This window comes from Hyla sarda, chromosome 7 (genome assembly GCF_029499605.1).
Source record: "Hyla sarda isolate aHylSar1 chromosome 7, aHylSar1.hap1, whole genome shotgun sequence".
NCBI lineage: Eukaryota > Metazoa > Chordata > Amphibia > Anura > Hylidae > Hyla > Hyla sarda.
In genome coordinates this window covers 163,070,925-163,359,282 of record NC_079195.1, presented here as the reverse complement: position 1 = coordinate 163,359,282, position 288,358 = coordinate 163,070,925, and the positions used below count along the sequence as shown (strand labels likewise).

General features: G+C 45.5%; 1 protein-coding gene and 2 non-coding genes across 6 annotated transcripts; 1 reads left to right on the top strand and 2 right to left on the bottom strand.

Moving 5' to 3' along the window:
* Positions 1-31,367: 31,367 nt before the first annotated feature.
* TRNAG-CCC (transfer RNA glycine (anticodon CCC)) lies at positions 31,368-31,438 on the bottom strand. Its single transcript has one exon. It is a non-coding gene; the product is annotated as a tRNA-Gly (tRNA).
* Positions 31,439-31,644: 206 nt separating this feature from the next.
* On the bottom strand, positions 31,645-31,717 carry TRNAT-UGU (transfer RNA threonine (anticodon UGU)). The gene has a single exon. It is a non-coding gene; the product is annotated as a tRNA-Thr (tRNA).
* Positions 31,718-66,115: 34,398 nt separating this feature from the next.
* On the top strand, positions 66,116-235,215 carry PATL1 (PAT1 homolog 1, processing body mRNA decay factor). 4 transcript variants are annotated; one of them, XM_056531170.1, is made up of 19 exons: positions 66,116-66,255; positions 102,305-102,395; positions 127,378-127,571; positions 128,996-129,073; positions 130,274-130,474; positions 130,559-130,618; positions 130,909-130,992; positions 139,630-139,823; positions 141,731-141,817; positions 161,814-161,994; positions 165,098-165,221; positions 170,622-170,719; positions 170,807-170,866; positions 171,543-171,691; positions 181,105-181,264; positions 181,339-181,479; positions 189,147-189,235; positions 222,768-222,917; positions 234,813-235,212. In XM_056531170.1, exons 1-19 carry the CDS (start codon positions 66,241-66,243, stop codon positions 234,829-234,831), a joined length of 2,175 nt encoding a protein of 724 aa, XP_056387145.1. In that variant the 5' UTR covers positions 66,116-66,240; the 3' UTR covers positions 234,832-235,212. The 4 variants fall into 4 exon arrangements, with proteins under 4 accessions (XP_056387145.1, XP_056387147.1, XP_056387146.1 ...); XM_056531172.1 differs by lacking the exon at positions 66,116-66,255 and adding an exon at positions 83,779-83,962; XM_056531169.1 differs by lacking the exon at positions 66,116-66,255 and adding an exon at positions 84,154-84,311 and having other exon boundaries at positions 234,813-235,213.
* Positions 235,216-288,358: the final 53,143 nt, after the last annotated feature.

The following is a 288,358-nucleotide window of genomic DNA, read 5'->3' as shown; positions in this document are numbered from 1 at the left end:
CCACACACCTTCCTGGACTGCTTCAGGACATCCTGTAAGCCTGAGTACTTGAGCACAAAGCGTTGTACAATCAGATTACACACATGTGCCATGCACGGCACATGTGTCAACTTGCCCAACCTCAATGCCGCCAACAAATTTGTTCTGTTGTCACAAACCACCTTGCCGATCTCCAGTTGGTGCGGAGTCAGCCACTGGTCAACCTGTGCGTTCAGGGCCGACAGGGGCGCTGTTACGGTGTGACTCTCCGCTTTGAGGCAAGTCAACCCCAAGATGCCGTGACACTGCCGTATCCAGGATGTGGAATAGCAGCTGGGGAGCTGGGGGGGGCCGGTGATATGGAGCAAGACGCAGCAGTGGAAGAGGACTCGGCCGAGGAGTTTATGGAATTGGGTTGAAGTAGGAGGAGTAGAGGAGGTGGCAGCAGGCCTGCCTGCAAGTCATGGCAGTGTCACCAACTCCTCTGCAGAGCCACGCATTCCATGCTTGGCAGCCGTCATCAGGTTTACCCAATGCGCAGTGTAGGTGATATACCTGCCCTGACCATGCTTTGCAGACCAGGTATCAGTGGTCAGATGGACCCTTGCCCCTACACTGTGTGTCAGACATGCCATAATTTCCTTTTGCACAATGGGGTAAAGGTTGGGGATTGCCTTTTGTGCAAAAAAATTAGTCCGGGTACCTTCCACTGCGGTGTCCCAATGGCTACAATTTTTTTAAATGCCTCAGACTCCACCAGCTTGTATGGTAAAAGCTGGCGGGCTAGCAGTTCCCACAAGCCAGATGTCAGACACCGGGCTAGGGGGTGACTTTGAGACATTGTCTTCTTGCGCTCAAACATTTCCTTGACAGACACCTGTGGAGAGATGCATGTTGTCTGACTGTGCCACTAGCTTCTTGCGATGACCTCCCCCTGCTTCCAACTCGTCTCCTCCTCCTCCTCTCTGTCCCCCATCTGAACTTTCCCCCTCTTCTTCTCTTCTAGCGGGCACCCACGTGACATCCACGGACACATCGTCCTCATCAACACCTTCACCGCTATCTGACACCTCAAGAAAGGAAACAGCAGTGGGTACAACATCATCATCACAACGTACTTCCATGTGTGTAATGCTGCCTGACTGAGACATATCCCTGTTAACTACATCCTCTGGCAATAATGGTTGCGCATCACTCATGTCTTCAAACTGATGTGTAAATAACTCCTCTGACGGATCAAGTAAAGCTGCTGTGGTGCTAGTGTTGGTGGTGGCGGCAGGCGGGCAAGTGGTACCATGAGAGGTGCCCGAAGCTAAGCTAGAGGAGGAGAAGGATGGTGTGTCAAGGTTCCGAGCCGAAGCTGTAGTAGATTGGGTGTCTTGTGATAGCCAGTCAACTAAGTCCTCAGAACTTTGGGGGTTCAGGGTACGTGGCCTCTGAACACTGGCCATTCTAGGGCCTAAGGGAATCCCAGCACCACGACGGCCCCTGCGGGGTGGCCTTCCTCTGCCTGTAATTTTTTTTGGTTAAATTTGCACAAGTGTCACACCAAATGTGATTTGCACTAGGGTGACACAATTTGCCCTGCAGGCAAAAAAAATGGCAACTGTGACGTGAACTGACAGTGACGACTGATTTTATTTAACAGCCAAAAAAGGTTTTTTTATTTTTTTTATTTGCACAACTGTCAAACTTAATGTGATTTGCACTAGGGCAGGGGTCGGCAACCCGCGGCTCCGGAGCCGCATGCGGCTCTTCTACTCCTTTGCCGTGGCTCCGCGAGTCTGTCCTGGGTGCCGGTCACCCTCATTCCGGGACAATGCAGTGTCCCGGAATGATCTAAGCCCGTGAGCCACCGTCACGGCATTGTCAGTTTACTTACCTGCCCTGGTGCCATCGGACCAGAGTCTCTTCTTCCGGGGCTGCGCGGATCCTCACTGTCATGTGACAATGTAACATCACATGACAGTGATGTTGCCGGCCTGCGCCTCAGCCGAGGAGCGCCGCCGGGAGAGGAAGACTCCATGCGAGGAGCTGGTGAGTATGTAAAGGATATTACTCACTTGACAGAGGGGCGTTAAACCCCTCACCCCACGGCAGCGATAATGTTGCCGCGGGGTGAGGGGTTTAACGCTACCGCTGCCATGGGGTGAGGGGTAACTTAACCCCTCATCCCATGGCAGCGACAGCGTTATTGCTGCCGCGGGGTGAGAGGTTAACGCTGCCGCTGCCATGGGGTTAGGGGTTAAGTTACCCCTCACCTCATGACAGCGGTAGCGTTAACCCCTCACCCCGCAGCAGCATTAACCCCCCTCTCCCCAGTGCATTAACCACCCTCTCCCCAGCCCACCCCAGGCCTGGGCCCCAAAAAAGCCCACCCCAGGCCTGGGCCCAAAAAAAGCCCACCCCAGCAAAAATATATTTTACATTGTTAAGTGAAAGTCCTTTTTTTTCAGATTGACAGCTGACTGCACGATCCTGTATATATAGCATTAAGATAAGAAACAATATATGCAGTGTTATATTTGTCTTAAATGTCGCAATGGTTTTGCGGCTCCCAGGTTTTTTTTTCTTCGGAAACGGGTCCAAGTGGCTCTTTTTGTCTTAAAGGTTGCAGACCCCTGCACTAGGGTGACACAATTTGCCCTGCAGGCAAAAAAAATGGCAACTGTGACATGAATTGACAGTGACGACTGATTTTAACAGCTAAAAAAGGTATTTTTATTTTTTATTTGCACAACTGTCACACGAAATGTGATTTGCACTAGTGTGACAATGAGCAAAAAAGCTTGCCAGTAGAGTTCCCCTTTTAAGCAGTGGTCCCCAACCAGGTTGCCTCCAGCTGTTGCAAAACACACGGACTGATATATTTCAGCCCTTTGAATACTGTAGTAGTTAGTTGCTTTAAAGAAAAAAAAACTTGCCAGCGGAGTTCCCCTTTTAAGCAGTGGTCCCAAACAAGGGTGCCTCCAGCTGTTGAAAAACACACAGACTGATATCTTTCAGCCCTTTGAATACTGTAGTAATTAGTTGCTTGAAGGAACTTAAGTTTGATTCTGGAGTACCCCTTTTAAGCAGCGGTTCCCTCCCAACCAGGGTGCCTCCAGCTGTTGCAAGACACATGGACTGATATCTTTCCGCCCTAAAAATAGCTTTTTTGGGTGCTGTCCTTAAAGCAGATGTTACACTAGTGCTTTAGAAGTAAACTGGACCCTGAATACACCACCTAGCAGCAACCTAGCTATCGCTTTCCCTATACAGCAGGAGCAGCTTCTCTGACCCTCCACTTCCTAAGCCTGCATCATGCTGAATGAGGGTAAAATGGCGTCCGTGCAAGAAGTAGGAGGGTCTGGAAGGGAGGGACTGCTGCTGATTGGCTGTAATGTGTCTGCTGACTTTGACTTACAGGGTCAAAGTTTACTGCAATGTTAAAGTATAGGGGGCGGATCGAACTTCACCTATGTTCGCCCGGCGATGCAAACATGCTAAATTCGCCGGGAACTGTTCGCCGGCGAACAATTCACGACATCTCTATTACAGGTTAATCCCCCCCAAAGGACGAGGGGGCACTCCCTCCGTCTGGAGAAGAAAAGTTTTAGTCTCAAGGGGCGACACGCCTTCTTTACCATAAGAACTGTGAACTTATGGAACAGTCTACCTCAGGAACTGGTCACAGCAGGAAAATTTAACAGCTTTAAAACAGGGTTAGATACATTCCTGGAACAAAATAACATTAATGCTTATGAAGAAATATAAAATTCTAACCCTTCCCCAATATTGCGCCACACCCCTACCCTTCAATTCGCTGGTTGAACTTGATGGACGTATGTCTTTTTTCAACCGTACTAACTATGTAACTATGTAACCTTAACTTCAGCAGCTCATAAGTACTAAAAGGATTAAGATTTTTTAATAGAAGTCATTTAAAAATCTGTTTTACTTTCTGGAGCCAGTTGATATATAAAAAAAAAGTTTTTTCCTGGATAACCCCTTTAACCTTTCATGGTAGTTTTACCAAATTGATAAACAAGACCTAGAACAAACAGTTATCTTTGGGATCAATGCTGTTTGCCAGGATGAGGGAAACATTGGTGCTTGACAGCAAAAACAGTGCCACACCCATCCATTGTTGTCATCTGGGATTGCAATTCAACTCCATTTACTTAAACCACGCTGAACTGCGATAATCCAAACTACCTGTGGACATATGAGTCAGCACCCATGTTTTTAGATTTGTAGAAACGCCTTTAAATCAGCATTTCTTCACAGTTTTTGATTACTTTTTGGAAACATTTTGCACTAATGGAACTGTTTATTCTGATTTACATCAAAGAGTATATCGGCTTAAAGAAAATGAAGGTTGCTTTAGTTGGGACACAAGGCTTTGTTGAAAATATGGACATTTTGTACAATTTCCTTAAACTCTGATAGAGTGCCACATGGTTTTGGTCAAATGTCCATGGGTCTTTTTACAAAATTTGTCAATGACACCAACAACCGGCAGCTAATCTTGTGACTTTAAATATGAATTCCTAGCTTTGCTTGGATATTGATTATCATTTGCGACTATATTGCTCTGATGGAAATTTTTGTGGGCTTTTTAGACAGAACTTTGATTGGTTATAAAAAGCTTAAAACATGCACTGGCCGTGACTCAAACCCAGATCGTAAGAATAGGAATCTTGCATGATACCCCTACACTACTAGCGCATTTGTTGTTCTTTGAGAGCTAACCTTCCAGGCTTCCTTTTACAAAGAAACATAGAATGTGTCGGCAGATAAGAACCCTTTGGCCCATCTAGTCTGCCCAATAATCTGAATCCTATCAATAGTCCCTGGCCCTATCTTACATGAAGGATAGCCTTATGCTTATCCTATGCATGTTTAAACTCCTTCACTGTATTTGCAGCAACCACTTCTGAAGGAAGGCTATTCCAAGCATCCACTACTCTCTCAGTAAAGTAAACCTTTGCCCCTCTAATTTAAAACTTTGTCCTCTTGCGTTGTTTTTCTTCTTGTAAAAATGCTCTCCTCCTTTACCGTGTTGATTCCCTTTATGTATTTAAAAGTCTCTATCATATCACATCTGTCTCTTCTTTCTTCCAAGCTATACATGTTAAGGTCCTTTAACCTTTCCTGATAAGTTTTATCCTGCAATCCATGTACTAGTTTAGTAGCTCTTCTCTGAACTCTCTCTAGAGTATCTATATCCTTTTGGACATATGGCCTCCAGTACTGCGCACAATACTCCAAGTGAGGTCTCACCAGTGTTCTGTACAGCAACATGAGCACTTCTCTCTTTCTACTGCTTGTACCTCTCCCTATACATCCAAGCATTTTGCTAGCATTTCCTGCTGGTCAATTACATTGTCTTCCTACCTTTAAGTCTTCTGAAATAATTACTCCTAAATCCCTCTCCTCAGATACTGAGGTCAGGACTGTGTCAAATATTCTATATTCTGACCAAGGGTTTTTATGCCCCAGGTGCATTATCTTGCACTTGTCCACATAAAATTTCAGTTGCCAGAGTTCTGACCATTCTTCTAGTTTTCCTAAATTCTTTTCCATTGTTTCCCTCTTACATATCTTTGTGTCATCAGCAAAAAGACACACCTTACCATCGAGACCATTTGCGATATCACTAATGAAGATATTAAACAATATTGGTCCCAGTACAGATCCCGGAGGTACCCCACTGGTAACAAGACCTTGCTCTGAATATTCTCCATTGACTACAACCCTCTGTTGTCTGTCATTCAGCCACTGTCTAATCCACTCAACAATACGGGAGCCCAAGCTCAATGACTGTAGTTTATTGATAAGTCATCTATGTGGGACAGTGTCAAAAGCCTTACTAAAATCTAGATATGCGATGTCTACTTCCCCTCCGCCATCTATTATTTTAGTTACCCAGTCAAAAAAGATCAATAAGATTTGTTTGAGATGAACTCCCTGAAGTAAACCCACGTTGTTTTTCATCTTGCCATCCATGGGATTTTAGATGTTCAACAACCCTATCCTTTAGTAGAGTTTCCAATTAATTTCCCCACTATTGATGTCAGACTTAGTGGCCTATAGTTGCTTGGTTCCTCCCTTCTAATTTTCTTGTGAATGGGCACAACATTTGCTAATTTCCAATCTTCCGGGACAACTCCTGTTACCAGTGATTGGTTAAATAAATCTTTTAACGGTTGTTCTCAATCATCATCTGGGAAGACCAGGTGATGTCAATCTCAAAGGTTTTAAATGCCCAGACTCATCTGACCTTGCCCCAACAATCAGCACCATGGGTTCTTCTAAGCAGTTGTCTAGAAATCTGAAACTGAAAATAGTTGACGCTCACAAAGCTGGAGAAATCTATAAGAAGATAGCAAAACTTTTTCAGATGTCAATATCCACTGTTCGGAATGTAATTAAGAAATGGCAGTCATCAGGAACAGTGGAAGTTAAAGCAAGATCTGGAAGACCAAGAAAAATATCAGACAGAACAGCTCGCAGGATAGTGAGAAAAACAATTAAAAACCCAGGTTTGACTGCACAATCCCTCCAGAAAGATCTAGCAGACACTGGAGTTGTCGTACACTATTCCACTATAAAGAGATACTTGTACAAATATGGTCTTCATGGAAGAGTCGTCAGAAGAAAACCTCTTCTACATCCTCACCACAAAAATCAGCGTTTGAACTTTGCAAATGAGCATATAGACAAGCCTGATGCATTTTGCAAACAAGTTCTGTGGACCGATGAGGTTAAAATTTAACTTTTTGGCCAGAATGAGCAAAGGTGCATTTGGAGAAGAAGGGGAACAGAATTTAATGAAAAGAACCTCTGTCCAACTGTTAAGCATGGGGGTGGATCAATCATGCTTTGGGGTTGTATTGCAGCCAGTGGCACAGGGAACATCTCCCAAGTAGAAGGAAAAATAGATTCAATAAAATTTCAGCAAATTTTGGTTGATAACTTGATGCCATCTGGGAAAAAGCTGAAGTTAAAGAGAGGATGGCTTCTACAAATGGATAATGATCCTAAACACACCTCAAAATCCACGGGGGATTACATCTAGAGGCGTAAACTGAAGGTTTTGCCATGGCCTTCACAATCTCCGGACCTCAACATAATTTAAATTCTATAGATAGACCTTAAAAGAGCAGTGCGTGACAGACAGCCCAGAAATCTCAAAGAACTGGAAGACTTATGTAAGGAAGAATGGGCAGAGATACCTCAAACAAGAATTGAAAGACTCTTGGCTGGTTACAAAAAGCGTTTACAAGCTGTGATACTTGCCAAAGGGGGCAGTACAAGATATTAAAGGGGTTCTCCATTGCCTTAACCTACTTTTGGCAGTTAGCTCTGTGGCTATATGTTATTATGTTTTTTTTTCATGTTGCTAACGGTTCTGTATGTGGTGTTTTACTTACCTTTTTTCCAGACCCGGAAGCTGGTTTCTTCATTTGCTTCCTGCCTAGCCTCGACCACTTTTCTTTATTTTCTTCCGCTGCCATCTTGCCACCGGGACGTCACCGTGGAGGGTGGTGTGTTGGAGGCCGGCCTGCTCCTCTCCTCCCGCGCGACGGAATCCTCTGTCGTCATCAGCGCACACCCTCCTTACTTTCAGCTTCTTCTAAGCTGAATGAGGATTGGGCTGCTTTTGGTGAATCAGATGCCGTGATGGGCGCATGCGCAGTTTGTCCTCGCACCGGAGGATCATCTGCGCATGTGCCATAATGATTTCAGCATCGGGCCTGACGCGCTGGAGGATTGTTAACCCTAACCTGGCCTGAGGTGAGTCCCGGAGCGCTGGACAGCTCCTGAAGGTTTGCTATGGCAGTGTTTCCCAACCAGGGTGCCTCCAGCGGTTGCGAAACTACAACTCCCAGCATGCCCAGACACCCGAAGGTGGAAGAAAAGAAAAAAAGTGGTCGAGGTTAGGCAGGAAGCAAATGAAGAAACCAGCTTCCGGGTCTGGAAAAAAGGTAAGTAAAACACCACATACAGAACCGTTAGCAACATGAAAAAAAGCCATAATAACATATAGCCACAGAGCTAACTAACCGCCAAAAGTAGGTTAAGGCAGTGGAGAACCCCTTTAACTCTGCAGGGTGCCCAAACTTTTGCAGATGACATTTTTTTGTTTTCTGTTTTTTTTGAAGGTGTAAATGATGGAAATAAAATCTAACTTTTGTTGACATATTATAAGAATTTCTAATCTGTAATTTGATGCCTTTTGGAGATTTTTTTTCCATCTTTCCTTGGCTTCTTTATTCACATTAATACAAATGTTTAACTGGGGTGCCTAAACTTTTGATCCCCACTGCATATATCATACCTACACAAGTTACTATCTGATTACCAAACTGCAACATAACCCAAACTGACTCTATGTTTGCCTCACTAACTTGTATTAGGTTAGATTTTATGCTACCTTTCACATACAGAGCCAGTCCTCCTCCTTTCTTGCCTTCTCTGTCTCTGCATAAAGAGTACCCTGGTATGGTTATATATCCAAACCCCAGGGCAAAAGCCCGGGGTAAAAAAAAAAGAGCAAAATGCACACCCTTCAAAAAGTAACTTTTATTAGTATTAAGTTAAAAAATATATATATCCCCAAAGTGAAAGTTTAAAACCAATACAGGACAGGGGTGTATGTATACAAAGATACTTGGGCAAATATGCTCTGGCTGTATGTAGTATGGCGGCGCTGCAGACTACCACTCTACTCCTGTCACAGTATAATTAAAAACTAGCATAACATGCCAACCTCTACATGTTTTGCCGTTACAACGGCGTTCTCAAGTGGAATATTATGGCAATGTCAGACATTGCCATAATATTCCTCTTGAGAACGCCGTGCATTTTGTTTTTGTTTTTACCCCAGGCTTTTGCCCTGGGGTTTGGATATATTGCATTTTTGGCCCCTGACTTACCCTGGGTCTTGTGGTTTTCTGTTATGGTTATGTCCCAGTCATTACTTTCATTAAACCATGTCTCAGTAACAGCCACTAAATCTACATTCTCAGATGTCATTATTGACCCAAGTTCATTGATTTTATTACCTAAACTGCGGGCATTTGTAGACAGGACTCTGAGCTTGTCATTTCTTAACCTCTGTGCTACTGACATGTTCCGGCATTGTTTCGGGGGGCAATTGGACACATGGATTTTCACTCTTTTGCCCCCCTTCTTACTTTAAATACTCCTTTGCAAAGTCTTGGAACTGTTCACTGAGTACATGTGTTCCTTTGAGAGAAAGATACAAACCCTCTTTTTTTGTACAGTTCCTTTCTTTTCCAAGTAGAGCTATCGTGAGACAAAAAGCCAAATCCTTGCTCTGGACACTATTTACTAAGCCATAAGTTGAACTCCTTAATGCGCCTCTGCCTATCATGCTGGACTTTATGCACAGGAAGAACTTCAGAAAATGAAACAGTGGATGCAAAATCCTGCACATCATTACCAAGTGTGATAAATGATTCCTTCACCTTCCTTCACCTTCCTTTCCTTTGCCAAATCCATTCGATTGACTAATAACTAGAAGTTATCCTTGTAACTGTTAAACCTGGCTTTACTCCGATACTAATTAACTTTTACCTCTCTTCTGCTTTACTTGAAATATTTGTTGTACTTTTAGGCAGCATTCTCATTGGATTAACCCCTTAAGGACTGAGCCCTTTTTCACCTTAAGGACTGAGCCCTTTTTTGCAATTCTGACCACTGTTACTTTATGCATTGTTTATTCTGGGATGCTTTCATCGATTATTTTGATTCCGATATTGTTTCTCATGACATATTCTACTTTAAAATAGTGGTAAATTTTTGTCGTTACTTGCATCCTTTCTTGGTTAAGAAAAAATCCCCAAATTTCATGAAAATTTTGAAAACTAACTTTGAAATTCTCTGCTTCTAAGGAAAAGGGATATTCCAAAAAAATTATATATTGATTCACATATACAATATGTCTACTTTATATTTGCATCATAAAGTTTACATGTTTTTACTTTTGGAAGACATCAGAGGGCTTCAAAATTCAGCAGCAATTTTCTAATTTTTCACAAAATTTTCAAAATCTTAATTTTTCAGGGACCATTTCAGTTTTGAAGTGGATTTCAGGAGTCTTCATATTAGAAATACCCCATAAATGACCCCATTATAAAAGCTGCACCCCCCCCCCCCCCCCAAAGTATTCAAAATGACATTCAGAAAGTGTGTTAACCCTTTAGGTGTTTCACAGCAATAGCACCAAGTGAAGGAGAAAATTCTAAATTTTCATTTTTTACACTCTCATGTTCTTGTAGACCCAGTGAAATTTTACAAGGGGTAAAAGGAGAAAAAGCCCCCCCAAATTTGTAACCCAATTTCTCTCGAGTAAGGAAATACCTCATGTGTGGATTTCAAGTTCTCTGTGGGTGCACTACAAGGCTCAGAAGGGAAGGAGCGACAATGGGATTTTGGAGAGTGAGTTTTTCTGAAATGGTTTTTGGGGGGCATGTCATATTTAGGAAGCCCCTATGGTGCCAGAACAGAAAAAAAACATGGCATACTATTTTGGAAACTACACCCCTCAAGGAACGTAACAAGGGGTCCAGTGAGCCTTAACACCCCACAGGTGTTTGACAACCTTTTGATAAATTCGGATGTGTTAATTAATTTTTTCACTAAAATGCTGGTTTTCCCCAAAATTCTACATTTTTACAAGGGCTTATAGGAGAAAATGCCCCCCAAAATTCTGTGTTTGAAATCTCTTCTGAGTATGAAAATACCCCATGTGTGGACATCAAGTGCACTGCGGGCGCACTACAATGCTTAGAAGAGAAGGAGTCACATTTTAATTTTGGAAAGCATGTTCTCGGACTGCCTAAAAAATGACGGTGTTCATTGTTGATGTCATTCAAGGGGAACAGTATATTTAATAGGAGCCTGCTCGATTGGCTGAGGTTGTGTGTTATCAATTTCATTAGTTTTAGTGGGTAGTGTATTTTTCTTAATTTGCCAGGAGAGTTTTTTTGATTTTTTTCTGGGTGATTTCTTTTTCCAAAGTATCTAAACGTTTGATGGTGAGGTTTTCGTATTTTTTATATTCCTCGTCTATAGTGTATGTTTCTAACGTTGTTTTCATCAGTTCAATTTCCCTGTCCAGTTCTCTCACCAATTCCTCACTTCCTTCAATTACAAGTTTAACTATATTGATTGTTCCTTCAATAGTTTCTCCCATTTGGAAGAAAATTCTGGGCTATTGAGGTCTCCTGCGGCATTTTTAAAAATAGTAAGGCCTTTAAGGGTAAGGCCGAGGTTCAAATATTGTTGCAAACTTTTTACCTCCCATTGTTGTTTTAGGCGTTTGCATGAAGTATTTTCTAATTGTCTAAAAATTTGTGCAACTGTAAGGTTATGCTCAGAATTATTGTTAGGTTGTGAGGAATTAGATATAAAATCATCATCAGAAAAGCGGAATTCTTCAATAGATCTTTTTTTAGTTTCAAGGTGTGTCCAAATGTTCATTATGTGTATTTAGAGTAAGTGAAAAGGATAAAAGATGGTAATATATCACTAAGGAGAACTAAACACTGGGTGAATAATGTTATAATATAAATGATGGGATGTGTAGCTCACTTAAAGATACAAGAGGAGCGAGTGTTCGTGGTTAAAGGTGATGCCCTCACCCAATCAGGCCTAATCAAATGTAGAAGAAATGTGTGTGTGTGTATATATATATATATATATATATATATATATATATATATATATATATATATACCAGTCCTCATATTATATTATATTTCATATAATTTATATTTCATATATTTTATATTATTTTTATACTATTCTTTCATAAAGATGTATTTTATACCTTGCATTTCACCTATACAGGTATTTAAATATACTTATACATTCACATAGTGTTCATTATATATCCTATCTTTCTCTCTTAATTCTTTTCCTTTCTTCCATTGGATCCATCCCTGATTTTATATTGACCCTCCACTAGCCAGGCTCCATGTCTTAGTAGTCACCTTAATTAACATGACATCACTACCTACAGACCATATAACTACAGACCCTGCTACTGGACATACATACCTTATTGTCACCGAAGAAAAGGCCCGCAGGCCTTGAAACGCGTCTGACTTGTGTATAGCACCTTACCATTTAAGTGTATACCACTCTAAAAAGACTATATCCACACATAGTGGCTAGCAACTGCTGGATGATCACAGAATTGGGACCACTGCAACATGCGCACAGCTAGTGCACAATTCAGATACGCAGCTGCTCCCAGCGCTTCATTCACAGCCTCACACAGCCCCGGACGGCAGAGTTCCTGGACACCTTCCCCATAGGCCGGACGCCTTCCCGTGCCAGCCCAGGATACCGACAGCCCACCGGAGAACCACTCACCCAGGTCAGGATCTAAATCGGCACTGCACCCCTTACAGGACATCGCGGTCTGCTGTGATCGCTATCCACAAACAGCGCTGCCTGCCGAGATCGCTACCACGCTGAACAGGAGGGCGAGTGGTGCTGTGCATCGGTACCTTGTATTTCAAGACCGTAACATAGATACTACAATTACTGTTACAATTGCTACTACTGCTACTATCGCTATTGATATGATCTATAGGATTCCATAGGAGTCTACACATTACTGAACTGTGATACATTACTAAACTGTGATCCATAGGAGTCTATTCATTGCTGAACTGTGACACTGAACTGTGAATTTCCCACATTGGATTTTTCCATACACTACTGGACATCCTGGGACTTATTAATTGTCGCTATCTGAGAATACCAATTGTTGCTGACCACTTTAGCGAACATTCATTTCTATTACTTATTGGTGCATTTTCATATATTTTTTATCGGCATTTATTGATCAATTACCGATACATTCCTGCAAGGGCCCTGCAGAGTGATTGGTTATCTATATACTATATTATACTATTAACAATAAATAACCTTTTGAGATCCATTATTTCCATTTTTATTCTTTATATTCTATTTTCTTTATACTATCCTGTACATCCCCAGTGTTCTTGAGGACTGGTGTGTGTGTATATATATATATATATATATATATATATATATATATATATATATACATACATTTCTTCTACATTTGATTAGGCCTGATTGGGTGAGGGCATCACCTTTAACCTCGAACACTAGCTCCTCTTGTATCTTTAAGTGAGCTACACATCCTATCAAGATACTCAGTGTCCATCTCTAGTATTGAACGCGGTTTTCCATTCGTCACCTTCTCTAATACGGATGAGATTATATGCACTCCTAAAATCGAGTTTGGTAAAGATTTTTGCTCCCCGCAGGCGATCAAATAGTTCTGAGATGAGAGGCAAAGGATAACGGTTGTTTACAGTAATTTTGTTAAGACCGCGGTAATCAATGCAAGGCCGTAGGGATCCATCTTTTTTAGCAACGAAAAAGAAGCCTGCTCCTTCAGGAGATGAAGATTTTCTGATAAAACCCTTTTTAAGGTTTTCTTGTATATATTCAGACATGGCCTGCATTTCTGGAGCGGATAGAGGGAAAATCCTGCCATGGGGTGGAGTAGTGCCAGGAAGCAAGTCAATGGGACAGTCAAAGGGTCTGTGTGGTGGTAGGACCTCTGCTTGCTTTTTACAGAACACATCAGAGAAGTCCCTGTAGGCCTTAGGTAAGCCTGGCAGAGGTGTAGCGATGGAAACTTGACAAATGGGCAGAGACTTCAGGCATCGCTTGTGACAGGAAGGACCCAAACTTTTAATGTCCCCAGAGGACCAATCTAGGGTAGGTGTGTGGCGCTGTAGCCATGGCAGGCCAAGTAAGACTTCCGAGGTACAGTTAGGAAGTACAAAAAATTCTATGTCCTCGTGATGGAGGACACCAACACCCATGCGCAAGGGTTGAGTGCTATAGCGCGCAGTACAGTCCAGATTTTGACCATTCACGGAGGAAATGTAGAATGGTTTGAGGAGACTGGTCACAGGGATGTTGAATTTATTGATCAATGAAGCTTTAATGAAATTTCCCGTAGAACCAGAGTCCAGAAAGGCCCCAGCAGAGAAGGAAGACTTAGTGGGCAAGGAAATCCGTACTGGTATAGTTAGATGTGGAGAGGAAGAATTCACACCTAGTAACGCCTCTCCCAAGTTTACTAGGTGCGTGCGTTTCCCTGATGCAGAGGACGAAGAGGACAGTCCTTTAAGAAATGTTCAGAGCTCGCACAGTACAGGCACAAGTTCTCGTTCCTACGGCGAGTCCTCTCTTATTGGGTCAGGCGAGACCAGTCCACTTGCATGGCCTCCTCGGCGGAAGGCACAGAAACAGGTTGCAATGGATGCTGAAAGAGAGGAGCCAGGCGCAGATTACGCCTGGTGCGAACAAGATCCATTTCCTGGCGAAGCTCCTGGCGTCTTTCAAAGTAGCGCATATCAATGCGGGTAGCCAAGTGGATGAGTTCAGTCAGGTAGGAGGGTATCTCTCGTGCGGCCAGACAATACTTGATGTGGCTGGATAAACCTTTCTTGAAGGTCGCGCAGAGAGCCTCATTATTCCAGGCCAACTCAGAGGCCAGTGTGCGGAACTGTACGGTATATTTGCCCACTGTAGAGTCTCCTTGGACGAGGTTTAGCAAGGCTGTTTCAGCGGAAGATGCACAGGCAGATTCCTCAAAGACACTGCGTACCTCGGGGAAGAAGGACTGAATGGTAGCAGTATTTAGAAAGAAAACAAAGGTGCGCTCCTAGTGTAAAAGTTAAGGTAAGCAGATGCCCCAAAAAGGTTCAATTCTGCTTACCAGAAGATGTTGCGCTGCGGGCGCAACACCGTGAAAATCCTGTAGTATAACGATGAAGACTGAGGTCAGAAGGCCGAGGCGTCCTTCTCAAGTGGCTCTGGGTCACACCAGTACATGAACATCAATTCGATGGGAATCCAGGAAAAATAGGACTCTGCCAGGCGCTTCTCCTCAAGGTATTGAAAGTCCAGACCACACAAGATGGATGCAGGGACAATCACTTTATTGGTGCAACAACAAGTTTAGAGTCCGAGCGGGACTCTTCGTCAGGTATAAGGAAGTCAAACACAGACCTTGTTTATATAGCCCTGAGGTAATCACTACCGGGTCACAATGTCAACAAGTTACATAACATATAAAAACAGTGAATTTGGGACATAATATAAAAAAATAAAAAAATAAAACCATACATATGTAGAATATAATATACTGTCAATAGGACATAAATGGTTAAAATGTTTAAAAGCAGTGTGTAAACAAAAGTGCCCAGTCCGTGCTGTCTGTAAACAATACAAGAGTTTATGAATGATAGTGAAAACGAGGCTGGTAGTAAGAGCGTAATCCTGTGTACTATGTAGTGCTGGCTGCGGGACTAGGATTGTGCCCGCATGTCAAACACACATAGCGCTGTGATGCACTACATATAGTGCTAGACTGAGAAGGCATCGACAGTGTCAGCGCCCCCAGAACTAGCGCTGTCGGCAACCTTGTTATGGCCAGATGCGATATGTAAGTGGAGAGGCTGAGCAGGAGCCGGTAGGCATGAGCGCATGCGCAGACGGGCTACACAGCGCTGCATTTGTAAACATAAGCCATGTGCTGGCCGGAGCCAGCGTAATGGGTGGATATGTGTTTTAAGCGCTACTGTGAGCTAAATCCTATGTGTCTCCAGCGCTGTAGAAAGAGACACACAGGGAACAAGGGGCCAAGATTGTGCTTAGCAGATAGAAAACCAGAATGTGCAAGGGTATAACATTTGTAATAATAAAAATTGATAAATAATAATAAGTCTGTATGAATATTAAAAGATGAAATACCAATTGACTAAGTGCCAACCATATTAAAGGCTGATATGACCGATGCACAATGATTATAAAATGACATATATATGATGTATAACAACCACATAAAATACATATAATTAAGGCTTAATAACTGGTTATTGCACATAAATATTGCACACAGGAGGGATTATGTTCCTTGGCCATGTTGTTTTCTTTGGCCAATCTTTCCTTTGTTGTAAATTTCTCCAAAAAAATCCAATAAAAATTATTTCAACCAAAAATATACCCTATGGTAATCTCTATAGGACGGTTTCAACCATTTCATTAAGACCTTTTGGTGAAACTGTGGTGAGTTTGAACATCCAGAAGATTTCTTTCTTCTTTAAGGATTCAAACCGGTTCGGTACATCCTCAGGGATATGGTCTATAGGGATGACAGTAATGAGGTTTTTACCTTCCGGATGGCTGTTGGTACAGTGCCTAGAGACGCCATGTAAGAGGAATTTATTTCTTATATTTTGTCGGTGCTTATTTAAGCGATTGCGTAGTGGCTGAATAGTTCGTCCCACGTATTGGAGTCCACAAATACACTCCAGAAAATAAATAACGTAGGAAGACTGGCAAGTGAATCTAAACTTTATCTGAAAGCTTTCACCAGTGTTATTGGAGTGATACTCCTTCACACCATTTTTTATTTCCTTACAACACAGGCAACGGATATTTTTGCAGCTGTATGACCCCGTCTGTAGGCCACAATTTTTATTTTGACTTTTATGTTGCTTTATGATGCTAGGGGCGAGAATATTCTTGAGAGAAGAGGCCCGGCGGTAGGTGACCTTTGGTCGATTTGGCAATTCTCCTTTTAAAAGATCATCACTTTGGAGAATATGCCAATGCTTACACAAAATTTGTCTGATATCTTTTGCATGATCACAAAAAGTGGTAATAAAATTCATGTGGTGGGTATTAGCTGTCCCTGTTTCTGGAAGGGTTTTCACTTTGGCAGTGTCTGGAAGTAAACATTCCTGTTGGGTTTTTCCGTTTACTTTTTTATAGGCATCCTTAATGATTGCTTCTGGGTACTTCTTTCCCCGAAACCTATTGGCAAGGATTCCGGCCTGGGTTTTAAAAGTGCTATCGTTCGTGCAATTTTTCCGTACCCGTTTATATTGCCCATAAGGGCCATTTACAAACCTTGGCTGAAAAATGTCCCTTATGGGCAATATAAACGGGTACGGAAAAATTGCACGAACTATAGCACTTTTAAAACCCAGGCCGGAATCCTTGCCAATAGGTTTCAGGAAAAGTACCCAGAAGCAATCATTAAGGATGCCTATAAAAAAGTAAACGGAAAAACCCAACAGGAATGTTTACTTCCGGACACTGCCAAAGTAAAAACCCTGCCAGAAACAGGAACAGCTAATTCCCACCAAATGAATTTTATTACCACTTTTTGTGATCATGCAAAAGATATCAGACAAATTTTGTGTAAGCATTGGCATATTCTCCAAAGTATTGATCTTTTAAAAGGAGAATTGCCAAATCGACCAAAGGTCACCTACCGCCGGGCCCCTTCTCTCAAGAATATTCTCGCCCCTAGCATCTTAAAGCAACATAAAAGTTAAAATAAAAATTGTGGCCTACCGACAGGGTCATACAGCTGCAAAAATATCCGTTGCCTGTGTTGTAAGGAAATAAAAAATGGTGTGAAGGAGTATCACTCCAATAACACTGGCGAAAGCTTTCAGATAAAGTTTAGACTAACTCACCAGTCTTCCTACGTTATTTATCTTCTGGAGTGCATTTGTGGACTCCAATACGTGGGACGAACTATTCAGCCACTGTGCAATCGTTTAAATAAGCACCGACAAAATATAAGAAATAAATTCCTCTTACATGGCGTCTCTAGGCACTGTACCAACAGCCATCCGGAAGGTAAAAACCTCATTACTGTCATCCCTATAGACCAAATCCCTGAGGATGTACCGAACCGGTTTGAATCCTTAAAGAAGAAAAAAATCTTCTGGATGTTCAAACTCACCACAGTTTCACCAAAAGGTCTTAATGAAATGGTTGAAACCGTCCTATAGAGATTACCATAGGGTATACTATTAATCCCTCCTGTGTGCAATATTTATGTGCAATAACCAGTTATTAAAGGGGTACTCCGCCCCTGGCATCTTATCCCCTATCCAAAGGATAGGGGATAAGATGTTAGATCGCCACGGTCCCGCTCCTGGGGACCCCTGGGATCGCCGCTGCGGCACCCTGCTATCATTACAGCACAGAGTGAGTTTGCTCTGTGCGTAATGACTGGCGATACAGGGGCCGGAGCAGCGTGACTTCATGACTCCGCCCCTCATGACATCACGGCCCGTCCCCTTAATGCAAGTCTATGGCAGGGGGCGTGACGACCGCCAGGCCCTCTTCCCATAGACTTGTATTGACAAGGGCGGGCTGTGACATCACGAGGGGCGGAGCCGTGAAGTAGCGATGCTCCGGACCCTGTATTGCCCGTCATTACGTGCAGAGCGATCTCGCTCTGCGCAGTAATGATAGTGGGGTGCCGCAGCGGCGATCCCCGGGGTCCCTAGCAGTGGGACCCCGGCGATCTGACATCTTATCCCCTATCCTTTGGATAGGGGGATAAGATGTCTATGGGCGGAGTACCCCTTTAAGCCTTAATTATATGTATTTTATGTGGTTGTTATACATCATATATATGTAATTTTAATAATCATTTAGCATCGGTCATATCAGCCTTTAATATGGTTGGCACTTAGTCAATTGGTATTTCATCTTTTAATATTCATATAGACTTATTATTATTTATTAATTTTTATTATTACAAATTTTATACCCTTGCACATTCTGGTTTTCTATCTGCTAATCACAATCTTGGCCCCTTGTTCCCTGTGTGTCTCTTTCTACAGCGCTGGAGACACATAGGATTTAGCTCACAGTAGCGCTTAAGACACATATCCACCCATTACGCTGGCTCCGGCCAGCACATGGCTTATGTTTACAGATGCAGCACTGTGTAGCCCGTCTGCGCATGCGCTCATGCCTACCGGCTCCTGCTCAGCCTCCCCCCTTACATATCGCATCTGGCCATAACAAGGTTGCCGACAGCGCTAGTTCTGGTGAGCCTTCTCAGTCTAGCACTATATGTAGTGCATCACAGCGCTATGTGTGTTTGACTTGCGGGCACAATCCTAGTCCCGCAGCCAGCACTACATAGTACACAGGATTACGCTCTTACTACCAGCCTCGTTTTCACTATCATTCATAAACTCTTGTATTGTTTACAGACAGCACGGACTGGGCACTTTTGTTTACACACTGCTTTTAAACATTTTAACCATTTATGTCCTAGTGACAGTATATTATATTTTACATAAATATGCAATCTCCACCACAGCACAAATAATCAGAGGTCCAGGATCAAGTGGAAAGGCTTCCAAGTTTATTTATATACATATGTATGGTTTTATTGTTTTTTTTTTATATTATGTCCCAAACTCACTGTTTTTATATGTTATGTAACTTGTTGACCTTGTGACGGTAGTGATAACCTCAGGGCTATATAAACAAGGTCTGTGTTTGACTTCCTTATGCCTGACGAAGAGTCCCGCTCGGACTCCAAACTTGTTGTTGCACCAATAAAGTGATTGTCCCTGCATCCATCTTGTGTGGTCTGGACTTTCAATACCTTGAGGAGAAGCGCCTGACAGAGTCCTATTTTTCCTGGATACCCATCCAATTGATGAATGGTAGCAGTGGCAGGATCGTTACGGTCCCAAAGCGGTGTGGCCCAGGACAAGGCCTTTCCAGATAGCAGACTGACCACGAATGCCACCTTAGACCGTTCTGTAGTAAACTGGTCCAACATGATCTCCAGGTGCAGCGAACACTGGGTCAGGAACCCACGGCACAGCTTAGAATCCCCATCAAACTTGTCAGGTGGAGACAGGCGGACTCTGGACGTGGAAGCGGCAGCTCGCTGTGGAGGAGATGCTGGAGCTGGCGGAGGAGATGGTTGCTGCTGTGGAGGCAGAAGCTGCTGAAACATGGCAGTCAACTGAGACAGCTGTTGTCCTTGTTGGGCGATCTGCTGGGATTGCTGGGAGTGATCACGGTGGTGAGGTCAGCGAGACTTGGCAGCGGCCACTCAGCGGGATCATGGCCGGATCTACTGTCAGGATCCGGACTGGTATGCGGGGAGGACACTGGTAGTGGATTCTCTGTGCCAGAGAGGCGATGGTGTGGGCAACCGGTAGTGACTCAACCCCTCTGGCGGCTGAGACTGGCGTGGGACACAAGGACAAGGCAAAGGCATGGTCAGACATAGCAGAAGGTCAGGGCAGGTAGCAACGGTTCGTAGTCAAGGACAACAGCAAGGTCTGGATACACAGGCAAAGGGCTCACAAAAACGCTTTCACTGGCACAAAGGCAACAAGATCCGGCAAGGACAGGAAGGTGAAGTGGGTTTTTATAGGAATGGGAGTGAATACACTTGATTGGGCCAGGCACCAATTAGTGGTGCACTGGCCCTTTAAATTTCACAGAGACGGAACAGAAGGAGGACGGGTCAGGTGAGAGGATTGGAATGCGACCCGTGGGCGGGCGCATCCCGCCACGCGGATCGCATCCCCGCCAGGGATACTAGAGCAGCGCTCCCGGTCAGCGGGTCTGACCGGGGCGCTGCACACAGAAGAACGCCGCGAGCGCTCCGGAGAGGAACAGGGACCCGGAGCGCTCAACGTAACAGTAGCGCATTTTTCTGCCTTTATAAGTGCATACTACATACCTACATCTAAGAAGTGTACTACAGTATTTTGTACCTGTTAATCTGTCAAGGGCCTAGATACTGTGAAAGGCTAGGCAAAGTATTCACCGGCTGGTGTTTTACTCCAATACTTTTTTAAGCGTACTGTAGAGCATTTTTTCGCCCTCATAAGTACATACCCCATCCCTACAGCCAAGTAGTGTACTGTTTTGTACCTGTTAATCTGTCAAGGGCCTAGATACTGTGAAAGGCCAGGCAAAAGTAATTACTGGCTGGTGTTTTACTCCAATACTTTTCTAAGCGTACTGTGGCTCATTTTTCGGCCCTCATAAGTGCATACTACATACCTACATCTAAGCAGTGTACTAAGTTGTACCTGTTAATCTGTCAAGGGCCTAGATACTGTGAAAGGCTAGGCAAAAGTAATCACTGGCTGGTGTTTTACTCCAATACTTTTCTAAGCGTACTGTGGCTCATTTTTCGGCCCTCATAAGTGCATACCACATACCTACATCTAAGTAGTGTACTATTTTGTATCTGTTAATTTGTCAAGGGTCTAGATAATGTGAAAGGCCAGGAAAGAGTAATCACCTGCACGTGTTTTACTCCAATTCTTTTCTAAGCGTACTGTGGCGCATTTTTCTGCCCTCATAAGTGCATACGAAATACCTACATCTAAGTAGTGTACTATTTTGTACGTGTTAATCTCTCAAGGGCCTAGATACTGTGAAAGGCCAGGCAAAAGTAATCACTGGCTGGTGTTTTACTCCGATATGTTTTTTAAGTGTACTGTATCGCATTTTTCTGCCCTCATAAGCGCATACCACATACCTACATCTAAGTAGTGTGGTATTTTGTACCTGTTAATCTTTCAAGGGCCTACATACTGTGAAAGGACAGCCAAAAGTTCACACCTGCTGTTCTAGACAAATACTGTTTTAAGCATAGTGAAGCGTATTGCACTCCCCTCATATACGCACAAACATATTGGAAGAAAGGATAGCTTTACTAGCTATCAAATTGAAAAGATTGTTGTGTCTCTGGGTGGATTCAAACCACCATCCTTTCAGTTTTTTATACCGAACGTGCTAACCAATTGCACCACAGAGAATACACTAACTATTCAAATTAATATCTGATACTATCCTTGAATAAAGCTTGGCAATTTTTAACATCTGTGCCAAGGTAAAGTAGCAAAGTTGCCTATAGCAACAAAGCAAATTGCATCTTAAAAATTAACAAAGGCTATGGAATATTTTAAAAAGCAAAAAGTATTGGTTGTCATGAGCAACTTGGCTACTTCACCTCTGCACAGATTTGGATCAATCCTCAACAATATGTGGGCATTTTAACTACACAAAAAAAGGGAATTTAGCACTATATCAATTGAAGAACACACTTTGCACATACAGAATTGCATGATTACTATGGGCAGATGCAACACTCGAAAAAAAAATTGAGCAGTGCATATTAACCCTTTAAGGACTCAGCGTTTTTCCGTTTTTGCATTTTCATTTTTTCCTCATCACCTTCTAAAAATCATAACGCTTTCAATTTTGCACCTAAAAATCCATATGATGGCTTATTTTTTGCGCCACCAATTCTACATTGCAGTGATATTAGTCATTTTACCAAAAAATCCACAGCGAAACGGAAAAAACAAATCATTGTGCGACAACATTTTGTAAATTTGGGGGGCTTCCGTTTCTACGCAGTGCATTTTTCGGTAAAAATAACATCTTATCTTTATTCTGTAGGTCCATACGGTTAAAATGATACCCTACTTATATAGGTTGGTGTCAGGATCCGGACTGGTATGCGGGGAGGACACGGGTAGTGGATCCTCTGTGCCAGAGAGGCGATGGCGTGGGCCGTACCAGGGTAATGGAATCTAAGGGATTACTGGTTTTCACCAGAGCCCGCCGCAAAGCGGGATGGACTTGCTGCGGCAGGTAACCCCCAGGTCGTTCCACCCAATAGCGACTCAACCCCTCTGGCGGCTGAGACTGGCGCGGGACACAAGGACAAGGCAAAGGCAAGGTCAGACGTAGCAGAAGGTCAGGGCAGGTAGCAACGGTTTGTAGTCAGGGGCAACAGCAAGGGTCTGGATACACAGGCAATGGGCTCACAAAAACGCTTTCACTGGCACAAGGCGACAAGATCCGGCAAGGACAGGAAGGGGAAGAGGGTTTTTATACAAAATGGGAGTGATTACACTTATTGGGCCAGGCACCAATTAGTGGTGCACTGGCCCTTTAAATTTCAGAGAGCCGGCACGCGCACCCTAGAGAGCGGTGCCGCGCGTGACGGGACGGAACAGAAGTAGGACAGGGCAGGTGCGAGGATCGGGATGCGACCCTCGGACGGGAACGTCCCGCCACGCGGATCGCATCCCCGCCGGGGACACTAGAGCAGCGCTCCCGGTCAGCGGGACTGCGAGCGCTCCGGGGAGGCACAGGGACCCGGAGCGCTCGGCGTTACAGTTGGAGATTGTCGTACTTCGGAAAAAAATCATAACTACATGCAGGAAAATGTATATGTTAAAAATTATCATCTTCTAACCCCTATAACTTTTTTATTTTTCAGTGTACGGGCCGGTATGAGGGCTCATTTTTTGCGCCGTGTTCTTATCAGTACCATTTTTGTATTGATCGGACTTTTTGATCGCTTTTTATTCATTTTTTCATTATATAAAAAGTGACCAAAAATTCACTATTTTGGGCTTTGGAATTTTTTGCGCGCACGCCATTGACCGTGCAATTAAATTAATGATATATTTTTATAGTTCGGATATTTTCGCACACGGCAATACCACATAAGTTTTTTATTTTTTTTTTATTTACACACTTTTTTTATGGGAAAAGGGGGGTGATTCAAACTTTTAATAGGGAAGGGGTTTTTTTTTTTGCTGTGTTATAGCTCCCATAGGGAGCTATAGCACTGCACACACTAATCTCCTATGCTGATCCTTGCAAAGCCATAGCTTTGCAGGGATCAGTCAGATAGGGGCTTGATTGCTCAAGCCTGTAGCTCAGGCTTGGAGCAATCAATCCCCGATCGGACGCTGCGGAGAGAGGTAAGGAGACGTCCGCCTGCGTCCCAGCTGATCGGAACATCGGACTGAGCTGCCGGGAACTGTTTACTTTAGTTTTCAGACGAAACTTTGATCGCCGCGTCTGAAGGGTTAACAGTGCGCGGCACAACGATCGGTGCCGCACGCTGTTAGTCCAGGGTCCCGGCTATCGTTAGACCCGGGACCGACCCGGTGTGATGCGGGGTCATGGCGTGACCCCGTTTTTCACACCGGGACCGGGCTTAGGGCGTACAAGTACGCCCTAAGTCCTTAAGAGGTTAATACCCACAAAGCAAACATAATAAACAAAAGAAAAACTAACATAACAGAAGCTACTAGACAGTATGTCCAAACACAGACCATGCAGCTCGGGGGAACTACAAATCTCAGCAATCCCACACAGAACTCATAGCTACTTCAATACACATTTCATATCCCTGACCATGCAATCCCTGCATTGCTAGACAGCAATTGAACAGTTGGTGGACTATGGTTACTATATAAAAAAAATGACAAATTTTACACTAAATCTTACCTGAGGGTGAACACCAGCCGCTGTTCAGGGGATACAGCAATAATCGTGGAACTTGCCCGGATACATATGTAATTAGACATAAAGTGAGTCAAATGCACCTAGCCGAGGCCGAATGGCATTCACCGGGTGCACCCAAAACCGACATGATACTCGCCTCCACATAAGCTCCCTCTCACACTCCCGCAGCTGTAACTGCTTTAGGCGCAAAATGGGCACAATAGGCATGGTAAAATCACTAAAAATACACACAGAATCACTAACTCAATAAATAACCTTTTCCTTCTCTCTCCAACCTAGCAAGGCAAGGACAGTTGGCAAACCCCTTCTACTTCACTTTAATTTCAATAGAACAACTGGAACTTTATTGAAAAATGGTGCAATATAAAAAAAATAAAAATAAAGATTTTTCATGATAAAAACCTTATACAACCGTATACAAACGTATTTAACCGGACTACAAATTATTAACCGTTTACGGTTTTAAACCGTATATGGTTGATTTTTAGTGAATTCGGTTTAATACACTTTGGTCCCTTTTATAGTAATCCGGTTTTCGGGTGGGAACCAGCAATAAGCGGTGAGCGGATACAATACATGCACTATTGGTTTTACTTTTTATAGTTAAAAAACATTTTGGGGTTAGTTTTATACTATTTGTCAATGAATCCCCTTTTGGTGCTTTAATCTGATTTTTATCAATTCCCCCCCCCTCCCGATATCTTTTTAGTGCTCCTTCGCTGCCTTCCTGCTTTTGTAGCTTAAATGCTTTTTTGTCATTTATTGCACCCTTTTCATTTTTATTCATCCACGGTTGTTTTCTCTTGTTCCTGACTCTTTTATTCCCATCCGGTATGTACCTTTCACAGTGAGCATTTTACATATTATTAAAAGTTTTCCCATTTAGTATCTACACTCTTGCTTTTGAGGACATTTTCCAAATTTATAGTGTTAGGAGCTTTTCCTAAAGTTTATTGTTCTTGTGGCTCCTCTAAGAATTTCCTTTATTAAAGGACAAATTCTAATGTCCCCTGACCTGTACATTAGTTAGGTGCCCCCTGACCTGTACATTAGTTATTCTGTCAGGTCTGTTGGTTAATATTATGTTCAGTAGGGTGCCCCCTTTGGGTGGGGTTCTGCACTGTTTGGGACAGATAATTATTATGAGATTGAAATGTCTCAGTTTCCCAGTTTATGTCGGGCTAGTGCCCTGTAATAGCCACCTCATTGGGATTTGCTGTCTTATCTATTTGTCTCAATAATTGGTCTTTTGCTGCTTCCATTATATTTGGTGGCTTATAGAATACCCCATCAGTATTTTATTATATTTCCATATATTTCAAACCATAATGATTTTACATTATCATTTCCCTCACATACCTCCTCCCACAGTGCAGCTTTAACCCCTTAAGGACCGGGGTTTTTTCCGTTTTTGCATTTTCGTTTTTTGCTCCTTGCCTTTAAAAAATCATAACTCTTTCAAATTTGCACCTAAAAATCCATATGATGGCTTATTTTTTGCGCCACCAATTCTACTTTGTAATGACGTCAGTCATTTTGTCCAAAAATCTACGGTGAAGCGCGAAAAAAAATCATTGTGCGACAAAATTGAAAAAAAACGCTGTTTTGTAACTTTTGGGGGCTTCCGTTTCTACGCAGTACATTTTTAGGTAAAAATGACACCTGATATGTATTCTGTAGGTCCATACGATTAAAATGATACCCTACTTATATAGGTTTGATTTTGTCGGACTTCTGGAAAAAATCATAACTACATGCAGAAAAATTAATACGTTTAAAATTGTCATCTTCTGACCCCTATAACTTTTTATTTTTCCGTGTATGGGGCAGTATGAGGGCTCATTTTTGCGCCGTGATCTGAAGTTTTTAACGGTACCATTTTTGCATTGATAGGACTTATTGATCGCTTTTTATTCATTTTTAAATTATATAAAAAGTGACCAAAAATGCACTATTTTGGACTTTGGAATTTTTTTTGCGCGCACGCCATTGATCGAGCGGTTTAATGATATATTTTAATAATTCGGACATTTCCGCACGCGGTGATACCATATATGTTTATTTTTATTTACACTGTGTTTTTTTTTTTTATTGGAAAACTTTTAATAGGGGAGGAGTTAAATGATCTTTATTCACTTTTTTTTTTCACTTTTTTTTTGGAGTGTTATAGGTCCCATAGGGACCTATAACACTGCACACACTGATCTTCTATGTTGATCACTGGTTTCTCATAAGAAACCAGTGATCAACGATTCTGCCGGAAGTAAGGGGCCCTCCCGCTGTCATGTCAGCTGTTCGGGATGCCGCGATTAGCCGCGGCTATCCCGAACAGCCCGACTGAGCTAGCCGGGAACTTTCACTTTTAGCCGTGCGGCTCAGCTCTGAGCGCGCGGCTAAAGGGTTAATAGCGCGCGGTGCCGCGATCGGCGCTGCGCGCTATTAGAGGCGGGTCCCGGCTTCACTATGACGCCGGGCCCGCCGTGATATGACACGGGGTTACTGTGTAACCCCGCCTTATATCAGAAGAGCAGGACCAAGGACGTACCGGTACGTCCTTGGTCCTTAAGGGGTTAAGACTCTGATCCTTCGTGAATAGACTATAAGCCTGTATGTTAACCCCCCTCCCCAGTCATAGCTATCGTCCACACATGTCTCTGTTATTCCCACTATGTCATAGGTGTCCAGGCAATAGCCCCGGGTCCAGCGGTGCTGCCGTTGCTACTGAGGATCCAGGACACTCGTCCCAGATTCCCAGGCGGACAGCCTCCTCTCTGTGTTGGCTGCATCTGTGGCCTACAGAGAGAGGAGACGTGACCTCCGCCCCCACGCAGCATGCGGTGCAGGCACCGATGACATCATCATAGGCGCCTGCACTGTGGAAGATAGAAGACGCGGCCCCTGCTGTGCTCTGTAAAAGATCGCTGCATGGGACATAATCAGGTGAGATTTATTCATTTTTTTCATTCTGGGGAGGGAGGTTTGGGGGGACTCTGCTGCTGCCAATACCTACTGTGGGGGAACTCTGCTGCCGCTTATACCTACTGTAGGGGGAACTCTGTTGCCACCTATACCTACTGTGGGGGGGAACTCTGCTGCTGCCTATACCTACTGTGGGGGTGGGGAACTCTCCTGCCGCATATATCTACTGTGGGGGAACTCTGCTGCCGCCCATACCTATTGTGGGGGAACTCTGCTGCTGCCTATACCTACTGTGGGGGAACTCTGCTGTCACCTATACCTACAGTGGGGGAAATTTGCTTCCGCCTATACCTACTGTGGAGGAACTCTGCTGCTGCCTGTACCTACTGTGGGGGAACTCTGCTGCATATACCTACTGTGGGGGAACTCTGCTGCCTGTACCTACTGTGGGGGAACTCTGCTGCTGCCTGTACCTACTGTCGGAACTCTCCTGCTGCCTGTACCTACTGTGGGAGAACTCTGTTGCCTGTACCTACTGGGGGAACTCTGCTGCCACCTCTACCTACTGTGGGGGAACTCTGATGCCACCTATACCTACTGTGAGGAAACTCTGCTGCTGCCTATACCTAATGTGGAGGAACTGCTGCCTATCAAATGTGGGGGACTATATACTATGTTTCTGCCTAGCTAATAGGGGGGCAAACTACCAAACTAATAGGAGGACTACCTACTACCTACGTAAGGGTTTTCATACAGAGGGCAGCTATCTGGGGAATTTACCTACAGGGGGCATGACTACCTTCCTGGGGGACATTAAAGGGGTACTCCGCCCCTAGACATCTTATCCCCTATCCAAAGGATAGGGGATAAGATGTCAGATCGCTGCGGTCCCGCTGCTGGGGACCCCCGGGATCCCCGCTGCGGCACTGCGCTATCATTACAGCACAGAGCGAGTTAGCTCTGCACGTAATGACGGGCAATACAGGGGCCGGAGCATCGTTACATCACGGCCCCCGCCCCTCGTGACGTAATGATAGCGCAGTGCCACAGTGGGGATCCCGGGGGTCCCCAGCAGCGGGACCGCAGCAATCTGACATCTTATCCCCTATCCTTTTGGATAGGGGATAAGATGTCTAGGGCGGAGTACCCCTTTAACTACCTGGGGGTATGATCTACTAGGGGCCACTACCTCCTGGGAACACTACCTACCTGGGGGCATTACCTACCTGTAACTTCCATAAGCAACACGTTACTTTCTGTCTGCTAACACAAAATATTCTGATAATCTTCCTCCTGAGAGTAGACTCTGGATCCGCCACTGGGTTGAGCGGGGTGCTGGCTACTTACTTGACTATCTACCTGGCTACCTAATTTTATGCCTGATGCCTAACTACTTACCTACATACCTGGCTAAACTACCTACAAACCGGGCTGCCTAACTACCTACCTACATATCTTGCTACCTACCCACATATCTGGCTACCTACCCACATACCTGGCTACCTAACTATGTACATACCTTGCCTTCATACATGGCTGCTTAACTACCTAGTTACCCACCTACCTTCATGCCTGGCTACCTACCTACCTACCTGGCTAGTCACCTACCTACATATCTGGCTACCTGACCTACCTATCTAGTTAACTACCCACCTACCTACCTGCCCTTTTACTGTGCAGGGCACCAATGAGGGCATTATTACAGTTTGTGGTCCTATAGAAGGAAAGATTATGTAGAGGTGGGAAGGGTGTTGGAAAAATGCAGAGTCTAACATATTTGTCCTGCAGATGTTAAGAGATGGACATGTCGGTTTGATCCTGACAGAGAAGAAAAGGAAAGAGTTTGCCGCTGGTCAGAAAATATGTAATTGTGAGTCCCTAAATGTAATTGTAATCACGTATATGGTATACTCATCCTGTGTACAGCTGATATCTACTGTGATATGGTTCTGTATATAATCACTTATATTGTATACAGATCTCTGTATAGCTGGTATTTACCACTATATGATCACTGTTTATAATCACTTATATAGTATACAGATCCTGTATAGTATACTGGTCTGTGTATAGCAGTTTTATTCAGTACAGTATGGTGGTATTATCCCGTTATTGTGTGGTGGTAAATATTTCCTCCTTGTATTCTGGTATTATTAGTCATGGAAATTATTTTACCTATTTTACCTATGTTAAAGTGTTTCTTACATATATAAATTTTAGTTTATTTTGTGTGTGGAATTTTGGTGGAATAGAGGCGTGGCAAAAGTGTAACAAGCGGCGGAGCCTCGCAGGAGGCCTTGCTTTTTTTGGTCCAGGGGCCCTGAATGTTGTCAGTCTGCCGATGGCAACAGCTTAAGGTACATTGGATGGGAAACAATGCCTTAGCTGGGAGCTACTCCCTCTCTATAGTAAAGATGGCGCTGAGAAGGTACAGGTATGCCCTGGTGTGTTAAAGGGGTATTCCAGGAATTTTTTTTATTTGACTATGCTACAGGGACTGTAAAGTTAGTGTAGTTCATAATATAGTGTCTGTACCTGTGTGTGACAGTTTTCTCACAATTCTTCTGTGATTTTCACCCCACTATTTATTTTTAACAGCATACAAAATGACTGTTGTCTCGGATTTTTCCCAGCTTGCAATGCGGCCGAGACCTGATTCACTAGTCAGCTGATGACAGGGAGCCTGTCTGCTTCAATGGGTGGAGGGATCGCTTGGTGGGAGAAAGATCAACTGCAACTAATGCAACAGTGGTAGGCACCCTGATTGAAAACCCCACGTCTTTTGTTTCAGTGAGTGGAGTGGCTGATGTGTGGGAGGGAGGAAAATAGAACTGTGCGATTTGTATTAAAAAAAGAAAAGTCAAGCAGGAAATACAAGTTCACAAAAAGCTAGCCATATTGTTATGGTAATATCATCACACAGCCATTTAGCCCAAGACAAGCACAGATCCTTTCTAAGCATGTCCATTACTACCTGCCAGGTACATCCATACACCTCATGGTTTATAACCCCTTTAAGTCTTAGATGGAGAAGGTGTACCCAGGCCCGTCGCTACAGGACAGGCAAACCAAGCATTTGCTTGGGGCACCGAGCTGGCTGGGGGGCCCCGAGCAGAGCCAGTGCTTGCCCGTCCTGTAATGACGGGGCAATTCCTCCCATCACCAGGGCCGGATTAACAATCGTGCTCTTGGAGCTTGTGCTCCGGGCCCCAGGCACCCAGTCAAACAAGAGGGCCCCCAAATGTCTGACATTTTTTTAAATAAACTCATTTGCAGCTTTGGAGTTCTTCTCACCTCACCACAATCCCGCTCCCCCCACCCCCGCTGCACTTGGTATCATCCCTCAGCCCCGAACTCTTCTCTCAGCTGTCGGAGGAGGGGGGGGGGGGGGCAGGGTAGAGCACAGAGCTGTGAGGAAAGGAGACCGCAGAGGCTGTACAACATGGGGCCTTACTATAGTAGGTGTCCCTGCATGTATATGTGTATAAGCGTGTGTGTGTGTGTGTGGATATATATGTGTGTACATATGTGTGTACACTGACTCGGCTCTGCTACAATACAGGAAGGTTTTTTGTCTGAGGGATGACGGAGTTTTGGATGAGAGACTTTAAGATGACGGAGTTTTGGATGAGAGACTTTAGGATGACAAAGGAGGTAGGACGAAGTTGTGGCTGACTCCTGACGGAGATTGGTCTGAGGGAGGAGGCGGGACGCTGTTTTGCCTGACGGAGGACGACTGACGATGTCCTAAAATGGACACCGTAGAAGTGAATTGAATAGCTCAGTGTTTCTCAAGCACGGTCCTCAAGTACCCTGAACAGGTCATGTTTTCAGGATTTCCTCAGTCTTTCATAGGTGATATAATTATGGTCAGTGAATCAGGCATCACCACAGTTAGATCACCTGTGAAAGGCTAAGGAAACCCTGAAAGCATGAACTGTTGGGGGGACTTAAAGACTGCTTGAAAAACACTGGAATAGCTGACATGAGAGAGAGAGCAGGAGGATTGGAGGGAGGGAGGGAGGATTGGAGGGAGGGAGGGGGGGAAGGAAGGAGAGAGACAATTGTCCTTAAGCATGGAGTGAATTCGTATGCAGAGTTACATTTCATAGGAACAGACAAATGCTGCACTGATATTGCGTACACATACATCACTTTGTTATTCACTTTGTGTGTTACAAGCAACATACAGGAAGCTTGCATTTAAAAACTTTAGAATCTCAAAAAATATTTATAAAAAAAACTAACAATATTATATTTGCGCTAGCCGGGACTCGAACCCAGGTCGCAAGAATGGGAATCTTGCATGATACCCCTACACCACTAGCGCAGCCTGCTTGCACATGCTTTTCAATATTTTCTTTGTGTTATACAAGGTCTATGTCGAGAACCCCTCAGAAGCTTAGCTATGAAGTATGATTTTTTGATACATTATAAATGCAACTATTACACTACAGACAAAAATAATAATATATATGCCTTTATTTTACAAAAGAAAACTAGTAACATAAAACAGAACACAATAAATTTTTTTCCAGGCCCCAGCGAGATTTGAACTCGCGACCCCTGGTTTACAAGACCAGTGCTCTAACCCCTGAGCTATGGAGCCTTGCATGCCAAAATGAGTAAAAATCTTTGACCTTCCGATGCATCCTTATCATGTAATAGTATATGTGTAAGTATATATGATACGGAATGTTTATGCAAGCATTTCTGTCCATTATTACTTTTGCAAGAAATAGACAGAGCAGAGTATTCAGAGTATTGTTTATTTTTGGAGAAATAGCTTAGCTGACAGTGTTCTCTGCCACTTAACCCCTTGAGGACTTTCCATTTCTGCACTTTCATTTTTTCCTCCTTACCTTTTAAAAATCATAACCCTTTCAATTGCACCTACAGACCCATATGATGCCTTTTTTTTTTTTTTTGCACCACCAATTGTACTTTGTCATTTTACCCAAAAAATCGAAGACAAACCCCCAAAAAATATTTGTGGGACAAAATTAAAAAAAAAATTAAACCGCCATTTTGTAACTTTTGGGGGCTTCCGTTTCTACGTAGTGCATTTGTCGGCAAAAATGAAACATTATTTTTATTCTGTAGGTCCGTACTATTAAAATGATATCATATTCATATAGGTTTGATTTTGTTTTACTTCTGGTAAAAATCATAACTACATGCACGAAAATTAATACGTTTAAAAATTTCCTCTTCTGACCCCTATAACTTTTTTTATTTTTCCACATACAGGGTGGTATGGGGCTCATTTTTTGCGCCGTGAGCTGAAGTTTTTATCGGTATCATTTTTGTTTTGATGGGACTTTTTATGGTATAAAAATGCGCTATTTTGGACTTTTGAATTTTTTTAAGTGTACACCATTGACAGTGTGGTTTGATTAATGATACATTTTTTTATAGTTCGGACATTTACTCACGCGGCGATACCACATATGTTTATATTTATTTTTATTTACATAGTTTCTTTTTTTAAATGCGAAAAGGGGGGGATTCAAACTTTTATTAGGGAATCCCCATTTATTAACTATTTTTTGACACTTTTTTTTACACTTGTATAGCCCCCATAGGGGACTATAACATGCAATACCTTAATTGATCAATTTTAACGGGTCACGGCAGGTGGTGGATCCTCTGGGCCCGTGTGAATGATGATGTGAGACTTGCCAGGGAGCGGAGTCAAAGGTGCTGCTGGTTTTCACCAGAGCCCGCCGCAAAGCGGGATGGTCTTGCTGCGGCAGGGGCACCCAGGTTGCTACCCCTGGTACGACTCGTCCACACAGGTAGCTAGGAGGTGGTGTAGCACAGAAGGAGACTGGCAGGACATCGCAAGATGGCACTAGGTCAGGAAACACAGGTGTAAGGTAGCAAGGAACAGGTATACGGTAACAGAGACACAGGACTTTCACTATGGCAATAGGCAACCAAAGATCCGTCAGGAAACCAAGGGAGGAGCTGATATTTAAGGACAGGGGTGCAGGTGCAGACACTTGATTAATTGAGCACTGGCCCTTTAACCCCTTGGGGACGGAGGATTTTCCAGTTTTTTACATTTCGTTTTTTCCTCCTTACCTTTTAAAAATCATAACCCTTTCAATTTTGCAGCTAAAAATCCATATGATGGCTTATTTTTTGAGCCACCAATTCTACTTTGTAATGCCATCAGTCATTTTACCCAAAAATCAATGGCGAAACGGAAAAAAAAATAATTGTGCAACAAAATTGAAGAAAAAATGATATTTTGTCACTTTTGGGGGCCTCCGTTTCTACGCAGTAACTTTTTCGGTAAAAATTAGACCTTATCTTTATTCTGTAGGTCCATATGATTAAAATGATACCCTACTTATATAGGTTTGTGCGGTGTCCCGGTACCGCCTCCTATCCGGTACCTGTGTATATAGGTCCCCATAGCCAGAGTCCCTAGGACGTCGGGGTCCTTTTTGTCTAGTCTGCCCCTTGTCACCTCTCATCTAGATAGTCATTAAACTAATAGTTTGTTCAGGATTTATGTAAATATAATAGTACTAATGTATATAGCAGGACCTGCGGGTCACGTGATCAGGTAAACTCTATGGTTTTTGGCTTCAGGACCTTTGGAGGTTCCTGTGATGTATTGCGCTTACCTTGCTTTGTGACGGTGAGTGACAGATATTCGGACCAATCAAAACAACCCCGCCCCTGCCCATATGAGGGAGCGGCGGCCATGATTCTCTCTCTTGTTCCCGGGCTGTCAAGCGAGCAGGATCTGCACAGCTATCTTCCGCAGTGAGTTAGGCCTGAGCCTTGCAGCAACGGCTGATCTATTCAGAATCGTGAGTGTATCAATCCCTAAGCACTCTGCAAGATCACCAGACCTTATCTATCCCCTAAATCCGGACGGATCTTCGCAAATAGCCCTAAATTCAGAGACTTGTATTACTAGTCAAGGTCCGCAACAACTGTCAGTCACTGAACTATATAGAGACTGTTTGCATGAGACTGTTATTGTGCATTGGATGTACTGCAAGCCTGTCAGTAAAGTTTATGCCAGTTCAAGTTTAAGTACCTTGTGGACCTTCAGTCATTTTATGCATGCACCTATCTTTACTGGGAAGGGCGACGATAGGCCGGAGAATGACCTCAGCATACTAGCCCTCAGCCTGGCGTCACAATTATAGGGTTAACCTTAACCCCTCATCTACCTAAACAACACCCCAACTACCATACACCCCCCAAGGGCTACCACAAAGCCTTTTTGGCGTTGCACGAACAGGATTCGGGTGTGTGCCTACTACAGTTGCCACTAGTGAAAGTGTACTCCCCCCAGAAAACGAACTTTATTCATGTACTGTGACTTATACTCTGGAGTAAGGGGTTGCGCACACGGTGCTGTGTGGAGGAAGTGCGCATGTAAAGTAAGGGGGGAGGTGAACAGCACAGCGGAGCTACAAGCTGTGAAAGAAAGTACTGAAGTTAGCGCAGGGCCTCCCTGCGCACGTGATCCAGAGACCTCGCCCACCGAAGCCCTCGGTGCCGCAGCGGCCATTTTGTTGGAGTCTAGTGCCGGAAACCAATAAAGAGAGGAAGTTCAGCGCTGGAAAAGGCGCAGAATGCGACAAAGGGTTGGAAGCTGTAAAGAGCCGGAACAGTACAGGACTTTGAGACACCAGATTCCTGAATTGAAGTCCTATATAGAATCACTTCAGCTACCGATCAACGCACTCAAATTTCAATTAAAAGCTGTTGAGTTTGAAGTCACCGCCCTCAAATTTGAAATCTAGGCTCTCAAGTTCCAGATTAGAGAACAACTGCGTATCTTCTGGGACTGTTGAGACCCAATTAGCTCCTAGCAGGCTATAACTACCCCTCCCCCTTACTACAATAAATAATTAAATAATAACTGACACATCAACAATTTAACTTTTCCGTAGGTGGGAATCGGCCATAGCTTTATTTATAAAATTACTTATATAAATAACAATTTAACTGTAACAAAGACACCGATTGGCTTCTTACCAACCCGAGAGGTGCTGCCACACCGTCCTGTGTGGAGGTCTACCCCGGGTTGACCCCGCTTTCACCGTCTTCTTACCGCCACGGAGGAGACCAGTTAGCCCTACACTGGGCTTCGACCCACACCCAAGAGATACTGGATAGCCAACACCTGGGGCCACCTCAGCCCCCTGGACACACCCAACACATTTCCTCTCCAGGAAATCCGCTGAACACATTTCCTCTCCAGGAAATCCGACCAACAGTTTTCCTCTCCAGGAAATCCGCCCAACACTTTTCCTCTCCAGGAAATCCGAGGTACCTGCCACCAGGACCATTTTTTTTTTGTTTTGTTAAATAACTCGTGTGAACTCCACTCGAGTGGATCATGCAGATCGCCCGCGCCCCACGCGCAGCGCTACCCTCTCCGGAAACCCAGCCACCTCCGCCGGCCCCAATACAAAAAGAGAGCAAATCCCGAAATCACAAAACCCCATCCTATCAAAGAAAAGCCAAAACCCAAAACAGACAAAAAACCTGAAACTGAATAATCGGGGGCGGGGAGCAAAAAGAAAAAAAGGGGGGGTGGCCACCACTGCCCAGTCAACAATAGGATGACACCGGAAAAAACAGTCATTCGCGGACCCTCATGCAGCACAAGCTGCGTGACCCGGATCGCCTAAGCAGTCTCGGACCGACGGGCTTTTTTTTTTTTTTTTACTTTTTTCGTGAAACCACAAAATAGGCACCCAAAAACAGACACCCAAGTCCCATGGAAGGAGACGAAGAGAAAGGAAGTGCCCCATCCACATAGCCCCAAAAAAAGCTAGTGCAAAACCTCGGATCAGAAAAAACTACGCAAAAGCGACAACCAAAAACCCGACCCGCAGCCACCACCAAGCGACCCAAAAACTGATGTGAAAAAGCGGTCGCCGACAGCAAGGCCACCCACTCGCAGGCCCAGCCGCTAGGTATACACCAACCGCAAAGCAGAAAAGAAATCCCCCCCCCCCCTGCCATGTGCTGTGCGGCAACCGCACCCCCACTGGATCGCAGCACAGCGGGAAAGCCACCCAACTTTTTTTTTTTTGATTAGCAGGTGATTCACATGAACAGGTGAAGATATCCAGTGTCACATACTAAGAATGTTATTTGGATGCACGGAGAACACAGCCCAAATCTCGAACCTCCTTGGAGAGGTGACACAGCAGTTAACTTCCGTTATCACATCCTATAAAAACGAAATAGGAAATCAAACATCAGAGCCTCGTAAGGTTACCACAAGGGGCATTCCAGGTATGAAAAACAAATCCCCTATCCACAGACCATTTGGAACCTCCGGGACCCTCCTCGACTGTAGACATCCCGGCCTCCACACCAACACCAACCACTTGCAAGCGCCGTACCGTGAGTCGCAGGACCCACCAAAGCGGACCAAGAAATACACCACTCTGCACGATGACCCATGGGCCAGCCACACGAGCAAACCTTCCAACTCCACCCGAGGGAGCAACCTCCGGAACCACTGCCAGAGAAAACAGGACAAAGCATCAACACCCAGTACCGACCCCAAGGAGCATAGCCCCAAAATAAATCGTAACTCCAAACAGCTAAGGACTGGGTGCAACAAGCCGAGCACAGGAAGAAAGCCGAAAAAGAGATAATAGCAGTGACAACGCACCAAATGTCAGACCGACAACACACCACGATCACTCAAATCACACCCTTGAAAAGAAGAAAAGTATCACCAAATTAGAGCGCAACCAAGCGCAGGGGCCACGCCAACCCACACAGTACCGTTACAATTGTAGAACATGAGCTGCCGAAGCAAGCACCCAAAGTCCCATAACCAACACCAAGGGAAAAGCGCAAACAAAACCCAAGCATGGCAGAAACCCCCCCCCCCCCCGACTACTAAGACCCAGAGGTAAACCACCCCGCAGCACCACTGGAAAAACCAAACACCACACCAACAACCAACCAAACCAGCCACATCTGAGAACAGAGCAAGCTCCCCGTGAGCCGCAACGGGGGACTGAAAGCAGGCCTGTCCACTGCACGACTCATGAAAAACCCCAAGCAACTGAAACGTCAGCCCTTAGCGCACCCGGGGCACATATGCGGGGGCACAGACACCACACACCCTCGGCAGCCGGAGACAACCTGCAGGAAAAAATTCCGCCCAGAACCATATTCCCCGTGGAACATTCAGTAAACTAGCAAGGACCGGAACCAGGGCACCTAGCGAGCCCCGAGGAAACCAAAACAGAGAAAACGCAATCACTCCCTGACCACAGGAAAGCAGCAGACCAACGCCAATGCGGCATGCGGAAGCCATGCTAATCTTACTGTATCGTTCCAATTTTAACATATGTGCTGCCGAAGCGAGCACAAAATATGGAACACTTCACAAAGTTGCATGTCAGCCTTGCAGCAACAAACCACACCCCAACAAGCGCACAGGAGAATCACCCTCCGGAATACCACCAGGAAAAGAACTCACAAGGGTGGACAAACGGATACGCAAGTGAAACCTACCCACCGAAGACTCAAGCGAAACCTACCCACCGCCACATCAGCTAAAGCAACCAGCACGACATACAGGAGTCCCATACCTACCAGAGATTGGGAGCAAAACAGGAAAAACATCAGACGAATACACTAGGACAAATGGAGCAGCATAGAGAGACTACAACCAAGATGGAGAGATAAACCAAACAAAGGAGGAGAAAACCAAAACAAAACCGTAACTGGGTGGCAGCCACCGATCCAGGATAAGGAACAAGCCTCGGGAGCTAAGTCCACCAAACCCCGGGCACCCAGAGTTTAAGGCCAAAAGACCACTCACCCAAGCGTGCACCGCGCAAGATGAAACTCTACCAAAGCACCCCGTCAAGAAGAGACGTACCCAACTCACAACCAGAGACCAAAACAGACATACATCCATATCCGAGACCCAAACTCAACAAACACAAGGGAACAAAAGGACGAACACTACACAGAACGCAGCCATAAGAACACAAATCGGGGAAGGGGCCAAGCCCCGCAGCAGAACACTCACCAATTCCAGAAGATGGAGAAGCACAACAGCTGGAGGGACCACTTCACCACTGCCGCAGGCATGGGACAAGGCACGCAAGCACTCGGCCGCCGCCCAAAACGGAGCTGGAAACCACACCGGGAAACTAGCAGTAGAGAACTCCGAGGCACTGTATGAGGCAGAGGAGGATGAGGGAGAACCCCTGCGGGAAGAACCGAAACACTTACTCCCTGCAGGTGAGCAGAAGGTCCAAAAAACACCGCCTGTACCGCCTCCCAGGGCCAGAGCGAGAGCGGCGACGAATAAGTCTATGCTCCCATCCGGCCCCAGAGGGGGAAGAGCAACATGAAATCAGGGGAGCACTCCCTACCCCTGCACGGGGGATACTGGAGAGGCAGGAGGAAGGAAAGCAGCGGCAGCAGGGGAGGGGTTGGGAACTTAGGGCGGAGAGGTGATGGGGAGGCAGGGGGTGCCGTGGCTGCAAGAACATGGGGAGCACTGGAAAAGCATGAGGAAAAAGGGGGGCAACAGCAGCCACAGCAGCAGGGGGAGATAAGTGTGGTGGGGGTGAGGAGCTGGGTAAATGAGTGGGGACGATATGAGGGCTCATACAGTTTGCGCCGTGATCTGAAGTCGTCCGTGGTACCAGCGTCATTTTGATCAGATGATGAGATCACTGTTTATACATATTTACGGTACAAAAATCGATCAAAAACACACTAATTATTACTGAGAAATATATTTATTCAAATATGAATATTTTTATCTATTTATGTATTGTATTTATTAATTTAATAATTTTTTTAAATTCATTTATTTATGTATTAATTATCCTTTTTTTATGTATGGGGAAAAGGGGGGGGGGGTGATCCAAACGTTTATTGAAAGGGTTAAATGAACTTAACTGTTGAAATCCTTTTAACAGGGGGAGATAAGGGGGGGGGGGGCTATGACACTGCACTCACTGAACCTGACACTGATCACTTGCCATGTATTAACATGGCAACGATCAGTGCTATCAACGATCAACGATCAATCAACGAGCGGACGCGCAGGAGGCAGGTGAGTGACCCTCCTGCTGCGTCCCAGCTGATCGGGACATCGCGATTTTATCGCGATGGTCCCGATCAGCCCAACTGAGCAGCCGGGATGCTTGCAATTTCACTTTCAGATGCGACGATCAAACTTGATCGCCGCGTCTAAAGAGGTAATGCCGAACATCTGCCCGATCGTCGATGTCCGGCATTAGCATGGGTCCTGGTTGCTAATAGCAACTGGGACCCGCGGCTATGATGCGCGCTCGCCTTGTGAGCGCGCATTACAGCTGGGGATGCGCAAATGGACGTTAATAAACGTCCATTTGCGCAAAAAGGGGGGTTAAGCAAGCAGCAGCCACCCAGGGGCCACCACCACCCTGCAGCAGCCACCCAGGGGCCGCCACCACCAGAGACAGAGGGGACAACAGGGGGGGGGGGACGGAGGGGACCACACAGGGGGGGGACAAGAAGGAAAACCAGAGCATGCTCATAAGGAGCACGCCCGGGGATAGGGATCAAGGTACAGGCAGGGGAGGGGGCTCGGGGCAGGGAAGAGGGCAAAAGGAAAGGGTGGGACAGACCGCACAGGGACTACAGGGGATAGGAGAGCGGGACTAAGGAGAGGTCCGCCAGCCTCCCGAACCCAACGCCGGCGCAACACGAGGGAGGCCAGCTCAGCCCCAAGTAAGCATCCCAGCCCTCACCCTCCTGCTCCATCCGGGCCATAAATAAGGGGCAGACACTCACCAACCGGTAGCAAAACTCCGGGTCCTGGGCAGATTGAGGGGGGAAGGGAGGCACCACAGCTATAAATACCCAGGGGAGGGCCCCTGAAAGCCCGGGAAACTATTGAACCCTTGATTGGTGCACTCCTTCCCCCCCACCCATGGGACATACCACTATAGCCACTGGCAAGTTTTACAGGCGGGGGAGGGGGCTAAAACTTTGCCTGTATATTTCTTAACCCCTTACTGCTCACCAGTCAGGGGGCAAGCTAGTTATGCACAGCTTGCCCCTCCAAGACCTGGGAATTCGAGATCTATTTAAAGGGCCAGCATACCAAATACAGAAATGTCAGAACCTGCAGCCCCACAGTCCCCATCTGAACAGCAAGGGGGCGATGCTCCAGTGGCCCCACCAATGGGGTCTCCACCCCAAGTCAGAAGGGTGTTGCCGCCTTCACCAACACCTTCTACCTCACAAAGACGTACTCTACCTGTGATTCCAGCAAGACCTTTATCACCGGCGGAGCAGGACCCAGCAAGTCCACCTCCAGTCTCTCCCTATGTGTTGGGAGCCCCTGTTACTGCACCTGTCTTCTTGGGGAATCCTGTCCTTCCCACCTACAATGGTGACCCTTTTACATTGAGAGACTTTACAGAAAAGTTTTACAGCCTCTTCGGATTTTATGCATTACCCCCTCACCAACAGATACAGCTGCTTCTGGGACAGCTCCAGGGACCCGCCTTAGAGGAATTGCGTACCTGGCCGGCGGTTTGAATCTCATTCTCCCTCGGATGTACGCCTCAGACTATATAAACGACATCAGAAGCCGGGTGAGACTCTCATAGCATATGCAGTAGCTTTACAGAGCGCATTAGAGGCGGTACAGAAGTTGGAAGGCATCACGCCCGATCAGGGCAATCGAGTACTGATGGACCGTTTTATAGAAGGGGCACTGAACAAATGGGACAAGGCCCAACTTAGAATGCTGGCCATGCAAAATCCTGACGTGGCTTTCCCAGCTTTTAAGAGACTAGCGGTTAAAGTAATAGATACACATTTAGAAAAAGAAAAGGCCGGCACTGCTGCACTCACGTAGGGATGGAGCTTACTGGTTCACCACCACAAGCAGGTCCTATGCTGCCACACTCCCGGTGCTCAGTCTGCTTTATAGCACAAGCGTCATATTCAGAGAAATGAAGAATTCGCAAACGTCACTCACGGCACAGCAAGAAGTTTTATTCGGGAATGCTGGTACACGCAACAAGAATGCAAGGTAAGTCGACCGGTTTCGCGCTGCACAGGGCGCTTACACGTGACAGGATTAGATACATTCATGGAACAAAATAACATTAATGCTTATGAAGAAATATAAAATCCCCTCCCTTCCCCAATATCGCGCCACACCCCTACCCCTTAATTCCCTGGTTGAACTTGATGGACATATGTCTTTTTTCGACCGTACTAACTATGTGACTATGTGACCTCTGACTACAACTAACTCCTCCCCCCTTAAATACAAAACAATATTAATCTATCCCACAGTTGTTTAGCCTGTATCTCAAATGTCTCCATGGTAGTATTTATTCGTTTTAATCTGATAAATTGTCCGAAAGGGAGTGATTTTTTAACATGATGTGAGTGGAAGCTGTCATATCTTAATAGGGAATTTGTTGCTGTTAATTTTCTGAATCCCTCAACCTCTAGATGGTTGTTCTTGACTACAAGTTTAGTATCTAAGAATTCTATGCTGTTATAGCCTACCACGCTAGTAAAGTGCATATTATGACCGTTGTCATTCATGTAGGCGATGAACTGGTGGAACTGGTCGTGTCACCCGACCAGACCACCAGCACATCGTCCACATATCTCAAGTAAAGTGGCAGGTGCTTCAGGAAGGGGTTGTTGGGTGAAAAGACCTTATCCTCCTTGAGGACCCCAAAAAAAATATTTGCAAAAGTAGGTGCCACGGGAGTCCCCATCGCGGTCCCAGACCGCTGGTTAAACCAGCGGTTATTAAATTGGAAAGCATTGTGGGATAAAAGGAATTGTAACATTTCACAGATATAATTTACAAAGACAGGACTGTGTTTATCTGTCTGGTCTAGTCGACGCCGGACAACCTCGAGACAAAAGCACTATGTTTCCGTCCTTGTCCGCAGGTTTCACTATTTTATATGTTTGATCAGATAGCCAATTTAGAGCACTCCTTTTGCCCACCGTAAGATTTGGGGTGGATTTAGGGTTAATGAGTGCTCTAACGTCTTGAATGACGTTTTCCATAAAATTATGGATATTGGAACCTGCGGGCAAGGGCGGATTAAACACAGATGGAACACCTCCAGTAAATGGTCTATACGGTCACCTTGTCAGGATCTTGTACATTTTCATCTCCTGCAATCTCCATTAGCAACAACACTACATTTCTGTCTTGTTCAGACCAGGAAGGGTTAACCATAAAGCCCAAAGAGCTAATTAACGCTGGAACTTCACCTTCTAACTGGTCTGACTCTTTATCTTGTATATGACCACTGAGAAAAAAACGATGTAAATTAATTTTTCAAATAGACCTATGTAGATCAATTATAAAATCTGTGAAATTAAATTCAGTGTTAATATAGTAAAATAGTTTAACCCTTTCTTCAACAATGACTGACAATCCTCAGAAATAATATGTTTTATGAGATTAATAATGCTAGACTGACCTGTAGGCTCTGGAGAGCCAAATTCCCCTACTGCTGCCAGGTGACTTGCTTTCTCTTCATCCCACCTCTTCTTGGGAATCTTTTTGCACCTGCCCCGCCGTATCCTCCTCTTGCGGGGGGGGGGGGATGGGTGCACTTGTTGGTCCCCCATAACCACTTGGTTAGGGGGATCCTTAGGTAAGGTAATGTCTCCAGTCCCACTCGGGTCGGACCCCGAATCTGTATTCCAATAATCTTGAGCTGGTTTCCGTGGTCTTCTTTGGTGTCTGGTATTTTTCAGATTCCAGTCAAATACATGACCACCATCATAATCTTGTTTGTCCCTTAAATATTTATTCTTTTTACGTTCCTTAATGTCCGCTTGGATCGCCAATATCTTTTTTTCCACCTTTTTTTTTCGAATAGATCATATTGTTCCTTATTCACATAGGTTTTTAGTTTCATTTTTGCTTTAAGGAGTTGTGCAGTTATTAAGGCATACTCTTTCTTAGTCCGTTTTAACATCAGTTTAGTTAGCTTTAAACTGTGTTATTGATGTAATGCAGCCCATTCTTCCATAAATTCGTTTTCATCCTGAAATTGCGACAACTCCTTGAAAACTCTCAGTCCACGTGGAACACATGCGCTTTCGCAATAGGACTGTAAAGAATTGACTGTCCAAAACAGTTTGACTTCTTTTTCAGAAAGCATTATGACTGTATATTCCAAGGACTTAGTACCTAGTACTTGCAGTACGTCCTTTAAGTTACATTGTGCAAAAAATTCTGTTGCGTCTTCTCTACCAGCTAGTAATGTCCCAGGACCAATATTCAGTAGGTTTTCCAATGCAGCACTCGCATCTGAGGCTGCTTGTTCCATAGACTCCATCTTTGAACGACTATATTCAGCTACAGCGTGCTCAGACCATCAGCAATCAGCACAAGCACTTCATACACATGTAGAAAAAGACATGGAGAGCCTCTACACTCACATCCGTCAGGGTGCGGGTGTGGAGGCTGTCCGGCGTCGACTAGACCAGACAGATAAACACAGTCCTGTCTTTGTAAATTATATCTGTGAAATGTTACAATTCGTTTTATCCCACAATGCTTTCCAATTTAATAACCTGGGACCGCGATGGGGACCCCCGTGGCACCTACTTTTTCAAATATTTTTGGGGGGGTCCTCGAGGAGGATAAGGTCTTTTTACCCAACATCCCCTTCCTGAAGCACCTGGCACTTTACTTGAGATATGTGGACGATGTGCTGGTGGTCTGCTCGGGTGACACCGACCAGTTCCACCAGTTCGTCGCCTACATGAATGACAACGGTCATAATATGCACTTTACTAGCGTGGTGGGCTATAACAGCATAGAATTCTTAGATACTAAACTTGTAGTCAAGAACAACCATCTAGAGGTTGAGGGATTCAGAAAATTAACAGCAACAAATTCCCTATTAAGATATGACAGCTTCCACTCATATCATGTTAAAAAATCACTCCCTTTCAGACAATTTATCAGATTAAAACGAATAAATACTACCATGGAGACATTTGAGATACAGGCTAAACAACTGTGGGATAGATTAGAAGAGAGGGGATACCCTGAATCAATTTTGAGCAAAGCTTTAAATCATGTTAGAAAAATACCACGTAATCAATTGTTAAAGAAAAAGAAAATATGGCAAAAATTAGATACAAATGAACAAGCCAAAAATGTTACCTTTTCATTTATGTATAGTCCCATGGAAAATAGGATTAGGTCAGCTATCTATAAAAACTGGCATATTCTGCAACAGGATGATATCCTAGGAAAAAAAAGAATTAAATAAAACATTAATTTATTTTCGCAGAACTAAGAACATTAGAGACCACATTGTAAAGGGAAGATTGCAAGACAATACATCAAGTAATTCGATAGAAAGATCTAAACCACAAGGGTGCTTTAAATGTGGGCAATGTAATTTATGTTCATATATGTTACAAACGAAAAATATACAATTAGGCATGCAGAGTATTACCATACATGATTTTATCACATGTAAAACCACACATACCGTTTATGCACTGGTCTGTACATGTGGTCTATACTATATTGGTAAGACCATAAGACCAGTGCATAAAAGGATCAGAGAACATTTCCGTTCACTAACCACGGGTAAGGGCTGTCCTAAGGTCATAGAACATATGAAAAATAAACATAATAATAGAATTGAAGACTTAAAATTCCTAGAACTAAAAATAGACACAAACTACTTTTACAGAAAGAAGCAGAAATGATTATACTCACAGATGCTATAGGACCGCTAGGTTTAAATCTACGGGAGGACCTCAATGTGTTTCCAAAGTGTAGGTATAAGTTGTTAATACTGAGTTGAACAATAGTGAGCTCTGTATAAGTATACTATGAAGTAAGAATAATAGCCTCCTTACATTGTACATAAGAATGTGCTTTTAACCCTTGTTTAGTATATGTTACTTTTGTTCTAGATTGTATTTTATACGTCACCACTTGTTTTATATTTAAGGGGGGAGGGGTTAGTTGTAGTCAGAGGTCACGTGTAAGCTCTCTGTGCAGCGCGAAACCGGTCGACTTACCTCGCGTTCTTGTTGCGTGTACCAGCATTCCCGAATAAAACTTCTTGCTGTGCCGTTTGCGAATTCTTCATTCCCGCTACTGAATTTCCGGGGCCTTCGCCTCCAGCCGCCTGTCCCTTCTCAATCTGCCCCGTCAACACCTTCTTCTAGCCCTTTTACAGCTGACTTGCAAAACATCAAACAGGACATTGAACAGTTAGCCAAGGCCTTCAAAGAAATGGCTATATGGCCAAATCCTCCTAGATCTGCAACACCGCCACCTAAGAAGGCTGACCCTCGGCCTGTTGGTCCACCTAGTACCCCTCCTGTGAGACCACCTGGGAGTCAGAGACCCGTCTGTAGTTATTGTTATTGAATGGACACTGGATGATCCAATGCTGGGCTTTACACAGGCGTCCCCTGGGGTCGAGGACCACACCCCAGGAGTAGCGGCTGAAGGTCCAGAATCAACCAGCGACAAGAAGGGACTGTCTATGTGTGTAGCTTCTTGTCCTTATGTACAGGTGATGGTTGAAGGTATCCGGTTACAAGCTCTCATAGATACGGGGTCTCAGGTATCCACTATTCCACAAGGGGTTTTCTATAAGTATTGGGGCCCCGAAAGGTCGTGTGAACCTCAAGAAGCGGAGTTTAGAGTAATTGCAGGGAACGGGAAACCAGTACCCAGGCATGGCTACTGGGAGCCCACGGTGCAGCTGGGAAAGCATGTCCATTGTGATTGTCACCAATGTTAGGGATGAAGGGGCAGCTGATTTCATTTTAGGCATAAATATTATGAGGCACTGTTTTGATAATATTGTCTGTGCACTGCATGCATCTCTCCCTTACCCGTTACCCCCAGGCCGGCGAGCTGCCCAATACCCCCTCAAAATCCTCCAAGCAGAACAGAAGTTTGTGAATCATCAAGGAGAAATCTGTCGAGTAAGGATTCAAGATATCCGAGCCGTTAGTCTACAGCCACAGACGGAGACAGTTATTTGGTGTCGTGCCCGACCCGGGGTGAAAAATCAAGATTACCAAGCGCTCTTGGAACCCCTTCTACTGGAAGATTGCCCCTTGGTGTGAGCCGCTAGAAGCCTGGTAACAGTACATAATGGGAAGGTTCCAGTGAGACTTATTAACCTCTCCCAAGTTGCTGTCCAACTACCCAAGTATACCCCAGTGGCTACCCTGGATGTCAGAGATGTGGTCTCGAAGTCACAAGTGGCTCAACGAGGACCTGACCAGAATCCTGCAGAACCTTGGTGGAGCCAACTGCAAATAGGAAGCGATGATACCTCCAAGGAACAGGTGGAAGGAGTCATCCAGGTAGCTAAGAGATATCAGGAAGCTTTCAGCAAGTTTCCCACAGACTTCGGCAGGACCACCATGATCAAACATAGGATTCTCACTGGGGAAAATCCACCCATTAAAGAGAGACATCGCCCTGTGGCTCCTGGGATGTATCAGACCATAAAGAAAATGCTCATGGAGATGAAAGAGGCCAATATCATCCAAGAAAGCCAGAGTCCTTGGGCTGCACCTTTGGTCCTGGTGAAGAAAAAAGATGGGACTATCCACTTTTGCGTGGATTACCGGAAATTGAACAGCATAACTCATAAGGATGCCTATCCTCTCCCTCGCATCGAAGAATCCTTGACTGCATTGGGGTCGGCCGCCTACTTTTCCACACTGGATCTGACGAGCGGCTACTGGCAGGTGCCAAAGGCAGAAGAGGATAGAGAGAAGACCGCATTTGTGAGCCCTATGGGTCTCTTCGAGTTCAAAAGTATGCCCTTTGGACTGTGCAATGCACCAGCTACTTTTCAACGCCTGATGGAGCAATGCTTGGGGCATCTTAACTTCCAGAGTGTCCTGTTGTATTTAGATGATGTCATCGTCTATTCTCGGACATGTCAGGAACACCTGGATCACCTGAAAGAAGTTTTCCAAGTCCTTATCCAACATGGACTCGAGGTTAAACCTTCCAAATGTCACTTGCTAAAGCCGCAAGTACACTTTCTGGGACATGTCGTCAGTGCTCAAGGAGTCCAGCCTGATCCAGACAAAGTGAGTGCTGTGAAAGAGTGGCCTACACCCAGGACGGAGCGAGACGTTCGAAGTTTCCTGGGATTTGCTGGATATTACCGGCGCTTCATCCCCCATTTTGCTCAAATTGCTGGACCCTTAACCGAATTACTGAGAGGAACTGCCCGGGATAATTATAATGGGAGGCTCCCCATACAGTGGGCTGAACAGGAAGATGCCTTTTGAGCCCTGAAATACCTCCTCACAGAACCCCCCATTTTGGCATATCCTTATTACAGCCTGCCGTTTCGTTTGTACACAGACGCTAGCTTTGAAGGTCTAGGGGCGGTCTTATCTCAAGTGCAAGATGGCAAAGAGAGGGCGATTGCCTATGCCAGCCGACATTTCCGAGGTGCTGAGAAGAATGATGCCAACTATAGCTCCTTCAAGCTGGAGCTCCTGGTCTGGGCCATTACTGAGAAGTTTAAGGACTATCTGGCTGCTACCCCTTTCACGGTCTACACTGATAACAACCCCTTGGCCCATTTGAACACTGCTTAGTTGGGAGCACTGGAACAGCGTTGGGCCTCTCGGTTGGCCAACTATGATTTCAACATTAAGTATCGCAGCGGAAAAACCAATGTTAATGCGGATGTTCTTTCTCGCATGGCCCCGGGAGAAGTACCTCCTGCTGAGGATGTGTGGGAAGATGTGGAAATGCCTCCCTTCTACCGAAGGTTCGTGAGCCAGAGTGCTCTAGCTGCCCAGGCGGGCAACGGACCTGAATCTCCCAAAGTCCCTGAAGATCTGTCCTCCTAGAAGACACTTCAGGATGAAAGCCAGGTTATCAGGGACCTCCTAGACTATTGCCTCCACAAGAAAGTGCCCACTCGGGTGTGCAAGGCCCACGGGGACTTCGAGTTGAAGCAGCTGTGGCGGCAGAGGAATTGCCTGTTCCTGCACAAGGGGCTGGTCTACCGAAATTCCCTGGACCAGATTTCAGGAGACCGCATACACCAGATTGTGGTTCCCAGAAGAGATGCAGCCATGGTCCTGAATGCCTATCATGATCAATCCGGACACTTCGGGGTCCGTAAGACAGAGATCACTGTCAGAAGGAGATTTTACTGGATTGGGATGCAGGGAGACATCGAGAAATGGTGTGCCGAGTGCTCCGTGTGCAACGTGATAAAGAACCCCCGAAGGGGCGCAAGAGCCCCTTTATATCCCATCTGTACAGAAAGGCCTAATCAAATTGTTGCCTTGGATCATGTGAAGCTGGCCCCCACTCGATCTGGCTATTGTCATGCTCTAACCATGGTGGATCATTATTCCAAGTGGGTGGTTGTGGTCCGTGTCAAGGATCTTACCGCCAAGACTGCTGCTCAGCTCTTCTATCGACATTAGAAGTAGAGCAGGAAAAAACCCTCAGGTATGGCGCTGCAGACTCTTGTAGACAGATGAGGCTGATGCCAAGGTAATAGGAAAGTCCTCAGCAGGACATTTTATTAAAAAAAACAATAAAATGGACAAGATTACGCGTTTCGGGAGGATCCCTCCCTTCCTCAGATCAGGATAAGGACAGTACAACAATAGCAGGTTTATATAGCCCAAAAATGGGCGCCAAAAACACATGGGAGGAGTAACAATCCAAACTTGAAAATCAAAGTACAGGAACAGAAACAGCACTTACATATAATATACAGTATGAATATACATTAGGAAGCAATACAATTACAAATTGTGGTAATATAAGGTCAGGTTATGTGTTGGACCAAGACTAGCAACTGCTGGAGAATCGCAGTGGGCCGGAAGCTGTCAGCCGCAGCATGTGAACAGTGTAAACAAGGCACTTCCTGTGTGAGAAGCACGTCAATAGCAGTGAGCTCTGAAGCCGGGCTGGTTGCCCTGGACGCGTTGCTATGCTAGGAGGTCACATGGTCAGCTCTCTACCAATCAGCTCTGAATGTGGTTTCTCCTTACTTACTTACACACATGACGTGCTACTGCTATTGACGTGCTTCTCACACAGGAAGTGCCTTGTTTACACTGTTCACATGCTGCGGCTGACAGCTTCCGGCCCACTGCGATTCTCCAGCAGTTGCTAGTCTTGGTCCAACACATAACCTGACCTTATATTACCACAATTTGTAATTGTATTGCTTCCTAATGTATATTCATACTGTATATTATATGTAAGTGCTGTTTCTGTTCCTGTACTTTGATTTTCAAGTTTGGATTGTTACTCCTCCCATGTGTTTTTGGCGCCCATTTTTGGGCTATATAAACCTGCTATTGTTGTACTGTCCTTATCCTGATCTGAGGAAGGGAGGGATCCTCCCGAAACGCGTAATCTTGTCCATTTTATTGTTTTTTTTAATAAAATGTCCTGCTGAGGACTTTCCTATTACCTTGGCATCAGCCTCATCTGTCTACAAGAGTCTGCAGCGCCATACCTGAGGGTTTTTTCCTGCTCTACTTCTAATATTGACTCCCAGGACGACTTGTTTCCTCCTGCAACCCATCGGCATAGCAGCGACTCGTACTACAGTACCCAGATTATATCGTGGGTGATATGCTTTTTTGCATAGATCTCAAGGTGAGCGGCCATCTATAAGCCCCGTGGGGTTCCCCCCCCACCCACCACCCGATCTATTGAGGGTAAATACACGAGGCGCCGTCCGTCGGTCCTTTCTTTTCTTTTCTCTACAGATTCTATCGACATTGGATCCAACCTTTGGGGTGTTCCGAATCGGTCCTCACGGATCGGGGAACCGCCTTTGAAGCCCAGTTGTTCCAGGAACTTTGCCGGTTGCATGATTGCAAGAAGCTCCGGACGACGGCCTACCATCCCCAAGGGAATGGGCTCTGCGAGAGGATCAATCAAGTGTTCATCCAAATGCTTAGAGCTGCCTCTGTTTCAAAGCACGAAGAGTGGCCTCAGTTGTTGCCTGAACTGCTAGAAATTTACAACAACACTGTCCACTGCTCTAAGGGGTACATGCCTTTTTTCCTGATGATGGGCCAACACGGCCAACTGCCAAAGGATCGAACCTTCGGGCTACAGGCACCTTTCAACAATTCTCCTCAGGTTTCCCAAGGTTGGGTGTCAGAGCATCAACGAAGAATTGAGGAAGCCAAGGACATCGTTGAGAAGAAAATGGGTGAAGTTCATGAAAGCCAGCAGAAAGATTATAATCGACATGCTTCGGCTCAGCCCTTACAGCTTGGAGATAAAGTGTGGCTCAGGAAATTTCCTAGGACCCATAAATTGTGGGAAACGGATTCATACACCATTACTGCGGTCCCTTATCCTGAAACGGACGTGTACGAGATACAGAAAGACGGGTTCGAGCCACAGGTGGTCCACAGGAATAGGATAAAAGTGTGCCTGAAAGAAGATGTGCTTGGCCCATCTCCTCTTACTCTTTCTGCTCCTCCTGCAACTTCTACTCCACCTCCAACAAGGCCAGTGAGAGAATATGTGCCGGGAGAGGGAATTCATCCCACTATGGACGTTCCTTTGTTCCCATCTCAGCAGCCTACCATGTATTGGGGTATACCGTTCCCAGCTCCATCCAGCCATCCGCCACTGGTTGCTCCACCCAAACAGTTGCTCCACCTAGTCAGTTGCCAGTAGGTGTTGCTCCCTGTCAACCACCATTGGTTGCTACACCCAGCATCAGTCCTGCTCCAGTGACTGCTCCAAGTATTGATGCCACTACTCCACCTGTCTTCAGAGAACCCCCCAGTCCAACTGAAGATATTGCTTCTGTTTCCAGCCCTCCAGCTGGTCCCTCGGGGACTGAAGCTCTTGAAGAAACCCCAAGTGAAGGAACTCCTGATGACTCGGAGGTGGTGTTGCGGCGGTCTCAAAGGACTACACAGGGTAAACTACCCGTAAGGTACCTGGACTCACATTTAGTACCTACACACATAGTACCTTTGGTTACCCACTTCAATGCTCTGCCTATTACTTTTCAGTACTCTAGATTACTCACTTAAATGTACTACCTTAAGTTTCTCTAGTACATAAACAAAAACAAAAATAAATGTCTCACTTAACCCCTTAAGGACACAGGACGTAAATGTACATCCTGGTGCGGTGGTACTTAACGCACCAGGACGTACATTTACGTCCTGTGAATAACCGCGGGCATCGGAGCGATGCCCGTGTCATGCGCGGCTGATCCCGGCTGCTGATCGCAGCCAGGGACCCGCACGCAATGGCCGACGCTCGCGATCTCGCGGGCGTCCGCCATTAACCCCTCAGGTGCCGGGATCAATACAGATCCCGGCATCTGCGGCAGTGCACGATTTGAATGAATGATCGGATCGCCCGCAGCCCTGCTGCGGGGATCCGATCATTCAGAACGCCGCACGGAGGTCCCCTCACCTTCCTCCGTCCGGCTCCCGGCGTCTCCTGCTCTGGTCTGAGATCGAGCAGACCAGAGCAGAAGATCGCCGATAACACTGATCTGTTCTATGTCCTATACATAGAACAAATCAGTATTAGCAATCATGGTATTGCTATGAATAGTCCCCTATGGGGACTATTCAAGTGTAAAAAAAAATGTAAAAGTAAAAGTTAAAAAAAAAGTGAAAAATCCCCTCCCCCAATAAAAAAGTAAAACGTCCGTTTTTTCCTATTTTACCCCCAAAAAGCGTAAAAAATAAATTTTATAGACATATTTGGTATCGCCGCGTGCGTAAATGTCCGAACTATTAAAATAAAATGTTAATGATCCCGTACGGTGAACAAAAAAAACCCAAAAAAAAAAGTCCAAAATTGCAACTTTTTTAATACATTTTATTTAAAAAAAATTATAAAAAATGTATTAAAAGTTTTTTATATGCAAATGTGGTATCAAAAAAAAGTACAGATCATGGCGCAAAGAATGAGCCCACAAACCGCCGCTTATACGGAAAAATAAAAAAGTTAGAGGTCATCAAAATAAAGGGATTATGAACGTACTAATTTGGTTAAAAAGTTTGTGATTTTTTTTAAGCGCAACAATAATAGAAAAGTATGTAATAATGGGTATCATTTTAATCGTATTGACCCTCAGAATAAAGAACACACGTCATTTTTACCATAAATTGTACGGCATGAAAACGAAACCTTCCAAAATTAGCAAAATTGCGTTTTTTGTTTTAATTTCCCCACAAAAATAGTGTTTTTTGGTTGCTCCATACATTTTATGATATAATGAGTTATGTCATTACAAAGGACAACTGGTTGCGCAAAAAACAAGCCCTCATACTAGTCTGTGGATGAAAATATAAAAGAGTTATGATTTTTAGAAGGCGAGGAGGAAAAAATGAAAACGTAAAAATTAAATTATCTGAGTCCTTAAGGCCAAAATGGGCTGAGTCCTTAAGGGGTTAAGAAAACACTTAGGATTCCCAATTCCTGCCTCCTTCTTTGCATGTGTGAGATGCTCTGTCTGGCCAGTAGGTGCTCTTGCGAATATAGAATTAACACGTATTTCTAAGAATAACCTAGTTAGGTTGTTTTGAAAGTGCTCTAGGGGTAAGTAGCGTGTAGCCGATAGACCCTAGCAGCCATCCTTACTGTGACCTAGCTTCCGGCTAGCTAATATAACCTTTTGTGTACTAACAGGTAACTTATTGTTGGCGAATAAAATGTGTGAGATAATAAAATTGTCTAGTCAGCTTGAAACTAAAGGTATAGAGAGCTGTACTAATATTCAGTTTAGCCTCATAAAAATGTGTAGAGAGCTAATAAAATGTCTTAGGAGCTAGCAACTATATGACAGATAGCTGCCTAATTGTCTAGTAAGCTTTAAAGTATATAATAAGTTTAATAAAATGTCTATGAAGCTAGAAACTAAAAGGTTAGATAGCTTTCTCAAATGTCTAGATAGCATTTATGTCTAGATAGCACCAATGTCTAGATAGATTTCTATTGCCTATTCCAGATACTAGTAAGAGTATCAGAGAATGTATATGTGTTCAATGTTTGCTTAGGATGTATAGCAAATTCATAGATCATCCTGTTCTAGTCCTAGTCCCTCTGTCTTAGGGGACAGGTGTCGAGGTCGACTTATCATAAGTAAGGGGGTTTGTGGTATCCCGGTACCACCTCCTATCTGGTACCTGTGTATATAGGTCCCCATAGCCAGAGTCCCTAGGACGCCGGGGTCCTTTTTGTCTAGTCTGCCCCTTGTCACCTCTCATCTAGATAGTCATTAAACTAATAGTTTATTCAGGATTTATGTAAATATAATAGTACTAATGTATATAACTAGTTAATTACCTGTCCGGAGCGTAGCAGGACCTGCGGGTCACGTGATCAGGTAAACTCTATGGTTTTTGGCTTCAGGAGCTTTGGAGGTTCCTGTGACGTATTGCGCCATGCACCATGCTTTGTGACGGTGAGTGACAGATATTCGGACCAATCAAAACAACCCCGCCCCTGCCCATATAAGGGAGCAGCGGCCATGATTCTCTCTCTTGTTCCCGGGCTGTCAAACGAGCAGGATCTGCGCAGCTATCTTCCGCAGTGAGTTAGGCCTGAACCTTGCGGCAATGGCTGATCTATTCAGAATCGTGAGTGTATCAATCCCTAAGCACTCTGCAAGATCACCGGACCTTATCTATCCCCTAAATCCGGATGGATCTTCGCAAATTACCCTAAATTCAGAGACTTGTATTACTAGTCAAGGTCCGCAACAACTGTCAGTCACTGAACTATGTAACTATATAGAGACTGTTTGCATGAGACTGTTATTGTGCATTGGATGTACTGCAAGTCTTTCAGTAAAGTTTATCCAAGTTCAAGTTCAAGTACCTTGTGGACCTTCAGTCATTTTATGCATGCACCTATCGTTACTGGGAAAGGCGTCGATAGGTCGGAGAATTACCTCAGCATACTAGCCCTCAGCCTGGCGTCACAAGCTGGTGTTGCCTTATACCCTCAAAATAAGACCCCCAAAATTTGAAACGCAATTTCTCCTGAGAGCAGAACTACCCCATATGTTGGCGTATAGTGCTCTGCGGGCACACAACATGGCTCAGGAGTGCGAGCGTGCCATGTACATTTGAGGTCTAAATTGTTGATTTGCACAGGGGTGGCTGATTTTACAGCGGTTCTGACATAAACACAAAACAATAAATACCCAGATGTGACCACATTTTGGAAACTACACCCCTCACTGAATGTAACAAGGGGTATAGTGAGCCTTAACACCCCACAGGTGTTTGACGAATTTTGGAGTTGGATGTATAATTGAAAAAAAAAACAAATGTCACTAAAATGCTGGTGTTACCCTACATATTTCATTTTCACAAGGGAGAATGGGAAAAAAGCCCCCTAAAATGTGTAGCCCCATTTCTTCTGAGTAAGAAAATACCCCATATGTGGATGTAAAGTTCTCTGTGGGCGAACTACAATGCTCAGAAGAGAAGGAGCGCCATTGGGCTTTTGGAGATAGAATGTGTCCAAAATTGAAGGCCATGTGTGTTTACAAAGCCCCCATAGTGCCAGAACAATGGACCCCCCTCCCACATGTGACCCTATTTTGGAAATTACAACCCTCATGTAATGTAATAAGAGGTACAGTGAGCATTTACGCCCCACGGGTGTCTGACAGATTTTTGAACAGTGGTCCGTGAAAATGTAATTTTTCATTTGCACAGCCCACTGTTCCAAAGATCTGCAAATGCCAGTGGGGTGTAAATTTTCACTGAACCCCTTATTAAATTCTGTGAGGGGTGTAGTTTCCAAAATGGGGTCACATGTGGAGGGATCCACTGTTCTGGCACCACGGGGGGCTTTGTAAACGCACAGGACCTCCCACTTCTATCTCAAACAAATTCTCTCACCAAAAGCTCAATGGCACTCCTTCATAGTTACATAGTTAGTACGGTTGAAATAAGACATACGTCCATAAAGTTCAACCAGGGAATTGAAGAGTAGGGGTGTGGCGCGATATTGGGGAAGGGATGGGATTTTATATTTCTTCATAAGCATTAATGTTATTTTGTTCCAGGAATGTATCTAACCCTGTTTTAAAGCTGTTAAATTTTCCTGCTGCGACCAGTTCCTGAGGTAGAGTGTTCACAGTTCTTATGGTAAAGAAGGCGTGTCGCCCCTTGAGACTAAACCTTTTCTTCTCCAGACGGAGGGAGTGCCCCCTCGTCCTTTGGGGGGGGGGGGTTTAACCTGGAGCAGTTTTTCTCCATATTTTTTGTATGGACCATTAATATACTTTTATCATATCCCCCCTTAAACGTCTCTTCTCAAGACTAAACAATTGTAACTCCTTTAATCGCTCCTCATAACTAAGATGGTCCATGCCCCATATTAGTTTAGTCGCGCGTCTCTGCACCCTTTCCAGCTCCACAGTGTACCTTTTATAGACTGGTGTCCAAAACTGAACAGCATATTCCAGTTGAGGCCGTACCAATGCTTTATAAAGGGGGAGTATTATGTCCCTTTCCCTCGTGTCCATGCCTCTTTTTATACATGACAATATCCTGATGGCCTTGGAAGCAGCAGCCTGACATTGCATGCTATTCTGTAGTCTGTGATCTACAAGTACACCCAGATCCTTCTCTACCAATGACTCTGCCAGTTTAATCCCCCCTAAGACATACGACGCATGCATGTTATTAGTACCCAGATGCATAACTTTACATTTATCCACATTGAACCTCATTTGCCAAGTGGATGCCCAGACACTTAGTCTATCCAAGTCATCTTGTAATCTATACACATCCTCTATAGACTGTACCATGCTACAAAGCTTGGTGTCATCTGCAAAGATAGAAACAGAGCTGTTAATGTCATCCTCTATATCATTGATAAATAAATTAAACAACAGAGGGCCCAGTACTGAACCTTGGGGTACACCACTAATAACCGGGGACCAATCAGAGTACAAATTATTGACCACCACTCTCTGGGTACGATCCATGAGCCAGTGTTCAATCCAGTTACAAACTAAAGTTTCCAAGCCCAAAGACCTTAACTTACCTGTCAGACGTCTATGAGGGACAGTATCAAACGCTTTAGCAAAATCCAGAAACACTATATCCACAGCCATTCCACAAGGCTTCTACTCACTTCTTCATAAAAGCAAATTAGATTGGTTTGAAAACTTCTATCCTTAGTAAACCCATGCTGGCTATCACTTATAATACAATTATCCCCTATGTATTCCTGTATGTAATCCCTTATAAGTCCTTCAAACAATTTACCCACAATGCATGTTAGGTTTACCGGTCTGTAGTTTCCTGGGGAAGACCTAGAGCCCTTTTTGAAGATTGCCACCAAATTCGCCTTGCGCCAGTCCCTTGGCACAATACCAAATACCAGCGAATCTCTAAATATCATGAACAGGGGTACAGATATTACTGAACTTAGTTCTCTAAGAACTCTTGGGTGCAATCCATCTGGCCCTGGAGAATTGCTTACATTTATATTACTTAACTTACCTTATACCATTTCTACATTAAGCCACTTCAGTACATTACATGATGTGTTACCAGCACTGACCTGTCCAATGTCAGCTCCTTCTTCCTTAGTATATACAGAACTAAAGAAACCATTCAGTAGCTCTGCTTTCTCTTTATCGCCTGTGACAACCTCCCCATTATCTTTATTAAGGGGTCCTACATGCTCTGTCCTTGTTTTTTTTGCATTTATATATCTAAAAAAATATTTAGGGTTAGTTTTGCTTTCTTTGGCCACCTGTCTCTCATTTTGAATTTTTGCTGTTTTTATTACACTTTTACAGATTTTATTAACCTCCTTGTACTGTTTAAATGTTATAGCTGACCCATCAGATTTGTATTTTTTGAAGGCTATTTTTGTTGTTGTTTATTGCTCTTTTAACATCATTTGTCAGCTATGTAGGATTTAGTTTTAAAGGGGTAGACCAGTGGTGAAAAACGTATCCCCTATCCTAAGGATCCGACCACTGGGGCCCCCTGCGATCTCTCTGTACGGGGGCCAGGCTCTCTGCCCAGATAGCGGGTGTCGACCCCCGCACGAAGCGGCGGCCGACACGCCCCCTCAATACATCTCAATGGCAGAGCTGGAGATTGCCGAAGGCAGCGCTTCGGCTCTGCCATAGAGTTGTATTGAGGGGGCGTGTCGGCCTCCGACTCGTGCGGAGGTCGACACGCTCCCTTCCCGCGGGCTGTCGGGGCTCCATACAGGAGATCGCTGGGGGCCCCAGCGGTCGGACCCCCACGATCTGCAACTTATCCCCTATCCTTAGGATAGGGGATAAGTTGCTCACCACTGAGTCACCACTGGACTACTCCTTTAATCGTTTATATTTGTTCCCCTTTGGTATATATTTAGCTGTATAGTTATTTAGAGTTGATTTAAAGATGTCCCATTTACCTTCTGTATCAGTGTTTGACAACACCTCCCCCCAGTCTATGTCCTGTAGTGCAGCTCTCAGCCCAGGGAAGTTTGCCTTTTTAAAGTTATATGTTTTTGTCTTCCCCGCCTGTCTTTGTTTTCTCCATTTTAAGTCAAAAGTAACTATATTGTGGTCGCTATTACCAAGGTTTTCCCACACAGTTACATTACCAACTAGCTCTGCGTTGTTGGAAATGATCAGATCCTACAAGGCATCACTTCTTGTTGGGTCCTCCACAAACTGGCCCATAAAATTATCCTGCAATAAATTAAGGAATTGTCGCCCCTTTGCAATTTTAGCCAACCCCAAACCCCAATCTATATTTGGATAGTTAAAATCTCCCATTATTACCACTGTACCGGCCCGGGCGGCCCTCTCTATTTGTTTATGCAGCCGACCTTCTATCTCTTCAGTGATATTAGGGGGTCTGTAGATTACACCAAATATTATTTTTACAGTATTTCCCTCCTTTTGTAATTCTACCCACAGTGATTCCACATCCTCAGAATCATCACACACTATGGCATCATTCACACTGACTTTCATACCACTTCTTACATCCAGACAGACTCCACCACCTTTTCTGTTCATTCTATCTTTGCAAAACAATTTAAACCCCTGCAGATTGACAGCCCAGTCATGCGAGGAGTCCAGCCATGTCTCAGTGACCCCAACTATATCAATATGTTCCTCCAGTATCAAGGCCTCAAGCTCCCCAATTTTATTTGCTAGGCTTCTGGCATTTGTGAACATACACTTTACATTTCCATCCTTTATGTTATTGGGGTTAATGGGATTCAAGGGTGTAAGTTTTATTTTCCTATGAAGCCTATTCCTATTAACTATTCTAACCCCTTCCTCCGCTCCACCCCCAGGTACATTATTAAGTCCCCCCTCTCTATCTACACTATCATCCCCCTCTTTGCTGTAGGTTCCCTCCCCCCAAGTCCCGAGTTTAAACTCTCCTCCACCCTTCTAGCCATCCGCTCCAAGCACAGCTGCACCCTCCCCATTGAGGTGCAGCCCGTCCCTACGGTAGAGCCGGTAGTCGACAGTGAAGTCGGCCAAGTTCACCATGAACCCAAACCCCTCCTTCCTACACCAGCTTCTGAGCCACTTGTTTACCTCCCTAATCTCCCGCTGCCTCTCTGGTGTGACTCGTGGTACTGGCAGTATTTCAGAAAATGCTACCTTGGAGGTCCTTGCCTTAAGCTTGCGGCCTAAGTCCCTAAAATCATTTTTAAGGACACTCTACCTACCTCTTACTTTGTCATTGGTGTCAATATGTACCATGACTGCTGGGTCCTTACCAGCCCCGCCCAGCAACCTGTCAACCCGATCCGCGATGTGCCGAACTCGAGCGCCGGGCAGACAACACACTGTTCGGCGATCCCGGTCTTTGTGACAGATCACCCTGTCTGTACCCCTAATAATTGAGTCCCCCACCACTAGTACCTGTCTGGGCTGCCCTGCACTCCTCCCTCCCTCCCTCCTTACTGGAGCACACACCCCCCTGGTGGTCAGAGGCAGTATCCTGCTGCAGTTCTGCTAGCTCTGTAATGGCATCGCCCTCATCTGCTAAGCGGGCAAACTTGTTGGGTTGTGCCATTTCAGGACTAGCCTCCCTGACACTTTTTCCCCTACCCCGCTTTCTAACTGTAACCCAGCTAACTGCCTGACTGTCCTGCACCTCCGTCCCACTATCCTCCCCCACCTCTACCCCAGAGAGTACCTGCTCAGTGAGCAGGAGACTCCTCTCCGGGTTGTCAATGCGTCTCAATGTTGCAAGCTGTTCCTCTAGATCCAGGATCTGGGCTTCCAAATGAACAACTCGCTCACATCTCACACAGCAGCATGCACCCTCGAACTGCTGCTCAAGGATTGCATACATTGCGCAGGATGTACACCGGACTGCATTTTCCAACATAGAGGCCATCTAGTTATGGGGATTTCACAAATGTGTAGGCAAAAACAGACGGTCAAAATTACACTTCAAATTTTTTGTAGACCTTGTGGGTTCAGAATTTAACACTCACAGCGATCCCAACCTCCCGCTTTCAAACTCCTGTTTTTGAAACTCCTCTTTCAAGCCCCCTCTTACACAGCAACACTCAGAAAGAGCAAGCTGAATAAAGAGTCCCAAGCTAAGATCTATACACCCCCGGAGCTCCGATACACTCCGATACAGGTGTTCGGTCCCGGACCGAACACCTGTACCGGAGTGTACCGGAGCTCCGGGGGCTCGTTGGCAGGTAAGAGAAAGTGTGTTTTCTTTTATTTTGCAGCCCGGACGGGTTAAAAGGAAAAAAGTGCGCGCCGGAGTACTCCTTTAAACTCTAAGTTATCCCACTATGTGCAAGAGAAAAAGACTTACCCAAAATATGAATGAGGACTATAGGCAGACACACCCACTCCACAGATTCACTCCGCACCACAGAGTGCTTCAATGTGTATAACGAGTAGTAGGAAGGGGAGAGACCCTGGGTTTATGAAGGACTCACCAGATCAAGTTGTGTGGCAAATAGAGGCACAACTCCCATAAACATGATCTCCTTTCGGAGGTGAAGATGAATCCAATGTGGACTGCAGCTAATCCCGCCCAGGCAGCAGCGTGGGAAGACAAGGAAGCAAAAGTTCACACCGGTCCGGTGCAAACAGATTAGGGATGTTTCACAGCGCTGTCCACACTCAGGTAAATGAAAGTTCTTTTATTTCTGTATTTCAGTACATGTGAAATACAGAAATAAAAGAACTTTCATTTACCTGAGTGTGGACAGCGCTGTGAAACATTCCTAATCTGTTTGCACCAGACAGGTGTGAACTTTTGCTTTCTTCTCTTCTGAGCATTGAAGTGCGCCCACAGTGCACTTGACGTCCGCACATGGGGTATTTCCATTCTCAGAAGAGATGGGATTACAAATTTTGGGGGGCATTTTCTCCTATAACCCCTTTTAAAAATTAAATATTTTGGGGAAAACCAGCATTTTGTGAAATTTTTTTTTTCATTTACGAAAAGTCGTCAAACACCTGTGGGGTGTTGAGGCTCACTGGGCCCCTTGTTACGTTCCTTGAGCGGTGTAGTTTCCAAAATATTATGCCATATTGTTTTTTTTTTTTTTTTTTCTGTTCTGGCACCATAGGTTGTCAGAACTTCCTAAGTGTGACATGCCCCCCAAAAACCATTTCAGAAAAACTCACTCTCCAAAAACCCATTGTCGCTTCTTCCCTTCTGAGCCTTGTAGTGCATCCACAGAGCACTTGACATCCACATATGAGGTATTTCCTTATTCGAGAGAAATTGGGTTACAAATTTTTGGGGGCTTTTTCTACCGTTACTCCTTGTAAAATGTCAAAAATTGGGTCTACAAGAACATGCGAGTGTAACAAATTAAGATTTTGAAGTTTCCCCTTCACATTGCTGCTATTCCTGTGAAACACATAAAGGGTTAACACACTTTCTGAATGTCATTTTGAATACTTTGGGGAGTGCAGTTTTTATAATGGGGTCATTTGTGGGGAATTTCTAATATGAAGACCCCCTCAAATTCACTTCAAAACAGAATTAGTCCCTGAAAATTAAAATTTAGAAAATTCTGTGAAGAACTTTGAAGCCCTCCGATATCTTCCAAAAGTAGAAATATGTAAACTTTATGATACACATATAAAGTAGACATATTGGGGTTTATTTACTAAGAGTGGAGTGTAGTTTTTTTTGTGGGTTTTCATTTCCGACAGGAATTTTCCCAAGGTATTTACTAAGGTTTCCCTACATTTTGCACTTTTCCCTAAATTTTGCTTTTTTTACAATTGTTCTGACCTGTCGGGTTTTCTTAGCTCAAATCCACCACATTTTCTGTGAAAACCTTAGTAAATATATTGGGATTTTTCAAAACTGTCAGGACCATGCCCACTTTCTCCAACGCCTCTTTTCGGGGTTTTATTGTAAAATGGTGGGTTTTGGTTTTTTGTATCGCAAATTGTGACACGATTTGGGTGCAAAACCCGACAAAAAAGAGTCGGGATCACGTTAGTAAATAAACCCCATTGTGTATGTGAATCAATATATAATTTATTTGGAATATCCATTTTCCTTACGAGCAGAGAGTTTCAAAGTTAGAAAAATGCAAAATTTTCATGAAATTTACAGATTTTTCACCAAGAAAGGGTGCAAGTAACAACGAAAATTTACCACTGTGTTAACCCCTTAAGGACCAAGGACATACCGGTACGTCCTTGGTCCTGCTCCCGTGATATAACGCGGGGTTACACGGTAACCCCGCATCATATCACGGTGGGCCCGGCTTCATAGTGCGCAGCGCCGCACGCTGTTAACCCTAAAAGCGAAAGTAAAAAGTGCCGGTTAACTCAGTGGGCTGTTCGGGATAGCCGCGGCGAAATCGTGGCATCCCGAACAGCTTACAGGATAGCAGGAGGGCCCATACCTGTCTCCTCGCTGTCCGATCGCCGAATGACTGCTCAGTGCATGAGATCCAGGCATGAGCAGTCAAGCGGCAGAATCATCGATCACTGGTTCCCTATGAGAAACCAGTGATCAATGATGAAGATCAGTGTGTGCAGTGTTATAGGTCCCTATGGGAGCTAAAACACTGCAACAAAAAAGGGAAAAAAAAGTGAATGAATATCATTTAATCCCTTCCCTATTAAAAGTTTGAATCACCCCCCTTTTCCCATAAAAAAAAACACAGTGTAAATAAAAATAAACATATATGGTATCACCGCGTGCGGAAATGTCCGAATTATAAAAATATATCTTTAATTAAACCGCTCGGTCAATGGCTTACGCGCAAAAAAATTCCAAAGTCCAAAATAGTGCATTTTTGGTCACTTTTTATATCATTTAAAAATGAATAAAAATCGATCGATAAGTCCTATCAATGCAAAAATGATACCGTTAAAAACTTCAGATCACGGCGCAAAAAATGAGCCCTCATACCTCCCCATACACGGAAAAATAAAAAAGTTATAGGGGTCATAAGATGACAATTTTAAACAAATTAATTTTTCTGTATGTAGTTATGATTTTTTCCAGAAGTACGACAAAATCAAACCTATATAAGTAGGGTATCATTTTAATCGTATGGACCTACAGAATAAAGATAAGGTGTCATTTTTACTGAAACATGTACTAAGTAGAAACGGAAGCCCCCAAAATTACAAAACTGCATTTTTTTTTCAATTTTGTCGCACAGTGATTTTTTTTTCCGTTTCACCGTAGATTTTTGGGCAAAATGACTGACGTCATTACAAAGTAGAATTGGTGGTGCAAAAAATAAGCAGTCATATGGATTTTTAGGTGCAAAATTGAAAGAGTTATGATTTTTTAAAGGCAAGGAGCAAAAGACGAAAATGCAAAAAACGGAAAAACCTTAAGGGGTTAAAGTACAATATATCAAGAAAAAACTGTCTCGGAATCAGAATCTGGTGCAGAGTGTTCCTGCTCCGTCCTGCCCGAGCTGCAAAAAAATAGAAAATGAACCATCTCTCACCTTCCTGGGTTCCCTTGTAGCGCCACTACAGCTGATCGGTCCTCCGGTCCATCGTCTTCATACTTCCGGATTTAACGAAGCGTCACATGGCGCTCAGCCTATCGCTGACCGAGGCTGAACATCGATGCGGCCGGCGATAGGGTGAGCGCCATGTGACGCTTCGTTACAACCGGAAGTATGAGGAAGATGGACCGGAGGACCGATCAGCTGTAGTGGCGCTCCGCGGGAACCCAGGAAGGTGAGAGATGGTTCATTTTCATTTTTTTTGCAGCCTGGGCAGGACGGAACAGGAATACTCTGCACCAGAGTACTCCTTTAAGGTGAAAAAGGGCTCAGTCCTTAAGGGGTTAAAGTGACAGTGGTGAGATGTGCAAAAAATGCTTTGATCTGGCTCTGATGTCCGGCAGTAACTGTGGACCTTTACTGCTGATAGCAAGCGGGACCCAGCATGCATAAAGCCCAGCATGTGATCACGACACAAACTGCAGGAGCAGGATGTACAGGTACGCCCTTGGTTACTAAGAAGTTAAAGGGGTACTCCACTGCCCTGTGTCGGAAGCTCCGCTCCCCAGCGCCCGGAAGTTTCTTGTTCCGGACGCTGTGTGTGTTCAGGGCTGCCCCTCATGACGTCACTAGTGTTGCTCACGAATATTCGCAATGCGGATTTTATTCGCGAATATCGCATATTCGCGAATTCGCGAATATTCGCGAATATAGCACTATATATTCGTAATTACGAATATTCGTATTTTTTTTTTTTTTTTCACAGTACACATCACAGTGATCATCCCTCTCTGCTTCCAGCTTGTGTGGTGTAAAGAAGGCTGTAATACTATTGTGCGTTCGAATGTTCGCATATGCGACAATTTGCATATGTTAATTTTCGCATATGCGGATTTTCGCTTATGCTAATTTTATATATGCTAATTTTTGCATATGTTAATTTTCGCATTCGCGAATATTCGCTTATGCGAAAATAAAATTAGAATATTACGAATATGCGAATATTCGCGAATATATGACGAATATTCGTCCATATATTCGCGAATTCGAATATGGCCTATGCTGCTCAACACTAGACGTCACGCCCGCCCCCTCAGCGAAAGTCTATGCAAGTGGGCGCGATGGCCGTCACGCCCCCTTCCCATAGACTTTTGTTGAGGGGGCGGGCGTGATGTCACAAAGGGGGAGCCCTGAACACGGAAGCCCGCACACAGCGTCCGGAACAATAAACTTCCGGACGCTGGGGAGCGGAGCTTCCGACACAGGGCAGCGGAATACCCCTTTAAAGGGGGACTCTGGTACATCAGTTCTTATCCCCAATCCACTGGATAAAGGATAAGTGTCTAATCATGGTGGGGTTCGACTGCTGAGACCTCCGCGATCTCCTGCCTAGCTCTCCTCATGCATGGAGTGACCGCTCTGTGCGCAGATTACTATAGATCACCGTAAAAATGGTGTTTGACACGCTCCCTCCATGTATCTCTATGGGAGAGCCAGAGATACACGAGCACTGTATCCCCGGCTCTCCCATAGAGGGGGTGTATTCGGGGGGGCGGCCACCGCTTCGTATGGTGTTCGACAGTGATCTGTGCACGGAAAAACTTGGGGGAGATTTATGAAAACCTGTCTAGGGGAAAAGTGGTTGAGCTGCATGAAAGGTTGTAGCAGGGCATGCTGTGAGTTGTAGTTAGTGAAAGGTTGTAGCAGGGCATGCTGTGAGTTGTAGTTAGTGAAAGGTTGTAGCAGGGCATGCTGTGAGTTCTAGTTAGTGAAAAGTTGTAGCAGGGCATGCTGTGAGTTGTAGTTAGTGAAAGGCTGCACTAGAGTTCTCCTTTATTATTGTTTTATTCTCTTTCTTTCTTATCTCCTTCTTCTCGTTCTCAGTCTCCTCAAGGTCGTGTTCCTAATAAGATACATTTCCTGTAACTAAAGTTGCTTGCTAAAGAATTTCACTATCTGCTAATTGGCGCTATGTACCCTGGGAAGAAGTGTGTAAAATCAAAACAATTATATCACCTTTTAGATGTGTCCACATTTTTATTGGTCAATGTAAATACGCTTTTTATCCATGTCTACATTTTTATTGGTCAATGTAAATACGCTTTTTATTCGTGTCTACATTTTAATTGGTCAATGTTAAATACGCCCTTTGCCTTTTTATACTGATGCTTAATGCAATAAACTAGAGTTTTTCCCTCATAATTTTTTCTTTTTGTCTGTTATCTTTTCCTATAAGGGATACACTCTCCTGGTACCAGAGAAGGTGACACAAACCAAGGTAGAACTAAGGCACTATATGCCAGGGGTATACAGTGAGGAGTTGTAGATCCTTTCACTGCACATAGCAACCAATCAGATTGCTTCTTTCATTTTTGAAAAGGTTTCTGAAAAATAAAAGAAGTGGTCTGATTGGTTGCTATGGGCAACTTTTCCTCTGGACATATTTTGATCATTCTCCCCCTTTATCTCTAGGCTGAATCTGGCATTAGAACTTAGTCTTTTTGGACAGAAGCACGGTTTCAGCCATATAAGCACTATAGCTGTGTCCATAAATTCCTACACCCATTAAAAAGCACAGCCGTAGGATGAAGCATGATCCAGGTATACAACCAATGAGTAGCAGCTGCTTCCCAATATTTTTCTCGGTTCATCTAAAAATTACTAAGTAAATGTAATGTCAGCAGTTTTGGCATAACAGAGTCAAGAAATGTGATATTTTTATTAATTTGAGGCACTCTATGAGTATGAGTTAATCTATTTTGTTATAAATAAACATGTAAAATGAGTATTGTGCAAAACTGTGAAATCCCTACACACAAGTAAGGAACAGCAGCTTTGTCATAACTGAAAATTGTCTTGATCAATAAAGTTATAGTCATTGATTTTTTCCAGCAAGACGAGGTTCCGGTTTGCGTCAGACGTAGGTCACCTAAGCAACTGAGCGAGCCCGCTGGTCACGCGCTGCTGGACGTAGTAAGCCGGTGGACGCGCTCGCCCTGAAGCCAATCAGGTATCGAGGAGTTGGGCACGCGCTGAGGTGAGCAGCCTATCAGGAAAAAAGAATAGGAAGAGGAGGGAGAGCGTGAGCGCGCATCGCAGAGAGGGGGTGGAGAGGCCGAGAGTGGGAAAGCGAGGGAGTGAGAGACATGCTACGGTTTCAGGTAAGGTTGGAGGTTGCAGAGGCTTGTGTTTGGATTCTAGTACTTGGTTACGATAAAACAGCATCCTGGCGTTTAAACCACAGATTGAGGGGGAAGGGTTATGTGTTGTGTTCTACTACAAATAGAAAATATACACAACCTCATACCACTAAGGCAAGGCACATAGTATTAGGTACACAGATAGGAGGAAGCATGGCACCTGCTGTAGGACTGGGCACACAGCATTGTTGGTTGGCAACCCTAGCATTAATAGGAAATCCCAGTCCCAAAAACCTTTTTAGAAGTGAGTTAGGGTGCTAGAAAAATAAAAAGCAACTGTATTTACCTCCCCAATCCTCCCATCTTTGCTATGCCAGTGGCTCCCTATCACTGCCCACTACTGGTTCCTGAGCTTTGTCCTCCCTGCATCATCTGTCTGCCTAGCCCAGTGTGTCCCAACCAGGGGGCCTCCATCTGTTGCAAAACTACAACTCCCAGCATGCCTGGACAGCCAAATGCTGTCTAGGCATATTGTGAGTTGTAGTTTTGCAACAGCTGGAGGCACCCTTGTTGGGAAACAGTAGCTTAGCCAGTCATTGACTGTATTGGTGACCAGCCTCATCAGCCTGTGATTGGCTGAGCGGGTAATTCCTGCATGGAGGACACAACAAAGGGACCAGGAAAGAGCATGGGGCAGTAGGGAATGGCACTGGGAGGATTGCAGTGACAGAATCGGGCAAGTGGGTATGATTCCATTTTTATTTGGGCCTGACTTATTTTTATATATATAAAAAAAATCTGGTGCTGAAGTACTTCTTTAACCCTTTGAGGACACATAAGGATAAAACATAAGAAGAAACGTAACAGAGCACTCATGCGGTGACTGTTTCAAGGCTGGAAGGTAGACATCAGAAGATTTCTTCCATCAGCGGGGAGGCGGTAGATGGTACGGGGGGAACCTCAGATACCGGCCACGGACTGTATCACGACCTTTGGCGCTTCGTCAGGCATGTAATAGTTTCCACTGGGGACTTAGTGAATAGTGACATTCCGTAGTGTGAACATAGCCTTAGGGTTTGTTCATGTGGGCGGATTTTACTGTGTCTTTTGGTGCAGGTTTTCTAAACACGTGTTGCTAGAGTACCTGTCACCAAACTAAACTTTTAATATATTGTTCTTTTTAAGACACTTTGCTATTTACTTGCTATTAAAATTCTCAACCTTTGTTTTAATGTGATGGCTTTGTTCTGTTGTTCCCTGCGCAAGTCAAACAGTTTGGTCTCCTTTCTGCCTGGCAGGAGACCAAACTCGGGAAAAGCGTGCAGGGCATGCTGAGGCACAGCTCTCGCAGGCTTCAGTGTTGTTGCACCTGCTGGGGAACGCTCACTTTCTCATGCTGGGAGCTCACACAATGTGAGCAAGGGGAAAGGTATGATACAGAGCTTTTTAAAGCTTGGAAATGGCAGGAGGGGTGTTAGTAGTTAAATGGTAACTCTCATAAAAAAAAAATGTTTTTGCTATTGCACTCCTTATGGTAAATAAAAAATATTTCTAATATACTTTGTTTAAAAAAAAAAATGAAGTTTTCAATGTTTTGTTTGTGCTTAAAAAAGCTCAAGAGCACATTTTCCTCCATCGTATACACAGACTTTGGACCAAAGCCCAAACACAGAAATTGCAGCCTGGAGTGCTGAGGGGTGTGTGTCCAACCAACAGCATATGGCAGTTAAGTGTGAGAGGAGCTATGATTGGATAAGGCTAGACACACACCCCTCAGCACTCCATGCTGCACTTTCTGTGTTTGGACTTTGGTCCAAAGTCTGTGTAGGAGTTGGGGGAAAATGTGCTCTTGAGCTTTTTTTAAGCACAAATAAAACATAGAAAACTTCATTTTTTTTAAACAAAGTAAATTAGAAATATATTTTATTTACCATAAGGAGTGCAATAGCAAAAATGTATTTTAATGAGTTACCATCTAAGGAATATAATCTGAGTTAGTTTAGAAAATATGGTTTGATGACAGGTGCTGTTTACTCCTAAGTCCTTTTTCATGTCAGTTGTTACCAGTGTTTTCCCATTTAATACATGATACCAGCATGTATAAAATGTGTGTGTATAATCTTGAATTTATTAGTGTTGAACCTCATTTGCCACTTCCCAGCCCAAGCCTCCAACCTATACAGATCCATTTGTAACCCTGCACTGTCCTCTATTGTGTTAGGCTGCTTTCACACTATGAAATTCACCCGTTAATAAACATACATTATTATGTATTGTTAACGGATGTTTAATAACGGGTGAAGTAACGGATGCTAACGGCTGAATGACTGTCCAAATAACGGGCATATTAATCCGTTAAGACTCGTTATCCGTCATATACGGACGTTTTAACACCCCTGCCTACAGACTCCCACAGCCAGACTTGTTTCCATGATGGGAGTAGTAGTTCCCCAGCTGCGGGAGTCTGCTGGTGAGATTACATTAGTTTTTGTACTACTTCCCCCATCATGGAACACAGTCTGTTCCATGATGGGGGTTGTAGTACAGGGGCTGAGGGATTGATCGTACTGGGTCTCACTTCTGACACCCGATGCGATCAGAAGTTAAGCAGGGGAGCGGGCGACATTCTCCGCAACCCTGCGATGTACACAATGTATTTTTTACTTTCACTTTTAAATTCCTGGCGGGGAGCCCTGAATGGCCGGTACTGAGGAGCCAAGCAGGGATCCCAGTGGGGTTTTTAAAATGGACAATGTGAGGGGACATATGTATATTAAGTGTTGGGGGGGGGGGGGCATAGAGCGCTATATATCTAGCCCCCCAGCGCATTAATAAAAATATGACCCCCGTCAGCACATTAATAAAAATATGACCCCCGCCAGCGCATAATGTGACCTCGCCGGCGCATTTGTCTTAATTTTCCATTGCAGTGCTATATGTGAATGGTATATCTATCAGAACGCATCAAGCAGTCGCCGGCCAGATGATCCTGATAGATATACTGTTCATTCATAGCGCCGGTGGCTGCATATGTATATAGATGTGCTGGGGGGGGGGGGGGGCAGACATATAGCGTTATCTGCCCCCCACAGCGCTTCTATATACATATGCAGCCGGCGGTGCTATGAATTAATAGTATATCTGTCAGCATCATCGGCCGGGCGGCTGCTGGATGTGCTGCTGCCAGATATCAGATATAGTGCTGCACAAATGCGCTATATGTGACAAGTATATCTGTCAGCAGCGCATCCAGCAGCCGCCCGGCCGATGATGCTGACAGATATACTATTCATTCAAAGAGCAGAGGCTGCATATGTATATAGAAGCGCTGTGGGGGGCAGATAACGCTATATGTCTGCCCCCCAAGCACTTCTATATACATATGCAGCCGCCGGTGCTATGAATGAATAGTACAGTGACTACCCCCCCCCCCCACGACCTACGATGGCCCCGACATACGATCATTTCAACATACGAGTCCTCTCAGAGGCCATAGCATGTTTAAGGCAGCATCAACATACGATGCTTTTGCATGTCGGGGCCATCGCATAAACTGCTGACGATCACTTACCTGTCCTCGGGGCTCTGGCGCGTCCTCTTCAGGATCCTCTGCATCGTCTGCGCTCTCCATCGCCTTCATCATGTCGCTGGGCACGATGTCATATCATCCAATAGGAGTGGCGTGTGTAACGACGTGATTTCGGCGACGGAGAGCGATGATGCCGGGGAAGCAGAGGCCTTGCCGGAGCTTCAGGGATACCCCGGGGACGCAGCGACTGCGATGGAGGGCGACATCCAGGGCAGCGGTGACGGTCCGGAGCGGCGGAGACAGTTGAGTACAACTTCTTCTACCAGTGGTCTTCAACCTGCGGACCTCCAGATGTTGCAGCAGGTTGAAGACCACTGTCCTATACTTCACATTGCACGGATCCCTCAACATAGGCTGGTCCATTTGGAACGGATTACCATCGTATGTTGAGGGACCACTGTATATCTATCAGGATCATCTGGCAGGCGGCTGCTGGATGCGTTCTGATAGAGATACCAATCACATATAGCGCTACAATGAAAAATTAAGACAAATGCGCCGGCGCGGGGTCACATTATGCGCTGGTGGGGGTATAGATGTATACATATGAATGCGCTGGCGGGGGGGTCATATTTTTATTAATGCACTGGCGGGAGGCATATTATAAATGCGCTGGGGGGCTAGATATATAGCGCTCTATGCCCCCCCCCCCCCCCGCAGCGCTATATATCTTGCCCCCCCCCCAACAACACTTTTAATATGCAGATGTCCCCTCTCATTGTCCATTTTAAAAACTGCGCTGGGATCCCTGATTGGCTCCTCAGTACTGGCCATTTAGTGCACCCAGCGGGGAATTTAAAAATGAAAGTAAAAAATACATCGTGATCGCAGGCTTGCGGAGCATGCCGCCCGCTCCCCTGCTTAATGACTTCTGATCGCATCGGGTGTCAGAAGTACATTTACGTACATTTACGTCCTGTGCATAATCGCGGGCATCGGAGCGATGCCCGTGTCATGCGCGGATGATCCCGGCTGCTGATCGCAGCCAGGGAACCGCCGGCAATGGCCGACGCCCGCGATCTCGCGGGCGTCCGCCATTAACCCCTCAGGTGCCGGGATCAATACAGATCCCGGCATCTGCGGCAGTGCGCGATTTCATTCAGAATGCCGCACGGAGGTCCCCTCACCTTCCGGCTCCTGGCGTCTCCTGCTCTGGTCTGAGATCGAGCAGACCAGAGCAGAAGATCGCCGATAACACTGATCTGTTCTATGTCCTATACATAGAACAGATCAGTATTAGCAATCATGGTATTGCTATGAATAGTCCCCTATGGGGACTATTCAAGTGTAAAAAAAAAAAAAAAGTGAAAAATCCCCTCCCCCCAATAAAAAAGTAAAACGTCCGTTTTTTCCTATTTTACCCCCAAAAAGCGTAAAAAATTTTAGACATATTTGGTATCGCCGCGTGCGTAAATGTCCGAACTATTAAAATAAAATGTTAATGATCCCGTACGGTGAACGGCGTGAACGAAAAAAAAGTCCAAAATTGCTACTTTTTTAATACATTTTATTAAAAAAAAATTATAAAAGTTATTACATTTTTTATATGCAAATGTGGTATAAAAAAATTTACAGATCGTGGCGCAAAAAATGAGCCCTCATACCGCCACTTATACGGAAAAATAAAAAAGTTAGAGGTCATCAAAATAAAGGGATTATAAACGTACTAATTTGGTTAAAAAGTTTGATTTTTTTTAAGCACAACAATAATAGAAAAGTATGTAATAATGGGTATCATTTTAATCGTCTTGACCCTTAGAATAAAGAACACGTCATTTTTACCATAAATTGTACGGCGTGAAAACGAAACCTTCCAAAATTAGCAAAATTGCGTTTTTCTTTTTAATTTCCCCACAAAAAGTGTTTTTTGGTTGCGCCATACATTTTATGATATAATGAGTGATGTCATTACAAAGGACAACTGGTCGCGCAAAAAACAAGCCCTCATACTAGTCTGGATGAAAATATAAGAGTTATGATTTTTAGAAGGCGAGGAGGAAAAAATGAAAACGTAAAAAATAAATTGTCTGAGTCCTTAAGGCTAAAATGGGCTGAGTCCTTAAGGGGTTAAGGTGTTATATGCTTTTTTTTTTTTAAATTTTTTTTTTTTAATTTATTGCCCTCTTTCCATTTTTATTCATCCACATTGGTTTTCTTCTGTTCCGGTCTATTTCATTAGCTTCAGTAATGTACCCTTCACATAGGGTATGTACCTTTCTGCTGGTAGGTCAATAAATAAAAATGAGCAGCTTAAAATCTGCAGCAAAATACTCATCTGTTAAGCACCTTTGGTATGTTCACAAGTGCGTATTTAGCTGCAGATTTTTAACCATTGACTTCAATGGGTAGCAAAATCCGCAGAAGAAATTCTGCAGCAAAATATCCCTGTGTGAACGTTCCATGAGGGTACGTCACGTACGTATTTTGCTGCTTAATTACTCATTGACCTACCAGCAGAAAGGTACAGTTTCCCTTTCACCCACTACAGCACACATGGAGAGACCTCAGGACAGGAACAGGAAGTAGAATTTGCAAATAAGGATGGATGCAGCTGCTAATTCCCAGTTCTGTTTCCTGTCCTGCGAAGGAACAAGACAGGTCAGTTCCAGTGAGGATATGTTCTAAGGATGGCGAACTGTGGGGACCACATCGGCATAAGTCCTCTTCATTAAGGCCACTGCAGGAGCCTGGTACGTCCTCGCCCTGCCTGTGTAAGAAAATTCTCTGGCCCCTCTCACTTTCCCTGGGTGGGTTCCATGCTGGGTGGTGCAATACTCCAAAGGTCATCTCCTCCTCTGCTGAACGCTACACATTGGTGGAGGGGCGGGGCTTAATCCACACGAAATAAAAAACAAAAAAAATATGCAAGGAGTCTGCTGGGGGGAAGGTGCGGCTTACTAGTCGCAGATCTGGTAGGGAGGGGTAAGGGGACAGTGTCCCAGCTTCTATATTTCTTGTGTGGTTCTTGTGTGGATCTGATAGCCGGTCCTGTCTTTATAAAGGATTTACTCAAGCAGGGAATGTGTTGTGCAGAAGAAAAAATATATAAATTTAATATAAAGATAGTGGAGGATATGTCTCCGGACTTCACCAGGAGTATGCAGGATGTCATCAGAGAGAAATTAAAGCATGCATGGCGTCCTGGTCTTCTCAACAACCCTGTACTAGCATGCCGATGGAACCTGATCGCCCGTCCTCAGCTGTATTTTCGAATGAGGACACCTATTATATAGTGGAAGAAGGGGAGCTTTATGAGGATACAGGTTCCCCTCAGAAGTGTTATTGGGTAGATCCCTCTTCCCTTTAGAGTTTGTGGAAGGGCTGGTTAACTTAAAGTGGTCAGATCCACTATGAATTTAGATGATTATATAGAGGCCAACAGGGGTGTAGAAATAAAAAAATAAATAAATAAAAAAAACTACTTGTCCAAGGGGCTAAAGTGGAACACAGTCTACTTGTACCTCAAGAAAATCCAATTGTCCTAGTAGATAAAATAATTTCAACCAAAATAGTATGATTCACCCCACTAGGCCACCAGGGATGGTTATAAGATCCCTTTAGACGCTGCTGTCAGCTTTGACAGCGGTGATCTAATGGTGTAATAGCGGCCACGGCGATCGCAGCATGCCAGGCTATTAGCGGCGGGAGAATTGTAGCTAGCTCCTTTTACACCCGAGGCAAGCCCAGAAAATTCACCTTATAAAAAATTTCTCATATGAAGTGACCAAAAATGAGCAATTCTGGACTATTTTTTACATTTACACCATTCACCGTACGGTTTAATTAACATTATATTTTAATAGCCTGGACATTTCCACATGCAGCGATAACACTTATGTTTATTTTTGTACATTTTATTTAAAGAAAATTGGAAACTTTTATTAGGAAAGGGGCTTATTCACATATATGCGCACTTTTTACAATATTTTAATAACTATTTTTCAGTCTTCATAGGGACTTATATATGGAGTCTTTTGATTGAAAAACACTGAACACCGCTGTGTTACTGGGGGGGGGGGGGGGTTCTGCTTCTCCAGTTTATGTGGTCCATTTTATTTACTCTAATTTATGTGTCAGAAAATGCTGGACGTTGCATTTAGTTACTAGATAACTACAACTCCCAGCACGCCCTGATACAGCCTATGGTTCTGTGGGTGTTGCAGCATGTTGCACTGTATAGTAGTACAGTTAAGGTTATTGTGTAACATGCTGGGAGTTGTAGTTTTGGTTTGTCAGCTGCAGAGCCATAGGCTGTGTCGAGGAATAAAGGGAATTACAGTTAGTAACTACAACACCCAGCATGCCCTGATGCAGCCTATGGCTATGCAGCTGACCTGAACCAAAACTACAACTCCCAGCATGTTGCACTCTATAGTTCTACAGTTTTGGTTATGGTGCAACATGCTGGGAGTTGTAGTTTTGGTTCTGGCGGGTTTGCGTGCATCCGTGGGGCTCTTGGTCGGCAGGTGAGTATGAAGGGGCAGGATTCTGGTGGTGCAATTTAGTGCGGGTGGTCAGAAGCCACTAAAAATGAATAAAATTAGATGGCACAACTGGCGGCAGCAGTGTTCTCCATCCCCCCCCCCTTGAGACACGGGCTCTTGGGCACTGCCCTAATGCCCGATGTGACAGTCCGCCCCTATACAAAACATTCATGCATACACATATCATACATGCACCAGCCACTGCCCCCATATCATATATATACACACACACACACACCACTGGTTTCCCCCCCCCCCCCCCATCATACATTACATACACACATCACAGATACATCATGCACACACTCACACCATACATATGCACACATCATACATACACCCACCGCTGCCCACCCCACATCATACATTACATACACACACAGACATCATACATTACACACACATCACACAGACAGACATCATACACACATAAACTCAGACCATACATATACACCTGCCGCTGCCCAGTGCCCCCCCCCATCATACATTGCATACATACACACATCCACTCACACCCTACATATACAACCACCCTTCCTGCCGCCGCCTGCATTCTCGGCCTCCTCACCTGAGCTGGCCATGAGTGGACATCAGAGCTGTAGTCACACCGGCCGGTGTGACTCTCTCCCCTCCCCCTGCTCTGTGTTTTCCCCGTGCAAACTTGCAACCTCCCCGTGGTGGATTAGGTCCTGTGGAAACAGAGCAGGGGGAGGGATAGAGCTGTGTGCGGGGGAGGGGAGGAGCTGTGTACCTAGCTGTGTATCTCCTTTCTCTCACACTGCTGTGTCTAAGTAGAGCTGCGTCCTGCATCCTCCGGGAGGGGTAGCTAAGGGGCGTGGCTTAATTATGTAATGCAAATGTGCGACCTTGGCCTCTGTGGTCAGCTGGGGGCCGCCGCCGCCCCCTACATACACCCTGAGCGCCGGTGTGAGGTGCAGACTTGCATCTGCTCCTGCGCCTCACACCGGCATTAAAGAAAAATAAGGGGTAGTCGGTCTGTCCCTGCTTGCCCGATGCAGGGCTAAATCTATGAACAATTCACCTGCCCGGCACCCGAAACTACTTGTCCCGGGCGTCGGGCAATAGGATTTCCACATCCCTGGGCCAAGTCTGTTCAAGATCGTATGTACGAAGGTTTAGCTCCCAGGTAGCATAAGATGTTTCCTGTGCATGCTGCTCTGTCTTCCTTGATTAAGAAGTGGAAAAAGCAAGAGAAAGTTTGCTGCTGTTCAATCTTTTATCAAGTGTAAATATCCTTTTCAGGAGAAGGACTGTTCCTGTTTGGATAAGTTACCCGAAATTGACCCCCCTGGTGGCTGAAGTTACCAGGAAAACGTCCTTTACTTTTAAAGACACTGGTTCTTTAAAGGACCCAATGGATAGGAAGGCAGATGGGTTCCTTAGGTAGACATGAAAGAAAGCAGCTGGATCATTTTAACTCATTATTGCTACCACATCTATAGCCAGATCCCTGATGGTCTGGATTGATCAGTTGGGAAATCGTATTAAAGATTGCACCCCTAGAGATCAGTTGTTAGCATCCATCCCTACCCTGGAGGTTGTGGTTGATTGATTTTATCGGATGCTTCTGCAGATTCCCTTAAAGGGGAACTCCGGTGGAAAGAAGTAGAAAACAAATGTTTTCAAATCAACTGGTGCCTGAAAGTTAAACAGATTTGTAAATTACTTCTATTAAAAAAATCTTAATCCTTCCAGTATTTATTAGCTGCTGTATAAAACAGAGAAATGTGTGAATTTCTTTCCAGTCTGACAACAGTGTTCTCTGCTGACACCTCTGTCCGTGTCAGAACTGTCCACATTAGAATCATATCCCCATAGAAAACCTCTCCTACTGGACAGTTCCTGACACGGACAGAGGTGTCAGTAGAGAGCACTGTTGTCAGGCTGGAAAGAACTTCACAACTTTCTCTGTAGTATATCTGTAGTATATAGAAGCTGATAAGTACTAGATTTTTAAATAAGTGATCTACAAACCTGTTTAACTTTCTTGCACCAGTTGATTTGAGAAAACTTTTTTTCCACCGGAGTTTTCAGCTTGAACCCTGTGGTTGAAAGATTGGAAAGGTGACGTTGCTTTTAAATTGTTATACTATGTGCGAGTTTTTTTTCTTCTGGTATAGAACTAAACCCGAAGGCGGCCAATAGAATGAAAAGTTTGCCAGCTGTCCCTTCCTTTCCCCATTAGGCCTGATGCAGCCAAATAGTCAGCCCAGCAATGGCAGGAGAGACCCAGTGGGAGGCAGGTTATCCCATTGATATATATGAGTGGGGTAACATATCTGCATGCCATTGGGTTTTGTCCACAATAAAGCAAGGTTTGGTGAAGATATTAACCCTTTAAGGACGCAGGACGTTTGAGTACGTCCTGTGAAATCCCGGCCCCCCGCCGCTAGCTGGAGTGGAGCCGGTGCCCGATGCCTGCTGAAATCGTTCAGCAGGCATCGGGGCATATCGCCCAGGGGGGTCATTATGCTGGACAATTCAGTCCAGCGATCTGCGGCAGATTCCGGGTCAATCGGGTCTCCAGTGACCCGGTGACCCGGAATTACAGGCTGTTCGGGACCGTCTCCGACGGCCCCGAACAGCCAGAGCCTGCAGGGGTGTGGTGGCACTGGTGCCACCTCACGATCGCCCTGATTCGTCGGCCGGATTACCGGCCGACCAATCAGGGCGCCTGCTGCGGGTGTCACTCCCGCAACCCACTCCGCCCCTCTTCCGGAGGACGTGAGCGGGTGCGGGACGTGCACCCCAGGTGCTGGGGACCCCGATCCCCGGCGTCAATGTTGGGATCGGGGCCCCAGGAGCGACGGCGACGACGAGGGGCTGACCTCATGCGGCTGGATCGTTGGAGGTGAGTGACAGCCTCCTGCTGTTGCTTAGCAACAGCTCCCAGCATGCAAAAAGGGCATGCTGGGAGCTGTAGTTATGCAACAGCAGGAGGCAGACCACCACAACTCCCAGCATGCCCTTATGGGCATGCTGGGACTTGTAGTTTTGCAACAGCTGGAGGCACATTTTTTCTATGGAAAAGTGTACCTTCAGCTGTTGTGTAACTACAACTCCCAGCTTGCACCAACAGCTAAAGTGCATGCTGGGAGTTGTAGTAGTGCATCTGCTGGTTGCATAACTACAACTCCCAGCATGCCCGTTGGCTGTCGGTGACTGCTGGGAGTTGTAGTTTTGCAACAGCTGAAGGCACACTGAGTTATGTAGCAAACCAGTGTGTCTCCAGCTGTTGCATAACTACAGTCCCCAGCATCCCCAGCCAAAGTAGTATGCCTCCAGCTGTTGCATAACTACAAGACCCAGCATGCCCTTCCGCTGTCCGTACATGCTGGGGGTTGTAGCTTTTGCAACAGCTGAAGGCACACTTGTTGCAAAACACTGAGTTTGTTACCAAACTCTGTGTTTCACAACCAGTGTGCCTCCAGCTGTTGCAAAACTACAACTCCCAGCATGCACTGATAGACCCTACATGCTGGGAGTTGTAGTTTTGCAACAGCTGAATGTTCCCCCCCCCCCCCCCCCCCCCAATGTGAACGTACAGGGTACACTCACATGGGTGTAGGATTACAGCAAGTATCCGGCTGCAAGTTTGAGCTGCGGCAAATTTTCTGCTGCAGCTCAAACTGCCAGCGAGAAACTACTGTGAACCCCCCGCCCGTGCGACTGTACCCTAAAAACACTACACTAACACACAATAAAAAGTAAAAAACACTACGTATACACATACCCCTATACAACCCCCCTCCCCTCCCCAATAAAAATGAAAAATGTCTGGTACGCCACTGTTTCCAAAACGGAGCCTCCAGCGGTTGCAAAACTACAACTCCCAGCATGCACTGATAGACTGTACATGCTGGGAGTTGTAGTTTTGCAACAGCTGGATGTTCACCCCCCCCCCCATGTGAACGTACAGGGTACACTCACATGGGCGGAGGATTACAGTAAGTATCCAGCTGCAAGTTTGAGCTGCGGCTCAAACTGCCAGCGTGAAACTACTGTGAACCCCCGCCCGTGTGACTGTACCCTAAAAACACTACACTACACTAACACACAATAAAATAAAAAGTAAAAATCACTACATATACACATACCCCTACACAGCCCCCCTCCCCAATAAAAATGAAAAACGTCTGGTACGCCACTGTTTCCAAAACGGAGCCTCCAGCTGTTGCAAAACAACTACTCCCAGTATTGCCAGACAGCCACTGACTGTCCAGGCATGCTGGGAGTTTTACAACAGCTGGAGGCACCCTGTTTGGGAATCACTGGCGTAGAATACCCCTATATCCACCCCTATGCAAGTCCCTAATTTAGGCCTCAAATGCGCATGGCGCTCTCACTTTGGAGCCCTGTCGTATTTCAAGGCAACAGTTTAGGGCCACATATGGGGTATCGCCGTACTCGGGAGAAATTGTGTTACAAATTTTGGGGGGTATTTTCTGCTTTTACCCTTTTTAAAAATGTAACATTTTTGGGAAAAGAGGCATTTTAGGTAAAACAAAAATATTTTTTTTTACATATGCAAAAGTCGTGAAACACCTGTGGGGTATTAAGGTTCACTTAACCCCTTGTTACGTTCCCCGAGGGGTCTAGTTTCCAAAATGGTATGCCATGTGTTTTTTTTTGCTGTCCTGGCACCATAGGGGCTTCCTAAATGCGGCATGCCCCCAGAGCAAAATTTCCTTTAAAAAAGCCAAATGTGACTCCTTCTCTTCTGAGACCTGTAGTGCGCCAGCAGAGCACTTTTCACCACCATATGGGGTGTTTTCTGAATCGGGAGAAATTGGGCTTCAAATTTTGGGGGGTATTTTCTGCTATTACCCTTTTTAAAAATGTAAAACTTTTGGGAAACCAAGCATTTTAGGTAATTTTTTTTTTTTTTTACGTATGCAAAAGTCGTGAATCACCTGTGGGGTATTAAGGTTTACTTTACCCCTTGTTATGTTCCCCGAGGGGTCTAGTTTCCAAAATGGTATGCCATGTGGTTTTTTTTGCTGTTCTGGCACCATAGGGGCTTCCTAAATGTGACATGCCCCCCAAAAACCATTTGTCGCTCCTTCCCTTCTGAGCCCTCTACTGCGCCCGTCGAACAATTAACATAGACATATGAGGTATGTGCTTACTCGAGAGAAATTGGGTTTCAAATACAAGTAAAAATTTTCTCCTTTTTACCCCTTGCAAAAATTCAAAAATTGGGTCTACAAAAACATGCGAGTGTAAAAAATGAAGATTGTGAATTTTCTCCTTCACTTTGCTGCTATTCCTGTGAAACACCTAAAGGGTTAAAACGCTGACTGAATGTCATTTTGAATACTTTGGGGGGTGCAGTTTTTATAATGGGGTCATTTGTGGGGTATTTCTAATATGAAGACCCTTCAAATCCACTTCAAACCTGAACTGGTCCCTGAAAAAAAGCGAGTTTCAAAATTTTGTGAAAAATTGGAAAATTGCTGCTGAACTTTGAAGCCCTCTGGTGTCTTCCAAAAGTAAAAACACGTAAATTTTATGATGCAAACATAAAGTAGACATATTGTATATGTGAATAAAAAAAAAAATATTTTGAATATCCATTTTCCTTACAAGCAGAGAGCTTCAAAGTTAAAAAAATGCAAAATTTTTAAATTTTTCATCAAATTTTGGGATTTTTCACCAAGAAAGGATGCAAGTTACCACAAAATTTTACCACTATGTTAAAGTAGAATATGTCACGAAAAAACAGTCTCGGAATCAGATTGATAACTAAAAGCATTCCAGAGTTATTAATGTTTAAAGTGACAGTGGTCAGAATTGCAAAAAATGGCTGAGTCCTTAAGGTGAAAAAGGGCTCAGTCCTTAAGGGGTTAAAGAGTAGCTCCCACCATCTTTTTTTTATTTATTTATTTTTTCTGCCCCTGCCTATTGCCCATCTCTCCCTAACCCCCTCCCTGCTTTAAAACCTTTTTATTACTATATAAAAAATATGCCTTTTTGTCTGCCTGGTAGTGTGCTCACTACTAGGTAGACTTCCCCAGCAGGCACGACGTCACTGCTGGGGGGCCGACTTCCGCCTTTAGTTCATCTACAAAGGGTGCCTCCAGCTGTTTCACCACTACAACTCCCAGCTTGCCCTGACATCTATTGGCCGTGCTACCCCGTACCCTCCCCCTCCGTGTTAAAACCACGATCCCCGCTTTCCCTCCAACCCCCGTTTAAAACCACGATCCCCGCTCTCCTCTAAACATACATACTGCAGAGTCCAGCAGCGGTGTGCAGCAGCAGCGACATGTGCGGGAGGAGTGGCCGGCGTGTGAGCCCAGGAAGTCAATGTGCTCGCTCCCGCCTGTCTGATTGACAGGCAGGGAGCGAGCGCAGGCTGAATGAATTCGGACCGATTGCCCGGCCGGCATCGGTCCGAATTCAGGCGTGATGTCACGCCAGCCTGCAGCCGGCCACTAGGAGGGAGTGGCCGGTTTTCAAACGTAATTTAAAACATTTTAATAAAAAAAAAAAATTATGAAAATATATTAGAGATATGCTGTAGTACATATGTACTACAACATATATATAAAAAAAAAATTGACGATAGTGCCCATTTAAGTTATAAAGTCCCCTGGGTGGGGACTTTTACTTACCAGCACTCATCACTCTGTCCGTGGTCCCGTCCCCTTGTCTTGATTGACGTCTTGGGTCACCGCTCTGCTCAGTCTGCTTAGGGAGCAAAGCGATGACGCAAGCCATCAATCAAGCTGACGGGGCGCAACCACGGCCGGAGCAGTGGGGAGCGACAGGTGCTGGTAAGCACAAATCCTCGCCCAGGGAACTACTTGTAAGGCGGCCGCAGGGGACGACTACTTTATAACTTAATATCCCCCAGGGATTGTCCCCCAGGGATGATGAGGATACATATTTTAGCATATATAACATGTTGTTAAGTGTTACATAAGCTAAAATCTACTGATTGGTTCCTTGTAGAGATAAATATAACAAAAAAAAATACCACCAGAAGTTTCTCAGGGAAGCAGTGTTTGAAGACAACACTCTGCTTTACCTACAGTTTTGAGCCCTCCCCTTTGGTCTCTCCCAGGCACCTGCAACATTCTCTTAAGATTTTGCCAGAGGTGATGGCCCACATAAGAGTACGAGACTTTTTGATAGTCCCATATCGAGACAATTTCCTTTTATAATATCAGTCAGGGGAGCTCTTATTAGATCAGGTTCTCCAGGTGAAAGTAATTCTCTCATATTTTGGTCCGAAAGTAAATCTGACTCTTCAGTCAGATTTGTACCTTTCCAAGAATAGGCCTAGATTCCTGACATCAGCTTTCCTTCCTCAGCCAAAGATTGCCTCTCTTGGTCTCTCTTCCTTTTGGTGTTAGGGAAAGCATTAACCCTGACTAAAGGCACCCATATCAATTATAAAACTTAACTTTTATTACATTTTCATTTAGATTAATATTTGTACTCATTAACCACTAGGTTTATGAAGTTTATGAAATTCTAAGAACTCATTGGTAAATTCTGGTGTCAGATTCCGATATAAAAAGTAAGATAGGTCCTAGACCTAGTCTAACCTACCGTAGAGGACAAAATCTAAGGGACCTTTTGGTGCATAGTCACCAAAAGAGGGAGGTGAGAAATCCAATGACTTGGTTACCGGCTCAACCACAGGGTTCATTTCCATGTGGGCATTGTAGAAATTGCAGATACATACCCAAAACAAAAGATTTCATTAATCCAGTGGATAGTAAGAAGTATGAAATCTGGGACTTTATCAACTGTGGAACCCAAAATATAATCTATGCGGCACAATGCCCATGTCCGAAAATATGTCGGTAAAACTATTCAAGAATTTCGCAAGAGAGTAAGTATACATATTAGTACCATCCACACATGGGCAGATACACCCCTGGCGAACCATATGAATAATATTCATACAGACGACAAATATTCATTGAAATTTTGGGGCTTAAGAAAGATGAAGATAAGTGACAGGAAGGGGTATATAGACAATATACTGTTGAAAGAAGAAACCCGATGGATATATCGGTTAGGAAATAAGAGTCCAAAGGGACTAAATGAAGACTTTTCGTATTCAGCGTTTTTGGAATAATAAATTAAAAATAATGTATTGCCATGGTAGGCAGTGGGTAAATACTGTCAGAGGATTAGTCAGCATCGAGTGAAAATAAAATGGGTACAATAAATAAGGGTATACACAATAAATTATTAACTAAAATAGATTTAAAATACTTACCTTGAGAGGAGTGGTGGGAATGTTGAAGATCGAGTTTGAAAAGTCCAAGGGAATCTGCAAAAACAGAATAATTTAAGAACTAATGATGTTGGATCATAAATAAATACATTTATTGTATAATAACTAATGCACAAAATATGGAAGATAAGACCTGGTAAGTTCTAGTTGGTGATATATAAAGTATAGAACAGTGAGTAGTATTATATATAGGTATAATTAAAAAGGTTTGTATTTTTAATGTATATGACTGATTTGAAAATATAAATAGGACCACATATGAGTATGATATACGTTTTCATAGACCTATATGTGCAGATCAATCCAACGTAGAAGTCTGGGAGACAGATAGACTTTTCTTGTGTACTTACCAGTGGGATCTAAGTCCCAAGTCATGCACAGAATCTATCATGGTGAGCTTTTATGCACGTGCGCACATTGTTGGAATGGTGCCAGTCATTGAGGGGAGGCTTGGATGCGCTCCATGCCTCATTTTGCATGCACAAGTGACGGAGGTTAACACATGCATATGCGCATGGACAATCTTTAAAAAAACAGAGCGCAGGCACAAAAATCAGCGCCTGGATAGAGACACAATAAGACGGAGAAAAACTTCTAAGATTGAAGACATACGTCGTACCGAAGCTCTCATTGGTGCGTCCTAGTGGTCAGATGCACCAATGAGCGCATAATTTATGACACCATATGTAAAACTCGACTGCTGACTGGATGAGAAGGACGCCGAACAATTAAGCAATTAAACCATACATCTATAAATAAAGCACCATGTCCGTATCCCTGACATCTCATGGCAAAACGTTAGGAAGGAGGGACATAAGATTTTAGAGCAGCACTGACATATAGTCTATGTGAAATAGGGAATACTGGAAGCCAGCTGGTAGTAATAATAATAATAATAACAACAACGCAGCCAGTCTTGTTCATTAAAGGAGAAGTCCCATGTAGAAAAAGTATTGTGTTTTAAATGCAGAAGCAAAAGTTATATCACTTTGTAAATCACTGACTTTACCCATCTTGTATATAAAACCTGTTTTTCTAGCTTCTTTGTTCAGAGAGGAAGTTCAGCAGCTCCCTGTTCTGATGACTTGCGACCCCCCATTGAGCTGCATTATGCTGGGGGCCGTGATGTCACAATTTCCCATAGTTCTGCAGCTTAGCCAGCTCTGTGCACACAAGGGAACCTCCCATGTGCAGCTTCAGCCAATCATAGAAGCCCCAGTGAGCTGAGCACGTGTCTTCATCTCCTCGGCAGGGAAGCATCTGACAGCCAGCTCAGTGTTTATAAGAGCAAGAACGATGTCCCAATGTCCCGAGAAGAAGCAGAGGGGGAGGGGGAGATCCCTGCTTTGCCCTGCACTGATCACAATCTGACAGCAGGTCAGTCTGAAAGAACGATGTCCTGAGAATAGAAGCAGGGGGAGGGGAAACACTGAGCCTGCTGTTAGGAAAGTGATCAGTGTCTAGGTCAGTGTATCCCAACCAGGGTGCCTTCAGCTGTTGCAAAACTAAAACTCCCAGGCATGCTGGGAGTTGTAGTTTCACAACAGCTGGAGGCACCCTGGTTAGGAAGCACTGGTCTAGGCTGGGCTACTTCTGTGATGAACTGAAAGGCATTATGGGAGACAGGAAGTCAGGGACCTCCATGTACCAGGAAGTACCGATCTTTCAGAGGGGATTGCAGGAGAAGGGAGAGGGTGAGATACATGAGGAGCAGATTGTCAGAATGGTGAGCTGATGCACTTTCACATGATAGAAAAAAAAATTTGTGACTTGGTCCATGATACTTCTTATTTAATGCTGTATGCATAATAAAGGAGTTCATACTGGCTGAATGAGCCAGCAGGCTGATGGAATAAATAAAATCAGTAAACCCATTGATGCTAATTAGCAAACCACAAAAAATTGAACCTATATGTACAGTGCTGTATTTTTAATATACCACTGCCACATAGTGGCTAATGAGTACAAATATTAATCTAAATAAAAATGTAATAAAAGTTAAGTTTTATAATTGATTTGGGTGCCTTTAGTCAGGGTTATCCCTGAGGGGATTCATTTCCCCAAGGAAATTTGCTATATATTAGTTGCCCAGAGACACCCAAGGGGAGCCTTTTTTGGTGTTAGGGAAAGCGTTAAAGCTTATGTCGGACAATTTGATAGTAGTGGCATACAGAAACCACTATGGGGACACCAGGTGAGCTGCCCTTATGAGAATTGTCACCACCTTTTCAGGTTAGCAGAGCTGCATCAGAGATCACTTTTTGCTCTTCATCTGAAGGGATCTCACAACCAAGTAGCAGACTTCCTAAGCTGTCATCTCCTAAACCAGGGGGAGTTAAATCAGCTAGTGCTCTCCCATATTGCAGTATTATGGAGAACCCCATCTATGGACTTTTTTGCCCTTAGAACAAACAAACAAGCTGGAGAGATTCGATGACCTAATCCAGTGGATCTCCCCTCAGGAATGGATGTTTTCTTCCACGATTGGAGGGGTGGGGTCTTCTTTATGCATTTCCGTGCATCACGCAAATGCCCAAACTATTGAGGAAGATAAGAGAGGACAGGGCGATGGTGATCGTTATTGCCCCCCTTTGGCCCAGAAGGATGTCTGGGGTTCTCCCAGAGTCCCAGAACCTTCTACATCAAGGTCCAGGGTACCATCCCCAGTTATCAAAAATTCACTTGACGGCATGGCTGTTGAGAGGGACATCCTGAAAAATTCGGACCAGGTAATTACAACTTACCTGGCCATTCACAAAAAAGTTAGGTTCTATAGGTTGTGGATTCCCCAATCACTGTGCTTGAAGCCCTGACATTCCTAAGATTTTGGTTATTTTTTTATTTTTTGCAGGAAGGTTTAAATAAAACTTATAAATATTAGGAGAGGCTCTTATCAACTAGTTTCCTGGGACCCGAGCTACTCAAATAACACCTATACCCACGGTGTAAAAAAATGCAATAAATAAAAAATGGAAATTGAGGCTCAGGGTCAATGAATATTGGATGATGATATGTTTATTATAATATATATATATATACGGTATATGATAGTTAAAGTGTGTGCCGAACCTCACAGGGCCCTTGTGGGTCGGCAAATACACAATAAAAATTCACAATAGATATACAAATATAATACGTCAATTTTAATTAATATCAACAGGTAATTAGTAAAATTCATAAAATTTTTAAAAATTTATAAAAAAAAAATGAGTGTCCACAGTATCCAATAAATCCGTCAAAATTATCCACAGTGTCCGATAAGCCAGCTGAATAGCCGAAAAAATAAAGATATTCTTGAGAAATTGATCTAATAGTTCAGATGGTGGGTACCATGAAAATAAAGTGCATATTAATCTTAGTAGTTTTGTTCAAATGAATCCCCTTGTATGTGAATCGTTTGTAATCCGATGTATAAGTTCTGTCTCTTTGTGCAAAGAGCCCGCTGCTAGAGACTGGGCAGTTTCAACGATATGCAGCGATGTCTGAAGTGAGCTTATAGGGAGGATACAATGTTGCTAGACAAGTGATACTATGTATGCATACAATTGTGTAAAGGGTTTAGTTCTCTTGAATTAAACACCTGCTGCTAGAGATTTTGCGGTCTCAAAATATGCTGTGGGTTCTGGTGGGCAAATAGGGGACTGCAGCGCTTCAAAAGTACAGCATAGCTGTATACATAGTACCTGATGTGGCGCTGGTGGTCCCGGCTTGGTACAGATGATGGTCGTCTGTTAGAGACACGGCTTGTCTCAAAAGATACAGCAAATTGGAGTGGATCCGATCTTTGTAACGGCTCTGAGAATTAGCCCGGTGTGGAAAATTTTAAGGTTCTGCCTCTGGGATATTGGCTGTATGGAGTGGCACTTAGAAGGGATAAGCTGGACGCGTTTCAAGTCCTCCGTAGGACTTTTCCTCAGCATCTAAAAGTAAAAGCGAGTTCCCAAAGTCCTTTTAGTGGGGGTTTTATATGTATAGCTCCTCCCTTTATGGGAGGATATCACAACCACTTAGAAAAAATAGTAAGTTGGGATTCTGTGGAAAACGTGGTGGGAATCCATCTTTATATAAGACTAAAACATGGTATATAGTTACTTATACAGTTTAAAATCATATTTATTTTTATAAATGAGTGTCTGTATAATAGAGAACTGTATTAAAATGTGGGTATATAAATAAGGATAAAAATTAATCTAGATACAGTAATTTTTGTAGGGGGCGTCTGAGTTTGTATATTGAAAATCTGTCTCATAATGTAGACGTATGGGCAAGATTTAGTGTTAACAAGTATGGGATAAAATGTAACGTTGAATGAATAAATAATCAAATGAAAAAGTGTGCAAATAATCGATCTTGATAAAAATCTTCATCCAAAAAATGTCTAGCGCAGTCGAGAATTTTTTTTGAATTTAACTCTAGCACCCAAGGGATTAAATGGTGAATTAGAAGTTTTGGGGTTTTTAGATTAATTATAATGTACTATTTACCATACCGATTCCCCTTTTTCCAATTATATTACTAAAATATATTTTCCACATTCCTATCCCTTCTTCCCCTATATTTAACAATTTCCCTTCAAATTCCCGTTTCTCACACTATCCCATTTCTCGTAGTAATTTTTCTTTTAGCCTAACATGATAGTATCCCTTCAATTCACATACCGTATATACTCGAGTATAAGCCGAGTTTTTCAGCACTATTTTTCGTGCTGAAAACACCCCCCCGGCTTATACTCGAGTGAACTCTCCACCCGCAGTGGTCTTCAACCTGCGGACCTCCATAGGTTTCAAAGCTACAACTCCCAGCAAGCCCGGGCAGCCATCGGCGCAGAGGTACGTTCATTACCAACGTACTTCTGCGTCATCGTCAAGGCAACGCCTCTATTCTGGGCCCGAACCGCGGAGAAGAGGCCTCCCCGGTGAAGATAGCAGCCCGGAACCACACTCCCACCGGACGACCTCCTCACCGGACAGTCCTGCAGCACCGGACCAGCGCCGAGCGGAGGCGAGTACTGTACAGAACTAAAGGGGGTGAGAGGGGTCTGGATGATGTCGAAGGCCGCAGTGGTCTTCAACCTGCGGACCTCCAGAGGTTTCAAAACTACAACTCCCAGCAAGCCCGGATAGCCGATGGCTGCCCAGGCTTGCTGGGAGTTGTAGTTTTGAAACCTCTGGAGGTCCGCAGGTTGAAGACCACTGAGGGCGGATGACAAGAGGATGATGAAGGGGGGGGGGGTGTGGGATGATGACAAGGTGATGATGAAGGGGGGTGGGGATGATGACAAGGGGATGATGAAGGGGGGGTGTGGGATGATGACAAGGGGATGATGAAGGGGGGTGTTTGGGATGATGACAAGGGGATGATGAAGGGGGGTGGGGATGATGAAGGGGGGGTGTGAGATGATGACAAGCGGATGATGACAGGTGATATTGATGAGGGTCTGGATGATGACAGGGTGATGATGATGATGATGAGGATGTTAATGACGGGGGTCTGGATGATGACAGGGGGGGATGATGTATTTCCCACCCTAGGCTTATACTCGAGTCAATAACTTTTCCTGGGATTTTGGGTTGAAATTAGGGGCCTCGGCTTATACTCGGGTCGGCTTATACTCGAGTATATACGGTATGTTCCAATTCTCACATGTTTCACAGGTTACCACAAATTTTTTTCCCCCCATATTCTCTATACTCTAACATTTTGTGTATATTTTTTTATACATTCCTATCTACTTATGTGTCTAGTCCATAGATTCATTTTATTCCAATAATTCTAGTACATATGTGTTCAGTTTTTACTAAGATTTTTATCAAGATCTATTGTTTGCACACTTTTTCATTTGATTATTTATTCATTCAACGTTACATTTTATCCCATACTTGTTCACACTAAATCTTGCCTATAGGTCTACATTATGAGACAGATTTTCGATATACAAACTCAGACGCCCCCTACAAAAAATTACTGTATCTAGATACATTTTTATCCTTATTTATATGCCCACATTTTAATACAGTTCTCTATTATACAAAGACACTCATTATATAACGATAAATATGATTTTAAACTGTATAAGTAACTATATACCATGTTTTAGTCTTAGAAGACGTGGTGGGAATCCATCTTTTTCAGGGGTGTGAAAATAAAAAAATAAATAAAAAAAAACTACTTGTCCAAGGGACTAAAGCGGAACACAATCTACTTGTCCCTCAAGAAAATCCACTTGTCCTGGTAGATAAAATAATTTCAACCAAAATAGTACGATTCACCCCACTAGACCACCAGGGATGGTTATAAGATCCTTTTAGACACTGCTGTCTACTTAGACAGCGGTGATCTAATGGTTTAATAGCGGCCACGGCGATCCCAGCATGCCAGGCTATTAGCGGCCGGAGAGCTGTAGCTAGCTCCTTTTACGCCTGAGGCAAGCCCAGAAAAGTCTAGATGTAACTTTTTGATCACCTTATAAAAAAAATTCTCATATGAAGTGACCAAAAATGAGCAATTCTGGACTATTTAACATTTTCACCGTTCACCGTATGGTTTAATTAACATCATATTTTAATAGTCTGGACATTTCCACATGTAGCAATACCACTTATGTTTATTTTTGTACATTATTTTTATTTAAAGAAAATTGGAAACTTTTCTTAGGAAAGGGGCTCATTCACATATATACTCACTTTTTAAAATATTTTAATCACTATTCGGCTCCATTGGGGGACACAGACCTTGGGTAGATGCTATTGTTGCTAGGAGACTTGACACTAAGGAAATCAAAAAAGTCGGCTCCTCCCAGCAGGATATACCCGCCTACACAGCCTGAGGTAATCAGTTTTAGCTTAGTGTCGCAGGAGATGGACACTAGTCTGGGGTTCTCCCCAGACTTGGTCTAACATTTTTTAATTTTTACAGAATAGGGACATTTAGTTTTTCTTATTCCCTTTTATTTTCCTTTTTTTCAGGTGGGATCTCAGGAACATAGCGTTCACTGTTTCCCCATTAGCGATTGAAGGGGCACAGGCATCGTGGATGTACTGTCAACCCCCTCTCGCCAATGGCCAGCGCCTGGGGTTGTACCTTATGGGTCCGGGTCCCCCACATTTCCCTGCTCGTCTTGCTTTTCAAGCCCGGCATGATGCAGGTGACAAAAAAGCTGGCTGAAGACTTCATGACTGAAGACTTCAATAGGTGAGTTTTTCAGATTTAGGTGAGTATTCTCCCCCCCCCCCTCTTTTTTTTTTCTTTCAGGTGTGGGGGCTTGCAACTGCTGGAGACCCCCCTGTTTTGGTTCCACTCCTTTTTATTCTATCTAGTTAGGGAGCCCTTGCCCAATAGGGACCCCCAACGTTTATTGGGAGCACTTAGGGAATGCAGGGGGCTAAAAGGAGTCAGTGGTGTAGGACTGTGTGTGTGCATTAACTTTTTGCAGTTATTCAGCAGCCACGGCTGCCCTTTCACTTTAGCTTCCTCTGTGCTCTGGTGCAGGGGCGCAGTTTACTTTAACTTTCGCAGTGGCCCACTGCGCCGGCATTTTCGCTCACTCCCGTTCCCCTTCACTCGCATATGCTTCGGGGATGGGAGCGGGCGCCATTATTAACCGGCCTCCTTCTTTCCCAGCAGAGTTTGCGCCCTTGGGAGAGCGCAAATCTCTTAATCCAATGGGAACTGGGCAAGGGGCTGTTAGCCAATCTGGCCCCTCTTTTCTGATTGGTCTGGCCGTCCCTGCCTGTTCTCTCTCTCTCTCCCTTCTCGTTCCTTTCTTCACAGCAGCTGCCTGGTGGGGGACACGGACGCTGGTGAGGCTGTTTTATTTTACTCAGGTCCGAGCCCAGAACTGTTCCTCCCTCTAAACAGGTACCTGGGGCCCTGGTCACCTACTATTCTTGTAAGAGCTGCAACTCCAAAATGCCTGGGTCTGCTGAACCCACTGGTTCTGCCTGCACCACTGCACCTCCTGACCCCCCTGGTATTCCTATTCAGTTTGCTCCCCCAGACCCAGTGGGCTCTGCTGCCTCTCCAATATTGGTGTCTTCCCTCTCTGTCTAATTCTGACTTGGCGCAGGTCTCCCGCTCCATGGTCACTGCCTTAGAGAGGTCCTCCTTACACTGTTCCCCAAGAGAGCCTCGCTCTCCCTCACCCGATTTTAAACGCTCTCACAAGCGTAATAGGGGTCATTCCTCTGACTCCTCTCCGGAGTCTTTGTTCAGACGTAGGCGCTCCTCTCGTGGGCACCGTCCCTCTGCTACGTGTTCCAGAAAGTGTCTTTCTTCTAGAAGACGCTCCCCGAGTCGCCGTTCTGAGTCACCAGAACGGCGCGCCAGGTCAGTGTCTCCCTCTTCTAAGGCTGCCTCCACCCGTTCCCACTCCCCTGGAGAACTAGTTGATGAGGCTGCTTCTGTCTCTGACTCAGAAGACCATGCTGATTGGTTTCGGCCATAAGAGACACCTTTCACCTAGAGGACCCAGGAACTTCGAACGCTGTCCCAGAAGTTTCCTTTCATCGTGCCCGTCCGGCACCCAAAATGATCAGATCCCATGCTGAATTTGAAGCCTTGCTAGAGTCTGCCTGGAGGCACCCTGACGAGAGGTTTCAAGAAATAAAGAAGGTTCAAGCGCGTTATCCCTTTGCTAAGGACCTCATTGCCCGGTGGATCTCACCTCCTACGGTGGACCCACCAGTCTCCCTACCTTTGCCCGATGCTGCATCTTTTAAGGATCCAGCGGACAAAAAGGTGGAGACCTTGGCTAAATTTGCCTCTGAGGCGACGGGTTCATCTCTTCTCCCTACTTTTGCCTCTGCCTGGGTTTCCAGGGCCCTTGCGATGTGGGTTTCCCGACTCCGCCAGGGCATTTCTTCTGGTGCTTCCTCGGAAGAACTGGCCAACTTAATTCTCCTGCTTTCTAAAGCGGGAGGTTTTCTATGTTCTGCTTCCATGCAGTCGGCCCGCTGTGCTGCTTTTGCCATGGTTAACATTGTGGCTCTCCGTAGATCAGCGTGGCTCAAAGCCTGGGATGCGGACGCAGCCTCTAAAAAGTCTCTCACTGAGCTTCCTTTTACTGGCTCTCGGCTTTTTGGTAAGCGCCTAGACGAGATCATCTCGGAAGCCACGGGAGGGAAGAGTTCCTTATTACCTCAAAATAAGGCCCGTTATACTACCTCCCGCCGTAAATCTACCTCCTTTTGGACCTTCGGGGTCACGAAGGGGACTAGGCAGGCGCCTTCTCGGGACAAAAAGGCTCCCTTCTTCCAGACTCGCCCATCCTGGAAATTGGATAACTGTTCTGGCCGCTCTGTGGGTACCCGCAAACCCACCTCCGCCTGAAGGGACGCCCCCACCCGCAGATTTTTCTTGGGTGGGAGGTCGTTTGTTACTCTTCCGGGACGTCTGGACCACACATGTGCAGGACTCCTGGGTCAGAGATGTGGTGGCCAACGATTACTTGTCTCTCTTCCAAAGGATCGCTTTTTCCTTTCCCGAACTCTGCGATCTCCCTCTCTGGCAAAGGCCTTTGGAGGTGTGCTTCAGTCCCTCCTCATTCAGGGTGTCATTGTCCCGGTTCCTCCCAGGGAACGCTTTTGAGGTTTTTATTCCAACCTCTTTGTAGTTCCCAAGAAAGGGGGTTCTGTACGCCCAATCTTGGATCTTAAGCTCCTCAACAGGCATCTCCTCCTGCCCCACTTCCGCATGGAGTCTCTCCGTTTGGTTGTGGTGACCATGGATCAGGGGGAGTTTCTTTCCTCAGTGGAAATCAGGGACGCCTACCTCCATGTTCTGATTTTTCCGGGACACCAGCGGTTCCTCCGATTTGCTGTCCCGGAGGGACATTTCCAGTTCGTGGCTCTCCCCTTCGGCCTTGCCACAGCTCCGAGGGCATTCACCAAGGTCCTTGCGCCGGAGATCGGCCTGCTACGGACAAGGGGGGGTCTCAGTGATCCCTTACTTGGACGACCTTCTGATCAAGGCTCCGTCCAGAGACCAGAATCTAGAGAGCCTCACCCTCACTCTTCAGGCCCTGTCTCGCTTTGGTTGGTTGGTCAATCGGGACAAGTCCAACCTATCCCTCACTCAGTCCCTGGTTTTTCTAGGACTTCGGTTCGACACCCGATCTGCCCTGGGTTCACCTCCCGTCGGACAAGCGATTGACCCTTCTGTCGGGGGTTCGTATACTCAGGAACCCCTCCCCATTGACCATTCGGTTTTGCATGGAAGTCCTGTGTCGGATGGTGGCGGCCATGGAGGCAGTTCCCTTCGCTAAGTTTCATTTTCGACCCCTTCAACTTGCGATTCTATCCCGGTGGGACAGGTCTCCATTGTCCCTCGATCGCAAGATTGTACTTCCTCGGACATCTCGCCGCTCCCTTCTGTGGTGGCTCCGCTCCCCCCTGCTTCTTCAGGGACGCTCCTTCCTGCCCCTCCATTGGTTGGTTGTCACGACGGATGCCAGCCTTTTGGGTTGGGGGGGGTGACTTCCGAGACCGGACAGTCCAGGGCCTTTGGTCTCCCAGGGAGACACTCTTCCCGATCAACATCTTGGAACTGAGGGCAATCTACCTTTGCCTGTTACAACGGGAGAGCCTTCTCCAGGGCCGCCTAGTTCGTGTCCAGTCGGACAACTCCACTGCGGTGGCATACATCAATCGCCAGGGTGGCACCCGCAGCTCGGCGGCGATGGCCGAAGTTTCCAAGATCCTTCTCTGGGCAGAGCTTAGGGTTCTGGCCAACCTCGGCAATTCACATCCCAGGCGTAAATAATTGGGAAGCAGACTTCCTAAGCCGGTCCTCTCCCGACCCCGGCGAGTGGTCCCTTCATCCGGAGGTATTTGCAGAGATCTGCGGCCTCTGGGGAACTCCAGATGTAGACCTCTTTGCATCCTGCCACAACCAGAAGGTTCCCCTCTTTGTGTCGAAGTCGCGGGACCCCCGTGCTCTGGCAGCGGATGCACTGGTAATTCCTTGGTCGGGATTCGCCCTTCCTTATCTGTTCCCTCCTCTTCCTCTCCTTCCCAGGGTCCTGAGGAAGCTCAGAGCGGAGAACATTCCTGCCATTCTCGTGGCTCCAGATTGGCCTCGGAGGGCGTGGTACGCCGACGTCATCCGGCTCCTGGACGACGTTCGGCTGTGCCTTCAGCTTCTTCCAGACCTTCTCTCTCAGGGTCCCCTGTGCCACCCCAATTTACCGTCGCTGCATTTGACAGCGTGGCGGTTGAGACCGCGGTACTAAGGGCCCGTGGCTTCTCAACACAGGTGATTCGCACCATGCTCAAGGCACGCAAGCCCTTTTCCGCAAGGATTTACCACCGTACCTGGCGGTCCTATTTTCGTTGGTGCGAATCTCAATCTCTTTCTCCAGTCATGTTCTCCCTTCCTTGACTTCTTTCATTTTTGCAGTCAGGGCTGGAACAACAATTAGCTCTCGGCTCTTTAAAGGGTCAAGTGTCTGCCCTTTCCAACGCCCTCTGGCATCTGATTCTCATGTACGGACCTTTCTTTAAGGAGTGGCCCACGCGGCTCCTCCTTACAGGTCTCCTACACCTCCTTGGGATCTGAATTTGGTCCTTGGCGTACTACAGGGCTTGCCCTTTGAACCCCTCAGGGAGGTTTCCCTTCGTCTCCTTTCCCGGAAGGTTGCGTTCCTTATGGCAATTACCTCCATCAGATGGGTTTTGGAGTTGGCGGCGCTTTCTTGCCACTCTCCCTTTCTAATTGCCCATCAGGACAAAGTTGTTTTTCGGCCGGTTCCTTCTTTCTTGCCTAAGGTGGTTTCTGCCTTCCACCTTAATGAGGATATCATCCTTTTGTCCCGCTTCATCTCATCCCGGGGAGCGTTTGCTTCATAAACTTGATGTGGTACAGGCGGTGCGTACCTACCTCTCTGTTAAGTCTTTTTTTCGTCAGTGTGATTCCTTTTTTGTTCTTACGGACAGTCACCGTAAGGGTCTACCTGCCTCTAAGGCGACCATTTCGCGGTGGATCAGGTCTGCCATTTCAGAAGCTTACCGGTGCAGAGGGAAGACCCCTCCTTTCAGGGTTTCAGCTCACTCCACGCGTTCTGTCGGAGCTTCCTGGGCTCTTCATAACAGAGCTTCAGCCTCTCAGGTCTGTAAGGCGGCTACATGGTCGTCCTTGCACACTTTCACAAAATTCTACCAGGTTTATACCTTTGCATCCGCGGATGCTAGTCTGGGCCGTAAGGTGTTGCAGGCGGCGGTGGCCGCCCAGCCTGCCCTTTGATTGTTTTCTGTGCCCACCCTAGGGACAGCTTTGGTCCCAAGGTCTGTGTCCCCCAATGGAGCCGATAAAATCCTTTTCTCGGAGGATCCATTGGGGGACACAGCTCCCGCCCTTTTTTTGGTGTTCCCGTTTTGGTTACCTGTCCGAGGGTGTGTTCAGTTAATTTTGTTCTGGTTACCTCGGACTGGACTTGGTTTTCTGCCTCTCTGTATTCTCCTACTGCTTGGGGACTAAACTGATTACCTCAGGCTCTGTAGGCGGGTACATCCTGCTGGGAGGAGACGACTTTTTTGATTTCCTTAGTGTCAAGTCTCCTAGCAACAACAGCATATACCCAAGGTCTGTGTCCCCCAATGGATCCTCCGAGAAAAGAATTTTACGGTAAGACAAAAATCCCTTTTTTCAGTCTTCATAGGGACTTATATAGGGAGTCTTTAGATTGGAAAACACTGAACAACGCTGTGTTACTGGGGGTGTGTTCTGCTTCTCCAGTTTATGGGGTGCATTTTGTTTCAGGAAATGCTGGAAGTTGCATTTAGTTACTAGATAACTACAACTCCCAGCATGCCCTGATACATCCTATGGTTGTGTGTGTGTGTGTGTGTGTGTGTTGCAGCATGTTGCACTGTATAGTAGGACAATTAGGGTTATTGTGTAACATGCTTGGAGTTGTAGTTTTGGTTCGGGTCAGCTGCGGAGCCATAGGCTGTGTTAAGGAATACTGGGAATTGCAGTTAGTAACTACAACACCCAGCATGCCCTGATACAACCTATGGCTCTGCAGCTGACCTGAACCAAAACTACAACTCCCAGCATGTTGCACTTTATAGTTCTACAGTTTCGGTTATGGTGCAACATGCTAGAAGTTGCAGTTTTGGTTCTGGCGTAAACGCGTGCATCCGTGGTGCTCTTGGTTGGCGGGGGTGTGGAAAGGGGGCGGGATTCTGGTGGTGCAATTTAGTGCGGGTGGCCAGAAGCCACTAAAAATAAATAAAATTAGACTGCACAACTGGCGGCGGCAGCGCCCCCCCCCATACATACACACATCACACACATCACACATACTCACACCATACATATGCACACATCATTCATACACCTGCCGCTGCCCACTCCACATCATACATCACATACATACACACATCACAAATAGACACACATCATACATTACATACACACATCACACAGACAGACATCATACACACATCACACATACACTCACACCATACATATACACACATCATACATACACCTGCCACTGCCCCCCCACACATCATACATTACATTCACACATAGACAGACATCATACATAAATCACACATACACCACTCGCACCATACATATGCACACATCATACATACACCTGCCACTGCCCCCCCCCCCCCCCAAATCATACATTACATACATACACACCACAAAAACACTCACACCTTACATATGCAACCACCCTTCCCGCCGCCGCCTGCATTCTTGACCTCCTCACCTGAGCTGGCCATGAGTAGACATCAGAGCTGTAGTCCCGGCGCAAAAGCAGCTAGGCCGCATGAACTCTCTTTTCACCCACAATAAAGACCCGCCGGCCGGTGTGAGGTTGCATGGGTTTGAAAATCTCACCTCACACCGGACGTCCTCTCTCTTGCACCCTCCCCGTGGTAGATCAGGTCCTGTGGAGACAGAGCTGGGGGAGGGGGAAGAGCTGTGTACCGAGCTGTGTACGTCCTTTCTCTCACCCTGTTGTGTCTTCTTGTGTAATGTAGAGCTGCGTCCTCCATCCTCCGGGAGGGGTAGATAAGGGGGTGTGGCTTAATTATGTCATGCAACGTGCGACCTCGGGCTCTGCGGTCAGCTGGGGGCTGCCGCCCCCTCCATACACCCTGAGCACCGGTATGAGGTGCACACTTGCATCGGCTCCTGTGCCTCACACCGGCATTAAAGAAAAATAAGGGGGAAGTCGGTCTGTTCCTGCTTGCCCGATACAGGGCTAAATCTATGAACAATTCACCTGCCCGGCGCCCAGAACTACATGTCCCGGGCGATAGGATTTCCACATCCCTGTTTATATATGTTATATAACAAACATGTTTTAGTCTTATATAAAGATGTATTCCCACCACGTTTTCCACAGAATCCCAAATTACTATTTTTTTAAGTGGTTGTGATATCCTCCCATAAAGGGAGGAGCTCTACATATAAAAACCCCACTTAAGGACTTTGGGAACTCACTTCTACTTTTAGCTGCTGAGGAAAAGTCCTACGGAGGACTTGAAACGCATCCAGCTTTCCCTTCTAAGTTCCACTCCATACAGCCAATATCCCAGAGGCAGAACCTTTCAATTTTCGGCGTATCAAACCTATGCGCAACGCTCCAGCCACGAGGATACGCCACACCGGGCTAATTATCAGAGCCGTTACAGGGATCGGATCCTCTACAATTTGCTGTATCTTTTGAGACAAGCTGTGTCTCTAACAGCCAAGCATCATCTGTACCAAGCCGGGACCACCAGCGCCACGTCAGGTACTATGTATACAGCTATGCTGTACTTTTGAAGCGCTGCAGTCCACTGTTTATTTGCCCACCAAAACCCACTGCATATTTTGAGACCGCAAAATCTCTAGCAGCAGGTGTTTCATTCAAGAGAACTAAACCCTTTACACAATTGTATGCATACATAGTATCTTGGACAACCCCGATCCCCCTAATTTTCCTTGTCACCGGTGACCTAAATGACCAGAAATCGCCGGTGTGAATTCACCAACATGGGGGGGGGGGGGTCTTAGGACCCTCCTGGGCATTGGCACAGGATGCCTGCTGATAGATATCAGAAGTCATCCCAGTCCGGTGCACGGCGGGTACCAAAATTCCCACAGTCCGCTCCCGATCTGTAACGCGGGGCCACGCTGCGGCGCTATTAACCCTTTAGATGCGGCGTTCAAAGTTGAACGCCGCGTCTAAAGTGAAAGTGAAACCATGCCGATTAGCTCAGTGGGCTGTTCGGGATAGCCGCAGGGAAATAGCGGCATCCTGAACAGCTTACAGGACATCAGGAGGGTCCCTACTTGCCTCCTCACTGTCCGATCGCCGAATGACTGCTCAGTGCCTGAGATCCAGGCATGAGCAGTCAAGCGGCAGAATCATCAATCAGTGGTTTCTTATGAGAAACCACTGATCAATGTAAAAGATCAGGGTGTGCAGTGTTATAGGTCCCTATGGGAGCTATAATACTGCAAAAAAAAGTGAATCATATCATTTAACCCCTCCCCTATTAAAAGTTTGAATCAACCCCCTTTTCCCATAAAAAAACCCCAGTGTAAATAAAAATAAACATGTATAGTATCGCCGCGTGCGGAAATGTCCGAATTATAAAAATATATATATTGTTAATTAAACCGCACGGTCAATGGCGTACGCGCAAAAAAATTCCAAAGTCCAAAATAGTGCATTTTTGGTCACTTTTTATATCATGAAAAAATTAATAAAAAGCGATCAATAAGTCCTATCAATGCAAAAATGGAACAGTTAAAAACTTCAGATCACGGCGCAAAAAAATTAGCCCTCATACCGCCCCATACGCGGAAAAGTAAAAAAGTTATAAGGGTCAGAAGATAACAATTTTAAACGTATTAATTTTCCTGCATGAAGTTATGATTTTCTCCAGAAGTACGACAAAATCAAACCTATATAAGTAGGGTATCATTTTAATCGTATAAACCTACAGAATAATAAGGTGTAACTTTTACAAAAAAATGTACTACTTAGAGACGGAAGCCCCCAAAATTTACAAAACAGCGTTTTTTTTTTCTTCTTCAATTTTGTCTCACAATGATTTTTTTTTTCGTTTCACCGTAGATTTTTGGGCAAAATGACTGACGTCATTACAAAGTAGAATTGGTGGCGCAAAAAACAAGCAATCATATGGATTTTTAGGTTATGATTTTTTAAAGGCAAGGAGCAAAAAACGAAAATGCAAAAACGGAAAAAACCCCGGTCCCTAAGGGGTTAAAAGGTTAAAGGACAGGTGTCCGCACTTAGTGCCTTATTTGATTATAAATTAATAGACTACCCTTGAATAAAAATATTTAAGGCACTGGTTAGACTAAAATCGTGGGTGTCTTGGACAACCCCGATCCCTCTAATTTTCCTGGTCACCGGAGACCCAACCTTGCTTAAGTTGAATTTACTGTCCACCAATTTCCCCAAGTCCTTTTCATTAACAGTTTTGCCCACTGATAAGCACTCTACTCCATTGTATATTTTTTGTTGCTTTAGTCCACGTGCATAACCTGAACCCCTTAAGGACACAGTAAATTTTCTTTTTTTGGATTTTTGTTTCCTCCTCGCCATAACCGTGGGCTTGTTGTATGTACAACCAATTGTACTTTGTAATGTACTTTGTACTTAATATTTGTGGGAAGAAATTAAAAAAAAAAACAAATTTTACCACTTCAGAGGGTTTTGTTTTTATGGAGTGTGCTTTACTGTAAAAATGTAATGTTCTCAATTCTCTGGGTCAATACGATTAAATAATCCCTGTGATTATAAAGCTTTTCTATTACTGTACTGCTTTTTTTTTTTTTTTTTTTTTTAGTTAAGTCAAACTGTTGAACCAAAAGTATGTTTAAAAATGGCAACCCCCTATAACTTTTTTTTTATAGTCTGTATATGAGTATATGAGGGCTCTTTTTTTTATTTTTTATTTTGTGTGTGTGTGTGCCATGATCTGTATTTTTTATCGGTACCACTTATGACTTTTTGATCGGTTTTTATTAGGGATCGACTGATATCGTTTTTTTAGGGCCGATACCGATAATCGGTGGAGGTAAGGGCCGATAGCCGATAACTTATACCGATATTCCGGTATAAGTTATCGGCTATTTATCCCCCCGCGACACCGCTGCAGATCATTGATTTAAAGCGGGCGCTTTAAATCAATGCACTGCAGTGGCTTTTGCGGTGCCATAGGCCGCTGCCGCCACCACCCGCTTCTCTCCCCCTACCTGTCAGGGTGGTCCGGGCCATCCATCCTTCCTGTAGTGTCCGGAGGCATTCCGGGTGGAGGGTGAACCGGTCCAGGCTGTCCTTCTTCTCCGGGGGTGCTCTTCTCCACTCCGGGCAGGCTCCGGCCTAGTAACGCCGCATAGACGCCGCTGCGCAGTGACGCCCATGCGCAGCGACGCACCTGACATCACGGCGTAGCGGCATCTATGCAGCGTACTAGGCCGGAGCCTGCCCGGAGTGGAGAAGAGCACCCCCGGAGAAGGACAGCCCGGACCGGTTCACCCTCCACCCAGAATGCCGCCGGACACTACAGGAAGGATGGATGGCCCGGACCACCCCCATTACGGGTAAGTTTAAACATTTTTTATTGACTCGGAGGGTGGGGGAGGGGCCCGACCGGTATAGTGGTATGGGCAAAAATCCATACGGTGGGAGGAAAAAAACGGTATCCGGTTCATACCGGTATACCGCCCAGCACTGCGGTGCGGGGCATTATCAGCTTATCGGCAAGGTAATTACCGATACCGATAATGCCCAAAATTGTGATTATCGGCGATATCGGCCATACCAATAATCGGTCGATCCCTAGTTTTTATTTAGTTTTCCTGGGATGCCATCAGAAATCTGCAATTTTGCACTTTGGTATTTGTTTACACTGTACTGTACAGGATCATAAACATTGTTTAAATAGTTCGGACATTTCTGCACGTGGTGATACCAAATGTTTGTTTTTATAAAAAAAAATTAAGTGATTACATTTTTTTTTTTTCAGGAGATGTAAAAACACTTTTTTGTTTAAATTATTTTATGTATACTTTTTATGTCCTAATAGGACATTCAATGTTAAGTTTCATAACACTGAATAGTGTTATGCTATTGCATCTGCTGGTAGAGCCTGCACTGAGTAGCTGAGGTGACCTTTAACAGGTGGACCAACCAATCAGACTCTTGCATACATGTTTAAGGGGTGCAGATTGGAGAGGGGGACAGACATTGCGGCACTTAAATTATCACGCCACTTAAGTCATTGAGATTCTTAGACTGTGAAGTCGGAAGCGAGTGCAGCTCCTGTGCATGCTTCAAAGTCGGACTGCTACTAAGGATGTAAATGTACATCCTGGTGCGTTAGGTACCTTGGAACCAGGATGTACATCTACATCCATTGTTCTGAAAGGGTTAAAGTTAAAAAAAACAACCTGTTCATGATGTCAATAAGTATAATAAAGCGACTTACTAATATAATATTAGCTATAGTGCACAGATCTCTCCATATCAGCTCTGCTCTCTCTGTAGCTGTGACATTACGTCACATTCAGAGCTCTGTCCTTGCATCCCCTCCTGTCTGCTTATGGGGTCATGAAGGGGTTAAAATCTAAGCAGTAATACAAATTCCCCCTTTTCACATTAAAATGGGCTGGTCCTCAGCAAACAGGAGTAGTAGAGCAAAGAGGGATCTCTCTGCTTTCAGAGCTACAAGCCAGACAGCTTAGCTGATATGGAGAACATACTAACATTAGTAAGTTGCTTTATTATGCTTTTTGACACCATATACGGATTTATTCTGATAACTTTTAGATTTATCCTTATGAAACTTCATTTGCTTTTTATTGGTCAAAATCTTGAACTTCCCCAGATCCCTCTGTAGTATGTTATTCTCTGTTGTGTTGATTATCTTACAGTGATAAGTATCAGAAAATATGCTAATACTGACCCCCATATTGCCCCACTTTTAAAGGTTTATTCTCATCTAAGCATGTTATCTCCTATCCACAGCACAGTCTTGATTAGTTAGGATAACTGTATTTCTTGTGGGCTCCACACAGAAATTCCTCAACAGGGCACAGTATAAAGGCAAATGCATAAGTACCATCAACAGGGGATTCTATGTTTGTAAGTGGGACTTAGTTTCCACGCATTCTCCCACAAACATTTATCACCTACCAACAGTAACCTCATAAAAATTTTATATAAAAAATCTGCACTGTGTATGTATATTGTTCAGCACTAGAATACTTTGGAAGCCCTCTTTTTTTTTTTTTTTTTTTTTGAATGTGCTTTTGATATTGAATGTCAAAAGGGATTTTCAAATCAACTGGCACCAGAAAACTACAGATTTGTAATAGTCTATTTAAAAATCTTACTTACGAGTGCTTATCAGCTGCTGTATCCTCCAGGGGAGGGAAGTTGTGTAGTTCTTTCCAGTCTGACCACAGTGCTCTCTGCTGCCTCCTCTGACATGGACAGATATGGCAGCAGAGAGCACTGTGGTCAGACAGGAAAGAACTACACAACTTCCTCTGTAGTATACAGCAGCTGATAAATACTGGAAGAAAGACACTACAAATCTATAGAACTCTGACACCAGTTAATTTTAAAACTTTTTTTTTAATCTTCGGAGTATCCCTTTAAGCTAGGAGGCATGTACTAGAATGAGCATATGCTTGTATTGAGCAGGTAACTGAACAACTTTTTCTCTTGTATTTTAGTCTCTCGAGGATGGTGATGGCTTTCCTGACCTCGAGGAGGACGAGGAGATTGATCAATTTAACGATGATACATTTGGAGCTGGAGCAATTGGTAAGTTAGATTTGTTCAGAGACTAGGGTTCTGATCTTGACTCTTTTGTGTTTAAAACATACATAAGTGGCAAATAGTTAGTCATTCAGTTTCTTTGCCCCTCGGGCAGTCTTGAGTCCTTGTAGGACAGGTGTTGGACTTCTTATGCTCCAGGATCCAACTTTAATTAGTAGACTGGAAATAGAAATTTATATAAAAAGGTAGCTGGCCACCGAAAAATTCTATGCAGGTCGTCAAGCCCCTTTCTAGGTGCATATATATAGTACATGCATGTTAAAGTGTACCTGTCATTAACAAAAACTTTTAGTATAATGTAGATAATTACCATTATATGTATATTTTAATATACATTGGTTAAAAAATGTGTATTTGTGTGCTTGTGAGGAGGCCAAATAGAGGAAGTGTGGGAGGAGAAGCAGGGCTCTGTGCACTGAGGCTCTGTGACACATTCCAGGAGCCTGCATGTCCATGCCTGTCCTGCGCTCCCTTCCTATATTTGGTCTCCTCCTAGAGACACAGGCAATAGCTGCAGGGACAGCATTTTTTACCCAAATATATACACATGTTTTAATCAATGTATATTAGACACATCCCTATTTCTAATATTCAAGGCTCTATAGCAGTGTTTCCCAACATTTTTAGGCTCGGGGCACCCCTCCGAAAAAAAAATATTGCGGGGCACCCTGACCGAAGTTGACAAGCAAAAAAAAAAATATATCTTTATCATTGGGTATGTAGTTTAAAGTGCTGCTTTATACAGCGGGGGGGGGGGGGGGAGAGGGAGATGGAGATGGAAATGGGGGGGGGGGGGGGATGGATATGGTACAGTCCCTTTAAGCAAGCCATTTTTCTTCCTCTCTCCGACAGGGCACCGACTCAGGGCTCCGGCAGGGCAATCATTCACTGCGCCGCAGGGGGGAGGGGGACGCTGGGGCACGGGTCACTTCACCAGCCCTGTGCAGCTTCCACATACTTCCACTCTCTGGGCCAGGGGGAGGGGGAAGCTAAGGGACGCTGGGGGATGTAGGGGTACGCTGAGGCCTAGAACAGCAGCCCCTGATCATGTGATGACTCCTCCTCCATGTGACTGATCACATGACGGTGACATCATCGCAGGTCCTGTTCCAGCCTCAGGCACGCGCACAGCGCAACTTCCCTCCCCCCTGTGGCGTTGGGGAGGGAAATAAAAAAAAATCTGTGGCACATAGGGCAGTGCCGAACAGCGCACCAGTGTGTCGGGGGAACCCCTGTTGGGAATCGCTGTTCTCTAGTGACAGGCAGTGTTCCCCAGTACTGGTGCATAGTAAATGTGGTGCTGATATATAAAAAGGGGTCAACAAGTGACCACAGGAATTATAGGCCTGCTAGTTTAACCTCAGTTGTATGTAAATTGTTCACAGGTTTTCTGAGAGATGCTATTTTGGAGTATCTTGATAAAAATAAATGTATGACTCCATATCATCATGGCTTTATGAGGGATCGGTCCTATCAAACTAACCTGAGCAGCTTTTATGAGGGGGGCCGCACAGCCCTCTATGTGCTTGCCAAAGGTAACCTGACTGCCACTAGGTACTGAGATGAGATCCTCAGACCCCTTGTGAGACGATATGCTGGTGCGGTTGGCCCTGGGTTCCTTCTAATGCAAGACAATGCTAGACTTAATGTGGCTGGAGTGTGTCAGCAGTTCCTGCAAGAGAACGTCATTGATGCTATGGACTGGTTCCCCAGACCTGAATTCGATTGGGACATCATGTCTCGCTCCATCCACCAACGTTGCACCACAGACTGTGCAGGAGTTGGCAGATGCTTTAGTCCAGGTCTGGGAGGACATTCCTCAGGAGACCATCTGCCACCTCATCAGGAGCATGCCCAGGCGTTGTAGGGAGGTCATACGGGCATACACACTACTGAGCCTCATTTTGACTTGTTTTAAGGACATTACATCAAAGTTGGATCAGCTTGTAATGTGGTTTTCCACTTTGATTTTGAGTGTGACTCCATATCCAGACCTCCATGGGTTGATAAATTTTGCTTCCATTTGATAATTTTTATGTAATTTTGTTGTCAGCAGATTCAACTAAGTAAAGACAAAAGTATTCCATACGATTAGTTCATTCATTCAGCTCTAGGATATGTGTCATCTTAGTGTTCCCTTTATTTTTTTGAGCAGTGTATGTTACTATTTCCAGGAAAATCTCCCTTAGTGGACACCTCCCAATCGGGGACACCTCCCAATAGTAAACATTTTTTAATTCCCCGGCAGAGTCCCATAAGACTTAATGTATTTGCAGCCTCCAAATAGGGGACACTCCAAATAGCGTATGCGGACACACCTTATAGGGGACAAAACACTCCCAATAGGGGGCAACCAGGCCTATGCACAGGGCCCCCGTAAGGTACAGCCAACACATCAGTAGGGGCCATGGCTCCCAGGGGGCTCTGGACAAGGACATAGTTTTGCTGCTGTATAAACCGCATATGGGGTATTGTGTCCAATTCTGAACACCTGTATATAAAAAAGACATGGCTGAACTGGGGAGGATGCAGAGGAGGGCAACAAAGATAAATAATGGTATGGAAGAATTACAGTACCAAGACAAATTATTAAGCTTGGGGTTATTTAGTTTGAGAAAAGACCTTTTAGGGGCAATCTGATCACAAAGTACAAATATATGAATGTACAGTACAGAGATCATTCTAGTGATCTTTTTTTTTTAGGCCGGTAACCATGACAAGGGGACATTCTCTACTTCTAGAGGAAATACAGTTTCACCTTCATCATAGACGGGGATTCTTTATTGTAAGAGCAGTGAGACTATGGAACTTTCTGCCACATGTTGTTGTGATGTCTAGCTTAATAAAAAATGTTCAAGGGGGCCTGGATGTTTTTCTGGAAAAATGTTATATTACATGTCATGGTCACTTGACTTATGTGAATAGAACGTTGATCCAGGCATTTATTCTGATCGACATATTGGAGTTGGAAAGGATTTGTTTTCTCTGTAATGGGGCAATTGGCATCATCTTCATGGGGGGGATTTTTAATGCTATTCAGGTCTGGGGACTGGGATGGTCATTTCAGAACATTGTACTTTTTCCTTTACCTAAATGCCAGGGTAGATTTGGGGCAGTGTTTGGGGTCATTGTCTTGTTGAAAAATCAAGCTCCGGCATGATTTCAACATTGTAACTGATTCCTCTACATTATTCTCAAGTATCTGCTGATATTGAGTGGAATCCTTGCAAACCTCAACTCTAACAAGACTTCCAGCACTGGCCACACAGCTTGATGGAACCTTTACCAAATTTGACTGTGGGTAGCAAGTGTTTGTCTTGGAACGCTGTGTTCTTCCGACGCAATGCATAACACCCCTTGTTATGACCAAATAACTTCAACTTCAGCACATTCTTCCAAAATGAAGCTGGCTTGTCCAAATGTGCACTTCCATACCTCAAGCCAATCTTTTTGTGGTGTGTATGCGGAAAAGGCTGTTTCTGCATCACTCTCCCTTACAGCTTCTTCCCTTGCAAAGTGTGCTGAATTGTTGAGCGATGCACAGTGACACAATCTGCAGCAAGATGATGTTGTAGGTCTTTGGAGGTGGTCTTGGGCTGTTATTGACCTTTCTTGCCAGCCTTCGCCTCTCCGATATTTTACTTGGCTTGTCACTTCTGCCCTTAATAAGAACTGTGCCTGTGGCCTTCTATTACCTCACAGTGGACACGGACAGCTTAACCCCCTTAAGGACTGAGCCCTTTTTCACCTTAAGGACTAATCCTTTTTTTGCAATTCTGACTATGGATCGACCGATATCGTTTTTTTAGGGCCGATACCGATAATCGGTGCAGGTTAGGGCCGATAGCCGATAACTTATACCGGAATATCTGTATGTTATCGGCTATTTAACCCCCTGCGACACCGCTGCAGATAATTGATTTAAAGCGGGCTCTTTAAATCAATGATCTGCAGTGGCTTTTGCGGGGCCATAGGCCGCCGTCGCCACCACCTGCTTCTCTCCCCTACCTGCCAGGGTGCTCCGGGCCATCCATCCATCGTTCCTGTAGTGTCCGGGGGCGTTCCGGGTGGAGGGTGGTCCGGTCCGGGCTGTCCTTCTTCTCCGGCGGACCTCTTCTCCACTCCAGGCAGGCTCCGGCCTAGTACGCTGCATAGACGTCGCTGCGCAGTGACGCCCGCGCGCAGCGACGCACCTGACGTCACGGCGTAGCGGCGTCTATGCAGCGTACTAGGCCGGAGCCTGCCCGGAGTGGAGAAGAAGACCGTGGGAGAAGGACAGCCCGGACTGGTTCACCCTCCACCCGGAACGCCCCCGGACACTACATGAAGGAAGGATGGCCTGGACCACCCCCATTACGGGTAAGTTTAATTTTTTTATTGACTCGGGGGGGTGGGGGAGGGGCCCGACCGGTATAGCGGTATGGGCAAAAATCCATACCGGTATACCGCCTAGCATCACGGTGGGGGGTGCGACGCGGTGGGTCGGAGGTGCGGTGCGGCGAGTCGAGGGGGGGGCGGGGCATTATCGGCTTATCGGCAAGATAATTGCCGATACCGATAATGCCCAAAATCGTGATTATCGGCCGATAAAATCGGCCATACCGATAATTGGTCGATCCCTAATTCTGACCACTGTCACTTTAAAGGAAAACTGTCACATATTTTCTCCCACACTATCCACAGGTATTGGTGGATAGTGCGGTAGATGCTGATTAAAACAAGCCCTACCTTGGTCTGATCTGTAGTGATCTGAAAATTGTAGTTTTAATCTCTGTGTATATCCTGCTGTAACTGGCAAAGGCGGTGCTTCTGCTGGCTAAAGGACACTGACGTCAGCGCCGCTCATGAATATTCATCCCTCCTGTTCTCCCTCTCTTCGCCGCTCCTAACCAGAGGGAGGGATGAATATTCATGAGCAGTGCTGACGTCAGTGTCCGTTAGCCCGCAGAAGCACCGCCTTTGCCAGTTACAGCAGGATATACACAGAGATTAAAACTACAATTGCGGGCGAACGGCGGCGCGGATCAGACCAAGGTAGGGCTTGTTTTAATCAGCGTCTACCGCACTATCCACCAATACCTGTGGATAGTGCGGGAGAAAATATGTGACAGTTTTCCTTTAAGCATTAATAACTCTGGGATGCTTTTACCGATTGTTTTGATGCCGAGATTGTTGTTTTTTTCGTTGTTACTTGCATCTTTTCTTGGTGAAAAATCCCCAAATTTCATGAAAATTTTGAAAATGTTGCATATTTCTAACTTTGAAACTCTCTGCTTGTAAAGAAAATGAATATTCCAAATTATATATTGATTAACAAATAAAATATGTCTACTTTATGTTTGCATCATAAAGTTGACATGTTTTTACTTTTAGAAGACATCAGAGGGCTTCAAAGTTCAGCAGCAATTTTCCAATTTTTCCAAAAATTTTTCAAAATCGGAATTTTCCAGGGACCAGTTCAGTTTGGAAGGGGATTTGAGGGGTCTTCATATTAGAAATACTGCACAAATGACCCCATTATAAAAACTGCACCCCTCCAAGTATTCAAAATGACATTCAGAAAGTGTGTTAACCCTTTAGGTGTTTCACAGGAATAGCAGCAAGGTAAAGGAGAAAATTCAAAATCTTCATTTTTTTACACTCGCATGTTCTTGTAGACCCAGTTTTTCAAATTTTACAAGGGGTAAAAGGAGAAAAAGCCCCCCCCCCCCCCCCAAAAAAAAAATGTGTAACCCAATTTCTCTCGAGTAAGGAAATACCTCATATGTGTATGTCAAGTGTTCGGCGTGCACAGTAGAGGGCTCAGAAGGGAAGGAGCAACAATGGGATTTTAGAGAGTGAATTTTGCTGAAATGGTTTTTGGAGGGCATGTCACATTTAGGAAGCCCCTATGGTGCCAGAACAGCAGAAAACCCCACATGGCATACCATTTTGGAAACTACACCCCTCAAGGCACGTAACAAGGGGTCCAGTGAGCCTTAACACCCGACAGGTGTTTGACGACTTTTCGTTAAAGTTGAATGTGTAAATTTAAAATTTTTTTTTCACTAAAATGCTGGATTCCCCCCAACTCTTACATTTTTTCAAGGGTTTATAGGAAAAAATGCCCCCCAAAATTTGTAACCCCATCTCTTCTGAGTATGGAAATACCCCATGTGTGGACGTCAAGTGCACTGCGGGCGCACTACAATGCTCAGAAGAGAAGTCACATTTGGCTTTGGGAAAGCAAATTTTGCTGAAATGGGTTTTGGGGGGCATGTCGCATTTAGGAAGCCCCTATCGTGCCAGAACAGCAAAAAAAACACACACATGGCATACTATTTTGAAAACTACACCCCTCAAGGAACGTAACAAGGGGTACAGTGAGCCATAACAGCCCACAGGTGCTTGACAAATTTTCGCTAAAGTTGGACGTGAAAATGAAAAATTTTTTTTTTTTCCCACTAAAATGCTGGTTTTACCCCAAATTTTTCATTTTCACAAGGGGTAATTGGAGATAAAGCCTCCCAAAATTTGTAACCCCATTTCTTCTGAGTATGGAAATACCCCATATATGGATGTAAAGTGTTCTGCGGGCTCAGAAGAGAAGGAGCGCCGTTGAGCTTATGGCGAGAGAATTTGTTTGGAATGGAAGTCAGGGGCCATGTGCGTTTACAAAGCCCCCCGTGGTGCCAGAACAGTGGACCCCCCCACGTGACCCTATTTTGGAAACTAAACCCCTCACAGAATTTAATAAGGGGTGCAGTGAACATTTACACCCCACTGGCATTTGACAGATTTTTGGAACAGTGGGCTGTGCAAATGAAAATTAAATTTTTCATTTTCACGGACCACTGTTCCAAAAATCTGTCAAGACACCTGTGGGGTGTAAATGCTCACTGCACCCCTTATTACAATACATGAGGGGTGTAGTTTCCAAAATGGGGTCACATGTGGGGGGGTCCACTGTTCTGGCACTATGGGGGCTTTGTAAACACACGTGGCCTTCAATTTCGGACACATTCTCTCTCCAGAAGCCCAATGGCGCTCCTTCTCTTCTGAGCATTGTAGTTCGCCCGCAGAGCACTTAACATCCACATATGGGGTATGTTCTTACTCAGAAGAAATGGGGCTACACATTTTTGGGGGCTTTTTTCCTATTTTCCCTTGTGAAAATGAAAAATGTAGGGTAACACCAGCATTTTAGTGAAATTTATTAATTTTTTTATTTTCATTTTCACATCCAACTTTAACGGAAATTTGTCAAACACCTGTGGGGTGTTAGGGCTCACTATACCCCATGTTACATTCCGTGAGGGGTGTAGTCTCCAAAATGGGGTCACATCTGGGTATTTATTGTTTTGCGTTTATGTCAGAACCGCTGTAAAATCAGCCACCCCTGTGCAAATCACCAATTTAGACCTCAAATGTACATGGCACGCTCTCAATTATTAGCCATGTTGTATGCTCGCAGAGCACTTAACGCCCACATGGGGTAATTCTGAACTCAGGAGAAATTGTGTTACAAATTTTGGGGGTCTTTTTTTCCTTTTACCGCTTATGAAAATTAAGTATGGGGCAACACCAGCACGTTAGTGTAAAAAAAAATTTTTTTTTACACTAACATGCTGGTGTAGACCCCAACTTTACCTTTTCATAAGGGGTAAAAGGAGAAAAAGCCCCCCAAAATTTGTAACGCAATTTCTCCCGAGTACGGAGATACCCCATATGTGGCCCTAAACTCTTTCCTTGAAATACAACAGGGCTCCGAAGTGAGAGAGCGCCATGCGCATATGAGGACTAAATAGGGTATTTGAATCCGCCACAAAAATACCCTATGGCAGTGTTTCTCAAACAGGGTGTCTCCAGCTGTTGTAAAACTCCCAGCATGCCTTGACAGTCAGTGGCTGTCGGCAATACTGTGAGTTGTTGTTTTTCAACAGCTGGAGGCTCCGTTTTGGAAACACTGCCGTACAATACTTTTTTTTTTTTTATTGGAGTGGGGGGGAGGACTAAGGGTATGTGTATATGTAGTGTTTTACCCTTTATTATGTGTTAGTGTGGTGTTTTTGGGATACATTCACATGGGCGCAGGTTTACAATGAGTTTCTCGCTGGGAGTTTGAGCTGCGGCAGAAAATTTGCCGCATCTTTAACTTGCAGCAGAACTCGCTGTAAACCTGCCCGTGTGAGTGTACCCTGTACATTCACATTTGGGGGGGGGGGGGGGGGGCAGGCAGGCAAACTCCAGCTGTTGCAAAACTACAACTCCCAGCATGCACAGACAGATGGAGGCACAGTGGTTGCAAAACAGTTTGTTACTTAACTCAGTGTTTCGCAACCAGTGTGCCTCCAGCTGTTGCAAAACTAGAACTTCCAGCATGTACAGTCTCAGTGCATGCGTGGAGTTGTATTTTTGCAACAGCTGGAGGCACACTGGTTGCAAAACACTAAGTTAGCTAACAAACTCAGTTTCACAACCAATGTGTGTCCAGCTGTTGCAAAACTGCAACAATCAGCATGCATTGACAGTCGAAGGGCATGCTGGGAGTGGTAGTTTTGCAACAGCTGGAGGCACACTGCTACAACTCCCAGCATGCCCTTTGGTAGTCTCTGCATGCTGGGAGTTGTAGTTTTGCAACAGCTGGCTGCACACTTTTTCATAGAAAAAAAGTGCCTCCAGCTGTTGCAAAACTACAACCCCCAGCATGCACAGACTACCAAAGGGCATGCTGGGAGTTGTATTTGGAACTCCAGCTGTTGCAGAACTACAACCGCCACCACCGATCCAGAGGGGGCCCCGTCGGTCCAGGGCAAGGTAGGAGACCCCCGCTGGCGCCGATCTCGTCATCTTTGCCATCCCGATCGCCGCAGGATCGTGATTGATCGTCGTTCCGACTAATCAATCACGTGATCGTGAGGCGGCACCCATGCCACCTCACTCCTGCTGGGTAAGGGTGAATGGGGCTGTCTCGGACAGCCCCATTCACCCTTTTTTCCGGGTCACCAGAGACCCGATTGACCCGGAAAAGCCGCAAATCGTTGGTTGAATGGGGGGCTAGGGGGGAGGTCTCGGGACCCCCCCCCCCCAGGGGTTTGAACGGGGTGCCTGCTGATGGATATCAGCAGTCACCCAGGTTCGGTCCCCGCCTGGTGAGCGGCGGGGACCGGTATACCCACGGTCGTATCCATACGCCCTCAGTCCTTAAGGACTTTAAAACGGGTGTATGCATATGCCCCGCCTGCCGTCCTTAAGGGGTTAAGGGTGCGTTCCCACCTGGCATATATGCAGAGTATTTCCCTATGCGTGTAGTGAGTTTTAGAGGCGGAGCTGTGTGTCAGTCGCGTCGGCACACTGCGCCGCCTCTAATACTCACTGCACTGTGTGTATAGTGAGCAAGGAATACGCAGTTTTTTTTCCCTGCTGCTGCCGCAAATTTTACACAGCGTGAAATACGCTGCGTATACGCCAGGTGGGAACGCACTGTAAATTTACTGGATAGCTTTTTATAGCCTTCCCCCTAAACCATAATGTTGAACCATCTTTGTTTTAAAGGGGTATTCCGGGGAAAAACATCTTATCCCCTATCGAAAGGATAGGCGATAAGATGTCTGATCACTGGGACCCCCCCCCCTGTGATCTCCCTGCAGCAGCCCGCATTCTATGCGTTGCTGCGTCTGAAGTTTCGGAAACCGCCGGGCTTCCGAGAACGTGACATGACGTCACGCCACGCCCCCTCCAATTCTATGGGAGAGGGTGTAACGGCCGCAACGCCCCCTCCCATAGACATGAATGGAGGGGGCGTGACGTCACGTCCCCGTCTCGGAAGCCCGGAGGTTCCCGAAACTTCAGACGCATCTACGCATAGAATGCGTGCTGCTGCAGGGAGATCGCGGGGCCCCCCGCGATCAGACATCTCATCCCCTATCCTTTCGATACGGGGATAAGATGTTTTTGCCCGGAATACCCCTTTAAGGTCATTTCAGAGTTGTTTTAAGGCCCCCATGTTGCCACTCTTAAGTGGAAGTCAAAGAACAACAACTTGAAATTGGCCACCTTTTTTGCTTATTCCATATCATATTTTTCATGTTAGTCCTTTAACCCCTTCAGGACGGAGCCCATTTTGGCCTTAAGGACCGGAGCGTTTTTTGCACATCTGACCACTGTCACTTTAAACATTAATAACTCTGGGATGCTTTTAGTTATGATTCTGATTCCGAGATTGTTTTTTCGTGACATATTATACTTTAACCTGTTCAGGACCCATGACGTATGCATACGTCTTCACACCCTGGGTCTTAAGGACCCATGACGTATGCATACGTCATGGCGTTTTCCGGTCTCTGCCGCTCGCCGGGCAGAGATCGGAACTGGATGCCTGCTGAAATCCTTCAGCAGGCATCCAGGGCAAACGCCGAGGGTGGCCATGTAGGCCCCCCATGTCGGCGATCGCCGCAAATCGCAAGGGAAATCGCCCTTGCGATCTGCGGCGATACCGGGCTGATCGGGTCTCTGGGACCCGACCGCCCGGTAATTTCGCATGATCCCGGCTGTCACAGACAGCCAGGACCATGCTGAAGTATCGGAGCGAGGTGGCAAGCCTGCCACCTCTTCCTATTCCCTGCGATCTGTCGGTTAGTTAACCGACCAATCGCAGGAGGGGGGGCGGTTACTTCCTCCCGTCCTGCCCGGCCCCTGAAAGTCCGGAGAGGACGGGAGGAAGACCGGAGGAGGCGGCGGGGGACGGGGGAGTGCTGGGGACCGGCCCCGGTACTTACCTCGTCCCTGAAGACCCGGATCCCTGCGATGAAGACGGCGGCGGCGGCGACAGGTGAGTAGATCTTCAGCCGCGGTCGGGCCCTTTACAGCAATGCACATCGCCGTAAAGCGACATGCATTGCTGTAATAGGACCCTGTAAACTACAACTCCCAGCATGCCCAGACAGCCCTTGGCGTCTGGGCATGCTGGGAGTTGCAGTTTTGCAACATCTGGAGGTACACAGTTTGGAGACCACTGTGCCCTTCCAGATGTTGCAAAACTACACATCCTCAGCATGCCCTTATTGTCCAGGCATGCTGGGAGTTGTAGTTCTGTAACATCTGGCCCTTCAGATGTTGCAGAACTACAACTCCCAGCATGCCTGGACAGTTTTGGCATACTGGGAGTTGTAGTTTTGCAACATCTGGAAGGGCACAGATTGGGAACCACTGTATTAGTGGTCTGCAAACTGTAGTCCTCCAGATGTTGCAAAACTACAACTCCAAGCATGCTGGGAGTTGTAGTTCGGCAACATCTGGCTCTAAAGATGTTGCCGAACTACTACTCCCAGCATGCCTGAGAATGTTTGGGAGTTGTGGTTTTGCAACAGCTGGAGGCACACTGGTTGGGAAACATTGTTTCCTAACTCAGTGTTTCCCAACCCGTGTGCCTCCAGCTGTTGCAAAACCACAACTCCCAAACATTCTCAGGCATGCTGGGAGTTGTAGTTTTGCAACAGCTGGAGGTCCCCCCCCTGTGAATGTACAGGGTACATTCACATGGGCAGGGGGCTTACAGTGAGTATCGGGCTGCAAGTTTGCGATGCAGCAAATTTTGCGCGGCAGCTCAAACTCGCTGTAACCCCCCGCCCGTGTGACTGTACCCTAAAAACACTACACTACACTAACACAAAATAAAATAAAAAGTAAAAAACACTACATATACACATACCCCTACACAGCCCCCCTCCCCTCCCCAATAAAAATGAAAAACGTCTGGTACGCCACTCTTTCCAAAATGGAGCCTCCAGCTGTTGCAAAACAACAACTCCCAGTATTGCCAGACAGCCGTTGACTGTCCAGGCATGCTGGGAGTTTTACAACAGCTGGAGGCACCCTGTTTGGGAATTACTGGCGTAGAATACCCCTATGTCCACCCCTATGCAAATCCCTAATTCAGGCCTCAAGTGCGCATGGCGCTCTCACTTTGGAGCCCTGTCGTATTTCAGGGCAACAGTTTAGGGCCACATATGGGGTATCGCCGTACTCGGGAGAAATTGCCTTACAAATCTTGGGGGTCTTTTTCTCCTTTCACCCCTTATGAAAAGGTGAAGTTGGGGTCTACACTAGCATGTTAGTGTAAAAAAAATAAACTTTTTACACTAACATGCTGGTGTTGCCCTATACTTTTCATTTTGACAAGAGGTAAAAGGGAAAAACGCCCCCCAAAATTTGTAACACAATTTCTCCCGACTACGGAGATACCCCATATGTGGGCGTAAAGTCCTCTGGGGGCGCACAACAAGGCCCAGAAGGGAGAGTGCACCATGTACATTTGAGGTGATTTGCACAGGGGTGGCTGATTGTTACAGCGGTTTTGACAAACGCAAAAAAAACAAAACCCCACATGTGACCCCATTTTGGAAACTACACCCCTCACGGAATGTAATGAGGGGTCCAGTGAGAATTTACACCCCACTGGTGTCTGACAGATCTTTGGAACAGTGGGCTGTGCAAATTAAAAATGTTGTACAGCCCACTGTTCCAAAGATTTGACAGACACCAGTGGGGGGTAAATGCTCATTTTATGCCTTGTTACGTTCCTCAAGGGGTCTAGTTTCCAAAATGGTATGCCATGTGGGGGTTATTTTGCTGTCCTGGCACCATAGGGGCTTCCTAAATGTGACATGCCCCCCGAGCAAAATTTGCTCTCAAAAAGCCAAATATGACTCCTTCTCTTCTGAGCATTGTAGTTCGCCCGTAGTGCACTTCAGGTCAACTTATGGGGTACCTCCATACTCAGAAGAGATGTGGTTACAAATTTTGGGGGGTATTTTCTGCTATTAACCCTTGTAAAAATGTGAAATTTGGGGGGAAACACACATTTTAGTGATTTTTTTTATTTTTTTTTTACGTATGCAAAAGTCGTAAAACCCCTGTGGGGTATTAAGGCTCACTTTATTTCTTGTTACGTTCCACAAGGGGTCTAGTTTCCAAAATGGTATGCCATGTGTTTTTTTTTTGCTGTTCTGGCACCATAGGGGCTTCCTAAATGCGACATGCCCCCGAGCAAAATTTGCTCTCAAAAAGCCAAATATGACTCCTTCTCTTCTGAGCATTGTAGTTCACTCATAGTACACCTCAGGTCAACTTATGGGATACCTCCATACTCAGAAGAGATGGGGTTACAATGTTTGGGGGGTATTTTCTGCTATTAACCCTTGCAAAAATGTGAAATTTGGGGGGAAACACACATTTTAGTGAAATTTTATTTTTATTTTTTTACATATGCAAAAGTCGTGAAACACCTGTGGGGTATTAAGGCTCACTTTATTCCTTGTTACGTACCTCAAGGGGTCTAGTTTCCAAAATGGTATGGCATGTGGGGGATTTTTGCTGTTCTGGCACCATAGGGGCTTCCTAAATGCAACATGCCTCCCAAAAACCATTTCAAAAAAACGTACTCTCCAAAATCCCCTTGTCGCTCCTTCGCTTCTGAGCCCTCTACTGCGCCCGCCGAACACTTTACATAGACATATGAGGTATGTGCTTACTCGAGAGAAATTGGGCTACAAATATAAGTATACATTTTCTCCTTTTTCCCCTTGTAAAAATTCAAAAATTGGGTCTACAAGAACATGCGAGTGTAAAAAATGGAGATTGTGAATTTTCTCCTTCACTTTGCTGTTATTCCTGTGAAACACCTAAAGGGTTAAAACGCGGACTGAATGTCATTTTGAATACTCTGGGGGGTGCAGTTTTTATAATGGGGTCTTTTGTGGGGTATTTCTAATATGAAGACCCTTCAAATCCACTTCAAACCTGAACTGGTCCATGAAAAATTGTGAGTTTGGAAATTTTGTGAAAAATTGGAAAATTGCTGCTGAACTTTGAAGCCCTCTGGTGACTTCCAAAAGTAAAAACACGTAAATTTTATGATGCAAACATAAAATAGACATATTGTATATGTGAATAAAAAAAAAAAATTATTTGGAATATCCATTTTCCTTACAAGCAGAGAGCTTCAAAGTTAAAAAAATGCAAAATTTTCAAATTTTTCATAAAATGTTGGGATTTTTCACCAAGAAAGGATGCAAGTTACCACAAAATTTTACCACTATGTTAAAGTAGAATATGTCACGAAAAAACAATCTCGGAATCAGAATGATAACTAAAAGCATTCCAGAGTTATTAATGTTTAAAGTGACAGTGGTCAGAATTGCAAAAAATGGCCGGGTCCTGAGGTGTAAAATGTCTGGGTCCTTAAGGGGTTAACATAGTGGTAATTTTTTGTCGATACTTGCATCATTTCTTGGTGAAAAATCCGTAAATTTGATAAAAAATTTGAAAATTTTGCATTTTTCTAACTTTGAAGCTCTCTGCTTGTAAGGAAAATGGATATTACGAATACATTTTTTTTGGTTCACATATACAATATGTCTACTTTATGTTTGCATCATAAAATTGACGTGTTTTTACTTTTGGAAGACACCAGAGGGCTTCAACGGTCAGCAGCAATTTTCCGATTTTTCACAAAATTTTCAAACTCAGTATTTTTCAGGGACCAGTTCAGGTTTGAAGTGGATTTGAAGGGTCTTCATATTAGAAATACCCCATAAATGACCCCATTATAAAAACTACACCCCCCAAAGTATTCAAAATGACATTCAGTCAGCGTTTTAACCCTTTAGGTGTTTCACACGAATAGCAGCAAAGTGAAGGAGAAAATTCACAATCTTCATTTTTTACACTCACATGTTCTTGTAGACCCAATTTTTGAATTTTTACAAGGGGTAAAAGGACAAAATTTTTACTTGTATTTGTAGCCCAATTTCTCTCGAGTAAGGACATACCTCATATGTCTATGTAAAGTGTTCGGCGGGCGCAGTAGAGGGCTCAGAAGGGAAGGAGCGACAAGGGGATTTTGGAGAGTACGTTTTTCTGAAATGGTTTTTGGGGGGCATGTCACCTTTAGGAAGCCCTTATGGTGCCAGAACAGCAAATGGCATACCATTTTGGAAACTAGACCCCTCGGGGAATGTAACATGGGATAAAGTGAACCTTAATACCCCACAGGTGTTTCACGACTTTTGCAAATGTAAAAAAAAAAAAATAATAATTTTACCTAAAATGCTTGTTTTCCCAAAAAATTTTATTTTTAAAAAGGGTAATAGCAGAAAATACCCCTAAAAATTTGAAGCCCAATTTCTCCCGATTCAGAAAACACCCCATATTGGGGTGAAAAGTGCTCTGCTGGCGCACTACGGGTCTCGGAAGAGAAGGAGTCACATTTGGCTTTTTGAACGCAAATTTTTCTCTGGGGGCATGCCGCATTTAGGAAGCCCCTATGGTGCCAGGACAGCAAAAAAAAAACCACATGGCATACCATTTTGGAAACTAGACCCCTCGGGGAACGTAACAAGGGGTTAAGTGAACCTTTATACCCCACAGGTGTTTCACGACTTTTGCATATGTAAAAAAAAAAAATTTTTTTTACCTAAAATGCTTGTTTTCCCAAAAATTTTACATTTTTAAAAAGGGTAAAAGCAGAAAATACCCCCCAAAATTTGTAACACAATTTCTCCCGAGTACGGCGATACCCCATATGTGGCCCTAAACTGTTGCCTTAAAATACGACAGGGCTCCAAAGTGAGAGCGCCATGCGCATTTGAGGCCTAAATTAGGGATTGCATAGGGGTGGACATAGGGGTATTCTACGCCAGTGATTCCCAAACGGTGCCTCCAGCTGTTGCAAAACTCCCAGCATGCCTGGACAGTCAACGGCTGTCCGACAATACTGGGAGTTGTTTTGCAACAGCTGGAGGCTCCGTTCTGGAAACAGTGGCGTACCAGACTTTTTTCATTTTTATTGGGGAGGGGAGGGGGGCTGTGTAGGGGTATGTGTATACGTAGTGTTTTTTACTTTTTATTTTATTTTTTGTGGTAGTGTAGTGTAGTGTTTTTAGGGTACAGTCACACGGGCGGTGGTTCACAGTAGTTTCTCGCTGGCAATTTGAGCTGCAGCAGAAAGTTTGCGGCAGCTCAAACTTGCAGCCAGATACTTACTGTAATCCTCCGCCCATGTGAGTGTACCCTGTACGTTCACATTGGGGGGGACATCCAGCTGTTGCATAACTACAACTCCCAGCATGCCCGTTTGCTGTCGGTGACTGCTGAGAGTTGTAGTTTTGCAACAACTGTAGGCACACTGGTTATGTATCACTGAGTTTGTGACCTAACTCAGTGTTTCACAACCAGTGTGCCTCCAGCTGTTGCAAAACTACAACTCCCAGCATGTACGGTGCATGGTGTACGGTGACTGCTGAGAGTTGTAGTTTGCAACAGCTGGAGGCACACCGGTCGTGAAACACTGAGTTAGGTAAAAAAAAAACTCTGAGTTTCACAACCAGTGTGCCTTCAGCTGTTGCAAAACTACAACTCTCAGCAGTCACCGACAGCCAACGGGCATGCTGGGAGTTGTAGTTATGCAACCAGCAGATGCACCACTACAACTCCCAGCATGCACTTTAGCTGTTTGTGCAAGCTGGGAGTTGTAGTTATACAACAGCTGAAGGTACACTTTTCCATAGAAAGAATGTGCCTCCAGCTGTTGCAAAACCATAAGTCCCAGCATGCCCATAAGGGAATGCTGGGAGTTGTGGTGGTCTGCCTCCTGCTGTTGCATAACTACAGCTCCCAGCATGCCCTTTTTGCATGCTGGGAGCTGTTGCTAAGCAACAGCAGGAGGCTGTCACTCACCTCCAACGATCCAGACGCTGCAGGTCAGTCCCGCCGCCACAGCTGCTCCTGGGGCCCCGATCCCAACAGGGGCGCCGGGGATCGGGGTCCCCAGCACCCGGGGTGCACGTCCCGCACCCGCTCACGTCCTCCGGAAGAGGGGCGGAGCGGGAGTGACACCCGCAGCAGGCGCCCTGATTGGTCGGCCGGTAATCCGGCCGACGAATCAGGGCGATCGTGAGGTGGCACCAGTGCCACCTCACCCCTGCAGGCTCTGGCTGTTCGGGGCCGTCAGAGACGGCACCGAACAGCCAGTAATTCCGGGTCATCGGGTCACTGGAGACCCGATTGACCCGGAATCGCCGCAGATCGCTGGACTGAATTGTCCAGCGATCTGCGGCGATCGCCGACATGGGGGGGCATAATGACCCCCCTGGGCGATATGCCAGGATGCCTGCTGAACGATTTCAGCAGGCATCCGGCTCCGGTCCCCAACCGGCTAGCGGTGGGGGCCGGAATTCCCACGGGCGTATGGATACGCCCTCGTTCCTTAAGGACTCGGGATGCAGGGCGTATCCATACGCCCTATGTCCTGAAGAGGTTAAAATCCAGTTAATAAATACATGAACACTTGATACAAAATACAAGAAAAAACAGTGATGGTAATTAGGGATGTAAGTAAAAATCGATTTGCGCTATTATCGTGATTTTTCACTTGCCGATACTGAATCGATTCAAAATATTTTTGAATCGATTCTTTTAGTGATGTGGAATTTGTATCTCCTGACGCCCGGAACAGCATGTTCCAGGCATCAGGAGATACAAGTTCCACATTTTGTCAGCCGTATCTGACGCGGCGGCACTCTGGGTGTACGGAGCGGGCTCCGACTACTGAAATCAGCCAGGGGCCGCTAATGAATCACCGCCGCTAATATCCAGCATGCGGTGCTCTGCAGTCTGTATGGAGCGGGCTCCGGGCTCCTGCCCGCTCCATACTCTGCAGCCCCCAGCTGTTTTCAGTAACCGGGGGTCGCCGCTAATAGCCAGATTTCGGCGATCGCCGCGGCTGGCTATTAACCCTTTAGATCGCCGCTGTCAAAGCTGACAGCGGCGTCTAAAGGGATCTTTGAATGCTCCCTGGTGGTCTAGTGGTAGCCTTTAATATCTTACTCGTATAATTGAGACACTGGATTGAGCTGTAAAAAGGAGTTTGACAAATAAAAAAAAAAATAAAAAAAAAGGGGAATTCTCAAGATCAGGGCTTTGAATTTGTGATAGATTATAGTAATGATATCCAGAAACAGGAGGGAATATTCATGATGAAAATGTGTCCAATATTCATGAGCAAAAAAAAAAACACCCAAAAGGTAGGTGGATTTCTATGGTGGCCATCTCATTCCATGTTCTTGTACTTTGTAAACATAACTCTAACACTTAAATTGTGAACTTTAAATCCAGGTTTACAGTGTCTTCCGGCCTGGCTTTTGGTTTCTTCAACCCTTCATCTTCCATCAGTTTAAAGGCAAAAGTGACATTATGGTCCTTCTGAATAAAGCCTTCTGGGGTCAAGAACTTGTGAAGCAGGACAAAGTACAGGGTGGGCCTTTTATATGGATACACCTTAATAAAATGGGAATGGTTGGTGATATTAACTTCCTGTTTGTGGCACATTAGTATATGTGAGGGGGGGAAACTTTTCAAGATAGATGGGTGGTGACCATGGCGGCCATTTTGAAGTCGGACATTTTTTATCCAACATTTGTTTTTTCAATAGGAAGAGGGTCATGTGACACATCAAACCTATTGGGAAGTTCACAAGAAAAACAATGATGTGCTTGGTTTTAACGTAACTGTATTCTTTCATTAGTTATTTACAAATTTCTTTGTTTACAGCCATTGACATGTCATCGAGGTTAACACGTGAGGAGCGGATAGAAATTGTGTTGATGTCTGGTGAACGCAGTAACCGGGTCATTGCAGCAGATTTCAATGCAAGACACCCTACGAGACCACCCATCTCCCATGCTACAGTTACCAAACTGCTTGCTAAGTTTCGTGAAACTGGTTCAGTTTTGGATTTGCCAAAATGTGGACGCATGAAATCTGTCACTAATGAAGAAACATCAGTGGCTGTCCTAGCTTCATTTAGCAAGAGCCCACAGCGTAGCAAGAGCCGCATGTCACTGGAGAGTGGCATTAGTCGAACATCCCTTCGGCGGATGTTGGCTACTCACAAATGGCACCCTTACAAACTCCAGATATTGCAGCATCTCAACGAGGATGATCCAGATCGGTGCCCTGAATTTGCAGAATGGGCAAAACAAAAATTGGAACAGGACCCTCAGTTTACGCAGAAGATTTTGTTCAGTGATGAGGCAAACTTTTATGTGAATGGTGAAGTTAACAAACAAAACCACCGCCTATGGTCTGACACTAACCCACATTGGATAGATCCCTCAAAGACTGTTGGAACACAAAAAATGATGGTATGGGGTACAAAGATAGTGGGGCCATTCTTCATCAATGGAAACCTCAAGGCCACTGGATATGCGAAATTGCATGTTCACTGAGTTTTTCCAGCAAGATGGTGCACCACCACATTATGGGTGTCAAGTCCCAGCATTCCTAGATGAACAGTTTCCTGGAAAGTGGATTGATCGTCGTGGGCCAGTTGAATGGCCCCAAGGTCTCCTGATCTGACCCCCTTAGACTTTTATCTTTGGGGTCATCTGAAGGCAATTGTCTATGCTGTGAAGATACGAGATAGCACCTGAAACTACGGATACTGGAAGCCTGTGCTAGCATTTCTCCTGTTGCTATCAGTGTGTGAAGAGTGGGAGAAGAGGGTTGCATTGACAATCCAACACAATGGGCATCACATTGAACACATTTTATAAGTGCTCAAAATTCAAGAATTTGGAGAGGCTCTTGTCCGTCTAGATACCAAAATGACCTGGGCTGCCCAATCTGACACCTTTACCCACGGTGTCCGAAAAATAAATAAATCAGGTAAATTATTGGGGCTCAAGGTCTAGGATATGGGTACAAATATTTATTAATTGATTAGAAATGACAATACAGATGCGTAATATGCTACATGTGGCTTACAGGGCCCTTGTGTGCCAACAGGGACAATAAATAGTAATAAAAATCTAATATGAAAACCACAATTATAAAATATTAATATTATAATTACTGAGACCAAATAAAATATAATAACTGTCAAAATATCAATATATGACAATAAAGTGCATTCAGTTGCTAGGGGAAACGGATGTCAATCAGTTCAAGATTAGTAGGAGTTTTCTCCTTTCAAGTCCAATAGCAGAATACTTGTAAAAGTTCCTATAGTTCACAATGTCTCAAAGGAGGTGAATGTCTTAGTTTATACTCCTTGCAACAGTATCTCCTTTGTAATGATCACTTCTGCTAAGACATTCACCTCCTTTGAGACATTGTGAACTATAGGAACTTTTACAAGTATTCTGCTATTGGATTTGAAAGGAGAAAACTCCTACTAATCTTGAACTGATTGACATCCGTTTCCCCTAGCAACTGAATGCACTTTGTCATATAATGATATTTTGACAGTTAATATATTTTATTTGGTCTCAGTAATGATAATATTAATATTTTATAATTGTGGTTTTTATATTAGATTTTTATTACTATTTATTGTTCCTGTTGGCACACAAGGGCCCTGTGAGCCACAGGTAGCATATCACGCATCTGTATTGTCATTTCTAATCAATTAATAAATATTTGTACCCATATCCTAGACCTTGAGCCCCAATAATTTACCTGATACATTTTATAAGTGGTCAGAAACTTTGTAAATAACTCATGAAAGAATAAAGTTACATTAAAACCAAGCACATCGTTGTTTTTCTTGTGAAATTACCAAAATGGATGTCACATGTCCCTCTTCCGATTGAAAAAACTAAAGTTGGATTCAAAATGGCCGACTTCAAAATGGCCGCCATGGTCACCACCCATCTTGAAAAGTTTCCCCCCCTCACATATACTAATGTGCCACAAACAGGAAGTTAATATCACCAACCATTCCCATTTTATTAAGGTGTATTCATATAAATGGCCCACCCTGTAGTTTTCCAGAAGTCCCATAAGGAGGACTTGATAAACTCCATCAGTAAACTGTGTCTCCAGTGCTTTGACCTCCAGGTTCAGCTTCAGTGACTTCTTAACAATGCTCAACTTATCCGGAGAGGGTGTCAAAGGTGTCACACTCAAATTGTCCCATAATCATCTCTGTTGTGGTTGTTAGCTCCTCGTTCACGTTGTTTGTCTGCAAGAGACCTACTTGCTGCTTCACATCCACCACCTGTACAGACTCATGCTCTGGTAGTTGTATGGGAGCTCGGAAATGCATGGCAAAGGCAGTCAGGTTCTTCACATGAATTGAATCGACATTCCACCATATGGCCCACCCTTGTGGTCTCAAACTCCTGTATGTCGTCTAGAATGGTGTGAAACTTCTGTTTCTGTCTAATCAGACTGCGTCACTTCAACAACATTCAGTTTCTGTTGATGCCAGTTTCTGTAGAAGCATCTGCAAGACGTGTTCTTCATAAAAATCTTCTTCCAGGTTCTTCACTATTATGCACTCCTCCACAAGTTCCTCATCCTAAGGATAGGGGATAAGTTAAAGATTGCGGGGATCTGACCGCTGGGATTCATCGCGATCTCCTGTACGGGGCTGCGGCAGTCCACAGGAAGCGCTGTGCTATCCCCAGCAGGAAGCCGTGGCAGACACATCCCCTCCATGTATCTCTATGGGATAGATGGAGGGGACGTGCCGGCTGCTGCGTCATGCGGGGATGGAACGCCCCCTTCCTGTGGACTTCCGCGGCCCTGTAAAGGAGATCGGGGAGGGGGGGGGGGGTTGTCCCAGCGTACAGCGAATAAGTTATATTCCACTACAGTTTTCCTTTAAGGCCAAAATAGGCTTGGTCCTTAAGGGGTTAATAGATTGGACCATTCCACGTGTGATGATACAAAGTACCTTTAAATTATTTTTTTTTGAAAATGGGTAAAGGGTAGGGATTAAAATTTTTATTGTGGGCAGGTTTTTATTAACTACTAGTATCAGCAGTTGCCCAACAAAGGCTTTGGGCTACATTAACAACTGATCAGCACCCCGTGATTTTACTGTAGGGTGACGATTGGACCAGCTGTACCACTAACAGGGCATCTAAATACTGTAATATTCTACCTATCAGTTTATTTGGAGTCTAAGGGTATGTTCACACGGTGGAATTTCTGCATTCTGTGTACGCATTCATTTTGCAGTTTTTTCCGCATTTGCAGAATCCAGACCTGGCCCAGTATCAGGATTCGATCCTGTACTGGGCCAGGTACATAGATGATATTGTCATCATATGGGCTGGTACCAGAGAGTCCTTTGAGGAATTTGTGGCCAGACTGAATCAAAATCAATTAGGTCAGGGGTTCACCTATGAGGTGAACAAAAACTCTGTGTTTTATGGACTTATCTATATTCCGAGGAGCTAATGGCAACTTTGAGACTAGGGTTTACTGTAAACCCACGGCAGGTAATACTTTATTGAAGTGGGACAGTCACCATCCACAGTCACTTCGTACTGGAATTCCTAAGGGCCAGTACCTTAGGATCAGACGAAACTGTTCCAATAAGGATACGTTCAAAGAGGAAGCTAAGAACCTGAGAGATCGATTCCTATCTAGGGGCTATCCAGATCACACTTTGAGAAAGGCATTTCAGCACTCTAGGGACAGCGATAGGAATCAATTGCTAGTCCCATCACCTAGGGGAGACACTCCCCAGAACAAAACATTGCCACCTATGATACGGCAGCCAAAGAGATTAGGCAGATAATCAATAACTTTTGGCCGATCCTACATATAGACCCTATTGTCTCCAAGTTTATAGGCCCCAAACAACTTATAACATACAGGAGGGGGAAGACTCTTAAGGATCACTTGGTGCACAGTTATGTTCCGCGCACCAAAATTGGTGCTTGGTTGGATAGAAAAATCACGGGAACATACAAGTGTGGGAGCTGTAAAGCTTGCAAGTACATCAACACTTCTAAAACATTTTTTAGTTACACTTTGAATCGAGAGTTCAAAAATTTTGACTTTGCTAACTGCAAGACCTCACACGTTGTATATTTAGCTACGTGCCCTTGCCCAAAAGCATACGTGGGTAAAACTATCAGGGAAGTAAGGCATAGAATATTAGAACATGTGGGAGATATTGAACACTCTAGAGACAAACCACTTGCTATGCACATGCGCAGTGTCCATCCACAACATCCATTCAACATATCAATTCAGGTTCATTTACTATCTCATTATCTTGTCAGCTATTATGTATCTTCTCGTTAAGCAGGTTATGCCAGAAATATGACTCATACTCATTGCCCATGAAAATTGGGATAATGAGCTAATTAAAGCCACTATGTCAGGTCCCCATTTATATTCATATATGTAATATCAATTTCATATATCAATAGCCACTGCTGTATTAAATATATACCAACCTATCCCACCTTTAAGGGACGTTCAGTATGCATGATCACTATACTATTAAATGTCTACTCCTATAACCTCATGAGTATTAGATCTAAATATATAAACATGTATGTAATGGAAGACGGCGATGGATTAGCATCTTTATATGTTGCTGCAAATACTTGCGCCTTTTACATCATTGCAGTTCCCTCCTACAGTGTGCTCTATTGATATACTGTAGTGTCCTGCGCAATCGCACTAATTGGAGCGCAGTTTGCGTTCCAGTAGGTGTGCGCAGGCGCATTGGCCATAGCGCCGTGAATCATGCATTTACTGAATTGATGGCCGCTGAACCGGAAGCCCATAATCACGCACAGACGCATGGGCTGGAACGCTGTTTGCGGTTCACCCACCGGACAGCGTGCAGTTCCCCGGAAGGAGATGAATTGGCTCTGGACGGACAGCAGGTAAGGGCTATAAAAAGAGACAGATATCCAAGTGCAGAGTGTCAACATCGCTGTATCTATCTTTTGGCATCCTTCTTGACATAACTGGGTTTCCACTCCGCAGTCTGGACATCATTGCCTGCAGGACTGGGCACTTCAGCTGATCGGGCTGAAAAACCTGGGCTTTTTTCATCCTTTAATGGGGCATTGAGCTAAGTATCATCCATCTTGTGCTCTATATGCTTATTATAGTATGCAAAGTGATCTTTGTATGCCCTGTGCAGCCCCTCCTTGAGTTATTATTACCTGAACACTATATATCATGTGGCTTTGATACTATGTGTTAAATCTGGTCTAGCCTACTTTGATTTTGTGCTACCAGGGGGATTGTGGCCCAAGTGATGTACCCGATTCCCTATCCCTGATGAACCCCTCTATGTTAAGAGTGGGGGAAACGCGTTGGTAAATTACATGGGGATTGTCGCCTTGTTTTTTTAGGGAACAAGTATACCTCAATTAGGATGGTCCAAATATCTAGTGGACATTCTATGTGATTTTTATTTTTAATTATTCATGTGTGTTCACATATACACTGTGGCCTGGATTCGAGACGATCTGAGATTATACAATACAATCGCACTTTCCGATGAAATTCAAGTCCCTATTGACTTCAATAGGATTCCTCTGCAAATTTTCAAAATGATAAGAAAATACTTCTATTTTAGCAGAATGCCGAAATTTTGCCGTGTGAATTGGACAGTGGAATCCCATTCAAGTGAATGGGCAATAAATTTCTGCGGAATTCTGCAAGGAAATTTTGTCATGTGAACATATACACTAAGAGGAAACTAGAGCACCTGGAGTAAACCGATGCAAACATGAAAATATACAAATTACTTTGCACATTTTGTGTGGTTTGTCGCCAATTACACCCCCTCTTGCATGATCTCCAAAATGGCTCCTGGCTGTCCTCATGGAGAGTTTGGGCCCCCTCCATCTGAAATGTTGTCATCTTGGTAGTGATGGCCTGCTCAGCCAATCATTTGTTGTGACCAAAGTGGCATACTTTCTAAGCTTTGGTTACTGCTCTAGCTTTTGATTTACGAATATATCACTATTTCTAAATCTTACAATACCTGAACCACCAAGGATTAAGTAGATCATGTGCAGTGCACACCGATTATTTCAGGCCACAACTTTTTTTCTTCATTCTGGGACCGCCACCAATCCACATATATGGATAAGTGAGAACTTTGTTAAATGAGAATATCCCTTTAACGTTTGAGCTTAACTGATTACTTTTTGCTTTGCAGATGATGACTGGCGGGAGGAACATGAACGTCTGGCAGAGATGGAAGAGAAGATACCCTCTTCTCAACTTTTGGCCAGAAGTACTTCTCCCATTCATGACCCACTAGGAGAGCAACAAGAAGAATTGGAACACAGTCTTAGTCAACTCGTGAAGGAGATAGAAGAACCATCTCTGCCTCGTGGGACACGGACTACGGTATTTAATAGCTTTATAGGACTAATAGGAGTTTTTTTGATGTGTGTTTATTTGCTTGCAGTTTTCTAATGTTTTACAGGTGCAAATGAGTTATGAAATTTTTTTGTTTTGTGTATTAAAAAAAATTGATTTACGCCAACTGTCCAGTGTTTTTTCCCATTGAATTCAATGTAATTCAAGATGAAAAAAACTGACATTTTAAGGCATAAATAGCTGTTTTACTCCTAATACATTCCAAAAAGTACTTACACTAAACCATAGCCTTAGTCTTATTAAAAACGTAAGGCTAAATAGCCAATTAGGTGTGACCATTTAGGGCATTTTTTTTTCCAGAAAAATAAGATTCCTGGAATTGTTGGGTGCTGGTCATTCTGCCCTGTTTTCAACTATAAAGCAATCTCCTAAATTTTTGCCAAATTAGTCCTGCCTTGTGCTTTTGTCAACTTTCACATTTATTGTCTTAGTCAAGATTAGGGATGTCCCAATACTGGTATCGGGACCAATACTGGACATTTGCACGAGTACTTGTACTCGTGCAAATGTCTGCGATACCTAATCCGATACTCAACGGCGGGAGTCCCGCAGGCAGGTATCACGGAGGTGCGGTAAGCCGCCTGCACTCTCAGCTCACGAGCTATGCAGTCATCATAGCACATCATAGCTGGGACCCTCTTCAACCCTTTAGACACCGCGATCAAAGTTGATTGCGGCGTCTAAAAGTCCTGAGATGTACTGCCGGTTAGCTCAGGGATGCTGATCAAGATCACCGCGGTGAAATTGCGGTGTCCCTCTCAGCTTTGAGGACGGCCGAATGTCCCTTACCCTGCTCCGTGCGCCGATTGTCGCTTCTTTACTGCTGCCAGCCATGGCAGGCATTAATAAAGGAGTGCCGATAACACTGATCACTGCTCTGCTATGGCATTGCATTGATCTGTGTATGCAATCTACAGATTTCATGTAATAGTACCCTATGGGGACTAAAAGTGAAAAAAATAAATTTTGAAGAAATTATAAATGTGAATTAACCCCTTCCCAATAAAAAATTTTAATATATAAAAGCCCTTTCTCTTATGAAAAACTGGAAAAAGAAATGTTCCAATTTAAGGGTACGTTCATGTAGGCGGAACCACAGCATATTATACGCTGCGAATCTGCCGCTGAAGGATCACTTCATGCTGCCTTTAGATGTGCCTGCTTGGAGTGGCAATATGCCGCTACGAGCAGTCACACTGAAGCTGTGGTTTGTTTTAGCCCTATAAGGTAATTTATGGGCTGCCTGCTGTGTACCCAGCACTGATTAAGTACTATTTTAACAGCAAACTGGAAGGCAGAGATTATATAAAATATCTTTGCCTTCTCAATGGAGAGTCTTGCTTTTGCCGGTTGTTTATGAAATACTTAAAATTTCCATTGATATTTTCCAGCTATCATCTGGTATAAACTCGAGTATATGGGATTCCTCCTCAGATCTACGGCCTATAAGAGGACCCTTACTGACAGAGGTAGGAAGAAATATTGTGCATAAACTTTGGTAACTGCACTTTGGTAACTAATTATTGTGCTCATTATGATTGATACAGTCAATCCTATTATTTTTTTTCCACTCATGAGTTCTAGTTTGACACACTTAATATTGGGTATGTGGCCCAAAATTGTAAGGTGTTTATGGTGCACAAAACACTAGGAGAATTGGAGTAAAAATGCCTAGTTTGACGCAGGACATAATGAGACAGATTTACCGAAAAAATACATTTGGCTGAAAATTTGTCTGGAACACCACCAATGATAAATGTGACAGTATTGGTAAATGACCCCACTCTGTGCATTCCTGCAACCACTTTTTGCGAACAAAAAGTCAACAGAATTCCTAAATAATCGTTAGGACTTTGGGGGGTATTGGTGGACAGTAAGCTCAACTTTAGTGACCAGTGCAAAGCAGTGGAAACCAAGGCTAATAAAATTATAGGATGTATCAAGAAAGGCATAGATGCTCGTGACAAGGACATAGTTTTGCCTGGAATATTGCCAATGCCAATGGAATATTGTGCCCAATTTTGGGAACTTCTATATAAAAAGGACATGGCTGAACTTGAGAGGGTGCAGAGAAGGGCCACCAAGGTGATTAATGGTATAGATGGATCTGTACCAAGACAGGTTATCGAGAGAGGACGTCTTAGGGGCGATCTGATCACAATGTACAAATATATGAATGGACAGTACAGAGATCTTTCTAGTGATCTTTTTATATTTAGGCTGTTAACCATGGCAAGGGGGTATCCTCTACATCTAGAGGAAAGAAGCTTTCACTATCATCACAGATGAGCAGTGATACTATGAAAGCCTCTGCCATGTGATGTTGTGATGGCTGACTTTATAAACAAGTTAAAAGAGGGCCTGGATGTTTTTCTGTAAAAATATACTATAAGTTATGGATACTAGATTTATGGGAATAGAACATTGATCCAGGTATTATTCTGATTGCCATAATGGAGTCTAGAAAGAGTTTTTGCTATATTGTTTTTTTTTTATGCCTTCCTTTGGATTAACAAAGTAGGGTTCTAGGTTGAACTTGATAGACTTAAGATGAACAAATCATTAACAAACTTTTAAGGGTATGCTTCAATGCTATATTAGGTATATATTTACCCTAATTTCCTAATTGTTTTTTTTTTTTTTTTTTTTTTTTTTTTTTTTAAATTAAGGATATGAGCCCACTCTCTATACTACACGAGTATGGCTTAGCTCCCATTCCTCCTTCAAACCGAGACAATGGTGAACGAGATGCCTCAGAGAGAGCTTTGCCTCGAAGATCCACCTCTCCTGTTATAGGCAGTCCACCTGTCAGAGCCGTGCCTATTGGGACTCCCCCAAAACATGTTGGCCCCATATTCAGTCAGCAGCAGGTACTAAAGATATTGGTCTTAAGGGCATTTTAGATGGCCTGAATTCTCATAGGTGATGAATTTACTAATAAATGTGTATTTCAGGTTTTATGCCCGAATCCCATTCACATTCGAGCAGCCTCCAACCCTTTCAACAACCATCCGGTAATTTCTCCCAAATCTTTTCTATACTTTCACCCAGCAGGTATTTTCAACATTATTGGGTCCTCTGAGATATGTTGCACACATTTGCTTTTTCTTGATCTTGGGGACCACTTTCTAGCACTAATATGTTTTAACATGATCATGATGTTCACTCTTAATTGCAACAAATGCATTAATTACTTTAAAACAAAGGTTTGACATGCCTGGCCTATATAAAATTGTTGTCTTAGTGTTTTCCCCAGTGTATAAACATTAGGCTAGAATCTAGTTTAGACTTTCTTTTTCTGCAGGGTAACCCAGCAACGCTTTTGAGACACCCGTTCCCTTCTGCCTTGTCCCCACTTCAGCGGGCGCAGCTTATAGGAGGAGCTCAGGTAAACCTCTGTGTCTTTATCTGCTGCAACTAAATCCCTTGTGTATGCCTGTGTATCTTCTGTTTGCTACTTACAATGTATGTAATATTCAAATGCAAATTTAAAAAATCTGAGACAGAAATGCTTAGTGCTGCAGAGTTAAAGTATGCTTTTTGTTTTCAGAGCAAAAACCGTAAACCATGATATTCTGCTATGAGAATTTTAAATAGTTTGCTGACAAAGCCTAAATATGGCTTTCTATCCACCTCTAGCCTGTTTGCTGTGAGCAAAGTTGGTTGGGAAGCCGAAAGCAGGAAATTTGCATAACTCCCATTTAACGTTAATGGTAGTTATGTGAATGCCGTGGCCCCGTGAGCTATGCTGATTATGTAACTCTGTGTTAGGAGAAAACAGCATTGCTCCCATTGATGTGCCATGTACACAATTCCCATTAGTGTCAGTAAAAGTTTAGCAAATTGCGTAAGATAGTGGTCTCCGCTGTGTTTTGGCTTTCTCACCATCTCCACATGCCGAAGTGAACAGAGAGCCATGTAATGTACTGTAATGTAAATTAACTATGGTTTTTCATTAATGAAGGCTTTTGGGCTACTAAAATAAGTTGTCAGTGCTGCTCAGTCAGCCTCAAACTTACCTACCTACTTGAGGGGTTAATGACATTTTGATTGTTTATTCTAATAAAATTATCCTAAATCCAGCTATGCCAGTGCATGGTTTAGACATGTAATACAAGTAGCAGTCAAAAATGTCATTTTAGTCTTTACTCAATTTGTTTGTGTTCCAATATGAAAGTTATTTTCCTGCATAATTTCTGCCTGTGGATCTTGGTTTTCCTGTCTGTTTTATTTTTTTTTATTCTCACACTGTTTGTTAGCCGAGCAGTTAGCATGTTTTCATATATGCTGAGTGTCCAAGGCCCACAGGGTGTGGCTTATCTCCACAGATATCCATGATTTCTACCCCCACCTCCCGCTTGCCTCGCTCTGTATTTTTTGTCAGTTTTTGTGCTGTACATAGGCTAGGCATTCTTGGAGATCGGTCCCACCCTATGGGCACTTGCTGCAATTCTCACGCGCGCGCGCGCACACACACACACACACACACACACACACACACACACACACACACACATATATATATCTGTACACATACACAGTCATGGCCTTAAATGTTGGTACCCCTTAAATTTTTCAAGAACATGAAATATTTCTAAAAGAAAAGAATTGCAGTAACACAGGTTTTGCTGTACACATGTTTATTCCCTTTATGTGTATTCTTACTAAACCAAAAAAGGAGGGGAAAAAAAGCAAATTGGACATAATGTCACACCAAACTCCAAAAATGGGCTGGACAAAATTATTGGCACTCTTAACTTGATATTTGGTTGCACACCCTTTGGAAAAAATAACTGAAATCATTCGCTTCCTATAACGATCAATGAGCTTCTTATACCTCTCAGCCGGAATGTTGGGCCACTCTTCCTTTGCAAACTGCTCCAGGTCTCTTATTGGAAGCGTGCCTTTTCCCAACAGCAATTTTAGAATCTCGCCACAGGTGTTCCATGGGATTTAGATCTGGACTCATTGCTGGCCACTTCAGAATTCTCCAGCGCTTCATCCATTTCTGGGTGCTTTTTGACGTATGTTTGGGGACATTGTCCTGCAGGAAGACCCAAGATATCGGACGGAAACCCAGCTTTCTGACACTGGGCTGTTCAGTGCGACCCAAAATCCATTGGTAATCCTCAGATTTCATGATGCCTTGCACACATTCAAGGCACCCAGTGCCAGAGGCAGCAAAACAATGCCAAAACATCATTGAACCTCCACCATATTTCACTGTAGGTACTGTGTTCTTTTCTTTTTAGGCCTCATTCCGTTTTTGTAAACAGTAGAATGATGTGCTTTACCAAAAAGCTCTATCTTGGTCTCATCTGTCCACAAGAGGTTTTCCCAGGAGAATTTTGGCTTACTCAAGTTCATTTTGGTAAAATATAGTCTATCTTTCTTATGTCAGCAGTGGGGTCCTCCTGGGTCTCCTGCCATAGCGTTTAATTTCATTTAAATGTCGACGAATAGTTCGCGCTGACACTGATGCGCCTGAGCCTGCAGGACAGCTTAAATATCTTTGGAACTTGTTTGGGGCTGCTTATCCACCATCCGGACTATCCTGCTTTGACACCTTTCATAAATTTTTCTCTTCAGCCCACACCCAGGGATATTAGCTACAGTGCCATGGGTTGCAAACTTCTTGACAATGTTGTGCACTGTGGATAAAGGCAAATCTAGATCTCTGGAGATGGACTTGTAACCTTGAGATTGTTGATATTTTTCCACAAATTTGGTTCTCAAGTCCTCAGACAGTTCTCTTCTCCTCTTTCTGTTGTCCATGCTTAGTGTGCCAAACACATACACACAATGCAAAGACTAAGTGAACTTCTCTCCTTTTTATGTGCTTTCAGGTGTGATTTGTATATTGCCCACACCTGTTACTTGGCCCAGGTGAGTTTAAGTGAGCATCACATGTCTAAAACAATCAAATTTTTCAAAATTTTAAAAGGGTGTCAATAATTTTGTCCAACCCATTTTTGGAGTTTTGTGTGACATTGGGGGATATTTATCAAAGCTGCCTATGTCCCGCATCAATATAGACCAAACTACAGAGTGTTAGGCTGGTCTATTGTGCGCCTAATTTATCAAAAGGTGCACAGCTCTTGATAAATTCTGTGCACAGACTTCGGGATCTATGCTTTAGACTGTATTTAAACCTGCTCCAGCATGGTCTCACATTTCGGCGTACTTTCAGACGATGCGACTTGTTGCTGAAAAGTCGCTTTTGATAAATTCAGCACCAATGCACATCATGTTCTAAAAATCCTCTAAAGCAAAAGTCGCACATATTTAGACTTTGTGTGACAAATCTAGATAGGAAACACCAGTCTAAATCCTTTCATAAATATCCCCCATTGGGTCCCATTTGCTTTTTTCCCTCCCTTTTTTGGTTTAGTTCCAATACACACAAAGGGGGGAATTTATCATTGTATATAGAGCTGTTTTGTGTCTATTTTTTGGCACAAAAATATGCGCAAGTGTTTTTTTGCATCTTTATTTTTTTTTGTGTGCAAATTTTGACAGAACTCTTCATCACCTTTTCTACGGTTAAGTTTACCATAGAGCATTTTCTACTGTAGAATCAATTTACTAACTGCGTTAGTACGGCAATTTACTAACTGCGCAAACGGCATTTTCTTGCGCAAATATACACCACCTCGGAGGACACGTACCAAAGTGTCTATTTTGGCACAATAAGGACTGCTACTCCCATCATGGACAGACTCTGCCCATGATGGGAGTTGTAGTCCAGGGGCTGAGGTGCAGATCGCAGCAGGCCACCGGCTTCTATATACAGCTGTCATAATTCATAATCCCTTCATTGGGAGAAGGGAGCTCTGATTGGTTAATAGCTTTTCATCAATTAGAGCTCCCATCTCCCGGCAGGGATTATGAATTATAAGAACTGTATATAGGAGTTGGCATGCAGCGCAGTGTAGCCGCGTGTACCGCCGGCTTGTATAGTTAACAAATGCGGATCGCAGCAGGTCTCTGGAGAATGATCTGCTGCGATCTGCCCCTCTGCCCTTAGACTACTACTCCCATAATAGGACAGTGTCTGTCCCATGATGGGAGTAGTTGCAGTACCGCGGTGCTGCTGAGGGATGGCACTTGCACCTCCCCTGGCTGCGGGACATTTAGAACTACTACTCCCATCATGGACAGACTCTGCCCATGATGGGAGTTGTTGTCCAGGGGCTGAGGTGCAGATCGCACCGGGTCATTCTCCAGAGACCCGCTGCGATACGCATTTATTAACTGTAAAAGTCTGCAGTACATCTACATCGTGCTGCCACCGGCTTCTATATACACTGTCATAATCCCCAAGCTATCCACCAATCAGAGCTCCCATCTCCCAGCGGGGATTATGAATTATGACAGTGTATATAGGAGCCGGTGGCAGCACGATCTAGCTGCATGTACCACTAGCTTTTTAATTTAAATGCGGATCTCAGCAGATCATTCTGGAGATCTGCTGCGATCCGCATTGCATAATGACGTTGGTGACGGATTGCGCAGGTCCTTTGCGCATTCCGTCGTTTATAAACGGCATTCAGTTAACCCGGCGATGCGCAGCATCTCAGGGGTTAACTGGCAGAAGTCCTGCTGTTTCCAGGTCCTGGTCAGTGACCACTGTGATTGATCCCTGTGGACCAGTCACAGTGAATGAGCTGACTGGGGGGTAAAGTTCATGCCATGGCAGTCTGGGCATGCTGAGAGTTGTAGTTTTGCAACATCTGGAAGGCTACAGTTTGGACACCACTACACAGTGGTCTCCAAACTGTTCTACTCCATTTGTGGCAAAACTACAACTCTCAGCATGCCCTTCGGCTGCCTGGGCATGCTGGGAGTTGTAGTTTTGCAACAACTGGAGGCACACTGGTTGGGAAACGTTGTCTGTTTCCTAACTGTGTTACCCTACCTGTGTGCCTCCAGCTGTTGCAAAACTATAACTCCCAGCATGCACTGACAAACCGTACATGCTGGGAGTTGTAGTTTTACAACAGCTGGAGGCGCACGGGTTGGGAAACATTTAGTTAAGTAACAAATTTTCAGTGTTTTGCAACCAGTGTGCCTCCAGCTGTTGCTTAACTACAGCCCCCCATGATGGGAGTTGTAGTTTAGCAACAATTGGAGTCTCCCTGTTTAGGAACACGATGCATTATGTGCGCTCTTCCCAGGGGAGAGCATAAAAAAATGTACTAACCCATATTTCTTGTTTTTCTTTTCTTCTCATTTCAGATACGTGAATGCGGAGGACTACGTCAGATTCGGTGGACTGCAAAGATGACCAGCATTATTTTTTATTTCAATAAAATGGTTAACGAGGGGGAATGTTTTTTTATTTTTATTTTTTTCCATGTTTTTTATAATTGAATTTTCAGGGTTAGTAGTGGAAGCTGTCTTATAGACTGAATCCATTACTATGCCAGGGCTTAGCGTTAGCCCCAAAATCAGCTGGCGCTAACCTCCAATTATTACCCCTGTACCCACCGCAACAGGGGGGCTGGGAAGAGCCGGTACCAACAGACCCACAGCGTTATAAATGGCGCTCCTGGGCCTAGGCGGTAACAGGCTGGCGTTATTTAGGCTTGGGAGGGCCAGTAACAATGGTTCTCGCCCACCCTGGTAACGTCAGGCTGTTGGTATCTTGGTTGGTATCTGGCTGATACTGAAAATAGGGGGAACCCTATGCGTTTTATTTTATTTTTTATTTTATTTTATTTTTTATAGATAAAAGTAAAAAAAAAAATTGTGTGGGTCCCTCATTTTTTTCAGTATCAGCCAGATACCAACCAAGCAGCAACTGCCTAATGTTACCAGGGTGGGCGAGGACCATTGTTACTGACCCTGCCCAGCCAAAATAACGCCAGCCTGTTACCGCCTAGGCCCAGGAGCGCCATTTTTGACGCTCCGGGCCGGTTGGTACCGGCTCTTCCCAGAACCCCTGTGGCGGGTGGTACTGGGGTAATAATTGGGGGTTAGCGCTTGCTGTTTTGGGGCTAATGCTAAGCCCCAGCTTAGTAATGGATTCCGTCTACAAGATGCCTTTCACTACTTACCCTGAAAATTCAATTATAAAAAACACAACACATTGAAAAAAAGATGTATTTAAAAAACCCTCCAAAACCCTTGTTAACCCTTTTATTGACATTTAAAAAAAAAACACTGTTCATCGTCGCAATCTGCCAAATCTGACATAGTCCTCCGCATTCACGTATCTAAATTTAGAAGAAAAAACTAAAAGTTTAGTACATTTTTTTTGTTTCCAAACACTAGCAAAAACGCTAGAAAAATATGCAAGAAAAACTGACGAAATGCAGGACAGTTTTAGTTTTTTTTTGGCATTTTTGCTGATGGACAAAATACCTCAATGGAATCCTGGCCTCAAAGCAATAGAACAAAATCCCTACATCCACTTTTCCTGTTAGGTAGAGGAGGAGTGTACGGTAGAGCGAGGGGGGGCGTTTCTATATTTGCACAAGATTTATCAAAGGAGTGCACAGCCTTTGTAAATTCTGAGCAAGAGTGTAAAGGGATAGACACCTAATGATAAATTCCCCCCAAAGGGAATACACATGGGTATAGCAATACATGTGTTACTGCAATCCTTTTCTGTGAGAAATACTTCAGGGGTGCCAACATTTATGGCCATGACTGTGTGTGATATAGAGATTTATATGATGTGTGTGTAAACCCACCCAGCAATCGCTGCTTGCCTCGCTCTGCATTTTTTGTCAGTTATTGTGCTGTACATAGGCTAGGCATTTGTGGGCACTTGCTGCAAAAAAATAAATAAATATGTGTGTGTGTGTATGTATATATATATATATATATATATATATATATATATATATATATATATATATATATATATATATATATACACACGCATATATATATATATATATATATATATATATATATATATATATAAAATATATTATAGCAAAGTTGTAGAGCAGCACTCCCAGGTCAGACTAGTAGTAAATGGGTGCAAGCGGTCTCAGGTATCCCGGTCCTGGATCCAATGGTTGTAGGTACAATAGAAGGCAACTGCAGCACACCAACTTAAAGTACAGAAGAGTGATTTATTCCAGAAAATACAGGCAACGTTTCTGTGGCCTCACACCACCATTTTCAAGCAGCATATGAGTGATTCAGAGAGCTTTAAATAGTTACACATACATGCAAGCTCATTAATAATAATTAAAAGTGAAAAATTACATAAAGTGCAAAATAAAATCCAAATATTATCAGTGAGTCATAAAAGATGCCATAAGGCAATATAGACATATACAAATGTATAACCATAAAGTGATAATAGTGCATTAAAAGACAATTTGTCATAAATAGAAAAGATGAAAAACAGGTGGTATGTATAATTAGTTGATTGTATATACAGTACAGGCAGGGCTTACCCGGCAGAGGATCTGTATAAACCGCCATGATGGCGGCATGCAGCGGCGTCCACGCTGCCTCCCATTTCCGGGATTGTGTTATTGGCCAATCACAGACATACTGTGTTACGTCATGGACCCACGTGGGTCGCGTGTAAATACACGCATGCGGAAATCGCCTGTTGTGCTCCCATCTGCCATGTAGAAAGAGGGCAGTCAAAGTAGCTTACATAAAGGCAATAATGAGTGGGCTATAGCTCACAAGTTTAATTGGCTGTTGCTAGAAATAATCAATAGTATATTACAAAGGCCCATTATAACCATTCAAAAGAAATTTATTTTCTTTTGAATGGTTATAATGGGCCTTTGCAATATACTTTTGATTATTTCTAGCAACAGCCAATTAAACTTGTGAGCTATAGCCCACTCATTACTGCCTTTATGTAAGCTACTTTGACTGCCCTCTTTCTACATGGCAGATGGGAGCACAACAGGCGATGTCCGCATGCGTGTATTTACACGCGACCCACGTGGGTCCATGACGTAACACAGTATGTCTGTGATTGGCCAATAACACAATCCCGGAAACGGGAGGCAGCGTGGACGCCGCTGCATGCCGCCATCATGGCGGTTTATACAGATCCTCTGCCGGGTAAGCCCTGCCTGTACTGTATATACAATCAACTAATTATACATACCACCTGTTTTTCATCATTTCTATTTATGACAAATTGTCTTTTAATGCACTATTATCACTTTATGGTTATACATTTGTATTTGTCTATATTGCCTTATGGCATCTTTTATGATTCACTGATAATATTTGGATTTTATTTTGCACTTTATGTAATTTGTCACTGTTAATTATTATTAATGAGCTTGCATGTATTGTGTAACTATTTAAAGCACTCTGAATCACTCATATGCTGCTTGAAAATGGTGGTGTGAGGCCACAGAAACGTTGCCTGTATTTTCTGGAATAAATCACTCTTCTGCACTTTAAGTTGGTGTGCTGCAGTTACCTTCTATTGTACATACATATATATATATATATATAAATATATTTATTTATTAGGAATTGACCTATTATCGGCCGATATTCACGATTTTCTAGGTTATCGGTATCGGCAATTACCTTCCCGATAATGCGGGTGCTTTAAATCAATGAACTGCAGCGGCTTTTGCGGGGCCAGAGAACGCTGCCGCGGCCAGCTTCTCTCCCCCTACCTGTCCTGAGTCCAACCACCGCCGCTGCCCCATTGCCTCCCCATCCCTGTTTTTATAATTGCCTGTTCTCGGGGTCCGCGCTACTTCTGGCTTAGGCGGCGTCCTGAGCTGTCACTGTGCGCTGGGCCACCTACGGTGACGTCGCGTTGAGGACGTCACTCGTCATTGCACAGCGCAGGACGCTGCAGGAGCCGGGAGCAGGTAATTATAAAACCGGGGATGGGGGAGGCAATGGGGCAGCGGCGGCGGTGGTCTCTGGCCAGAGGATAGGCACGGGGAGGCAATCGGACAGCGGCAGTGGTTGGACTCAGGACCCCAGGACAGACAAGGGGAGAGAAGCGGGCGGCGGTCTCTGGTTATTGTATGTGAGTAAACTTTGTTATTTCTATTTTTTGTTTCAGGCAGCAGCTGGTCAGTTGTCTCCCAGTCAGTTTGCTCGTACTGGTGGACTCCATGGGCCTGTTATGGCTAATGTTACACCTAAACTTTTACAAGGACATGTAGGGTCAATGGTTGCACCAGGAGGTGGAGGGTTCCGTCCCTTTTTCGGTGTTCCCTCTGCAGCTGCTCCAGGAGCCCATCTTAAGAACATAAGGTAGGTTGTCAAGTGAGGAAAAGTAACAATATAATATTGAAACAACATTGCATTCTTTTTTCAGTAATTACAGCTTATTCAATGTGTACATTTTGTAATGTACATTGTACATGGGTTTCTGGTCATATTTATGATCGTTTTATAAAGATATTCTCTTGGAACCTTCACTTTTTACTTGAATTAATGGAAATGTGTGTCATAATAATGGGGGTGCACAACCTACTAGAGTGTGAATTGGCAAGAATGGGATACATAATGTTATTTTAATAGTTTGTACAATTACACATGCAGCGATACCAAATATGTTTATTTTTATTATGTTTACATGTCTTTATATAGGAATAGAGGGCGATTTGAACTTTTAATATGGAAGGGGTTAATGTGTGTCTTTTTTAAACTTTTATTAGAACATATATTTTTTATTTTTTTTACACTTTATTAGTCCCTTAGGGTACTTTTAGGAGAAATCATTAGCTTCCTCATACAGATCAATAGAGTTCTATTGAACTCCATTGATCTGTGTGCTCTGCGATCCATTGATAGAGCCTAGTCCAGCCAGGCTCTATCAATGACAGAGCTGCAGGACAGCAGGGAACAGAGGTAAGCCCTCTGGCTACCTCTATAGTAGATCCTATATGCAGATAGCAGAGCCTTCCTTTTTTTTTTTTTTTTTTTTTTATCACAGCATGGGTATATGCTGCGCTGCACTTGACGGAGCTGCAGACAATAAGTCACATTGCCGCTCAGCAAGTCACTGTCTGAAATGGTGTCCCGCCTCAGCCAGTGATTTGGCCTAGGGGCAATTTGACATAGTCTGCAGCACCAGGAAGCACAGAGGACACTAGGCACAGCAATAATGGAGGTTGCAACGGAGGTAACTAGAGGATTTTCTTTTTGTTATGCTGTCAGATACAAAAACCTTTTATATGTTGTACATCTTGGCAAAACCTTAATCTTTCTAATATACTTAATAAGAAAATAGTATTTCCTTTTTATAGAAATTATGGCTTATAAAATCATGGCTTTGTCCAAGCTGATCACAGGCATGGACAAAGTCCAGTAAGTGAGGGTGGGCTAGCACTCCTCTTTGCTCTCTCCTGTCTGATAGCACTGCTCTGTGCTCTCTCTTGTCTGATAGTACTCCTCTGTGCTCTCTCCTGTCTGATAGTACTCCTCTGTGCTCTCTCCTGTCTGATAGCACCCCTCTGTGCTCTCTCCTGTCTGATAGCACCCCTCTGTGCTCTCTCCAGTCTGATAGCACCCCTCTGTGCTATCTCCAGTCTGATAGCACCCCTCTGTGCTCTCTCCAGTCTGATAGCACCCCTCTGTGCTCTCTCCAGTCTGATAGCACCCCTCTGTGCTCTCTCCAGTCTGATGGCACTCCTCTGTGCTCTCCCCTGTCTGATGGCACTCCTCTGTGTTCTCTCCTGTCTGATAGGACTCCTCTGTGCTCTCCCCTGTCTGATAGCACTCCTCTGTGCTCTCCCCTGTCCTATCAGACAGGAGAGGGCACAGAGGAGTGCTAGCCCACCCTGACTTACTGGACTTTGTCCATGCCTGTGCTTCAGCTTGGACAAAGCCATGATTTTATAAGCCATGATTTCTATAAAAAGGAAATTCAATTTTCTTATGAAGTATATTAGAAAGGTTAATGTTTTGCCAAGATGTACAACATATGAAAAGTTTTTGAATCTGACAGTGCCCATTTAAATCAGACAGACTTTATACATTGCTTAAAATATTTTTGAACTTGACATGTTTTAGAAAAGTCAAAGTATACCTGAAAGTGTAAAATAAGATGGGAATGCATTGGCAGAAGAACAATGTCAAAATAGTCCCCATCCTGAATGGGTTAAGGGCACAATATCCAAAAATGTAGTGTTTGACCATAGCAATGTATTTCTCAGACCTCAACAGATGCCGTTCCGCCCAGATACCACTCACCTGCACCCCCAGCACAGACGTCTTCTTCACCAGCGGCAGCAAAACCGCAAGTAAGTAGTGGAATTAAAGTAGAGGTTACAGTCTTGAAGTATTTGGAATGTATTATATTTATATACATCTATATCTTAACCCGTCACGGACGCAGGGCATACAGGTATGCCCTGCTCCTGTTACCGGTGTTTAAACCATTCTCACGACCGGAGAATGCTTTAAACCCAGTGGGTCCTGGCCGTTATCTGCAGCCGGGACCCTGGGTTAATGCTGGGCACCACCGATCGGGCTGATGCCCAGCATTAAAGGGGTATTCCAGGGAAAAACTTTTTTTTATATATCAACTGGCTCCAGAAAGTTAAACAGATTTGTAAATTACTTCAATTAAAAAATCTTACTCCTTCCAATAATTATCAGCTGCTGAAGGTTAGTTGTTCTTTTCTGTCTGGGAACAGTGCTCTCTGCTGATCTCTCAGGAACTGCACAGAGTAGAAGAAGTTTGCTATGGGGATTTGCTTCTACTCTGGACAGTTCCCGAGACACGTGTCATCAGATAGCACTGACTCAACTTCAGCAGATCATAAGTACTGAAAGGATTAGAAGTAATTTACAAATCTGTTTAATTCTCTGGATCCAGTTGATGTATAAAAAAAAGTTTTTTCCTGTATAACCCCTTTAACCCTTTAGAGGCCGCATTAGTGGCATCTAAAAAGAAAGTGAAAGCATCCCGGCAGCTCAGAGGAGATGATCGGGGACTATCGCGATGTCCTGATCAGCTGAGAGGACGTCGGGAGGGTCCTTACCTGCCTCCTTGCTGTCCGATCGGTCTTCTGTTGCTCCAAGCCTGCCATGCAGGCTGGAGAAGCAGAGCACTGATAACACTGATCAATGCTATGCTATGGCATAGCATTTAACAATGTAAGCAATCAAAAGATTTCTTGGTGTAGCCCCTTATGAGGGCTAAAAAAAAAAAGTTAAAAAAAATGTCAATGTGAATAAAAACCCCTCCCCCATTTTTTAAATAATGTAATAAAAATAATCATATGTGGTACCGCCACGTGCGTAAATGTCCGAACTATTAATATTTAAGGGTAGCTAAACCGCACAGTCGATTGCGTACAAATATACCAAAGTCCAAAATTGTGCATGTTTGTTCACTTTATATACTGTAAAAATATTAATAAAAAGAGATCAAAAAATCCTATCAAAACAAAAGGGTACCGATAAAAACTGCAGACCACTGCGCAAAAAATGAGCCCTCGTATAGCCCATATTTGGGGGGGAAAAAAGTTATAGGGTTAAGAAGATGAAAATTTTAAAAATACAAATTTTGGTGCATGTAGCTATAATTTTTTTAAGTAGTGAAATAAGCCCATAAGGTAGTAGTGATGTCCTGGAAGGATACCTCCCCTCCCCCTCTGTCTAGGTGGCTGAATCTGGTGAACAGGTATGTTCCATTGTATCAGGCTTTGTACGTCAGTTGCCAATGCCCTAGCAAGTTTGACAAGGTGTGGACCCCCTGGCTTCTGCTGGACGTCTCAGCTGACTCTCCGGCTTGATTGATCTAGTGAATCTCGTACAGTGTGTTCCTGTTTCTTGGGTCGCAGGGGGGGCTGGATTGGGGTTACCGGGAGGTGTGCATGTGTGAGTGGATGAGTGTTTGTTTGTACTGGGCTCTCCCTGGTTGAGTCTCTGACGCTTCCATCTCATTGCTTATGGCTTGACTGAATGCATATTATCGTCCCCTATGGTGGTGGCGTTGGGCTTTGAGACCCTAAAGGGTAAGGGTGTGTTGTTGCTGTAGATCTTGTTGGTTGGTTGTTATTCAACATGCCAAAAAAATACTTAAAAAAAATAATTAATAAAAAGTGAAATAAACTAAAACCTATATAAATTGGGTATACTTGTAACCGTAAGGACCTACAGAATAAAGATAAGGTGTCATTTGTATCGGAAAGTGCGCTGCATAGAAACAGAAGCCCTAAAAATTAGCAAAATTATGATTTTTATTTTTTTTATTTCACCCCACAATTTTTTTTTTGTTTCGCCACAGATTGTTAGAAATAAGTGATGTCATTACAAAGTACAATTGGTGACCCAAAAAACAAGCCCTTATATGGGTCTGAAGGTGCAAAATTGAACAAGTTATGATTTTTAGAAAGTGAGGAGGGGAAAACGAAAGTGCAAAAATGAGTGTTAATGCCTTGTTTTTTTAACTATGCAAAATATGTAACTTTCTTGGACTCTTCATTTGGGGATACAGGCTACTGATTGGTATATGCTCTTGCCACTAGGAGGGGCTGACACTAGGGGGAAAAAAAGTTGGCTTCTCCCTGGCAGACACAGTTGGCTTCTCCCTGGCAGATATACCTGCCCACCTGCCATGAGGAAATCAGTTTTAGCTAGTATCAGTAGGAGGCAGACACAGGTCTGGAGTTCTCCATACCTGGTCTTTTTCTTGTTCTATAGTTAGGGATGTTTTAGTTTTTTCATTCCTTTTATTTTCCGTTTTCAGGTGGGGGTTCAGGAGCATGGAGCTACCTGTTCCCCCTTCTGTGATGAAGGAGCACGGTGCATAAAAGTATGGGCTGTTAACCCCTACTCGCCAACAGCCAACGCCAGGGTAGTACCTTGGGTCCCCTCTTGTCCCTGCTCGCCCTGCTATGACAACCTGGTATGATGCAGCGTGGCGTTAAGCTGGCTGAAGACTCAATCAGGTGAGTATGAGAGGACATCTTCCCGGTAGGTGAGTATTCCCCCCTTCCCAGGCTGTGCTTAATTCCATCGCATCGGGGGTCGTTGCACCTAGCCCTGCGCTGCTCTCCACTGCCTGGCACTTACACGTTGCTAGCGGCCATGATGGTCGGGCAGGGAAACGGAGCATGCCTTTGCCCCCAGTCCCCTCTCCTGCAGCCCGGGAACTAGCACAGGGTTTTTTTTTTTTTTTTTGCTGCTGCGTACAGGGCTGGAGTTTCCCATACCTCACTGCTAATGTGAGGTGTCTAGTGGGGTGTCCCGGCATGTGTACTGCACCGTATGCCAGTTGGCTAGCCATTGGTCTGCATTGTTTTCTACACCGATACGCCACCCATCGTATATGTCTGCCACATTCGTGGCTGCAGCTCAGGGCCCCGCCTTCAGTTTGGGATGCCCTCTGGAGTGGATCTGTGTGTTCACGGGGCCCTGTACCAGTCAGCCAGACTGTGGCCTGCATGGTTTCCTACTCCACCGGGTCACCTACAATGTTCCTGTCGATCACATGGTGGGAGTTTCGGTACCCAGAGGTCTACATGGGCTCAGGCTCTGCCAGGTCAGCTTCTTATTTCCTGCTATACCGCAGCTGTGGTTTGGGTATCCCACGGTCGACGTGAGGGGTCTGGATGAGTGACCTTATGTGGTTCAGGACTTCCTATTCCAGCACACCAGACGGTCATCAGCACAGCTTCCTAATTTCCAGGAAACCTATCCCATACCTGACGCTCCCACTGCTGAAGTCCGGCAGCCCACCTTCAGTGTGCGATCCTAAAACAGTAACTCAGTATGTTAATCGTCCCTTATACCAGTGAGCCAGACTGTCTGCATGCTTTCCCGCACCACGTGCATTCTACATCAGTTATGTGTCTGCAGTTCGGGTGCTTTCTACACCATACTGTCTGTAGCACAGTCAGTGGGTAGGCTGGGAGGGTTTTCCACCGGTTTGTTAGACCTTCACAGAAGCAGCTACAGTCATTGTTCCCCTTTCACAGGTGGCGTAACGTTAGTCTGCTTCCAGCATCGTTCTGACTTACCAGTAGGTTCTCTGTCTGTTTGCCCTACTAAAAGCCGTCAGCTGCTCTATGCCTGCTACTTTGCGTGGCGGGAGTCCTTGTTCCCCACTACCATCTTGCGGTATCAGTCTCTGTGTCCCTAAATATGCTGTGGACACTCTACACGTATGACGCCCACCTTCCCCCTTTTCAGGGGGCGTACTTGGGCTTTCATGTGGTCTCATTCCGCACTTCTGCTGTGGCTGAGCACCTCTTTTCTGGAATGGGGACCGATAGGGCAACACCGTGTGTTCAACAGCCCCTAATGCCTTCAGACAAGTCAGGATTGCTCTGTGGATATGGCATCTGGTTTTCGTTCAGAGGATCCAAAGGTTTCGTTCCCTTGGGGATGTACTTCCTACAGCTTTATCATGATTCTTAAGCTTCCTTCTTGCATGCGTAGTCCCATCTATTAACCACGAGTCTCCCGGGTCCACATCCCTATGAGAACCTCAATTCTTCTCCATACCTCAGTATGTCACAGAGTTCCTGGGGTTGCTGTTGTCACCCGTATGTTCACCCATTACCGCAGGTCGGTGTTTAGCATGCTCTTACGGTACCTGGCTTAACCTTGCTATTTGCTCTTCTGCAGGGAGTGCACAGATCGAAGGGCTTGGCATGGACTGTGCCAGAGTTCACCATGACTGCCTATTGTTTCTCTCCCCGCTGGGGAACTGACCATATGGAGCCATTTCTCTTTTCTCCCCCTCTTCCCCTTCATGGGTGGGGTATCTCACTCAGTCTCTTTTCTGCTAAGAGCAATCAGGGGGTGGTTTGGCCAACTATGTTTCTGTGCACTCGGCCTACTATTGCAGTCTGGCAATTTTCCCATTTCTTGGCTCCCTCCGGCTGCTTATGCAACCATGGCACTCTCCTCTGCTGGAGGAGTTTGTATGTCATGTATGATTCGGCTATGGCTGGCCTGGTCTCCATCTGTTGTATGGTTAATGCCTTTGTCAGCTTAGCTCCCTCTGTCTCCGTCTCAGTTTCTGTCTTGACGGAATGTTGTTTTGGAGTCTTCTGGTCTGTTCGGTCTGATGGGTCCAATGCTTGTTTCTACTTGTCCATCCCCTCTTGTTTGCGGGTGGGAGGAGTCTTCCTGTATTAGGCACCCTCCTAGGCGGCAGTGGCATGCCTTCATGTCTGGGACAGTTTTCCCTTCCTTGGGGCCTTAGTGATGTGGTAGTCTTGGGCAGGCGGGACATTTCTGCCCAGGTCTTTTTAGCGATCCCTTTGTGGGGTAGTCTCTTTCAACCACTCTATTTCTTGTCTCGACGTGGCGGTACATCTACTGGAATTCTTTGCTGAAGCGAGATGCTCACACTCTACGAGCGTAGAGCTTCCGGAAGACTTGGGAACCTCCAGTTCCCATGTTTGGTTGCTCCGGTATTACGGGATGCTCTTCTCATGGCGTTTAGGTCCTTGTCCATCCGTTCTGCTTCCTTTCTCCTCCTTTAGGGTCCCTGTACCCGGATGGCTTTCTGGTCAGCCGGATTGCGCCAGTCTAGACCATGGGTGTCAAACATGCGGCCCGCGGCCTGGGCCTCGTATGTTCGCGCGGCTCACCATGTCACGTGATGTCACGCTGAGTCCCAGAATTCAAGGGCCGGCGTCCTGACGCTCTAGAGCGTGACATGACTTGAACGGACGCGAACATTACCGCCCGCGGCGTTAGTTGTGCTGCTCTGGCTCTCTCTGACAGTGAGTAAATGTGATATAAATGTTCTGCACTAGGGTTCCTAGGGGTATACTATCTGCCTGCCTACTGGGTCTAGGGAGAGGGGGGTTAATCTGGGGGTACTACCTGCCTACTGGGGGCGAGGGGGTTAATCTGGGCCCTCCCCCGTAGGCAGGTAGTACCCCCAGATTAACCCCCTCCCCCCTAGTAGGAAGGTAGTACCCCCAGACTAACCCCCTCAGTACAAAGGTATTACCCCCAGATTACCCCCCCCCCACAGCAGGCATGTAGTACCCCCAGATTAACCCCCTCCTGGGGTACTGCCTGCCTACTTGAGGGGGAGGGGCTTAATCTGGGGGTACTACATGCCTGCTGGGGGGAGGTGGTTAATCTGGGGGTACTACCTGCCTATTGGGTGGAGGGGATTAATCTGGGGACCAGTAGGCAGGTAGTACCCCCAGATTAACCCCCTCCCCCCAGTAGGAAGTACCCCCAGATTAACCCCCATCTTCCCCCCAGTAGGAAGGTAGTACCCCCAGATGAACCTCCTCCTGTAGTACTTGGGGGTACTGCCTGCCTATTGGGGGGGGGATAGGGTTAATCTTGGGGGGTACTACATGCCTTCTTGGGGGGGAAGAGGGGGTTAATCTGGGGGTACTACATTCCTCCTGGGGGGCGGTAGGGGGTCAATCTGGGGGTTCTACCTGCCTACTGGGGGGCCCAGATTACGCCCTCCCCCAAACGGCAGGTAGTACTCCCAGATTAACCCCCTCCCCCCAGTAGGAATGTAGTTCCCCCAGAATAACCCCCTCCCCCCAGCAGGCATGTAGTACCGCCAGATTAACCCCCTCCTGGGGTACTGCCTGGCTACTTGGGGGGGGGGAGGGGCTTAATCTGGGGGCACTACATGCCTGCCCTGGGTAGGGGGTTAATCTGGGGGTACTACCTGCCTATTGGGGGGAGGGGGTTAATCTGGGGACCCCCAGTAGGCAGGTAGTACCCCCAGATTAACCCCCATCTTCCCCCCAGTAGGAAGGTAGTACCCCCAGATGAACCCCCTCCCCCCAGCAGGCATGTAGTACCCACAGATTAACCCCCTCCTGGGGTACTACCTGCCTACTGGGGGGAGGGGGTTAATCTGGCAGTACTACCTTCCTACTGGGGGGGCAGGGCTCCATGTCTATTTTGCTTGGGGCCGCCAAATTCCTTCAAATGGCCCTGGTCACCACTCATCAGCACGTCATCTTCAGTGTTCCGACCACCGCTTCTCTGGTCCCGGGACCTACTGCTATGGCCCATAGGCCATAGCAGTAGATTGTGACGCCAGACCGGAGGATCGGTGGACAGAGCACTGAAGTGGGGCAGAAAACAGGCATACAGTCTCCAGCCATACATATGGCTGAAGGCTGTATGTCTGTGGGGGAACTGTACGGCAGCTAATGTGGGGGGGAACTGTACGGCAGCTAATGTGGGGGGGAACTGTACGGCAGCTAATGTGGGGGGGGAACTGTACGGCAGCTCATGTTGGGGGGGAACTGTAGGGCAGCTAATGTGGGGGGGGAACTGTAGGGCAGCTAATGTGGGGGGGAAACTGTAGGGCAGCTAATGTGGGGGGGGAACTGTAGGGCAGCTAATGTGGGGAGGGAACTGTAAGGCAGCTAATGTGGGGGGGGAACTGTACGGCAGCTAATGTGGGGGGGGGACTGTACGGCAGCTAACGTGGGGGGGGGGGGGGAACTGCACGGCAGCTAATGTGGGGTGGGGGGGGACTGCACGGCAGCTAATGTGGGGTGGGGGGGGGAACTGTACGGCAGCTAATGTGGGGAGGGGGGGGAACTGTACGGCAGCTAATGTGGGGGGGTGGACTGTACGGCAGCTAATGTGGGGGGGTGGACTGTACGGCAGCTAATGTGGGGGGGTGGACTGTACGGCAGCTAATGTGGGGGGGGTGGACTGTACGGCAGCTAATGTGGGGGGGGGAACTGTACGGCAGCTAATGTGGGGGGGGGGGACTGTAGGGCAGCTAATGTGGGGGGAGGAACTGTAGGGCAGCTAATGTGGGGGGGGGGAACTGTAGGGCAGCTAGTGGGGGGGGGGAACTGTAGGGCAGCTAGTGGGGGGGGGGAACTGTAGGGCAGCTAATGTGGGGGGGGGAACTGTAGGGCAGCTAATGTGGGGGGGGAACTGTAGGGCAGCTAATGTGGGGGGGGAACTGTAGGGCAGCTAATGTGGGGGGGGAACTGTAGGGCAGCTAATGTGGGGGGGGGGGAACTGTAGGGCAGCTAATGTGGGGGGGGGAACTGTAGGGCAGCTAATGTGGGGGGGGGGAACTGTAGGGCAGCTAATGTGGGGGGGGGGAACTGTAGGGCAGCTAATGTGGGGGGGGAACTGTAGGGCAGCTAATGTGGGGGGGGGGGGACTGTAGGGCAGCTAATGTGGGGAGGGGGGGGGACTGTAGGGCAGCTAATGTGGGGAGGGGGGGAACTGTAGGGCAGCTAATGTGGGGAGGGGGGGGGGAACTGTAGGGCAGCTAATGTGGGGAGGGGGGGGAACTGTAGGGCAGCTAATGTGGGGAGGGGGGGGAACTGTAGGGCAGCTAATGTGGGGAGGGGGGGGAACTGTAGGGCAGCTAATGTGGGGAGGGGGGGGAACTGTAGGGCAGCTAATGTGGGGAGGGGGGGGGAACTGTAGGGCAGCTAATGTGGGGAGGGGGGGGAACTGTAGGGCAGCTAATGTGGGGAGGGGGGGGAACTGTAGGGCAGCTAATGTGGGGAGGGGGGGGAACTGTACGGCAGCTAATGTGGGGAGGGGGGGGGAACTGTACGGCAGCTAATGTGGGGAGGGGGGGGGGAACTGTATACGTGTATAAATAATAAAGTTGGCCCCTCCCATCAGGATATACCCTCCCTACAGACTCTGAGCTAACAGTTTTAGCTTAGTGTCTGTAGGAGGCAGACACAGGTCTGGAATTCGGCTTCCGCTGGACAAGCTCTGTCATCAGGAGCTCGTCTTCTCTGGCGTCCTGTTCGATGCCATCCTGTTTGTGTCCAGTCGGACAACTCCACAGTTGTGGCATATGTCAAATGCCAGGGAGGCACTCACAGCCCCGCAGCGATGGCCAAGGTCTCCAGGATCCTTCACTGGGCAGAACTCAGAGTTCCTTCCATCTCGGCGATTCACATCCCGGGAGTGGGAAAATTGGGAGGCGAACTTCCTCAGTCGCCCTTCGGCCGACCCTGGCGAGTGGGCTCTTGGAGAGGTGTTTGCGGATATCTTCAACCTCTGGGGCACTCTGGACGTGGACCTATTTGCGCCCACAACAACCAGAAAGTTCCTCACTACATTGCAAAGTCCCGGGATCCCCTGGGCCTAGCCATAGATGCCCTAGTGATCCCCTGCTCGCACTTTGCCCTCCCCCACCTATTCTCTCCTCTTCCTCTCCTTCCCTGGGTCCCGAGGAAGCTCAAAGCGGAGGGTGTCCCCGCCATTCTCGTGGCTCCAGACTGGCCCAAGCGTGCGTGGTACGCCGACGTGGTTCAACTAGTGGACGACGTGCCACTATTCCTCCCAGTTCGTCCTGACCTGCTCTCTCAGGGTCCCCTTTGCCACCCCAATTTACTGTCGCTGCATTTGACGGTGTGGCGGTTGAGACCGCGGTTCTGAGGGCCAGGGGCGTTCTCTCACCAAGGGATCCGCATTATGATCAAGGTGCGCATGGCTTCCTCTACGAAGATTTATCACCACTCCTTCTCTCCAGTGGTGTTCTCCCTCCCTTGACTTCTTTCCTTTTTACAGTCTGGGCTGGAACAACACTTGGCTCTCAGTTCCCTTAAGGGTCAGGTGTCTGCTCTCTCCATTCTTTCAGCGTCCTTTGGCTTCCGATCCTCATATCAGGACTTTTCTGCAGGGTGTTGCTCATATGGTCCCCCCTTACAGATCCCCCTACTCCCCCTTGGGATCTGAATCTGGTTCTTAGTGCCCTGCAGGGTACTCCCTTCGAACCTCTCTGGGACGTTCCTCTTCGTATCTTTTCCTGGAAGGTGGCCTTCCTCATTGCGGTCACTTCCATTAGGAGAGTTTCAGAGCTGGCAGCTCTCTCCTGCCCCTCTCCTTACCTGGTTTTACAACGGACAAGGTTTTTTTCCCCTTGCGGTCCAATCTTGTTTTTTGCCTAAGGTGGTCTACGCCTTTCAACTAAAGGAGATATCGTCCTTCCGTACTTTTGTCCTGCTCCGTCCCATCCCAGGGAACGTTTGCTTCATGGTCTTGATGTGATATGGGCTTTCAGACACTTCTTCCTTTCGCCAGTGTGACTCTTTCTTTGTGCTTGCAAATCTGTAAGCCGGCCACTTGGTCGTCCTTTCACACATTTTCAAAATTTTACCCGGTGCATACCTTTGCATCAGCTGATGCTGATTTGGGTCGCAAGGTGTTGCTATTGGCCATATGTAGACCAATATATGGCGGGTTGATACTCAAGTTTAATTCCTATAGGTCACCTAAGTGACCCAAAAGTACCCAATTTCCCATATATTCCCAAAAACTTTATTATTAAATCTTAATTAAGCACACATTAATTTAAAAATTGCAGTGTTTTTCCGCTCCTAAGGTAATAGCTGCTATACAGCACTCTCCGTATTTTTGATCGGTGTACACCTGCAGTGTGTACAGCCAATGTAGGAGCTAACACTGATATTTAAAATCAAAGCTCAGCCCCCCTCAACATGTTTCGCTGCTGGACGCAGCTTTGTCAAGAGGTTAATGGGCACTGAGGTTAGAACGCCATAGTCGGGGTTTATAAAAACTCCCCTTGATGACATCATTGAATTAGAAGCTAGTTGCTGATTGGCTGACACGCCATCAGTCCTATCCGCTTGCTGTCATGTTGTTTGACAGCCCTTTCATCCTATAGTTGTGATCGTTCATCAGCAAATCAGATTCCCTGATGCAATGTCTGCTTGTGAATGGTTAATTCCTTTGTGACGTATGTGCGCAAAGAATCCTGCGCCGACACATAGCGCACGGGCGCCCAGAAATTCGTTGTCTGCGCACTAGATCCTGCGCGAATACTTGGTAAGTTTTTCATGCCGGCATTCCGTCACATATGTATCACTGCGCACAAGAACCTGTGCGAACACTTAGTCGTACACATGTCGCGCCATCATACACATTACTGCGCATAAAGAGCTGCGCGAACACTTGTTCATATGCATACCACCTAACTATTGTGAATTGCTATGTATAGAGACTGCGCGAACACTTAGTTCTTATCCGTTGTGTCTAGATAATTCTTACAGGTAAGTATAGTGCATCACTCTTCTTATTAGGATGCTGGAACATACCCCAATTTAATTTTATTATTAAGTGATAGGAATCATAATCTTCAATTATTCATATCCTGAAGGACATAATGATGATAGTATATGTGATTATAGTATCGCAGATATGCATAATAGATGGTTTATCTGGGTGTATGATTAATACTGATATCAATATATGCCATTGTGTGAAATTAGCCTGTAGTCCCCTCCTCCATCTAATAATCAGATCCACCTAATTGAGTTATATAGATTGCTATTCAATCCAATATTTGGTAAATTATCTATATTCAATGTGCCCTATCTAATTACCAACTTCTCCTTTTACAGTTCTCTAGGATACCATATTTGCTGTGATCATGTAAGGTAAGTGTCCTATCTACTAATATAGGGTTCTCTCTTTCTTATTATCTAGATATCCATCTTATTAATATGGTTCAGTTATACTATATCACTTGAATAAGGCTATTTATTGTCCATCACAATTTAAGGTAATACATCGATATGTAAACATATAAAATAGCTTCTATTTCATGTCCATCTTAGATTGGCCATGTGCTTACAAGTTTAGAACAATATATTATTTTATAATATTGCAGGTATTATCATATAAAAGGTGCGAAGGTAAATCCTTCATTTAGTCCTGATGGGCTCAAACTTTTCAAACGCTGAATCCATTTTGCTTCCTCTCTTAGTAACTTTTTGTCCAAGTTCCCTCTTCTAGGAGGGGGAGAAATATACGTGAACATCTGGTTCACAGTCTGTATCAGGACAAACGGGAGGGAACGTGGCTACGGTCCACTATAAAGGGATCATACCCGTGTGGCAATTGTTCTTTTTGTGGATTTCTTCCCAGAGTTAAAGAATTTACAAATCCGATTGACAGTCGCAGATATGTAATTAGGGATTTCATCAACTGCCAAACGGCTGGGGTAGTGTATATAGCTCAGTGCGGATGTACCAAGATATATGTAGGAAAAACCACACAACAGCTTAGAAGACGAATATCCAAACATCTAAGCACAATCCGCACTAGAGAGGACACACCGCTCGCTAGACATATCCGCGACTATCATGGTGGGGAGGTCACTACCCTCAAATTTTGGGGATTGATGAAAGTGACCTTAGGCCCTAGAAGAGGGAACTTGGACAAAAAGTTACTAAGAGAGGAAGCAAAATGGATTCAGCGTTTGAAAAGTTTGAGCCCATCAGGACTAAATGAAGGATTTACCTTCGCACCTTTTATATGATAATACCTGCAATATTATAAAATAATATATTGTTCTAAACTTGTAAGCACATGGCCAATCTAAGATGGACATGAAATAGAAGCTATTTTATATGTTTACATATCGATATATTGCCTTAAATTGTGATGGACAATAAATAGCCTTATTCAAGTGATATAGTATAACTGAACCATATTAATAAGATGGATATCTAGATAATAAGAAAGAGAGAACCCTATATTAGTAGATAGGACACTTACCTTACATGATCACAGCAAATATGGTATCCTAGAGAACTGTAAAAGGAGAAGTTGGTAATTAGATAGGGCACATTGAATATAGATAATTTACCAAATATTGGATTGAATAGCAATCTATATAACTCAATTAGGTGGATCTGATTATTAGATGGAGGAGGGGACTACAGGCTAATTTCACACAATGGCATATATTGATATCAGTATTAATCATACACCCAGATAAACCATCTATTATGCATATCTGCGATACTATAATCACATATACTATCATCATTATGTCCTTCAGGATATGAATAATTGAAGATTATGATTCCTATCACTTAATAATAAAATTAAATTGGGGTATGTTCCAGCATCCTAATAAGAAGAGTGATGCACTATACTTACCTGTAAGAATTATCTAGACACAACGGATAAGAACTAAGTGTTCGCGCAGTCTCTATACATAGCAATTCACAATAGTTAGGTGGTATGCATATGAACAAGTGTTCGCGCAGCTCTTTATGCGCAGTAATGTGTATGATGGCGCGACATGTGTACGACTAAGTGTTCGCGCAGGTTCTTGTGCGCAGTGATACATATGTGACGGAATGCCGGCATGAAAAACTTACCAAGTATTCGCGCAGGATCTAGTGCGCAGACAACGAATTTCTGGGCGCCCGTGCGCTATGTGTCGGCGCAGGATTCTTTGCGCACATACGTCACAAAGGAATTAACCATTCACAAGCAGACATTGCATCAGGGAATCTGATTTGCTGATGAACGATCACAACTATAGGATGAAAGGGCTGTCAAACAACATGACAGCAAGCGGATAGGACTGATGGCGTGTCAGCCAATCAGCAACTAGCTTCTAATTCAATGATGTCATCAAGGGGAGTTTTTATAAACCCCGACTATGGCGTTCTAACCTCAGTGCCCATTAACCTCTTGACAAAGCTGCGTCCAGCAGCGAAACATGTTGAGGGGGGCTGAGCTTTGATTTTAAATATCAGTGTTAGCTCCTACATTGGCTGTACACGCTGCAGGTGTACACCGATCAAAAATACGGAGAGTGCTGTATAGCAGCTATTACCTTAGGAGCGGAAAAACACTGCAATTTTTAAATTAATGTGTGCTTAATTAAGATTTAATAATAAAGTTTTTGGGAATATATGGGAAATTGGGTACTTTTGGGTCACTTAGGTGACCTATAGGAATTAAGCAAGGTGTTGCTAGGCTGTGGCCTAGCTTTCCACCTGTTTTGAGTTTTTTTCCACCCAGGGACTGCTTTGTCCCACGGTCTCTGTGTCCCTCAATAGAGACGAATGAGAAAAAAGGATATTTTTATGCTTGCCGTAAAATCTCTTAATCGGAGGATCTATTGGGGGACACACTGGATCTATTGGGGGACAGTAACTGTTTTTTCTTTCCCTATTGGTCCTCTCCTACTGCTTTGGGACTAAACTGTTAGCTCAGAATCTGTAGGCGGGGTATATCCTGCTGGGAGGGCTTTCTTTTGTTGCCTAGTGTCAAGCCTCCTAGTGGCAGCAGCATATACCGTACCCATGGTATCTGTGTCCCCCAATGGCTCCTCCAAGAAAGAGATTTTACTTTAAGCATAAAAATCTATTTTTTTCCTTCTGTTGGTACACTAATATGCTGGGGTTATCCAATTTAACATTTTCACAAGGGGTAATGGGAGAAATTGGGTTACAAATTTTGGAGGGCTTTTTCTCCTGACTATGGAAATACATCCACATATGGGGTAACATGCTGGGCGGGCTCACAATAAAGCTCAGAAGTCATAGAGGTCTGTTTGCGTTTGAGGTCTATGGCATATAAGTAGCTGACTGTTATATATACATACATTTAGAGGAAAATACTAAAAAGAAACACCCATATGTGACTCCATTACAGAAAGTACACCACTCGAGGAATGGGTATAGGGCTAAAGAGGACATTTTGAACGTACAGGTGTTTCCTAAGTTTATTATCCAGGAATGGATGAAGGGTAGCTTTTGAAAATTGCAATTTTCAACCTATGCTCTGCTTCATCATTCTGTGAACAACTAACATGTGACTCCGAATTGTCGCCTGAAAATACGACAGAGCTTTTGAGTGAGAACTCTTCGCATTTGAGGCCTATGTTTGTTACTGACCTAACGGACAGTTACATATATTCAGAGGAAAATACAAGAAAGGAACACCCACATGTGAGCCTATAACAAACTGTACACCCTAGGGAAGGTGTATCACTTATTTTCCAGGAATGGATGAAGTGTAGTTTGGGGGGAAATGAAAATGGCAATTTTACTACTGATATGCCAATTATTTTCCGAGAATGATGACTGATGGCTAGGAGTATATATAGCCAAAAGTAAAAATGATGCCCGCCCCAAACCCTATGCTTTGAATCATCATTCTGGGAATGGGATGTGTGTGGCCCGTCCCTATTCTGTTACCTCAAATGCGCACCCCGCTCAGGTGGGGATAGAGCGCTGCGCATTTGAGGCAACTTGCAAACCCCAATACTGTTGACTCTGTCCCATGACCCATTTTTTGGGGTGGAAAAATAAATGATTTCTCGGCCACTCTTCATTGGGGGACACCTAACTGATGGGTGTATGCTCTTGCCAATAGGAGGCGCTGACACCAGTAAGAAAAAAAGTTGGGTCCTCCCTGGCAGGATATATACGCCCACTGGAAGTGAGGTAATCAGTTTTAGCTAGTGTCATTAGGAGGCAAGACACAGGTCTGGGAGCTCCCCAGACCTGGTTCTTTAAAAAAAAAAATATTTTCTAGTAAGGGCTGTTTAGTTAGGTTCTTTACTCCCTTTTGTTTCCTTTTTTCAGGTGGGGGTTCAGGAGCATGGGGCTACCTGTTCCCCCAAGGGGCGTGGGACATAAAAGTAAGAACATTTAACCCCTTTCCGCCAATGGCCACCGCCTGGGGTTGCACCTAGGGTCTGGGTTCCCCTATCTTCCCTGCTCGTCCTGCTGTCTCAGCCTGACGTGATGCAGGTGACTTAAAAGCTGGCTGAAGACATCTGGTTCTGTGCTTCTTGGGGTTGATCTCCTTCCGGGATGGTTCCGGCCCATCTGGCTTCCTAGTCGACTTTTTCTTGTCTCCCTATATGGATTGTAGGTTAATGTATCGACGAAAGACGATCTCTTCCTTTTGGTGTCCTGGTCAGTCTCCATGGACGGGGGATCTTTCAGTTGCTCAGTTTCTGGGCCTCGGTTGTTTCTGGACTGGGCTCTCATCTACAGGCCTTATGATTGAGTGGGTTCGGTCTCTGACTGTTTTCTCTAGTGGTTGTTATTCCCACCCTAGGGGGACTGCTTTGGTATGTCCCATTAGTGTCCCCCAATGAAGAGCGACCAAGAAAAAGGAGATTTTTTATTTTTTTTGTACTCGCCATAAAATCTTTCTCGTAGCCTTCATTGGGGGACACCGTACCCACCCATTTCTTCAATTTTTTTTGTCTGGATTATCTTTTCCGTTTTTTATTTTTTATTTTTTTTAATCCGGGGTTCTTTGTAGGGTCCTTTTGGACATGTTTGTTGTTGGCTTCTCCTACTGCTTTGTGACAAAATGGATTTCCTCATTTCCAGTGGGCGGGTATATCCTGACAGGGAGGAGCAGACTTTTTTCTTCCTAGTGTCAGCTGCTCCTAGTGGCAAGAGCATATACCCATCAGTGGTCCCCCAATGAAGTCTACGAGAGAGAGATTTTACAGTGTGTACAAAAAAATCTCCTTATTAAGGGTATTGGGAAAGAGGTGTTTGGTTTGGAAGACAATGTACTCTGGACTGGTACATTGGAGTAGAATTCTGGGGAATTAAAATTAGGGAAAAGGATAAAAAAAAAATTGTGCTCCATGGAAGTGTGTTACTCCCTGAAGGAATCTCTAATGCAGAGGCCCGGATGATCGGGGCAAGTGTCACACTGAGTGGTGGTGTTCTTCCGAATCCCCCCTCCTGTGACACACTCTGCATTTTTTGGGGGGATCGTCCCTTCATTCAATTGTGGGGGACCTCACCTGGAAAGTGTTGGCCGGGCGCCTGTAATTCCAGAGGTGCTCTGACCCGCTCTTAGACGGTCACCAAAGATTAGGGCTTTTAGAACTTCCTCTTGGAACTGCAGGAATGTCCCTGTGTTCCCAGCATACTGGGACAGTACAAAAGAGTTGTACATGGCAACCTGTACCATGTAGACCACAAGTTGGCATCATATGGCTTGAGGACTTGATCAGAGAGATCAACTCCCTTCATATTCTGATTGTAGTCCAGAATACAATCGAGTTTGAGTTGGTTGATGACCGGTCTGATTTTATACAGTCGGGATCACTTCGGGGAGAACATGCCGCATTATCAGCATAATGCAAACATTTCAGAATGGCCTTGAACCGGGGACGTGTCATGGCCATACTGTAGAGTGGGGTTTGGTAGAGGATGTCCCCAGTCCAGTACTTTCTGACAATGGATTTTTTAACTTGGCCCATATGCAGCATGAGGCCCCAAAATGTCCTTATTTCAGGTGCATTGAGTACCATCCATTGGGTCTAGCTAAAAAGGAGCCTGGTTTTGCAGCAACGAACTGTTGGGCATACAGGTTCGTCTGGTCAACCATCAGATTGACAAAGTAGTCACTGAAAAAAAAAACTAAAATACTCCATTTCAGTGAACCCGACGATGCCAACAAACTCTGGAATCAAGAGCTCGTGGTCTGGACAAATTCACAGGAATGGGGCACCAGTAAACTTGGCTGGGGGCTTTGACTAGTATGAGCGGCAGGGAGACTCATACTAGCATGGGGCACAGGGTCAGGAGCAGAGGAGGTTTACGGCCTCGCATGGCGGCGTCTCCGCCGCCTTGGTGGCTCATCATCAGAAGATGATGAGGAGGACGAGGAAATAAGGAAGGTGGGGTCTTCCTCGTCCTCTGTGGCGCTTTCAGTGTCGGAGACAAGTAAGGCATATGCCTCCCCGCTGCAAACTTCCTGCAGGACATTTCCCTACTCTAATGGGGGCGGGTGGGTGGGTGTGTGTGGGGGGTGGGGGAAACTTAAGTCGTGCATGTGCTGCGTGTAGTGTGTGCTTTTACTTCCTGTCCTACCCTAACCCTCCCTAACCCATCACCTAACTAAACAAAAATATAAAACTAAACAAGAAAAAGAAACTTCTAGCGTAAAAATCCCTGCGCCAAAAAAAAGCGTTTACCCAATCAGTGGTGTGTGCACTGATTAGCACTGGGTGGCTGCAGGGGGTTCAGAAGTCAGTGGGGGGTGGGGGTCCGGACACTCAGCCCAGAACAGTGGCTGGTGGCACGTACACAGACCCCCACACAAAAAAAATGAAAAATAAAATCAGCCGCTAAAACCCGAAAAAAAAAGCACCTGCCTGAACCCCTCAAAAAAACGCTGATCAGTGATAAATCACTGACAGCGGTGGGGCAGGCCGCACACACAGGTACAGTCCGTCCACACAGCACAGGCCAGCTACTGGTGGCACGTACTGACTATAGGTGCAAAAAAATAAAATAAAAAAAGACTCTTATAATCCCCCAAAAAGCGCCTGCACCACAAAAACATTGCTGATCACTACTACGGAACTGATCAGCGGTGGGTGGGCTTTAGCGAACGGTGGCGGGCCGGTCTGTTATACGGAAGAGGGCCCAGCCACACGATAAGCCAAAGGAAAAAGGTCTGCGGCCCAAAAATAAAAACGCTGGGGGCAGGCCGCAGCGAAAGGTGCTACGGACCCGCGGACACCTACAGATGGTACGCTGAACAAAAAAAGTATATTTTTTTGTTTAACCATCTAAAGATCTGTCCCTGCCCAACTAAAGCTTTCTCTAATCGCCACTGTGCCAAGGGGCACAGAACAATGCCAGATGGCACTTTTTCGCTCTGAGGGGGAAGATGGCAGCACGGGGCTCTGTCCTGCTCACCAGTTCACAGATGTGTGGTGGGCAGAACAGAGCAACATGCTCCTTCACCCTCCTTCCCCTGCCGTGATTGGTGCGGCCACTACGACCGCCCAATCACAGCTGTCCTGGGGGGTGGCAACACTGCCACCTGCCAGTACAGTACGGAGAGTGATTGGTGTATATTACACCACTGGTCACTCTCCTCTTCCGGGTCATCAGGTCACATATGACCCAGAATCGCCGTGGATCGTAGGTCTGTACTCAGGACCCCCCTCGGCGAAATGCTGGGATGCCTGCTGAATAGTCTCAGAAGGCATCCCGGTCCGGTCCCCGCTCGGCGAGCGGCGGGGACCAGAGAAATGCAAAAGTTACATACCTTCCTCCGCTCCCCCGGTGCCTCTGGTAACTCACTCCGGTCTTCGCGCCGATCCTCTTTCTGGTTGCTGGTGGTCGGTGATTCATACTGCACTCAGCCAATCACCCGACTTGGCCGGCGATAGGCTGAGTGGCAGTGTGACGTTTTCGGCCCCGGCACATGTAGTACTCTAAGTGGTTAATGCTGCCGTAAGAGCAAGAGCACTTTTTTTATTTTTATTTATTTATATATATTTTTTTATATAACACAAAAGCTCTCAAATTGTTTCTCAAACTGCTTTCCATGTTATGTATTGTAGAGGAGGAGATGGGCAGTGAAAGACCAAAAGCTTAATTTCAAGACAGTCAGATTTTGTGCCAGAAATAACTACCGTATTTATCGGCGTATAACACGCACTTTTTAGGCTAAAATTTTTAGCCTAAAGTCTACCTGCGTGTTATACGCCAATAAGCCGCTTCAGTTCAAGGATTTAAAGCGGGGGCTTTAAATCAATGAACTGCAGCGGCTTTGCAGGTGCAGAGACCTGCCGTCGCTGCCGGCTTCTCTGCCCCTGCCTGTCTTGGGGTCTAAAGCCCTGCTGCCGGCCCTTCTCTCCACCTGGCTATCGGTGCCGCTGCCCGTTCTCTCCCCCTGGCTATCTGTGCCGCTGCCCCATTGCCGGCGCCGATATCCAGGGGGAGAGAAGCGGCGCCGACAGACAGGGGGAAAGAAGGGGCAGCGGCACCCATTGCTGGCGCCGCTGCCCCGTTGCCTCCCCCATCCCCGGTTGTATAATTACCTGTTGCTGGGGTCGGGTCCACGCTGCTTCAGGCCTCCGGTGTGCGTCCCCTGCGTTGTTGCTATGCGCTGCTATGCGCTGCGAGACGCAATGATGTCACTCATCATTGTGCCGTGCAGTGCATAGAAACGACGCAGGGGACGCGGACCCGACCCCGGCAACAGGTAATTATACAACCGGGAATGGGGGAGGCAACGGGGCAGCGGCGCCGGCAATGGGTGCCGCTGCCTCTTCTCTCGCCCTGGCTATCGGCGCCGGTAGTCAGGGGGAGAGAACGGGCAGCGGCGCAGATAGCCAGCGGGAGAGAAGCGGTGGCAGCAGGGCTCTAGACCCCAGGAAAGGCAGGGGGAGAGAAGCGGGCAGTGACAGCTTCTCCCCCCCCCCCCCCCCCCTGCCTTTCCTGGGGGCTTCTGCGGGGTCAGAAACAGTGTATCGGGGTATACACATGCGCACACACACGCACCCTCATTTTACCAAGGATATTTGGGTAAAAAACTTTTTATAGCGTGTTATAGGAGGGTGCGTGGTATACCCCAATAAATATGGTATATAGAGGTTTTTACATATCCAAGTGATTTTAGTTTTAGAATATTTTTATTTAAAAAAAAGTAGGTTATTTCCAAATTTATAACTGCAATTTGTCATGCTGTCACAGTTTTGCACACGTGAACAAGTATTGTATGTTGTGTGTTCTTCAGCCAACACAGAGGTGTTAATGGCTCCGGAGGGGATCGCTCTTCAAGGCCTTCACATACTGATGTTCATCGCCGTGACCCCTATGCAGGGCTTATGCTTCAACGAGAGAAGGAGTGGGTCTGCCGTATCCAGCTTCTCCAGCTTCAGAGCACTGACCCCTACCATGATGACTTCTACTATCAGGTAAATGGTCTTAAACGGGTACTCCACTGGAAAACAGTGAATCAACTGGTGCCAGAAAGTTAAGCAGATTTGTAAATGATTTATATTAAAAAATCTTAATCCTTCCAGTACTTATCAGCTGCTATATGCTTCACAGGAAGTTCTTTTCTTTTTTTCCTTTGTCTTACCACAGTGCTCTCTGCTGACACCTCTGTCCATTTTAGGAACTATCCAGAGTAGGAGCAAATCCCTATAGCAAACCTATCCTTCTCTGGACCGTTCCGAAAATGGACAGAGAACAATGTGGTCAGACAGAAAGGAAATTCAAAAACAAAATAACTTCCTGTGAAGCAAATAACAGCTGATAAGTACTGGAAGGATTAAGATTTTTAAATAGAAGTAGTTTACAAATCTGTTTAACTTTCTGGCACCAGTTGATTTAAAAAAAAAAATTCCCCTTTTTGTTTAAAAGGGGAAAGAGTTCCCCTTTTAGAGAGATGTCAAATATGGCCAACAGGTTTCTAATGTGTATGGCCAATTTAACCTTCAAAGAAATTTTCAGAATTTGTGTTTGCAACAAGATTATATAATTCATCTAGGACTGTACAACTAAAGTTATGGCATAATCCCACAGAAAATACTAAAGGATTTGCTTACGTCTGAATTTTTTACATTAGCTATAAGAACAAGGTCAGTGTGCATAAACTTTTGGCATGGGTAAGGGCTCGTTCACACGGCCGCCTGCTTCCGTCAAGCAATGCCCATTCTGCAATCAGTTTACTACTTTTGCAAATGGGTTGCAAAGGGCTGTAAAAGAATCCCATTGATCTCAGTGGGATTTTTTTTACAGTCCTTTATAACCCGTTTGCTCCCGTTTTGTTTTTAATCTGTTATTTTTGACGGGTAAGAAGTTAAATGCAGAATTTTTTTGTCCCTCAACTCCTGCAGTGTTGTAGGACTACTACTCCCATCATGGAACAGACTTGTTTTCATGATGGGAGTAGTAGTCAAACCCCCCCCCCCCCCCCCACCCCCCGCTGCTGGAGTCTGCGGGTGGCTGGGGAGACTATATTAGTGCTTGTACTACTGCCCCCATCATGGAACAGAGTCTGTTCCATGATGGGGGTTGTAGTACAGGGACTGAGAGATTGATCGCACCGGGTCTCACTTCTGAGACCCGATGCGATCAGAAGTTATAGAGCAGGGGAGTGGGCAGCATGATCCGCAACCCTGTGATGGATCATGTGTTTTTAATTTCATTTTTAAATCCTCTGCCGGGAGCCCTGAATGGCCGGTACCGAGGAGCCAATCAGGGCTCCAAGCGGGGTTTTTAAAATGAATATTGTGAGTGGCAGCGGGTGCCATTTCTATATTAAAAGAGCTGTGGGGACAAGATATAGATATAGATATATATATATATATATATATATATATATATATATATATATATATAATATATATATATATATATATATATATATAATATATATATATATATATAAAAACAAAGGATAAGGAGCAGCACTCTGTAGATTATAGGTCGAAGATGGGTGCACACGGTCGGAATCCCAGGTCACGGGAGACACTTCACAATGTAGAAAGGAGAAGACTGTAGCACTCCAATAAGATGAAAAGTGAATGTGGCTTTATTCCAATTCAAACATCAAGGCAACGTTTCAGCTGCACGCAAAGGCTTGACAAAGGCTGCCTGCGTGCAGCTGAAACGTTGCCTTGATGTTTGAATTGGAATAAAGCCACATTCACTTTTCATCTTATTGGAGTGCTACAGTCTTCTCCTTTCTATATATATATATATATATATATATATATATATATATATATATATATATATATATATATATATAGTGCTGCAGGGGGGGGGGGGGGGGCAGACATAGCCTGTATATCTAGCCCCCAGCGCATTTTATAATATGCCCACCCAGCGCATTAATAAAGATATGACCCCGCCAGCGCATTTATAAATATATATACCCCTGCAGCGCATTTGTCATAATATGCCACCGCAGCGCTATATGTGAAAAGTATATCAACCAGCAGCCGTCCGGGCCGATTATGCTAATACAATACTTTTTATACATAGCGCTGCGGTGGCATATGTATATAGAAGCGCTGGGGGGGGGGCAGTGGGCAGACATATAGCATTAACTGCCCTCCACAGCGCTTCTATATACATATGCCACCGCAGTGCTATGTATGAAAAGTATTGTATCAGCATTTTCGGGCCGGCCGGCTGCTGGTCCGATGCGCTGCTGCTAGAATACTTTTCACATATAGCGCTGTGGTGGCATGTTATGACAAATGCGCTGTGGGGGGCACATTATACATACGCTGTGGGGGGGTATATATTTATAAATGTGCTTGAGGGGGTCATATCTTTATTAATGCGCTGCAGGGGGCATATTATAAATGCGCTGGGGGGCTAGATATATAGGCTATATGTCTGCCCACCCTGCAGTGCTATATATCTTACTCCCACAGCCCTTTTAATATAGATATGGCCCCCGCTGCCACTCACAATATTCATTTTAAAAACCCTGGTGGGAGCCACAGAATGTCATCCGTTTGCATCAGTTTTTCATCTGTTAGTATGAAAAGTCAGCCACCTACAGGCTCCCGCAGCCAGGACTACTACTACTACTCCCATCATGGAACAGACTGTTCCATGATGGGGGTAGTAGTATAAGCACTAATGTAGCCTTCTCAGTCACCTGGAGAATCCTGCAGCCAGGAACTACTACTCCCATCATGGAAACAAGTCTGTTCCATGATGGGAGTAGTAGTAGTAGTCCTGGCTGCGGGAGCCTGTAGGTGTCTGACTTTTCATACTAACAGATGAAAAACTGATGCAAACGGATGACATTCTGTGGCATCTTTTGCATCAGTTTGCATCCGTTAGTAGTATGGTCCATTTAGGAGGCAGTGACGGGAGAAAAGTGGGACGGAAGTAAACGGCCGTGTGAACCTAGCCTAACTTGGTTCATCGTACACTTGTGTGCATGTGTTAGCCTTATGTAAAAGTAAAAATGTGGCCTTTTGGTTTCTAACGTGCAGGCAATAATACAAAAAATATGATTTAATTGTTACATATCTTTGTTAAATTCAGAATTACTTTGAGAAGCTCGAAAAGCTTTCTTCTAGTCAAGACAGGCCAAGTGAGGGTCCAAAGAAAGAAAGGACAAAACTAATCACACCGCAGGTAGCCAAACTGGAGCATACCTACAAACCAGGTGAGTAGTTAAAATGAGGAAAGCAGGTTGGTTTAGTGGCTATGGACACATTTGCAATGGATTTTATTTGTTTCATTTGCAAACTGATGCAAGTTTCAAAATAGTCATCATTAAAGATGTCCTAACTTATTAGCTGGTGCTAAGAGAAAGAGAACAAAGTCAGTTTTCAGGGGGGGCATACATGTACATAGAAAGACAACAGCTAATACAGCAAAAAAAATTCATAAAGATTTATGGAAAAAAGGTATAAATGCACCATAATTAGTATAATGCTAGATGCTTTTAAAATGTGTGATAGACTTTGTCTGGAATCATTACAAGAAGCACTTGCAATATATTGTCTGCATATTAAGGGAATCTTATACATGGGGTAGACACTAGCCTGGAAGTACTCTTCCTCATATCACTTTAAAAGTACGTTTACAATTTTAGTACTTATCATTGTGTATGTACGGCCTGAATTTACAAGAACATTTTTGTTTAAGAGGCTTGTCTACACTTATTTATTTTTTGTCTTCCCTATGTTTCCTAAATAAATATAACACAGGTGATGATTATGTCAGAAGTCAGCTTTTCCATTTCAGCCTACAGCCATCACTATTAGTAGGAATTGATACTGGAAGTTTGCAGAGGATATTGTGGACTAATTGTTTGTGGGACATCTATTAGGCAATACCAGGGATGAGAGCAGAGCTTTCCTAATGGGGTCTGCCCATGAATACTAGTAAAGCACTATTCCTATCTGATCACAGGGAATCTGACTGCCGGGTCCTCTCACAATCTCCAGAACAGGAAATAGAGGCTCCCCTGCGAAGGGGGAACCAATCTTCCTTGAGAACAAAGCAGTGCAGGAACTACAACTTTATTCAGTATGGGAGTCGACTGTAGTGCACACACAACTGCTTTTTTGTTCTCAGGGGAGACTTTGTATGTGGTTCTGGAGATCATAGGAGATCCCAACAGTCTGACTCTCCCACAATCAGATAACTATCCCCTATCCTGAGGATAGGGAATAACTAGCATTTGTGTGCACACCAGCCAAAATATGCTAGTGCTTGGGCCTTACTATTGGTCATAGTCCATACAAAAAAAATGTCTCCTAAACTCTGTAGAAATTTAAACTTAGCATAAATTGGTCTGGGCAGTGTATCACGATTCCCATTAAAATTGCCCTACCATGCATACAGGGAGAGACTGTTTTAGAGTAATGTTTGCTAAGCAGTTTTGTGTATGGGTTATAGACATTAAAGGGAACCTGTTGGAGCCTTTTAAGAAGTATAAAAGCCCCACCAACAAGATGTAGCAGTTACTTTAACCCATTAACCTGTTAAGGACCCAGGGCATACCTGTACGTCCTGAGTCTGCTCCCGATCTATAACGCGTGGCCCCGCGTCATAGCGGGTCGGGCCCGGCCTCTAACAACGGCCGGTACCCGTGGCTAATAGCGCGCAGCATTGATCGCGGTGCCGCGCGCTATTAACCCTTTAGACGCGGCGTTCAAAGTTGAAAGCCGCGTCTAAAATGAAAGTGAAACCATGCCGGTTAGCTCAGGGAGTTGTTCGGGATAGCCGCGGCGAAATCGCGGCATCCCGAACAGCTTACAACATGACAGCTGGAGGATCCCTACCTGCCTCCTCGCTGTCCGATCGCCGAATTACTGCTCAGTGCCTGAGATCCAGGCATGAGCAGTCAAGTGGCAGAATCAACGATCAGTGGTTTCTTATGAGAAACCAGTGATCAATGTAAAAGATCAGTATGTGCAGTGTTATAGGTCCCTATGGGAGCTATAACATTGCAAAAAAAAAGTGAATAAAGATCTTTAGCTCCGTCCCCTTTTAAAAGTTTGAATCACCCCCCTTTTCCCATTAAAAAAAAAAAAAAAAACCGGCGTAAATAAAAGTATACATATGTGGTATCGCCGTGTGTGGAAATGTCCGAATTATAAAAATAATTGTTAATTAAACCGCACAGTCAATGGCGTACGTGCAAAAAAATTCCAAAGTCCAAAATAGTGCATTTTTGGTCACTTTTTATATCATGAAAAAATGAATAAAAACCGATCAAAAAGTCCGATCAATACAAAAATGGTACCGCTAAAAAGTTCAGATCACAAAAAATGAGCCTTCATACCGCCCCATACACGAAAAAATCAAAAAGTTATAGGGGTCAGAATATGACAATTTTAAACGTATACATTTTCCTGCATGTAGTTTAGATTTTTTCCAAAAGTACGACAAAATCAAACCTATATAAGTAGGGTATCATTTTAATCGTGTGGACCTACAGAATAAAGAGAAGGTGTAATTTTTACCGAAAAATTTACTACGTAGAAGCGGAAGCCCCCAAAAGTTACAAAATGGTGTTTTTTTTTTTCAATTTTGTCTCACATGGATTATTTTTTTCCGTTTCGCCATAGATTTTTGGGTAAAATGACTGACGTCATTACAAAGTAGAATTGGTGGTGCAAAAAATAAGCCATCAAATGGATTTTTAGGTGAAAAATTGAGAGTTATGACTTTTTAAAGGTAAGGAGGAAAAAACTAAAATGCAAAAACGGAAAAATCCAGGGTCCTTAACCCCTTAAGGACGCAGGACGTAAATGTACGTCCTGGTGAGGTGGTACTTAACGCACCAGGACGTACATTTACGTCCTGTGCATAACCGCGGGCATCGGAGCGATGCCAGTGTCATGCGTGGCTAATCCCGGCTGCTGATCGCAGCCAGGGACCCGCCGGCAATGGCCGACGCCCGCGATCTCGCGGGCGTCCGCCATTAACCCCTCAGGTGCCAGGATCAATACAGATCCCGGCATCTGCGGCAGTGCGCGATTTCAATGAATTATCGGATCGCCCGCAGCGCTGCTGCGGGGATCCGATCATTCAGAACGCTGCACGGAGGTCCCCTCACCTTCCTCCTTCCGGCGTCTCCTGCTCTGGTCTGAGATCGAGCAGACCAGAGCAGAAGATCGCCGATAACACTGATCTGTTCTATCTCCTTTACATAGAACAGATCAGTATTAGCAATCATGGTATTGCTATGAATAGTCCCCTATGGGGACTATTCAAGTGTAAAAAAAAATGTAAAAAAAAGTGAAAAATCCCCTCCCAATAAAAAAGTAAAACGTCCGTTTTTTCATATTTTACCCCCAAAAAGCGTAAAAAATAAATTTTTTACACATATTTGGTATTGCCGCGTGTGTAAATGTCCGAACTATTAAAATAAAATGTAAATGATCCCGTACGGTGAACGGCGTGAACGAAAGTCAAAAATTGCTACTTTTTTAAATACATTTTATTTAAAAAAATTATAAAAAATGTATTAAGTTTTTTATAGGCAAATGTGGTATCAAAAAAAAGTACAGATCATGGCGCAAAAAATGAGCCCTCATACCGCCACTTATACGGAAAAATAAAAAAGTTAGAGGTCATCAAAATAAAGGGATTATAAACGTACTAATTTGGTTAAAAAGTTTGTCATTACAAAGGACAACTGGTCGCGCAAAAAACAAGCCCTCATACTAGTCTGTGGATGAAAATATAAAAGAGTTATGATTTTTAGAAGGCGAGGAAGAAAAAATGAAAAAGTAAAAATTTTATTGTCTGAGTCCTTAAGGCCAAAATGGGCTGAGTTCTTTAGGGGTTAAGGAGTTAAGGACCAGGCCAATTTTATTTTTGCATTTTCGTTTTTTCCTCCTCGCCTTCTAAAAATCATAACTCTTTTATATTATCATCCACAGACCCATATGAGGGCTTGTTTTATGCGTGACCAATTTAACTTTGTAATGACATCACTCATTTTGCATAAAATGTATGGCACAATCCAAAAAAATATGAATGTGGAGAAATTAAAAAGAAAACTGCAATTTAGCAAATTTTGGAAGGTTTTGTTTTCACGCTGTACACTTTATGGTAAAAATGACATGTGTTCTTTATTCTGTGGGTCAATACGATTAAAATGATACCCATGTTATATGCTTTTCTATTATTGTACCGCTTTGAAAAAAAATCTCAAACTTTTTTAACAAAATAAGTATGTTTAAAATTGCCCTATTTTGACCCCCTATAACGTTCTCATTTTTTCAGTATACGGGGCGATATGAGGGCAAATTTTTGGCGCCACGATCTGTAGATTTTAACAGTACCACTTTTACTCATATTTAATCACTTTTTTAAAATTTTTTGTTGGAATGAAATTTGACAAAAAAGCTGCAATTTTTTTAATATTTTTTTACATTTACACCATTCACCATACGGGATAATTATCATTATATTATGATAGTTCCGACATTTACGCACACTTTCTGTACCAAACATGTTCATTGAGGTTTTTTTAAAGCTTTTTTGGGATAGGAAAAAGGGGCTATTAAAATTTTTATTTTACTTTTATAGTAAATAGGGGACTATTTACAGCAATCATTAGATTGCATATACTGAACAGTGCTATGTATAGGCATAGTACTGATCAGTATTATCGGCAAACTTCTACTCGATCTCAGACCAGTGCAGAAGACCCCAGGATGACAGCTGGAGCAGGTAAGGGGACCTCCTGCCGCCATGCTGGATGATCAGATCACCGCGGCACGTGGAAATTTACTCCAGACCTTCTGTGTGCTTTATCTTATAAGGATAGGAAATTGCAAGATACAAAATCTTTGACAGCTGGGGTATTCTGTATACCTAAACACTTGAAGGGGTTATCCAGTTATTTATTTGTTTTTTAAATTTCCATTCTGCCCAGGCTGCAAAAAAAAATAACAAACCACCCAGAGTGAGCCGATATGTCTCCTGTCCTTCAACCTTCTGGGGCCCGACATGTAACACTACGCCAAGCTTTTCTTTGGCTGCCACGATGTACTATCTCAGCTGGTGATACACTCATGGGGGATAGATTACATATTTTAGTCTCTAGGGTGTATCATGATTGGCGACAACATTTTCCAAGTGGGTCCCTAGACCTTAAAGTGTCCTAGCGACATGTCAAAAATTTTGATAGGCGGGGGTCTGCGAGATCAGGGGAATGAGCTGCGAGAAGACCCAGCTGCTGCGCACTACTCTCCTCCTGCCTATGTCATGTGACACTCTTATAGACTTACATGTAAAGTTTTTCTCGATTTACTTTGATACGGAACCAGGAGACAACGTGCCAAGTGCGAACTTCTCCCAACTTGTTCTCCTGCTCTGCGAAGGTCTGAACATTCAGACCCCTGCCGATCAAAACTTGTGGACTGGTTGCTAGGAAATGTCAATAGTCTTGCATAATGACAGGCATGTAAAAAAAAATCTTTAAATGGCCACTAATTTTAGAGACTTGGTGTTTGTATACATACGGTAGTTAAATTTGTCCTTTTTATTTATTTGGTTACTTAATTGTAATAACACAAGATTAATTTAAAATTCACAGTGCAGTTTGAAGGCTCCCTTGGGAAGCTGACAGTGTCTAGTGTGAACAACCCTCGAAAGATGATTGACGCTGTGGCAACTCATCGCACTGATGAAGAGGTGAACTATCATCCAGATTCTCTTGTCACTGCAAATGTTAAAAAGTAAAAAAAAAAATAATAATTTAAATGTATTTATTTATTACAGGAAACTCGGGAGAAGCAAGTGCGTGACAAAAGACGGCAGACTCTTGTCGTCATTGAAAAGGTTTGCTTTCTTTATTTATTTATTTTTTTTTTGTTTGTGGACAATAAAAAGAATAAAGAGAACAGGAGGGCCCCACCCAACTTTGTTGCTGTGTCTGAGCTATGGTTCTCTAAGCTCCAATAAACTGGGCTCTCTGTGGACTGTACTTTTTCTCATTTTCTGTGTGATTTATTAGTTCCGCTTATAAAGAACATTCATGTTTCCAGATATCTACAGACAAGTGAGAATTTTCAGTTGTTTATTGCTGGTGTTGTCTCACAGTTCATCCATGTGTTGAGATAAAATATGCCATTTGTTTTTTGGAACCTTGGTAATAAGATTTTTCAGTCCGCTAGCTGATTTTTTTTATGACATTTATTCCACATAAATATTACTTTACTAATGAAAACTCTGTCCTTCCTGAATCTCTAACCTTGGGGCCTGAAATATTGTTAACTCTGTAGATGCTGTTTCATGGTTGTTTGGACTAACCACCCTTTCTCTTGATTTACACCATATATACCCTAACAGTTGGGTGCCCCTGGCTCTCAAGCTTGTGAGCATATCCTTGTAATCACATTAAAGGCTTAGACTCATCTTGAGGACATTAGTGACCTTTATGACCTTTTGAGGTTACTTACAATTAGTGCTTTGGTTCAGCTGATCAGTGGGCATGGCCCGACACTCTTGGTTGCAGGCATTTTCTGTACTGTTAGAGCTGGAAGACTTTGATCGCCGTTTTTCCCTCTGTTGTGAAGATGACGAGCGGGAAGCACTGACTGAAGAACGCAGGCAAAAGCTGCAGCATCTCTGTGACATCCTCAAGGTTAAGGAAGGAAATGAAAGGTAAATCTTTGCGAATATGGATAATACCCATTGGAAAAGTTATCAAATCTGCCAAAAGGAGAAAAGTGTAGCAATTTCCCATGGCAATTAATCATATTACTCCTTTTCATTTTCCAGAAGGCTTCTAAACAATAAAAACGGAAAGACTATTGGTTTCACTGGGCATTTCCATATTGCACTTGCACAATTCTTTCATTTATTTAGGGCTTATAATGGCAAGTATGTCCATGAAGGTGCAAGTATTCTTGTTTACCGATATTGCTTAGTGATGTAAACGTGAAAGGGATATTCTCATCTTGATAAAATATTGCTTCCGAACCTTCCCTTTGGCCTGCTCGCAGCAATGGCAAAAACAGCAGAACCTGGCAGTCTACACAGTTTGTGTAACTCCCATTGACTTAAGAATCATATGTCACCCCATACTCCTTACTGTGCTATTTTTTTTTTTGCTGAAAACAATCTAAATTAACACTTTATAATTCAGTAGCCAGTGTCCCGGAGGCGACCACAAACTGCGCACACAGGGCTGCTGCCAGCCGAGTAGCCCTGTGTATCAATCAAAAGCCGGTGATTTTGGGGTGAGAGGCTTGTTGGCGCAGCTCCAGGACACTGGCTACAGAATTCAAAAGTGCTTTTTTTAGCTTGTTTTTAGCCACATAACAAAATAAAGATATGTAAGGAAATGGCACAGTAAGGAGTATGTGCTTATGGGGCTAGTTTACAGTGATCATTTAAGGTAACAGATGCTCTTTAACCCCTTAAGGGCAATGTACGTCCTGATGTGGTGGTACTTAACGCACCAGGACGTACATTTACGTCCTGTACATGGCACAAACACCAGAACGGTGCTCGCATCATGCACGGCAGTTTCGACTGCCATCAGCAGCCAGGGGCCAGTCGGTAATGGCGGACATCAGTGATCGCTGTAATGTTCGCCATTTACCCTTCAGATGCCATGATCAATACAGATCATGGCATCTGCGGCAATGTGGGTGTTATATTGGATGTTTGGATCGCCCGCGGCACTGCCGTGGGGATCCGATCATCCAAAATGGCAGACGGAGGTCCCCTCGCCTACCTCCGCTGCTCTCCTGGTGTCTTCTGGGCTGACATCAAGCAGAGCAGAAGATTGCCGATAATACTTATCAGTGCTATGCCTATGCATAGCACTGTTCAGTATGTGCAATCTAATGGGGACATAAAATGTGTAAAAAATAAATAAATAAATAAAAAGCTTAAGAAAATGTGAAAAATCCCTCCCCCAATAAAAATGTAAATCGCCCATTTTTACCTCTGTCAGAAACTGTCCAGAGCAGGATTGGTTTGCTACAGAGATTTGCTCTTAATCTGGACAGTTCCTGACATGGACAGAGCTGTCAGCAGAGAGCACTGTGGTCAGACAGAAAATAAATTAAAAAAGAAAATAACTTCCTGTGGAGCATATCGCAGCTGATATGTACGGCAAGGATTGAGATTTTTAAATAGAAGTAATGTACAAATCTGTTAAACTTTCAGGCACCAGTTGATTTAAAAAATATATATATTTTCCAGTGGAGTAACCCTTTAACCCCTTAAGGACTCAGCCCATTTTGGCCTTAAGGACTCAGACAATTTAATTTTTACGTTTTCATTTTTTCCTCCTCGCCTTCTAAAAATCATAACTCTTTTATATTTTCATCCACAGACTAGTATGAGGGCTTGTTTTTTGCGCGACCAGTTGTCCTTTGTAATGACATCACTCATTATATCATAAAATGTATGGCGCAACCAAAAAACACTATTTTTGTGGGGAAATTAAAACGAAAAACGCAATTTTGCTAATTTTGGAAGGTTTTGTTTTCACGCCGTACAATTTCTGGTAAAAATGACGTGTTCTTTATTCTGAGGGTCAATACGATTAAAATGATACCCATTATTATATACTTTTGTATTATTGTTGCGCTTAAAAAAAATCACAAACTTTTTAACCAAATTAGTACGTTTATAATCCCTTTATTTTGATGACCTATAACTTTTTATTTTTCAGTATAAGCGGCGGTATGGGGGCTCATTTTATGCACCATGATCTGTACTTTTTTTTGATACCACATTTGTATATAAAAAACTTTTAATACATTTTTTATAATTTTTTTTTAATAAAATGTATTAAAAAAGTAGGAATTTTGGACTTTTTAAATTTTTTTACGTTCACGCCGTTCACCGTACGGGATCATTAACATTTTATTTTAATAGTTCGGACATTTACGCATGCGGCGATACCAAATATGTCTATAAAAAATGTTTTTTACGCTTTTTGGGGGTAAAATAGGAAAAAAACGGACGTTTTACTTTTTTATTGGGGGAGGGGATTTTTCACTTTTTTTTTACTTTTACATTTTTTTACATTTTTTTTTACACTTGAATAGTCCCCATAGGGGACTATTCATAGCAATACCATGATTGCTAATACTGATCTGTTCTATGTATAGGACATAGAACAGATCAGTATTATCGGTCATCTCCTGCTCTGGTCTGCTCGATCACAGACCAGAGCAGGAGACGCCGGGAGCCGCACGGAGGAAGGTGAGGGGACCTCCGTGCGGCGTTATGAATGATCGGATCCCCGCAGCAGCGCTGCGGGCGATCCGATCGTTCATTTTAATCGCGAACTCCCGCAGATGCCGGGATCTGTATTGATCCCGGCACCTGAGGGGTTAATGGCGGACGCCCGCGAGATCGCGGGCGTCGGCCATTGCCGGCGGGTCCCTGGCTGCGATCAGCAGCCGGGATCAGCCGCGCATGACACGGGCATCGCTCCGATGCCCGCGGTTATGCTTAGGACGTAAATGTACGTCCTGGTGCGTTAAGTACCACCTCACCAGGACGTACATTTACGTCCTGCGTCCTTAAGGGGTTAAGGCCAAGATGGGCTTTGTCCTTCAGTGGTTAAAGGGAATCTATCAGCTCTGTATTATGCTCAGATGTCAGTTATTGTGAGCTGCTGCTGCTGCATTGAATGATTGTTGTGCATGGCTTAGTGCTGGAAGCCAAGCCAGTAGATCAATCATGCAGGGAAGGAGGAGATGCGTGCAACGCTTCCTTGGCACTTTTGCTAGGATAGGGTTAAGATGTTAGATCTCCGCGGTCCCGCTGCTGGGGACCCCGGGGATCGCCACTGCGGCACCCCGCTATCATTACTGCACAGAGCGAGTTTGCTCTGTGCGTAATGACGGGAGATACAGGGGCCGGAGCAGCGTGACGTCATGGCTCCGACCCTCGTGACATCACGGCCTGTCCCCTTAATGCAAGTCTATGGCAGGGGGCATGACGACCGCCACGCCCTTCCCATAGACTGGTATTGACGGGGGCGGGCTGTGATGTCACGAGGGGCGGAGCCGTGACGTAACTATGCTCCGGCCCCTGTATTGCCCGTCATTACGTGCAGAGCGATCTCGCTCTGCGCAGTAATGATAGCGGGGTCCCCAGCAGCGGGACCCCGGCGATCTGACATCTTATCCCCCTATCCTTTGGATAGGGGATAAGATGTCTAGGGGCGGAGTACCCCTTTAAAGGAAAACTGTCAGTCTGGTCACCAATACACTGGTTTATAGTGTGGGTGTACAGGAGTCCAACGAGTGGTCACTTACTTAAATATGTCCAGTAGGTCCTGAGATGTCCCCCCCCCCCCCCCCCCCCTCAGAAAATTCTCTGCTAAATTTACACCCGCTTAATTTACATATTTGTCTGTGACTCCACTTCATTAGGCTGCAAATTGAGCGGGTGGAGCCCCGCCTCTTGCTCAGCTCAAGTGTTAATAAAGCATTGCTGAGCTGATGAAGGCACGACTCCCTGCATAATTCATGTACTGAGCTCTGCTTCTAGCACTTGTCCGTGCACGTTAATGAGTTAAGGCAGGGAGGAAGACTACAAGTTGCAATGCCTCCTTGACTCTTGAGCTCTGAGCATGCTATAGAGATCACAACTTACCTTAATCGGAAGTTGAATTAACTCCTTAAGGACATGCACAGTAAATGCACAGCGCTGCACCAAGTAACTTCATGTACAGCGCCTTACATTTATGGCATGTGGTAACAAGCCCCATACATGGTAAGCTCTGGCTGCGTCAATGATAGTGGACATCAGTGATACCACTAATGACCATTAACCCCATAGATGCCGTAATAAATGGCGATCATAGTAACATAGTTCATAAAGTTGAAAAAAGACCAGAGTCCATCAAGTTCAACCTATATCCCTAATGAGTACCTACTGAGTTGATCCAGAGGAAGGCAAAAAATCATCATACTCGAGGTAAAAAAAATTCCTTCCCGACTCAAAATATGGCAATCAGAATAGATCCCTAGATCAACCTTCTGTCCCTATAGATCTAGAATCCAAAAATGCATCCAGACACCTTTTAAATTTTTTTTACCGCGTGAACCATGACCACCTGCTCAGGCAGAGAGTTCCACAGTCTCACTGCTCTTTCAGTAAAGAATCCCCATCTATGGTGGTGTAGAAACCTTCTTTCCTCTAAACGTAGAGGATGCCCCCTTGTTATAGATACAGTCCTGGGTATAAATAGATCATGGGAGAGATCTTTGTATGATCCCCTGATATATTTATGCATAGTTATGCATAAATATATAGTTCTTTTTTCTAAACTAAATAACCCTAATTCTGATAATCTTTCTGGGTACTGTAGTCCTCCCATTCCCCGTATTACCCTGGTTGCCCGTCTTTGAACCCTCTCCAGCTCCACTATATCTTTCTTGTACACTGGTGCCCAGTACTGTACACAGTATTCTATGTGTGGTCTGACTAGTGATTTGTACAGCCGTAAAATTATTTCCTTGTCGTGGGCATCTATGCCCCTTGATACAGCTAAATTTACTGTTAACGAACATCGCTGGTTATGTATACTAGATTTAAAGGGACAGAACATTGATCCAGGGATTTATTCTGACTGCCATATTTGGAGTCGTAAAGGAATTTTTAGTATAAGGGTTTTTTTGCCTTCCTCTGGATCAACTCAGTAGGGACTCATTAGGGATATAGGTTGAACTTGATGGACCCTCGTCTTTTTTCAACATTATGAACTATGTAACTAAAACTCCCAAGTCCTTTTCCACATCAGTGTGTCCCAAGTGTGCTCCCATTAATTCATAATCCCAGCCCGGATTTTCTTCCCCACGTGCATTACCTTACATTTATCGGTGTTGAACCTCATCTGCCACTTCCCAGCCCAAACCTCCAACCTATCCAGATCCATTTGTAACAGTGCACTGTCCTCTACAGTGTTTACCACTTTACAGAGTTTAGTATCATCTGCAAAGATTGCTATTTTACTATTTAGCCCCTCTACAAGGTCATTAATAATGATATTAAATAGGACAGGACCCAAGACTGACCCTAATCAGAATAAGTACCATTAATAACCACCCTCTGTTTCCTATCACTGAGCCAGTTACTTACCCACTTACACACATTCTCCCCCAGCCCAATTCTTCTCATTTTATGCACCAATCTTTTATGTGGCACCGTATCAAATGCTTTGGAAAAATCCAGATATACGACATCCAGTGATTCCCCCTAGTCCAGTCTGGAGCTCACCTCCTCATAAAAGCTTTGCGAGTGTCTGTTAAGTGCAAATGGCTGCCGGAGGTATCTTACCTTCCTCCGGCATGCAGGATCGCCAAGCTTCTTATGCAGCCTGGAGATCCAGGCTATACAAGTTCATCGCTGATAGTACTTATTAGTACTATGCTATTACATAGTACTGAGCAATATATCACAATCTTATGATTGCTATTAAAAGTCCTTTATGGGGGCTTAAAGAGTATAAATAAAAACAAGTTTAAATATATAACACCCCCCAATACAAATATAAATGATCCCCTTTTTCTAAAATATAAAAAGTAATAACATTTAAAGAACACTTCATATCTTGAATCTCTGCATGCTTAATTGTCCAATCAATTAAAATAAAATGTTTATTATCCCGCACAGTGAACGGCGTAAATGTGAGAAAAATTTGAGAATTGCTGATTTTTTTGGTCACATCACAAAAAATCATAAATTTCCATCAAAACAAAAATGGTACTGATAAAAACTACAGATCACGGCGCAAAAAATGAGCCCTCATACAGCCCTGTATACAGAATTTTTTTTTTTAAAGCATATAAACATGGATATAATCTTAATCGTATTAACCCACAGAATGAATAAAAACATGGCAGTTTGACCATTAAGTACACGGTGTAAAAACAATACCCCTTAAAAGTTGCAAAATGGCAGTCTTTTAAATTTGTTACCAAAAAAACTATTTTGGGGTGCATTTTATGGTAAAATGAAAGATGTCATTGCAACGTACAATTGGTCGCACAAAAAACAAGCCCTCATATGGGTCTCTAGATGGAAAAAAAGTTGTATGTGAGGAGGAAAAAACTAAAATGCAAAAATGTAATTGTCTCTTTCCTTAAGGGGTTAACAGTGATGAATTGGGAGCTACACTGTTTACATAACTTCAGGAGCCTAACTAATGGAGCTGAATTTAGGCAGGTTGTATACTAGGTTCCAGTTAAGGTAAACCTTGTGTCTGCTTTGTTATAGTAGGTTCCCATTATTTAACCCCTAACCAACGCTGGACATGTATACACTTCCAGGGAGGATGAACTGTCCCACACCTGGACACGTATACACATCCATGGTTCTCGTGGGTTCTGCCCAGTGTACCCACGAGATTGTGGCAGGGACCCTGCTGCACTGCCAGGACCGAAGTTTAACCCTTACAGCCGCAGTCGGAAGCGACCACAAACTGTAAGGAGTTTGACAGATGGAGGGGACTCCCTCTGTCTTTTTCTAGCAGCATCCCACACAGCAGCATCCCACAACAATTGCGGGGTGCTGCTGCTTATCTGGGCAGCCATGGGTCTTTCAAAGGCCCCCGGGTCTACCTCAGGTAAATGCCAGCAATATGCCCATTACTGCAATGCTTTGGAATACTATAAATTCCAAGGTATAAAAAAAAAAAGTGTAAAAGGTAAAAAAAATAATTTGTCGACGTATACTGTATCAGCCCCATTCATTTCCGTGTCCCACAAAATTAGCATATACTAGCGGAAAGCTGAACTAACAGTTAACGGGGTATTCTGCTCCTAGACATTTTATCCCCTATCCAAAGGATAGGGGATAAGATGTCAGATCGCCGCGGTCCCGCGCTGGGGACCCCCGGGATCCCCGCTGCAGCACCGCGCTATCATTACAGCACAGAGAGAGTTCGCTCTGTGCGTAATGACGGGCGATACAGGGGACGGAGCCGCGTGACGTTATGGCGCCGCCCCTCGTGACATCACGGCCCATCACCTTAATGCAAGTCTATGGGAGGGGGCGTGACGACCGCCACGCCCCCTCCCATAGACTTGTATTGAAAGGGGCGGGCCGTGACATCACGAGGGGCGGAGCCGTGACGTAACGATGCTCCGGCCCCTGTACCGCCCATCATTACGTGCAGAGCGAACTCGCTGTGTGCTGTAATGATAGCGCGGTGCCGCAGCGGGGATCCCAGGGGTCCCCAGCAGCGGCACCGCGGCGATCTGACCTCTTATCCCCTATCCTTTGGATAGGGGATAAAATGTCTAGGGGCGGAGTACCCCTTTAAGTTCTGGTGCAGCTAATACTTATTTCTTTCTTAGACAAAAATCTTGCCACATACGGTCACTTGTGGGGGTGCGGTATCATTCTGCCAGCTCCGATCCTTTTCAGGCATGGAGTAGGGTCTATAATTCATATATCCTGAAAGCCAAAGGGGGCTCCTCTCCTTCTGGGTCCTGTCAGGCAACCAAATATGGCCAAAGTGAGGGGTACTGCCCATCCTTGGACAAACAGCGTGATAAAATATAAGGCATATTTCCTCCATTTCAGAAGCAAAGGCCAAATGGCGCTACTCTCCTTTTGGGTCAGGCAACTAAATATGGCCTAAGCTAGGGTATTCCCTAACATGGGACAAGCAGCGTAATAAACCTTGAAAATTTGCTGTGCATTTTATTCATTTCAGAAGCTATTTTTTTTAAATGTATCCCACAAATTATGCATATGTGAAAAAAATATGCACATGTAGCAAAGCAACCAAATTTGGCCTAAGCAGTGGTATTTCCGAACATGGGACGAACAGCATAATAAAATATGGGGTGCATTTCCTCCTTTTCAGGCGCAATGTACAAATATGTCCCACAAATAGTGCAAAAAATGTAAACTTTTTTTTTTTTCCAACAAATGTATCCACTTTACCATTCCAGCCACACAAAAATGACTCAAAGTACTCACTTTTGGTCTAGGTGAATACTTTAGAGGGTGTAGTTTCCAAAATGGGGTCATTTGTGGGTGTCCTGTATGGTACTGGCAGCGAAAAGCCTTTGCAGGAATGAAGTGCAGCCTATGCTCCTTTCAGATGATGCCCTGAAAGCCAAATGGTGCTCCTCTCCTTCTGGGTTCCGCCACCTGGCCAAGGAACCAAATATGACCTAGGTGGGGGTATTTCCGAACACTGGACGAACTGCTCAATAAAATATAGGGTGCATTTCTTTCAATTACAGAAGTGATGTACAAAAAAGTGTCCCACAAATGATGCATTTGTGGAAAAAAAAGCTAATTACATTTTTTTACACTGACTTTTTAACAATTCCTGCCCAAAAAAACTATGGTTTTAAAATACTCACTATACCCCCCTTTCAAATACCTTGAGGGGTCTAGTTTTCAAAATGGGGTCATTTGGGGGGGGGGGGGGGGCGGGGGTTACCTATGGTCTACCACCTCTTTGTTTCTGCAAACATTGCATAGCACATATAAAAAATTGTTAGGCTTCTAATTCATTTTAAATGTTAATTAAAAATAAATGCTGTCAAAATAAAGTAGACATCTGAAGTATGAGTTTCATAAACTATTTTCTTAGTAAGTAGAAATATATGCAACCTATTAGCTTTAAAATAGCAAAAAATAATTTTTTGGGGTTTTTAAATGTTGTGATTTTTTTGCATTGTAAAAGAAACTACAAATATTGGCTTACTTTTACTATGTACATGAAGTACAACTTGTGCCAAAAAAAACAATGTCAGAATTGTTGTGATTTGGCAAAACGTTGCCAGAGTCATTCTCTAATAGTCATACATCCACTATTTGAAAAAACACGCCTGGTCTTTAAGGGGCGTACATGCTTAATGTTTTGATCCTTAAGGGGTTAAAATGGTTACCTGCTCCTTAGCAACACTCTGTAAACTGTTTTCCTGTTTGTCAGCATTCACCATTACTTGTAAACTCCTCAGGATACAAATGACAAATCTGTAAATTTAATTGAGTGAAAGCAGTATTCCTGCTATTGGACATATAGTCCTGGGACATTTGCTATTGCTCAATGACTGTTTGAATTTTGCCCACAGAGTAGCTGAGGAACAGATTGTCCAGATCATGTGCATCAGAAAGGGAAAGCGCCTGGTGGCTAGGATCTTACGTTTCATACCTTTGCAGCCATGCACTTCTTTGATTTCCACTACAGCCCACAGTTTGCCGTTCCTCATCAAGAAGGATGTTCAAGATCAGGTATCTATTCATTACTATACATTTCCAGATCTATAGATTTCCACACATTTGCTTACAGCCAACCTTTTTTTAAGATTCTGCCATGTCTGGCAGCTCCATGTGCCCAAGTGGTTAGCCAGCTGTCTGGATCGGCTATCACTTCCCTGCTACAGTGTCTCTGTGGATCTGGTGTTACTTCCCCTCAACAGCAGCTTACAGTTGTCCTCCAGAACAAGGTAAGTGTGTGGGTGTAGTCCTTAAAATATTAATCTTTTTAGAAAGTCATCCAAACTGTCAAATACAATATGTACCGGTAAGAGGTAATTTTTTCTAAAATATTTTTGTTGTGGAACAGTTAATTGTGATGTAAATGTACCTAAAATAGTGACTCCCCACTCCATGCAACGAGGAGAGTCAGGGTGCCGTTCTGGAGGATGCAAGGGGGTCCCGGACTATACTTATCTATCACAGGTCCCACTACAGCTAGAGTTAGTCTGCTTTCAGTCTCCTGATGCTCATATCTTCTGCCTGCTTCCGAGGCGAGTGTTCAGAACAGGACCTGCTCACTCAACCAGTCATTGGACCTAGCAATGTCCCATCTTGACTAGTGATTCTTTGTGAGCAGGTCCTGCTCTTGTCTCGGGAGAAGGAAAAAGACAGGAGATTGGTGGAAGGAGTTGCGTGGGACCAGGGGTAGGTTTAAGTATAGCTTCTTTTTCTATTTTTTTTTTTCCAAACAGCCCCAGCAATATATAAATATTTTTAAAATGTTGGAATACCCCTTTAAATATCTAGTAAGAATGTTGTAGTAAACAGCCTGTTATGTTCATATAGACAAAATCAGCTTTGTTTTCGAGGCGAAAAACAAAAACCACACTGTTTTCGTTTGAAAACCACTTATGGTTGATTTTCAGTGGGAACCTTGCCTTTTTTGGTTTGTTTTTTCCACTTGAAAAAGTGGACTTGTCACTTTTTTTGTTGAGTTTCCTCCTGTAGCAGTGTGGTTTTCTCTTATTGAAATCAGTGTACATTGCCATGGTTTTTGGTGTGGAACCATGCCAAAAACTACTGAAGGTGTGTAAAGGAAGGCTTGCAGAGGTGACTTTATGTAGGTTCCAGGTGAAACTTGGTTCATCTGTCACAAAAAAATCATGATGTAAAACTTTCCACAGAGAATATAAGCTATGTACAGGTATAGTGCAGCCATACCTTTGTCACTTTATTCCATGTCTTTGAGGCTACAGTATATACAGTCATGGCCGTAAATGTTGGCACCCCTGAATTTTTTCAAGAAAATAAAGTATTTCTCACAGAAAAGGATTGCAGTAACACATGTTTTGCTATACACATATGTATTCACTTAGTGTGTATTGGAACTAAACCAAAAAAGGGAGAAAAAAAGCAAATTGGACATAATGTCACACCAAACTTAAAAAATGGTCTGGACAAAATTATTGGCACCCTTTCAAAATTGTGGATAAATAAGATTGTTTCAAGCATATGATGCTTCTTTAAACTCACCTGGGGCAAGTAAAAGGTGGGGGGAATATAAAAATCACACCTGAAAGCAGATAAAAAGGAGAGAAGTTTGCTTAGTCTTTGCATTGTGTGTCTGTGTGCGCCACACTAAGCATGGACAACAGAAAGAGGAGAAGAGAACTGTCTGAGGACTTGAGAACCAAAATTGTGGAAAAATATCAACAATCTCAAGGTTATAAGTCCATCTCCAGAGATCTAGATTTGCCTTTGCCCACAGTGCGCAACATTATCAAGAAGTTTGCAACACATGGCACTGTGGCTAATCTCCCTGGGCATGGACAGAAAAGAAAAATTGATGAAATGTGTCAACGCAGGATAGTCCGAATGGTGGAAAAGCAGCCCCAAACAGGTTCCAAAGAAATTCAAGCTATCCTGCAGGCTCAGGGGAGCATCCGTGTCAGCATGAACTAACCATCAACATTTAACCCTTTAAGGACGCAGGGTTTTTCAGTGTTTGCTTTTTCATTCTTTCCTCCTTTTTAAAAATCATAACCCTTTCAATTTTCCACCTAAAAATCCATAATATGGCTTATTTTTTGTGTCACCAATTCTACTTGCAGTGACATTAGTCATTTTACCCAAAAATCCACAGCGAGACGGAAAAAATAATAGTGTGACAAAATCGAAGGAAAAAATGCCATTTTGTAACTTTTGGGGGCTTCCGTTTCTACGCAGTGCATATTTCAGTAAAAATGACACCTTATTATTCTGTAGGTCCATACGGTTAAAATGGTACCCTACTTATATAGATTTCATTTTGTCATCATTCTGGAAAAAAATCACAACTACATGCAGGAAAATTTATACATTTAAAAATGTCCTCTTCTGACCCCTATAACATTTTTATTTTTCCACGTACAGGGTGGTATGAGGGCTCATTTTTGCGCCGTGATCTGAAGTTTTTATCGGTACCATTTTTGTTTTGATCAGACTTTTTGATAACTTTTTATTCATTTTTTAATGGTATAAAAAGTGACCAAAAATAAGCTTTTTTTGACTTTTGAATTTTTTTTACGTGTACACCATTGAACGTGCGGTTTAATTAATGATATATTTTTATAGTTCGGACATTTACGCACGCGGCGATACCACATATGTTTATTTTTATTTACACGGTTTTATTTTTTTATGGGTGATTCAAATTTTTATTAGGGATGGGGTTAAATGATCTTAATTAAAGGGGTACACCGCCCCTAGACATCTTAGGGGATAAGATGTCAGTTCACCGCGGTCCCGCTGCTGGGGACCCCCGGGATTGCCACTGCGGCACCCCGCTGTCATTACTGCACAGAGCGAGTTCGCTCTGCACGTAATGACGGGCAGTACAGGGGCCGGAGCATCGTTACGTCACGGCTCCGCCCCTCGTGACGTCACGGCCCGTCTCCTTCAATACGAGTCTATGGGAGGGGGCGTGGGGGTTGTCAAGCCCCTGCCATAGACTTGTATTAAGGGGGTGGGCCGTGATGTCACGAGGGGCGGAGCCATGTATCGCCCGTCATTACACACAGAGCAAACTCGCTCTGTGCAGTAATGACAGCGGGGTGCTGCAGCAGCAATCCCGGGGCTCCCCAGCAGCAGGACCACGGCGCTCTGACATCTTATCCCCTATCCTTTGGATAGGGGCTAAGATGTCTAGGGGCGGAGTACCCCTTTAACTCTTTTTTTTTTTTTTTTTTTTTTTTTTTTGCAATGTTATAGCTCCCACAGGGACCTATAACACTGCACACTGATCTTTTACACAGATCACTGGCGTGTATTAACACGCCTGTGGTCAGTGTTATCGGCGCTTGACTGCTCCTGCCTGGATCTCGGGCACGGAGCAGTCATTTGCCGATTGGACACAAAGGAGGCAGGTAAGGGCCCTCCCGGTGTCCTGTAAGTTGTTTGCGACACCACGGCTGTCCCGAACAGCCCGACTGAGCAGCCGGGATACTTTCATTTTCGCTTCTAAAGCAGCGGTCAGCTTTGATCGAAGCGTCTGAAGGGTTAATACAGAGCACCACCGTGATCGGTGATGTCCTGTATTAGCCGCGAGTCCCGGCCGTTGATGGGACTGCGTGACCCCGTGGCATATGGCGGGAGCCGACGGAGGACGTAAATATACGTCCTTCGTCGTTAAGGGGTTAAATAAAATCAAACACTATGGCAGGAGACCCAGGGGGACCCCACTGCTGACACAGAGACATAAAAAAGCAAGACCACATTTTGCCAAAATGAACTTGAGTAAGCCAAAATCCTTCTTGAAAAACGTGTTGTGGACAGATGAGACCAAGATAGAGCTTTGTGGTAAAGCACATCATTCTACTGTTTACCGAAAAGGGAATGAGACCTACAAAGAAAAAACACAGTAACTACAGTGAAATATGGTGGAGGTTCAATGATGTTTTGGGGTTGTTTTGCTGCCTCTGGCACTGGGTGTCTTGAATGTGTGCAAGGCATCATGAAATCTGAGGATTACCAACGGATTTTGGGTTGCACTGTACAGCCCAGTGTCAGAAAGCTGGCTTTGTCCGAGATCTTGGGTCTTCTAAAAAGCACCAAGAAATGGATGGCAACAAAGCGCTGGAGAGTTCTGAAGTGGACAACAATGAGTCCATATTTAAATCCCATTGAACACCTGCAGTGAGATCTTAAATGTGCTGTTGGGAAAAGGCGCCCTTCCAATAAGAGAGACCTGGAGCAGTTTGCAAAGGAAGAGTGGTCCAACATTCCGGCTGAGAGGTGCAAGAAGCTTATTGATGATTATAGGCAGCGACTGATTTCAGTTATTTTTCCAAAGGGTGTGCAACCAAATATTAAGTTAAGGGTGCCAATGATTTTGTCTAGACCATTGGAGTTTGGTGTGACATTATGTCCAATTTGCTTTTTTCCCCCCTTTTTTGGTTTAGTTCCAATACACACAAAGGGAATAAACAGGTGTATAGCAAAGCATGTTTTACTGCAATCCTTTTCTGTGAGAAATACTTCATTTTCTTGAAACATTTCAGGGGTGCCGACATTTACGGCCATGACTGTAGCTTGTAACAGATGCACTTTATATGCATCATCTGTAAGTGGACGACATTTTATTAGGCTGGGTTCCAGTGTGCTCTACATGTATTTTAAACTCACCTGGGGCAAGTAAAAGGTGGGGGGAATATAAAAATCACACCTGAAAGCAGATAAAAAGGAGAGAAGTTTGCTTAGTCTTTGCATTGTGTGTCTGTGTGCGCCACACTAAGCATGGACAACAGAAAGAGGAGAAGAGAACTGTCTGAGGACTTGAGAACCAAAATTGTGGAAAAATATCAACAATCTCAAGGTTATAAGTCCATCTCCAGAGATCTAGATTTGCCTTTGCCCACAGTGCGCAACATTATCAAGAAGTTTGCAACACATGGCACTGTGGCTAATCTCCCTGGGCATGGACAGAAAAGAAAAATTGATGAAATGTGTCAACGCAGGATAGTCCGAATGGTGGAAAAGCAGCCCCAAACAGGTTCCAAAGAAATTCAAGCTATCCTGCAGGCTCAGGGGAGCATCCGTGTCAGCATGAACTAACCATCAACATTTAACCCTTTAAGGACGCAGGGTTTTTCAGTGTTTGCTTTTTCATTCTTTCCTCCTTTTTAAAAATCATAACCCTTTCAATTTTCCACCTAAAAATCCATAATATGGCTTATTTTTTGTGTCACCAATTCTACTTGCAGTGACATTAGTCATTTTACCCAAAAATCCACAGCGAGACGGAAAAAATAATAGTGTGACAAAATCGAAGGAAAAAATGCCATTTTGTAACTTTTGGGGGCTTCCGTTTCTACGCAGTGCATATTTCAGTAAAAATGACACCTTATTATTCTGTAGGTCCATACGGTTAAAATGGTACCCTACTTATATAGATTTCATTTTGTCATCATTCTGGAAAAAAATCACAACTACATGCAGGAAAATTTATACATTTAAAAATGTCCTCTTCTGACCCCTATAACATTTTTATTTTTCCACGTACAGGGTGGTATGAGGGCTCATTTTTGCGCCGTGATCTGAAGTTTTTATCGGTACCATTTTTGTTTTGATCAGACTTTTTGATAACTTTTTATTCATTTTTTAATGGTATAAAAAGTGACCAAAAATAAGCTTTTTTTGACTTTTGAATTTTTTTTACGTGTACACCATTGAACGTGCGGTTTAATTAATGATATATTTTTATAGTTCGGACATTTACGCACGCGGCGATACCACATATGTTTATTTTTATTTACACGGTTTTATTTTTTTATGGGTGATTCAAATTTTTATTAGGGATGGGGTTAAATGATCTTAATTAAAGGGGTACACCGCCCCTAGACATCTTAGGGGATAAGATGTCAGTTCACCGCGGTCCCGCTGCTGGGGACCCCCGGGATTGCCACTGCGGCACCCCGCTGTCATTACTGCACAGAGCGAGTTCGCTCTGCACGTAATGACGGGCAGTACAGGGGCCGGAGCATCGTTACGTCACGGCTCCGCCCCTCGTGACGTCACGGCCCGTCTCCTTCAATACGAGTCTATGGGAGGGGGCGTGGGGGTTGTCAAGCCCCTGCCATAGACTTGTATTAAGGGGGTGGGCCGTGATGTCACGAGGGGCGGAGCCATGTATCGCCCGTCATTACACACAGAGCAAACTCGCTCTGTGCAGTAATGACAGCGGGGTGCTGCAGCAGCAATCCCGGGGCTCCCCAGCAGCAGGACCACGGCGCTCTGACATCTTATCCCCTATCCTTTGGATAGGGGCTAAGATGTCTAGGGGCGGAGTACCCCTTTAACTCTTTTTTTTTTTTTTTTTTTTTTTTTTTGCAATGTTATAGCTCCCACAGGGACCTATAACACTGCACACTGATCTTTTACACAGATCACTGGCGTGTATTAACACGCCTGTGGTCAGTGTTATCGGCGCTTGACTGCTCCTGCCTGGATCTCGGGCACGGAGCAGTCATTTGCCGATTGGACACAAAGGAGGCAGGTAAGGGCCCTCCCGGTGTCCTGTAAGTTGTTTGCGACACCACGGCTGTCCCGAACAGCCCGACTGAGCAGCCGGGATACTTTCATTTTCGCTTCTAAAGCAGCGGTCAGCTTTGATCGAAGCGTCTGAAGGGTTAATACAGAGCACCACCGTGATCGGTGATGTCCTGTATTAGCCGCGAGTCCCGGCCGTTGATGGGACTGCGTGACCCCGTGGCATATGGCGGGAGCCGACGGAGGACGTAAATATACGTCCTTCGTCGTTAAGGGGTTAAATAAAATCAAACACTATGGCAGGAGACCCAGGGGGACCCCACTGCTGACACAGAGACATAAAAAAGCAAGACCACATTTTGCCAAAATGAACTTGAGTAAGCCAAAATCCTTCTTGAAAAACGTGTTGTGGACAGATGAGACCAAGATAGAGCTTTGTGGTAAAGCACATCATTCTACTGTTTACCGAAAAGGGAATGAGACCTACAAAGAAAAAACACAGTAACTACAGTGAAATATGGTGGAGGTTCAATGATGTTTTGGGGTTGTTTTGCTGCCTCTGGCACTGGGTGTCTTGAATGTGTGCAAGGCATCATGAAATCTGAGGATTACCAACGGATTTTGGGTTGCACTGTACAGCCCAGTGTCAGAAAGCTGGCTTTGTCCGAGATCTTGGGTCTTCTAAAAAGCACCAAGAAATGGATGGCAACAAAGCGCTGGAGAGTTCTGAAGTGGACAACAATGAGTCCATATTTAAATCCCATTGAACACCTGCAGTGAGATCTTAAATGTGCTGTTGGGAAAAGGCGCCCTTCCAATAAGAGAGACCTGGAGCAGTTTGCAAAGGAAGAGTGGTCCAACATTCCGGCTGAGAGGTGCAAGAAGCTTATTGATGATTATAGGCAGCGACTGATTTCAGTTATTTTTCCAAAGGGTGTGCAACCAAATATTAAGTTAAGGGTGCCAATGATTTTGTCTAGACCATTGGAGTTTGGTGTGACATTATGTCCAATTTGCTTTTTTCCCCCCTTTTTTGGTTTAGTTCCAATACACACAAAGGGAATAAACAGGTGTATAGCAAAGCATGTTTTACTGCAATCCTTTTCTGTGAGAAATACTTCATTTTCTTGAAACATTTCAGGGGTGCCGACATTTACGGCCATGACTGTAGCTTGTAACAGATGCACTTTATATGCATCATCTGTAAGTGGACGACATTTTATTAGGCTGGGTTCCAGTGTGCTCTACATGTATTTTACCGCAAATCTCCACAGTTTTGAGGCACAGTTTTTGGTTACATATTTTTTACATGTAATAGAATGTGCTGCACACTAAATCTGTGAACCTGGTCTTTGTGTGAACCCACCTGTTTCCACCACTTGCCCCACAGCTCGGCCTGACCCTTCTTTGCCAGCTTCTTGACCGAGGGGAAGAGTTGATGAGCTCTGAATGTCCTACTGCACTGAACCAATCTCTCTGGTAAGTGTTTTTTTTATTTTTATTTTTTTTAATTAAATAACACATTCTCTTAATTTGTACTTCACATTTCGCACATAAAATGTTATGTAATTAGAAAGATCCGAAAAATTTTTTTTCCCATATCTGTGGGAAAGCAAATATCTTGTGTGGTGTGCCCTGCATGCTGCGTTGACAATACATCTTATTATCTGTGTTGAGTGATGTAGATGTTCAGCATAACCCTGTATTAATTGCACACTTCTATTGCTTCCGATCACTCATGCACACTGCTTCTTCCTGCTACCTCTGATGTCAGCTGTGCAGGAAATGCCTGTTCAGCCAGTGACTGCCCACAGCAGTGACATGCCTTTTCCATTGACTGGCTGAGTGGGCACTTCCTGCAAGATTAACATGTTACAGGAACCAGAAAGAATCGAAGAGCAGCAGGAAAGGGGCGACACGCCTTCTTTACCATAAGGACTGTGAATTTATGGAACAGTGTACCTCAGGAACTGGTCACAGCAGGAACAATTAACAGCTTTAAAACAGGGTTATACCCTGGGTGCGCGTCTTCACTTGCCCCTTTCTCACCCTTCTGCTGCGGCTTGGCGCGATGCAGCGTGCCCTTTATTTGGCTGAAGATTTTATAGATGAGTATATCCAGCCTTGGCTTGAGTATACACCTCTCCACCCAGTAGTTCTCTCTCTCCTCCTCCTCCTCCTCCTCCCTCCCCATGTACAGGCTAATGGGAAGGCATAGTGTGGTCCACCATGTTGTTCTTATTCCTTTGAAGAGTACCAGGAAACCAGACAGTGCTCTGCCTGCTTTCCTCCACTGCCAGTCACTCGTCTTGTGTCTGCCGCATCCACGGCTGGAGTAACAGTACCCCACTACCTGTGTAACCCTGCTTGTACAATGGATCCTCAACAGGAAAGTGTGGTCTGCTATGCTGCCCATACACCCTTGAGGAGTACTAGAAAGCCAGTCAGTGCTCTGTATGCTTCCTACACAACTGGTCAACCACCCCATGTCTGCCGCATCTGAGGCTGGAGTTCCAGTACCCCACTGCTTGTGCGAGTTGTCCAAAAGGATGACCCCGTGTGTGCAGTGGACCCTCTATGGCATCCATGATGAGTGTAATGTCTGTCACATCCACGGCCGCAGTTCTAGTACCCCGCTACCAGTGGGAGGTGACCAGAGGGGGGTAACTCTGCGTGTGCAATGGGCCCTCTCCGGCATCCATGGAAATGATGATATCTGCTCCCTCCGTGGCTGTAATTCCAAAACCCACCACCAGTGGGAGGTGACTGTGTGTGCAATGGACCTTTCTACAGAAGCAGTGACCACTTTACCCCTTCCTTAAGTGATGTAATGGTGGTCTTCCTGTGGTACCCAGTATTGCTGTTGCACACCTAACAGTGCTCTGCCTGCATTTCTCCACTGCTGGAGACCCATGCCATATTTTTCGCTTCTGTGGCTGCAGTTAAAATACCTCACTTACCAGCACAAGGGGACTGACGAAGTTACCCTGCGTATGCAATGAATATGCTACAGTAGTAGCGCCCGTTTTCCCCCTTCTATAAGTGTTAAAACATTGTCCTTCATATGGTGCCCTCTCTTTTGCATGTCTGCTAAGGCTGGTACTGGTTCCCCCACTGCTAGTACGCGGTGACCGAAGAGGTGACCCTGCATTTACATGGTACCTTCTAAAAGCACAAAGCATCCTATTGGGGTGTCCTCTGTTGTCCATGGTACCTGCTATAGCTATGCCTTGTATTTTCTCTCCTTGGATGGTGCAATGCAGTTTTTTCCATAGGTGCAATATTCTGCCTGGTACCTGCGGTCTCCAACATAGCCAGCATAATACCCTATTCTTGAATAACAGTCTTCCTCAGGCCTACTGGTATACAGGATTACTATCCCAATCTTTGCAGTCCCCCTTCCTTGGGCAGAGTGCTGCAGGAGTTTGTGCAGTTAAAGCTGTGCTTGTACGGTTCTGTTTCAGTTTTCCAACTGTCGCATTATTCCCTTCCCATATTTGCTAAAAGTGCTCACAGTTTGATGCCTGCTCTTGCTCGGAGTGTCTTTAGGGTGACCATCCCAACCAGGACCTGGAAAGTCTCCAGGCCTTCCATTCTTTTGCCTTATTGCTTTGGATTGACAACTCATTTGGGTCCGCTCTTTCCCCCTCTCCGACCCTTTATTACGGTATGTTCCCTCGGAGCCAGTCGGTCTGTTTTGCTGCGGGGATCCCATGCTTCAGTCAGCCCTGCTTCACTGGTGTCTTTAAGTGTTGGGCAGTGGTGGCCTCCATGGTCGTGGTGCCTTTTCCACTATCCTCTTCATTACCTCATTTGGCTCCCCCCCCCCCCCTCCTCCCTTGGTGTACTACCTTGTCAGAACCTTCTTGCATTGGACAACCTTACAGGCGGCCATTGCATGCCTCAGGCACCAAGGCGGCTTTGCAGAGGTTTCAACATATCTGGCCCAAGTTGAACTCTTGTCCCGATTTATCTCAGTTGTTCTCCACAGGAGGTGGTTTACTCTGAGCCGCACTGGGCATAAGGGTAGATCTACCTCGCGGTGGTCATTAATTTTCCAGGGATGTTCCTGTAATTTTGGTAGCCCTGGACTGGCGCATTCGCACCTCTTTTCTTGACACTGTCCTTCCCGTGACAAATATTCCCCCACTTTTCCAGGCTGTTCGGAAATGCTTGGAACTGTGGATTTTGAACCTGGGCTTCTCAGTTCGGGTGGTCTGCTGTGTGATCCATTCCGTTACCCTTTTCTTTCAGGAGCTATCTCCGTACCTGGTGGGCTCCTCCTGGTGGAGTGAGGGCTGTGGCCCTCTCTTCTTTCCTGTGGTCTTTTCAAACTGTGTTGTCTTTGTGCCCGGGACTGGAAGCGGATCTTGCTGCCATTTTCTAGCCTTCTTGCTATTCCTTCCTGTCATTCTCCCTCTTTGACCTAAGTCCTCAGATTGAAGCTGGATGCCTTGCAGGGCTCTCCCTTTGAGCCTCTCTGATAGGTTTCTCTTGATTCTCGAACTTCCTCTTATCAGACAAGTCTCTGAACTGGGAGTTCTCTGGTCGCTCTCCCTTCCTCATTCTTGCTGGGCCTTGGTGATCCTGTGTCTTGTTCTGTCTCTTCTCTTGAGGTATTTTCCCCTCTCCTGCCAGGAAAGTCTACGCCCACTGGGCCTCCAGGGCCTACTCTGGTCGACTATTGGACTCTAGTATCTGCAAGAGGAGGGTTACTTCCTTTTGGGTCCTGGCCTACTTCACATGGTCTGTGGAGGTTTCCAGGTGGCTAGTTGCCAGGCTTCGGTCCTTTCAGGGTCACAAAATAAAGTGGGACCGGTCAGATTTTAAAAATGGGGCTTGGTCCTAAAGGCCAAAATTGTTTCGGTACTAAAGGGGTTAATTATCTTTTAATACCCTCCTCCAGTTAAGCCATGTTTTTCCTATATAATTTCAAAATTGGATACAATACTCCATATGTGGTCTGATAAGTGATACACTGCTCAAAAAATAAAGGGAACACTTAAACACAATGTAACTTAAAGTCAATCACACTTCTGGGAAATCACACGGTCCACTCTGGAAGCAACACTGATTGATTGACAGTCAATTTCACATGCTGGTGTGCACATGAAACTGACAACAGGTGGAAATGATAGGCAATTAGCACGACACCCCCAATAAAGGAGTGGTTCTGCAAGTGGTTACCACAGACCACTTCTCAGTTCCTATGCTTCCTGGCTGATGTTTTGTTCACTTTTGAATGCTGGTGGTGCTTTAATAGTGGTAGCATGATACAGAGTCTACAACCCACACAAGTGGCTCAGGTAGTGCAGCTCATCCAGAAAGGCACATCAATGCGAGCTGTGGCAAGAAGGTTTGCTGTGTCTGTCAGCATAGTGTCTAGAGCATGGAGGTGCTACAAGGAGACAGGCCAGTACATCAGGAGATGTGGAGGAGGACGTAGGAGTGCAACAACCCAGCAGCAGGACCACTACCTCCGCCTTTGTGCAAGGAGGAGCACTGCCAGAGCCCTGCAAAATGACCTCCAGCAGGCCACAAATGTCCATGTGTCCACTCAAACGGTCAGAAACAGACTCCATGAGGGTGGTATGAGGGCCCGATGTCCACAGGTGAGGGTTGTGCTTGCAGCCCAACACCGTGCAGGATGTTTGGGTTTTGCCAGAGAACACATAGATTGGCAAATTCGCCACTGGCACCCTGTGCTTCTCACAGACGAGAAGCAGGTTTACACGGAGTACATGTGACAGACATAAGAGTCTGGAGACGCCGTGGACCACATTCTGGTGCCTGCACCATCCTCCAGCATGACCGGTTCGGCGGTGGGTCAGTAATGGTGTGGGGTGGCATTTCTTTGGGGGCCACACAGCCCTCCATGTGCTTGCCAGAGGTAGCTTGACTGCCATTAGGTGCCGAGATGAGATCCTCAGACCCCTTGTGAGACCATATGCTGGTGCGGTTGGCCCTGGGTTTCTCCTAATGTAAGACAATGCTAGACCTCATGTGGCTGGAGTGTGTCAGCAGTTCCTGCAAGAGGAAGGCATTGATGCTATGGACCGGCCCGCCCGTTCCTCAAACCTGAATACGATTGAGCACATCTGGGACATCGATCATGTCTCGCTCCATCCACCAACGCCATGTTGCACCAGAGACTGTCCAGGAGTTGGCGGATGCTTTAGTCCAGGTCTGGCAGGACATCCCTCAGGAGACCATCTGCCACCTCATCAGAAGCATGCCCAGGCATTGTAGGGAGGTCATATGGGCACGGGGAGGCCACACACACTACTGAGCCTCATTGTAGTCCTTGTTTTAAGGACAATACATCAAAGTTGGATCAGCCTGTAGTGTGGCTTTCCACATATACAGCGCTCCATGGGTTGATTAATTTGATTTCCATTGATAATTTTGTGTGATTTTGTTGTCAGCACATTCAACTATGTAAAGACGAAATTATTTCATACGATTAGTTCATTCAGATCTAGGTGTGTTATCTTAGTGTTCCCTTTATTTTTTTTAGCAGTGTATATACAGAGTCAAAATTATGTTCCTGTCACGAGCCTCTATGCCTCTCTTAATACATCCCATTACTTTGTTAGCCTTTGCAGCCGCTGCCTGGCAGTGTTCACTAAATATTGCGATTGCGATATGTGATGCGACGCCTCCATTTCACATCTACCTACCCATTTTATGCCCACCGCCTATCTCACATCTCCCCCTTGTCATTCTCTTCCCCCGTCACATTCTCTTCCCCCGTCACATTCTCTTCCCCCCCCCCGTCACATTCTCTTCCCCCCCCCCCCGTCACATTCTCTTCCCCCCCCCCCGTCACATTCTCTTCCCCCCCCGTCACATTCTCTTCCCCCCCCGTCACATTCTCTTCCCCCCCCGTCACATTCTCTTTCCCCCCCCCGTCACATTCTCTTCCCCCCCCCGTCACATTCTCTTCCCCCCCCCGTCACATTCTCTTCCCCCCCCCCCGTCACATTCTCTTCCCCCCCCCCGTCACATTCTCTTCCCCCCCGTCACATTCTCTTCCCCCCCCCCCCGTCACATTCTCTTCCCCCCCCCCGTCACATTCTCTTCCCCCCCCCCCCGTCACATTCTCTTCCCCCCCCCGTCACATTCTCTTCCCCCCCCGTCACATTCTCTTCCCCCCCCCCGTCACATTCTCTTCCCCCCCCCGTCACATTCTCTTCCCCCCCCCCCCGTCACATTCTCTTCCCCCCCCGTCACATTCTCTTCCCCCCCCGTCACATTCTCTTCACCCCCCCCGTCACATTCTCTTCACCCCCCCGTCACATTCTCTTCACCCCCCCGTCACATTCTCTTCACCCCCCCGTCACATTCTCTTCACCCCCCCGTCACATTCTCTTCACCCCCCCGTCACATTCTCTTCCCCCCCCGTCACATTCTCTTCCCCCCCCCCCGTCACATTCTCTTCCCCCCCCCCCGTCACATTCTCTTCCCCCCCCCCCCCGTCACATTCTCTTCCCCCCCCCCCCGTCACATTCTCTTCCCCCCCCCCCCCGTCACATTCTCTTCCCCCCCCCCCCCGTCACATTCTCTTCCCCCCCGTCACATTCTCTTCCCCCGCCCCCCCCCCCCCGGCACATTCTCTTCCCCCCCCCCCGTCACATTCTCTTCCCCCCCCCGTCACATTCTCTTCCCCCCCCGTCACATTCTCTTTCCCCCCCCCGTCACATTCTCTTTCCCCCCCCGTCACATTCTCTTCCCCCCCCCCCGTCACATTCTCTTTCCCCCCCCCCGTCACATTCTCTTTCCCCCCCACCCGTCACATTCTCTTTCCCCCCCCCCGTCACATTCTCTTTCCCCCCCCGTCACATTCTCTTTCCCCCCCCCCGTCACATTCTCTTCCCCCCCCGTCACATTCTCTTTCCCCCCGTCACATTCTCTTTCCCCCCGTCACATTCTCTTTCCCCCCCGTCACATTCTCTTACCCCCCCGTCACATTCTCTTCACCCCCCCGTCACATTCTCTTCACCCCCCCGTCACATTCTCTTCACCCCCCCGTCACATTCTCTTCACCCCCCCGTCACATTCTCTTCACCCCCCCGTCACATTCTCTTCACCAACCCCCGTCACATTCTCTTCACCAACCCCCGTCACATTCTTTCCCCCCCCCCCGTCACATTCTCTTTCCACCCCCCCCCCACGCCCCGGTCACATTCTCTTCCCCCCCCGTCACATTCTCTTCCCCCCCCCCCCGTCACATTCTCTTTCCACCCCCCCCCCCACGCCCCGGTCACATTCTCTTTCCCCCCGGTCACATTCTCTTCCCCCTCCCCCCCCCCCCCCATCACATTCTCTTCCCCCACCCCGGTCACATTCTCTTCCCCCACCCCGGTCACATTCTCTTCCCCCCCACCCCCGCGTCACATTCTCTTCCCCCCCCCCCGGTCACATTCTCTTTCCCCCCGGTCACATTCTCTTCCCCCTCCCCCCCCCCCCATCACATTCTCTTCCCCCACCCCGGTCACATTCTCTTCCCCCCCACCCCCGCGTCACATTCTCTTCCCCCCCCACCCCCGCGTCACATTCTCTTCCCCCCCCCACCCCCGCGTCACATTCTCTCCCCCCCCCGTCACATTCTCTTCCCCCCCCCCGTCACATTCTCTTCCCCCCCCCCCGTCACATTCTCTTCCCCCCCCCCCCGTCACATTCTCTTCCCCCCCCCCCCCCCGTCACATTCTCTTCCCCGCCCCCCGTCACATTCTCTTCCCCACCACCCCCCGTCACATTCTCTTCCCCACCACCCCCGGTCACATTCTCTTCCCCCCCCCCCCCCGTCACATTCTCTTCCACCCCCCCCCCCGCCCCGTCACATTCTCTTCCACCCCCCCCCCCCCCCCGTCACATTCTCTTCCACCCCCCCCCCCCGTCACATTCTCTTCCCCCCCCCCCCCGGTCACATTCTCTTCCCCCCCCACCCCCGCGTCACATTCTCTTCCCCCCCCACCCCCGCGTTACATTCTCTTCCCCCCCGTCACATTCTCTTCTCCCCCCCCCCCCCCGTCACATTCTCTTCTCCCCCCCCCCCCCCGTCACATTCTCTTCCCCCCCCACCCCCGCGTTACATTCTCTTCCCCCCCGTCACATTCTCTTCTCCCCCCCCCCCCCCCGTCACATTCTCTTCTCCCCCCCCCCCCGTCACATTCTCTTCTCCCCCCCCCCCGTCACATTCTCTTCTCCCCCCCCCCGTCACATTCTCTTTTCCCCCCCCCCCGTCACATTCTCTTCTCCCCCCCCCCCCCGTCACATTCTCTTCTCCCCCCCCCCCCCCCGTCACATTCTCTTCTCCCCCCCCCCCGTCACATTCTCTTCTCCCCCCCCCCGTCACATTCTCTTCTCCCCCCCGTCACATTCTCTTCCCCCCCCCCGTCACATTCTCTTCCCCCCCCCGTCACATTCTCTCCCCCCCCCCCCGTCACATTCTCTCCCCCCCCCCCGTCACATTCTCCCCCCCCCCCCCGTCACATTCTCTTCCCCCTCCCCCCGTCACATTCTCTCCCCCTCCCCCCGGTCACATTCTCTTCCCCACCCCCCCCCCCGTCACATTCTCTTCCCCCCCCCCCGTCACATTCTCTTCCCCCCCCCCCCGTCACATTCTCCCCCCCCCCCCGTCACATTCTCCCCCCCCCCCGTCACATTCTCTTCCCCCTCCCCCCGTCACATTCTCTCCCCCTCCCCCCGTCACATTCTCTTCCCCACCCCCCCCCACCCCCCCCCGGTCACATTCTCTTCCCCACCCCCCCCCCCCCACCCCGGTCACATTCTCTTCCCCCCCCCCCCCCCCGTCACATTCTCTTCCCCCCCGTCACATTCTCTTCCCCCCCCCCCCCCCGTCACATTCTCTTCCCCCCCCCCCCGTCACATTCTCTTCCCCCCCCGTCACATTCTCTTCCCCCCCCCCCCCGTCACATTCTCTCCCCCTCCCCCCGTCACATTCTCTTCCCCACCCCCCCCCCCCACCCCGGTCACATTCTCTTCCCCACCCCCCCCCACCCCGGTCACATTCTCTTCCCCCCCCCCCCCCCCGTCACATTCTCTTCCCCCCCCCCGTCACATTCTCTTCCCCCCCCCCCCCGTCACATTCTCTTCCCCCCCCCCGTCACATTCTCTTCCCCCCCCCCCGTCACATTCTCTTCCCCCCCCCGTCACATTCTCTTCCCCCCCCCCCGTCACATTCTCTTCCCCCCCCCCCCCGTCACATTCTCTTCCCCCCCCCCCGTCATTCTCTTCCCCGCCCCCCGTCACATTCTCCCCCCCCGTCACATTCTCTTCCCCCTCCCCCCGTCACATTCTCTTCCCCCTCCCCCCGTCACATTCTCTTCCCCTCCCCCCGTCACATTCTCTCCCCCCCCGTCACATTCTCTCCCCCCCGTCACATTCTCTTTCCCCCCCCCGTCACATTCTCTTCCGCGCCCCCCGTCACATTCTCTTTCCCGCCCCCTGTCACATTCTCCCCCCCCCCGTCACATTCTCCCCCCCCCCCCCCGTCACATTCTCCCCCCCCCCGTCACATTCTCTTCCCCCTCCCCCCGTCACATTCTCTCCCCCTCCCCCCGTCACATTCTCTCCCCCCGTCACATTCTCTCCCCCCCTGTCACATTCTCTTCCCCCCCGTCACATTCTCTTCCCCCCCCCCGTCACAGTCTCTTCCCCCCCCCCGTCACAGTCTCTTCACCACCCCCCGTCACATTCTCTTCACCACCCCCCGTCACATTCTCTTCACCACCCCCCGTCACATTCTCTTCACCACCCCCCGTCACATTCTCTTCACCACCCCTATCACATTCTCTTCACCACCCCCCGTCACATTCTCTTCACCACCCCCCGTCACATTCTCTTCACCACCCCCCGTCACATTCTCTTCACCACCCCCCGTCACATTCTCTTCCCCCCCACCCCCCCGTCACATTCTCTTCACCACCCCCCGTCACATTCTCTTCACCCCCCCCCCGTCACATTCTCTTCACCCCCCCCCCCGTCACATTCTCTTCACCCCCCCGTCACATTCTCTTCACCCCCCCGTCACATTCTCTTCACCCCCCCGTCACATTCTCTTCACCCCCCCGTCACATTCTCTTCACCCCCCCGTCACATTCTCTTCACCCCCCCGTCACATTCTCTTCACCCCCCCGTCACATTCTCTTCACCCCCCCGTCACATTCTCTTCACCCCCCCGTCACATTCTCTTCACCCCCCCGTCACATTCTCTTCACCCCCCCGTCACATTCTCTTCACCCCCCCGTCACATTCTCTTCACCCCCCCGTCACATTCTCTTCACCCCCCCGTCACATTCTCTTCACCCCCCCGTCACATTCTCTTCACCCCCCCGTCACATTCTCTTCACCCCCCCGTCACATTCTCTTCACCCCCCCGTCACATTCTCTTCACCCCCCCGTCACATTCTCTTCACCCCCCCGTCACATTCTCTTCACCCCCCCGTCACATTCTCTTCACCCCCCCCCCGTCACATTCTCTTCACCCCCCCCCCGTCACATTCTCTTCACCCCCCCCCGTCACATTCTCTTCACCCCCCCCCCCGTCACATTCTCTTCACCCCCCCCCCGTCACATTCTCTTCACCCCCCCCGTCACATTCTCTTCACCCCCCCCCCCCGTCACATTCTCTTCCCACCCCCCCGTCACATTCTCTTCCCACCCCCCCCCCGTCACATTCTCTTCCCACCCCCCCCGTCACATTCTCTTCCCACCCCCCCCGTCACATTCTCTTCACCCCCCCCCCCGTCACATTCTCTTCACCCCCCCGTCACATTCTCTTCACCCCCCCGTCACATTCTCTTCACCCCCCCGTCACATTCTCTTCCCACCCCCCCCGTCACATTCTCTTCCCACCCCCCCGTCACATTCTCTTCCCACCCCCCCCCGTCACATTCTCTTCACCCCCCCCCCGTCACATTCTCTTCACCCCCCGTCACATTCTCTTCACCCCCCGTCACATTCTCTTCACCCCCCCGTCACATTCTCTTCACCCCCCCGTCACATTCTCTTCACCCCCCCGTCACATTCTCTTCACCCCCCCGTCACATTCTCTTCACCCCCCCGTCACATTCTCTTCACCCCCCCGTCACATTCTCTTCACCCCCCCCCCCGTCACATTCTCTTCACCCCCCCCCCGTCACATTCTCCCCCCCCCCCCCCGTCACATTCTCCCCCCCCCCGTCACATTCTCTTCCCCCTCCCCCCGTCACATTCTCTCCCCCTCCCCCCGTCACATCCGTCACATTCTCTCCCCCCGTCACATTCTCTCCCCCCCTGTCACATTCTCTTCCCCCCCGTCACATTCTCTTCCCCCCCCCCCCCGTCACAGTCTCTTCCCCCCCCCCCGTCACATTCTCTTCACCACCCCCCGTCACATTCTCTTCACCACCCCCCGTCACATTCTCTTCACCACCCCCCGTCACATTCTCTTCACCACCCCCCGTCACATTCTCTTCACCACCCCCCGTCACATTCTCTTCACCACCCCCCGTCACATTCTCTTCACCACCCCCCGTCACATTCTCTTCACCACCCCCCGTCACATTCTCTTCACCACCCCCCGTCACATTCTCTTCCCCCCCACCCCCCCGTCACATTCTCTTCACCACCCCCGTCACATTCTCTTCCCCCCCACCCCCCCGTCACATTCTCTTCCCCCCCACCCCCCGTCACATTCTCTTCACCCCCCCGTCACATTCTCTTCACCCCCCCCCCCGTCACATTCTCTTCACCCCCCCCCGTCACATTCTCTTCACCCCCCCCGTCACATTCTCTTCACCCCCCCGTCACATTCTCTTCACCCCCCCGTCACATTCTCTCCCCCCCCCCTGTCACATTCTCTTCACCCCCCCGTCACATTCTCTTCACCCCCCCGTCACATTCTCTTCACCCCCCCGTCACATTCTCTTCACCCCCCCCGTCACATTCTCTTCACCCCCCCGTCACATTCTCTTCACCCCCCCGTCACATTCTCTTCACCCCCCCCCCCGTCACATTCTCTTCACCCCCCCCCGTCACATTCTCTTCACCCCCCCCCCGTCACATTCTCTTCACCCCCCCCCCCGTCACATTCTCTTCACCCCCCCCCCGTCACATTCTCTTCACCCCCCCCCCGTCACATTCTCTTCACCCCCCCCGTCACATTCTCTTCACCCCCCCCCCCCGTCACATTCTCTTCCCACCCCCCCCCGTCACATTCTCTTCCCACCCCCCCCGTCACATTCTCTTCCCACCCCCCCGTCACATTCTCTTCCCACCCCCCCGTCACATTCTCTTCCCACCCCCCCGTCACATTCTCTTCCCCCCCACCCCCCGTCACATTCTATTCCCCCCCACCCCCCGTCACATTCTCTTCCCCCCCCCGTCACATTCTCTTCACCACCCCCCGTCACATTCTCTTCACCACCCCCCGTCACATTCTCTTCACCACCCCCCGTCACATTCTCTTCACCACCCCCCGTCACATTCTCTTCACCACCCCCCGTCACATTCTCTTCACCACCCCCCGTCACATTCTCTTCACCACCCCCCGTCACATTCTCTTCACCACCCCCCGTCACATTCTCTTCACCACCCCCCGTCACATTCTCTTCACCACCCCCCGTCACATTCTCTTCACCACCCCCCGTCACATTCTCCTCCCCCCCCACCCCCCGTCACATTCTCTTCCCCCCCCCACCCCCGTCACATTCTCTTCCCCCCCCACCCCCCCCCGTCACATTCTCTTCCCCCCACCCCCCGTCACATTCTCTTCCTCTTCACACACCCCCGTCACATTCTCTTCACACACCCCCGTCACAGGGTACATTCACATGGGCAGGTTTACAGTAAGTTTCCTGCTTGAAAGCTGTGCCAAATTTTTTGCCGCAGCGCAAACTTCTGTTTGGGAATCACTGGCGTAGAATACCCCTATGCAAACCCTATGTAGTCCTCAAATGCGCATGGCGCTCTCTCACTTCAGAGCCCTGTCGTATTTCAAGGAAACAGTTTAGGGCCACATATGGGGTATCTCCGTACTTAGGAGAAATTGCACTACAAATTTTGGGGGGCCTTTTCTCCTTTTACCCCTTATAAAAAGGAAAAGTTGAGGGCTACACCAGCTTATTAGTGTACTAAGAAATTACATTTTTTACACTAACATGCTGTTGTTGCCCCATACTTTTTATTTTCACAAGCAGTAAAAGCAAAAAAAGACCCCCAAAATTTGTAACACAATTTCTCCTGAATATGGAAATACCCCATATGTGGATGTAAAATGCTCTACGGGCGCACAACAAGGCTCAGGAGTGAGAGTGCACTATGTACATTTAAAGGCCTAAATTGGTGATTTGCACAGGGGTGGCTGATTTTACAGCGGTTCTGACATAAACGCAAAAAAAATAAATACCCACATGTGACCCCATTTTGGAAACTACACCCCTCACGGAACGTAAAAAGGGGTATAGTGAGCCTTAACACCCCACAGTGTTTCACGAATTTTCATTAAAGTTAAATAAAATAAAAAATGCTGGTGTTACCCTAAATTTTTCATTTTCACAAGGGAAAATAGGAAAAAAAAGCCCCCCAAAATTTGTAACCCCATTTCTTCTGAGTAAGAACATACCCCATATGTGGATGTAAAGTGCTCTGCGGGAGAACTACAATGCTCAGAAGAGAAGGAGCACCATTGGGATTTTGAAGAGAAAATTTGTCCGGAATTGAAGGCCCCCAAACACCCCCCCCCCCCCCACACACACACACACACACACACACACACACACACACACACACACACGTGACCCCATTTTGGAAACTACACCCCTCACGTAATGTAATAAGGGGTACAGTGACCATTTACGCCCCACAGGTGTCTGATTTTTGGAACAGTGATCCGTGAAAATGAAAAATGTAATTTTTCATTTGCGCAGCCCACTGTTCCAAAGATCTGTCAAACACCAGTGGGGTGTAAATACTCACTGCATCCTTTATTAAATTCTGTGAGGGGTGTAGTTTCCAAAATGGGGTCACATGTGGGGGGGGGTCCACTGTTCTGGCACCACGGGGGGCTTTGTAAACGCACATGGCCCCGACTTCCATTCCAAACAAATTCTCTTTCAAAAAGTTCAATGGCGCTCCTCCTCTTCTGAGCATTGTAGTGCTCCAGCAGAGCACTTGACGTCCACACATGGGGTATTTCCATACTCAGAAGAAATTGGGTTACAAATTTTGGGGGGCATTTTGTCCTATTATCCCTTGTAAACATTTTACATTTGAGGGAAAACTAGCATTTTTAGTGAAATGAAAGAAAAAAATCATTTACACATCCAACCTTAAAAAAAAAGTCGTCAAACACCTGTGGGGTGTTAAGGCTCATTGGACCCCTTGTTACGTGCTTTGAGGGGTGTAGTTTCCAAAATAGCATGCCTTAGCATAGCATGTTTTTTTAGTTTTTTTTTTTTTTTTGCTGTTCTTTCACCATAGGGGCTTCATAAATGTGACATGCCCCCCAAAAACAATTTCAGAAAAACTCTCTCCAAAATCCCACTGTCGCTCCTTCCCTTCTGAGCCCTCTACTGCGCCTGCCGAACACTTGACATACACATATGAGGTATGTTCTTACTCGAGAGAAATTGGGTTACACATTTTAGGAAGATTTCTCTCCTTTTACCCCTTGTAAAAATTCAATAACTGGGTCTAACAACATGCGAGTGTAAAAAATGAAGATTTTGAATTTTCTCCTTCAATTTGCTGCTATTCCTGTGAAACACCTAAAGGGTTAACAAACCTTTTGAATGTCATTTTGAATACTTTGAGGGGTGCAGTTTTTATAATGGGGTCATTTATGGGATAATTCTAATATGAAAGCCCTTCAAATCCACTTCAAAACTGAACTGGTCCCTGAAAAATTTCGATTTTGAAAATTTTGTGAAAAATTGGAAAATTGCTGCTAAACTTTGAAGCCCTCTGATGTCTTCCAAAAGTAAAAACATGTCAACTTTATGATGCAAACATAAAGTAGACATATTGTATATGTGAATCAATATATAATTTATTTGGAATATTCATTTTCCTTATTAGCAGAGAGCTTCAAATAAATAAAAAATTCAACATTTTCAATTTTTTTCAACAAATTTGGGAATTTTTCACCAAGAAATGATGCAAGTATCGACAACATTTTACCACTAACATAAAGTAGAATATGTCCCGAAAACACAGTCTCGGAATAAGAATGAAAGGTAAAAGCATCCCAGAGTTATTTAATGCTTAAAGTGACAGTGGTCAGATGTGCAAAAAATGACCGGGTCCTACAGTGAAAATTGGCTGGGTCCTTAAGGGGTTAAGATATTTAAATAGAAGTAATTTACAAATTTGTTTAACTTTCTGGCACCAAGATGATCCCCTACCTTTGAATAGTATTTATGGCCTACTGTTTAGTATAAGATCCTGAGGTGATTCACCCCTCACCCCCTCTTGTTGGGTCCTGCACTAGTTGGGAAAGGTAATTGTCTTTTATTATTGCCAAAACCCTGTTTCCTTTGATCCATGGAGGTTTCAGCCACCCACTCTATATCAAGGTAGTTAAAGGAAAACGGTCACCAGTTCCCCCGCACTATAACCTGACACACTGGGTTATAGTGCGGGTGAACAGCAGACCAATACAGGGTCTCGGACTGCTATACCTTCCTGCAGTCCGGAGCCCCACTCCTCTGACTGTCCGGAGCCCCTTCCAGCGCTGACTTGCGCTTTGAGGCGGGCCTACTGGCTAGATTTAAATATTCATAAGCGCCAGCAGCGCGATCGCTTGGGGGCGATTCACTTCTGAGGTAGCCGGAGGTCTTATCTCTCCTGTAGTGCTGGCTGCTGTGCTGTGAATGACGAAGCCTGGCAGGACCAGGCTTTATCAATCGAGAGCAGAGCACACAGATCAATGTGGTTCTATGGAACCACATTGATCTGTATGAGGAATCAAATGATTCCTCCTAAAAGTCCCCTAAGGGGACTAAAACTGTAAACAATAAATAAATAAAAGTTTAAAAAAAGTTTAGAAACACACAAATCCACCCCCCTTTTCCCAAATTCCATATAAAAAAATATATAAATATAAGTGGTATTGCCGCGTGCGTAACTGTCTGAACTATAAATATATAAGGTTAATTAAACTGTACGGTCAATGGCGTACACGTAAAGAAATTCCAAAGTCCAAAATTGCGTATTTTTGTTCACTTAGTATACCCTAAAAGAATGTATAAATAGTGATCAAAAAGTCTGATCAAAATCATGGTACCGATAAAAACTTCAGATCACGGCGCAAAAAATTTGTCCTCATACCACTCCGTATACAGAAAAATAAAAAAAAAGTTAAAGGGGTCAGAAGAGGACAATTTTAAACGTGCACTGCGTAGAATCGCAAGCTCCCAAAAGTTACAACATTTTTATTTTATTTTTTTCAATTTTGCCTCACAAATCTCTTTCTGGGTTCGCCGTAAATTTTGTGGTGAAATGATTGATGTCATTACAAAGTACAATTGGTGGTGCAAAAAATAAGCCTTCATATGAGTCTGTAGATGCAAAATTTAAAGTGTCATGATTTTTAGAAGGTGATGAGGAAAAAATGAAAGTGGAAAAACTTGTGGTCTTTAACCCCTTAAGGACCAGGGGTTTTTCAGTTTTTGCACTTTCATTTTTTCCTCCTTACCTTTAAAAAATCATTACTTTCAATTTTGCACCTAAAAATCCATATGATGGCTTTTTTGTGCCACCAATTCTACTTTGTAATGACATCAATCATTTTACCCAAAAAATCTACGGCAAAACGGGAATAAAAATCATTGTGAGACAAAATTGAAAAAACCCCGCCATTTAGTAAATTTTGGAGTCTTCCGTTTCTACGCCGTACATTATTCAGTAAAAATTACACATTTTCTTTATTCTCTAGGTCCATACGATTAAAATGGTACCCTACTTTTATAGGTTTGATTTTATTGTACTTCTGAAAAAAATCATAACTACATGCAGGAAAATTTATACGTTTAAAATTGAAGCAGCGGTTTGGTGGAGGCGCTGCTCATATGGCGTCAAGAATCGAGAATGCAGACCGGCACAGAATATCAATAGGTTTTATTTTGGTAAAAGGTGGACAACGCGTTTCGGCATACTTCTGATTCCTTCCTCAGGTCCAATAAAATTGCTAAAACAGACAATCAACTATTGTAATATTCATATGGGGTGGTATTATAACAAATACCGTATTTATCGGGGTATACCACGCACCGGCCTATAACACGCACCCTCATTTTACCAAGGATATTTGGGTAAAAAAAGTTTTTACCCAAATATCCATGGTAAAATGAGGGTGCGTGTGTGTGCGCGTGTATACCCCGATACACCCCCAGGAAAGGCAGGGGGAGAGAGAGGCCGTCGCTGCCCGCTTCTCTCCCCCTGCCTTTCCTGGGGTCTAGAGCCCTGCTGCCGCCGCTTCTCTCCCGCTGGCTATCTGTGCCGCTGCCCGTTCTCTCCCCCTGACTATCGGTGCCTGCGCCCCATTGCGCTGCTTCAGGCCTCCGGTGTGCGTCCCCTGCGTCTTTGCTATGCGCGGCGCACTGACGTCATGCGCCGCGTCGTGCAGCGCATAGCAACGACACGGGACGCACACCGGAGGCCTGAAGCAGCGCGGACCCGACCCCGGCTACAGGTAATTATGCAACCGGGGATGGGGGGAGGCAACGGGGCAGCGGCGCCGGCAATGGGTGCTGCTGCCCCTTCTCTCCCCCTGGCTATCGGCGCCGGCAATGCGGCGCAGGCATTGCCATTGCCGGCGCCGCTTCTCTCCCCCTGGCTATCGGCGCCGGCAATGGGGCACAGGCACCGATAGTCAGGGGGAGAGAACGGGCAGCGGCGCCGATAGCCAGGGGGAGAGAAGGGCCGGCAGCAGGGCTCTAGACCCCAGGGCAGGCAGGGGCAGAGAAGCCGGCAGCACTGGCTGTCTCTGCACCTGCAAAGCCGCTGCAGTTAATTGATTTAAAGCGCCCGCTTTAAATCATTGAACTGCAGCGGCTTATCGGCATATAACACGCACATAGACTTTAGGCTAACAATTTAAGCCTAAAAAGTGTGTTATACGCCGATAAATACTGTACATACATATAGGACTGTGCTATATATGGTCAGCTAAAATACTTGTATCAGAAATCAATAATTGGTTGAAAATTGGTTAAAAAGAAACAAAACAAAAAAAAACATAATTATAATCATTATCCGGCTGTTAAAATATTAGTAAAAAAACATATAATAAAATAATATAATAATGATGATAAATGGTCATGATTGAGTCCCCAATCTTATATGGGTAAATAAACTGACTAGAATTGGTTAAGGTATGCTATTATTAAGCTCATTCATGGTGATATATCACTTCAATTAGATAGTGTCTATAGGTAGAAAAATAAAATCAGATTTACACTACATAAAGGATCTTGTACACTTGGTAGAATTGGTGCAAATAGCAATATACAGGTCATAACAATAAGGATGATAGTGCAAATGCTATTAAACAGTTAATATATCCAAAATCACCTTACCACACAATAACTGGTGGTGCTGTAGGAGCATGCTGTAAGTAGGGAAGCATATAAAAGTCAGTGTTCTGTGCGCTCATGCTGTGTTAGGGTAAATCTGAACAGCGTGGTGGTAATACCTGATCTGGATCCTGTCTGTATATGGTGCTGGCGTGCAGTGAAGGCGCGCTCCGGGAGAGCGCGCATTATGCGGGCCGTCCCGGCACGTCACTTCCGGTGTGCACCCGGGTTGCCAGGGGAACGCTGACGCTGTCTTTTGACAGCGGAGCGTTCCCGTGTATGTGGGTAACACAGTACAGCGCCACCGCGATTACTGTGCTTGTCACAGTGGGCGCGCCACGCTTGTATGCTGGTGGCGCGTCTCACTGTGAGGGGACTGCTCAAGTTGCGAGGTTTGAATGCAGAGGAGTATAAAGTTAACTATAGGAGGGGGAAGAAAAAAAATTAACTTACGGAGGTTAAGTGGAAAGTAAGGGAGGGTCATATGAATGTGTGCATCAGTGGGGCTGCCAATAAAGGACCATGGATGGATGGAATAGGAGCAAGTAAGTGTTTATACAGACTATGACTACAAACTTGGACTGGTGGAAGAGAAGGTAGGGAATACAGATGTGGGCTAGCCGCTGAGATATTGTGAACATGAATGTGGTATGTATGGCTATGTGGATACTAAATTGGTATTATTGGGGGAGGAGGTGTATGTAATAATTACAGAAATATATACAGTGATTGGGTGGAGGGGCCAATAGGTTATATGTCAAATATTGGGGGACAATTGGCGTGGGCTGTAAATGTAATGGGTGGGATTGGGACCTGGTGTGGGGGATAAATTATTAGGTATTAGGATAGATTATTGAAGGGATGGAACCTGGGCTTAGGGGATAGGAGGATACAGTGGGATCCCTAACTGTCTGTGGTACAGGGTATGGGAATGTTTGGTGTGGAGGGGATTGCTGGGGGAAGGAGGGGGGGGGGAGGGTTTTTTGTGATGTTGATGTCATGAGGATGTTTTAAAGTATGAGTTGTGTAATAGTGGATCGGAATGTATGGATAAAACTGGGTGGGTAGACTGGAGTTGTACCGTATGCTGAATCCTAAAGATCAAAGAAATGACCATATTACACAGAGGATGTATTGTCCACAGGTCTTAAAGTTCAATGCACTCTAAGTCCTTCTGGATGTAAACAGCGGATTTTGAAGATCCGATGTGCTTCCCTCCTATTCAGAGTCTGGATCCTGTTTTCACACATTCATATGACCCTCCCTTACTTTCCACTTAACCTCCATACGTAATTTTTTTTTCTTTTTTTTTCCCCCCCTCCTATAGTTAACTTTATGCTCCTCTGCATTCAAACCTCGCAACTTGAGCAGTCCCCTCACAGTGAGACGCGCTACCAGCATACAAGCGTGGCGCGCGCCCACTGTGACAAGCACAGTAATCGCGGCGCCGCTGTGTTTTGTTACCCACGTACACGGGAGCGCTCCGCTGTCAAAAGACAGCGTCAGCGTTCCCCTGGCAACCCGGGTGTACCCCGGAAGTGACGTGCCGGGGCGGCCCGCATAATGCGCGCTCTCCCGGAGCGTGCCTTCACCGCACGCCGGCACCATCTACAGACAGGATCCAGATCAGGTATTACCACCACGCTGTTCAGATTTACCCTGACAAAGCATGAGCACACAGAACACTGACTTTTATATGCTTCCCTACTTACAGCATGCTCCTACAGCACCACCAGTAAAGTGTGGTAAGGTGATTTTGGATATATTAACTGTTTAATACCATTTGCACTATCATCCTTATTGTTATGACCTGTATATTGCTATTTGCACCAATTCTACCAAGTGTACAAGATCCTTTATGTAGTGTAAATCTGATCTTATTTTTCTACCTATAGACACTATCTAATTGAAGTGATATATCGCCATGAATGAGCTTAATAATTTTATTATATTATTTTATATGTTTTTTACTAATATTTTAACAGCCAGATAATGATTATAATTATGTGGTTTTTTTGTTTAGTTTTTTTAACCAATTTTCAGCCAATTATTGATCTCTGATACAAGTATTTTAGCTGACCATATATAGCACAGTCCTATATGTATGTATTTGTTATACTACCACCCCATATGAATACTACAATAATTGATTGTCTGTTGTTTTAGCAATATATAGCTTAGTCCTATATATATGTATTTGTTCAACTACCACCACATATGAATATTACAATAGTTGATTGTCTGTTGTTTTAGCAATTTTATTGGACCTGAGGAAGGCGTCAGAAGTATGCCCACCTTTGTCCACCTTTTACCAAAATAAAACCTATTGATATCCTGTGCCGGTCTGCATTCTCAATTCTTGATGCCACATGAGCAGCGTCTCCACCAAACCGCCATTTTTTTTACCCCTTCTCTTGCTTCACTAATACTGGTCACCTTTTTGGTTTAACCAGTGGCGGTCGTGAGTGCTCGTTCTCTCATAGTACTTTCCAATAGCAGGAAGTGCTGTTGGTTCATGGCCATTCTATAGAAACTATCTTAAGGTTAGTATATCACTTGGGTGTGGTGGAGGGCACGCACCTTTTTGATATACATCACAAGGAAGCGCCCCCTGTTTTTCTTTTTGTCTCTCCTTCCGACTATCTACGTTTAAAATTGTCATCTTGTGACCCCCTATAACTTTTTAGTTTTTCTGCATATGGGGTGGTTTAATTAATGATATATTTTTATAGTTCAGACATTTCAGCATGCGGCGATACCACATATGTTCATTTTTATTTACAGTTTTTTTTATGGGAAAAGGGAGGTGATTCAAACTTTTATTAGGGGAGGGGTTAAATGCTCTTTATTCACTTGTTTTTCCACTTTTTTTTTTTTTGCAGTGTTATAGCTCCCATAGGGGGCTATAACACTGCACACACTGATGTTTTAAATTGATGAATGGTTTCTCATGCCTGAATCTCAGGCACTGAGCAGTCATTCGGCGATTGGACACCAGGAGGTAAGGTAGGAGACCCTCCTCGTGTCCCAGAGCTGTTCAGGATGCCGCGATTTAGCTGCGGACATCCCGAACAGCCCCCTGAGCTAACTGGCAGGGTTTTACTTTCACTTTCGACGCGGCGATCAACTGTCTAAAGGGTTAAAAGCGCGGCACCGCGATCAGTGCTGCGTGCTATTAGCCACGGGTCCCGGGCCGGGCCCGACCCGCTATGACGCGGGAAAGGATAGAAATGGAAAGGACTCAGGATGTACCGGTACGTCCTTGGTCCTTAACAGGTTAAGGGGTTAAGCTTACTGCTTAAAGCGCACCCGTCAGATCCAACAAAATATTTTTTTTTTCATGTATCACTCAGTACTTAATCCTGACCATGTACATCTAATTTTTATGTGTCTAGCACCTTTATTTTTTTTTTTTTATTACACTTTTAATTTAGCTCCCTAGTCTGAATTCCTCTCAAAGGGAGGGGGCGTGGCTTCACTGTGCAGGTCTGCGCCCCCTCCCTCAGTATGCTGTCTGCTCACATCTCCCCTAGCATTAGCAAAACTACAACTCCCAGCTTGTCCTCACTGACAGTAGCGGGACACAAGCTGACGGTGGGAGGATTTTTCCTGCAGCTGTGAGCCCTGCACTCACAGCTGTCAGTCAAGGAAGTATGTCCATGACATAGGTGATGATGCATGGACACAGCAGGACTAGTATTTGTCCAAGCAGGCAGGGGGGGTCAGTTGTTTGGCTTTTTAAGTATGAAATACTGAAAATTTTCTAATGAAAGCATGAAAGCAATTGCAAAACCTTATGGTTTTGCATGCTTTATAATATATCAAAAGTTTTTGTATGTGACAGTGCCCATTTAAGTCCCTGAAATCATTTCTAAAGACCCTCCAGCTACCTCTTACTTTGTCATTGGTGCAAACGTCCACCATGACCGCTGGGTCAACTCCAGCCCCTCCCGGTAACCTGTCAACCCAATCGGTGATGTGCTGAATGCAAGCACCAGGAAGACGGCACACTGTTCGAAGATCCCAATCTTTGTGACTGCTCTGTCTGTCCCCTTAATAATCGAGTCCTCCACTACCAGCACCTGTCTCGCCTGGCCTGCGCTCCTACTTCCCTCCTTACTGGAGCAGACACACCCTGGCTATCAGAGGCAGTGTCTTGCTGTAGCAATGCCAGCTCCGAACTGACATCCTCATCTGCCAACTGGGCAAACTTGTTTTAGTTGTGCCACATCCGGGCTAGCCTAGACCCTCATTCCTCCACCCAGCCTCCTGTCACAAATATACCTGCCTAAAAAAAACTGAAAACTTGAAAATACTTTCAATCACCATATTCTGACCCCTATAACTTTTTGTTTTTTCACCTAAATTGTGGCTCATTTTTAGCACTGTAATCTGTACTTTAGATTGGCACCATTTTGGTGTTGATGGGACTTTTTTTTTTTTTTTTTTACAGTTTTTTGTCATGGTGATACTGATTGGACCCTTGACAGGTGCAGCAACTATCTGTTTGCTAAAGTCGGATGATAGCCTCTTAGAGAGAGCTAAGCTTTATATAAATTAGCTGCTGTAAAAAGTAGGGATCGACCGATATCGTTTTTTTAGGGCCGATACCGATAATCGGTGCAGGTTAGGGCCGATAGCCGATAACTTATACCGATATTCCGGTATAAGTTATCGGCTATTTAACCCCCTGCGACACCGCTGCAGATCTTTGATTTAAAGCGGGCGCTTTAAATCAATGATCTGCAGTGGCTTTTGCAGGGCCATAGGCCACCGCCGCCACCTGCTTCTCTCCCCCTACCTGTCAGGGTGGTCCGGGCCATCCTTCCTTCCTTCCTTCCTGTAGTGTCCAGGGGTGTTCTGGGTGAAGAGTGAACCGGTCTGGACTGTCCTTCTCCAGCGGTCATCTTCTCCACTCCGGGCAGGCTCCGGCCTAGTACGCTGCATAGACGCCGCTGCGCAGTGACGCCTGTGCGCAGCGACGCACCTGACGTCACGGCGTAGCGGCGTCTATGCAGTGTACTAGGCCGGAGCCTGCCCGGAGTGGAAAAGATGACCGCCGTAGAAGGACAGCCCGGACCGGTTCACTCTTCACCCGGAACGCCCCCGGACACTACAGGAAGGAAGGATGGATGGCCCGGACCACCCCCATTACGGGTAAGTTTAATTTTTTTATTGACTCGGAGGGTGGGGGAGGGGCCCGACCGGTATAGCGGTATGGGCAAAAATCCATACCCATATACCGCCCAGCATCACGGTGGGGGGTGCGACGCGGTGCGGTGGGTCGGGGGGGTGGCGGTGCGGTGGGGGCGTTGCGGGGGGCGGGGCATTATCGGCTTATCGGCAAGGTAATTGCCGATACCGATAATGCCCAAAATCATGATTATCGGACGATATCGGCCATACCGATAATCGGTCGATCCCTAGTAAAAAGGCATATTGATGGTCATTAAGAGTTTAATATTGTTTGGTGTTAAGTTATTCAGACATTTGGTGCTTTGAAGGGAAAGTAACATGGGCGGACATATGTGGTGTTGAACAATATTTGTAATTGAATCAAAGAGCCATAACTACTTCCTACCAACCACTTGTGTTACCTTTGTACAAAAAACTGTTATTAGAACCTAAAGGATCCAAATTCCTGCATACAATTTAGGACCACAGATTTTGCCTTCCTGCTCTCATTTATTTATCAAATAAGATTCTATGAATTCTAAACAATGAATACACAATAGTTCTGATTGGGGGGGGGGGGGGGGGGGGTCTATTCTTATCATAACTATGTTTGTATTGTGGCGCTATTCCCAGGTGATCCTATTGTGATATGTTATTAGATAAGTGGGCTCAACCACAAAAAAAATATATTATTATTAATGGGTGCTTATCTCTGCTTTAAAACATAATGTACAACCAAAATAGAAAAGGCAAAGCAAAAAGTGATAGCACACCAAGAGTATGTGTGTGTGTGTGTGTGTGTATATATATATATATATATATATCTCAAAGTTAATCTTTATTGTGCAAAAAATAGCCGTATATAATTAAAAACATTTAAAAAGGAGGTCCACAAAACATTTCGGACCACCTTAAGCCATTGGGAGGGATCCCAGACCTAATCTGGTGCTGCCCCCACAAACAAGGACACCCGTCAAATATCTCAATAATAAAGTGCAATATTCTCCCTGTGACTTCTGGCCCCAATACAATATTACATATGATACACATATGGTAGCTCTAATGGTCCAAACTCATGAAAAAGTAAATGGTCTTACTGCAAGCAAGATAAGCAATTTCTACATAAACAATGCTTGCCAATAAATGCACTACAGCTGCAACATAAAATGATCAAATATCCCAAATCACATCATATGGTCAAAGGAGCAAATACATATACGTCACACTGTCATGTAGAGTGCGGGTGTCTCCCAAAAAACCATAAGTCCCCACGCGTTCCGTCACTCTTGGTGACTTCCTCAGGGGCGCATGGCTATAGTATCACAGACGTATCTTTATATATCACAAGTATTTAGTACCTCAGTGCCGACAGGTGTGAGCTCCATCCATCCATGCACACGCTCTCCATACAACCAGTTCCAGTATCACAGACTAAGAGCAGTTCCGGTATCCTGCCTCACTCCCATAGAAAATGCGCATGCGCAGGCTGTTGGTCCGATATCAATATCACTTACCAAGGTGGTTACAGCCAATTTCCCCGCGCATGCGCAGGTTCCGTGGCTTTTCCTCAGTGTCACGCAACTTCATTAGACCCAAGCATGCGCAGTGAATCAAGTGAGTTCGGGACAATAGCACATGCGCAGCAAGTATCGGAGCCAAAGTAACTGGCCCCATCAGTCCCACTGCGCATGCGCATTGGACGCATGCGTTCTAGATAGTATATCCTACATATATCCTGATACCATATGATGCATGCGCCAATCACATCAATGGATGGTGTAATGCATCTCTATCTTACAATTACACCACTCATGCGCCGGAACCAACCAAGTAACCCATAGCAAGATCGCGCACATATCTGCCTTTTGTGCCATTAAAACACCACCATATTAGAATATTATGCCTATCAATAGGATATGACAAGAAATTGATGAAGAGAATGATTTGTGGCACTACCCTGAGTGCAAATACACACTCATCCTGTGTGGTGCTATTTGAACCAGAAGAGAAAAAATTTATAAAAAAGTATATGGAAATGAAAACAATATTAAAAAATATATATAAAAAATATGATAAATGAAGAAAATAAAAAAATATGAATAAATTAAAAAATATATATAAAAATAGAAATATATATGTATATAGAATATTAGTGATAGACAAGTCCCCATATGCGCATTTATTTGCGCAAACACCGTGAGTCATATAGCTTAATAAAATTATAGCTAAATTCATAAATAGTATTACAAGTGCAAAAGAGTTACAATTAATACACAATTATTCATAAATAATTATCATTAAGCAAGATTCTTATCGCCCCTAAATCAACAGTCATTATTTATCGGCTTATAACACGCATTTTTTATGCTAAAATTTTTAGCCTAAAGTCTACCTGCGTGTTATACGTCGATAAGCCGCTGCAGTTCAATGATTTAAAGCGGGCGCTTTAAATCATTGAACTGCAGCGGCTATTTCAGGTGCAGAGACCGCCAGCGCTGACGGCTTCTCGGCACCTACCTGTCCTGGGGTCCCTGCTGCCGCCGCTTCTCTCCCCCTGGCTGTCGGTGCCGCTGCCCCTTCTCTCCCCCTGGCTATCGGTGCCGCTGCCCCATTGCCGGCGCCGATAGCCAGGGGGAGAGAAGCGGCGCCGGCAATGGGACAGAAGGCCTGAAGGCCTGAAGCAGCGCGGACCTGACCCCGGCAACAGGTAATTATAAAACCGGGGATGGGGGGCTGGAGCCGCTGCCCCTTCTCTCCCCCTGGCTATCGGCGCCGACAATGGGGCAGCAACAGCGATAGACGGGGAGAGAAGGGGCAGCGGTGCCGATAGCCAGGGGGAGAGAAGCGGCGGCAGCAGGGCTCTAGACCCCAGGAAAGGCAGGGGGAGAGAAGCGGGCAGTGACGGCTTCTCTCCCCATGCCTTTCCTGGGGGCTTCTGCGGGGTAAGAAACAGTGTATCGGGGTATACACACACACGCACACACACGCACCCTCATTTTACCAAGGATATTTAGGTAAAAAACTTTTTTTACCCAAATATCCTTGGTAAAATGAGGGTGCGTGTTTATAGGCCGGTGCATGGTATACCTCGATAAATACGGTAATTTCTACTAAATTTCTACTATGTCCATGAAAATCTCTGGACATATACATGAAAAACCTATTCCAATTGTACATTGTGAACTACCCAGTGTATATACTATTATCTATATATTTATACTATATTATATTACATACGGTATATATTTTTTTATAATACATAATTTTTGATACCTTTAACCCCTTCCCGCAGAATGTCATATATAAACGCCGGGTTGTGCAGTGCGTTCGCGCATCCCGGCGTTTATAAATGACATGCAGTTAACCCGGCGATGCGCAGCATCGCACGGGTTAACTGGCAGAAGTCCCGCTGTTTCCAGCAGGGGACAACTTCTGCTTCACCCCCAGGACCATCAATTGATGGTCCTGGTCAGCGATCACTGTGATTGGTCCCTGTGGACCAATCACAGTGATCTGGGGTGAAAGTTCAGATCCCCCGCACTGCCCGCCCCTGGAAGTCGGGCAGAACGGGGGACGAAGGCTGCAGGGGCTCGCGGGGACCTGCAGGATAGGGGGGGGGGGACACGAGGGGACCGGCGGACTTACCTGATCCAGCGGCGGGACCGAGGAGCAGCGCGGGACCGGCCACGTGGACGAGCAGCGACGGGTGAGTATATGGTCCTCAGAAGCAGCAGTGAAGATCTTCACTGCTGCTTCTAGGAGTCTGAAAACTACAACTCCCAGCATGCCTAGACAGCCTTTGGCTGTCTGGGCATGCTGGGAGTTGTAGTTTTGCAACATCTGGAGGGCCTCAGTTTGGAGACCATTGTATAATGGTCTCCAATCTGTGCTCTTCCAGCTGTTGCAAAACTACAACTCCCAGCATGCACTGACTGTCCAGGCATGCTGGGAGTTTTAGTTAAGCAACATCTGGCCCTTCAGATGTTGCCGAACTACAACTCCCAGCATGCCCTTCAGCTGTCTGGGCATGCTGGGAGTTGTAGTTTTGCAACAGCTGGAGACACACAGGTTGGGAAACATTGTTTCTAACTCAGTGTTTCCTAACCTGTGTGCCTCCAGCTGTTGCAAAACTATAACTCCCAGCATGCACTAAAGACCATGCATGCTGGGAGTTGTAGTTTTGCAACATCTGGAGGGCCCCAGTTTGGAGACCATTGTATAATGGTCTCCAATCTGTGCTCTTCCAGCTGTTGCAAAACTACAACTCCCAGTATGCACTGACTGTTCAGGCATGCTGGGAGTTTTAGTTCAGCAACATCTGGCCCTTCAGATGTTGCCGTACTACAACTCCCAGCATGCCCTTCAGCTGTCTGGGCATGCTGGGAGTTGTAGTTTTGCAACAACTGGAGACACACTGGTTGGGAAACATTGTCTGTTTCTAACTCAGTGTTTCCTAACCTGTGTGCCTCCAGCTGTTGCAAAACTATGACTCCCAGCATGCACTAACAGACCATGCATGCTGGGAGTTGTGGTTTTGCAACAGCTGATGCAAGCCCCCCCCCCCGCCCCGCCACCCCCGTGAATGTACAGGGTACATTCACATGGGCGAGGCTTTTACAGTGGGTTTCTCGCATCTTGAGATGCAGCAAATTTTGCGCTGGGAAACTCGCTGTAATCCCCCGCCCATGTGACTGTACCCTAAAAACACTACACTACACTAACACAAAATAAAATAAAAAGTTAAAAACACTACATATACACATACCCTTACACAGCCCCCCTCCCCCAATAAGAACGTCCGGTACACCACTGTTTCCAAAGCAGAGCCTCCAGCTGTTGAAAAACAACAACTCCCAGTATTGTCGGACAGCCGTTGACTGTCCAGGCATGCTGGGAGTTTTGCAACAGCTGGAGGCACCCTGTTTGGGAATCACTGGCGTAGAATACCCCTATGTCCACCCCTATGCAAATCCCTAATTTAGGCCTCAAATGCACATGGCGCTCTCACTTTGGAGCCCTGTCGTATTTCAGGGCAACAGTTTAGGGCGACATATGGGGTATCGCTGTAATCGGGAGAAATTGCGTTACAAGGTGTGGGGGGCTTTTTCTTCTTTAACCCTTCATGAAAAGGAAATGTTGGGGTCTACACCAGAATGTTAGTGTAAAATTTTTTTATTTTTTACACTAACATGCTGATGTTGCCCTATACTTTAAATTTTCACAAGAGGTAAAAGGGAAAAAAGTCCCCCAAAATTTGTAACGCAATTTCTCCCGACTACAGAGATACCCCATATGTGAGCGCAAAGTGCTCTGGGGGCGCACAACAAGGCCCAGAAGGGAGAGTGCACCATGTACATTTGAGGTGATTTGCACAGGGGTGGCTGATTGTTACAGCGGTTTTGACAAACGCAAAAAAACAAAACCCCACATGTGACCCCATTTCGGAAACGACACCCCTCACGGAATGTAATGAGGGGTGCAGTGAGAATTTACACCCCACAGGTGTCTGACGGATCTTTGGAACAGTGGTCCATGAAAATGAAAACTTGTACAGCCCACTGTTCCAAAGATCTGTCAGACACCAGTGGGGGGTAAATGCTCACTGTACCCCTTGTTACGTTCCTCAAGGGGTCTAGTTTCCAAAATGGTATGCCATGTGGGTATTTTTTGCTGTTCTGGCACCATAGGGGCTTCCTAAATGCGACATGCCCCCCGAGCAAAATTTGCTCTCAAAAAGCCAAATATGACTCCTTCTCTTCTGAGCATTGTAGTTCACCCATAGTGCACTTCAGGTCAACTTATGGGGTACCTCCATACTCAGAAGAGAAGGGGTTACAAATATTGGGGGGTATTTCCTGCTATTAACCCTTGGAAAAATGTGAAATTTGGGGGGAAACACACATTTTAGTGAAAAAAAAATATTTTTTTTTTACATATGCAAAAGTCGTGAAACACCTGTGGGGTATTAAGGCTCACTTTATTCCTTGTTACGTACCTCAAGGGGTCTAGTTTCCAAAATGGTATGCCATGTGAGGGTTTTTTGCTGTTCTGGCACCATAAGGGCTTCCTAAATGCAACATGCCCCCAAAAACCATTTCAGAAAAACGTACTCTCCAAAATCCCCTTGTCGCTCTTTCCCTTCTGAGCCCTCTACTGCGCCCGCCGAACACTTTACATAGACATATGAGGTATGTGCTTACTCGAGAGAAATTGGGCTACAAATACAAGTATACATTTTCTCCTTTTACCCCTTGTAAAAATTTAAAAATTGGGTCTACAAGAACATGCGAGTGTAAAAAATGAAGATTGTGAATTTTCTCCTTCACTTTGCTTCTATTCCTGTGAAACACCTAAAGGGTTAAAATGATGACTGAATGTCATTTTGAATACTTTGGGGGGTGCAGTTTTTATAATGGGGTCTTTTGTGGGGTATTTCTAATGAGAAGACCCTTCAAATCCACTTCAAACCTGAACTGGTCCCTGAAAAATAGTGAGTTTGAAAATTTTGTGAAAAATTGGAAAATTGCTGCTGAACTTTGAAGCCCTCTGGTGTCTTCCAAAAGTAAAAACTCGTCACTTTTATGATGCAAACATAAAGTAGACATATTGTATATGTGAATAAAAACATTTTTTATTTGTAATATCCATTTTCCTTACAAGCAGAGAGCTTCAAAGTTAGAAAAATGCAAAATTTTCAAATTTTTCATCAAATTTTAGGATTTTTCACAAGGAAAGGATGCAAGTTACCACAAAAATTTACTACCATGTTAAAGTAGAATATGTCACGAAAAAACAATCTCGGAATCAGAATGATAACTAAAAGCATTCCAGAGTTATTAATGTTTAAAGTGACAGTGGTCAGATGTGCAAAAAACGCTCTGGTCCTTAAGGCCAAAATGGGCTTGGTCCTGAAGGGGTTAATGATGTGATATAACATGTAAACTCAGTGCCGACAATAGTGCTTGTATGAATGTTGTGATGTGGATATGAGTAGGTGGTGGATGTTTGAAAGGGGCTCTGTGCGACTACTCCGGTAAATGGGTCCATGAATTCTGTAAAATTATATAAAGGCCCTATAAACTTTGAATAGCTTGTTTGATATGAGGGGACATAGTGGGTAGTTCACAATGTACAATTGGAATAGGTTTTTCATGTATATGTCCCGAGATTTTCATGGACATAGTAGAAATTTTGTAGAAATTATGTTTAATGACGGTTGATTTAGGGGTGATAAGAATCTTGCTTAATGATAATTCTTTATGAATAATTGTGTATTAATTGTAACTCTTTTGCACTTGTAATACTATTTATGAATTTAGCTATAATTTTATTAAGCTATATGACTCACGGGTGTTTGCGCAAATAAATGTGCATATGGGGACTATCACTAATATTCTATATACATATATATTTCTATTTTTATAGATTTTTTTTATTCATATTTTGTTTATTTTTTATATTTTCCTCATTTATGATATTTTTTATATATATTTTTTTATATTGTTTTCATTTCCATATACTTTTTTATTAATTTTTTCTCTTCTGGTTCAAATAGCATCACACAGGATGAGTGTGTATTTGCACTCGGTAGTACCACAAATCATTCTCTTCATCAATTTCTTGTCATATCCTATTGATAGGCATAATCTAATATGGTGGTGTTTTATTGGCACAAAAGGCAGATATGTGCGCGATCTTGCAATGGGTTACTTGGTTGGTTTCGGCGCATGCGTGGTGTAATTGTAAGATAGAGATGCATTACACACCATCCATTGATGTGATTGGCGCTTGCGTTGTATGGTATCAGGATAGATGTAGATTATACTATCTAGAACGCATGCGTCCTACAATGCGCATGCGCAGTGGGACTGATGGGGCCAGTTACTTTGGCTCAGATACTTGCTGCGCATGCACTATTGTCCCGAACTCACCTTATGATTCACTGCGCATGCGTGGGTCTAATGATGTTGCGTGATACGGTGGAAAAGCCACGGAACCTGCGCATGCGCAGGGAAATAGGCTGTAACCACCTTGGTAAGTGATATTGATATCGGACCAACAGCCCGCGCATGCGCATTTTCTATGGGAGTGAGGCAGGATACTGGAACTGGTTGTATGGAGAGCGTGTGTATGGATGGATGGAGCTCACACCTGTCGGCACTGAGGTACTAAATACTTGTGATATATAAAGATACGTCTGTGATACTATAGCCATGCGCCCCTGAGGAAGTCACCAAGAGTGACGGAACGCTTGGGGACTTAGGGGTTTTTGGGAGACACCCGCTCTCTACATGACAGTGTAACGTATATGTATTTGCTCCTTTGACCATATTATGTGATTTTGTATATTTGATCATTTTATGTTGCAGCTGTAGTGTATTTGTCAAGCATTGTTTATGTAGAAATTGCTTATCTTGCTTTCAGTAAGACCATTTACTTTTTTCACGAGTTTGGACCATTAGAGCTGCCATTTGTGTATCATATGTCATATTGTATTGGGGCCATATTGCACTTTATTATTGAGATATTTGACAGGTGTCCTCATTTGTGGGGGGAGCACCAGATTTTGTCTGGGATCCCTCCCAATGGCTTAAGGTGGTCCGAGATGTTTTGTGGACCTCCTTTTTAAATGTTTTTAATTATATACGGCTATTTTTTGTACAATAAAGATTAACTTTTGAGATATATATATATATATATATATGATATATATATATATAATTTTTTTTTTTTTTTTTTATACTCTTGGTGTGCTATCACTTTTTGCTTTGCCTTTTCTATTTTGGTTGTACCTATTGTGATATGTATCGCGCCATGATACATTATACACTTCAGAAAAAAAGGAGCTTCACCAATATTAAAGATAAATAAAACCATAAACTTTATTTCAATTCCATAAAAAAATGTCTGACGCATAAATAAGTATTTTATATTACAACCTCCAATACTCAAGAGTGCATGGAGGGGAAGGTAATCCGGTTGCTAAACCATATATTATGTACTCTGTTAATACATTGCAGGCATGTGACAGGTTAACCAAAAAAACTCCATATAATAGTATATCTTAGGGATGGGAAACAAAACACCTATACTATGTATCTATCACAATTGCATATGCACAAGTACAGCATTACGCTTACCCATTATATTGTAGTACTGCTCCGGCACCTCCTCCCGGGGTTTATATCCTGATACTTGTACATCTCACCAGGTGTAGATTGCGTGTGCCCTGAGTACTTCCGGGTGCGACTCTGTATGATATCTCCGCGCCGCTTCATTCAACGTGCATGTTCGGGGCTGGCATATTCCGGACATGCGCACCGCGAGTTTTCGGCACCTTGACATGAGCTGTCTCGCGCACGTGCATCATCTATCCTTTTAAGATATACGAGTATCTCAGCCAACATACTTATTTCTCTAGCAATTACGTGTGTTCACTGCATGTGATCTTATTAGCAACTATTATATGGAGTTTTTCAATACCGTACTAACCCAAAATATATATATATATATTTACCATCTATACTGTGTTTATATGATATAATTTTCTTATACAACCAAAATATTATTTAGTGATATTATGTGATTTATACAAACTAGACAAAGTGCACAGCTTATATATACATAAAGTATACTATATAAAATATATGAAGTGCCTGTGCTCCATAACTATTACACAAGAAGTGAATCATCTTTTATGTAAAGTGCCTCCCTATATTCCACCATCAATAAAACAACCCCTAAAATTGCATGCCTACCACCCCTTTAAAACTTTTTATAAATTGTATGTACATTACAAATATCTTTTACAAAACATTCCATTATATTATGTAATAATTCACAACACACCCATAGTGCTCCTCCCCAGGTATCTATACCCATATACTGAATTCTAAACAATGGTGACTCCATAAGGCCTAATTAGCTTATCCTTAATGCTATAGTCTCCTGAGCTGGCTAAGAGACCAAGTATGCAGTCAGGGAGGCTGAACTGTGATATCCACCATTATAGTTGTGTGACAGGAGCTGTATAATCTTCAGTTACTGTGTAACAATTCGTGCAGTTTCATCTCACAGGAGGCTGAGATGGTGACTCAATTGAGAGAATAGCAACAAATGTAACTTTTAGGGTCTCACCATGAGATCACATAACCTAAAGGAAAGGATTCCAGGAATTTTCCGCTTGTACTACTATGTAAGGTTAATTGTTTGTATGTGTATATATGTGTATAATTATATGATGCATTGTTTTTTAGGACCCCTCTGGTTGCACAAGTTGCTCATTGCCTTTTGCAGATCCAAGGAAACTTCCTACCCCAGACTATCTGCTCCCCATTTACAGCGCTGCTGCACTTTTCTCGGTACCTTGATGATCAGAGTCTCAGCCAACTGAAGTCAAAATTCAGGTGAATATGGATTTTTTTTTTCTAGACCTGCACTAAAATACTGTAAAACTGCTGTATGTAGCCTTAACCCCTTAAGGACTGAGCCCTTTTTCACCTTAAGGACACGGCCATTTTTTGCAAATCTGACCACTGTCACTTTAAACATTAATAACTCTGGAATGCTTTTACTTATCAATCTGATTCCGAGATTGTTTTTTCGTGACATATTCTACTTTAACGTAGTGGTAACATTTTTTGGTAACTTGCATCCTTTCTTGGTGAAAAATCCCAAAATTTGATGAAAAATTTGAAAATGTAGCATTTTTTTAACTTTGAAGCTCTCTGCTTGTAAGGAAAAAGGATATTCCAAATAATTTTTTTTTATTCACATATACAATATGTCTACTTTATATTTGCATCATAAAATTGATGAGTTTTTACTTTTGGAAGACACCAGAGGGCTTCAAAGTTCCTCAGCAATTTTCCAATTTTTCACAAAATTTTGAAACTCGCTTTTTTTCAGGGACCAGTTCAGGTTTGAAGTGGATTTGAAGGGTCTTCATATTAGAAATGCCCCATAAATGACCCCATTATAAAAACTGCACCCCCGAAAGTATTCAAAATGACATTCAGTAAGTGTTTTAACCCTTTTACGGGTTTCACAGGAATAGCAGCAAAGTGAAGGAGAAAATTCACAATCTTCATTTTTTACACTTTACAGACCCAATTTTTGAATTTTTGCAAGGCGTAAAAAGGAGAAAATTTTTACTTGTATTTGAAACCCAATTTCTCTCGAGTAAGCACATACCTCATATGTCTATGTAAAGTGTTCGGCGGGTGCAGTAGAGGGCTCAGAAGGGAAGGAGCGTCAAATGGTTTTTGGGGGCATGTCACCTTTAGGAAGCCCCTATGGTGCCAGAACAGCAAAAAACCCCACATGGCATACCATTTTGGAAACTAGACCCCTCGGGGAACGTAACAAGGGGTAATGTGAACCTTAATACCCCACAGGTGATTCACGACTTTTGCATATGTAAAAAAAAAAAAAATTTTTTTACCTAAAATGCTTGGTTTCCCTAAAGTTTTACATTTTTAAAAAGGGTAATAGCAGAAAATACCCCCCAAAATTTGAAGCCCAATTTCTCCCGATTCAGAAAACACCCCATATTGGGGTGAAAAGTGCTCTGCTGGCGCACTACAGGTCTCAGAAGAGAAGGAGTCACATTTGGCTTTTTTGAAGGAAATTTTGCTCTGGGGGCATGCCGCATTTAGGAAGCCCTTATGGTGCCAGGACAGCAAAAAAAAACCACATGGCATACCATTTTGGAAACTAGACCCCTCGGGGAACGTAACAAGGGGTAAAGTGAACCTTAATACCCTACAGGTGTTTCACGACTTTTGCATATGTAAAAAAAAATAAAAAAATTTACCTAAAATGCTTGGTTTCCCAAAAAATGTACATTTATACAAAGAGCTAAAGCAGAAAATACCCCCCAAAATTTGAAGCCCAATTTCTCCCGATTCAGAAAACACCCCATATGGGGGTGAAAAGTGCTCTGTTGGCGCACTACAGGTCTCAGAAGAGAAGGAGTCACATTTGGCTTTTTGAAAGCAAATTTTGCTCTGGGGGCATGCCGCATTTAGGAAGCCCCTATGGTGCCAGGACCGCAAAAAAAAACCACATGGCATACCATTTTGGAAACTAGAGCCCTCGGGGAATGTAACAAGGGGTTAAGTGAACCTTAATACCCCACAGGCGTTTCACGACTATTGCATATGTAAAAAAAATAAAAAAAATTTTTACCTAAAATGCTTCTTTTCCCAAAAACTTTACATTTTTAAAAAGGGTAAAAGCAGAAAATACCCCCCCCCCCCCCCCCCAAAATTTGAAGCCCAATTTCTCCCGAGTACGGCGATACCCCATATATGACCCTTAACTGTTGCCTTGAAATACGACAGGGCTCCAAAGTGAGAGCGCCATGCGCATTTGAGGCCTAAATTAGGGATTGCATAGGGGTGGACATTGGGAATCACTGGCGTAGAATACCCCTAACAGGGTGCCTCCAGCTGTTGCAAAACTCCCAGCATGCCTGGACAGTCAACGGCTGTCCGACAATACTGGGAGTTGTTGTTTTGCAACAGCTGGAGGCTCCGTTTTGGAAACCGTGGCGTACCAGACGTTTTTCATTTTTATTCGGGAGGGGAGGGGGGCTGTGTAGGGGTATGTGTATATATAGTGTTTTTTACTTTTTTATTTTATTTTTTGTGTTAGTGTAGTGTAGTGTTTTTAGGGTACAGTCGCATGGGCGGGGGTTCACAGTAGTTTCTCGCTGGCAGTTTGAGCTGTTGCAGAAAATTTGCTGCAGCTCAAACTTGCAGCCCGATACTTACTGTAATCCTCCGCCCATGTGAGTGTACCCTGTACGTTCACATTGGGGGGGGACATCCAGCTGTTGCAAAACTGCAACTCCCAGCATGCGCTGACAGACTGTACATGCTGAGAGTTTTAGTTTTGCAACAGCTGTAGGCACACTGGTTATGTATCACAGAGTTTGTGACCTTACTCAGTGTTTCAAAACCAGTGTGCCTCCAGCTGTTGCAAAACTACAACTCCCAGCATGTACGGTGTATGGTGTAAGGTGACTGCTGGGAGTTGTAGTTTGCAACAGCTGGAGGCACACCGGTCGTGAAACACGGAGTTAGGTAAAAAAAAACTCTGAGTTTCACAACCAGTGTGCCTTCAGCTGTTGCAAAACTACAACTCTCAGCAGTCACCGACAGCCAACGGGCATGCTGGGAGTTGTAGTTATGCAACCAGCAGATGCACCACTACAACTCCCAGCATGCACTTTAGCTGTTTGTGCAAGCTGGGAGTTGTAGTTATACAACAGCTGAAGGTACACTTTTCCATAGAAAAAATGTGCCTCCAGCTGTTGCAAAACCATAAGTCCCAGCATGCCCATAAGGGAATGCTGGGAGTTGTGGTGGTCTGCCTCCTGCTGTTGCATAACTACAGCTCCCAGCATGCCCTTTTTGCATGCTGGGAGCTGTTGCTAAGCAACAGCAGGAGGCTGTAACTCACCTCCTGCTGCTGCTCCATCGCAGGCTGTCCCTCGCCGCCACCGTCGCTCATGGGGCCCCGATCCCAACATTGACGCCGGGGATCGGGGTCCCCAGCACCGGGGGTCGTCTTCCCGCACCCGCTCACGCCCTCCGGAAGAGGGGCGGAGCGGGTGCGGGAGTGACACCCGCAGCAGGCGCCCTGATTGGATTGGCCGGTAATCCGGCCGACGAATCAGGGCGATCGTGAGGTGGCATCAGTGCCACCTCACCCCTGCAGGCTCTGGCTGTTCGGGGCCGTCAGAGACGGCCCCGAACAGCCAGTAATTCCGGGTCACCGGGTCACTGGAGACCCGATTGACCCGGAATCGCCGCAGATCGCTGGACTGAATTGTCCAGCGATCTTCGGCGATCGCCGACATGGGGGGGCATAATGACCCCCCTGGGCGATATGCCGAGATGCCTGCTGAACGATTTCAGCAGGCATCCGGCTCCGGTCCCCAACCGGCTAGCGGTGGGGACCGGAATTCCCACGAGCGTATGGATACGCCCTGCGTCCTTAAGGACTCGGGATGCTGGGCGTATCCATACGCCCTGCATCCTTAAGAGGCTAAAGATATTTTCTACCTAAATTTAATGGATAAAGGAAAATGTAATTTTTTTTTTGACATGTCAAAGTTTTGGTTGATCGTTAGTAATAACCGAGAGAAGCATTTGGTTGTGTGCTTTTTTTTTTTTTATCTCTGACTTGCTGCTTTACCTGACTTGTGGCAGGAGACTGGTTCCATAGACTTACAATAGAGACTATCTCCTGTAACAAGTCGGATCAAACGGTAAGCTGGGGAGTGAAATACTTCCCCAGCTATATCTAGCGATCGGTGAGGGTCTCTGCACAGACACCCTAACTGATAACAGCAAATAGACCTTTGAGAAAGATACAGACATGTCTAGAGTTAAGAACTGCACACACTGTTGGATAGACACCTTTGCTGGAGCTGATGGTGGTTGCTAAACTTATAAAAATCTTTATTTTATTGCTCAGCCAAGTGTCAAGAAGGTGGAGCCAAGCTGCTTAAGTGCTGCTGCCTGGCGCGTTTCCTCAATTGTCTTTCCCTTTCAGCCTCTCCTTGATTGATGCACAGGGCTCTGTACATGAGTCAAGGAGGGAATGGGGGGTGAGGGTGAGCCAGCCAGGAAATGTACAGTTAGATTTTATACCCTACAAGCTATCAATCAGTGTCTGCTAGTATGGTCTGGATAGTGATCTGTTTAACCCCTTAAGGACCATGGATGTGTATACTCATCCATGGTTCTCGTGGGGGCTGCCCACTGCACCCACGAGATCGCGGCAGGGACTCTGCTGTAAACTTCGGTCTCGGCAGTTTAACCCTTACAGCCGTGGTCGGAAGTGACCGCTGGCTGTAAGTGTTATGACAGAGGGAGGGAGCTCCCTCTGTCCACCCCGCAGCGTGATCGCAGGGTGCTGTGTGTAATCCCCTGCGGTCAGTGACCTGCCGCACTGCCAGGACCTAAGGAAACTTCTGTCCCGGCAGTTTAACCCTTACAGCCGTGGTCGGAAGTGACCACTGGCTGTAAGTGTTATGACGGGGGGGGGCTCCCTCTGTCCCCCCTGCAGCACCCCACAGCGCGATCGCGGGGTGCTGTGTGTAATCCCCGGCGAGCAGGGACCTGCCGCACTGCCAGGACCGAAGGAAACTTCGGTCCTGGCAGTTTAACCTTTACAGCTGCGGTCGGAAGTGACCGTGAGCTGTAAGGAGTTTTGACAGAGGGAGGGGGCTCCCTCTGTCTCTCTCCTGTAGCACCCCGCAACGATCGTGGGGTGCTGCGGGTTACCTGGGCAGCCGGGGGTCTTTACAAGGACCCCCAGGTCTGCCCCGGTTATTGCCTGTCAGGACGTGCCAGACGTGCTAGTGTAAAACTAGCAGGCAGCATATATCTGCAATGCTTTGGAATACTAATTTATTTTATATTTTTTTCACTTTTTTTTTTTTTTTTTTAATTCTGTATTTTTAAAGTGTTTAAAAAAAGTGTAAAAAAAATGTTAAAATACATTTATTAAATAAATATGAAAAATAAAAATGTATAAAGTGTAGGATCACACGGCGCACATTAGCAGCATATTACGTGCTGCGGATGCCCGCCAACAGTCACAAATAATGAGCTCCCTGCTGCGGCTTGGTAGCTTTGTGTGGTCACTCATAGCGGCGGATTTCCCACCCGGATTTCCTGCCGGCAGTCATGAGCGGACATGCTGAGCTACCCAGCCACAGCAGTGATCTCGCCCTTGTGTCTGATTGGGAGCATCCGTGGTGGGAAATATGCTGCGGATGCGCTCTATGTGACCCTACACTGCGTCCCGTTCATGCTGCCTTTCCGCAGTGTTAGTGATATCCGTCAGCATCACGGGCCGAGCAGCTTGACCTCTACAGGACCCATGACGTACATGTACGTCATGAGTCCGCTCCCGTTCTAGAACGCGGGGGCCACGGTGTGGGGCCGGGACCCGTGGCTAATAGCGCGCTGCACTGATCACGGTGTCGCGCACTATTAACCCTTTAGACGCGGCGTTCAAAGTTGATTGCCGCGTCTAAAGTGAAACTAAAAAGTTGCCGGTTAGCTCAGGGAGCTGTTCGGGATCGCCGCGGTGAAATCACAGCATCCCGAACAACTTGCAGGACAGCCGAAGGATCCCTACCTTCATCCTTGCTGTCCGATCGCCGAATGACAGCTCAGTGCCTGAGATCCAGGCATGAGCAATAAAGCGGCTGAATCATCGATCAGTGGTTTCTGATGTGAAACCAGCGATCAATGTAAAAGATCAGTGTGTGCAGTGTTATATGGGAGCTATAACACTGCAAAAAAAAAAAAAAAAGTGGGAAAAAAAGTGAATAAAGATCATTTAACCTCTTCCCTAATAAGTTTGAATCACCCCCCTTTTCCAATTTTAAAAACAAAAACTGTGTAAATAAAAATAAATATGTGGTATCGCCGCCTGCGGAAATGTCCGAATTATAAAAATATATCATTAATCAAACCGCACGGTCAATGGTGTACGGGCAAAAAAAATTCCAAAGTTCAAAAATAGTGCATTTTTGGTCACTTTTTATATCATGAAAAAATGAAGAAAAAGCGATCAAAAAGTCTGATCAATTCAAAAATAAAAAAGTTATAGGGGTCAGAAGATGACAATTTTAAATGTATAAATTTTCCTGCATGTAGATATGATTTTTTCCAGAAGTACGACAAAATCAAACCTATAAAATTAGGGTATCAGTTTAATCGTATGGACCTACAGAATAAAGAGAAGGTGTCATTTTTACCAAAAAATGTACTGTGTAGAAACAGAAGCCCCCAAAATGGCGTTTAACCCCTTCCCGACCTATGACATACCTGTACGTCATGGGTGGCAAGGTGTTCCCGACCCATGACATACAGGTACGTCATGGACATTACTGCCGCTACTCGCGGCACCCCGCAGCGCCCGGAAAGATGGTGGCTATCACTGATAGCCAGCCATCTTACCGTGCGACCACGGGGGGTTTCGTCCCCCACCCCCCCCCAGCGATCGCTGCTATCAGCTGGTCAAATCTGACTAGCTGATAGCAGCGTTTCGCTATCAGAATACTTAGCAGCGCGGTGTGTGAGTTCCGATCACGGGGATCGGGACACATACCGCTCTGCTAAGTGTCCCTGACCCGTCCCCCGGCGTCACTTACCCGTCGGAGCGGTGTCCCGAGCGGTCCCGGCGTCCTCCGTGCGGTCCCGGCGTCCTCCAGGCGGTCCCGGCTGCGCTGCGTCCCGGAGGTGAGTTTCCGGCAGCAGTGCAGCATCTTCATTGGCAGCAGTGAGATCGCCGTAAAGCGATCTCACTGCTGCCTCTGAGAGTTTCAAAACTGCAACTCCCAGCATGCCCAGACAGCCTTTGGCTTTCTGGGCATGCTGGGAGTTGTAGTTTTGCAACATCTGGAGGTCCACAGTTTGGAGACCACTGTATAATGGTCTCCAATCTGTGCTCTTCCAGATGTTGCAAAACTACAAATCTCAGCATGCTCAGTCTGTCCAGGCATGCTGGGAGTTGTAGTTCTCTAACATCTGGAAGAGCACAGATTGGAGACCATTATACAGTGGTCTCCAAACTGTGGACCTCCAGATGTTGCAAAACTACAACTCCCAGCATGCCCAGACTGCCCAAGCATGCTGGAAGTTGTAGTTCGGCAACATCTGATCCTTCAGATATTGCCGAACTACAACTTCCAGCATGCCTTGGCAGTCTGGGCATGCTGGGAGTTGTAGTTTTGCAACATCTGGAGGCACACTAGTTGGGAAACATTGTCCGTTTCCTACCTCAGTGCCTCCAGCTGTTGCAATTGTTGCAAAACTATAACTCCCAGCATGCACTGACAGACCATGCATGCTGGGAGTTGTAGTTTTGCAACAGCTGGAGGCACACTGGTTTGGAAACACTAAGTTTGGTTGCAACACTTGAAAGTTTATTACTTAACTTAGTGTTTCCAAACCAGTGTTCCTCCAGCTGTTGCAAAACTACAACTCCCAGCATGCACGGACAGCCAAAGGGCATGCTCGGAGTTTGCAACAGCTGGATGTTTGCCCCCTCCCCCCAATGTGAATGTACAGGGTACACTCACATGGGCGGAGGTTTACAGTGAGTGCTGGAAGTTTGAGATGGCGCAAATTTTGCGCTGCAGCTCAAACTTCCAGCGGCAAACTTGCTGTGAACCTCTGCCCATGTGACTGTACCCTAAAAACACTACACTACACTGACACTAACCTAAAATAAAAAGTAAAAAACACTACATATACACATACCCCTACACAGCCCCCCACCCCCAAAAAAATGAAAAACGTCTGGTACGCTACTGTTTCCAAAACGGAGCCTCCAGCTGTTGCAAAATAATAACTCCCAGTATTGCCGGACAGCCATTGACTGTCCAGGCATGCTGGGAGTTTTGCAACAGCTGGAGGCACCCTGTTTGGGAATCACTGGCGTAGAATACCCCTATGTCCACCCCTATGCAAATCCCTAATTCAGGCCTCAAATGCGCATGGCGCTCTCTCACTTTGGAGCCCTGTCGTATTTCAAGGCAACAGTTTTGGGACACATATGGGGTATCGCCGTACTCGGGAGAAATTGCCTTACAAATTTTGGGGGGCTTTTTCTTCTTTAACCCCTTATGAAAAGGTGAAGTTGGGGTCTACACCAGCATGTTAGTGTAAAAAAATAATTTTTTTACACTGACATGCTGGTGTTGCCCTATACTTTTCATTTTCACAAGAGGTAAAAGGGAAAAAAGACCCTCTAAATTTGTAACGCAATTTCTCCTGAGTACGGCGATACCCCATATGTGGGTGCAAAGTGCTCTGAGGGCGCACAACAAGGCCCAGAAGGGAGAGTGCCCCATGTACATTTGAGGCGATTTGCACAGGGGTGGCTGATTGTTACAGCAGTTCTGACAAACGCAAAACAATAAATATCCATATGTGACCCCATTTTGGAAACTACACCCCTCACGGAATGTAATAAGGGGTGCAGTGAGCATTTACACCCCACTGGTGTATGACAGATTTTTGGAACAGTGGTCTGTGAAAATGAAAAATAAAATTTTTGATTTGCACAGTCCACCGTTTCAAATATCTGTCAAACGCCAGTGGGGTGTAAATGCTCACTGCACCCCTTATTACATTCCGTGAGGGGTATAGTTTCCAAAATGGGGTCACATGTGGGGGGGTCCACTGTTCTGGCACCATAGGGGCTTCCTAAATGGGACATGCCCCCCAAAAACCCTTTCAGAAAAACTCACTCTCCAAAATCCCATTGTCGCTCCTTCCCTTCTGAGCCCTCTACTGCGCCCACCGAACATTTTACATACGCATATGAGGTATTTCCTTACTCGAGAGAAATTGGGTTACAAATTTTAGGGTGATTTATCTCCTTTACCCCTTGTAAAAATTAAAAAATTGGGTCTACAAGAAAATGCGAGTGTAAAAAATGAAGATTTAGAATTTTCTCCTTCACTTTGCTGCTATTCCTGTGAAACACCTAAAGGGTTAAAACACTTACTGAATGTCATTTTGAATACTTTGGGGGGTGCAGTTTTTATAATGGGGTCATTTATGGGGTATTTCTAATATGAAGATCCTTAAAATCCACTTCCAACCTGAACTGGGCCCTGAAAAATTACGATTTTGAAAATCTTGAGAAAAATTTGAAAATTGCTGCGGAACTTTGAAGCCTCTGGTGTCTTCCAAAAGTAAAAAACTTGTCAATTTTTTAATGCAAACACAAAGTAGACATATTGTATATGTGAATCAATATGTAATTTATTTGGAATATCCATTTTCCTTTCAAGCAGAGACTTTCAAAGTTAGAAAAATGCTAAATTTTCAAAATTTTCATGAAATTTTTAGATTTTTTACCAAGAAAGGATACAAATATCAGTGAAATTTTACCGATAAAATAAAGTAGAATATGTCACGAAAAAACAATCTCGGAATCAGAATGATAAGTAAAAGCATTCCAAAGTTATTAATGTTTAAAGTGACAGTGGTCAGATTTTCAAAAAATGCCCAGGTCATGAAGGTGAAAATGGGCTGGGTCATGAAGGGGTTAAAAAAAAAAAATTCAATTTTGTCTCACAATGATTTTTTTCCCGTTTCGCGGTCGATTTTTGGGTAAAATGACTGACGTCATTACAAAGTAGAATTGGTGGCGCAAAAAATAAGCCATCATATGGATTTTTAGGTGCAAAATGGAGAGTTATGATTTTTTTAAGGTAAGGAGGAAAAAACAAAAATGCTAGGGAAAACCCTGGGTCCTCAAGGGGTTAATAAAATATAGGGTGCATTTCTTGCAATATCAGGAGTGATGTACAAAAAATATGCCCCACAAATGATGCATTTGTGAAAAAAATGCAAATTTTGCATTTTTAACACTGACTTTGTAATAATTCCTGCCAAAAAACTATGGTTTTAAAATACTCACTGTACCCCCTAGCGAATACCTTGAGGGGTCTAGTTTTTAAAATGGGGTCATTTGGGGGGGTTTCTATGTTCTACCACCTTCAAACCTTGTATAGCACATTAAAAAAAAGGATGTACTTTTCAAATTTTCTAAATTTCTAGTTAAATTGTTAGGCTTCTAATTAATTTAAATGTTAATTAAAAACCAAAAAAATGCTGTCAAAATAAAGTAGACATCTGAAAGTATAAATTTCATAAACTATTTGGTCAGTAAGTATAAATATATGCAATATATGCAAAAAATTTAAAATATTTCATGATTTTTTGCATTGTAAAAAAAAAAAACTACAAATTATATCGGCTTACTTTTACTATGTACATGAAGGACAATGAGTGACAAAAAAACAATGTCAGAATTATCGTGATTGGAAAAACGTTACCAGAGTTATTTTCTAATATAAGACAGACATCCCCGATTTGAAAAAGCAGGCCTGGTCTTTCAGGGGCGTACAGGTTTACTTGTACTGGTCCTTAAGGGGTTAAAGGCAATACCATGTTCATAAGCATATATGCTTCTTTTGATGCATCCTATGACTTTATTAGCCCTGGCACTGGTCACCAAAGTTAAAGGGGTACTCCGGTGAAAACCTTTTTTCTTTTAAATCAACTGGTGGCAGAAAGTTAAACATATTTGTAAATTACTTCTATTAAAAAATCTTAATCCTTCCTGTACTTATTAGCTGCTGAATACTACAGAGGAAATTCTGTTCTTTTTGGAATGCTCTCTGATGACATCACGAGCACAGTTCTCTCTGCTGACGTTATTATAATAATACCGCTTTATTTATTGTTGTCCTTAGTGGGATTTGAACCCAAGTCCCCAGCACTGCAAGGCAGCAGTGCTAACCACTGAGCCACCATGCTGCCCTTAGCATACATCTGCTATGCATGGTTGCTAAAATGGACAGAGATGTCAGCAGAGAGCACTGTGCTCGTGATGTCATCAGTGTTCGAAAAAGAAAGGAATTTCCTCTGTAGCATTCAGCAGCTAATAAGTACTGGAAGGATTAAGATTTTTTAATAGAAGTAATTTACAAATATGTTTAACTTTCTGCCACCAGTTGATGCCACCAGTTGATTTAAAAGAAAAAAAAGGTTTTCACCGGCATACCCCTTTAAGTTTACTGTCCACCAGTACCCACAAGTCCTTTTCAGTAGCAGTTTTACTTAAGCACATAATTGTATGTTTTGTTTCTATGGCCCAAGTGCATAAATTTACATTTATCCATTATTCTGCCCAAATATCTAGCTTCCTCTGTAGTACCATTACCCTCTTCTGTGTTGCAGAACCAGTTATCATCTGTAAATATACATTCTACTCTGTAATCCCTCTACAAGGTCCAATACTGACCCAATCATAGTATGTTTCATCAATAGCTACCCTCTGTTTCCTATCCCTGAGCCAATTGCTAACCCCCCTAATGCCAGCATCCTCATGGTATGGGCCAGCCATTATGCGGCACAATATAAAATGCTTTTGAAAAGCCTAAACCAGGTCCAGTCTAGAATTGACCTCCTCATAGAAGATGATGGACTTGCAAAAAGCTGGGTGCAAGGTAAAGTTTTAGAGCTTGTTTTGGATGTGTCATGCAGAAGGTGCTGCATCACCTGTGGTATACAGTAAGAGAGCGCTTCCTAACATTGGTGCATAGCTAATTTAAGGCATGTGGTATATATTAAAAAGTTGTGCTCTATCCAGTTAAAGCATGGGGCATAATTCTATTTTTTTTCTTTTGTTTTATTGGTAACAAGATTGCTCTCTTATTCCTTATGGATTTTCTCTTTCTTGAAATTTAGATCAGCTCCTAGTCCATGAAGAAAATTGTACCTTGGACTCTCCACAGCCTCAAGCTCCCTTTCAAGTCTTCACTTTAAGGGTTTTATGTGAGATTTTATTATATTCCCACAAGGTGAATATGAAGCATTACAGTAAAGGGAAAAGGCCTGGTAAACCTGCATTGCCATCAACAGGCTGACACGGCTAAGCAGATGCGAAACAGAATAAAACCAGGCTGGAACCAATACCATTTCTTGTGTAGGATTTTAAAGAATGGCTCTGTGAGATCCATCATTGCTCATGTCACTGAAAGGATCTTTCAGATGAATCATGTTTAATTTTTTTATATATATAAATATATATATAGCGCTGTGTAAATAAATATAAGATATTATTAAATCAGACTCTTAATTGACCATGCATTTGTACATGTGGCTTCCAATGCAGAATATTTTAATGCAGAAGATATGTCCATATAACTAGGTTATCTTGGGGGAACACAAATTCTAATAGCAGTCAGTATTTTTAAACCATTAGTGTCCAGCTGGTAACTTTTTTGTTCCTACACAAAGACCTGCTGTGCAGACTACAAAAATGCACATTTTCTTAAATGAGCTTCAATCTCTGATTATTGCTAGTTTGCTGAGCCTTCGCAAGGCTTAAAGGCGTTATCCAATTATTGAAAACATATCCCTTATTTATCATCATCATTATTGATCGCAAATTCCCATTTAAAAAGGGTGGTAATAACAAGTCTAGAAAACCCCTTTTGGGTATATTCACATGTACCGTAACTGCTACTGATTTGCTGCTGCAGATTTCATGCTGTTAAATCAATACAAATAAAAAGCTGAACACATCAAATCCACATTGGATACAGTGTGGTCCCTCAACATACGATATTAATTGGTTTCAGGAGGACCATTGTATGTTGAGTATATATGTCTATGGAAAACTAGTAATTGTTCTGGAACCTCGGAACCATTGTATTTTGAGTTCATATTTCTATTGTAAACTGGTAATTGGTTCTGGGACGACCATTGTATGTTTAACAAACCAGTGTGCCTCCAGCTGTTGCATAATTAAAACTCCCAGCATGCCTGTACAGCCATTGAGCATGCTGGGAGTTGTAGTTGTTGCAACTGCTGGAGGAACTCTGGTTGGGAAACACTGATGTACGGGATTAGATCACCCCCTCTGTAGGTTAGCAGTCCCCTTAGATTAGTCCACCCCCTAGTAGGTAGGTAGTCCCCTTCCACTTATCCTGGGGCTACTATGGCCTGGGAAGAGAGATGGATCGCTGCAGTGCACCACTTTCTTTATTCTACACCAGACAGCTGCTATAGTGGCCCGGCAATGGTCTCTCCTCCGGATGATAGTGCTGTACAGGTCCGGCGGCCTCTGCATGGCTCGCTTACCCGGGCAGTTCACCATGGCAAACAATGCGGCATTCCGTACACATACGACGACCCGCGTAATGACGCAGACACAGTGACGCTGGCAGCTGCATAGTTCGTCATCTGGGGTCCTGCCGCATAGTTCATTCACCTCAGCTCCTGCATGAAAGCCTCAAGGAAACGAGTCAGCCGGGTAAGCGTTATATTCAATTGAGAGTCGAAGGCAGAGCCCTGGCTATCCGGTGGCTGCTGAAGCAGAGCTGCTGGATAGCCTTTTTTATTTATTTTTTTTTTTTTTTGCAATGGCCCACAACATCATTGTATGTTGATGCTGGCCTTCAACATACGATGGGCTCTGAGAGGATCGTATGTCGGGGGACCACTGAAGGGAATCTGTTGGCTCAGTACCAGGTATGGAGCTACCAACACCAGCTGGTAGCTAATAGGAAGAAAACTACCCATAACCTTTATCTTAACCCGTTAAGGGTACAGCCCATTTCAGCCTTGAGAATACAGCCAGATTTTATATTTGTGTTTTTTTTTTCTCTTCCTTTTAACTCCTTAAGGACACATGACGTACCGGTACGTCATGAGTCCGCTCCCCGATCTATAACACGGGGCCACAGTCTGGCCCCGGCCTCTAACAATGGCCGGGACCCGTGGATAATGGCGCGCAGCATTGATCGCGGTGCCTGCGTGCTATTAACCCTTTAGACGCCGGCGTTCAACTTTGAACACCACGTCTAATGGTGTTAATAGCACGCGGCACCGCGATCAATGCCGCGCTATTAACCCTTTAGACGCGGCAATTCAAAGTTGAACGCCGCGTCTAAAGTGAAAGCATGCCGGTTAGCTCAGGGAGCTGTTAGGGGATAGCCGCGGTGAAATCGCGGCATCCCGAACAGCTTACAGGACAGCTGGAGGATCCCTACCTGCCTCCTCGCTGTCCGATCGCCGAATGACTGCTCAGTGCCTGAGATCCAGGCATGAGCAGTCAAGCGGCAGAATAATCGATCAGTGGTTTCCTATGAGAAACCAGTGATCAATGTAAAAGATCAGGGTGTGCAGTGTTATAGGTCCCCTATGGAAGCTATAGCACTGCAAAAAAAAAGTGAATAAAGATCATTTAACCCGTTCCCTATTAAAAGTTTGAATGAGCCCCCTTTTCCCATAAAAAAAAACTGTGTAAATAAAAATAAAACCTATATGGTATTCCCTGTGTGCGGAAATGTCCGAATTATAAAAATATATTGTTAATTAAACCGCACGGTCAATGGCGTACGCGCAAAAAAATTCCAAAGTCCAAAGTCATAGTGCATTTTTGGTCACTATTTATATCCTGAAAAAATGAATAAAAAGACCTATCAATGCAAAAAATGTGTACAAACGCTAAAAACTTCAGATCACGGCGCAAAAAATGAGCCCTCAGAAGATGACAATTTTAAACGTATTTAATTTTCCTGCATGTAGTTATGATTTTTTCCAGAAGTACGACAAAATCAAACCTATATAAGTAGGATATCATTTTAATCGTATGGACCTACAGAATAAAGAGAAGGTGTCATTTTTACCGAAAAATGTACTACTTAGAAACGGAATTACAAAACAGCGGTTTTGGTTTTTTTTTCAATTTTGTCTCAATGATTTTTTTTTTTCCGTTTTGACGTAGATTTTTGGGCAAAATGACTGCCGTCATTACAAAGTAGAATTGGTGGCACAAAAAATAAGCAATCATATGGATTTTTAGGTGCAAAATTTAGAGTTGTGGTGACTACCACTCATTGTCCTTTGGGAAAGGGAATTGCAAGAATAATTATTGGTTTAAACTTGCCAGGATAATTGGCAAGTGTAAACAGTAAAAAAAAAAAAAAAAAAAAAAAGGTACTGAATGACTTCCTATATTGTTTTAAGCAATATGACATTTTGCAATTCTGTCCTGTCATACATGCTCCCAATTAAAGGGGAGGGATGAGGTAAAAGATGGGAGAGTGAGTTCAACAAGACACCTGTAAGTATTAGATTTCAATGCAGAAAATAAATGATACCTAGCCTAGTCTGGCAACTTCTGTACCCCCCCCCCCCCCCCCCTGCAGCCCTTCTGTGCAGCAGTCAGTGACATATATTTACTATTGCCAAGAGTAAATAGATATTTTAAAGTCAATACCACTTGAACATCTCAGAAGTCCCTGCTTTCACTGCTTAGTGTTAAAGGGATTGGCCACCTTTTATTCTGATAGGAAACTGAATTAAATTAGGAATTTCTTATACATTGAAGGAAAAAATTGTCATCATCTACTGATTTTGTACGTTTGCCCACTGACAAAAAAGGATCAGTCTATAATTTTAAGATTTATTTTGAAACTGCGTAACAGAAAGCACATGTGCAGGCTTGTCCGAACTTTGCCAATAAACCTATGAGTCATTCAGTTGTTCATTGGCAAACTTTAGACTGGCCTGTACATGTGTTATCTTCAGCAGGCGGACTTGTGAGCTCTGCAGGATTTTAGTCCTTCACAGTATAGTATGTTACTGATTCCTCACCATTGTCATGATCACTGAAACTCCAAGAGGTGAGATCTTGCATGGAGTGCCCGGCTGAGGCAGATTGACAGCAATTCTGTGTTCCTGGATTCCCTCAGGCAGACCAAAAATGGTTAAGTGTAGCCCCACAGAGGAGTTATAGTGTAGGTGAACTGGATTACAATGAGGTATTACCCAAATCCGCATTCTGGTTCCGAGATACAGGTAGTAATCGCTGGCATTGCACAATTGGACCCTGCATACCCAGCTTCCTTGCCTCCATCCTCTCTGTACCGATATGCCTGCTCATATGTGCGAAGTGGTCTCTGAATATTTGAGTTGGGCCAGCATATGGAGGCAGGGATGCTGGGTAATGCCGAATCCTGCCTCCATTGTGCAAAGCCGGCTACTTCGAGATCAGCAGTGCTGGCTAATACACCCTGTATCACCGGACTGCAGATTAAGGTAAGTGATACCTCATTGTAATCCAGTTCACCCATACTTTAAACACACTGTATTGGGTTTAGTGCAGGTGAACATTGTCACTTCCCCTTTTAAGTGGCAGATAGGTGAAACTGTCATGTATATTGTGGCTAGGAGCATTGTGGCAAACAGAGGTCTGTGCCTCCACCTTCTGTTATTTGAAGAGGGATACAGTATCCAGGACTCAGGTTTGGTAAGTAGGTATTACTGTGCCTGGCACTCCCCTCCACTGTCCCCACATATCTCTCACTTTGGTGTCTTGTTATGTATCTTAACGCCACCACTGGTCTAGTGTGCGGTACAGCCTTCTTGTTTAGTGCTCGTGGCTGGAATTCCAAGTATTGTGGGGCTCTCTGCAGGGGAAGAAGTTAATACCAGTATTCACATCTGTTTGTGCCTGGCAGAAGATCCTGCAGGAAGTTAAGGTAGATAAATTGGCAGTAAATCAAGGTAGTGAATGAAGTGGGATCCAGCTTCCAGGTGCTTGTGAAGATTAAAACTTAACCTTTAATAGGTCCATTAAAATAGCAAGTGCAGGGATACGAAAATATGTGACATGTCACATTAAAAACGTGGGGGGAACGCCGACGCGTTTCGAGACTAAGCTCTTAATCTCTGGCATGAATTAAGAGCTTAGTCTTGAAAACACGTCGGCGTTCTCCCACGTTTTTAATTGTGACATGTCGCACGTTTTTGTATCCCTGCACTTGCTATTTTAATGGACCTATTAAAGGTTAAGTTTTAGGTCTTCACATGCACCTGGAAGCTGGATCCCCACTTCACTACCTTGATTTACTGTTACTACAGGAAGAGCGGCTTCCCCGCTTCCGGACCTCCATGCTCAATGCCGGTACATCTATAAGTGGTGAGCTGATTTCCATCTTCTTCTTTGTAGATAAATTGGCCGTTGTTTCTTTATATTCTTTATCAATATCTTTTCAATTAAGAGTATACATATATTATTACACCCCCCCCCCCCCCCCCCCTTTGCAGGCATCTGGCTGAGAAAGCAGAAAGAGGTCCAAGATGACTCACCCTCGGTTGTGTGTACCAGCCACTGGCGGATGATTATAAAGACAAAGTATATGTCAATAGCGCTCCTGTGGAAAGAGAATCTGCAGCCTTAAAAACAGAGGCTAAGGGATTTTCTTCCTAATTAAAAGACCCCGTTATTCGATACATTTGATGTTGTCCTTTCATCCAAGCATGGGAAAAAGCACAATCAAAGATCACAACTGCCAACTGATTGTAAAATCCAAGGGGGGCGGAGTCTGATTCATCCTCTGATATAGGTGAGGAGGATTTGTATTGTATTTAATCTGTCCAAGCAGTAAAACATATACTTTAGTCTAGTAGAAAATACAACCTTCCATATAAAGACAAATTGTTCTATTTTTCGGATGTCCAATCTAAAGCATTGCCTAGTCATCCTGTGCTTGAAAAATTGATCTCCAAGGACTGGTAGAAACCGAAGAAGGTGGATTTGAGCACTAGGTTAAAAAATATTAATCGGCTGGATACCTTGACAGTGGAAGAGCGAGAAGCTCTTACCTACCAGTTGCAAAACTTGTGATTAAGTCTTTATTTTTATCAGAGGAGTCTTCAGCATAAAAAGATGCAATGGACTGCAACTAGCAGAATTTCCGATTCCAATGTCAGCTGAAAGAAAGAACATGTTCTACTCGGTAGAAATCGCTCGGCAATGCTTTGCCGTCTATAGTGACGGTCTTTGGGCCGGCAGAACATGCAAATGTCCTTCCGTGTTTTCCGGGCTGGCATTCCACAAATTTTTTTGCCGTGTGAACATAGCCCTAGACTGGGTAAAAAAAAAAATTACAAATCTTGCTTTGTCGAATTCTGCAAGACTGGCACTATGGATCAAACAGTGGTAGGAAAATACACCATCAAAAAACATTTTTGTGCCTTACCGTTTCAGCCTGACAGTTTATTTGGCAAACAACTGTAAGATTACCAAACTGCAAACAGTAGTTTGATAATCATTACAGTAACTCATGTATGTGAGATTTATAGACCGCCTGGCCAAGTAACAGAATTGCATGATCTACCAGTTGAGGAAATGGCTAAAATGACATTGAGAGAGGAAGTTATCATTATGGGAGACTTTAATCTTCCTGATGTCAACTGGAAAACCAAAATGGCTAGCTCTGCCAGATATTCTAAATTCCCTACTGGGATTATCTCTACAACAAGTAGTTGAGGAACCAACCCAGAAGGAGGCCTTTTAAGATTTAGTATTAACAAATGGGGATTTGGTATCTTTTATTAGTCACCAGTAAGTGTGGTTTAACCCCTTAAGGACCCAGGCCATTTTCACATTAAGGACCCGAGCATTTTTTGACCACTTTCAAACATTAATAACTCTGGGATGCTTTTACTTTTCTTTCTCATTCAGAGATTGTTTTTTCGTGACATATTCTACTTTATGTTAGCGGAAAAATGTTGCCGATTTAGCATTTTTTAAAACTCTGTTTTTAAGGAAAATGGACATCCAAAATAAAATATATATTGATTCCACATATACAATATGTCTACTTTTATTAGTTCACACTGGTGGCGTCGTGTCTGCGGGGGGGGGTGCGGCCCATAGACTGGTTTGAGTGACATTGGGGCCGCTCTGCCGGTGGGTCGTTCCCCCCTGTGGGCATTGGTGTCGCGGCGGTGGTGGCCGCCGCCCGGTGCTGCGCCATTTTATGCTAGGAACGTTAGGGACCCACTCTGGATAGGTGGCCTTGACGTGGTGAGTGGGCTTGTACTTTTTGATCAAAAATGTATACTAACAACCTGTTAGTTTTTGATATTATGCTGAGAAGCAATCAGATCATTATACAAGATTGTAGATGTGCGCCATGTCTGTTTTTCTACCCGAATTCTCATCATGTCTACTTTTATGTTTGCATCATATAGTTGACATGTTTTTACTTTTGGAAGACCTCAGAGGGCTTCAAAGTTTAGCAGCAATTTTCCTATTTTTCGCAAAATTTTAAAAATTTTAATTTTGAAGTGGTTTTGAAGGTTTGAAGTGGATTTGAAGGACCTTCATATAAGAAATACCCCATAAATGACCCCATTATAAAAACTGCACCCATCAAAGTATTAAAAATGACAGTAAGTGTGTTAAAGGAGAGCAATCCCCCCAAAATTTGTAACCAAATTTCTCTTAAGTAAATACCTCATGTGTATGTTAAGTGTTCGGCGGGCGCAGTAGAGGGCTCAGAAGGGAAGGAGCGACAATGGGATTTTGGAAAGTGATTTTTTCTGAAATGGTTTTTGGGGGGCATGTCACATTTAGGAAGCCCCTATGGTGCCAGAACGGCAAAAAAAAAAAAAAAACACATGGCATTCTATTTTGGAAACTACACCCCTCAAGGCACGTAACAAGAAGGAACAGTGAGCCTTAACACCTCACAGATGTTTGACGACTTTTCCTTAAAGTTGGATGTGTAAATTATTTTTTTCTCGGTCACTCTTCATTGGGGGACACCTTACAGATGGGGTATATGCTCTTGCCACTAGTAGGCGCTGACACTAGGGAAAAAAAAGTCGGCTCCTCCCTGGCAGTATATACCAGCTACCTGCAGTGAGGTAATCAGTTTTAGCTAGTGTCAGCAGGAGGCAAGACACAGGTTTGGGAGCTCCCCAGACCTTGTCTTTTTTTTTTATCATTTTCTAGTAAGGGCTGTTTAGATTCTTTACTCCTTTTTATTTCCTTTTTTCAGGTGGGGGTTCAGGAGCATGGCACTACCTCTTCCCCCACATGCGGCTAAGGGGCACGGGTCATTAATGAATGCACTGTTAACCCCTTCCCGCCAACGGCCAGCGCCTGGGGTTGCACCTTGGGTCCAGGTCCCCCTATTTCCCTGCTCGTCTTGGACTGTAGCAGCATGACATGATGCAAGTGACTAAAAAGCTGGCTGAAGACATCTCTAGGTGAGTATGTGAAGATATGTGAGATAGGTGAGTATATTCCCCCCCCTACCAGCACAGGACTTAAGGGGTTAATATCTCTTTTGGCTATGGGCAATTTCAGGGGTAATTGGCATATCTTTATTGTTGTCGGGACTCCCACTGGTAGTCTCACCTTCAGTATTATGTCTCAGGGCAGCTGCGGACTTTTGCGGCGGCTCACTGTACTTATTTCCCCACAGTCACACCTTGCCGACCGGCGGGAGCCATAATGGCTGCCGGTAACTCTGCCCCTTTTCTTCCCTACTTCAGAGCGGGATTCTGAGTGTTAATGACGGGCTTACCCTCTCCCTGCTCTGGCGGTGCGGACTTCCTGGTTTTTTGTCCATACTCCTCCAGCCCGCTGGCCCCTTTCCAGCAGAGCACCGCTTTCCCTCTCCCGTCGCTGAAGAGCCACAGACTCGGAGTGTAGTCTCAGAGCGGGACCCAGCCGTTTCCCTGTTTCTCCTAACCAGCATCCATTATAGTGGGGGAAAAGATAGCTCCGCCATCCTCCCCCGCACAGGTGCTGGTGGCCGTGCTGCTGGACGGGGACTCGGAGCATTCCTCCGTCCCCCTCTCCCCCCACCACCATTTTCAATGGGGAAGTATTGGCTTCTATTCGCCATTTTATTTTATTTTTTGAGTTGGGGGAATGGGCATTGTTCTGCCCTCTTTCTCCTCTGCCCTGGAGGCAGACAGGTCACTCTCACAATAATAATAAGAAAAAGTGGGGGCGTGTCCTGTCATGCTGCACTGAGGACGTGTTTCTGAGGAGCTCCGTCCCTGACCGCCGTAGCACTGGGATTAACTACCTAACTATGCCTAACAGGAGGAACAAAAAGCCACACAAGGCTAGGGGAACCCCCGCTGCATCGGGGGTTCCTATTTCCAACTTCAGGACACGTCACAGGCCACGGAACACGGCGGTACCCACCATGCGCCATCTCCTACCTCACCATCTCTAGGGCCGCAGCTCCTCCCGGCGACGCCGATACCTCCAGGAGAGCGCATTCACCCTCGCTGCCGACATCGGAGGGTGAGTCCCGGAGCCCGGATTGTGTCCCCTTCGTGTCCCTGTTGGACCTGGCCTCCCCGGACTGCTCTGCACCGGTCCTGGCCTGTCAGCAGGCACCATCTCCCTGCCGGCAGAGAGCTGAGCCTGTGGCCCTGCCCCCCTTCCTTACAGCCGAACAGCAGCTGCCATTGCTAAGGCCCTGTTCACCTACGGCTGCTGCTATAAGCCCCCAGCTGGACCTTCCCGCACCTTGAGGGGCCGCTCCTCTCCCACGGCGCCCCCAGCTGTATGCCTGGACAGTGAGGACCCTGCAGAGTCAGCCACTGTAGCCCCTGACTCCCCTGCTGCCCTGGACCCCATAAGCCCAGCAGGCTCAGTGAGAGAATCCCCCTTGTTGTTTGGCTCCATGGAGCCCCAGGCACCCATGCCTGCAACGCTGATCACCCTGCTGGAACCGCGGGTGGCTGGTTTGCTTCCTCCACCGCCTGAGTCCCCTTAAGGGCCCCCTGACCCTTTCCGCCCTCCGGGGTCACCTGCTCTGGGTTGCCCGCCATCTCCAACCCCTTCCTGGGGCTCATCAAGCCTTTCCTCCTGGCAAACAGTGGGGGAGAAGGGTGCTCCTACCCCCCCACCCCGCGCCCCGATCACCTACCTGCCGTGCTGGATACAAAGCCCCCACAGGTCCCACAGCCTGCACCTCCAACTTGCTCAGCCCGTGACCCAGCACCTGTGTCCCTGCCACCTGCTGCAGCCCTCCACATACTGAGAGATCACCCGGAATTGCAGGCCCTGCTTTCTTTACTGCCATCTAAACAGGATCTTTCATCTCTAGCATCAGATTTAAAGGCGACTTGGAGGCGGGACCTCCAGGTGGTCCAGTCTGAAGTGGACTCTCTACGCTCTTCTGTGCAAGACCTCCAAGCATTCAAAACTTCCATGCAAGATACAGTGGACTCTCTCCGCTCTGACCTGGCCACCAAAGTGCATCATCACCACCTTCTACACTCAGTTTGATGACCTAGAAAATCGTAATCGCCGGAACAATATCCTGATTAGAGGCCTCCCTGAATCGATCCGACCTCAAGACCTGTTCCCTGCGCTCACTGAACTTTTCAACTCTATCCTGGATCGGCCGGCTCGTACACCTATTGACATGGACAGGGCGCATCGGGCATTGCGCCCTCCTAATCCTGACCCCCCCCTTAAGCCGAGGGATGTTATTTGCCGACTGCACTATTACACTACTAAAGAGGACATTATGCAGAGAGCCAGACAAATGCGCGACCTGGAGTTCCACGGCGCCCGTCTACAACTATTCCCTGACCTCTCACGCCACACTCTCCGACAACGGGCTGCCCTGAAACAGTTACTGACTGTCCTCCAGAACCGCAATATCCCCTACCGCTGGGGCTTCCCTTTTGCCCTCACGGTCCGGATGGACGATAGGATTGTGACCCTACGTCGTCCCTCTGAACTGCCCCTATTTCTTCAAACTGGGACTGCCTCCTATGGACTTGCCCCAATTGGCTGAACTTCTTCAGGACCCGTACTTGCAACTCCCCACAGATGTGACGCCGGGGATTGTCACCGTTCTGAATCCGGCTACTCCCCGCCCTCAGAGATCCCGCAGATGACCCCGAAGCACCTCACACTCCCTGCGGAGCTCCCAGCGGTCACAGTGATCTACCCCACCTGTAGTTGTTGGTCTTCACTGCTGTGACGTGTTTGGTGCGAACTGCCCCGTGCGGACCTTACATGTAGGCTCCTAGCCTATGGCACATTGCACTCCCGTCCACCTGACCTAACCCTGCAGCCGACAAGACTGATGAGTATTTTTATGTTCTTGTGATCTTCCTGTTTTTGCATTACCCGATTGTCATCTTTCCCACTTGCAATTGTTATCTGCTGTTATTTATACCTGGCGGTCATACAGATTTTGATAGTCTATGTTCCCATTTTTTTTTCCTCCTTTGCATTGCCCTATTTTTTGACGTGGTTCTCACAATCTGTATTACCTTGCACTCTATAACCGCCCCCAGTAGGTTGTTGGTAGATTTACTTTTCTACCCTGTTTTTGCCTCAGGCTACTTTGCTAGATATGTAGAAATTATAAATATAAAATATTTATGTGAACCAGTCCTCAAAAGCACAGGGGAGAGAAAAAGGAAAAGACTAGTGGAGATGGGATCCAAGAAATGGTCTTTATTATATAAAAAGGATATATATGACCAATCGCCTAGCAGGGCCCTTGCTAAAGGCGAATGGAATATACTTCAGTAGCTACTGAAGAAAAGGCCCGCGGCCTTGAAACGCGTCTAGCCCATTATCTGCACCTTATCCATAAGTGTATATCACTTCAAATAGACTGTATCTGCCATATTCCAATTGCAACAGCTGGATGCCCGCGATTCCGGGACCACTGCTGCACGCGCGCTGTTAGCACCTTATTCATACGTGCAATCCGCACCACCTGTTACCTGCATCCTCTCACAGCCCCGGTTGGCAGAGTTACTCCTGGACATCATCCTCCCCAAGGCCGGACGCCTCCCGTGCCAGCCCAGGACACTCGGACCCCCGGAGATTCAGCCATTCACCCAGCATACCACCCAGGCGGGCATTGATATCCAGAGTGTCGGACTCAGCCGTGCCAGCCCGGACCTGAGGACTCCAAAGGAGGGTGAGTGGTGCTGTGCACCGAGACTTGACATCTTCATCGCTGACAGTGTTTGCCACATTGTCTGCATTACCTGTCCATGAATTTCCTATTGTAGCTATTGTCGCTACACTCACTACCATATACCGTTACTCCGGACACACCCAAACTAATTGTGACTTTTCATTTTGGACATTTCTTGTGGATTTTTCATTGAAATATCCCTATGAATTATATGGACTGAGAACGTTTTCTCCTGATATATGCAGCAGATATTTAATTAATGAATTTTCTTTGGTGCTACTTACCCATCATATTTATTTCATTTTAATCCTACTATATTCTGTATTTTTTATTATATCTATTTTTTACCCAGTATATTCCATTCGCCTTTAGCAAGGGCCCTGCTAGGCGATTGGTCATATATATCCTTTTTATATAATAAAGACCATTTCTTGGATCCCATCTCCACTAGTCTTTTCCTTTTTCTCTCCCCTGTGCTTTTGAGGACTGGTTCACATAAATATTTTATATTTATAATTTCTACATATTACATTAGGCCTTTTGGGTGAAGGCAACACCTTTAACCTCAAGCACATTATTTCTTTTATCCTAAGTGAGCTACACATATTTTACATTTCCTATTTACCTTTGCTAGATACCTTGCGCACCCATATATAGTGCGCTTTACCTTCCTACTCCTCCTTTCCTGTTTTCCCTCTCTCCCTTCTCCCCACTCGTACCCCTATCCCTGATACTTCCCTACTCCCTGGCCTATCCACCTCCTCTCCTAGATAGCCTCACGCCCCCACTCCAACACGCTGCAACGGTCATGTCCTCGCTTAACATTACATCCTTGAATGCGGGGAAGCGAGCGAAGCTGCTCTACCACCTACACAAGCAGAGGTCCCAGATAGTATGTTTACAAGAAACACACTTTCGCAGCGACCAGCTAGCGGGATTCCGTAATCGGTACTTCCTGATGTGGTACCATAGCAGCTCCCCCTCCCAGAAAGTCAAGGGTGTAGCGATCTTTTTCCATAAATCACTGCCAGTACAGATTTTGGATACTCGCACTGACCAAGATGCTCGCTATGTGTTTATTAAATGTTCCATTCAGGGCCGTAAATATACAGTGGTGAACATTTAGGCACCGAATCATGGTCAACGGACGTTCCTAGAGAAAACACTAGAGGACCTCAACGAGTTCTCTAAAGGTATGTTGATAGTGTGTGGGGACTTCAATGTCGCCCTTAACCCGGCCCTGGACACCTCATCGGGCTCTAGTACACTCTCCTTTGCAGCGTTGAAGGGCATCAAGAGGACACTGCACAGGCACCAATTGTGTGATGCTTGGCGTCTCCTGGACCCCAATGAACGTGATTATTCTTTCTTTTCACATGCCAGGGGAGTGTACTCCAGACTCGACTATATACTGGTTTCCCATCACCTCCTCCCCGCACTAATCTCATGCACAATTGACCCGATGTCCTTATCGGATCATGCACCGGTCTCCTGCTCTCTGTCACTCCCTGCTCTACCCAAGAGGGAATTCACGTGGCGTCTTAATGAGATGCTCTTGTTGGATCCCCTCTGTTTAACGGACCTGAAATCTGTCATGGCCTCCTTCTCCCTGGACCATGCTGCTGACACCACGCTGCCTCAAAATCAATGGGAAGCACTAAAATGTGTCCTTAGAGGAGTCTTGATTCAGCATGGTGCCAGACGCAAACGTGAGACCGCTGACAAATTAAAAACTCTCCTATCTCAACTCCATACTATGGAGATCCGCCATAAGCGGACGCTCGCTGAGGACTATCTGTGGGACCTCCTCATAGTGCGCAAAGAGATTCAAGTCCTTATTGACAAGAAACATAACAGATTTCGACAACATTGTTCTGCCACCCACTATGAATGGGGTAACAAGGCGGGTCGCCTCCTTGCTAGGGCCTTGAGGGATAAGAGAGCTGCCCTTTTTGTCCCCTCAATTAAGAACCCCCAAGGTAGATTAGAACACCTTACCTCTAATATACTCCATTGTTTCCATTCTTATTATTCTGAACTGTATGATCTATCTGGTGTGGGCGGGACTCCAACTCCCCCGCCGCATGAGATAACCTCGTACCTTCACTGTACGGCCCTGCCTTCCCTGTCGTCTGAGGTTGTGACTAGCTTGGAGGATCCCTTTACTGCTGAGTAACTGGACCTAGCCATTTCCTCCTCCCCCTCAGGTAAATCCCCAGGACCTGATGGTTACACCGCCCGGTTCTATAAAACGCTTAAAACCGAAATCTCCACCTTCCTTCTATCCGCTTTAATGCGGTCACCCCCTCCTCTGGCTTCCCTGATTCATTCCTGGCAGCGTATATTACGGTAAACCCGAAGGAGGGCAAAGATCCCAATCTTTGCCAGAGTTATCGCCCCATCTCCCTACTAAATATAGACGCCAAGCTCTACGCTAAACTATTGGCTCTCTGCCTCACCCCCCTCTTGGAGTCCCTAGTACACCTGGATCAGGTGGGGTTTATCCCTTCTAGAGAAGCCCGCGACAACACTCTCAAAACCTTTACCCTACTTCACCATGCACAATCCTCTAATTTCCCCTGTATGGTGTTGTCCCTGGATGCTGAAAAAGCCTTTGACTGGGTGGGCTGGGACTAAATAGGGGGAGTGCTGCGACACTTGGGCCTGGGGCCCATGGCCCTAGGTCGTATTTTAGCCCTATACCTTAATCCCACGGCTAGGATTAGAATCAACGGGTCCCTTTCCTCCCCAGTATTGATCTGCAACGGTACCCGGCAGGGATGCCCCCTCTCCGTGTATTGGTTATGGAGCACTTGCTTCAAGCCATCAGACTTGATAACATTCGTGGCATACCGATTGGAGATTTGCATGTTAAATGCTCTGCATTTGCAGACGATCTGCTCCTTTATATCTCCACTCCTGAAACATCAATCCCCGCTCTGATGTCAGCGTTGGAGGACTTCAGTGTTCTCCGCAATTATAAAATCAATATCTCCAAGAGCGTTGCCATGAATGTCTCCCTCGACCCCGCCCAGGCCCTCGGGTTGCAAGGACTGTACCCCTTCTCCTGGCACCCCTCCTCGTTCTGCTACCTTGGTGTACTGGTCCCCAAAGACCTTTCGCAAATAGTGGAGCTGAACCTCACCCACCTGATAGCCAGATTTAAGGGTGACCTCGCGAAGTGGGACCGAAAGGATTTCTCGTGGATAGGGCGTATCAATATCTTAAAGTTCCAGACTCTGCCAGTGACACTCTCGCGCGCTTATTTTAAACCCCTGGCCGCGCTATTCTCTAATTTTGTGTGGTCCAATGGACGACATCGCCTCTCCCAGACTGTCCTGGCGCAGCCTAAAACAGATGGGGGTTTAGCCTTCCCCGACCCGTACACATATTATATAGCCGCGCTTGCGACCCGCGTACTCGACGGGTTCCATGCCACTTCAACTAAACTGTGGGTCCAAGTGGTCTGCATGGATTTCTCTGCCGCCTGTTACTTCTCCAAGGGCTGAAGTGTCTATGGCTGCAGTTCCGGTACCTCTCTGCTAGTGCCTGGTGTCCGGTGGTGTGACCTGGCCCAGTTATTGCTATCTGACTGTGTCCCCTTTATCACCAGCGCCTGGAGGGGCACTCATTTCGCCATACCGTTTTCTACACAGTTTCCTTCCGCTGTCGGTCTCCCATCTCTGGGCCCCCGCGTGAAACTGTCTTGAGGGTTCCTGCAGGCAAGGGTCGACTGACAGCCAGTCTTCGTCTGCATGGTCTCCTACACCACCGGGTCGCCCATAAGTTCGGCCGCACTCCTGTGTTCCACTGTCTGGGGGAGGTTTCAAAGAAGTGTTCCTGTGTGCTCAGGAATCCTCCATCTGTCAGCCGGACGACTGTCTCCATAGTTTTCTGCTACATCTAGTAAAATACCATACACTTCCCACTGTGTGGTGGAAGTTCTGGTAACCCACTACTTCGGTGTAGTCCCGAGTGGGTCTCCCCAGTGTTGCTCCGTGAGCCCTCTGCAATGTGCCACATGCTGATTAGTGGTGTTTCCTATTTTATCAGGTCCCTCTCATATGCCTGCCACTCTCATGGCTTCAGACTCGTAGCCCATTTTTAGTGTGTGGTTCTGGATGCGGATGCGGTGTGCCCATGGTCTCTATGCCAGGTAGCCAGACTGTGCCTGCATGGCTTTCGATTTCACCAGGTCATCTCCCCATTCCTGCCACTTTCGTGGCCGCAGTCCCGTGACTCCTTCCATGTGAAGTTCAACACAGTGTGCCTATGGGTTCATGGGACCTCTTATGGGTCTGCATGTTTCCTGCCCCACATGCATCCCTCATCTCTTGCATCTGTGACAGCAGTCCAGGGGTGTAGCACCATTAGGATCTGGGGCGTGGGCATCTCCTGCAGGTTCCATGGCTTTTCATGGCTACAGCTGCACTCTGTTTCCCTTTTCTAGGAATACCACGTTGGACTGCTAGGAGCATGGTGGTAACACACCATTGGGTGCTGTGTGTTTTCCATTCAGCCAGACTTTGGGATGTCTGCGGTTTCCTTCTGGTCTACAGTTTGGTTCCTCTCTACTATCGTGAGGCAACCATTTATGTGTCCCTATGTATGCTAGGTCCTCTGCACATGTAGAGTCCTCCCTCCCTTCTGCTCGGTGTGGTGTGCCTCGGGCCTTCCTGTGAGCCTGCTGGGGAGTCACAGTGAGTTTAGCCCCTCCCTATGCCTCCATGTACTTTTCCGGGGTTTCGGTCCGGGATGGCTCAGGCACCTACTAGGTTGCCTTCGTCACTGTCTGGCATGGCTCTCAACATGCCTTGTATTGTTGCACAGCTCCAGTGTGAAGGGTTTATATCCCTCTGGGTTCACATGGTGGCTCCTCCAGACAGCCATGGGTTGTCGCTGGGCCTAAGGGCTACGTCCACTCAGTACTTGTTCCGTGGCTGTGGGGCAGCATTTACCTGCTCCTACAGTGCTTGGTGCACCTTGCCAGTCCCCTTTCTACAGGGGGTATGGGGATCAGGGTGCTAGGCATGAGTCAGTACCTAAGTTTTCTCTCGTCCACCATTGTTTCCCTCCACTAGGGGGACTATTTTGTTGAGGTTTTTTTTTTTACGCCAAGATGTTGCCATCTCTCTTTTTCACACTATATAGGGGTATCTGACTGGGCCCTTGGTTTTTCGCTGAGAGCAATCAACAGAGTTTTTTTTTTTTTTTTTTTGCCGTCCAGCCTTGAGTGCTTACTATTCACCATTGCAGCCTGGCTCTTTTTCAGTTTTATGGTTCTCTTCTGCTGCTTTCGCAGCCTCGGCTCTCCTCTGGTGGGAGGAGTTTATGTCCCTTTATATGGCCGGTGTCAGCTGGTCTAGCCACCTTCTGTTGTTTCGGGTTCCACCATTGCTTTTTTTTTTCCTCCCTCGGAGCAACCTCCCTGGAAGGATGTGTTCTTCATTCCCTTTTGGTTTGTGTCAGTTTATACTGCCAGAGTCTGTGAGTTCCAGCTGGGTTATTTATTGTTTCCCCTATGTGTCCGTTCTGGCGGGATGTTTCTTTGGAGTGCTCTGGTCCGCTTGGACCTCTAGGGTCCAACACCGGTTGGTCACCTTGGCTTGGACTCTGTCCTAGGATGCTGTGGCTTGCCTTCCTTTCAGACCGCTGTTCCGGTTCTTTGGGCCTTAGTGATGAATACGGTCTCAGGCATGTGTAGTCATCTGACCCGAACTCCTCCGTTGTCCGTGGAGTTTTCACGGACGTCGGTTCAGGGGTGAGTATTCCATTACGGGTCCGTCTTACAAATGGCTCAGACCTCTCCAGTTTCCAGGTCGGTCTCTCAGGTATCCGGGATTTCCCCCTTTCAGGGCCTTCCACTCTTTTTTCCTTCAGGGTCCAGGTCCTCCTGAGATAGAGGGCGTGAAGGTCTTCCGGATTACACCAGTGCTGCTACTATCGCCTTCCAGGTGCTCACGGCGGGCCCCTGAGTCTGGGGTTTTTGGGTCTGCTGCAGTTCTGTTCTTTGTTCTCTGCACCAAACCTCTCCAGAGTAGATTACATATTTATTTTTTTCCTGTAGTTTCTGGTCTCCACCTCCTGTGGAGATCAGGCATACACTGATCTCCCTGTGGTATTCCTGGGACTTTTTTCCTATCAGCTTCTGGGATGGTTTCGGCCGATGTGGCTTCCTGGTTGACCCTTTCTGGCCTCTCCATAGGGACCGGGTGTCTTGAGTCTACAAAGGACGGTCACTTCTTTTGGCGTCCTAGTCGATCTCCATGGGATCTTCTGGGAGCTCGATTTCTGGGCCTAGTTTCTCTGGCCTGGGGGCACGTCTGCAGGCCTTGTTGGTCTCGGGAGCTCAGTCTCGGGACTGACTCCTTTTCTCTGGTGGTTGGTTTTTCCCTCCCTATGGGACTGCTTTGGTACATCCCATCTGTAAGGTGACCCCCAATGAAGAGCGACCGAGAAAAGGAGTTTTTTTTTTGGTGCTTACCGTAAAATCTCTTTCTCGTAGCCTTCATTGGGGGACACCGCAACCACCCATTTCTTCATCTTTTTTCCGGATTACTTTTTCCGGTTCTTGGGTTGTTTATCCGGGATTCCTTTCTAGGATCCTTCGGACGTGTCTTGTTGGCTTCTCCTACTGCTTTCTGACAAAACTGATTACTTCACTGCAGGTGGGCGGGTATGTCCTGCCAGGGAGGAGCCAACTTTTTTTTTCCTAGTGTCAGCGCCTCCTAGTGGCAAGAGCATATACCCCATCTGTAAGGTGTCCCCCAATGAAGGCTACGAGAAAGATTTTACGGTAAGCACAAAAAATCTCCTTTTCTTTTTTTTCACTAAAATGCAGGTTTTCCCCCAAATCTTACATTTTTACAAGAGGTAATAGGAGAGAATGCCCCCCCCCCCCCCCAAAAATGTGTAACCCCATCTCTTCTGAGTATGGAAAATACCCCATGTGTGGACGTCAAGTGCACTGCGGGTGCACTTCAATGCTCAGAAGAGGAGTCGTCACATTTAGCTTTTGGAAAGAAAATTTTAGCTGAAATGATTTTTGGGGGGCATGTTGCATTTAGGAAGCCCCTTTGGTACCAGAACAAAAATAAAACTCCACATGGCATACTATTTTGGAAACTACTCCCCTCAAGGAACTTAATAAGGGGTACAGTGAGCCTTAACACCCCACAGGTGTTTGACAAAACATTTTTGTTTCCTCTAACTCCTACCTGTCCCTTTACTGTAAACTCACCCTGACTACAAAGCTTTTCTTCAGCCCTGAGGGGCACAGATCTTGGTAGAGGGGCGGGGTCCCTGGCTCTTTCTCTCAGTTTTGCCCGCTGACTGAGCTCGGTGGGCGAGCAGAGCTGAGCGACCAATAGCAGTGCTCCTGCACGGGATCGCCACCTCCCCCCAGCAAAAGGAGGTGATTGGGGGTGTATAGTACACTGCCAATCACCTTCTAATTCCGGGTCATCGGGTCACACGTGACCTGTATGTCCGGAATCGCCGCAGATCGCCGGTGTGAATTCACTGGCAATCTGCAATGGGGTGGTCTCAGGACCCCCCTCGGCATTGTCACAGGATGCCTGCTGAATGATTTCAGCAGGCATCCCGTTCCGGTCCCCACCCGAAGCGCGGCAGGAACCAAAATTACCACGAGCGTATAGGTACGCCCGGGGTCCTTAACCTCTTAAGAACGCAGGGCGTACCTGTTCGCCCTGCGCCCGGTCCCGGTGTTTAAAATGGGGTCACGCCGTGACCCCGCAGCACACCGGGTCGGTCCCAGATGCTATTTATAGCCGGGACCCTGGTCGGTGCCGCGCGCTATTAACCCTTCAGACGCGGCAACGCTTCCCGGCAGCTCAGTCGGGCTGATCGGGACTATCGCGATAAAATCGAGATGTCCCGATCAGCTAGGACGCGAGTGGAGGCCCCCTTACCTTGCTTTGTCGCGTCCGATGGGCGTTTGATTGCTCCAAACCTGAGCTACAGGCTTGAGCAATCGAGCCTCTATCTCGCTGATCCATGCAAAGCTATGGCTTTGCAGTGATCAGATTAAAAGATCAGTGTGTGCAGTGTTATAGCCCCCTATGGGAGCTATAACACTGCAAAAGAAAGTGAAAAAAAAGTTAACAAACGTAATTTAACCCCTTCCCTAATAAAAGTTTGAATCACCCCCCTTTTCCCATAAAAAAAAAAAAAAAAACTGTGTAAATAAAAATAAACATATGTGGTATCGCCGCGTGCGGAAATGTCTGAACTATTAAATTATGTAGTTAATTAAACTGCACGATCAATGGCGTACGCGCAAAGAAATTCAAAAGTCCAACTGGCCAGGTCAGTGCTGGTAACACATCATGTAATGCACTGAACTGGCTTAATGTAGAGATGGTACAAGGTAAGTTAAGTGATATAAATGTAAGCAAATCCCCAGGACCGGATGGACTACACCCAAGAGTTCTTAGAGAGGTAAGTTCAGTAATATATGTACCCCTGTTCATGATATTTAGAGATTCTCTGGTGTCTGGTATTGTGCCAAGGGACTGGCGCAAGGCGAATGTGGTGCCAATCTTCAAAAAGGGCTCTAGGTCTTCCCCAGGAAACTATAGACCGGTAAGTTTAACGTGCATTGTGGGTAAATTGTTTGAAGGACTTATAAGGGATTACATACAGGAATACATAGGGGATAATTGTATTATAAGTGATAGCCAGCATGGGTTTACTAAGGATAGAAGTTGTCAAACCAATCTAATTTGCTTTTATGAAGAGGTGAGTTTGATACTGTCCCTCATAGACGTCTGACAGGTAAGTTAAGGTCTTTGGGTTTGGAAATTTTAGTTTGTAACTGGATTGAACACTGGCTCATGGATCGTACCCAGAGAGTGGTGGTCAATGATTCGTACTCTGATTGGTCCCCGGTTATTAGTGGTGTACCCCAAGGTTCAGTACTGGGCCCGCTGTTGTTTAATTTTTTCATCAATGATATAGAGGATGGTATTAACAGCTCTGTTTCTATCTTTGCAGATGACACCAAGCTTTGTAGCACGGTACAGTCTATAGAGGATGTGTATAGGTTACAAGATGACTTGGATAGACTAAGTGTCTGGGCATCCACTTGGCAAATGAGGTTCAATGTGGATAAATGTAAAGTTATGCATCTGGGTACTAATAACCTGCATGCATCGTATGTCTTAGGGGGGATTAAACTGGCAGAGTCACTGGTAGAGAAGGATCTGGGTGTACTTGTAGATCACAGACCACAGAATAGCATGCAATGTCAGGCTGCTGCTTCCAAAGCCGGCAGGATATTGTCATGTATCAAAAGAGGCATGGACTCAAGGGACAGGGACATAATACTCCCCCTTTATAAAGCATTGGTACGGCCTCACCTGGAATATGCTGTTCAGTTTTGGGCACCTGTCCATAAAAGGGACACTGCGGAGTTGGAAAGGGTGCAGAGACACGCGACTAAACTAATATGGGGCATGGAACATCTTAGCTATGAGGAGCGATTAAAGGAGTTACAATTGTTTAGTCTTGAGAAGAGACGTTTAAGGGGGATATGATAAACGTATATAAGTATATTAATGGCCCATACAAAAAATATGGAGAAAAACTGTTCCAGGTTAAACCCCCCCAAAGGACGAGGGGGCACTCCCTCCGTCTGGAGAAGAAAAAGTTTAGTCTCAAGGGGCGACACGCCTTCTTTACCGTGAGGACTGTGAATTTATAGAACGGTCTACCTCAGGAACTGGTCACAGCAGGAACAATTAACAGCTTTAAAACAGGATTAGATACATTCCTGGAACAAAATAAAGATTAATGCTTATGAAGAAATATAAAATCTCATCCCTTCCCCAATATCGCGCCACACCCCTACCCCTTAATTCCCTGGTTGAACTTGATGGACATATGTCTTTTTTCGACCGTACTAACTATGTAACTATGTAACTATGTAACATAGCGTATTTTTGGTCACTTTTTATATCATCAAAAAATTAATAAAAAGCAATCAAAAAGTCTGATCAATACTAAGATGGTATCGATAAAAACTTCAGAACACAACGCAAAAAATTAGCCCTCATACTGGTCCGTACGTGGAAAAATAAAAGTTTTATAGGGGTTAGAAGATGAGAATTTATAACGTATACATTTTCCTGCATGTAGTTATTTTTTTCAGAAGTACGTCAAAATCAAACCTATATAAGTAGGGTATCATTTTAACCGTATGGACCTACAGAATAAAGATAAGGTGTCATTCAATGCACTGCGTAGAAACGGAAACCCCCAAAAGTTATAAAATTAAATTTTTTCTTCAATTTTGTCGCACAATGATTTTTTGTTCCGTTTCACTGTGGATTTTTTGGTAAAATGACTAATTTCACTGCAAAGTAGAATTGGTGGTGCAAAAAATAAGCCATCATATGGAATTTTATGTGCAAAATTGAAAGCGTTATGATTTTTAGAAGGTGATGAAGAAAAAATGAAAATGCAAAAACAGAAAAACCCTGCATCCTTAAGGGGTTGTATGCCCTAGGTCCTTAACCCCTTAAGGACCAGGCCAATTTTCACTGTAGGACCAGAGCGTTTTTTGCACATATGACCACTGTCACTTTAAGCATTAATAACTCTGGGATGCTTTTACCTTTCATTCTGATTCTCAGAATGTTTTTTCGTGACAGATTCTACTTTGTTAGTGGTAAAATTTTGTCGATACTTGCATCATTTCTTGGTGAAAAATTCCAAAATTTGATGAAAAAATAGAAAATTTTGCATTTTTCCAACTTTGAAGCTCTCTGCTTGTAAGGAAAATAGACATTCCAATTAAATTACATTTTGATTCACAAATACAATGAGGGGCATTTACTAAGGGGTTTAGTCATTTTTTTCTGACTTTTTGGCGCAATTGCTCCTACCCTATTGTTGGTGCAACTTTCTCTAGCAAGAGCTAGAAAGTAAAAAAAAAATTCCCGCTTGATTTACGCAAGTTTTCATTTTTTACTTGCAGTGGTCAGGTATTTATTAACTGAGACAGTCGCAGTTGCGCAATAGACTGTCACAACGGCCGTAAAAATTTACTAAATTTACTCCAGCTCCAACATGGAGCAGGAAAAGCTACTGCCGCCCGGGCTCCGACATACTTTCTCCCCACTACCCTAACTGCGCTACCGGGACACTGCAGTGATTTACATCCCACCCCTCTCACCTGCCAGCGCCACACAACTCCACAACTCCCATCTGTCTGCTGTTGCAAGACTACAAGTCCCAGCAGGCCCTTACAGTGAGGACACGCTGGGAGTTGTAGTCTTGTAGCAGCGGGAGCTAAGCGGCGCGGGCGGGAGACAAGGGGGGGGGATATCAGTGTCCCCATAAGTGAGGGTAGCGGGGAGGCTGCACTGTAATGTCAGCCCGGGTTCCTGCCCTGAGAGCCAAAGGCTTTGGCTGTCAGGGTATCCTGGGTCTTGTAGTTTTGCAACAGCTGGAGGGCCACAGTTTGCAGACCACTGGTTTGTGGTCTGTAAACTTTAGTCCTCCAGCTGTTGCAAAACTAAACAGCTGAAGGGGACCGGCGAAGACGTTCACTTACCCTTCCGAGGCTCCAGCGACAATCGGTGACGGAGATCGTCGGGCGGCACTGTCGCTCAGCGCTGGATCCCACAGAAGCCGGTAAGTTGCCCAAGCCCTAAAACAGTGTTTCCCAACCAGGGTGCCTCCAGATGTTGCAAGACTACAACTCCCAGCATGCCTGGACACCCTTTGGCTGTCCAGGCATGCTGGGAGTTGTAGTTTTGCAACATCTGGAGGCACCCTTGTTGGGAAACACTGGCCTAAAACAGTGTTTCCCAACCAGGGTGCCTCAAGATGTTGCAAGACTACAACTCCCAGCATGCCTGGACACCCTTTGGCTGTCCAGGCATGCTGGGAGTTGTAATTTTGCAACATCTGGAGGCACCCTGGTTGGGAAACACTGGCCTAAAACAGTGTTTCCCAACCAGGGTGCCTCCAGATGTTGCAAAACTACAACTCCCAGGTTGGGAAACACTGTGCCCGGCCTACGCCCCACCTTACTATAAGGGCATGCTGGGAGTTGTAGTCCTGCAGCTGGGGGCAGGGGACAAGCTTGTCACTTGCCCACACATCTCCTGCACCACACAACTACAACTCCCTGCATGTCCTTACTGTAAGGGCATGCTGGCAGTTGTAGTCGTGCGGGGCGGGAGATGTGTGAGCAGGTGATAATAAATGTACTAACCTATTTTTTTTTTTTCTTCTCATTTCAGATTCGTATATCCTGTGGACTCCTTCGGATTCGGTGGACTACTTCGATGACCAGCGTTTTTCTTTGTTTGATTTTAATAAAATGGTTAACGAGGGCTTGTGGGGGAGTGTTTTTTTGTAGTAAAAAAATTTTTAAACCTGTTTTGTTTTTTTACTTACTTTACTAGCCAGACTTAGTAGTGGAAGCTGTCTTATAGACCGAGTCAATTACTAAGCTGGGCTTAGCGTTAGCCACAAAAACAGCTAGCGCTAACCCCCTATTATTACCCCGGTACCCAACGCCACAGGGGTGCCGGGAAGAGCTGGTACCAACAGGCCCGGAGCATCAAAAATGGCGCTCCTGGGCCTAGGCAGTAACAGGCTGGCGTTATTTAGGCTGGGGAGGGCCAGTAACAATGGTCCTCGCCCACCCTGGTAACGTCAGGCTGTTACTGTTTGTGTTTTTTTTTTTTTTTTTATATTTAAAAAAAAAAACGCATAGGGTCCCCCCTATTTTCATTCTCAGCCAAATACCAACCAAACAGTAACAGCCTGACATTACCAGGGTGGGCGAGGACCATTGTTACTGGCCCTCCCAAGCCTAAATAACGCCAGCCTGTTACCGCCTAGGCCCAGGAGCGCAATTTTTGACGCTCCGGGCCTGTTGGTACCGGCTCTTCCCGGCACCCCTGTGGCGTTGGGTACCGGGGTAATAATTGGGGGTTAGCGCTAGCTGTTTTTGTGGCTAACGCTAAGCCCGGCTTAGTAATGGACTCCGTCTATAAGACAGCTTCCCCTACTCTAAGCCTGTCTAGTAAAGTAAAAAAACAAAAACACAACAGGTTTAAAAAAAAATTTATTACAAGAAAAAACACTCCCCCACAAGCCCTCGTTAACCATTTTATTAACATCAAGCAAAGAAAAACGCTGGTCGTCGAAGTAGTCCACAGAATCCGAAGGAGTCCACAGGATACACGGATCTGTAGAAGAAGTAACAAAACAAAAAAAAGACAAAAAAAGTGTAAGTACATTTAGGGAGAAAAAAAACAGTGTTAAAAAAAATTTAATAAACACACACACACTAAACGCTGTTTACCACTATTCTGAGCCATGACTACAATTTAGTTATTGAATTATTTAGATGAGGTGAAAAAGCTAAAAAAAAAAAAACCCTCAAAAACAAAAGATCCAGAAGGAAACCTAGCAGCCAAACCTATTCAGACAGCAGGAAAAAGGAACAGACTATTTTTTCTACTACATGAAGTAAATTTCCCACTTTTGCCTATGTGTGCCAAATTTATTAACACCGTGCAACAATTTTGTAAATTTGTCGCACATAGTCAAAAATGAAGTAGAAAAAAACACGGTAAAAACCAGACTACATAGTAAAAGATTAGTAAATGCCCCTCGTAATGTCTACTTTATGTTTGCATCATAAAGTTGCCATGTTTTTACTTTTGGAAGACATCAGAGGCTTTCAAAGTTTAGCAGCAATTTTCCAATTTGTCACAAAATTTTCTAAATCTGAATTTTTTATGGACCAGTACAGGTTTGAAGTGGATTTGAAGGGCCTTCATATTAGAAATACCCCATAAAAGACCCCATTCTAAAAACTGCACCCCTCAAAGTATTGTAAATGACATTCAGTAAGTGTGTTAACCTTTAAGGTGTTTCACAGGAATAGCAGCAAAGTGAAGGAGAAAATTCAAAATCTTTATTTTTTACACTCGCATGTTCTTGTAGACCCAGTTTTTGAATTTTTACAAGGGGTAAAAGGAGAAAAATCCTCTCAAAATTTGTAACCCAATTTCTGTCGAGTAAAGAAATACCTAATGTGTATGTTAAGTGTTTGTCGGGCGCAGTAGAGGGCTCAGAAGGGAAGGAGCGAAAATGGGATTTTGAGAGTGAGTTTTTCTGAAATGGTTTTTGGGGGGCATGTCACATTTAGGAAGCCCCTATGGTGCCATAACAGCAGAAAACCCACACCTATTTTGGAAACTACACCCCTCAAGGCAAGTAACAAGGGGTCCAGTGACGACTTTTCGTTGAAGTCGGATGTGTAAATGAAAAAAAAATGTTTTCACTAAAGTGCAGTTTTTTCCCAAATTTACCATTTTTACAAAGGGTAGTGGGAGAAAATGCCCCCCAAAATTTGTAACCCCATCTCTTCTGAGTATGGAAACACCCCATTTTAGGACGTAAAATGCCCTGCGGGCGCACTACAATGCTCAGAAGAGGAGTCACATTTGGCTTTTGGAAAGCAAATTTTGCTGAAATGTTTGTTTGGGGGCATGTCACATTTAGGAAGCCCCTATGGTGCCAGAACAGCAAAAACTACACCCCTTAAGGAACAAGGGGTACAGAGAGCCTTAACACCTCACAGGTGTTTAACAACTTTTTGTTAAAGTTGGATGTGTAAATGAAAAAAAAACTTTTTTGTACTAAAATGCAGTTTTTTCCCCAAATTTTACATTTTTACAAGGGGTAATAGGAGAAAATGACCTCCAAAATGTGTAACCCCATTTCTTCTGAGTATGGAAATACCCCATGTGGGGACGTGAAGTGCTCTGCTGGCGCACTGCAATGCTCAGAAGAGAGGGAGCGCCATTGAGCTTTTGGTAAGAGAATTTGTTTGGAATGGAAGTCAGGGGCCATGTGCGTTTACAAAGCCCCCCATGGTGCCAGCACAGTGGACCCCCCCACATGTGACCCCATTTTGGAAACTACACCCCTCACAGAATTTAATAAGGGGTGCAGTGAGCATTTACACCGCACTGGCGTTTGACAGATCATTGGAACAGTGGGCTGAGCAACTGAAAAATTACATTTTTCATTTTCACAGATCACTGTTCCAAAAATCTGTTAGACACCTGTGGGGTGTAAATGCTCACTGTACCCCTTATTACATTCCGTGAGGGGTGTAGTTTCCAAAATGGGGTCACATGTTGGGAGGGTCTTTTGTTCTGGCACTATGGGGGCTTTGTAAACACACGTGGCCTTCAATTCAGGACAAATTTTCTCTTCAAAAGCCCAATGGCGCTCCTTCTCTTCTGAGCATTGTAGTTCGTCCGCAGAGCACATTACATCCACATATGGGGTATGTTCTTACTCAGAAGAAATGGGGTTACACATTTTTGGGGGCTTTCTTCCTATTTTCCCTTGTGAAAATGAAAACCAGCCTTTTTGTGAAATTTTTTTTTTCATTTTCCCATCCAACTTTAATGAAAATTCGTCAAACACCTGTGGGGTGTTAAGGCTCACTATACCGCTTGTTACATTCCGTGAGGGGTGTAGTTTCCAAAATGGGGTCACATGTGGGTATTTATTTTTTTGTGTTTGTCAGAACCAAGGGGTTAAGTATTAGAAAAAAAAAGTGTGGGAACTCACCCAAGATTTCTGATACTACACCCCCCCCCCCCCTCGCAACGTCACGTTCCGCCGTCACTCCCAATCCCATAGACTTGCATTAAGGGGACAGGCCGTGACATCAAGTTTGCTCTGTGCAGTGATGACAGCAGGGTGCCACAGCCTAGATCGCAGGGGTCCCCTGTGGCGGGACCCCCGCGATCAGACATCTTATCCCAAATCCTTTGGATAGATAAGATGTCTAGGGGGGGGGAGTACCCCTTTAAGTACCAGGGCACCAAGATGTATATTTACATCCAATGGGGGAGTTTTATTAAAACCTGTGCAGAGGATAAGTTGACCAGTTGCCCATAGCAACCAATCAGATCGCTTCTTTATTTATTTATTTTTTTTAAAAGGCCTCTGATAATGAAAGCAACGATCTGATTGGTTGCTATGGGCAACTGCTCCACTTTTCCTCTGCACAGGTTTTTATATATCTCCCCCAATGTTCTTAAGGGGTTATAATTCTGTTAATACACTAACAAAACCTCCTTAAGTCCCGATCATCATGATAACACACTGTAAGAAACCTCCTCATGTAATCTTCTTAGGACACACTGTAACAAACCTCCTTGTGTAATCTCCTTACTACTGGGGTGACACACTGTAACAAACCTCCTCCTCATGTAATCTCCTTACTACTGGGGTGACACACTGTAACAAACCACCTCCTCATGTAATCTCCTTACTACTGAGGTGACACACTGTAACAAACCACCTCCTCATGTAATCTCCTTACTACTATGGTGACTCATTGTAACAAATCTCCTTTAATGTAATTACCTTACTGGAGTGACATGTGACATGTCTCCTCCAGCTCAGCCCCGCCTCCTCCACAGCATCACACAGGTCCTTCAACCACGTTCTCTCCTTTTCCTCCACAGCTAAGCTCCGCCCCCAACATGTGATGGTGACATCATCACAGGTCCTACATCTCCAGCATCTAGCAGTTCGGGACAGGGGAGGAGACGGAGGGAGGGTAAGAATAATTCAGAGGTCTGTCCTGCATGACTAATGTAACAAAGACAGCGTTCCTCCTGTGGAAAAAGCATAGGAACGCCGTTACTGTAGGACTCGAGCCCTGTCAGAACCGCTGTAAAATCAGCCAATCCTGTGCAAATCAGAGATTTAGGCCTCAAATGTACATAGGGGGAGCTTTATCAAAGCCTGTGTTGAGGGACAGTGGTACAGTTGCCCATAGCAACCAATCAGATCGCTTCTTTCATTTCTAAATGGGCCTCTGAAAAATGAAAGAGGCGAGCTGATTGGTTGCTATGGGCAACTGCACTGCTCTTTCTCTACATGGTTTTTGATAAATCTCTCTCATAGTACGCTCTTACTTCTGAGCCTTGTTGTGCGCCCGCAGAGAATTTACGCCCACATATTGGGTATTTCTGTACTCAGGAGAAAATGCATTAAAAATTTTAGGGGTCTTTTTTCCTTTTACTGCTTGTGAAAATAAAAAGTATGGGGCAACACCAGCATGTTTGTGTAAAATTTTTAATTTTTTTACACTAACAGGCTGGTGTAGCCCCCAACTTTTCCTTTTTCATAAGGAGTAAAAGGAGAAAAAGCCCCTTAAAATTTGTAGTGCAATTTCTCCCGAGTACGGAAATACCCCATGTGTGTCCCTAAACTGTTTCCGTGAAATACGACAGGGTTCCGAAGTGAGAGAGCGCCATGCGCATTTGAGGACTAAATTAGGGATTGCATAGGGGTGGACATAGGGGTATGCTATACCAATGATTCCCAAACAGGGTGCCTCCAGCTGTTGCTAAACTCCAAGCATGCCTGGATAGTCAGTGGCTGTCCGGAAATGCTGGGAGTTGTTGTTTTGCAACAGCTGGAGGCTCCGTATTGAAAACACTGCCATACTATACTTTTTCATTTTTATTAGGGAGGGGGGACATTTAAGGGGATGTAAATATTGTGTGTTCACCCTTCATTATGTGATAGGGTAGTGTAGTGTTTTTAGGGTACATTCACACTGGTGGGTTACGATGAGTTTCCCACTAGGAGTTTGCGCTGCAGCGAAAAATTAGCTGCAGCCCAAACTTGAAGCAGGAAACTTACTGTAAACCTGCCCGTGTGAATGTACCCTGTACATTCACATGGGGGGGGGGGGGGCAGTTGCAGTTTTGCAACATCTGGAGGGCTACAGTTTAGAGACCACCGCACAGTGATCTCCAAACTGTGGCCCTCCAGATATTGCGAAACTACAACTCCCAGCATGCCCAGACATCTGTTTGGGCATGCTAGGAGTTGTAGTTTTGCAAGATCTAGAGGGCCACAGTTTAGAGATCACTGCACGGTGATCTCCAGCTTTTGCAAAACTGCAAATCCCAGCAAACAGCTGTCTGGGCATTCTGGGAGTTGTAGTTTTGCAACATCTGGAGGGCTACAGTTTAGAGACCACTGTATAGTGGTCTCAGACTGTAGCCCTCCAGATGTTGCTAGGCAACTCACTGGCTTCTGTAGGATCCAGGGAGCCAGCCGCACGACATTGCCGCCCGCTGCCGCTGGATGGGTATGTGGATCTTCGGCGCCTGTCCTCTGTCGGTTCCCCCGTTCTGTCTGGCCTATTGTGGGTGGGCAGAATGGGGAAGCCAAAAGTTAACTCCCTCCCCCCCCCCCCCCCCCGATCTGCTATTGGCCGTCGCTCTAGATGACCAATAGCAGGGATAGGAGGGGTGGCACCACTGCCACCTCACTCCTATGCCTTCAGGGGGATCGTGGGTGTCTTGGACAACCGCGATCCCCCTTATATTCCAGAGTAAACAGGAAAAACAGGGGATTTGGGGTGGAGCGTTTCTACTTGTAAAGAATAGGAGTCAAAAGCCACGGTTGCACAGGACAAAAGATTTATTGAAAATGGAAATGATAGGACAACGCGTTTCGGCGCTAACAAGCGCCTTCCTCAGGTCCACAGAGATCACTAAAGTTATGAGAAATATAAGTGTAGAGAAGAGAAAAGAACAATCACTAAAATGACAGATAAAAAAAAACATATGGGATATGTATACATCGGGGAAAGACGATAAATATGTCATTGCTTGGGATCTAAAAAATCATGGTGTGGTTAAAAAAATGCCATAAAAACGGGGGGAGGAAAAAAGGGGGTTCTGAGGTTTCAGAAACAGTCAGACATATGTTGTGTCCAATGTGTGGGGATATCTCCGCAGGGCAGGTTGCAGGCTTTGTCTGCAGGTGTTCATGCCAAAAACATTTATTGGATAATTGCAATAGGCATCCTTACTGGAAAAAAGAGAGGGGGGTATTAAAATCTATGAATGTCTATACAGGAAGTTCAGGGCAATGAAATGCGTCACTTACAATGAATAAATCACATTAAATCAGAGTAAATCATACTGAAAGTCTTTTTTACATTACAAAAAAAGTCCCTTGTTCCATTGTACAAAGTCCATTCTTCAGAGTGGCCACATGAAGGATCCTAAAACATATTTAAAGGGGTACTCCGGGGAAGTTAAGAAAAATAAAAATGCCCCAAAGCCATCACAATACCTGTTATGTGTCCCCTGTAGTTATTCATGTGCTTTTGGCAATTCCTTTGGCCCCTGATGTCTAATAAATACTTTTTTTCCTTATCTGCAGCATATACTACAACTCCCAGAATTCAGCTCTGTGTAATGGCTGCCAGCCAACTGCTTTCACTATCTGTGTGCAGGCTTCCACTGCAACACACACACAAACACACACAACACACACAACACAAACACACACAACACACACACAAACACACACAACACACACACGCTGTGATTGGCTGCATATGGGGAAATCTCTCCACTTTTTCTCTCACACAGTTTGATAAAACTGGGCCACTGTACAAGTCTTTTCTTTTATGCCGCCTCCTGCTATGAATTTTTCTGTGTTCTGAATGGCAGCATATTCAAAAGAAAAACAGCAGGTATGTGCTCAGTTGTGACTAAGAATCTTCACTGCTTTTTCTCACAAGTTCCTCACACAGGGAGGGGAGGTGTGTCTGTACAGCCAGAGCTCTAGCCCAATCAGAAATCAGACATAGATCAGGTGATGTTGTCTTGATGGGAGGGGCTGCTCTCACTGAGGAGACAACGTGGATCTAAAAAATGAATTTTTCTCTCACTTCCTGCATGTAAGTGATAGCTGAAAGAGGGAAAACTGTTGTATATAGCTAATGAATGATATTTAGACAAATGCATAGGTTGGTGAGAGGGAAAGAATGGGCTATGGATTTAGTTCCCCGGAGTACCTCTTTAAGTGAAATATACCATAGTGTACCTGTGTAGGTCATGAGGGGGAGTTTGCAGCAATACTTACAATGAGTGCGTCCTGTGGGTGTTTGCTGTGCAGCGGTGGCATGTCTATGTTGGGCGCAGCTGGGCTATTTATGAGCGGGAGCCGCAGGGAACTCCCGGACATGCGCAGAGTGCAATTTCCGGTCCGGCGATTTGGCAGCGGGGGGAGCTGCGCAATAGAGCCGGGCGGGAAGCGTGTGGCACATCAGGGGTGGGAGGAGAGGGGAATGGGAGCAGGTTGAATGCATAGGAAAGAAAGAAAGGAATATAGGTGTATGTGGAATGTTGGGAGGCTGACAATAGAGAAATGGAATAGGTGGAAGGATGATGGGGAGGGAGAGAGAAAAAGATAAGTGAGAGGAGAATAAATAGAAAAGGAGGTGTGAATAATGGGGTCAGAGGAGAAAGGTGGCAAGACCAGGGTGCATAGCATGGGGGTGAAGGTTGAAAAGTGGGGGAGGAGGAAGAGTGGAATGTGAGGGAATGGTCAATGTGAGGAAGAAATGGTCAATGTATGAATATTAAAGTTCAATGCATTCATTGAGGCCATCTGGAGTCAAGCATTTCAATTTGTAGATCCAGTAGGCTTCTCTGCGGTTCAGTGAGGTCTGTCTGTTGTCCAAATCTTCTGGAATCTGTTCTATGGGTGTGATTTTAATACAGGAAAAATCCTTATCATGTTTCTCTGTTAAATGTCTTCCCGTATTAAAATCACGCCCATAGAACAGATCAATGAATGCATTGAACTTTAATATTCATACATTGACCATTTCTTCCACACATTGACCTTTCCCTCACATTCCACTCTCTCCCCCCCCCCCACACACTTTTCACCCCCCCCCCCATCCTCCCTCCCCCACCCCTCACCCCCATGCTATGCACCCTGGTCTTGCCACCTTTCTCCTCTGACCCCATTATTCACACTCTCTCCCTCATTCTATTTCTTTTCTCTCTACCCTTCCATCTATCTATCTTCCTCTTCTTGCTCTACCATTCCTTTATCTGTTCCTTTGTCCAACACTTATCTCACTACTCTTATACTTTTCACACATCTTGGAACTCTCCCCACTTTTCATTCCTCTTTGTTCCTTCTATCCCTGCCTTTCTTCCCCCACCCCTTTTTTTTTTTGTAATGGAAAAAGGACTTTCAGTATGATTTACTCTGATTTATTGTGATTTACTCATTGTGACGCATTTAATTGCCCTGAACTTCCTGTATAGACATTCATAGATTTTAATACCCCCCTCTCTCATGCTACTCCAGACCTTTGTCAGTCATATGTATGTTTTTTATGTATGGAAATTGGCTCTTTTTCCAGTAAGGATGCCTATTGCTATGTGGAAGTTAGCTGTGAATACAGCTAATTGAATTTGTGGGAGGAGTCTGGCACCACTATATTTACTAGGGTCCCGAGCAATAGGTTCCTCGTGGTGTCAGCAGCGTTTGCTACAGTGCGCGTCACTTCCGGCAGGATTCGTCTCCGACTCGCGTGTCAGGTAAGCAAGCAGCTGGGCGGTTGAACAGCAGTCTTACCTGCCGGGGGGTGAAGCATTCGTTTTGCATCCAGGAACCAGGTGCGAACATCATTACTGTCCGGAGCGGGGTGCGCGCACGATCCCGCTCCCCTCACGTTATGCCCGCCGGCAGGACGGGGAGCGGGTTTGTGACGCGCATTGTTTTGGCTTCGGGAGGTTCATCGTGCGGGGAGGGGGAGTGGGGGGGGGGGATATGTTGGTTATAGGGGTATAGTACCTCCGGGCAGGTCCGCGGCTCGGGCTATGCAGCTCCTGGCTTGGGTGCGCACTTGGTTCCTGCTGTTGCTATGGAGCCAGGGGGGAGCCATGACGGGAGCTGCGTGCACACATCGTTAAGGCTGAACATCCAACAGTAGGGATCGTATCCCTTGGTTGATAGTCACAGCGGGTACTGTCATTAATAGTATATACACTACGAGTATACATAGACTGGCTATGTATAGGATCTAGTCTGCACATTGAGACAACATTTAACTATCAAAAAAAAAAAAAAAAATGGTCGAGTTCCCTGATGTGATGGCAGGCCCCGTTTACATCAGGGAAATGTCGCACTTAATCAGGTTGGGGTTACTCTGCCCCTCGGGACACATGCAGTTACAGGTTTCCGGCTGGTATGTTTTATCCTCTTATAAAAATAAATAAAAAAAGAGGGAGGGTTTATGTTGGTCACATGATTACATATGTTTATGTGGATTACTTGTTGTTTCAGCTACAAGCGGCGGCGAGCTCGGCTCATGTTGTGTTCTTGGGGCTATACCGTGATTAAAGCGAAGCTGGTTATCTGGAAAATATATAATAAGAGGGGATCTCTTTATTGATTTTGCTTAGCTACGGTTAGTTATTGCCTGTTTTATTCACGTAGGTTTTAGCAGGATTGCAGTACGGTTCCGCATGTTCCGCTTACAATTTGGTTGCAGGTCCGCGAGACGTACCCTTGCGTTTTTCCCGTTGCATCCTCCTTTCCGTGACAATCGTGGAAGGGTATCATCTGCTTATGGCTATTCTACCGTTCCCGATTTTATGATGTTGATGTTAGGTTAGCATGTTTATTGTGCAAAAACGTCATACGTATTTTCTGATGTCTTTTTCTTAGGTGGTTCCTCGGTCATTCCTTCCTTTCCACCTACTTTCTCGTGTATATCTAAGGTAGCTTAATTTGTTTTTGCAGGGGTAGGCACATGGTTAAAAAATTTTTTACACATGAGTCACCTCTTTTTCTGCTGTTTTAGCTCACAGTTCACGAGTTGTTCAGGGTGTTACTTTCTAGAAGGAGGGGGGGGGGGTCTCTGGTAGTCGCTGTATGTTAGTAGTTTTTCGTCTTCCGATTTCAGAGGCGGATTATTGGATAATCCTCGACTCCTCAGCCTGTCTTGCCAGGGCGGGTACGTTAAGGGGCATGCTGGTAGAGGTGGGTTGCCCTCGTCAATCCTCGCGCCTCGTAGTCCAGTTTAAGTTATATAGTTCAGTTCACTTGTCTTGTCTTTGTCCACTCCTAGAGGCAGATTGTTCGTCAATCCACGCGCCTCATGTTTGTTTCAATGTCTTTCTTTTTTATGGGAGACAAGGGGCTATAGTCGTCTGCCCTGATGGTTGTCATTGTCATTCTTAGGTGATGTCTCTGGTTTCGGACAGCATGAAAGGGGCGGCCGCTCCCCTCACGCCCGCCAGGTCATCTTCAGCGGGAAGTGTACAGTCACTTAGGACCTGGACCGTTCCTAGGATAACAGCTGAATTATGTCGTAGGGGGATTCCTTTCCCCGCGACGGCTAGAAAGGCGGAGCTATATCGTATAATGTGCTCACAAGGCACCCCGGGGTCTCAGGATCAGACAGATCAGGGGTCTGTTGCACTGGTCCAGATCCATGCCATGCTCAACTCTCTTACTACATCTATGCAGAATGTACAGGACAGATTAACAACTTTGGAGGCTCGTCCTGCCCCCGTGGTTCCGGCTGTAGCCTCCGGGTCCGCTGCAACTTCAGCGCAGGGCACTCCTGCGCAGGTGGCAGGCTCGTCAGGGTCTGCGATCGGTCAGGCCTCTCTTGTTGTAGCGGCACCAGCAGTCTCCTCTGTGCCTCCTGCCCCACAAGAGTCGGGAACGGCGTCATTAGGGGTCAACCCCGCGGCGGGGGTCGCAGGCACAGGTACGTCTGCTCCAGCTGTTACTCTAATTCCTGCGCACTTCATACCAGAAGCCATCAGGAGGGATATCCTAGAAGGGAAAGACATGAATTTGGCTTCCCTCCTGGTGGCTTCCCAGGACATGCTTGATAATAAAATGTTTGCTTGCGGTGAAGTTTCCGTAGTGGTCAAGGCAAGGGATCACAGGTTAAACAGGAAATTAAATATTCCCGAGTTTGTACTGGCATTCAGCCTTTATAGAGATGTTGTGTGTGCGGCCAGTCCTCGCAGGAGAATTGAGCTTGACCAGTATCTGCATAAATTAGTCGATCTCGGGTACAAGTACGGAGGCACATGCTGCAGCCACGCTGTTCCAGTTTCAACAAACCATCAACTGGGCGGTACTTGATACCGAGCTATTTTGCAGGCACTTCGTCGGACTTAGGGCACCACTTTGTGCGGTTTGTCAATCGTCCACACATGCGACAAATTGGTGCCCTAGTGCGGTTGCCAGTACTTCAGCTACCGAACCCACTGGCTTGCCTAAGACTCAGATGGGACCATCTGTGGTTAAGTTGGGCAGACCTGTGCATTATCTTGGTAATGCACAGATTTGTAGCAATTTTAACTTTTCTTCATGTCGCTTTAGTCAGTGTAGACTGTTACACGTCTGTTGTATTTGCCACCGTGGTGCCCATCCTAAAAGCCAGTGTCCAAAGAAGGCAGGGGCAGATGCATGACTAGGCGGCATTAACACTCAAGTCCTCAGGGATTATCTGGTCGGTCATCCCTGTCCGGATTTGGTCGATTTCTTATGTGAGGGTTTTGATCATGGCTTCAACACCGGCATGGTATGTCTCCCTCAGGAAACATACGAATGTAGGAACCTGCAGTCAGCCACATTTAACCCGGAAACAGTGTCGGAACTCTTGAGGATTGAGGTCCTTAAGGGGTTCGTTATTGTTCCTTTCCACATAGCTCCCTTCAATCAATGGATGGTCAGCCCTATTGGAGTTGCTCGTGGGAAATTTTCAAATAAATTTTCGCTTAATTTATGATTTGTCGGCTCCCCATTTGTCTACCATTCCTAACATTAACTCATTAATACCGGCAGAAGAATTCTCATTGAAGTACACATCAGTGGACGAAGCTATTCAGCGCATTCTGTTCTTTGGGCCTGGCACCTGGATGTCTAAAGCAGACATCTCAGATGCGTTCAAGCTGTTGCCAATCCGTCCCGACCTGTGGCAATGGCACGGCCTCAGGTGGTGTGGGCAGTATTATTTTGCCACCCGGCTCACTTTTGGGTCAAGAAGCAGCCCATGGTTGTTTGATACATTTGCAGCCGCACTTGAGTGGTCTTTGATCAATTATTGGTCCTGCACAAGTGTATTACACTACCTGGATGACTTCCTGCTTCTGGAAAGTCCTGGCTGTCCACCTGGGGATCTGGAGACTTTGCTGTCGGTTTTCAGGAATCTTAATGTCCCGGTTGCAGATAAGAAAGTGGAGGGTCCGGCCACTTCCATATCTTTCCTAGGCATCATCTTGGATTCAGTTAGGATGGAAGATCGTTTACCTCAAGAGAATCTAGATCGTATCAGGTCTACGATTCATAGCATGTCCCGTTCTCCAGTCTCCAATAGATAGCAATTACAGAGTCTGCTAGGTATGCTCAACTACGCCATGAGGATCATCCCACAGGGCCGGGCATTTGTCTCTAGGCTATTAGCCCTTCTTCCAGCAGTACCCGATGCCGATTCTCCAGTGGTCATGGACCAGGCAGCCAGGGCAGACTTAGCCATGTGGGACCATTTCTTGGCAGCATGGAATGGGATTTCCATGTTTATCCCTAGAGCAAGCCAGGACTCTCCAGTTGTGGTCACTGATGCGGCAGCCTCTACGGGTTTTGCCGCTATCTTTGCGCCTCACTGGTTTTCGTCATCCTGGCCTTCCGAGATCTTACAGTTACCTGAATTCACTACCACTTCTTCTCTTTTCGAGATCATCCCCATCGTGGCAGCCGCTGTTACGTGGGGTCATTTGTGGAAAGGGCAGACAGTGATCTTTTACACGGACAATACAGCTACACGAGAAATAATCTGCAAGGGGAGGTCGAAATCTCTCAGTATCATGTCCTTCCTTCGCAGATTAACTCATACCGCACTGCAGGGGGAATTCCATGTTCAGTGTGTGCATATTGATGGAGTCAGGAATGTGGCGGCTGATGCCTTGTCCCGTTTCAAATTTCAGGTTTTCCACGAAGTAATGCCAGAAGCAGATGCAGTGGCTACTCCAGTACCACATGTCAGTTCTCTAACGATGGACTAAGTAAACTTTACTTAGGGGCCGTTGATTTGATTCATCACTCTTTGGCAGCCAATACTGTTAGGTCTTATAATTTAGCTTGGAACACTTTTCAAAAATTTCAAGATAGTCACCCCACACAATTTCCTTTTGATCTACAGTACATTCTCACTTTTGTCGTGTTTTGCCACTCATCTTTAAAACTATCCCACAATACCATACGTTTGTATTTAGCCGGGGTCCAACATTTCCGCTCCTTGACCTATCCTAATCTTCCATCTATTCTGTGCGCTCACCCGGTTAAGGCCGTTTTAAGAGGATTCCAGAAGACCGAAAGATCCAAGCCTCCTTCTAGGGTTCCTCTGTCCGCAGCTCAATTTCAGCAGTTTAGTTGTCTGCTGGACGGAGAGCCTTTTGGAGCGGTGGCCAGTCTAGTGATCAAAGCAGCCATATACTTAAGCTATTATGGGTTCCTCAGACCAGGCGAATTTACAAAGACTTTCTATAATGCTCAAACACTTCTTCTTAAACATCTATCTCCGGCAGGCTCAGAGTTCACGTTAAAGTTAGAACATTCTAAAACTCAACATGTTAGTGAAGCTATCATCAATTACTATCCAACTAACAACCCCTGGTGTCCTATTACAGTGCTCCAGAAGTTATTGGGACTTCTGCATGGTAAGAAGGCAGACTCACCTCTGCTCCCATTCCCCGTGCAGCCACTGTCATCCAACGATTTCGTTAGACATGTTCGTATACTGGCACGAAACATAGGTATGAACCCCAGTACCATTTCCGGCCATTCCTTCAGGATGGGGGCAGCCTCCTCGGCTTCCAGGCATGCCATACCCACCCATATCATTAAATGGTTAGGTCGTTGGAATTCGCCTTGCTTCCAGAGGTACATACCTGACCCACAGAGGGAAATAGCCAGCGCCTTCAACCAGCTGGCTGTTTAAACTTCTGTTATATGTATTAATAAATAATCTTCACTACATGTCGATGTTTTGCCCCCTTCTTTCATAGGCTACCTCGGTCGGCCGGCCAGGCACACCTCAGGCTGGTACAGGTTAGGGAGTTATCCATGTCAGGTCTGGTCTAACGTATTAACTTGACCACAAGTGGAAGTTAGCTGTGAATACAGCTAATTGAATTTGTGGGAGGAGTCTGGCACCACTATATTTACTAGGGTCCCGAGCTATAGGTTCCTCGTGGTGTCAGCGGCGTTTGCTGCCACCACTCCTGCCCCTTTTTCTTTAGGTCTATTTATTTTATTAAGGGTAGCCCCCTTCTTTCATAGGCTACCTCGGTCGGCCGGCCAGGCACACCTCAGGCTGGTACAGGTTAGGGAGTTATCCATGTCAGGTCTGGTCTAACGTATTAACTTGACCACAAAGATAATTATCCAACAAATTTATTTGGTATGAACACCTGCAGACGAAGCCTGCTACCTGCCCTGCGGAGATATCCCCACACATTGGACACAACATATGTCTGACTGTTTCTGAAACCTCAGAACCCCCATTTTTCCTTCCCCCCCCCCCTTTTTTATGGCATTTTTTACCTCACCATGATTTTTTAGATCCCAAGCAAGGACATATTTATCGTCTTTCCCCTGATGTATACATATCCCATATGGGTTTTTTTATCTGTCATTTTAGTGATTGTTCTTTTCTCTCCTCTACACTTATATTTGTCATCACTCGCTTGTTAGCGCCAAAATGCGTTGTCCTATCATTTCTATTTTCAATAAATTTTTTGTCCTGTGCAACCGTGGCTTTTGAGTCCTATTCTTTAGAAGCAGAATAGCTCCACCCGAAATCCCCTGTTTTTCCTGTTTACTTCGCATCCACATTTCCGTACTCTTGGAGATACGGAAAAGGGGAAAGTGAGCCGCACACTGCATATATACCACTCATCCTTCTCCCCGCAGAGGATTTTTGTTTTGCTCTGCTGGAATCTCCCGGCGGACCACGACGAAACCCAAGACGAGGTGTTGAGTTGGGCCCCTTCGTTCCTCCTACAACCATCCCAGAGAGCGTTCACAGGGAAAGAAAGGAAGTTCCGGCTCCCAAGGCTGGGTAAAATTCCAAATACTTGGAATTTTACCCAGCCTTGGGAGCCGGAACTTCCTTTCTTTCCCTGTGATTGCTCCACCTGAGGACTTGGCCTCAGAGATTCATCCGAAGCTCCCGCTGGTTCAGGTGTATTGTGCTACAATTCCTTGCATCTTGGACACGACTGGGTAAGCTGATATACCTCCTTTTTTCTATTGCCATATCCCAGATAGCGTCCCTTCGTTTTTTTTTTTATTATTTTTTTTTTAACCTCTGCCTAATATTCCGGTTCACCATAGACCAGTATGACCCGGAATCGGCGCAAATCGCCAGTGTGAATTCACCGGCGATTTGCGCCTATCGCCAACGTGGGGGGGGGAGTCTGATGACCCCCCCTGGGCATTTGCGCGGGGTGCCTGCTGAAATTCCCACGGGCGTATGGATACGTCCTGGGTCCTTAAGTACCAGGGAGCCAGGGTGTATCCATACGCCCTAGGTCCTTATGGGGTTAAAAAAATCTTTACCCTTCCAGTACTTTTTAGCAGCTGTATACTACAGAGGAAATTCTTTTCTTTTTGAATTTCTTTTTTGTCTTGTCCACAGTGCTCTCTGCTGACACCTGATGCCCTTATCAGGAACTGTCCAGAGCAGGAGAAAATCCTCATAGCAAACCTATGCTGCTCTGGACAGATCCAGACATGGAAAGAGTTATCAGCAGAGAGCACTGTGGACAAGACAAAAAAGAAATTCAAAAAGAAAAGAATTTCCTCTGTAGTATACAGCTGCTTAACAGTACTGGAAGGGTAAAGATTTTTTTTATAGAAGTAATTTACAAATCTGTTTAACTTTCTGGCACCAGTTGATTTAAAAAAAAAAAAAATGTTTTCCACCCACCAGATGGAATCCAGGAGAAATAAGAATACTTAAAGGGGTACTCCACCCCTAGACATCTTATGCCCTATCCAAAGGATAGGGGATAAGATGTATGATTGTGGGGGTCCCGCCCCTGCACTACAGACAGCTGGTGCACGGAGTGAACTTCGCTCTGTGCCAGAAGACTGCCGATGCTGGGCGGAGTCTCGTGGTGTCACAGTCACGTCCCGCTGGTGACGTCACGGCCACACCCCCTCAATGCAATTCTATGGGAGGGGGCCATTACACCCCCTCCTATAGACTTGCTTTGAGGAGGCGTGGCTGTGATGTCACGAGCCTCTGGAGCTGCACCTGATGCTCTCAACAAACGCCCGGTGCAGCAGGGAGATCGCGGGGGTCCCCAGCGGCAACACCCCCGCAATCAGACATCTTATCCCCTATCCTTTGGATAGGGCAGTGGTCGGCAAGCTGCGGCTCGCGAGCCACATGCGGCTCTTCACACACTTTAATGCGGCTCCATGGTGGAGAGGGAGATGTCAGCTGTCCCGCTCCACCACTCCGTCACCTTTCACACACGCTCCGGGCTGCGGCTGTTCCGCTCTTGAAGTGTCAGTGACAGCCGCAGGGACGCCATCCACGCGAGGCCTGCGCGATGACATCACATTATCGTGCCGGCGCCCGGAAATCACATCCCTGCGGCTGTTACTGACACTTCAAGAACGGAGCAGCCGCAGCGTGTGAGAAAGGTGACGGGTGTGAGAAGGGGGGAAGCAAATAAGTGAGGGGCACATGTCAGGGGGGACATTATATATGAGGGGTACATGGCAGAGGGACATTATATGTGGGGGCAAATGACAGGAACCCCCCCCTGTCATGTGCCCATATAATGCCCCCCTGTCATGTGCCCCTTATATATAATGCCCTCTGTCCTTTGCCCCTAAGATATAATGTCCTCTGTCCTGTGCCCCTCAGATATAATGCCCCATGTACTGTGCCCCTCGCATATAATGCACCCTGAGGGGCACATGATAGGGGGGGATTATATGTGAGGGGCACATGTCAGGGGGCATTATATGTGGGGGCATATGACAGGGGGCATTATAAGTGAGGGGCATTATATTGTGAGGGGCACAGGACATGGGGTATTATATATAAGGGGCACATGTCAGGGGGGCATTATATATGAGGGGCACATGGCAGGGGGGCATTATATGTGGGGGCAAATATTGTAAGGGGCACAGGACATGGGGTATTATATATAAGGGGCACATGTCAGGGGGGCATTATATATGAGGGGCACATGGCAGGGGGGCATTATATGTGGGGGCAAATGATAAGACCCCCCCGTCATGTGCCTATATAATGCCCCCTGTCATGTGCCCCTTATATATAATGCCCTCTGTCCTGTGCCCCTCAGATATAATGCCCCATGTCCTGTGCCCCTCGCATATAATGCACCCTGAGGGGCACATGACGGGGGCATTATATGTGAGGGGCACATGTCAGGGAGCATTATATCTGGGGCACAGGACATGGGGTATTATATATAAGGGGCACATGTCAGGGGGGCATTATATATGAGGGGCACATGGCAGGGGGGCATTATATGTGGGGGCAAATGACAGGACCCCCCGTCATGTGCCCATATAATGCCCCCCTGTCATGTGTCCCTTATATACGGAAAAACGGAAACAGAAAAAAAAAATCATTGTGCGACAAGATTGAAGAAAAAATTTCATCTTGTAACTTTTGGGGGCTTCTGTTTCTACGCAGCGCATTTTTTGGTCAAAATTATACCTTATCTTTATTCTGTAGGTCCATACGATTAAAATGATACCCTACTTATATAGGTTTGATTTTGTCGTACTTCTGAAAAAAATCATAACTACATGCTGGAAAATTTTAAATTGTCATCTTCTGACCCCTGTAACTTTTTTATTTTGCCGCGTACGGGCCGGTATGAGGGCTAATTTTTTGCGCTGTATTCTGAAGTTTTTAGCTGTACCATTTTTGTGTTGATCTGACTTTTTGATTGCTTTTTATTAATTTTTTTATGATATAAAAAGTGACCAAAAATACGCTATTTTGGATTTTGGAATTTTTTTGCGCGTATGTCATTGACCGTGTGGTTTAATTAATGATATATTTTTATAGTTCGGCCATTTTCCCACGCGGTGATACCACATATGTGAATTTACACAGTTTTTTTTTTTTATGGGAAAAGGCAACTTTTATTAGGGAAGGGGTTAAATGACCTTTGTTAGCTTTTTTTTTTTTTTGCAGTGTTATAGCTCCCATAGGGAGCTATAGCACTGCACACACTGATCTCCTATGCTGATCCCTGCAAAGCCATAGCTTTGCACGGATCAGTCAGATAGGGGCTTGATTGCTCAAGCCTGTAGCTCAGGCTTGGAGCAATCAATCGACGATCGGACGCCGCGGAGTCAGGTAAGGAGACCTCCGCCTGCGTCCCAGCTAATCGGAACATCGCGATTTTATCGTGATGTCCCGATCAGCCCGACTGGGAAGCGTTTACTTTTGTTTTCAGACGCGGCGGTCAACTTACGACCTGAGTCCTTAAGAGGTTAAAAACAAAAGGCAGGTATATATAGAAGATAAAAAAAAAAAAACTAGCTGACTATCTCAATGAATACTTATTACAGAAGAAAATAAAGGAAAAGGACCTTAGGGAGGAAGACTAATTAATCTTTTGATGCATATGGCTTTACAGAGGAAGAGGTTCAAGTCTAAAGTTAGGAAAAATAAGTCATAGGGGCCTTATGAGATACACCCAAAGTTACTAAACCCTTAACCACTTAAGGACTCAGCGTTTTTTCCGTTTCTGCACTAGTTTTTTCCTCCTTACCTTTAAAAAATCATAACCCTTTCAATTTTGCACCTAAAAATCCATATGATGGCTTATTTTTTGCGCCACCAATTCTACTTTGTAATGACATCAGTCATTTTACACAAAAATCTATGGTGAAATGGGAAAAAAAATCAATGTGTGACAAAATTGAAGAGAAAATTAAATTTTGTAAGTTTTGGGAGCTTCCATTTCTACGCAGTAGATTTTTCATTAAAAATGACACCTTATCATTCTGTAGGTCCATGCGATTAAAATGATACCCTACTTATATAGGTTTGATTTTGTCGTACTTCTGGAAAAAAATTACTACATGCAGGAAAATTTATACATTTAAAATTGTCATCTTCTGACCCTATAACTTTTTTAATTTTTTTCGCATACTGGGTGGTATGTGGGCTCATTTTTGCGCCGTGATCTGAAGTTTTTAGTGGTACAATTTTTGTATCGGTCGGACTTTTTGACAGCTTTTTATTAATTTTTTTCTGATATAAAAAGTGACCAAAAATACGCTATTTTGGACTTTGGAATTTTATTGCGCGTACGCCATTGACCGTGCGGTTTAATTAACAATATATTTTTATAATTGAGACATTTGCGCACACGTCGATACAGCATATGTTTGTTTTTATTTTTATTTAGTTTTTTTTTTTTAAATAGGAAAAGGGAAGGGGGTTAAATGATCTTTATTCACTTTTTTTTCACTTTTCTTTTGCAATGTTATAGCTCCTATAGGGGGCTATAACACTGCACACACTGATCTTTCACATTGATCAATGGTTTCTCATAGGAAACCATTGATCAATGATTCTGCTGCTTGACTGCTCATGCCTGGATCTCAGGCACTGAGCAGTCATTTGGCGATTGGACTCCAGGAGGCAGGTAAGGGGTGATCCCGAACAGCCCCCTGCGCTAACTGGCAACGTTTCACTTTCACTTTAGAGGCGGCGTTCAAGTTTGAACGCCGCTTCTTAAGGGTTAATAACGTGCGGCACCGCAATCAGTGCCATGAGCTATTAGGCACGGGTCCCGGCAGGTACTCTGGTGGAAAACTTTTTTTTATTTTTTATTAACTGGTGCTAGAAAGTTAAACAGATTTGTAAATTACTTCTATTAAAAATTCTTAATCCTTCTAGTAAGGGCCGGACTGGGACCAAAAATAGGCCTGGGCATTTTAGAATGAGCAGCCCATTTCGGTAATGGGTGTGGCTATGTGAAGGCGGAACCACCACCGGGAGGGGCCAAATGTTAACTATAGTTGGGTATAATAGGGTACATAAAGAGAGAAAAAAAATTACATACTATATACACATAGATATATACACTGCTCAAAAAATAAAGGGAACACTTAAACAACACAATGTAATTCCAAGTCATTCACACTTCTGTGAAATCACACTGTCCACAGGCAACACTAATTGACAATCAATTTCACATGCTGTTGTGCAAATGAAACAGACAACAGGTGGAAATTATAGGCAATTAGCAAGACATCCCCAATAAAGGAGTGGTTCTGCAGGAGGTGACCACAGACCACTTCTCAGTTCCTTTGCTTCCTGGCTGATGTTTTGGTCACTTTTGAATGCTGGGGGTGCTTTCACTCTAGTGGTAGCATGAGACTGAGTCTACAACCTACACAAGTGGCTCAGGTAGTGCGGCTCATCCAGGATGGCACATCAATGTGGCAAGAAGGTTTGCTGTGTCTGTCAGAGTAGTGTCCAGAGCATGGACAGGATCGGCATTAGGGCGGGGCAAACCAGGCAATTGCCTAGGGCCCCCATCCCCCAGGGGGCCCCCTGCTCAGCATAAGCCTAATCAAGCCTGGGGGGGGGGATCCGTGGCTGCCACCGAGCAACCCGCAGGGGGCCCCGTCACATTCTGGACATCCCTGTGTCCGGATAAAAACCTTTTTGGGACACAAGGATGACCCTGTTACCTTTCTGTGTCTGTGGAAGAACTGTACTGCACCTAATGTGGGGGGGGGGGGGGGGCAACTGTATTGCACCTAATGTGGGGGGGGGGCAACTGTATTGCACCTAATGTGGGGGGGCAACTGTATTGCACCTAATGTGGGGGGGCAACTGTATTGCACCTAATGTGGGGGGGGGCAACTGTATTGCACCTAATGTGGGGGGGGGGCAACTGTATTGCACCTAATGTGGGGGGGGGGCAACTGTATTGCACCTAATGTGGGGGGGGGCAACTGTATTGCACCTAATGTGGGGGGGGGGCAACTGTATTGCACCTAATGTGGGGGGGGGGCAACTGTATTGCACCTAATGTGGGGGGGCAACTGTATTGCACCTAATGTGGGGGGGGCAACTGTATTGCACCTAATGTGGGGGGGGGCAACTGTATTGCACCTAATGTGGGGGGGAGGCAACTGTATTGCACCTAATGTGGGGGGGGGCAACTGTATTGCACCTAATGTGGGGTGGTAACTGTACTGCACCTAATGTGGGGGGGGGGCAACTGTACTGCACCTAATGTGGGGGGGCAACTGTACTGCACCTAATGCGGGGGGGGGGGGGGCAACTGTATTGCACCTAATGTGGGGGGGAGGCAATGGAATTGCACCTAATGTGGGGGGGGCAACTGTATTGCACCTAATGTGGGGGGGGGGGGCAACTGTACTGCACCTAATGTGGGGGGCAACTGTACTGCACCTAATGTGGGGGGCAACTGTACTGCACCTAATGTGGGGGGGGGGCAACTGTATTGCACCTAATGTGGGAGGCAACTGTATTGCACCTAATGTGGGGGGGGGGCAACTGTATTGCACCTAATGTGGGGGGGGGCACTGTATTGCACCTAATGTGGGGGAGCAACTGTATTGCACCTAATGTGGGGGGGCAACTGTATTGCACCTAATGTGGGGGGGGGGCAACTGTATTGCACCTAATGTGGGGGGGGGGGCAACTGTATTGCACCTAATGTGGGGTGGTAACTGTACTGCACCTAATGTGGGGGGGGGGCAACTGTATTGCACCTAATGTGGGGGGGTAACTGTACTGCACCTAATGTGGGGGGGGGGCAACTGTACTGCACCTAATGTGGGGGGGGCAACTGTACTGCACCTAATGTGGGGGGGGGGGCAACTGTATTGCACCTAATGTGGGAGGCAACTGTATTGCACCTAATGTGGGGGGGGAGCAACTGTATTGCACCTAATGTGGGGGGGGGCAACTGTATTGCACCTAATGTGGGGGGGGCAACTGTATTGCACCTAATGTGGGGGGGGGGCAACTGTATTGCACCTAATGTGGGGGGGCAACTGTATTGCACCTAATGTGGGGGGGGGCAACTGTATTGCACCTAATGTGGGGGGGGGGGCAACTGTATTGCACCTAATGTGGGGGGGCAACTGTATTGCACCTAATGTGGGGGGGCAACTGTATTGCACCTAATGTGGGGGGGGCAACTGTATTGCACCTAATGTGGGGGGGGGGGCAACTGTATTGCACCTAATGTGGGGGGAGGCAACTGTATTGCACCTAATGTGGGGGGGCAACTGTATTGCACCTAATGTGGGGGGTGGCAACTGTATTGCACCTAATGTGGGGGGGGGCAACTGTATTGCACTTAATGTTGGGGGGGGCAACTGTATTGCACTTAATGTGGGGGGGGGGCAACTGTATTGCACCTAATGTGGGGGGCAACTGTACTGCACCTAATGTGGGGTGGTAACTGTACTGCATCTAATGTGGTGGAGGGGGCAACTGTACTGCACCTAATGTGGGGGGGGGGCAACTGTACTGCACCTAATGTGGAATGGGGGGCAACTGTACTGCATCTAATGTGGGGGGGGGCAACTGTATTGCACCTAATGTGGGAGGCAATTGTATTGCACCTAATGTGGGGGGGGGGGCAACTGTATTGCACCTAATGTGGGGGGGGGGGGCAACTGTATTGCACCTAATGTGGGGGGGAGGGCAACTGTATTGCACCTAATGTGGGGGGGCAACTTTATTGCACCTAATGTGGGGTGGTGACTGTACTGCACCTAATGTGGGGGGGGGGGCAACTGTATTGCACCTAATGTGGGGGGGGGGCAACTGTATTGCACCTAATGTGGGGTGGTAACTGTACTGCACCTAATGTGGGGGGGGGGGGCAACTGTACTGCACCTAATGTGGGGGGGCAACTGTACTGCACCTAATGTGGGGGGGGCAACTGTACTGCACCTAATGTGGGGGGGGGCAACTGTATTGCACCTAATGTGGGGGGGGGCAACTGTATTGCACCTAATGTGGGGGGGGGGCAACTGTATTGCACCTAATGTGGGGGGGGGCAACTGTATTGCACCTAATGTGGGGGGGAGGCAACTGTATTGCACCTAATGTGGGGGGGGGGGGGGCAACTGTATTGCACCTAATGTGGGGGGGGGGCAACTGTATTGCACTTAATGTGGGGGGGGCAACTGTATTGCACCTAATGTGGGGGGGGGGCAACTGTATTGCACCTAATGTGGGGGGGGGGGGCGGGCAACTGTATTGCACCTAATGTGGGGGGGCAACTGTATTGCACCTAATGTGGGGGGGGGCAACTGTACTGCACCTAATGTGGGGGGGGGGGCAACTGTATTGCACCTAATGTGGGGGGGGGGGGGGGCAACTGTACTGCACCTAATGTGGGGGGGGGGGGGAAACTGTACTGCACCTAATGTGGGGGGGGGGGGCAACTGTACTGCACCTAATTGGGGGGGGGGCAACTGCATTGCACCTAATGTGAGAGGCAACTGTATTGCACCTAATGTGGGGTGGGGGGCAACTGTATTGCACCTAATGTGGGGGGGGGGGGCAACTGTATTGCACCTAATGTGGGGGAGCAACTGTTTTGCACCTAATGTGGGGGGGGCAACTGTATTGCACCTAATGTGGGGGGGGGCAACTGTATTGCACCTAATGTGGGGGGGCAACAGTACTGCACCTAATGTGGGGGGGGGCAACTGTATTGCACCTAATGTGGGGGGGGGCAACTGTATTGCACCTAATGTGGGGGGGCAACTGTATTGCACCTAATGTGGGGTGGTAACTGTACTGCACCTAATGTGGGGGGGGGGGCAACTGTACTGCACCTAATGTGGGAGGGCAACTGTGCTGCACCTAATGTGAGGGGGGGCAACTGGATTGCACCTAATGTGGGAGGCAACTGTATTGCACCTAATGTTGGGGGGGGGGAAAATGTATTGCACCTAATGTGGGGGGGGGGGGGGCAACTGTATTGCACCTAATGTGGGGGGGGGCAACTGTATTGCACCTAATGGGGGGGGGCAACTGTATTGCACCTAATGTGGGGGGGCAACTGTATTGCACCTAATGTGGGGGGGCAACTGTATTGCACCTAATGTGGGGGGGGCAACTGTATTGCACCTAATGTGGGGGGCAACTGTATTGCACCTAATGTGGGGGGAGGCAACTGTATTGCACCTAATGTGGGGGGGGGGCAACTGTATTGCACCTAATGTGGGGGGGGCAACTGTATTGCACTTAATGTGGGGGGGGGGCAACTGTATTGCACTTAATGTGGGGGGGGGGGGCGCAACTGTATTGCACCTAATGTGGGGGGGCAACTGTATTGCACCTAATGTGGGGTGGTAACTGTACTGCACCTAATGTGGGGGAGGGGGCAACTGTACTGCACCTAATGTGGGGGGGGGCAACTGTACTGCACCTAATGTGGGGGGGGGCAACTGTACTGCACCTAATGTGGGGGGGGGGCAACTGTACTACACCTAATGTGGGGGGGGGCAACTGTAATGCACCTAATGTGGAATGGGGGGCAACTGTACTGCATCTAATGTGGGGGGGGGGGGGGCAACTGTATTGCACCTAATGTGGGAGGCAATTGTATTGCACCTAATGTGGGGGGGGGGGCAACTGTATTGCACCTAATGTGGGGGGGAGGGCAACTGTATTGCACCTAATGTGGGGGGGCAACTGTATTGCACCTAATGTGGGGTGGTAACTGTACTGCACCTAATGTGGGGGGGCAACTGTATTGCACCTAATGTGGGGGGGGGGCAACTGTATTGCACCTAATGTGGGGTGGTAACTGTACTGCACCTAATGTGGGGGGGGGCAACTGTACTGCACCTTATGTGGGGGGGCAACTGTACTGCACCTAATGTGGGGGGGGGGCAACTGTATTGCACCTAATGTGGGGGGGGGGCAACTGTATTGCACCTAATGTGGGGGGGGGGGCAACTGTATTGCACCTAATGGGGGGGCAACTGTATTGCACCTAATGTGGGGGGGGCAACTGTATTGCACCTAATGTGGGGGGGGGGGGGCAACTGTATTGCACCTAATGTGGGGGGGGGGCAACTGTATTGCACCTAATGTGGGGGGGGGGGCAACTGTATTGCACCTAATGTGGGGGGGGGGCAACTGTATTGCACCTAATGTGGGGGGGGGGGCAACTGTATTGCACTTAATTAGGGGGGGGCAACTGTATTGCACCCAATGTGGGGGGGCAACTGTATTGCACCTAATGTGGGGTGGTAACTGTACTGCACCTAATATGGGGGAGGGGGTAACTGTACTGTACCTAATGTGGGGGGGGGGGGCAACTGTACTGCACCTAATGTGGGGGGGCAACTGTACTGCACTTAATGTTGGGGGGGCAACTGTACTGCACCTAATGTGGGGGGGGGGGCAACTGTATTGCACCTAATGTGGGGGGGGGGGGGGGGCAACTGTATTGCACCTAATGTGGGGGGGGGGGGCAACTGTATTGCACCTAATGTGGGGGGGGGGGGGCAACTGTATTGCACCTAATGTGGGGGGGGGGGGGCAACTGTATTGCACCTAATGTGGGGGGGGGGGGGCAACTGTATTGCACCAAATGTGGGAAGGGCAGCTGTATTGCACCTAATGTGGGGGGGCAACTGTATTGCACCTAATGTGGGGGGGGGGCAACTGTATTGCACCTAATGTGGGTGGGGGCAACTGTATTGCACCTAATGTGGGGGGGGCAACTGTATTGCACCTAATGTGGGGGGGGGGGGCAACTGTATTGCACCCCTAATGTGGGGGGGGGGCAACTGTATTGCACCCTTAATGTGGGGGGTCAACTGTATTGCACCCTTAATGTGTGTGGGGGGAGCAACTGTATCGCACCCTTTATGTGGGGCGGGCAACTGTACTGCACCCAATATGGGGGGGGCAACTGTATTGCACCCCTAATGTGGGGGGGGGGGCAACTGTACTGCACCCCTAATGTTGAGGGGGGGAACTATACAAAAATATAAAATTGCACCTAATGTGGGGTGGTAACTGTACTGCACCTAATGTGGGGGGGGGCAACTGTATTGCACCTAACTTGGGGGGGGGGCAACTGTATTGCACCTAATGTGGGGGGGGCAACTGTATTGCACCTAATGTGGGGGGGGGCAACTGTATTGCACCTAATGTGGGGGGGGGCAACTGTATTGCACCTAATGTGGGGGGGGGGGCAACTGTACTGAACCCCTAATGTGGGGGGGGGGGGCAACTGTACTGCTCCCCTAATGTGGAGGGGGGGAACTATACAAAAATATAAAATTGCACCCCTAATGTGGGGTGGTAACTGTACTGCACCTAATGTGGGGGGGGGGGGGCCAACTGTACTGCACCTAATGTGGTGGGGGGGGGGCAACTGTACTGTACCTAATGTGGGGGGGGGGAAACTGTATTGCACCTAATGTGGGAGGCAACTGTATTGCACCTAATGTGGGGGGGGGGGCAACTGTATTGCACCTAATGTGGGGGGGGGGCAACTGTATTGCACCTAATGTGTGGGGGGGGGCAACTGTATTGCACCTAATGTGGGGGGGGCAACTGTATTGCACCCCTAATGTGGGGGGGGGCAACTGTATTGCACCCCTAATGTGGGGGGGAGAAACTGTATTGCACCAAACTGGGGGGGGGCAATTGTATTGCACTTAATGTGGGGGGGGGGGGCAACTGTATTGCACCTAATGTGGGGGGGGGGGGCAACTGTATTGCACCCCTAATGTGGGGGGGGGGGCAACTGTATTGCACCCCTAATGTGGGGGGGGGGGTCAACTGTATTGCACCCCTAATGTGGGGGGTCAACTGTATTGCACCCCTAATGTGGGGGGGGGCAACTGTATTGCACCCTTAATGTGGGGGGGGGGGGCAACTGTATTGCACCCTTAATGTGGGGGGGGGGGCAACTGTACTGCACCCCTAATGTGGGGGGGGGGGCAACTGTACTGCACCCCTAATGTGGGGGGGGGGGGAACTATACAAAAATATAAAATTGTACTATTCTGATCCCTGTAAATCTTATTTTTCTGTATATGGGGATATATGAGGGTCATTTTGTGCGCTTTGATTTATAATTTTTATTGGTACCATTATTGTCTTAATGGGACTTTTCAATTGCTTTTTAGATATTTTTTTATGGTATTTGAAGTGACCAAAAATGAGCAAATCTGGTTAGTGCACTATTATGACTTTTGGGGCCCCACTTTTGATTTTGCCTAGGGCAACGCTAAGCCTAAAACCGGCCCTGAGCATGGAGGCGCTACAAGGAGACAGGCCAGTACATCAGGAGACATGGAGGAGGCCGTAGGAGAGCAACAACCCAGCAGCAGTACCGCTACCTCTGCCTTTGTGCAAGGAGGAGCACTGCCAGAGCCCTGCAAAATGACCTCCAGCAGCCCACAAATGTACATGTGTCAACTCAAATGAGGGTGGTATGAGGGCCCGACGTCCACAGGTGGGGGTTACGCTTACAGTGCAACACCGTGCAGGACATTTGGCATTTGCCACAGAACACCAGGATTGGCAAATTCACTACTGGCGCTCTGTGCTCTTCACAGATGAGAGCAAGTTCACACTGAGCATGTGACAGTCTGGAGACGCTGTGGAGAACGTTCTGCTGCCTGCAACATCCTCCAGCATGACTGGTTCTGCGTTGGGTCAGTAATGGTGTGGGGTGGCATTTCTTTGGGGGCCGCACAGCCCTCCGTGTGCTTGCCAGAGGTAGACTGACTGCCATTAGGTACCGAGATGAGATCCTCAGACCCCTTGTGAGACCATATGCTGGTGCGGTTGGCCCTGGGTTCTTTCTAATGCAAGACAATGCTAGACCTCATGTGGCTGGAGTATGTCAGCAGTTCCTGCAAGAGGAAGGCATTGATGCTATGGACTGGCATGCTCGTTCCTCAGACCTGAATCCGATTGAGCACATCTGGGACATCATGTCTTGCTCCATCCACCAACACCACGTTGCACGACAGACTGTCCAGGAGTTGGCGGATGCTTTAGTCCAGGTCTGGGAGGACATCCCTCAGGGGACCATCTCCACCTCATCAGGAGCCTGCCCAGGCATTGTAGGGAGGTCATATGGGCACATGAAGGCCACACTTACTACTGAGCATCATTTTGACTTGTTTAAGTACATTACATCAAAGTTGGATCAGCCTGCAGGGTGGTTTTTCACTTTGATTTTGAGTGCGACTCCATATCCAGACCTCCATGGGTTGATCAATTTGATTTCCATTGATAATTTTGTGTGATTTTGTCAGCACATTCAACTATGTAAAGACGAAAGTATTTCATACAATTAGTTCATTAAAGGGGTACTCCGGTAGAAAACTTTTTTTTCCTTTAATCAACTGGTGCAAGAAAGTTAAACCGATTTGTAAATTACTATTTAAAAATCTTAAACCTTCCAGTACTTAGTAGCTGCTTAATACTACAGAGGAAATTATTTTCTTTTTGGCACACAGAGCTCTCTGCTGACATCTCTGTCCATTTTAAGAACTGTCCAGAGTAGGAGA

What these genes read in the sequence shown, in the direction of transcription:
- PATL1 (XM_056531169.1), top strand. Translation starts at nt 84,201, where the DNA reads ATGGGAGACAGGAAGTCAGGGACCTCCATGTACCAGGAAGTACCGATC. An exon ending in GGAGCATACCTACAAACCAG is followed by an intron (nt 165,222 to 170,621) that starts GTGAGTAGTTAA and finishes TAAAATTCACAG; the next exon opens with TGCAGTTTGAAGGCTCCCTT. An exon ending in AGAAGGATGTTCAAGATCAG is followed by an intron (nt 181,265 to 181,338) that starts GTATCTATTCAT and finishes CCTTTTTTTAAG; the next exon opens with ATTCTGCCATGTCTGGCAGC.